The sequence below is a fragment of the Heterodontus francisci genome, chromosome 2 (genome assembly GCF_036365525.1).
Source record: "Heterodontus francisci isolate sHetFra1 chromosome 2, sHetFra1.hap1, whole genome shotgun sequence".
Classification (NCBI taxonomy): Eukaryota; Metazoa; Chordata; class Chondrichthyes; order Heterodontiformes; family Heterodontidae; genus Heterodontus; species Heterodontus francisci.
The window spans coordinates 203,882,107-204,170,464 of NC_090372.1; the positions used below are offsets into that span (position 1 = coordinate 203,882,107).

The 288,358-nt window shown below is 43.1% G+C and overlaps 3 protein-coding genes and 1 pseudogene across 10 annotated transcripts in view; 3 read left to right on the forward strand and 1 right to left on the reverse strand.

Moving 5' to 3' along the window:
- LOC137350342 (5'-AMP-activated protein kinase subunit gamma-2) overlaps window positions 1–57,652 on the forward strand; it is a 510,855-nt gene extending 453,203 nt beyond the window's left edge. For 7 of the 8 annotated variants that reach the window (XM_068015054.1, XM_068015052.1, XM_068015055.1 and 4 more), the window contains 9 exons: window positions 6,308–6,366; window positions 23,205–23,250; window positions 29,200–29,254; window positions 34,931–35,057; window positions 40,065–40,230; window positions 43,026–43,063; window positions 43,500–43,646; window positions 52,850–52,943; window positions 56,081–57,652. In XM_068015054.1, coding sequence (XP_067871155.1) covers window positions 6,308–6,366; window positions 23,205–23,250; window positions 29,200–29,254; window positions 34,931–35,057; window positions 40,065–40,230; window positions 43,026–43,063; window positions 43,500–43,646; window positions 52,850–52,943; window positions 56,081–56,112 — 764 coding nt within the window. In that variant the 3' untranslated portion in view covers window positions 56,113–57,652. The remainder of the gene's footprint in view (window positions 1–6,307; window positions 6,367–23,204; window positions 23,251–29,199; window positions 29,255–34,930; window positions 35,058–40,064; window positions 40,231–43,025; window positions 43,064–43,499; window positions 43,647–52,849; window positions 52,944–56,080) is intronic. The other variant, XM_068015056.1, reaches the window with a different exon arrangement.
- Window positions 57,653–71,879: 14,227 nt separating this feature from the next.
- On the forward strand, window positions 71,880–221,618 carry rheb (Ras homolog, mTORC1 binding). The gene is made up of 8 exons (XM_068015097.1): window positions 71,880–72,263; window positions 145,198–145,269; window positions 180,676–180,743; window positions 191,639–191,721; window positions 197,234–197,290; window positions 197,381–197,428; window positions 204,646–204,727; window positions 220,180–221,618. Exons 1-8 carry the CDS (start codon window positions 72,212–72,214, stop codon window positions 220,270–220,272), a joined length of 555 nt encoding a protein of 184 aa, XP_067871198.1. The 5' UTR covers window positions 71,880–72,211; the 3' UTR covers window positions 220,273–221,618.
- A 30,463-nt stretch (window positions 221,619–252,081) lies between these two features.
- crygn2 (crystallin, gamma N2) lies at window positions 252,082–257,951 on the forward strand. The gene is made up of 4 exons (XM_068051999.1): window positions 252,082–252,102; window positions 254,467–254,715; window positions 255,410–255,555; window positions 257,816–257,951. Exons 1-4 carry the CDS (start codon window positions 252,082–252,084, stop codon window positions 257,949–257,951), a joined length of 552 nt encoding a protein of 183 aa, XP_067908100.1.
- Window positions 257,952–259,267: 1,316 nt separating this feature from the next.
- On the reverse strand, window positions 259,268–260,415 carry LOC137380206 (uroporphyrinogen decarboxylase pseudogene; annotated as a pseudogene).
- Between the last annotated feature and the right edge of the window lie 27,943 nt (window positions 260,416–288,358).

A 288,358-nucleotide genomic window follows, 5' to 3' on the forward strand; every position in this document is an offset into this window, starting at 1 on the left:
CAATTCACTCCACATGATATCAAGAAACGACTGAAGGCACTGGATACTGCAAAGGCTATGGGCCCTGGCAATATTCCGGCAGTAGTATTGAAGACCTGTGCTCCAGAACTTGCCGCACCCCTAGCTAAGCTATTCCAGTACAGCTACAACACTGGCATCTACCCAGCAATGTGGAAAATTGCCCAGGTATGTCCAACCAAGCCAATTACCACCCCATCAGCCTATTCTCAATCATCAGTAAAGTGATGGAAGGTGTCATCAACAGTGCCATCAAGCAACACTTGCTTAGCAATAAGCTGCTCACTGACACTCAGTTTGGGTTCCGCCAGGGCCACTCAGCTCCTGACCTCATTACAGCCTTGGTTCAAACATGGACAAAAGAGCTGAACTGGTGAGGTGAGAGTGACTGCCCTTGACATTGAGGCAGCATTTGACCGAATATGCCATCAAGGAGCCCTAGCAAAACTGAGGTCTTTGGGAATTGGGGAAAACCCTCCGCTGGTTGGAGTCATACCTAGTGCAAAGGAAGATGGTTGTGGTTGTTGGAGGTCAATCATCTGAGCTCCAGGACATCACTGCAGGAGTTCTTCAGGGTAGTGTTTTAGGCCCAACCATCTTCAGCTGCTTCATCAATGACCTTCCTTCAATCATAAGGTCAGAAGTGGGGATGTTCGCTGCTGATTGCACAATGTTCAGCACCATTAGTGACCACCAATGCATCCACTATTTCTAGGGCCAATTCCTTAAGTACTCTGGGATGCATACCATCAGGCCCTGGGGATTTATCGGCCTTCAATCCCATCAATTTCCCTACTAATACTGATTTTTTCAGTTCCTCCCTCTCACTAAGCCCTGTGTTCCCCAACATTTCTGGTATGATATTTGTGTCCTCTTTTGTGAAGACAATCAAAGTATGCATTTAGTTGGTCAGCCATTTCTTTGTTCCCCATAATAAATTCCCCTGTTTCTGGCTGTAAGGGACCTACATTTGTCTTCACCAATCTTTTTCTCTTCACATACTTATAGAATCTTTTACAATCAGTTTTTAAGTTCTCCGCAAGCTTACTTTCGTACTCTATTTTCCCCTTAATCAATCCCTTGGTCCTCCTTTGCTGAATTCTAAACTGCTGTCAATCCTCAGGTCTGTTGTTTTTCTGGTGTATTTGTATGCCTCTTTCTTGGATCTAATGCTATCTCTAATTTCCCTTGTAAGCCATGGTTTGGCTACCTTTCCCATTTTGCACCAGACAGGTGCAAACAATGGTTGCAGTTCATCCATGCGCTTCTTGAACATTTGCCATTGCCTATCCACCATCATCCCTTTAAGTAACGTTCCCAATCCATCACGGCCATCTCGCAGCTCATACCTTCGTAGTTTCCTTTATTAAGATTCAGGACCCTTGTCTCAGAATCAGCTACGTCACTCTCCATCTTGATGAGGAATTCTATCATATTATGGTCACTCATCCCCAAGGGGTCTCGCACAATTAGTTAGTCAATTATTCCCCTCTCATTACACAATACCCAGTCTAGGATGGCCTGTTCTCAAGTTGGTCCAATGTATTGGTCCAGAAAACCATCCCGTAAACACTCCATGAATTCCTCCTCTACAGTATTGTGACTAATTTGATAACCTGTCTGTATCTCTTTGCAGCCTCCTTGTGTTCTCTTCACAGCTTGCATTCTCACCTAACTTTGTATCATCAGCAAATTTAGATACATTACTCTGTCTCTTCAACTAAGTCATTAATATAGATTGTAAATAGCTGAGGCCCCAGCACTGATCCTTGCAGCACTCTGCCAGTAGTTACAGCTTGCCAACTTGAAATTGCCCCATTTATCCTTACTATCTGCTTCCTATGCATTAACCAATCCTCTATCTGTGCTAATATATTACCCCCAACTCTATGAGCCCTTAACTTGCATGTCAACCTTTTGTGCAGCACCTTATCAAATGCCTTTTGGCTGCATCTACTTATTTCCCTTTTATCTACCCTACTAGTCACATCCTCAAAAAGAAAAGCTAATAAATTTGTCAAACATAATTTCCATGTCCTGTATTGACTTTTGTTCCCCCATTGCTTCCTGTTTAAAATTCTCATCTTTGCCTGTAAATCCCTTTGTAACCTTGCTCCTTCATATCTCTCTAACCTCCTCTCGCCCCACAACACCACACTCCACCCCTCCACTACTACCGTTTAATTCTCCATTCCTGTATCTTTAGACTCTTGAGCATTCTGCCCTTTTCTTCGGCCCAGTATTGGTAACTGTGTCTTTAGCTGCCTAGATGCCATTCTTTGAAATGCCTTCTCTTAAACCCTTCTGCCACTTGACTTCCCCCTCTTCCTTTAAGATCCTCCTTAAATTTACTTCTGATCCCATTTGGTCACTCCAATTTTTTTCCGCCTAACACCTTTGTGAAGTGCCTTGGGGTGTTTTTCTACATTCAAGGTGTGCGATAAATGTATTTCTTAATGTTGATATCATCTTGAGTATAAGTTTTAGACTGTTGAATCACTGCAAGTGGGTCGTTTTAGTATTTAAAAGTACTGTAATGTGGAAAACTGTGTACCTTGCGTGTGCAGTTAGGCCTGTGTCGAGCATAGGTTGCACATAAGGCGAATAGATTGAAAACACAACCCCCTTATTCTGTTCCTAATCCAGGCTATACTGTACCTAATCTGCTTCACCCCTATTTTGAAGGCAGGTTGGTTGTTAATGCTAGTTGCTATGTGTTGGGGTTCTCTGCTGCTCCTTCTCCCTTGTGTGCTAGAGGGAACAAAAGAAAAGAGATGTCGTTCAGGATGATTGGGCTTTCCTGTTGTCCATAAGCACAAATGAAAAGGCTTTTATTAAGAGCCTGGTCAAATTGCACTAGATCAGAGCCGATCATGTCAGCACAGAACCGCAGAGGAGGTGTGAACCACAGACAGAAGGAATGAAAGCACGGGGAGCAAATTGTTTACCTACGTACACGTGGGATTTGCATTTAAACTATGAACTTACAAATGAGCAAAAATGTAGATGTCATGATTACTTTATATTTGTATGCAAATAAGATTTGTACACAAGTGGGCTAAGATGCAAATGTCATCCGACTACCATCAAGACCAGTCTTAGGAATCTGAATATCTGAACTTTTTCACAGTTTGTTATTTTTGAACCAAAAATTCTAAATCGATATGAAATTGTACATTGATGAATTATAATAAATTTCTGCTTGGTGATCATAATTAAGCTTTGTGAATGGAGCACTTCGGTATTATGTAGTCATTTTGGATTTTGTTCTGCCGCCCACTCATTTCTTTTTCATACCTGCCTGGTTCCATATATATATTAGTTTGAATTGGAAATGTTTCTGTTAGGGTTATCAGATGGGAAGAAGGGTTTGTGAGAATTAGTCTGAAATTGTTCCTTCTCTTTCCGTCTGCATTACCTGCCTTGCAGTCTGGTGAAAAATGGACATTTCTAGGCTGGAAGTATAAGTTTGCAGCCAGCTTTTTCCTGTGCCTGGGTGCATCATTTAGCTGACAACAAATGCTATAGCTAATAAACTGAATTTCCTCATACATAAATTTTTCTTTGAAGCTGCAGTATAAGTATTTTTGCAAAGGGTGTAGAATTCTGTAATTGTTATAGCTGGGAATATATTTGCTTTGGTGCATGTTGCTAGCTGTTATGATTTTTACAAAAATCATTTCACTTACATCCAGCTACGGTCCTAATTAGTTATTTTTTTCAGATAAACAGTTAATGGATTCTGGAGTATAACTTATTGTGAATGGGGGTTTCCTCTGGGCCTTTTAATCATGTGATGGGAGATTGCTCTACAGGATTGTAACTGTTTCCACTGCAGTTCTTATTTTTCACTGAATATTGATAATGCAATTTGGTAAAACCTAAAGAGAAAGTAGTCTAGCAGGGTTGCTGAGAGCCTGAAATCACTTAAGATACAGAACTGGTTGTCATGTAAAGCACGTACATTTGTACGGAAAGCTCTGGAATAGTTTTCTTTATGTCCCTTTTTTTTTCAGTCTGCGCTAAGTTGAGTCCAGAAAGCATCCAGCTATTAGCAAGTCTTCCCAAATTATCAAGTAGTCTGATGCTGAAACCCATGAGGTTGTGCTTGAGTTCTGTTGCTGGTCATCGTCTCCCAGACTAATTAAGGTAGCTGACAGTGTTGCTGGATTTGGTCTGCAAGATATAATTAACATGGTGTGATGAGGAATTTCAATTGTCTGGCTTCTTGGAAGTATAAAAATAGTTTGATTACTGGAGGTCCTTTCTATGATCCTTTATATTATACAGTGAAGTATGCATTGCCAAATTCCCCATTTTAATCCAAATAATTCCCTTTTTAGTGCTGTACCTCTCAATTTGTAAATAATTGAGTAACATACTGGTTATTCTTCTGTAATTATTGAAGTTGGCGGATTGTTTATGTATATAGAAGTAGATAGACCCCTGGTGATTTTAAGTGTAACTAGTGGCTGTTTGCCCAGTTACAAGTCACATCAGCATTAAGCTGCACACTCTATAACCTGTTAACATTTGATAAATGTTTTACAGTGCAGTTAATAAAATATGATGTGGAGTTGTATCTTGTCTTCAGCTTGTAATACAGCACTGCTTTGGGTGCAAAATCCCTTCTGATGTGTGCAGCTACACCAAACAAAATTATTATCCAGGTGAATAGTCTGTGCTTCAAAATGGCGTGTTCTATTAATTTTGCTAGAGGGCATGCTTTTGTATAGAAGCAATCATTATCTGTTGTGTCTACTCTATGTTAGAAGTCGTCATCCACCCCAAATGCAGTTGGTTGAGATGTGACTTGGCATGTATAACACGTCTTTATGTAATTCATGCTGTAAAAACGAAACGTAAGAGATCAGCCCATAAAAACTGATCCCTCTTCTGACTGAGCTCGCCAAGGATAGCATCAGCTACACTTTGAACCTTCATTAGTCTTTTTGGGAGTGAAATTAATCTTGGGCAATCTCACAAAGCAGGGTAGTTTTTCTTTTCTAAAGGGGCTGCAAATTTGCTATTGTGTATTTCATGCTACAAGCCAAGATGAATTTCAACCCCTTTGGCTCTACTACTTCACCTAGAAAGTTATTCCCAACACTTATGACTCTTGGATTTGAAGAGTTTCTTCCTAGTAGCTGTCATAATTTTCCTCTGCATTAGTTTAAATTCATAGCTTCTAGTTCTACTTTCTTTAAGTATTACTTCAAATAAAGCTTAGTTTATCTTTAATACCTCGATACAGTCCCCCTCTTTCCTCTGTTACCTTAAGCATCTTCTTTTGGGCCATACTTCTCTATCTTTTTCCAAGTCAATCAGAGGTGATCGTCGTGCAACGGCTATAGCTGAATCTAGATGGGGCTTGAGCTATTGGCCAAAATTTACCATTTGGCACCATGTTATAGGCCTCCTGGATCTTGAACTTTTCTCTTCCACCTCGAGCAGATTTTGCCCAAAGTTCCATCCCAAGTCACTTGAGAATATCTTTGGAGAGCCATAAAATGATGACACCTATAGACCTATGATTTGAATACAGTATGATTGCAGGGTGGCAGGGAAGGAATGGCAACAAAATATGGATTTTGAGACTGAAAATGTAATGAACAAGTTAAATTAAATTGCATGCTATCAGCTGAATAGTGTGGTAGACTTGTTTGCAGAAAAACATGCTTTCTTCCCACAACCTCAGTGACCCTGGTGCTAACTGTGGCTCTGATCCTATTTAAGACTTCATTTCTATTCAGTGAAGTCATGCAGTGCAAGAAATTGAACGCTGCAAGGCTTAGAATGGACATTAATCTTAACACTGCAGGAGATCCTGACTAGGCAAAGTTGTGAATATATAATATCTCTGGCTACAGTGGCTGCTATGCCAGTATTGTTTTGATGTGATAACTGTAACTCTGTATGGTGCTGCCTCTAAACGTATTTAGAATTGTACAGGACTAGGAGCAACCATTATGGTCTTGTTGGCCAGTTGCAAAGTTTGAAAAAACATCTTGTGCTACTTTATCTCTCATACCCTTTTGCTTTGTACTTGATGTATTTAGTTTGAAATGGACGCTTGGCTATGTTGCTGGTGGATTTGATGCCTGTTTCATGGTGATGTGACTGCTGGTTGCATAGGGAGGTTTTCTCACCTAACAAGTGACTCTCACTGAGTTTAAACAGTATTACTTGGCCTTTCCACTAGGATACCCCAGATAACAGGCTTTAGTGGTACAATGTGCTGTGACATTCTCTGACCTCAATTAATAATCCTTTTTTTTTCCCTGCCCAGGAATGCTAACTATAACAGACTTCATAAACATACTGCACAGATATTACAAGTCACCCATGGTAAGTGCTTTTAATTGTCAACATTAAAATGTTGGGAACCAAAATAAGTGGATTGCATGGAAAAAAAGTAACTACAGCTCATTTTAAGATTTTCTGAAAGAAGTTTCCATGCTGTATCTAATTAGTACTCATCATTGAATAACACTGCAGTGGGGGGAAAAAAACAAATCTGTTAATATTCAGTTCATTCAACCTCAGCAACAACCACAACTTGCATTTATTTAGCGCCTTTAGCATAATGAATGCCCCAAGGCACTTCACAGGAGCATACATAGACAAAAACTTAAATATGCAAATAGCATATTGCTGTCATCACGTGGTTTTTTCATTGGGCGGGCGGGAAAGAGTGCAAGACAAGGAGAGAAAAACATTACTTGTGAACCAGTTCCTTGAAGAAAATTAGACTCTTCACTAAAATACTGCGGATGCTGGAACTCTGAAATGAGAACAGAAAGTGTCGGAAATACTCAGCAGGTCTGGCAGCATCTGTGTAGAGAGAAACAGAGTTAACGTTTCAAGCCTGCGACCCTTCATCAGAACTGGCAAAAGTTAGAAATATAACAGTCTTTGAACAAGTGAAAGGGGGGGCGGGGGAAGAAGGACAAGAAGGAGGGACTGTGGTGAGGGGGGTGGGGGAAGAGATTAAATAACAGGCGTCATGGAACAGAATGCAAATGGAGTAGCGAAAGACAAAGCACAAGTCCAGAGAGAGTGCTAATGGCAGAATAATGAGCAGCTCTGTACGAAAGCAAACATGACAAATAAATTAGAGATTAGCACATGGTTAAAAAAATAATTTTAAGAAGAATGTACATGCAAGAAAATTTAATAAATTACAAAATAAACAAAAAATAATGGGGCTCATGGTCTGAAATTATTGAATTCAATATTGAGTCAAATGCCTAATTGGAAGATGAGGTGCTGTTCCTCGAGCTTGCGTTGATGTTCACTGGAACACTGCTGCAAGCCGAAATGTGGGCGTGAGAACAAGGTGGAAAATTGTAGACAAGGTCATATTCTGGGTTTCGATCTTGCCTCTCTTATTCTTGTTAGTAGAAAGTCTTGGTTGTCCCCTACACTTGGGAAGGCGGAATCTGTGGTCATTATTTAGCGTATATAAAGTCGTATAGCATAGAAACAGGCCCTTCGGCCCACTGCGTCCATGCCAACCATAATGCCTATCTATACTAATCCCAACTACCTGCATTGATTCCACATCCCTCTATGCCTTGCTCATTTCAAGTACCTGTCCAGATGCCTCTTAAATGTTGCTACTGTTCCTGTCTCCACTACCTCCTCTGGCAGCTCATTCCAGATACCCACTATTCTTTGATCCCCTTTAAACCTCCTCCCTCTCACCTCAAATCTATGCCCTCTAGTTTTAGTCACCCCTACCATGGGAAATAGACTCTGGCTATCTACCCTATCTGTGCCTCTCATAATTTTATATACCTCTATCATGTCCCCTCTCAGCCTCCTCCGCTCCAGGGAAAACAGACCCAGCCTATCCAATCTCTCTTTATAACTCAAGCCCTCCAAACCAGGCAACATCCTTGTGAATCTTTTCTGCACCCTCCTTAGCTTAATCACATCTTCCCTGTAGTGCGGCGACCTGAATTGCACACACTGCTCCAAATGCGGCCTAACCAACGTTGTGTACAACTGTAATATGACGTCCCAACTCTTGCACTCAGTGCCTCGGCGGATGAAAGCAAGCACACCATACGCCTTCTTCACCACCCTGTCTACCTGTGTTGCCATTTTCAGGGAGCTATGTACTTGCACCCCAAGGTCTCTCTACTCAACAACACTCCCCAGGGCCCTGCCATTCACTGTATATGTCCTGCCCTGGTTTAACTTCCCAAAATGCATCGCTTTGCACTTGTCTGCGTTAAATTCCATTTGCCAATCCCTTGCTCACTTTCCCAGTTGATCTATATCCTGTTGTAACCTTAGACAACCACCTTCACTGTCCACTATACCACCAATTTTGGTGTCATCTGCAAACCTACTAATCATACCCTCTACATTCACATCCAAGTCATTAACATATATGACAAGCAACAGAGGGCCCAGCACCGATCCCTGCGGCACACCACTGGTCACCGGCCTCCAATCTGAAAAACAGCCCTCCACTGCCACCCTCTGCCTCCTATCACCAAGCCAATTTTGTATCCAATTGGCTAGCTCACCCTGGATCCTATGTGTTCGAACTTTCTGGACCAGCCTACCATGCGGGATCTTGTCAAAGGCCTTGCTAAAGTCCATGTAGACAACGTCCATCACCCTGCCCTCGTCAATCCTCTTGGTCACCTCCTCAAGAAACTCAATCAAATTCGTGAGACATGATTTCCCACGTACAAAGCCATGCTGACTCTCCCTAATCAGACCTTGCCTTTCCAAGTGTATATAAATCCTGTCTCTCAGAATCCCTTCCAATAACTTTGCCACCACTGATGTAAGGCTCGCCGGCCTGTCGTTCCCTGGCTTATCCCTGCTGCCCTTCTTAAATAAAGGCACAACATTAGCTATCCTCCAGTCTTCTGGTATCACACCGTGGCTAACAATGATACAAAAATCTCTGCCAGGGCCCCAGCAATCATCATCTCTCTTGCTTCCCGTAGCATCCTAGGATACACCTGGTCAGGCCCTGGGGATTTATCCACTTTAATGCACTTCCTGAAGGAAGCCTTGGTATCAAGGTTATTTGGGTATTGGCTGTAAGGGTGAGTTTAAACTAATTGTAGCAGAGGCAGGGGTAAAAATACAAGCAAACAAAGTAGGCAGTCCAGAAGGGAGTGCAAGCTCTAGTTATACAATTAATGAGCAGGTTAGGGAAAAAAATGTTGACAGCAACTAAATAAATAAAGTAATTTAAAAATATTAAGTTGTAGACACATGAAAGAAAAGGAATAAGTACCGAGCCAAGGAAATCGAAACTGAAATGTACCTACCTATATTAATTGACAGAGTATAGGAAACAGAATTGGGGAACTGGGACAGTTTATTTTAAATGGAAAATTTAAATGAAAAACAGTAGTAACTGAACTATAGCTGGAATGGGAGTAAGGCTCAAAGTTGAGTATTCTGGAGTGTGAAATGTATAGGAGGGATGGGACTGTAATGATTAGAGATAATGGGCTGAATTTTTACAGCTTGCCGCCGTTGACGGCGAGCTTCAAAAAGCGCGCGGCGCACGCGCAAGATGTGCGCCAATGAGTCGGCATGATATTTTGTGTGGCAGCTCATTAACGTGGACGGGGCAGAACGTCTGTCCCCATTGACATAGAGGAGTGGGCACTCTGTCCCCGGCAATAGTGTCCAGCGCCACCACGCAGGTGCCGGTGCCATTTTTAAAGGACTTCAGGGCCTTCCATTGTATTTAAATTTTTAAGGACACAGGTTTATAAAACAACTTTTTAAAAAAATTGTCACATTTCCAATCCCCTGTCCCACCCCTCCAATGAATATCACTTCATTATTTTTCATGTCCCCTCAAAAAATGTAAATTCTCGATCCTGATCTTTCCCTCCCGAACTTTCTGTACTTTGACCTTCAACGTCTTTCCACCATCCTCTCAGCCAACCACGTTCGTCTTTGCCCCTCCTCCCCCCGCCCTGAAAACTTCACTCCCCCCAGCCAGCGTTCCGCCTCTGATCTCTGAACGGAGATCTGAACGCGCGGGACATTTGGCCATCGGCCGGAGTGACGGCATGGGACGGCTGTCGCTACAAGGTGAGTCATTATTCTGCAATTATAATTTATGTAAATATGTTAATTTTTTTTTGCTGAGTGGTGTGCCGGGGGGTGGGGGTGCTGCCCGCTGGCCTTGTTGCCACTGGTAAATTGTGACGACCCTTCACGGCGTCAGCCTGTGGCGGGCCTCTCCTAAAGGATTTTCCGGGCCCCCTTGCCATGACCCCCGATGCTGGGGGGTCAGTAAAATTCAGCCCAATATCTCATAATATTAAAGCTTAAAGATTTATGGAATAGTCCAAACGTAAGTAAAGCAAGAAAGGGATTTGTCATGCTACTGAGAGTACAGCATAGACCTCTGAAAAGTGGAAGGAGAATTTTGGTTAAATTTGAGACAAATTAGGGTCATGCACTAACAATGGGGATGAGCTTTTTCATAACTAGGACAGAAGGTCTGAGGAAACCCCGTTATACATGTAAGATAGGGTTCTGACAAATTTACAGCAGTCAACTGGATGAAGCCCAGGAGAATTTGTCCCATAATTTATAGGGTCTTTAATTATCCAAACATAAATAGGGAAAGGGAAAATATAAATATGGGATAGGAAAAATGTTCAGTGTGCTGGATTATTTTCTCAGTCTATATTTTGTTGATTGACGTGGCTCCGGGTAATGAAGCCTACAAGTTGGCAGCCAAAAAGTAGGGAAACAGTGACTCCTGCATAATTAGGGTTCAGTGCAAGAAAGATGAGAAAAAAAAATCATAGTCAGGCAGCATAAAGCAAATAAATAGGGCCGTGTATAGGTTAAATGAAAGGAAAGATTGGTGAATTGAGATGTCGAACAGCAATGCGAAACATTTAAGCAAGAGATGGAAAGGATATAACTCGAGAATAAGGAGAAAATGGAGATAGCTGGGTTAGTGGATGGATATGGAGATGAGATCAAATTTGAAACTGGGAAAGTGCTTACTTTACAAGGGCAGATAATAAGCCATGGTGAAAACAATTTGGAAAAACTACAAAAATCCAGGTTAAATGGGACTATGAGAGAAAATCAGCCAAGCACATAAAGGGCAATAAGACATTAATCAAGAAAGCACAAGTTTGCTTTGAGGTGAAATGTTTCATGTAGAGAGTGAAAGAATGGTAATGAAATAATTTGCCTCTGCTTTCACAGCAGAAGTAATTATTGAGATTAAAGAATCACTAAAGGTGTTTGACGAACAGTTAGTGGAAAGCAATATTTAGAAAGATGGTATGAAAGAAATTAGCGGAATGGAATGTAGACAAACAACAGGACCTTATAATTTGCAAGGAACAGCAGTTTTCCAAGATTCTGAGAGATGGAAAATTGCACCAGAGGACTGCAGGATAGCAAATGTAACACCTGTCTTCAAAAAAGAGCTGAAACCATATTATAAATCGGGCAGTCTTAATTCAATTGTTGGTTTGCAATACAGAATGAAACTAATAAGCACTTGGAGAAACGTGAGTTATTTAGGGTCAGTTAGCATGTATTTCCAACAGGGAGGATTATAAATCCGGATCTGCTACAGTTAGCTCCTTGGATTCATTGGTGTCAGCCACCCACGTAACTAGTTTGTGCATCTTGTTTTTATCAGAGTTGGCACATGCTTCATATATCTAATTGTACAGTAGCAGGATCCAGAAATAACAGCAAAACCCTTTTCATGACCTGAACGGACTTCCATGTCTCTTGCACGTGTGTTTCCTCAATCTCTCTGAAAGTAGGCCAAGTTAAACAAGTTTTGCACCACCTAGTTTCAAGTCATTAAATCGCTTTATTCAAAGTAAAGCAAATGTACAGAGCAATGGTTCAGATTAAATTTTCTTGGCTCAATCGAGACACCTGATCTTTGCATGGTGATGAAAGCATAATTAACTTGTGATGCTAACCCGCTTGAGGGGATTTGTCTTAAAAACGTAGAGAACATCCTCTCTGCATTTTGCTCTGCAGGCCATCCAGAGAGCCTTATTTGGTGACTATGTTCTGTTTTTAAAAACACTTTCCATCAAAATACCCGTCACCCCCTCAGACTGATCAATGGGTTTTCCAACACAATAAAGAGAAGTATTTTTCCGCATACCCAGGCAAATTAATAAGTTGCTCAATGTTTCGTTTGAGAGAAGCAACTTCCAATTATCATTTAAACTACATTTTGTCTGGGTGCTTCTATTTTCTTTCAAGATAGTGAAAATGTACATTGCTTTGACCACCTCCAGGCGCGTATCCATTGTCTCTCGAGATAAGGAGGCCCAAAAGAAAGAAAGAAAAAAAGAAACATTGCTTTTAACAACCTAGCATTAAAAGTAACTTTTTCTCAATTCCATTTTGTGGGCAGATGGTCAAAAAAATCCAGTAGCACGACCAGGAAGATTGAGCTGTACCATTCCTTATACCCTGGAATATAGAATGAGAGGCTAGATTAAAAAAATAACTATTTAATGTGATCTTTATGGATTTTCAGAAAGCATTTGTTAACATGGCAGATAAGATGTCAAAGATAATGGAATATAGAATTAAAGGAAATGTGGTCACATTGATAGTAAAGGTTGGAAGGCAGAAAGAAAAAGGTATGTGGGAAGGAGTGGTCCTTGAAGATCTATGTTGTTGCTCTTATTTACTATAAAAATTATTGAGATTTAGGTATTCAGAGAACAATGTTGCAATTTAACGATACCAGGACCCTGAGTTTCTTCAGACTTTCTGCTGCTGTGCCAGTGTAATTTAATCAGGAGTGCAGTGGAAACGCCATTTGCACGCATATGCAGGGTTTCCACAGCACGTCTGATCAAGTGATGGCAGTACAGCAGCAGAAAATCTAAGGAAATTCAAAGCCCAGGTTGTGGGTTATGGCAAATTGTGTAATTTAGGATTATGAAAGACTGCAGCAGTACATAAATAGACTAGCAGAATGACTGATGGTGTTCGGTATGATAAAGCAGCGCATTTTGGGAGTGAGAACAAGGAAAGGAAATGCACCTGGAATGCTAAGAGTTCAGTGGTGTGGAGGAGCAGAGGGAACTTTGTGGGAAGATGACTTTGTGGTGAAATGACAAGTGGCATGTTTGGGAGGTGGCAGTATAAGTAGATAAGGCCATACAGATCCTTCTGGTTTTATATCTAGTGGTTTAGAATGTAAAAGCAAGGAGGTAATGTGGAACTTGCCCAAGACCTCGGGCAGCAGTTGGATATTGTGGGCAGTTTTTGGTACCCCAGTTCAACCAGATTGCATAAGCACAGTCACTGTCGCCTTCTGGACTAGAGGATTTTTCCCCCCAGTTGGCCTTGGGTTTTCATTTTCTTTTACCTCTTCTGGGAGATGACCTGGCTGCTGGTGGGTAGGGGGTGTCGTGTTGTGTCAGATGTCATGACTATGTGCTGCAGGCTTGAAGCACCAAATGGTTTCTGCCTGCCTGTTATTTTTGTATGTTGATATCGAAAGGATATTAAAGCAAAGGAAAACGTGTAGCATAGAGCTGCTAGAATGTTATCAGGCATGCGAGGGTTATGGTTATTGAGGAAGACTTGAGAACTTGGGCCTTTTATTTTCCCTTAAAGCTGAGAAGGTTAAAAGGTGACTTGATGGAGGTTTTCACAGTTATGAAGGGCTGTGGTAAAATAATTAGCTTGTGTACACTGGGGTGCTATAACAAGAGGGCATTAACTTAAAATAATCTCAGTTAAAAGGTAGGTGGGTTTTTGTTGAAGCATAACCCATAAATCAGATAAACTAGAGGAATATTAAAAGTTATAGAAGTAAGCAGGACTGGGCTAGGAGGCTCGTGAGTGGAAAAACACCGGCGCAGACTTTATGGGCCAAATGGCTTGTTCCTGTGCTCTAACAGGCCATGATTCTAAGACTCCAGTACTTGACTAATCGCAAACTATGAGCAGAAATAGTTGTTCAAAGGTCAAGTACGCAGAAGTGCTGTGAAAGTACAGACTAAGTAAACTATACTGGTGAACTTGGTGGGAATTACTCACTGATCCTGTGTCTTGATGAATGCGAGTGTAGTACTGAAATTCACAAGATGAATTTCATGGGGTATCGCCCATCAGGGACAAAGGACTTCAGGGCAGAATGAGACAGCTGATCCTGTAGTCAGGGCAGTGACAGGCCATATGAATGGACCTCCCACTCAGGGCAGTCAATACAAATTCTGATAAATGGACCTATCAAAAGATCAACCTCAGAGGCACATTTTGCAAACAGTCCGCTGGAAAACGAGAAAAATACTTAGTGAAATAACCAACAAAAGTTTTTTATTTTGGCTCAGCATCTTTTATTGAACTTAACTATTTTGTACATGGTAAGAGGCAGCCTGTGGGCTGACAACTGAACTAATTATCTAAATAGCTATGCCTAATTAAAGTATGTTTTATGTATGACAGTTCCTTGAAATAGATGGTGACGTTTTCAGTACCGTCCAGGTTTTAAATAGACCTCGTACCTAAAGATATTTACAGGATTACTCTTCTCAGCAACAAATTATTAAGGAGCTTCAAAGAAACTCTGCTGAAACGTTATGCTCCCAGTCCTGTCGTTCAAACTCCGCTTCCCCCTTACAAGTTTTGTCAACTTTGAGCTGGTGGTAACACTTTTCACCTCCCGAGTCAGAAGGTAGTGAATTTAAGCTGTTGAATAGAAATTTGAGCTCATAATGCAATCTGATACTCCATTGTAATACTGAAAGAGCACTGCATTGTCAGAAGTGTCATTCTTTGACATTAAACCAAAACTCTGTCTTCTGTTGGATCGGATCCCAATGCGTGGCATGAATGAGAGGGGGGGGGGAAGCCCAAATGGGAGGATTTGACTGCGGTCTTGGTGGCACACAGCCCTGGAAAAAGCGCAGGGAAACACCCGGTATAATTGCAGCTGTGGTTAATGTTAGTCCCTTTGGACTCCTGGATAGAAAATTTCTAATTTGAATGCAGTCAAGTAGAAGAGCGATTTCCCCCACAAAATAGTGAAAAGGGCAAATTGGATTAGTGAGTTTTGCTTGTGTTGCACTTCAACATAACCAACACACAGTTCTACTGGTTAAATTGGCAGCGACATATTGCCTGCCAAACTTTGCCAATTTTGTTTCAACTTCATTTGTGATGAGTCAATTGAACCATTTCAAGACATTGTTATTATTCATGATTATAGTTTGCACAATAATGAAATGTACCCTTGTAAACCCATTTACTTTTTTATTTTCCATGAGGTTAACCTGCGAGTCCACACTATGAATGGCAGTTTGACACCATGTACATAAAAGACCATCCATAATGCAAAGTGTTTTATGTTTAGTTGCGTTTTTAGGAAAGTTTACAGAGTAAAATGTTCTCTGTTCCTACAGCATTCCTTACAGCGGAACTAGTATGCTTCTATATTTTTGAGTATGCTGACAAAATAAGTGGAGATGGTAGAAGTAATGGATTGGGTGAAAATTGATAGGAAGAGTGTACTAGAAAAGCTGGCTATGCTTAAGAGTGGATAAGTCGCCTGATCTGGGTGGCTTGCATCCCAGGTTTTTTTTTCATATCCTTTCACGGGATGTGGATGTCACTGGCAAGGCCAGCATTTGTTGCCATCCCTAACTGACCTTGAACTGAGTGGCTTGCTGGACCATTTCAGAGGGCAGTTTAAGAGTCAACCACATTGCTGCAGAGCAGGTAAGGATGGCAGATTTCCTTCCCTAAAGGACATTAGTGAACCAAATGGATTTTTACGGCAATCAATGATCATTTTATGGCACCATTACTGAGACTAGCTTGAAATTCCAAATTTTTGATTAATTGAATTTAAATTCCAGCAGCTGCCATGGTGGGATTTGAACCCATGTCCCCAGGGGTCTCTAGATTACTAGTCCAGTGACGTTACCACTGCATCACTTCTAAAGGAAGTTGTGGTTGAGATAGTGCAAGGCCTTGCCATAATCTTCCAATCTTCCCTAGATATGGGGGACGTGCCAGAGGGTTGGAGAGTGGCAAAATGTGACACCCTTAGTCAAGAAAAGGTGTAAGGACAGTCGTAGCAACTACAGACCAGTTAGTTTAATTCAGTGGTGAGTAGGTTTTAGAAGCAATAATCAGGGGGAAAAAAATCAATAGGCACTTGGAGGTGTGAATTAATTAAGGAGAGCCAGAACAGATTTATAAAAGACAGATCTTAGTTGACTAATCGAATTGAGAAAAATTGGCTGTCCATTGAAGCTCCTTGGTCTCATCTGCTCCTTCCATGACCACATGCGCTGCACTGTGCAGTTTGATGGCTCCATTTCCGACAGTTTTGGAGTGAAGAATGGAGTGAAACAGGGTTGTGTCCTAGCTCCACACTATTTGGTGGCATCTTCTCCCTGCTCCTGACCTTCGTCTCCCTGCAGATATGGAAGGAGTCTACTTGCACACTAGGTCAGATGGCAAGCTCTACAATCTGTGAAGGCTGAAAGCGAAAACAAAACCACATCATGTCCTGATCAGAGAACTCCTCTACACTGATGCAGCGCTAGTCACTCCCTTGGAAACTCAGCTACAAGGACTCATGGACTGTCTCTCCCATGCTGTAACTTGTCCCCCTTGACTATAAGCGTGAAGAAAACCATAGTCATGGAACAAGGTGTTGCAACTCTTTCCCCCGATCGCACAAAACTGGAAGTGGTTAGCAAATTTTGCTACCTTGGGTCCACGGTGACGAGCAGTCTGTCCCTTGATGCTTTAGCTCTGCAGCTACCACCTTTGGCCGACTCGCGAAGCGCACATGGGATAACACCAAGCTGAGCCTTAGGACTAAGCTTATAAGGCCTGTGTTCTGAGCACCTTGTTGTATGGCTGTGAAACATGGGCTACTTACAGCTAACAGTAAAAGAAGCTCAATAATTTACATCTTCACTGTCCGTGGCGCATAATGGGTATATCCTGGCAGGACAAAATCACAAATGTGGCATTCCTCTCAAAGGCAAAGCTCCCAAGTGCATTGGCATACCCGAAGACCTTCTGTATAGTGAGGTAGCTGGGGCCAGGCGACTAGTGGGGCGCTCAAAGCTCCGCTTCAAGGGTACTTGCAAGCGTGACATGAGTCTAAATGTCAACTTTTGCACCTATGAGTCAAGAGCTGGCGGAAGAGGGAAATGGTGACACATCCTGTGGACTGGTGTGCACTACCACGATGACCAGTTGCTGCAGCAGCTTGGCAACAGGTGCTAATGTCTAAACCAACAATTCTCCGCGTCACTTGGTACCTTCTGGTGCAGCACTTGTGGCACAACCTGTCTCTCAAGGATTAGTCTTCACAGCAAAAGTGTACCCAAGAGAAGACGCCCCACCTAAATGGATTGTTTGCTGTTTGTCCATCATGTTTCACAAATGGAAGAATGCCAACCAGTCTAACTGAATCTTTTGATGAAGTAATAGAGATGATTGATGAAGGGAATATGGTGGATGTTGTCCTTTGAATTTTAGGAACGCCTTTAATAAAGTACCACATAAAAGGCTGGTGAACAAAATTGAAGCTCATGGAATAAGGAGGGTCAATGTTAACCTGGATGAAAAAGAATTGGCTTAAGGACAGAAAACAGCGAGTGGTGGTGAATGGTTGTTTTTCAGACTGGAGGATGGTAGATGTTGGGTTTCCCAAGAGTCAGTGCTGGGAACACTGCTTTTTTGATTGATACAGAGTAAAAATCTCAATTTTCTGGTGATATCAAACTTGAGGATTTGGCAGACATTAAGGAATAATACCAGTTGACTCCAACAAGACATAAATAGGCTAGCAGAATGGGCAGACAAGTGGCAAATGGAATTTAATACAGGAAAGTGTGAGGTGATGATGCATTTCGGCAGAAGCGATATCGTGAGGCAATGTAGACTTAATGGTACAGTTCTAAAGAGTGTGCAGGGAAAGAGGGACTTTGGGATTCATGTGCATCGATCTTTGAAGGCAGCAAGACATTGAGAGTTGTTAGTAAAGCATATAGGATCTTTGGCTTCATAGAGGTATTGAGTACAAAAGCAAGGAATTTATTTATTTAGAGATACAGCACTGAAACAGGCCCTTCGGCCCACCGAGTCTGTGCCGACCAACAACCGGTCATTGAATATTTTTAAGGCAGAGGTAGACAGATTCTTGATTGAACAAGGGAATCAAAGGTTATCGGGGGTAAGCAAGAAAGTTGAGCCCACAGTGCGGCACAGTGGTGCAGTGATTAGCACCGCAGCCTCACAGCTCCAGGGACCTGGGTTCGATTCAGAGTACTGCTTGTGTGGAGTTTGCAAGTTCTCCCTGTGATCGCGTGGGTTTTCGCCGGGTGCTCCGGTTTCCTCCCACTGCCAAAGACTTGCAAGTTGATAGGTAAATTGGCCATTATAGGCAGAGGGTGAAGGTTGAGGGTTATTTTTGCAATTGGAAACCTGTGACCAGTGTTGTACCACAGAGATCGGTGCTGGGACCCTTGCTGTTTGTAGTGTGCATTAATGATTTAGACGTGACTATAGGAGGTCTGATCAGTTCGCAGATGACACAAAAATTGGTGTCATAAATAGTGAGGAGGAAAGCCTTGGATTACAGGACGATATAGTTGGGCTGGTAAGATGGGCAGAGCAGTGGCAAATGGAATTTAATCCTGAGAAGTGTAAGGTGATGCATTTTGGGAGGACTAACAAGGCAAGGGAATAGACAATGGGTGGTAGGACCCTGGGAAGCACAGAGGGACCTTGGTGTACTTGTCCATAGATCACTGAAGGCAGCAACACAGTTAGATAAGGTGGTTAGGAAGGCATATGGGATACTTGCCTTTATTAGCCGAAGCATAGAATATAAGAGCGGGGAGATTATGATGGAGCTGTATAAATGCTAATTAGGCCACAGCTGGAGTACTCTGTACAGCTCTGGTCGCCGCACTATAGGAAGGATGTGATTGCACTGGAGAGGGTGCAGAGGAGATTCACCAGGATGTTGCCTCGGCTGGAGCATTTCAGCTATGGAGAGAGACTGGATAGGCTAGGGTTGTTTTCCTTCGAGCAGAGACGGCTGAGGGGGGACCTGATTGAGGTATACAAAATTATGAGGGGCATTGATAGGTTAGATAGGAAGAAACCTTTCCCTTAGCGGAGGTGTCAATAACCAGGGGGCATAGATTTAAGGTAAGGGGCAGGAGGTTTAGAGGGGATTTGAGGAAAAGTTTTTTCACCAGAGGGTGGTTGGAATCTGAAACACACTGCCTGAAGAGGTGGTAGAGGCAGGAATCCTCACAATATTTAAGAAGTATTTAGATGAGCACTTGAAAAGCCATAGCATACAAGGCTACGGGCCAAGTGTTGGAAAATGGGATTAGAATAGATGGGCTTGATGGCCGGCGCAGACACGGTGGGCCGAAGGGCCTGTTTCTGTGTTGTAGAACTCTGATTCGATGACTAAATAGTATAAACTTAACCCTAAACTCTGTTTTTATACTTATCTAGAAATAATGCATGACCGTGTTGTGGATAGTATTGCTTTATGACATCTTCTGACTTATTTCATCCCCTTTGGTTTGTTGGAAACTGGTGCTGAAGTATAATGTAGATTTTGGTTGAGTGGGCGGAAAAGTGGCAAATGGAATTCAATCCAGAGAAGTGTGAGGTAATGCTTTTGGGGAGGGCAAATAAAGCGAGGGAATATACAATAAACGGGAGGATATTGAGAGGGCTAGAAGAAGTGAGAGACCTTGGAGTGTTTGTCCACAGGTCCCTAAAGGTGGCAGGACAGGTCGATAAAAGTGGTGAAGAAGGCATTTGGAATGCTTTCCTTTATTGGCCGAGGTATAGAATACAAAAGCAGGAATATAATGTTGGAACTGTATAAAATGCTGGTTAGGCCACAGCTGGAGTATTGCGTGCAGTTCTGGTCGCCACATGATAGAAAGGACATCATTGCTCTGGAGAGAGTACAGAGGAGATTTACAAGGATGTTACCAGGGCTTGAAAGTTGCAGCTACGAGGAAAGATTGATAGGCTAGGGTTGTTTTCCTGAGAACAGAGGAGGCTGAGGGGGTAACTTAATTGAGGTGGACAAAATTATGAGGGGCCTAGATAGAGTAGACAGGAAGGACCTGTTTCCCCTAGCGGAGAGGTCAGTTATCAGAGGACACCGATTTAAGGTGATTGGTAGAAGGATTAGAGGGGACATGATGAAAAACTTTTTCACCCAGAGGGTGGTGGGTGTCTGGAATTCCCTGCAGGAATGGTGGTGGAGACAGAAACCCTCAATTCTTTTAAAAGGTACCTGGACATGCACCTGAGGTGTTGTAACCTGCAAGGCTATGGACCTGGTGCTGGAAGGTGGGATTAGATTGGGCAGCTAGTTTTTTCAGCCAGCACGAACACGACTGGCTAAATGGCCTCTTTCTGTGCCGTAATTTTTCTATGGTTCTATGGTAGATGTATAAGGAAAGGACTTGTGCTTATACAGCACCTTTCATGACTTCTGGATGTCCCAAAACACTTAACAGCCATCCAGTACTTTCGAAATGTAGTTGCCATTGTTGGGGTGGTTGAGGCAAATAGCATACAAGAGAAAGCTAGATACACACGAACAAGAAAGGAGTCGAAGAATATGCTGATGGAGTTCAATAAAGAGCGGTGGGAGGAGGCTCGTGTGGAGCATAAGCACCAACATAGAGCAGTGGGCCAAATATCCTCGTTCCTGTCATGTGCATTCAGTGTAATTCAATGCATGTTTTTTTGTTCATTCTACATATGTAATGTGGGGAAACGAGTCGGCCAATTTGCGTACAGTAAGGTTGCACAAACAACAAGATAATGACGGGATAATCTATTTTTAGTGATTTTAATTGAGGGGTAATTACTGGCCAGAAGTGCCTCTACATAATTGTATGGGTATGATACTGTACCGAACATGAAAATGCACTGATTTTGCAAATTGGGAGCAATTTCACATTCTGGAGAAATCCAGATTTTATTCATCATTTCTTTTCCTTGATCATGCAGTATTCTGTAATATTGGTTATTGCTAGGAATAAAAAGTTTATATTGTGTACCTTCACACATTATACGAACATACAAATTAGGAGCAGGAGTAGGCCACTCGGCCCTTCGAGCCTGCTGTGCCATTCAGTAAGTTCATGGCTGAACTGATTACTCTACATTTCCACATGCCTCTAATAACCTTTCACCCTTTGCTCATCAAGAATCTATCTTGCTCTGCCTTAAAAATATTCAAGACTCTGCTTCCACCACCTTTTGAAGAAGAGAGTTCCAAAGACACAACCCTCAGAGGAAAGATTTCTCCTCATCTCTGCCTTAAATGGGCGACCCCTTATTTTCAGTGACCCTAGTTCTAGATTCTCCCACAAGGGGAAACATCCCTTCCATATCCATCCTCTCAAGACCCCTTAGGACCTTGTATGTTTCAATCATGTTGCCTCTTCCTCTTCTAAATTCCAGTGGATACAAGCCTAGCCTGTCCAGTCTTTCCTTTTAAGACAGCCCGCCCATTCCAGGTATTAGTCTAGTAAAAAAAAAAAATAAAAGTAAAATGCTGCGGATGCTGGAAATCTGAAATAAAAACAAGAATTGCTGGAAATACTCAGCAGGTCTGGCAGCATCTGTGGAGAGAGAAGCAGAGTTAACGTTTCAGGTCAGTGACCCTTCTTCAGAACTGGTTTCAGCAAATTTAGCAACCATACCTTCAGTCCCTTCATCTAAGTCATTTATATAAATTGTAACAAGTTGAGGCCCTGGCACAGATCCCTGTGGCACACTACTCGTTACATCTTGCCAACCAGAAAATAACCCATTTATTCCTACTCTGTTTCCTGTTAGCTAGCCAATCTTTTATCTGTGCCAATATGTTACCCCCTATACCATGAGCTTTTATTTTCTGCAATAATCTTTGATGTGGCACCTTATCAAATGCCTTCTGGAAATCTAAGTACAATACATGCACAGTGGCGCAGTGGTTAGCACCGCAGCCTCACAGCTCCAGGGACCCGGGTTCGATTCTGGGTACTGCCTGTGCGGAGTTTGCAAGTTCTCCCTGTGTTTGCGTGGGTTTCCTCCGGGTGCTCTGGTTTCCTCCCACATGCCAAAGACTTGCAGGTTGATAGGTTAATTGGCCATTATAAATTGCCCCTAGTGTAGGTAGGTGGTAGGGAAATATATAGGGACAGGTGGGGATGTGGTAGGAATATGGGATTAGTGTAGGATTAGTATAAATGGGTGGTTGATGGTCGGCACAGACTCGGTGGGCCGAAGGGCCTGTTTCAGTGCTGTATCTCTAAACATAAACAAACAAACATCCACCAATTTCCCCTTTATCCACAGCACATGTAACTCCCTCAAAGAACTCCAATAAATTGGTTAAACATGATTTCCCTTTCACAAAAGCATGTTGACTCTGCCTGATTACCTTGAATTTTTCAAAATGTCCTGCAATATTGTCTTTAATAATAGCTTCTAACATAAGACAGATGTTAAACTAACTGACCTGTAGTTTCCTGCTTGCTGTCTCCCTCCCTTTTTGAATAAAGGAGTTACATTGGATATTTTCCAATCTAACGGAACCTTCCCTGAATCTAGGGAATTTTGGAAAATTAAAATTAATGCATCACTTATCTCACTAGCCACTTCTTTTCAGACCCTAGGATGAAGTTTGCAAATGTTCAGGCACCAATTTAGATTAATAGATCAGTTCTGAGGAAGGGTCACTGACCTGAAACATTAACTCTGCTGCTTTCTCCACAGATGCTGCCAGACCCGCTGAGTATTTCAAGCATTTCTTTTTTTTATTTAAATTTTCCAGCATCTGAAGTATTTTGCTTTTATTATAGATTAATATACCTACTTGTTTCTAGCAAATACAATATCTTGAAAGAAACTAAAGAGCTCAAATAAAATTAATACTGTTTAGTTGTCCAAGTTTATATTAACCTTTTCTATTTGAAGCAAACATGATGTCAGATTGGGCCCATTGCTTCAACCTGGGTTGTTCAAACTGACATTTTGCCCTTTCAATTACTCAGTTACATATCCCAGTATGTTCACTGGTATGCTGTTCAAATAGATAAATAAGCACTTGACTAAAATCTTTGGGATTGTTTCAATAGTAGATTATGATTTTTCCATTGTAGGTACAAATCTATGAGCTGGAGGAGCACAAGATTGAATCATGGAGAGGTAAGAATAAGATACTAATTTATTTTTGACCCCTTGTAGCCTGTCTGATACTGTACCGAAAGGAGACATTCTTCATTTGTGAGCAGTGACAGTGATTCCTAACAATGAAGGATATCATAGCTAACCTCGATCCTGTTCACACATCTGCACTTTGGAGTATGGGCTACTGTACAGTGATTGTGAGCAGAAATCCTGTTTTTTTTTCATAATCCCAAATCCAGCATTGTTGCATTCAGCTGTAATGCTGCTGCTGGCCTGGCTGAAATAAGTGAATTCTGGGATCAAACCGAAGGCCTTCCTAATTTTCATGGTTCATAAGCAACAGGTTTACCTCTGAGTCATCTAGACTGCTAAAATACTAATTTATATTCAATATTTTGTAAGTGTATTAATGAGACCATTTCACAAATAATTTGCTGTGTCTGGCATTTGTAAATGATGAGATACAACTAAAATCACTTGAATTGTTCTATTTATCTTTTTATTGTATCCATCATCTTTAAAAGATGGAATTTGTCTGATGTGCTTTCTTTTGCCCATCACACTTCAAGCTTATGTCACGCTTTTTTAAAATAGTATCTGGGATCTCCATAACTGCTGAGTGACCTTTCCAGCTACACTTAAAACAGAAAGCCAGGGTTGTAAACTACATCTTGAAATGCAATTAAACCTTGCCAAGTGTTTACATAATAGAAGTTAGATACAAAGAGACGTAGTTTTACCTAAGAAGAATAGCATATTCTGCATTAAATGGTCCCAGCCAACATCCTGGCTGTTGTCCTGAAGACTTGAGCTGCAGAACCAGATGTGCCTGTAGCTAAGCCGTTCCAATACAGCTACAACACTGGCATCTATCTGACAAAGTATTAAATTGCACAGGACAGTATCCAGGCTTGGGTTGATAAGTGGCAAGTAACATTCGCGCCACACAAGTGCCAGGCAATGACCATCTCCAACAAGAGAGAATCTAACCATCTCCCCATGATATTCAATGGCATTACCATCGCTGAATCCCCCACTATCAACATCCTAGGGACTACCATTGACCAGAAACTGAACTGGAGTAGCCATATAAATACCGTGACGACAAGAGCAGGTCAGAGGCTAGGAATCCTGCAACGAGTAACTCACCTACTGACTCCCCAAAGCCTGTCCACCATCTACAAGGCACAAGTCAGGAGTGTGATGGAATACCCTCCACTTGCTTGGATGGGTGCAACTCCAACAACACTCGAAGCTCGACACCATCCAGGACAAAGCAGCCCGCTTGATTGGCACTCCATCTACAAACATTCACTCCCTCCACCACCGACGCACAGTGGCAGCAGTGTGTACCACCTACAGGATGCATTGCAGCAACGCACCAAGGTTCCTTAGACAGCACCTTCAAAAGCCGCGACCTCTACCAACTGGAACGACAAGGGCAGCAAATGCATGGGAACACCACCACCTGCAAGTTCCCCTCCAAGTCACACACCATCCTGACTTGGAACTATATCGCCGTTCCTTCACTGTCGCTGGGTCAAAATCCTGGAACTCCGTTACTAACAGTGCTGTGGGTGTACCTACCCCACGTGGACTGCAGCGGTTCAAGAAGGCAGCTCACCACCAGCTTCTCAAGGGCAATTAGGGATGGGCAATAAATGCTGGCCTGGCCAGCGATGCCCACATCCCATGAATGAATTTTTTAAAAAGGTATCATATCCACAAAGAGCAGGACAAGTCCAATCCAGCCAGTTACTCCTCCGTCAGCCTACACTCAACCATTAGCAAAGCGATGGAACGTGCTATGAAATGGCCACCTACTCTCCAATAACCTGTTCACTGATGCTCTGTTTGGGTTCCGCCAGGGCCACTCTGCCTCAGACCTCATTACAATCTTGGTTCAAAAATGGACAAAAGAGCTGAGAGTGACTGCCCTTGATATCAAGGCAGCATTTTGACTGTGTGGCGTGTAGGAGCCTTAGCAAAATTGAAGTCAATGGGAATCAGGGAAAATTCTCTACTGGTTGGGGTCATGCCTAGCATAAAGGAAGATGGTTGTGGTCGTTGGAGGCCTATCATCTTAGCTCCAGGATGTGCCGCAGATGTTCCTCAGGGTATTGTCCTAGATCCAATGATCTACAGCTGCTTATTAATGACCTTGCCTCCAACATAAGGTCAAAATGGGGATGTATGATGATTCAGTTCCTTTTCACAACTCCTCAGTTACTGAAGCAGTCCGTGCTCACATGTAACAAGACCTTGACAACATTCAGGTTTGGACTGATAAGTGGCAAGTAACATGAATACCACAAAAGTGCCAGGCAATGACCATCTCCAGCAAGAGAGAATCCAACCATCTCCTCTTGACATTCAACAGCATGACCATCGCTGAGTCCCTCATCACCAAAATCTTGGGGTTTACCATTGACCAGACGCTTAACTGGAGCAGCCATGTAAATACAGTGACTACAAGAGCAGATCAGAGGTTGCCTATTCTGCGCAAAGTTTCTCACCTGAATCCCAAAAGCTTGTCCACCATCTACAAAACACATCAGGAAAGTGATGGAATACTCTCCACTGGATGGGTGTAGCTCCAACAACAATCAAGGAGCTCGTCACCATCCAGGACAAAGCAGCCCACTTGATCGGCACCCCATCCTCCACCTTCAACATTCACTCCCTCCACCACCGGTGCACTGTGGCGTCAGTGTGTACCATCTACAAGATGCACTGCAGTAACTCACCAAGCTTTCTTCCCAAACCCAAGTTAATCACCCTCCAAGTTACACACCATCCTGACTTGGAACAATATCACTGTTCCTTTACTGTTGCTGGATCAAAATCCTGGAACTCCCAACCAACAGCACTGTGGAAGTACCTTCGCCACACGGACTGCAGCAGTTCAAGAAGGTGATTCATCACCACTTTCTCTAGGGCATTCGGGATGGACAATAAAAGCTTGCCTTAGCATAGATGCCAACATCCCGTGCATAATTTTTTTTTAAATGGTCTGTCGTGGTCCTAATGAAACAGCATATCATCTAACCTACCACGTGTCAACAAGTAATTCAGCCACTTAATAATATATACATTCTATTTCCTGAGTAGTAGTAGTTTCATAAATAACCACCTTTCCTATCAGAAAACTGGCTGAAATTATGCATTTGTTTCCTCAAATTATTTTAGAAGAACCTGGAGTTTCACATATAGCATAGGCAAGGTATATATACATTGCTGTACAGATTGCCCCACTTCATATTTCCATATCCTGAAGAATCTAAAAAAAGATTCAAATTCCAGTTATGAGCAATGAGGAAAATTTACCAAGTTAAAACTGAACCAACAACTTTTGTCCAAAAAGTTTTTCCCCTTCCATTTTCTTTGTCCATAAATATCTAAGCCTCAGCATCCCGCAGAAAGCCTGGGTTTGGAGTTGATATTTATTCCAAACCTATGAATGTCAGTTTCAAGGGTTATCAGCTAACCTGCAGCTCCCAGGATATCACAACAGATTTGCTAGTAATGTATTAAAAATTGTACATCAGTATACGTACACATGCCACACTTTGCAATGGATATGAAAACAATCCTAAGGTCCTGGTGCTTCTAACAAGTCTGAAACTGACTGCAGATTCCAATCTTAAACAGTCCCTGGTGAAACAGCAATAAGCTCTGAATGATCCCAATTTCTACTTACTAAACAAACATTGTGGTCTTAAAGAAACACAGCTGCACCTCGGCACAAGAAAACCTTGTGCATCACATACTATAACACTTTTGTCCTTAACGTGTTATCGTTAGACTTGCTATGAGCAACACCATGGGTGATCCGTTAATAAATGCAGCTTTCCTTTCGATTCCCCTTCTGTCCCCCTGCTCTCTTTTAAGGTGTAGGTGTACAATTCTGCAGATGCTGACACCACAGTCAAGTGGTATTTTCTTCACTTGATGAGCCTAGACCATAAGTGTTGGCATTTATTGTAGACCTCTCTGCCTTTCTACTATTCTCCTCTTTAAGACGCTCCTTAAGATCTTCTACTTTTGCTAAGCTTTTGGATGCCTGTCCTAATATCCACTTAATGTGACTCGGTGTCAAATTTTGTTTGATAACGTCAGCAACTCCTTATATAGAGCCTTTAAAGTAATAAAATGTTCCTGTGAAAAACTTTTTGGGGCATTTCACTATATTGAAGGTGTTGTATAAATGCAAATTACTGTTGGCATGCTGGCAACTTTGGATGGCATCACACGTGTTCCCACGCAAACATACTTTGCAGCAGTAGTCACTGGCTAACTATGAGGAACAGGTACCATAGCTTTTTTTTTAACGTTTTGGACAATCCCTAAAAAAAAAAGAGTCAGAGGCCAATTATAGGCTTCAACTTCTGTCCCAGTTGAGATTCACTGACAAACTCTGCACGTTTTGGTCTATTCTGAGGGGATCAGGACCACACCATATGGAGCCCCCAACTTGAGAAATGAAGGACATTGCTTCTGCAGGCCTCGACCTGTGCACTGCTGAAGTGAGAGGGTGAGGGAGTATTATCAATTAGGAGTTGATCAGTCACACTCCCTTGTGGTTTTTAAATTTTTTAATTCCCACCCCTCCGCACATCACAGCAACACTGCACTACAGGCTTATGACGTTTCTAGAATATGCCATTGCAATTGCACAGATTTACTGGAAATACATTAGTAACTTGTTTGTACCTCATTTGGATTGACCTATAGGACAGCTCCTATCACTTCCAGCAAGAAATCTCAGCAGAGTGGCAGGAGGTCAGTCAAATAAATCTCCCTGTCCAAATGGAGGCAACTGGCATAGCTTCCAGGTAAACTCCGCCCCTGGTCTCCCAAAAAACATGATCCTGTGATGGTCCAAATTAATGTTGACAAAAAATATTCAAGATGGTGTAGGTAGTTGAAGGAGCTGCATGCTTGCATACTTCTTTTGGCCATCATTTCTTTGTTAATTGTATATCAGTTGTGTTTAATTCTATCCAGGTGGAGGGCATTGATTAGGGTTTCACTTGAGCACATACAAAGAGGCACTTACTGAAACTGTTGTGGTTGAGTTAGGAGGTCTGTGCTTGTAATATTTCACTCTGCAAATAAAGGTTAAACTGAATAAAGATTGGCTCCAGTATCATCCTTCACGAACTGACTTTCTGGAATCTAACATCCTTTATTATGGTGCCATATGTACAAATATCTGTTATATCAAAATCATCAATATTTAGGGAGCAGTTGGCAAATACCATGGTAAGAATCACATTGCTGTCTTTTGAGGTTAGCTCTGTGAAAGTATGCAGTATCTTCAGCTGTCTTTTGCTTGTTCTGGAACATTTTGTATCAACTTTAATTTGAAACATTTATGATCACGTTACTCACTGATCTGTTTTGGCGACCATGTCAGGATAGTGCTGGAGAAAAGCATTTACATCCACTGATAGGTTAAAGTAATGTAGTTAAGCACCATCACAAGAAACCATGTGTACACAATGGGAAGGAAGTCATGGCCTTGCTGAAGTGGTGAATGAAAACGAGTCACCCCAGCCTGCTCTCAGGTGACATACACATTTAATTTCCCCCCCCCCATATGGTAAGTTTGATCATTCTTGCTGCCTCCTTGCTGTCAAATGAAAATGACGCAAGCTAGTTTTTCTTTCATTTTGTCTTCCAATAAGGAGTGGCAAAAACAATATCTTATGTGATGAGTTTCTGTCTGACTAGCCAATATTAGAATCTCACTGGGAATCGTAGGGTGTGAACCTACATTCTATATCCGTAGCATTTTGCATTAGAACATCAACATACACTTCTTTGTGATCCTTTTACTCCGCTGTAGTTTTACGAATAATCTCGCCCTTGATCTAATTTTATGAACAATAAACGTCTTGACTATTTGAAACCTACCACATCTTATACAGTAGATCTGACATATGCTTTGCTTTCTCTCCTCAGAGCTTTATTTGCAAGAAACATTTAAGCCTTTAGTGAACATAACACCAGATGCAAGGTAGGTAAACCGCAATGCATAATTTTTAGCTTTAATGTGGTTGGTTTGTTTGCTCTTATCCACAAAAATTTTACGTCTATGCCTGTGGTACAAGTCGAAGAGCTGGTGGGGTGCGGGAGCTGTGGCTAGCCTCTGAAGACCAGGCATAGCGAGACCGTAGTCCAAGGATTGGTGAGGAATAGGATAAATATAGTGTCGATGGTTGGAGAGGACAAGCTAAACACTTTGATGTGATGTTGCTTTGGCTTTCTAGTTAGCAATAATTGGAATACTTTGCCTAAAACTTGCTAGTTAAGTAGAATTTTCAAGTGCAGCTGGCGGATATTTTCAAGGGGATCTAAAGGGTTGAATTTTGCAAACTTTTTATTGGAAGAGTTTTATTGGGGGGATCAAACATGACAAATGTAAGAAAAATTAAGCATTTCTAAACATTTAGCTTGATATTAGTATCTTTAATTCTGGCACGATACATAAACACTCAATAACCAGCCTCACTTTAAGATTTTGTCCCACCTTAACTCTGGCGGTTAGCTGGTTTTGTCTCCAGGTAGTTTGCTTGAGGTAGGGACCAAGTCGTTCAATTCAAATGCAAACATATGGTATTTTGTTCGGGTATCTGGCAGCTTTTTGAATTTAAAACAGTTATTTCAGTAACTGTTTGGCTCTGCTTACTGATTGTGGGTGTATACATTAGTCTGCACTTTTCAAATCATTATGTTTGATCTGGAATCATCTATTGCTTGACTGGAACTTCTGAAGAGAATAAGGTAAGCTGTACAACTTCCTTAGTGAGGAAAGGATTTCTTTTTTAAAAAGCTATGAGTAAAAAGTAAATGTAGTTATGGGTTTAGCAATAAATTTGCAAACCACTTTCTACTGTATGTATGGCAGAATGGATCAACAGCCTTAAGCCTGCTTTTTGTGGTATATAATAACAATTGGACATAAATGTAGGGACTTAATCAAGAAGTCTGCAGGCGACACAAAAATTGGCCATGTGGTTGATAGCGAGGAGGATAGCTGCAGACTGCTGGAAGGTATCAATGGTCTGGTCTGGTGGGCAGAAAAGTGGCAAATGGAATTCAACCAGGAGAAGTCTGAGGTGATGCATTTGGGGAGGTCAAACAAGGCAAAGGAATACACGATTAAGGGGAGAGTACTGAGATGTGTAGAGGAAGTGAGGGACTTTGGAGTGAATGTCCACAGATCCCTGAAGGGAGCAGACAGGTTGATAAGGTGGTTAAGAAGGCATATGGAATCCTTTCCTTTATTAGCCGAGGTATAGAATATAAGAGCAGGGAGGTTATGCTGGAAGTGTATAGATCACTGGATAGGCCACAACTTGAGTAGTGTGTGCAGTTCTGGTCACCTCATTACAGAAGGATGTAATTGCACTAGAGAGGGCACAGAGGAGATTTACGAGGATGTTGCTAGGACTGGAAAAATGTAGCTATGAGAAAAGATTAGATAGGCTGGGGTTGTTCTTGGAACAGAGGAGGCTGAGGGGAGATTTGATTGAAATGTGCAAAATTTTGAGGGGCCTGGATAGAGTGGAGGTGAAGGGCTTATTTACCTTAGCAGTGAGGTCAGTGACTAGGGGGCATAGATTTAAAGTGATTGGTAGAAAGATTAGAGACGAGAAGAGGAAAAGCTTTTTTTTTTCACCCAGAGGGTGGGAGGGGTCTATGTATCGGAGATTAAAAAGGCAAATGTTAGTTCTGTTTGGGGCCTTTTTACCCATTTTAAATCACTGCCTGCAAGGGTAGTAGAGGCAGAAACCCTCAACTCATTTAAAAGGTCTCTGGATATGCACCTCAAGTGCCGAAACATGCAGGGCTATAGACCAAATGCTGAAAAGTGGGACTAGGCTGGGTGGCCCATTTTTTTGGCCAATGCAGACACAATGGGCCAAGTGGCCTCTTTTTGAGCTGAAAACTTTCTATGAATCTATGATTCCAGAGACTTGAAGGCAAAAAAAGTGCAAGGTTATGCAGAAATAACAGGAGTGGAACTAATTGATAGCTTTTTCAAATAACCGGCACAATGAGCTGAATAGCCTCCTTTTGTGCTGTTTCAATCGATGATTTGAAAAAGGATAAAGGGGCCCCCCAAACAGAACTAACATTTGCCTTTTTATTTTTGATACAAAGGTGTTGATTTGGTTTATACATTAACAGTATATGTTACCTTGTAGGCCGTATAATGCAGTCTTCCATATAGGTCTATAATGGAATCTGCACTTAAGGTTATCTTCCTATGTAATAGCCCCACTTTATGGTCCCAAGCTGTGACCGGAGTAAGCTTGCATAGATTTATCATCTGAGTACTCCCAAATTGCGCCCATACTCTATTCTGACCAGTGAACTCCATAGAATTGCCAGACCAGGATCATCCAGGAGTGAGAGATTCTAGGATCCGCCAGCAGTCAGAGATTGCAGATTCTGGCCTGAAGTCAGGCAGTAGGCATAAGTTGGTTTTGTTGTACCTTCATGGTGACTAGTGCAGAAGCCAAACGAAAGGCAGGGGTTTTGTATTCTAGTCATGTGATGGTAGGCAGAGTTTGAATTCCAAAGAGGAGACCCCAGAACGTGTCATGGGAACAACACAGCCAAAGCCAGAGTTGCAGTTCTGAGGTGAGAGCCGCGCAAGCTGACCATTGTTGTGAGGAGCCAAGTGGCAGAGAGATATTTAACGCTCAACTTTCGTCGCAAGGTCAGTGCAGCTGCCAGGAACTAATCCAGTGCACTAATGGGTGGGTCATCAGTCAAACTGTGAATTGCTGCCAGTTCAGCTGGTCCTTTTGGGTGCCTGGAATTGACATACATTGTAGAGTTGATCAGACGCAGGTAGTGTTAAGCGATTGGTAAGTTTCAGTTTAGCTTTGGGGTTAGGCAGGCTGGCCCAATGTTGAGGAAGGTTCTGGAGCTTTCTGCCTGGTGAATACAGCCTTGTTTGGGTGTTTGCTCAAAACAAATCTTATACTTGTGCATAGAGGATGAAGGTGACCCAAAACTGGGTAGGTATTCTGGCATCAAAATGGTAGTAGTTCACAGGCCCAGTGAATAGGATGGGAGGTGTCTCATGATAATGTGGCTAATGTTGAAAACTCAGCCTGATGACTATTACTGGTACGATCTCAAGTCGCACCGCTCCACTGCACTGACTCTCTGTTGCCCTATTTAAGGAATATCGATAATCTGTTCATTTCTTCTATTATGTTACTATAAATAATTTCACTATTAATGTGGGAAGTTGACACTGAGACTAAGTGAAAATTCTGGGCTGGCAATATTCAGTCTCACAATGTTCTCTAAAGTCAGATATAGTTTACATTTGAGTTGGATAGTAATGTAATCCTCAGGATAGACCAGCTCACTCGGATAAGGCAGGTTTCCAAGATAAATCTCTCTTCTGTACAGGTGTTTCAGGAAGGAGAATCTCATTTATTGGTGATTTTATATATCTCTGAACTAGTTTCCGGATAGTAGTCGTTTACCGGGCTCACCGCGTCACTCTTCCTTCTTCATGCTTCTGCCCAGTGCATGCATGGGCTCAGCCACAGCTTGTAAATTAGAATTAGAATTAGAACATTACAGCGCAGTACAGGCCCTTCGGCCCTCGATGTTGCGCCGACCTGTGAAACCATCTGACCTACACTATTCCATTTTCATCCATATGTCTATCCAATGACCACTTAAATGCCCTTAAAGTTGGCGAATCTACTACTGCTGCAGGCAGGGCGTTCCACGCCCCTACTACTCTCTGAGTAAAGAAACTACCTCTCACATCTGTCCTATATCTATCACCCCTCAACTTGAAGCTATGTACCCTCGTGTTTGCCATCACCATCAGTGGAAAAAGACGCTCACTATCCACCCTATCTAACCCTCTGATTATCTTATATGTCTCTATTAAGTCACCTCTCCTCCTCCTTCTCTCCAACGAAAACAACCTCAAGTCCCTCAGCCTTTCCTCGTAAGACCTTCCCTCCATACCGGGCAACATCCTAGTAAATCTCCTCTGCACCCTTTCCATAGCTTCCACATCCTTCCTATAATGCGGTGACCAGAACTGCACGCAATACTCCAGGTGCGGTCTCACCAGAGTTTTGTACAGCTGCAGCATGACCTCATGGCTCCGAAACTCGATCCCCCTACTAATAAAAGCTAACACACCATATGCCTTCTTAACAGCCCTATTAACCTGGGTAGCAACTTTCAGGGATTTATGCACCTGGACACCAAGATCTCTCTGTTCATCTACACTACCAAGAATCTTCCCATTAGCCCAGTACTCTGCATTCCTGTTACTCCTTCCAAAGTGAATCACCTCACACTTTTTCAGTGGTAATTCCTATGAGATAGACTTTTAAATAAAAACACAGCTTACTCTTGTCAGTTCAGAGGAAAAATTATCAAGCTTGAGAACACCAAACAATCATCCCTTAGTGAATCCTTGTTCACTGCTTTCCAATTGTAAGGCAAAGAAACCAGCCAAACCGGTTTTCTTAGGTTTAAAGAAAAAAGGTTGAACTTTATTAAACTTAAACTTGGTTAACGTCTACGGATACGCGATGCGCCCACGCTAGCATGCATGCGCAATACACACACGCAGATAGAGACAGAAAAGAGCAGAAGAAATAAAGTGGAAAAGTTTAAGGCAATATCTGAAGGTGGTTTTGGTTACTGTTCTTCGAGCTCGCTGAAGAGTCCTTGATTGTAGGTGGGTCTTACTTTTCGTTGGGCCTCAGTATTATTCTTAAACCTTGTTCAGTGTAGGAGACTTTTCTCTCTTGAGGTTCACATGTCCTCAAAGAGTCCAAAGGCTTGTGAGAAAGAGATGGGAGCAGACAGGAGAGGTTGTGGCGAGCTAGCAAGGAGAGGTCTTTCCAGTCCAGGAGCAAACAGTCTCTCCTCTCAAAACTGTCTGCACAATTCAAAAAAACTCAGGTTGCCCAGCAGGTTAGTCATGTGACTAGCTGGTTTGACCATGTCTGTTTGTGGATTCAGCCATCTTAGCAGTCATCCTGGAATGTGAGCTTCCTCACCTTCAATGTTTGGTGATCAAAGTCCACTGTGGGTTGAATGCGTCAGGGAATTATACTTTGTCTCCACAAGCACTGACTGTTACTATGTAAATGTTTTTTCCAGCCCCGGCTGATCTGTTTAACAAGTCATTTTCTCGCTCTGGCAACAGTTTAAAATCAATGCTTGTATGACAAAATTAATATGCCTCGTCTTTGGCAGGTGGGGGTCTGCATGACACTGTTTTAATGTACAAAATATACCTGACAATTTTCGCACAGTAAGTTCCCACAAAATGTGATAACCAGATAATCTCTTAGTGATGCTGATTGAGGGATAAGTGTTGGCCACGACACTGAGGAGAATTCCCCTGCTTTTCGAAATAGTGCCATTGGATCTTTTGTATCCATCTCCTAGGACAGATGGGTCCTCGTTTTAGAGTCTCATCCCAAAGATGGCACCTCCGGCAGTGCAGCTCTCCCTCAGTATTGCACTGGAGTATCAGGCTAGTTTTTATGCTCCGGCTCTGGAGTGGAACTTGAACCCCCAACCTTCTGACTGAGGCTAGAGCGATAGCCATTGAGTCACAGGTCACTCTTCACCCGTAACTTATTACGCTGCCATTCATCTTGAACTTGTTTTGTTCTTTCAGCCTCTTTGATGCAGTCTATTCACTCATTAAGAACAAAATTCACCGGTTGCCAGTCATCGACCCTATCAGTGGAAATGCACTTTATATCCTCACTCACAAGCGGATCCTAAAGTTCCTGCAGCTTTTTGTAAGTGTTGTCTTCTGAAAGTTGGACCAGGTGTTTGTGTGTTAATGGAACTGTTTCCCTGTTTAAATACTTCAGGTTTTTTCCAATGCATGGGTGCTCTTGCCTACAATAATGCATGGAAAGCAAATACAGCATTATCTTCAACCTGAATATAGAACATTGTGTTAGTAATATTCCCCCGATAGCCTAGTGCTTGGGTGTCCAAATTGTTGCCTATTATCCCACAATCCTGGCACACCTCAAATTTGATCCTGTGATCAACATTTCGTTTAAGTTACGCATATCCACGGCCACGCAGCAACCCAGAAGGTGCCACACAGGCTGATCACAAGTTATCCCCTTTAAATTATTTTGCGTGACCAGGCGTTGCCTTAGAGGTACAACGCATTGAAACGAATAGGCCGTGCACAACAAAAAAGCTTAGATGGGGCATTGCTTGTGATAATGAGCCACACAGATCAGAATGTCCCAGGTTTTATCCCTGGTCTGTTCTAAGCTGGTTGATCACGGTCACAACAGGAGTTGAAGTGACTCTGGGTGAGGGAGGAGACAAATGACGCAGGGTTCTCTTTCGCTAGTGTTCACTGATTCCCTGTTGGAAAGTGTGCACACATAGATGTTGGGTGATGGCATGCTTGGTCTAAGATGTGATTGGCCCCTTCCACCTTGTTCAGGTAGTCAACCATTGCCAACTGTCTGTACTTGCACATAAGGAACATTCAATTATCGAGGTACAGAAGGGCTGACAGCCTTTGTGGTTCCATAATACAATAAGGGTTCCTTGAACTGTTTTGTATCTAGACATGTATCTTAGTCTGCACTGTTTATGATACTGGTATTAGTAATTGTTAAGGTTAGTTTGAGCTTTTTACTGAATGTCATACCAGCAGTATATCATTGTACTGAAGTGCTTGTGATTTCCTGTTTGGAAGCTTGTGTAAAAACCCATAGAAAAATCAACTAGTGCTATTGCTTAAGGTGCTAATGCTGGTAAAAGGCACTAACCCAGAGCACTGCACCATCACATTGTTGATGACTTACTTGTTTATATGACTCAGAAGTTTGGAATACCTCCTGCTTCATGATAACTACTGTAGTTTGTTTTATTGTAAGATTTTAAAGAATTTAGACAGGTGGAGTCTATTGAATTTTTTGGGATACCTGATTATCTGGGATTGTTTTTCTAACTTATTCCATTAGTTAGCACACTTACAGTAGGAATATCACCTTACCCCCCCCGCCCCCCCCCCCCAACCAAACTCCATCATGGGAGCACCATCACCACAAGGACGACAGCAGCTCAAAGAGAAGACCCACCATTTTCTCAGGGCAACTCGGGATGAACAGTCAATGCAACAGGCAATGACCATCTCCAACAAGAGAGAATCTAACCATCTCCCCTTGACATTCAACAACATTACCATCGCTGAATCCCCCACTATCAACATCCTAGGGGTTACCATTGACCAGAAACTGAACTGGAGTAGCCATATAAATACCGTGGCTACAAGAGTAGGTCAGAGGCTAGGAATCCTGCGGCAGTAACTCACCTGACTCCCCAAAGTCTGTCCACCATCTACAAGGCACAAGTCAGGAGTGTGATGGAATACTCTCCACTTGCCTGGATGGGTGCAGCTCCAACAACACTCAAGAAGCTCGACACCATCCAGGACAAAGCAGCCCGCTTGATTGGCATCCCATCCACAAACATTCACTCTCTCCACCACCGACGCACAGTGGCAGCAGTGTGTACCATCTACAAGATGCAATGCACCAAGGCTCCTTAGACAGCACCTTCCAAACCCGCGACCTCTACCAACTAGAAGGACAAGGGCAGCAAATACATGGGAACACCACCACCTGCAAGATCCCGTCCAAGTCACACACCATCCTGACTTGGAACTATATCGCTGTTCCTTCACTGTCGCTGGGTCAAAATCCTGGAGCTCCCTTCCTAACAGCACTGCAGGTGTACCTACCCCAAATGGACTGCAGCGGTTCAAGAAGGTAGCTCACCACCACCTTCTCGAGGGCAATTAGGGATGGGCAATAAATGCAGGCCTGGCCTGTGACGCCCAAAATTCCCATGAATGAATTTTTTAAAAATCCAAGTACAGTACATCCACCAGTTTCCCTTTATCCACAGCACATGTTACTTCAAAAAACTCCAGTAAATTGATTAAATGATTTTCTTTTCACAAAACCATGTTGACTCTCCCTGATTACCTTCAATTTTTCTAAGTGCCCAGCTATAACGCCTTTAATAGCTTCTAACATTTTATCTCTGACAGATGTTAAGCTAACTGGCCTGTAGTTTCCTGCTATCTGTGTCTCTTCCTTTTTTGAATAAAGGAGTTACATTGGCTATTTTTCAATCTGATGGAACCTTCCCAGTATCTAGGGTATTTCGGAACATCAAAGCCAACCCATCAGCTATCATATTCGCCACATCTTTTAAAACCCTAAGATGAAGTCCATCTGGACTTGGGGACTTGTCAGCCCGCAGTTCCAACAATTTGCTCAGTATCACTTGCCTAGTGATTGTAATTTTCTTATGTTCCTCCCTCCTTTCCATTTCCTGATTTACAGTTATTTCTGGGATGTTACTCGTATCCTCTATGGTGAAGGACCGATGCAAAGTACCTGTTCAATTCATCTACCATCTCCTTATTTTCCCTTATTAATTCCCCAGACCAATGCTCACTTTGTTAACTCTTTTTTAAAAATATCTATAGAAACTCTTACCATCTGTCTTTATATTTCTCGCCAGTTTTCTCTCGTATTCTAATTTTTCCCTCGTTATTAATATTTTAGTCATTCTTTGCTGCTTTTTATATTCTGTCCAATCTTCTGACCTGCCACCATCTTTGCGCAATTATATGCTTTTTCTTTAAGTTTGGTGCTATCAACTGTTATAGTTAACCATGGATGGTGGGTCCTCCCCTTGGAACTTTTCTTGCTCGTTGGAATGTATCTATTCTGTAATATCCCATTAAATGTCTGCCACTGCATCTCTATTGACCTATCCCTTAACTTACTTTGCCAGTTCACTTTTGCATACCTACAATGTCTGTTCAGTCAGCAGCTCTGGACAGGCCTTCCTGATCCTCTTCTAATCTCTTTCTCAAAGCAGAAGAACAGGCCAAGGCGTAAGGGAGACCCTGTTAGTTCCTAATGCCCAAACATTTAAAAAAAAAGCTGGAAGAACAATTTTATTAAAAAGACTTGAATATGGTAACATTTTATACTAATACCATGAAAACTTTTTTAAAAAGCTTAAATACAGTTGTAAAAACTTAAGTTATGAATTTTAAGGACTTCCTTTGAGATGGCTCCGATCCTTTCTGGTCTTTGACATGGAGCCTGCCAGAACCAGTTCCACAGCGCCTCTATCCCTTCAGGCATTCCTTTCTGCCAATGTTCCTTAGGAAAGGGAAATACGGCCCTGCATGAAACCCTGCACAGCTACAGTCATATACATGTCAGGGTGCAATAGCCAAAGATGTCTGCCCAAGCGAGGCTGAAGAACTTGCTTTTTTGCGGCAGGATATCTGGCGGTGGGCATTACTCATGGATTTTCTTCTGGTAGCCCCAGGTTCGTCCAAAAACTTATAACTTTAAAGAGGAAAATTCAGGCCTTTTATCTGTGATCTTGTGTCTGATTCTCAACAAAAGGTAGTCTGACATCCTGGAAAATCCCTTGTTTTTTTTCTGCCAGAATTTGTGAGGCTCAGTTCAAAATGATTGGAGCCTGATGCACTATTAATTTCAGAAACTTTTTGTCCTGTATTTTACTGATGCAGCAAATATAATTAATTTTAAGTCAAAACAAAACAGTAAGCAAAATAATAATTTTCAGGTTTTTTTTAACCAAACTTGATTCAACACCAGAATGATCATTTGGCCATTTCCTGTCACTATTTGAGTGTTTTTTGATAAAGACATGCTGGGAACAGTCTGTTCATTGGAACTGTTTTCCTTGAATTGTAGGCCTGGATATTAACTTATCATTTTCCCAATCAGATGCTTACATCGCATTTACTTAGGTGTGGAGTGTTAATCTGTTAGTTGTGCATCAGTGGTTTGATTATATGCAGGTTAAGGGTGTTGATTGGGGTCTTGGTTGAACGTTTATAAGCAGGCTTGAGTGAGGAGCTACATGTTTGTAATCCTTTTATTCTGCACAATAAATGTGAAACTGAGTAAATATAGGCTCCAGCATTATCCTTCCATAACAAGTTTTCTGGAGTATAACATGGAGCTACATACAGTTTTGCCAGTTCCCTTGTTGCCAAATAAGCTCTTGTTTAGACAAATTTTGATGCGCCAGTCATTATGACTTCACAAAGTAAGCATGTGCTTCGAAGTTGTAAATGTGATTTTTACTTCTCCAGAATTTTGGCAGCAGGTCAAGAGGATTAACCTAATCCAGTCTATGGTTTGCTCCTTTCTGATTCTTTTTTAGCTCTTTATTTTGCCATCTACAAATTGCTTTGCAAAGTCTTTTTATTTTTGGCTGACTTGCTTGGACAGGGATTTCAAAAATCCACCAGTAGTCAGATCTGAATGTTTTATTTTATTACATTTATTCTCAGGCTGTTTGTGTCACTGGCAAGGTATTTATTGCCCATCACTAGTTGCCCTTGGGAGGGCAGTGGTGCAGCATCATCTCCTTGAACCATTGCAATCTGTCACACTGTAAACTTCCAGCTGTAACTAAGTGTAATTTTCTGAACTAGGAACACCACTGCAAGATTAAGTTAAGATGTGCAAAAGCCAAAAAAAGTTCAACGGCTGTCTCTTTCTCCTGTTTGTACTGAACAATCAATTTAAATAGCTGGCTTAAAATAAAGTAGCGTGTCTCAACAGTGATGTTAGTACAGTTCGTATGGGACTGTCAGCTCTGGTCCTGCTTTGGGAATACTGTCGGTTGAAGTGCCTATAAATAGTTTGAAACAAATATGATTTTGGGGGGTAGTAAGTAAGTTTCCTTTTGTGGTCCTGCAGGTCTCTGAGATGCCAAAGCCTGCCTTTATGAAGAAAACACTGGAGGAACTTGAGATAGGAACTTACCTTAATATTGCCTTTATCCATCCAAACACTCCTATTATAAAAGCTCTGAGTATATTTGTGGAAAGAAGGGTTTCTGCCTTGCCGGTTGTGGATGAGTCAGGTTTGTGCTAATCTTGTGTTTATGGCTCATTTAGACTTGTAGTGTTGTTAATGGTAAATGTCACAATGAACAAAAGTAGTATATGTTGGAGTTGATGACCAACACGAAGATGTATTCCTTTGATTCTGATGTATGATTACCCCTGAAAAAGTTAACATTCCTTTTTCTATTTACAGATGCTGAATGATTTTTTTTTTTGTTATTGCTACTTGGAATAATTTTGGTTCATGTTATGGCGTAGCTGGTGGTCTTTGAGCAGTACCTCGTTCCGTGGTATATTTCTGCATGTCATTTGTATCCACCATGGTTTTGAGTGCCCTATTACAAGGCAAGCATCCCTCTTGGTTATACTTGGAGAGTTGCCCTTGTTCAAGATTAACTCATCTGACACTTGTTGGGAACTTTGTGTACATGTGGATATTAAACGAGGACTGGTTCAGGCTCAGCTGTGCTGCCCTCACAGTTGATCAGTCTACATAACTTCACTAGATCGCTGGACCTTCAGCCTCTCCAATATCTCCGCCAAGTGACAATTATTCAGGTGAGTCTAGAGAGTCCGTGCTAGCAGGCTGTTCAACTGAGGTTCGAACCTCACAGCCAATGCTGACCATGCCCTCACCAAAAGTACACATGAGCCACTGGATAGTAATCTGGAGCAGGGACCCACACTGGTTCCTGTAGAAATACCTGAAACCTTTTGTTGTACCTAAGCAAAAAGTCGAGACTCTCTCGGTCTGTATTGCTCAGTCCAGCACCAAATGGTGAATTTACTTACTGAGCTGTTGATCTCAAATTGACCCCTCTTTTTCACAACAAAGTGATTCCTGACCACGCAGCCGGCCACTGGCGTCATCAGGCTGCACCAAGTTGCGCACATGCGCAGACGGGCTCCTGTTCTCTGCGCGTGCGCTGCGTTCCAACTTGCCAGGACTGGTTTGCGCATGTGCCAATGATGTCATCGTGATGTGTGCATCTTCTGGCAACGTGCTTAGTTGGCTCCTCGCTGCTCTCCCTGGCCACTTTCCCCCACCCCCCTCGCTGCTCTCCTTGGCCGCTCCGCTGCCCCCCACCTCCCTCGCTGCTCTCCCCGGTCGATATATCAGGAAAAAGCTTCCTTTTTATCGAAAAAAATTAACTTTGTGGGAGACTAAATCTCAAAGTTGTGTTGGTGTTCACTGCACCATTAAAACCATTCGATGATCATCAGATTGGCAGAGACCTATGTTTTATATTGTTACGAGAGTGCTTCCATTTTTTTGTTAAATTTTGAGTGCTTGTGTTTCAAAACTGAAAAGGAGTCCATGGATTTTTTTCCTTTAAAAAAAAAAGGGTTACTAAGAGGTTGTTTGAAAACAACATTTACTGCAAGTCATGTGCTTTGAGCAGTAAACAAACCTTACTGGAAGCCCTGTCTTCAGATAAGTACCCAGTGGGGTCTTTTTGACCTGGGGAAGGTGTTTACAGAGAACTGATAGGTCAAGGTTGATCAGGATCAGGAGGCTTGACTTTTGAGATTATTGTTTTGGTTTTGCTTTGGACAGGTAGTTGGGGTATGGTTAGTGTTTTGAAGAGGAGTTTAAAATCAACCTGCCAAGGACAAACCCCCAACTCTGCCTTTTCCAGCACTTTGAAAAGCCTGCCAGTTTTCCATCTCTATGAAAAGCTCTTGGGAGCGAGTGTAAGCAATAGAAAAATTGATGCTGCATTTCTCCTAAAAAGCCTGCCAGAAATCCCTGTTGTCTCATTTCTCCTGGAAAGGCTGCCCAAACTGATCATCAATGTCATCTGAAAAGCACTGTGCTAGGAAGATCCCAGTGACAGCCATCTACGCGTATTTGAAACGCCAAGCCAAAAAAGGACAACTGACATCTTTCCATATCTTTTTTTCAAGATTTCGCAAGTATTTGGCCAAAGTATTCTTTGTGTCTTTTTTTTTCTCAAGAGTTGCAAAGCGAAAATCTCTCTATTTTTCAGTTAACGTGCGTGTGTGAGAGGGAGGTAAAAAGGGAATGTTCATACTTCAATCTGTGTTCATGCTTTGCTTCATTACTGGTTAAGTCTTGTTTAATAAACAAAGTTATCAGTTTATTATAAAAGAAACCTGGTTGGCGTATTTTATTCTGGGATAAAAACAGAGTATATGATTGACTGCATTGGTATCTGGGAAAACATTTAAATATATGCTTACTGTATTTGTGACATTTGCTTTTTTGTAATGCTTTGCTCTATGTATATCTCATTAACCTGACATCAGCTCTACATCAGCCATTTGTTTGTGCATATCCTGTTACATCTTTTAAAAATGGATCAATGGCTCTTTCCCTTTTACATCCCGCTGCCTCAGCACCAAAAGATAATGTAGCCGCAATAAAACGTTTAGCTGACTTACTCAGTTGAATAAGCAGGTGTGAGTTGCTGTGGCTAGATGATTCCTTACAGGAAGGTAATAGCTATGGGTGAGTCAGCATTTTTTTTTTTAAAAAAGGCTCGTGAGCACCAAGATAAACCTAATCAGTGCAAGAAACAAAAATAAAGACAATTGACCCTTAAGTTTTATTGCCCTTCAAAGCTAGCTAATATTGGTTGATTGGCTTGTAGTCATTATTAAAGTGATCATTGGCTTCAGTTACATAATTGTGATTATTTGTTGTGCAACAGAAGCATCTTAAAGCACTGGCAGTGCTGGCTCATTGATTCCATTCAGGCGAGAGTGGAATTGAGTTGCTGACTGTTTTTAAACAAGAAAATGTCATCTCCAGGTCAATCATCTCAGTTTATTTATTTTTCTTTTACAGGAAAAGTTGTAGATATTTATTCCAAATTTGATGTTATAGTAAGTACAATTCATTTCAGATTTCACTTTATCAACAAATGCATGGTAGATTAAATTCCTTGATATGTAACTTCCAAAGCAGCTATATGTTGTCATTCTGAATATAATTGGCATGTTCACTCCTTTTGGGACTGTATTTTGTGGATACAACTTTAGATGTTTCAAAAAATGTCTTAAGTTTTTTGTTTTTGCGAAGCGGTTTTGATAAACGCCATTTGTTAATTGACATTATTTTGAATTGTTGAGATTTGTTTACTTGCAGCTGATGTCACCCAATTTCTCTTTGGTCTTTTGAGCAAATTAAGGGGAAAAAATCCATAAATAAGAGCATCTATGTATAAAGTCAAATTAAGTCTTAGAACATTTAATTTTTTTCTGAAAACCTAAATAAGAATTCAAGCACTGCACATTAAAGCATTTATTTTCCCTTGCTCAGAATCTTGCTGCTGAGAAGACGTACAATAATCTGGATATCACTGTAACCCAGGCACTGCAACACCGCTCTCAGTATTTTGAAGGGGTTGTGAAGTGCCACAGGCTGGAAGCACTGGAGACAACGGTGGACAGAATAGTCAAAGCCGAGGTAAGGTCATGTTTTATACACTGTATTGCATATTACTTAAGAGTACCGATACAGGTCATTCAACTTGACAGGTCCATGCTGGTATTTATGCTCCACATGAGCTTCCTCCCACTCTTCATCTAACCCCATTAACACACCTTTCTATTCCTTTCTCTCTCATGTGTTTATCTAGCTTCTCCTTACTTGCATCTGTGTGAGCAGTTCCACAATTTCTTAGAGTAATAAGTTCAAGCGTCAACCAGGGAATAGGCTATTCTAGACCTGGTAATGTGCAATGAGACAGGATTAATCAATAACCTCATAGTAAAGGAGCCTCTAGGTGACAGCAATCATAGCATGATAGAATTTCGCGTTCACTTTCAAGGTGAGAAGCGTGGGTCTAAGACTAGTGTTTTAAACCTAAATAAAGGTAATTATAAGGGTATGAAGGAAGAGTTGACTAAAGTGAACTGAGAAACTAGGTTAAAAGGTAGGACAGTAGAGGTGCAGTGGCAGACTTTTAAGGAGCTATTTAATAACTCTCAGCAAAGATTTATCCCAGTGAGAAAGAAAGATTCTTTGAGAAGGATGCATCATCTGTGGCTCAATAAGGATCGTATTCAATTGAAAGAAATACTGTACAATTCTGCAAAGATTAGTGGCAAGTCAGAAGATTGGACGGATTTTAAGAGCTAGCAAAGGATGACTAAAAGAATGATAGAGGGAGAAATTAAAGTATGAGAGAAAGCTAGCTAGGAGTATAAAAGCAGATAGTACGAGTTTCTGTAAGTATTTAAAAGGGAAAAGAGTAACTAAAACGAGTGTTGGTCCTCTACATTAGGTCTGGGGAATTAATAATGGAAAACGAGGAAATGGTGGAAGCATTGAACAGTTATTTTGTGGCTGTCTTCACTGTAGAAGACTTGGAAAACTTCCCAAAGATACTTGAAAATCAAGAGGCAAAAGAGAGGGAGGAAGTTAAATCACCATCATTAGGGAAAAAGTACGGGGAAAACTATTAGACCTAAAGGATAACAAGTCCCCAGGACATGATGGCTTGCATCCTAGGGTCTTAAAAGAAGTCGCTGCAGATATAGTAGAGGTATTGGTTATAATCTTCCAAAAATTCATTCAATTCTGGAAGGGTCCCAGCAGATTGGAAAATAGCAGATGTAACACCTTTATTCAAGAAAGGAGGGGGACAGAAAGTAGGAAACGAGGCCAGTTAGCCTAACATTGTCATAGGGAAATTACTAGAATCCATTATTAAGGAGATCATAGCAGGATACTTAGAAAATCATAATGGGATCAGGCAGAGTCAACGTGGTTTTATGAAAGGGAAATCGTGTTTAACTGATTTATTAGAATTCTTCAAGGAATTAACGAGGAAGGTGGATAAAGGGGGGAAACTGTAGATGTGGTGTACTTGTATTTCCAAAAGGCATTCGAAAAGGTGCCACATCAAAGGTTACTGCACAAAATAAGACTGCATGGTGTAGGGGGGTAACGTATTAACAAGGATAAACAAGAAACAGTGAGTAGGGATTAATGGGTCTTTTTCAGGTTGGAAAGACGTAACTGGTGGAGTGCCACAAGGATCAGTCCCAGGGCCTCAATTATTTGCTGTCTAAATTAATGAGTTGGAAGTAGGGACCGAATGTATGGTCGCTAAATTTGCCGATGACATCAAGATAGGTAGCAAAGTAAGTTGTCAAGAGGAGGTAAAGAGTCTACAGAGGGATATAGACAGGCTAAGCAAGTAGGAAATTATTTGGCAGATGGAATATAATGTAGGGAAAGTGTGAACTTGTCCACACTAATAGAAGAGCTATATACTATTTAAATGGAGAGAGTTTGCAGAACTTGGTGGTACAGAGGGATCTGATGTCCTGGTACGTGAATCTCTCAAAGTTAGCATGCAGATACAGCAAGCGATTAGGAAAGCAAATAGAATGTTGGCATTTATTGCAAGAGGGATGGAATATAAAAGTAGGGAAATTTTACTGCAGCTGTACAGGGCCTTGGTGAGACCTTGGCCTTGGGGGTAATGTATTAGCATGGATTGAGGATTGGTTAACCCACAGAAGACAGAGTCGGGATTAATGGGTCTTTTTCAGGTTGGAAAGACGTAACTAGTGGAGTGCCACAAGGATCAGTCCCAGGGCCTCAATTATTTACTGTCTATATTAATGACGTGGAAGAGGGGGCAGGTGTAATATATCCAAATTTGCTGACTATACAAAAGTGGATGGGGGGGCATGTTGTGCTGAGGACATAAGGAATCTGCAAGGGGATATAGATAGATAGATTGAGTGAGCGGGCAAAAACTTGGCAGATGGAGTTTAATTAGGAAAGTGTGAGGGCATGCACTTTGATAGGAAGAATCAAAAGGCAGACTGTTATTTAAATGGAAAGAGACATCAAAAAAAGTGCAGCACAGAGGGATCTGGGTGTTATTGTGCGTGAAACACAGAAGTTAGCATGCAGCTGCAGCAAGTAATTAAGAAGGCAAATGGAATTTTGGCCTTTATTGCTAGGAGGTTGGAGTTTAAAATAAGGAAGTCATTACCCCCTGTACAGGGTGTTGGTAAGGCTGCACCTGGAGTACGGTGTACTGTTTTGGAGGCAGATCAAAAGAGATTCACCAGGCCAGGCCTGGGAATCATCCTGGGATGAAGGGGTTGACTTATCAAGAACAGCTAAACAGGTTAGGCCTTTATTCATTAGAGTTTGGAAGAATGAGGGGTGATCTTATTGAAACATACAAGATTCTGAGGGGGCTTGACAGGGTGTATACCATGAAGATGTTTCCTCTTGTGGGGGAGACTTGAACTAGGGAATACAGTTTCAGAATAAGAGTCTCCCTCTTAAGACGGAGATGAGGAGAAATTTATTTTCTCAAAGGTTCGTTCGTCTGTGGCATTCTCTTCCCCAGAAAGCATTGGAGGCTGGGTAATTGAATTTATTCAAGGGTGAGATAGATTTCTGATAGACAAAGGAGTCGAGGGTTATGGGAGCAGAGAGGAAAGTGGAGTCAAGACCAAAATCAGATCAACCATGAATTAATCAAATGGTGGAGCAGGCTGGAAGGGCCAAATGGCCTACTCCTGCTCCTATGTTCCTAAAGCATTTTGATACTGCCTTCACTTGTTTTCTTTATTTTCAATCTCTCAGGCAGTGGTAAATTTGATACTATTGTGCTTTTAACTGTTGACAAGGCATTACAAATCTTGCATTTCGCCACACAACACTTTTTCAAAAATTGTTAGAGGAGGTATTAGAAAGGCTGGCTGTACTTAAAGTTGATAAGTCACCAGAACTGGATTAGGTGCATCTGAGGATACTAAGGGAAGTAAGGGTAGACACTGTGGAGGCACTGGCCATAATCTTCCTGGATATAGGGATACAAAGAACAGTACAGCACAGGAACAGGCCATTTGGCCCTCCAAGCCTGCGCCGATCTTGATGCCTGCCTAAACTAACACCTTCTGCACTTCCGGGGACTGTATCCCTCTATTCATGTATTTGTCAAGATGCCTCTTAAACGTCGCTATCGTACCTGCTTCCACCACCTCCCCCGGCAGCAAGTTCCAGGCACTCACCACCCTCTGTGTAAAGAACTTGCCTCGCACATCCCCTCTAAACTTTGTCCCTCGCACCTTAAACCTATTAAACCTAGTAAATGACTCTTCCACCCTGGGAAAAAGCTTCTGACTATCCACTCTGTCCATGCCACTCATAACTTTGTAAACCTCTATCATGTCGCCCCTCCACCTCCGTTTTTCCAGTGAAAACAATCAGGGTTTATCCAACCTCTCCTCATGGCTAATGCCCTCCAGGCCAGGCAACATCCTGGTAAACCTCTTCTGTACCCTCTCCAAAGCCTCCACGTCCTTCTGGTAGTGTGGCGACCAGAATTGCACGCAATATTCTAAGTGGCCTAACTAAAGTTCTGTACAGCTGCAGCATGACTTGCCTATTTTTATACTCTATGCCCCGACCGATGAAGGCAAGCATGCCGTATGCCTTCTTGACTATCTTATCCACCTGCGTTGCCACTTTCAGTGACCTGTGGTCCTGTACGCCCAGATCTCTCTGCCTGTCAATACTCCTAAGGGTTCTGCCATTTACTGTATACCTCCCACCTGCATTAGACCTTCCAAAATGCATTACCTCAAATTTGTCCAGATTAAACTCCATCTGCCATTTCTCCGCCCAGGTCTCCAACCGATCTATATCCTGCTGTATCCTCTGACAATCCTCATCACTATCCGCAACTCCACCAACCTTTGTGTCGTCCGCAAACTTACTAATCAGACCAGCTACATTTTCCTCCAAATCATTTATATATACTACAAACAGCAAAGGTCCCAGCACTGATCACTGCGGAACACCACTAGTCACATCCCTCCATTCAGAAAAGCACCCTTCCACTGTTACCCTCTGTCTTCTGTGACTGAGCCAGTTCTGTCTCCATCTTGCCAGCTCACCTCTGATCCTGTGAGACTTCACCTTTTGTACCAGTCTGCTATGAGGGACCTTGTCAAAGGCTTTACTAAAGTCCATATAGATAACATCCACTGCCCTTCCTTCATCAATTATCTTCGTCGCTTCCTCAAAAAACTCAATCAAGTTAGTGAGACACGACCTCCCCTTCACAAAACCATGCTGCCTCTCGCTAATAAGTTTGTTTGTTTCCAAATGGGAGTAAATCCTGTCCCGAAGAATCCTCTCCAATAATTTCCCTCCCACTGACGTAAGGCTCACTTGCCTATAATTTCCTGGATTATCCTCGCTACCCTTCTTAAACAAAGGAACAACATTGGCTATTCTCCAGTCCTCTGGGACCTCACCTGTAGCCAATGAGGATGCAAAGATTTCTGTCAAGGCCCCAGCAATTTCTTCCCTTGCCTCCCTCAGTATTCTGGGGTAGATCCCATCAGGCCCTGGGGACTTATCTACCTTAATGCTTTGCAAGACACCCAAGACCACCTCCTTTTTGATAATGAGATGACTGACACTATCTGCACTCCCTTCCCTAGGCTCATCATCCACCAAGTCCTTCTCTTTGGTGAATACTGATGCAAAGTACTCATTTAGTACCTCGCCCATTTCCTCTGGCTCCACACATAGATTCCCTTCTCTGTCCTTGAGCGGGCCAACCCTTTCCCTGGTTACCCTCTTGCTCTTTATATACGTATAAAAAGCCGTGGGATTTTCCTTAATCCTGTTTGCCAATGACTTTTCATGACCCCTTTTAGCCCTCCTGACTCCTTGCTTAAGTTCCTTCCTACTGTCTTTATATTCCTCAAGGGATTCGTCTGTTCCTAGCCTTCCAGCCCTTACGAATGCTTCCTTTTTCTTTTTGACTAGGCTCACAATATCCCGCGTTATCCAGGGTTCCCGAAACTTGCCAAACTTATCCTTCTTCCTCACAGGAACATGCTGGTCCTGGATTCTAATCAACTGACGTTTGAAAGACTCCCACATGTCAGATGTGGATTTACCCTCAAACAGCTCCCCCCAAACTAAGTTCTTCAGTTCCTGCCTAATATTGTTATAATTAGCCTTCCCCCAATTTAGCACCTGGATGGTGCCAGATGACTGGAGAATTGCAGATGTTGCACCCTTGTTCAAAAAAGGGTGTAAGGATTAGTCCAGCAACTACAGGCCAGTCAATTTATCTTCAGTGGTGGGAAAACTTATAGAAACGATAAAATGGGACAAAATTAAGTCACTTGGACAAATGTCAGCAAAGTTGAAGCCCATGGCAAAAGAGTCAAGAAGCAGAAGACACCAGTTTAAGGTGATTGGCAAATGAAGCCTGCGGAAACATATTTTTACACAGCAAGTGGTTAGGATCTGGAATGCTCTGCCTGAGAGTGTGGTGGAGGCAGATTCAATTGAGGCCTTCAAAAGACAATTGGATAATTATCTGAAGCAACGAAATTTACAGGGCTCCGGGGTAAAGGCGTGTGAGTGGGACTAAGTGAGTTGCTCTTCCAGAGAGCTGGCACAGACGTGACAGGCCAAATGGCCTCCTGTGCTGTAATCATTCTATGATTCTATGGGTTAAAAGGGACAGTGGCAGCATGAATATAAAGTTGGCTGAGTGACAAGAAACAGAGTAGTAGTGGTGAACGGTTGCTTTTCAGTCTAGAGGAAGGTATATAGAGGGGTTTCCAGGGGTTGATATGTGAACTGTTGCTTTTTTGATCTACAAAATGACCTAGACTTGGGTGTGCAAAGCATAATTTCAACATCAGCGGGTGACACAAAATTTGGAAGTATTGTGAACAGTGAGGAGGACAGAGATAGACTTCAAGAACACATAGACAGCCTGGTGAAATGGGTAGACATGTAGCAGCTGAAATTTAATGTAGAAAAGTGTGAAGTGATTCATTTTGGGAGGAAGAACACACAGGGCAATATAAAATCAAGGATACAATTCTAAAGGGGGTGCAGGAGCAGAGGGACCTGGGGGTATATGTGCACAAGTTGAAGGTGGCAGGGCAGGTTGAGAAAGTGGTTGTTATGGTGACCCTTTATAAAACCTTGGTTCGGCCTCAACTGGAATATTGTGTCCAACTCTGGGCAATGCACTTCAGGAAGAACGTGAAGGCATTTCGTGGGAGATGGTGGCAATGTGGAAATGTTACTGAACTACAGGCAGGAGGTCCAAAATCCAGCTGTCCGAAAACTGGACATGTTTGAAACTATTCAGATGCAACAAGTTTAGTGTCAATTGATTATAATTGCTTTAATTAAACTTGAAAAGACTGAAGGCACAGATTTTTATAGTATCCTCCTTAAAGAGTAATTTTAAGTCAATGCCTCTCGAGTTTAATTTTCTCTTTCAGTCAGTTTCTCCCTGACATGTTTAAAAGTGCTTTGCTTTTCCTTAAGTGTAAGTGGGCTAGCAGAAGATGATTGTGTTGGGAAAGTTTTGTCCTTTGAAAGTGGAGCGCATGCTGTGAGAAAGTTCCAGAAAGGCCAAGAAATGTTGGCAGCCACTGGTGGATCCTCCCCTCAACACTCCCCTGTCCCAGGGCCGGGCTCCAGTTGGCCAGGGACGATACTCGGGTGGGTAATAAGCCGAGGCCTGTGGTTATCCTCTGGCTCTGGCTGACCTGGAGGGCCATTGCCACCTCAATGTGCTCGGGCTGTTGGCCTCGTGCCAGGAGCTGGAGTACCGCAGCCTCGGTGTGTGTGGCTTGGCTAGGGGGAGAAAGCCAGAGCAGGTCATGTGGCCGAGGGTGAGAAATGGAGGAACCCGGCTTTTAAACTAAAAACAAGAAATGCTGGAAATACTCAGCAGGTCTGGCAGCATCTGTGGAGAGAGAAGCAAAATTAATGTTTTAGGTCAGTGACCCTTCTTCAGAACTAGCAGATATTAGAAATCTGAATGATAACAAAGGCTTTTAAACTGTTGGACTGTATCCATTCTCACTGGAGTCGCACACTGCACTAACGTTAATTTAACTCACTATTGCCTGAGTAGAGGTGCAGTAAGACTTTTGCAAAAGTCAATTTTAGGATCTATAATTATTTATACATACACTCTGCCAGTTGCCAGTGATTGCCAGAGCTGGCGGACAGCCATAAAGGCGGGGCTAAAGAATGGTGAGTCGAAGAGACTTAGCTGTTGGCAGGAAAAAAGACAGAAGCGCAAGGGGAGAGCCAACTGTGTAACAGCCCCGACAACCAATTTTATCTGCAGCACCTGTGGAAGAGTCTGTCACTCTAGAATTGGCCTTTATAGCCACTCCAGGCGCTGCTTCACAAACCACTGACCACCTCCAGGCGCTTACCCATTGTCTCTCAAGATAAGGAGGCCAAAGAAGAAGACGACGACACTCTGCCAGAATTTATCAGGCATGCAGTATGCACACTGACAACTCGAACTGAAAGCCTTTTTCTTCAGTTGTTTTATTTCCAAAATCTGGGAAATTCCAAAATCTGTTACGGTCTCGGTCCTGATTTTGGATGTCCAACTTGTAATCCAGTGGTCCAGACTAATATCACAGCAGATGGTGGAATTTAAATTTAATTTATTTTTTAAAAATTCAGTTAATAAAAAAAATCTAGAATTGTAAGCTAGTCTCAGTAATGGTGCCATGAAACTATCGTTGTTTGTCGTTTAAAAACCCATCTGGTTCATTGATCTTTAGGGAAGGAAATCTGCTGTCTTTACCTGGTCTGGCCTACATATAACTCCAGACCCACGGCAATGTGGTTCATTGTTTACTACCCTCTGAAATGGCCTAGCAAGCCACTCTGTTCTCAAGGGCAATTGGGGATGGGCAACAAATGCTGGCCTTTCCAGTGACCCCCATATCCCATGAAAAAGTTTTTTTTTTTAAATTAGCAAGGGTACTGAAAAGATTTACTAGAATAGTTCCAGGGATGAGGGACTTCAGTTATGAGGATAGAGAAGCTGGGGCTGTTCTCCTTAGAGAAGAGAAGGTTGAGAGGAGATTTGATAGAGGTGTTCAAAATCATGAGGGGTCTAGACAGAGTAGGTAGAGAGAAACTGTTCCCATTGGCAGAAGAATCAAGAACCAGAGGACACTGCTTTAAAGTGAATGGCAAAAGAACCAAAGGTGACATGAAAAACATTTTCATGCAGCGAGTGGTTAAGATCTGCAATACACTACCTGAAGTGTGGTGGTGGCAGATTGAATCGTGGCTTTCAAAAGGATATTGGATAATTATCCGAAGAGAAAAATTGCAGGGCTGCGGGGAAGAGGTGGAGGAGTGGGACTAGTTGAATTGCTCTTGTAGAGAGCTGGCATGGATACAATGGGCTGAATGTCCTCCTGTGCTGTAACCATTCTATAATTTTATGAAAACAGATATTTTTGCAAATACACTTTACACCTGAGTGGTAAATAATCGATGACACTTTTTTTTTTTCTCTCACCGCCGTGGCTGCAGTTAAGTCTGAGTGGGTGGTGTTTAAATCTAAGCCATGCACATTTCTAGCTTGTTTTATGTATAAACCAGATGACTCCGTAGGATGCATTGAGTTATCTGCATGATAAATCATAACCATTTAAGGGCTACGTGCATGATGCAAGAAATTAATTGTTGGCAACTAAGATGTGCCAGTCATCGTCCAGATACTTGTTGAGTTTATTTCTTGTTAAATGTCTTCAGCTCTAAACAATAGAAGTCCATTAAATTTTCATGCCACAAACATCTTTAATTCTTTTCCCTTTCAGGTTCATCGGCTTGTAGTCGTTGATGAGAAAGAAAGCATTGTGGGAATTGTCTCATTGTCCGACATTCTGCAGGCTCTTGTTCTCACCCCAGCAGGTATAGATGCACAATATTCCTAATCTCCTGGAGTCTGACCTCTGACCCCTTCCTCTAGGCACTCAGGTAGGGTACACCATGGCATGTTGTACCCACTCAGCTTGTTGAATCAGCATTGGCTGCTGGAATCCCCTTTGCTATCTGCTGATTGACTTGACTAAACAGCCTTTGGCATGGTCAGTATGGCTGAATATGTAGCTGCTTTTGAGGCTGTACATTTTTTTTGCCAGCCGTGTACTGAGATCATCTTAAATGGGTAACTGGAGAAGGTACATTCTATAGTTGTGATTGGTACACTTTAGACTGAAAGTGGGTAACACCCTCAAGTCGTGACTTCTGAAGTTGAAAATGGGTACCGGGGTCTTTTCTACCACAAGACAGCATGAATTTCTGCCACGTGTTATTATGATGGGAATTCAAAATAATTTAGATATTTACGTAGCACTCAAGTCAAACACTTAACAGGGCAAGTAGTTACAGAGCAGTTGGACACTGGGCCAGAGGAAGAGGATCAGGAGGGAGCAGAAACATGGTCAGAGGTTTTTTGAAGGCAGGGAGGAGGAGATAGGGCAAGAGTTGCTAAAAGAGGGAGCTCCAGAGGATGGGGGCAAGGTTGTGAACGAGCAGGGAATAAGGAGTCAGCCATTGTCGGAGACCAGAGTATGTGGAGGCAGGAAGGGTTGAGACCACAGAGGAATTTGATGGTAAAAACAAGAATCTTCAGTGTTTTAGGACACAGGAAGTTTGATGGAGCTTGGTGAGGACAGATATAGTGATTAGTGCAAGGCCACAGGATTTTGCATAATCTGTCATTCATGAATGATGGAAGAAAGAAGACTGTCGAACATTGGAGAAATACAGGCATGAGGTAATAAAAGTATGAATTAGGGTTTTGATGATAGGGATGGGGACAGATGAGTTAGGCATAAAGCTGAATGATGTTGCATTGATTAAAGAAAACGGTCTTGGTCACCAGTTGGATGTGTGGGATAAACTCAGGATTCAACAAGGTTCCATGCCTCTGGCCAGAGGCACGGTGCTGTTTGCTGGAGCTAAAGGATGACTCGTCATTTAATCTGGAGGAAATTCAGGCTATTGTATACATGTCCGGTAACAATGACAGAAATGCAGGGAAATGGTGAATTAGACACGCATGTCTACATTATTTAACTATGTACACCATATGGGTTAAGATAAAAAGACCCCTGCTGTGACCATAAAGGTTTCCTAACAATTGAAACGTACTCTGTCTAGAAAACACATTTCACTGGCACAAAACATGGTGTGAGACAACTGCTTGCATGGAATCAATACGGAAGCACAAATAAACTGCATGTGTCTGAGTGGAGTAGCGATTCAGATGTTATAGTGTATTAATGCTGAAGAAAAGCATGACCAGTGAAAGCTGTTTGCGTGTTGAATGCCATGTTTGTATTTAGATTGCCGCCTTGCCGCCTCTCAGTAAATCCCTTGACGATTCCAGTTTTATTCTGAAGAAAATCAGTGAGCAAATGCAACAGATTGTGAAATTTGCTCTTTAGCACTTCCTGATAGCAGTGAATAGGACTGCCCTCTGCCTTATTGCGAAAGTTTTGTAATCTTAACATCTTTACTCATTAAGTATAACCCTGGAGCCATTTGTTTTAAGTCTTGTTTTAGTACAGCAGTCTGTGTCTAGGTAGCATGTTAAACACAGGTTATTGTTAGAGGGTTTGAACACTGGAGCCTATGACCCATACGGTTAAGAAGTGTCTGCTGACATGACAGCAGATGCTATATTCTTATCCATATCAAAATTTGCATGGTAAAATGAGTTTTAATAAATGACACTTACAAAAGATTGTGCATTTAATATCTTGATGTTTCAACTTCAGATTAGGAATCCATAATCTAAATGGATGTTCTTCTGCCTTAATATTTTCACAGATTAATGTTAGTTTTTCTATGTCTATTAGAGTTGGGCAGGAAGCACTGGCGTCAAGGGCACAAGACACAAGCCCAAAGCAACATTAAACATTAGAGAAAAAAAATCATTTGTTCCCACTATGAATAGTGCAATGTGGAATTGATTCCAAGAGAAAACAGCTAATTCTGAGTCAGTTGTTAAAATAAAAAGGGACTGGATGAATATCTAATTCGAAGGGGGTTTGAAGGCTATTGAAATATTAACTGCACTCCTTGATTTTATTTTTCAGGGTAAGTAGGAGATAGAACTGTGTGTTTCTTACAGACAGGTTGTGGGAAGAATAAGCCATCATAGCACAATCATAGACTATGGATGAAATGAGCTTGATCGGGAAAAAAATAACCTTTCCCCTCCAAATTTTTATGGGAATAACTTGGCATATTATAGTTTTCAACTATTAAATTCTTTTAAATAGCACCAATCCTTTATAAGATTTTAGAATAATGTTTAATTTCCTGCACTTCTTTCCTGTTTAAAATTTTTTTTCATCCTTGCTTAAGTCAAAATCCCCCAATCACGTGGTGGGGGCAGTATTAGTGATGCCGTTCATGGCTTCACCTGATGCCAGAGCGGGTGCTGGTGCCACTTTTAAAAGGCTGCCAGCCCTGCAAACAGTTCAAAATAATGCAGAGTTGACCCCTCCCCCCCCCCCCCCCCCCCCAAATCTATACTCCCAAATGCAGCAATGACCCCTTCCCCTCCTCGGTGGCACCAGCTTCTCCTGGACGGGAAAGCGAAGGCGGGTGAGTGCCACACATCACGCTGAAGATCAGGAACGGATGGGAAGGTCGCGACGGCTAACATAGTAATGTCCGCAGATAGATATTTTAAATATTTAAACCAGGGTCCCGTCACAGAGCGGTGGTGGGGGGGAGGTGCCACCACGGAGCTTCTCCACCATCGGGAAGATCAGGCCTGCCAATCCTGGTGTCGAGTTACGTGACGGGCCGCCTACCACTCCGATTATCCAGCCCCCCGCCACAAAACCCGACGTCAGCCCACTGAGTTCTGATTACTGACTGGCTCCCCACTCTTCCAGTGACTTTTATGTTGCTTAAATAAAAGTGCATTATGTTTCAGCACTTTAACAAAGCAAAGAACTGATTCTTTTTAACAAGTTTTTTTTCTCTTTCAGAAAAGCATATGACAACTTACATTTTCTATTTTACAGGTTCTATAAGAAAGGAAAGCATTTCAGAATGACTGACTAGAATGGGCATTGAAGGTGCTTGACAAGAACTCTTGGAAGCTTCTTATTCTGTTCAGGGCCAGCTGAACACTGGCTGCGATAGAGAAGAGAAGGCACAAGATTGTGAAATCAAGAAACTGAAAACAGTTTAATCAAACACTGTAGCTGGATCTGATGAGTATTAGTGACATTATCTGAAACCAAATCAGTGATCTTGCTCACTAGCTATACAGATACAGCTGTAATGTTGCAATTAAGACTTTGAAAGGATTTATTTTGCAAAAATTATTAGGAACTGTACCTAAAAGATATTTTTAAACAATGCGTTAAAGCCAGAATGATTCAAATGGCTCTTTATTTCCACGGTTTGCTGGTAATTTTTTTCATGACTTGGGGTGAAAACCAACAAACACTATGGTGTGAATCGTCGTGAAAGATCTCAAACTTTAAATTCAGTTTGGACCTGCTATGGCAGTTATTTGTCAACATACACACAATCCTCCAATTCAATAGGAGCATGCAGTGAGGAAACTGTAAACTGTACTGTACTGTAAATAGGAAGTTACTGAGGGATAACGTGCCAGAGAAAGGTATATTTTTTGGTGTATGCAAATGTAAAATTATGTTTGTACGATTGCACATTTAATTTTTTTGTAAATTATATTGTTTTCATATGGCTGCAAAGACAGGGGGAGGTTTTGTCCTTGTAAATGCACAAAGGCTGAAAATGACACTAGAGATATATTGTAGATTTGTTTGAAAGGAGGAGAGGGGGAAAAGGAAAACAATGATTGCTGTTGTAAGGATTTGTTAGGGCATGAAATGAAACACCTTGGTTTTGTCACAAAACCTTGTTAAAGTAATAATGCACTTTAAAACATGGACGTTAATTGTGTAGTGAATTCACACAAATATAAGTTGAAATTTGCATTGGGCCCCACCCCCAAGCCTTAAAGATTTGAAGTATCTCCTGTAGTTGGATAAAACCTACACACAACTTCAGATTCTTGTACAGGTCTGAAAATAACATATTTGCAGTGGAAGATGTTTCCTGAAAACCTGATACTGATGAGGGAGGCCAGAGTTTAAATCAGTAAAGGAAACTGAGTTTAATTAGTTGATTGACTTTGAATCTTGCATTCTCTTTCCCTCTTTCCTCTTTTCCCCCACTCAAAAAAAAAGCTTAGAAAAAAGATTAATCATTGGTGGTGATTCAGTAATGTCAGTGAATTCTGTACTTCCACTATAGTAAGGATTGTGTAATGAAAAGTGAATGGGTGTGTGTATGACAGGAATGTGCTGTATCTCTGAATACCTTGGGAAGCATAAAAATGTCCTCCCATAAGCAACTTTCATCTAAAATGCTTGAGCAGAGGGCCTTCAGAAATTTGCTCATACCAGACCTAGTTTAGTTTTAAATTCCCAGCCTTTTGATCTGGGTTGATGAAGTTTACATCACAGTGTTGCAATTTTAAGTGCCATTAAAATGATTCAATCTAAAAGTGATGTGAACTGAGTCTAAATGTAGTGTATTAAAACACATCTTGTATCATACTTCAGATGCTGTCCTGCATTTCTTCAGTGCATTATCATATGTATACAGTATTGTACATCTTTAATGTTAAATAAACAAGGTTTATCGCCAGGTGCAGCTAAATGCCATTAGCTTTTTTTTAAGGTAGCCGTTGCCACTGAACTCAGTATCCATTGCTGGTGCACAGTAGCTGCAGTATGTACAATGTGCAGGATGCACTGCAGCAATTCAAAGGTTACTGCAGTCGTTCTTTCCTCCCACACAACCTCAATCACCAAGAACAAGAAGGGTAGCACTATTACAGGAACGCCATCACCTCAAGTTTCCCGTCAACTGATACACCACCCTGACTTGGGCGTACATCACTATTTCTTCATTGTCACGAGTTATGCACCCTGGAATTATGGGAGTAACAGCAGCAAAAGGACTGCAGCAGTTCAAGGAGAACATCTAACACCTTTTCAGGACAAAAAGTCAATAAACACAGCCTTGACAACATTTCCCACAACCCAAGAACAATTAACTTGTTTTACTCCAAATACAATAATAGACTGTTATCCAAATGGAGAAAAAATAAAAACTGGGATAATGTCACTTGGGTCTAAAGCCTTGTGAACCGCAAACAACCTGCCTCTCTTCCCCTTCCCCTGCAGTTGAAAATAAATTATTTTGGTACCACTGCTACCTTTGAAAGACAGGCCAGCTGATGAAATAAGGAAGACAAGTTCCCTCCCTACTAGTCAATTGAATATGTATTTTGTTAAATTTGGTCATAGTTTTAAATATAATCTTTGGGTGTGCTTCAAGTCTGCCTTATCCAGATCATTAATAATTTTTAAAAACCCTGCAATTATATAACTCCTTTCATGACCACAGGACATCCCAAAGTGCTTTATATCCAATGAAGTATTTTTGAAGTTTAGTCACGGTAGTAATGCAAGCATCATGGTGGCCAATTTGCACACAGCAAGCTCCCACAAACAGCAATGTGCTAATGACCAATTTTTTTTGTGATGATTGAGGGATGAATATTATTCAGACACAGGAGAACTCCCTGCCCTACTTTGAAATAGGAATCTTTTACATCCACCATAGAGAAAGGGGCCTCAGTTTAACGTCTCATCGGAAACCACCATAAAACGAAGCTCAATTATGAAAACAGATTAGATAGACTTTAAACATGAGGTCACAAACATGGAGCTTTATGTTGAATTTGTGCACAAGCTGGAGAGGAATGAGATTTCAATTATCGGGTAAAGGGAGGAATTGTTCCGTCACGATGTGAAAAGAAATGGGAAGCTGGATGGAAGCTTCTGCAACTAGGAGATACAGACAAGCCAGACTGCCTGTAACAAAATCTAAGCAATCTTGCATTTAATGAGTAATAAACAAAAAGGCTGATTGCTAAATAAATGCATCATATTTTTTCACATGAGAAAGAGAATGAAATATCAGCAGTAAGCCTAAAAATAAGTCAGGAGGAACTTAGTGTATTTAATATATAGAAAATATGGCAATGGAAAAAATAATTGGACTTAAAATAGATAAGGCTCCAGGACCTGATGTTTTCCACCCCAGGGTATTGAAAGACATGAGAAAATTGCGGATGCTTCAGTTATAATTTTCCAACGCTCTCCATATACAGAAATTGTGCTTTTTGGATTGCAAAATTGGAAATTTCACTACATTATTCAAGAAGGGAAGGAAGGAGATAACTACAGACACATCAGATTATAGTAACTTCCCCACAATTGCTTTTGAACTATTAAGGGGAATGAGTATTTTAAGAAGAATCAGCTGATCCAAGCAAATCAACATGGATTTCAGCATTGGCCATATCTGACTAGTCGAATTATTTATTTATTTTATTTAGAGATACAACACTGAAACAGGCCCTTTGGCCCACCGAGCCTGTGCCAACCATCAACCACCCATTTTATACTACTACCTTAATCACATATTCCCTACCACATCCCCACAATTCTCCTACCACCTACCTACACTAGGGGCAATCTACAATGGCCAATTTACCTGCATGTCTTTGGCTGTGGGAGGAAATCCGAGCACCCAGCAGAAACTCACGCGGTCATAGGGAGAACTTGCAAACTCCGCACAGGCAGTACCCAGAATCAAACCCAGATCACTGGAGCTGTGAGGCTGCGGTGCTAACCACTGTGCCGCCCATTATTTGGAGAGGTAACTAGCATAGCAGATAGGGAAGTCGCTATGAATGTTGTCTGCATAGACTTCCAAAAGACTCCACACAAGAGACTTAACAAAACTGAGAAAACATGATATTGGAGGTAATTTCATGGCATAGGCCAGTAGTTGGTTGGAAGGTAAGAGACTGCACAGATATTGGGAATATTTTCTGATTGGTGGGATGTGACAAATGGTGTTCCCCAGACTTAAAGTGGGCAAAACTGGTTGATGAAGTTCAGTGAGGTCATCCAATTTAGATCTGAGAAAGACAACCTTGAGGATTAATGGTGAAGAGCAAAGCGATTTAGGTGCTCATGTACATAAATTGCTAATGGCCAGAGCAGAGGTGCAAAAGGTAATCAAAAAGCCTAATGGAATGTTGGCTTTATCTCGAGGCTGGAATTCAAAAGTAAAGAAGTGATGCTTCAGTTGCATAGATCTTTAGCAAGATGCCATCTGGAGTACTGTGCTCAGTTCTGGGTGCCAAACCTCAATGAAGACATATTGGCCTTGGCGTACAGTGCAGAATCACCCCAATGAATACCAGTAAAGGGTTAAATTATGAGGATAGGTAATGTCAACTATGAATTTAGAAGGTTGAAAGGTGAACTAATTGAGGTGTAAACTGATAAAGGAATTTGATAGGGTTGATACAGAGGAATTATTTCCTCTGATGGGGGAATCCATAACGAGGGCACAATCTTAAAATTAGAGCTAGCTGTTTAGAAGTGAAATCAGATACAATTTTTCACACAAAGGGTAGTGGAAATCTGGAACACGCTTCACCAAAAATCCGGATGCTGGGTCAATTGAAATGTTCAAAACTTATCAAACAGACTTTTATTATGTATGTGTACCAAGGGATAATGAACAATGGCAGGTAAATGGAGTTGAGAGACAGATCCTCCATGATCTAGTGGAATGGTCTAGGCTTGAGGAACTGAATGGCTTTCCTCCTGGTCCTATATTCTAGAATTATCAGGAGAACTCTCTAGGCAGCCCCTCTGGCCAAAGTTCATCTGTTCTGCAACCAGACAATCCAGTTCAGCAGTTGGACTTTGCTCAAGGCATCGCCCATGATATCCTACACATTTATGAGCGCAAAGACTAATGATGTTTTAATGACACCATGCATTCCATCTTGAGACGAGGAAGGAGCCCATTTTTCTCATTTATATGCCGCACTCTTACTTGCTATGAACTAATTTTTTGAAGAACAGCAGGACTCGAAGCTCAACCCCATTTATGTATAAAATATGGGGGCAGGCTCCACATCTTGGATCCCTGCTCCCTGAAAATGGAAGCTCACAGGAAAGTAGGGGTCATAAAATGAGAAATAATGGCACTGCAACATGGTTAGCAGCCTGCCAAAAGTTTTACGCTGTCTTATGGTAAACTTCAATATTGTGCAGCATTGTGACTGTCCTCAAGCAGTGTTATGCACATCTCTTAGCTGAGATTGATCCCAATCGACAAGATATGAACTGTAGAAACAATAACTATTGAAATGATGTGTCCTTGATGTCCTGAATGAGGCTACCAGGCACACAACCGCAAATAAGTAATATCATGTTTAATTGCCTTTCCAAATAATAGAGTATAAGACTCTTTTGGATCAGTTATGAGCGAATCTTTTCCTAATATATGACGGTGACACCAGCAGGTGGCAGTGTTTCTTAATAAACAAATTACTTAAATTCAGCTTTTGCACGAAGGTAACGGCAAATGTTATAATTATCAAAAAAAATTAAAGGTCAGTCAACTATGAGTGAATATCATCAGCTTTTAGTACCCCTTGAATGCTGTCTTAAACCCACACAATGTCAACATCAGACAGAGCATTCCTGACAATTGAACGCTCTAAAGCTTGATCCTACACCAGGGAATAGTGAAAGTAGCTGGAGTTGTTTTGGTGGTCATGTGAGGGTGGGAAGAATGCAGGATCTTTGACAGAATTCCTTTTTTGGTCACTACCCACTCTGGATCACCTAACCCATTCCCCAACTGGGAAAGTGAGAAGGTGTCCTGCTTCTAGAATAGAAAGAGGCCACTTAGCTTCTAGGACCTGTGTAAGAATGTCCTCAACTTGCGTGGGAGCATCTGACCATAGACTGATAACCTCTGCTAATTCAGGACTTGGGTCAGAACCTCACCATCCTGGAGCCACCTCTATCAAAATTACAACAGACTCAAGTCCAGATGACTGAAATACTCTGATCAGTGTGGTTTCCCCACCACCTATTCCTAATCAGTGTTGTGCGCTAATGGTGCCATTTCTCTGAGTCAGTTTAACATGGTGGCCCTGCTGGTCTTAAAGAGAAAGAAAGGGAAAGAAAACTTAAAAAGCCAAAAACAAACAACAGGCCTATCAGCATTTGTGGAAGCAGTAGGGAGTTGATGTTTCAGGTGCATACCCTTCTTCAAAACTGAAAAGTATCAGACAGGCATGTTAATATGATCAGATAAAGTTGGGAAGAGGGGGAGAAAGTTATCTGTTTGCATAAAAAATAAACAGGCAAACAATCTGAGAGAGGAAACATCAGTGGAAAGGCGTAACAGATCATTGCAGTCACGTAACAGATGTTAAGACATTAAAGAGCAATATAAATTGCTGATATACAGCCCCTGGTTTGTCCTCACGACACACAAGTTCTTTGTGTTCCTCTTGTTTGCAGTCAGCAGGTGTCCCACCTTACTGGTACTAGAACCTGCCAGTTAACATCCAGAATTCAGAATTGTTACAGTGCAGAAGGAGGCCATTCGTCCCCCCTCCACCTACCCCAACCCTATCCCACCTCTACCCCCACCTCATCTTAAAGTTGACGACATCTCTAGATTGAAATCTGGAGAAAGTTAAGTAATGTGCTCCTTTTGCGCAGACTATGCAAGGCTTCTCATAGTTGGATTAACACTAGAAAACAGGATCGATGGAAAAGATTTGATCACATCAGAGGCAGTGCCAACAGTAAAGGGTTGTGTGAGTTCATGGTAGATGGCTGTGTTGATAACTGCAGGCCAATAGGTGGCGGGTTTGGAGGCGGGTGTATCGGCAATTTCTCGCTACCAGCTGGCATGCTGGTCTGCTGGCATGTTCACACATCCAACGTATTTCAGGGAGGCGGCTTCTGGTGGGTGGTGGTTACCCACCCGCCAGCAGCAGGTAGCTAATTAGGCCAATTAAAGTGCCAATTGAGGGCCCTATTCACGCACTGTCTGGATGTTCCAGATGGCAGATGGGCTTCCCCACCCCCGATGTGTTTGGAGTTGGTAGATGGAACGGTGGTGGCCTCCTGACGACAGGCCGGAGGGCCCAAAGGCACACGCTGCAAGGCAGCCCAGCATAAACCTGTTGGCTGAGGAGGGGTCCTCCTCCACAACGATGGCCTGGCAGCTGTAGCCACAGTATATTTTGTTCCGTGTATAAGTCTTCAGAGGGCACTCTTGCGGTCCCCCACCTACAGCGGCAGCGCCCACCTCTCCCGGTGGGGCTGCTGGCTGCCCACAGCCTCGGGCCCTCTGATGACCCTCCCACCTGGGTGATGTCTGCTGCTTCTTGGAGCTCGGTATCAATAATGGATTGTGCGGGCCACATGCTGAGTACGGTACTCTCCAAGCAAATACACCCACTCAGCTGACTGCAGAGACATAGAATACTAGAATGCGAGCAGACCAGCATCCCACCTGCGCAGCTCGCTTTCCGTCCATTATTGGACGGGGCTCCAGGAGGCAGCTTCTTAATTGGTGTCTGGATCAGGACCCTGGAATAAAATTCAGCTCGCAATCTTTCCCAGGACTCACATAGCTACATTTCTGGGAGGTGGGGCGGGGGTGGGGGGGATGATGGGAGAGGGTGGCGGGGATGCGCATTTTCCTGATGAGCCATTTGTTGACCGTTTTGTCTCTTTCAACTTGCCCCCAGACTGGAAGCTCAAAGTCATTCACTTCTCTCACTGCAGCACATGACTGTGGTCTGTTGGAGCTTCTCATGTTATGTCTGGAGGGAGTCATTTCTACTCACCCAGTGTTCCTTAGCTGGCTACTCTTTATGTTTCTGTGACTGCTTTCAGAGCTGAGATGTTCCAAAGGTGGACCTCAACACTGTTCCCTCCAGGTAGGATTTACACTTTAATAGATCTATTTGCCCTGTAGTTTTTCTGTCTCACTTGAGTGAGGAAGTGACTTTCTTTCTTCTTTCTTTTGGGCCTCCTTATCTCGAGAGACAATGGATACGCGCCTGGAGGTGGTCAGTGGTTTGTGAAGCAGCGCCTGGAGTGGCTATAAAGGCCAATTCTGGAGTGACAGGCTCTTCCACAGGTGCTGCAGAGAAATTTGTTTGTTGGGGCTGTTGCACAGTTGGCTCTCCCCTTGCGCCTCTGTCTTTTTTCCTGCCAACTACTAAGTCTCTTCGACTCGCCACAATTTAGCCCTGTCTTTATGGCTGCCCGCCAGCTCTGGCGAATGCTGGCAACTGACTCCCACGACTTGTGATCAATGTCACACGATTTCATGTCGCGTTTGCAGACGTCTTTATAACGGAGACATGGACGGCCGGTGGGTCTGATACCAGTGGCGAGCTCGCTGTACAATGTGTCTTTGGGGATCCTGCCATCTTCCATGCGGCTCACATGGCCAAGCCAACACAGAGGAAGTGACTGGCACATTTGAAATCACTGTGTCACACAGACTAGTATTCCATGTCTCTGCAGTCAGCTGATGGCTGTATTTGCTTGGAGAGTACACTACTCAGCATGTGGCCTGCACAATCCATTATTGACACCGAGCTCCAAGAAGCAGCAGATATCACCCACCAATGCAAAACAGACCAGTGACAAACCAAACAGGAAAATGTTGGACTGAAAGAGAAAAATAGAAAATATACCAGCAGGTAAAATACTAGGCATGTGTCAACTTCACAGGTGAGAAATAAGGTAGCTAGAATTAGCCACGACACAAAAAACACGGCCAATTCAGAACCAACTCGCAAGCAACAGGCAGAGATGATAGTGGCACAAGGTCAAGAACCTAACACTCCACCTTATGGCTGGAACACGGTGCAAATGACTAGGAAACTGCAACAACCCTAACCACATCGAAAACTGCATCTACCACAATAAAATGACAGACAGTACCGACAATGCGAAAGAGAAGAAACATGCAGCTGATTGTATAAACATATTTCCATTTCCTTGGATTACCATGGCACTTTTGTAACATATTTCCAATTTGTATGCCAGCTGTTCACAATATATATCAATGATTTGGATGTGGGGATCAAATGTAGTATTTCTAAGTTTGCAGATGACACAAAACTAGGTGGGAATGTATGTTGTGAGGAAGATGCAAAGCGGCTTCAAGGGGATTTGGACAGACTCAGTGAGTGGGCAAGAACGTGGCAGATGGGATATAATGTGGAAAAATGTGAGGTTATCCACTTTGGAGGAGGAATAGATGTGCAGAGTATTTCTTAAATGGTAAGAGATTAGAAAAGGTAGATGTACAAAGGGACCTGGGTGTCCTTGTCAATAAACCACTGAAAGCTAACATTCAGGGACAGCAAGCAATTAAGAAGGCTAATGGTATGTTAACCTTTATCGCAAGAGGATTTGAGTACAGGAGTACTGACGTCTTGCTTCAATTGTATAGAACCTTGGTTAGACCGCACCTGGAGTAGTGTGTGTAGTTTTGGTCCCCTTACCTCAGGAAGGAAATTATTGCCACAGAGGGAGTGTAGCAAAGGTTCACCAGACTTGTTCCCGGGATGGCGGGACTTTCCTAGGAAGTGAGATTGGGGAAACTGGGCCTGTATTCTCTAGAGTTTTGAAGAATGAGAGGTGATCTCATTGAAACCTACAAAATACTGAAAGGGATAGACAGGGCAGATGCAGGTAAGATGTTTCCCCTGGTTGGGGAGTGTCGAACCAGAGGGCACAATTTCAAAATAAGGGGGAAGCCACTTAGGACAGAGATGAGGAGCAATTTCTTTACTCAGAGGGTTGTGAATCTTTGGAATTCTCTACCCCAGAGGGCTGTGGAAGCTTAGTCATTGAGTATGTTTAAAGCAGAGATTGACAGATTTCTAAATACAAATACAAATAAAATACAACAACCCGGTTTCTTTAATAAACAACAAAATTATCAGTTTATTACAAAACAAGTTTCAACCAGTAACGAAGCAAAACATTAACACACAGATTGAAGTCTGGAAGTTTGCTTTCTACCTTAGTCTCACACACACACACACACACACACACACACACACACACACACACACACACACACCAGTTAATTGAAAAATAAAGAGATTTTCTCTTTAGAGCTCTGTTACAAAAAAAGACAAAAAGTACTTTGGCCAAATACTTGCTAATTCTTGAAAAAAAAGAGAGAAGATATGGAAAGATGTCAGATGTCCTTTTCTTTTGGTCTGGTATATGGTGACGGGTCACTGGGATCCTTTTTTGGAGCAATTACTTCAGGCGGTGTCAAGGATTTATCCGGCAGGTTTTTCCAGCGTCTCAGGAGAAATGCAACAGCAAGGGTTTCAGGCAGGCCTTTTAGGAGGAACACAGCATCAATTTCTCTATTTCTTACACTCGCTTCTAAGAGCTTCTCAAAGAGATGGAAAAACTGGAAGGCTTTTCAAAGAGCTGGAAGAGGCTGAGTTGGGGGTTTGTCCTTGGCAGGTTGATTCTTTACTCCTTATCAAAACACTATCCATACCCCAACTGGCTGTCCAAAGCGAAACCAAAACAATCTCAAGAGTCAAGTCTCCTGATCCCTATAAATTTTGACCTGTCACTTAACTGTAAACATCTTCCCCAGGTCAAAAAGTCCCTGCTGGGTACTTATCTGAAGTCAGGTGACTTTCAGTAAGGGTTGTTAATTGCTCAAAGCAGATAACTTGCAGTAAATGTTGTTTTCAAACAACCTCTCAGTAACCTTTTTTTAAAAAATCATCCGTGGACTCCTTTTCAGTTTTAAAACACAGGTCCTCAAAATTTAACAGAGAAAGGGAAGCACTCATAACACCAACTATCAAGAAAAGGATCTGTGACTAGTTTCATTCTTCACCATTTGGCTTGAATCCGTTTAATGCTGTGATTTGTGTAATGCTTTGATTTTTAAAATCTTTTTTCAAGCATACTCGCACTGACTCCCCGCCGCCACTTTTAACTGGAGATCTCATTCACTGGGGGCTTGTTCTCTCTGTCTCCTGCTGTCTCCCCCTGCCACCTTTAACAGTGGGTTTTATGGCACTGTTCTCTCAGGGGCTTGCTCTGTCTAGTGGTACTGGCTGTCTGTAGTTAACCCATATTTATCTTCTATTACATTTTTCTATTACTTCCATTGCAGCACTTTTAGACTGACTGACCTACAGTTACCATGTTTATTAATTTCTGCTGTTTGAACAGAGTTGTCACATCGGCGATATTCCACATACAAAAATGATTGAAAGATTGCACTCAGAGCCTCTGCTGTTTCCTCTCTGTCTTTCCTTGGCGTAGACTTTGGGCTTCGTGACTTTTCCACTTGGAATTCCAACAATATTTTTCCCAGTGATATTTCTAACCGACAGGGCTGAATTTTCCCGTGGCTGTCGACGGGATCATTTCTGAGTCCTGACCACACGTGTTTCAGATGCACACCCTACCAATTAACAGGCCAGCTCTGCGTTCACCGTCCAATTAAGGATGGCAGGCGGGTTCCGGAGGCGGGAGTGCAGGACATCACAGTTGTTTACAATGCAGACTGGCACCCCCCCAAACACCCCTCCCTGCCCCACCCCATTTACTGCCGATGAACTCATCGCCAGCCTTAGAAGAGTCTCTGACCTCTCACTGTGAATCTGCCTCCCCTCACCTGCCCGGGAGTGGACACAGGGAGTGCGGTATTCACAAAATCCAAACTCTCTCGAGAAATAGAGCTTAATTTTTCTTTTAAGTGTTTTAATTGGTACCCACCCTGCTGTGTTCCCAACATCATCCTGCCACTGCCAAAATTTAGTCCGGGCTGGGAAAGCCTGTGAACGGCCTTCCTGTCCTGCCGTCAATTGAGGCCCTAAACTGGGCAATTAACCCCCAATTGAGGACCTCTTCCCACTGCAGATACAATTACCCATGTGTCATGAGGCCCTGCCGTGCCACGGGAAGCACAGCACAGAAAACTGGCTGCGGGCGGGCTGTGGTTGGCGGGGCAGTGGGGGGGTCCCTCGTTAAAAGGCACAGTGCTTGAACGAGGGACTCGGCAACAGGAGGGGTTTCCTGCTGAGAGCCACCCTCCTGCCCTTGCTGCTGACCCCCTCCCCCGTGACCCCCACCCAACGAGGCCCTTCCCATCCTGACATACCTGATTGGCCGGCAGCTCTCCAAGGGTGGGACTTCTGGTGATGGGGTCCTTGATCCTGTTGGAGGCCCATCGCTGTCCACTTTAGTGCCTGATTGGTACTAGATTCGGTGGGCCTTCCGGAAAAGAGGTGACGCAGGGATGTCGGTGTCGCTTCTCCGGACATCAAGATCCCCGCAGAGATTCCCCCCTAAGTTTCCACGCCTGCCCCCCCACCAACCCCCCCTCCCCCACCCACAAAGCTGCCTCAGCAGGGCTGGGAAAACCCAGCCCATAGTTAGCCTATCAAATTGTTCATCCTCCTCCTTGAGTGACCCGTCATTGCCAATAACACACTTGTCTGCAAAAACTGAGGCAAAGGACTAATTTAACATTTCCACCATCTCTTTATCCTCCAAGAGATTTTCCTTTCCATCTTTAATTATCCCTATCTTTTAATAATGGTGAACGTTGTTAGTCTCAGTGTTATTCCCACAGCAATATCAATATAGTGTCATATATATTTATAATGTTAGATCCTTCAAACATCCCAAAATGTCTGGGAAATCCTCAATAATTCACTTCATTCTCCACTCTCTTATTTTCTAATATGATCTGTGTAGTTTTGCTAAGTTAAAAATAATCCATTTCACAACACACCTATAACAATTTTAATAGCAAAATGATGTTAGAATGTATCGATAATTTTTTTGGCTTTGGTTGTATACTGAATAAGAACATAAGGATAGGAGGAGGCCATTTAGCCCTTCGAGCCTGTTCCGCCCTTCAAAGAGATCATGGTTGATCTGTGACCTAACCCTGTGCCGAATAGAATATAGATTCTATTCATGTTTATACTGTCATTCATTGTGGCATTACCTATCAGCTGTTCAATTATTTTTGTCACAAAAAAATGATGTTGCTTGTTCTCTGAACCAGAAGTTTGGCAAACCTTAACAGATGGCCTGGCAAATCTCCCAGAAACCACTAACATAACTCCCTCTCAACTTTACAAAAAGTTAGAAAATTTTCGTTTCAAATTTAACATGTACACATACAAAAATAAAAAGCATTGACACTAGTGATGTTCAGCATTCGTGACCCCAAACAATCTGTTTTTATCACTGAGCAATGAGGTAAACACTAGGCTACTTCCCGAATTGCTGGCTCACAAAAGCAACATGTTTCTGCCAACTCAAAAGATCAGTTACAAAAGTAATGGAGCTTGCAACCAACAACATGCAGTGATTTTCACAATTATGCTTTAAAAAAGACAGGGACACACCAATATCCGGGAGATTTTAGAAGGGGGCGGGGGTGGGGAAAGAGGAAGTGGATGAATTTATGAGGAATAATAATTTCAATAACATTAATAATAATTATTGATAATAACTGCAATTTCTACCCATTCCCAACAGGCTGTTCATCCCTAGACTGCGTGGCTGGGTTAACCTCACATTGCGGGAAGCAGTGTCTAATTGTGTGTGTGTGTTAACAGATCACATACTATAGCGGGTCTTTAATAAAAGAGTTTATAACAACGACACCTTGGTTGAGATCTGACTCTACTGTCTCGATATGGAGGCAGGCTGCATTGAGAATTGTAGGCCCCATCAACGAATCCTCAATTGGAATAGTTTCTGTCCTCCCTCAAGGATATTCAGTAACTGGCTTCACATCCCAGTTAAAAAAAATGATTGATTTCTGTGGAACGAGCTATGTCCTTTTTAAAAAAATGAAAAGCAGCCTAGAACCGATTATAAATAAACTGCTCAGCAGGTTAACAACAACTTGCATTTATATATCGTCTTTAACATAGTAAAACATCTCAAGGTGCTTTGCAGGAGCATTATCAAGGAAAGTTTAACACCGAGCCACATAAGGAGATATTAGTATAAAAGCAAAATACTGCAGATGATGGAAATCCGAAATAAAAACAGAAAGTGCTGGAAATACTCAGCAGGTCAGGCAGAACTGGTGAAAGGTCACAGACGTGAAATGTTAACTCTGCTTCTCTCTATACAGATGCTGCCTGACCTGCTGAGTATTTCCAGCACGTTCTGTTTTTATTAAGGAGATATTAGATCAGATGACCAAAAGCTTGGTCAAAGAGGTTGGTTTTAAGGAGTGTCTTAAAGGAGGAATTAGAGGTAAAGAAACAGAGAGGTTTAGGGAGGGAAGTCAGAGTTTAGGCCCTTGGCAGCTGAAGGCATGGCCGACATTGGCAGAGTGATTAAAATTGGAGATGCTCAAGGGGCCAGAATTAGATGAGCGTAGAGATCTCAAAGGGTTATGAGGCCGGAGGAGATTACAGAGATAGAGAGGGTTTAGGTCATGGAGGGATTTGAAAACAAGGATTAAAATATTAAAATTCAGGCTTTGCTTAACCAGGAGCCAATGTAAGTCAAGAGAGAACAATGGTGATGTGTGAACAGGACTTTGTGCGAGTTAGGGCAGGGCAGCGGAGTTTTGGATGGCGTCAGGTTTGTGGAGGGTAGAACGTAGGAGGTCAGCCAGGAGTGCATTGGAATAGTCAAGTCCAGAGGTAACAAAGGCATAGATGAGGGTTTCAGCAGCAGATGAGCTGAGGCAGGGGAGGAGTCAGGCAATATTTCAGATGTGGAAATAGGCAGCGATATGTGATCGGAAAATTAACTCAGGGTCAAAGTTTGCAAACAGTCTGATTAAATCTCAAACAGTTAAAGGATGAGGGATGGAGTCGGTAGCTGGGGAACGGAGTTTGTGGCAGGGACTGAAGACAATGGCTTCGGTCTTCCCAATATTTAGTTGGAGGAAATTTCTACTCATCTAGTATGTCGGTCAAGGATTCTGGTAATTTAGAGACAGTGGAAAACTGAGAGTGCATTCCACTCAGGTGAATGATGGTGGCGATGTGTTGGAGGAAGAGTTGTCAGGGGGCCTCAATGGAGAGCTGGGGCGAGAGAGTTGTTCTATGGTGAGAGGTCGAGAGGAATGGGCCTATACTCTCAAGAGTTTAGAAGGTAGATGCTGAGAGGCTGCTTCCCCTGCCTGAAGAGTCCAGAACTAAGGGTCATAGTCTCAGGATAAGGAGACAGCCACTTAGGACTGAGATGTGAAGAAATTTCATCAGTTACAAATCTTTCTAATTATTTACTAAGCTTTACTGAGCTGTGGGTGGTCAGTTTTGAATATATTCAAGGCAGAGATTGATAGATTTTTGGACTCTAGGGGAATTGATGGGTATGGGTATGGGGATAGGGCAGGAAGTTAGGGTAGTCCATCATCAATGATCTCACTGAATGGTGGAGCAGGCTAGAGGGGCTGTATAGCCTACTCTTCTTCTTAAGAGAAAGAAAAACAAGGTTCCCTGCATTTTCTGCTCTGATTGCAGTTTATTTCTCTGCGGATGTTGCTGAGCATGTTTCCAGCATTTTCTGTTTCCTATTTCAAGCTTCCAGCAGTGCTTTTTTTTATACTTTGTTGCTGTTGCAGGAAATGAAGGGCGTCTCGGTGAACTACAATCCCCAGCAGCCAGTGCGAGGAACGAACAGACCAGCTCCAGACGTTGCGAGGTAACCAGCCGCACCGCCCCTGCGCCCCCCCCCCCCCCCACACACAGACAAGCCGGCCGGGGAGAAATGATTGATGGTTCTGTTAGCCAATGGCCGGGTAGATGCTGACGCCAGGACGCCCGGTCTGGTCCAATGGGCGGAGGGAGGAGGCGGGTCCGGGAGGGTGGGAAGGTTCCGGTTCAATCTGGTGAGGGACAGGGGACGGAGCTACGCCACTGAAGGCTTGCGGAGCCCCAAAGTAGCCAATACCTTACAGATATATCTCCCAGTCGGACAGAAATCACCTTTGGTCTCTTTTTTGGGTTTCTAAACTTTATATATTTTTTAAATTATTGAGGTAGTTTTGTATTTTTTTTAATTGAGTTATTAAGTTCCTTCCCCTCCCCCCTTGGGTTTTTTTTTGGGGGGGCTGTCGGCCTGCAGTTTTTTAAAGGAAACAAAAAAAAAACTGTCTTTTGTTAATTATCTAAATTTCATTTCTCTGGTATAAACCTCGTTCCTAACATGCCACAGCCGAAGTCCCGTAAGGTTGCGATATTAGGATACAGATCAGTGGGTGAGTAAAAGCGCCTGGCACAGCCCAGCCTGTGAAGACCAGCAAGGCAGCCTCTTGTCTGTGTAGAACCCAGAGACAGCAATGCTCATAGAGAGACATTATTATTATAAAAGCAAAATACTATTATTGCCTGTTTTACAAGATCCTGTAACTAATTTTCATATATCTGTATTAACATAAGCTCATCAGGCAGTTTAAAGGCATAATTGCTTGTTCTAGAAAATCTTACAACTAATTTTCATATATTTGTGTATTAACATAGGTTGAGCAGACAGATTAAAGATATTGCTTGTTCTGGAAAATCTTACAACTAATTTTCATATATTTGTGTATTAACATAGGTTGAGCAGACAGATTAAAGATATTGCTTGTTCTGGAAAATCTTACAACTAATTTTCATATATTTGTGTATCAACCTAAGCTCATCGGGCATCTCAGTCATTATTGCTTGTTCTAGAAAATTTTGCAACTAATTTTTATGTATCTGTGTATTCCCATGAAACTCAAGATTAGATCTCTGGAATAATTAACGTGTAATGGCTGACTTTCCTTCCTCAACATTTATTTTGGTTTTCACTGCGTGGTGGTGTGTTACTGGTTTTAGTAACTAATGTTGCCTCCAGTTTGCTGCCAACAACTTCTAAGTATTTTTTTATTTACGGGCTTTATTGGACTAACTAGCCTCCTGCGTTGCCTGATCATATTCTTTCCTTTTCCTCCGAGGGGCGGTGGGCAGGGGACTTTATTTTGCACCGTGTGTCGGTGTGATGCGTGTTGAAAGTGTTTTTCTGGTTTGTTCCAGCAGCTTTAATTCTCACAGGAATTCTCTGGGAAACCTAACCTTGCGTAATGACTGTCCTTAATTTCCCCTCCCCCAGTTGCCAGTTTTGTTTAAGCTATTCACTGTTAGCTGGTAGAGATACAAGCATTAGTAGAGTGCTAGTGTTTCCTGGAATTTGTGTATGTTTTTAATATGTCTTGTAATAAATTACAGACTACAATGGGTATTTTGTTCTAATATTTTTCCAGAAAATGATTGTTTCCTTTTGTAGCATTATACTTCTATTTTGATATGTAGACCCAGATTTGAAAATAGTTGGCTAGACTGTAGGCAGTAATTGGATGATGCTTTCTGGATAATGCTTTCTGCAAATGCCTGTTACTTATTTTAAATGGGCTTTTTACCTGCACTTGGTCTGATGTTGCAATGGCTAATTTCACCTTTTGATTTTTAGTACATTTTTTCAATATATTGTGTTTCATCTATTTAATTAATGAAGGTCAGGTACTATAGTGTTTTATCATGGCAGCAGCTGTTAAATATAAGGGGGAAACTAAACGTATGTGATATCTCTGCATGTTTTCAAGTTTAGAATTATTGGTAGATTGAGATTTGCCACCAAGATATTAAATATTTGGGAATGTGAATTTAAGTACAGTGATATGGTCAGAAAAGGAGATGCCTTGTGTAAATGTTGAATAGCCTGTAAGATTTGGATGCTGTTATGCGATGGTAATACTGGCAGGCTGAAACAGCATGATAAAACTAGCTTCAAGCTAAATATTTATAATTATAATAAATGCAACATTGCTTAATGCAGCGATTGCCTCTCTTATGTAGTGATTCATTTTGATACTTTGGGGCATCCAGAGTTTGGGGTGAATTCTGGACGTGGAAAAAAATGTTTGTACTTTCAGGGCTGTGACATTTGTGGTATTTGTTGTGCTTTTTGGAATTATGAGCCTCTTCTAACTAAGAATCATGATTATAATTCCTTTAGCTATCAGTGACTTTGAGTTGTAGGCTTTTTCATGCTGAAAAGAATCCTAGCAGGCATAAATATTCAGCGAGGACATAGCAACGTTTGCTACTGTTAACTGTAGCAGTACAGATTTTATCAATGTAAAATGGGCAGCGCTAAACCTTTTACTTTGCATTTCTAGTGTCTCTGTCCAGCTGAGAACGGACAACTTGCCCAACTGTAATAACTGACTTTGAGCAGCGTTTTCACCAGTATTCGCTTTAGAGTTGAATGCAAAAAAATTTGAGCTACCAAACTGTTTAGTATGGATTATTGGTAAATGTGTGTATGTATGTAAGGTCAAGGCCATTGTAAACTGAGTGAAACAGGGAGTTTATCAATGTCATCTCAACCCTGAGTTGTATTATGTCCTTGAAATGTATCCAATCTGTTAGTCTTTGTCTTTATACACACAGGGTGGTTGTACTTTTTAAATATTTCCCAGTGCGTGTGAGGAGGTGGGGGGGGGGAGAAGAGTGCGTGTGGGGAGGAGGAGGGGGGGGGGAGTGCGTGTGGGGAGGAGGAGGGGGGGGGGAGTGCGTGTGGGGAGGAGTGGGGGGGAAGAGTGCGTGTGGGGAGGAGTGGGGGGGAAGAGTGCGTGTGGGGAGGAGTGGGGGGGAAGAGTGCGTGTGGGGAGGAGTGGGGGGGAAGAGTGCGTGTGGGGAGGAGTGGGGGGGAAGAGTGCGTGTGGGGAGGAGTGGGGGGGAAGAGTGCGTGTGGGGAGGAGTGGGGGGGAAGAGTGCGTGTGGGGAGGAGTGGGGGGGAAGAGTGCGTGTGGGGAGGAGTGGGGGGGAAGAGTGCGTGTGGGGAGGAGTGGGGGGGAAGAGTGCGTGTGGGGAGGAGTGGGGGGGAAGAGTGCGTGTGGGGAGGAGTGGGGGGGAAGAGTGCGTGTGGGGAGGAGTGGGGGGGAAGAGTGCGTGTGGGGAGGAGTGGGGGGGAAGAGTGCGTGTGGGGAGGAGTGGGGGGGAAGAGTGCGTGTGGGGAGGAGTGGGGGGGAAGAGTGCGTGTGGGGAGGAGTGGGGGGGAAGAGTGCGTGTGGGGAGGAGTGGGGGGGAAGAGTGCGTGTGGGGAGGAGTGGGGGGGAAGAGTGCGTGTGGGGAGGAGTGGGGGGGAAGAGTGCGTGTGGGGAGGAGTGGGGGGGAAGAGTGCGTGTGGGGAGGAGTGGGGGGGAAGAGTGCGTGTGGGGAGGAGTGGGGGGGAAGAGTGCGTGTGGGGAGGAGTGGGGGGGAAGAGTGCGTGTGGGGAGGAGTGGGGGGGAAGAGTGCGTGTGGGGAGGAGTGGGGGGGAAGAGTGCGTGTGGGGAGGAGTGGGGGGGAAGAGTGCGTGTGGGGAGGAGTGGGGGGGAAGAGTGCGTGTGGGGAGGAGTGGGGGGGAAGAGTGCGTGTGGGGAGGAGTGGGGGGGAAGAGTGCGTGTGGGGAGGAGTGGGGGGGAAGAGTGCGTGTGGGGAGGAGTGGGGGGGAAGAGTGCGTGTGGGGAGGAGTGGGGGGGAAGAGTGCGTGTGGGGAGGAGTGGGGGGGAAGAGTGCGTGTGGGGAGGAGTGGGGGGGAAGAGTGCGTGTGGGGAGGAGTGGGGGGGAAGAGTGCGTGTGGGGGGGAAGAGTGCGTGTGGGGAGGAGTGGGGGGGAAGAGTGCGTGTGGGGAGGAGTGGGGGGGAAGAGTGCGTGTGGGGAGGAGTGGGGGGGAAGAGTGCGTGTGGGGAGGAGTGGGGGGGAAGAGTGCGTGTGGGGAGGAGTGGGGGGGAAGAGTGCGTGTGGGGAGGAGTGGGGGGGAAGAGTGCGTGTGGGGAGGAGTGGGGGGGGGGGGAGAGTGCGTGTGGGGAGGAGTGGGGGGGGGGAGAGTGCGTGTGGGGAGGAGTGGAGGGGGGGGGAGTGCGTGTGGGGAGGGGGGGGAGTGCGTGTGGGGAGGAGGAGGAGGGGGAAGAGTGCGGGGAGGAGGAGGAGTGGGAAGAGTGCGTGCGGGGAGGAGGAGGAGGAGGGGGAAGAGTGCGTGCGGGGAGGAGGAGGAGGAGGGGGAAGAGTGCGTGCGGGGAGGAGGAGGAGGAGGGGGAAGAGTGCGTGCGGGGAGGAGGAGGAGGAGGGGGAAGAGTGCGTGCGGGGAGGAGGAGGAGGAGGGGGAAGAGTGCGTGCGGGGAGGAGGAGGAGGGGGAAGAGTGCGTGCGGGGAGGAGGAGGAGGGGGAAGAGTGCGTGCGGGGAGGAGGAGGAGGGGGAAGAGTGCGTGCGGGGAGGAGGAGGAGGGGGAAGAGTGCGTGCGGGGAGGAGGAGGAGGGGGAAGAGTGCGTGCGGGGAGGAGGAGGAGGGGGAAGAGTGCGTGCGGGGAGGAGGAGGAGGGGGAAGAGTGCGTGCGGGGAGGAGGAGGAGGGGGAAGAGTGCGTGCGGGGAGGAGGAGGAGGGGGAAGAGTGCGTGCGGGGAGGAGGAGGAGGGGGAAGAGTGCGTGCGGGGAGGAGGAGGAGGGGGAAGAGTGCGTGCGGGGAGGAGGAGGAGGAGGAGGAAGAGTGCGTGCGGGGAGGAGGAGGAGGGGGGAAGAGTGCGTGCGGGGAGGAGGGGGGGGAAAGAGTGCGGGTGGGGAGGAGGGGGTAGTGCGGGTGGGGGGGTGGGGGAGTGGGAGGAGTGGGTGTGTGTAGACTGGACAGGCTTTGAAAGCAAACCATGTTTGGAATCAAGGTGTTATTCGATCTGTGAATTGGACTGCCTTGATATTGGGATATATTGTAACTGAAATTGCAGTATCTACGTTCAATCTGTACTGTAATGAATAGTTGTGACTTTGGTTCACCTATGATGCAACTAATCCTGATTCACTGTTATTCTGTAGAGTGTTCACTACTAATTGTAGAATCTTTTATTGGCTATAAATAGCTCTGTCTTTTCAGAACTTATTGATTTTTTAAAAAACAAAATGTTTGATTTTTTTCAGCTTAAGTCATCTACATCTTTTGGATTTTGCACTTTTTTGTTGGCACATTATTCTCTGTGGGGAAAATCCATTGTTTTACCTTATTTGAACTGAATGCTGCTTCTCGTTTGCTAAAACAAACTCTCACTTCCTCTTGTTAAATTTTCTGAGAATGAAGGAGTCTTAAAGAGAAAAATATTTTACACTGAACAGTCATTTGTTACTGAGAATGAATGCTGCTGATATGCACATCAGTTTAAAATCTTAAAGATTCTCAAATTTACTTTCTTCTTTATTTAGACTTGTGTTTAAAAGGTCCAAAATAAACCCTGATTTTATTTTTCGAAAACTTATTGAATGGTGGAGGAGGCTCGAGGGGCTGAGTGGCCTACTCCTGCAACTAATTAGTATGTCTGTATGAACCTCCAGGTACAATTCTTAAACTTATTCACTGAGATATTTTTCTGATGGATGTGGGTTTCAGCTCATCTGGCAGTATTCTTGTAATGCAGTTGATTTTTTATATTTGGGCTGACAATTCTAATGTTATCAAGGAAGTACCTTGTTTTCCCATTAAGAACAATATTTTTAGAATATGATTGTTATAAAACTAAGCTGCTCATTGAATCTCTGCAGGTGAGTGATGCCAAAGGCCTTGGAAGCACCTCTCAAATGTCCCCAGCGCTGCTTGTTCAATTATAAAATTCAGTACTTAAATTTATCATTTGTTATATTAAATCAAACACGAATAATGTTATCACCACCCCCTACTGCCACCCAGGCCTGGAAAACTGGCATTAAAGGTAACTGAAAGGTTCTGATGAAAGGTCACTGACCTGAAACGTTAACTCTGCTTCTCTCTCCACAGATGCTGAGTATTTCCAGCATTTCTTGTTTTTATTAAAGGTAACTTGTTTGTGGCATTCTTTTGAGCAGCTTGAGTCTTAAACTCAGCTGGTAAAGAACATTCACATTAGTGGAGATTGAAAACAGTCATTTTGTTCAGCATTTATATTCACAAAGTGGCAGTGTTATGCTATTCTCTGCAAAAATATTTGATTTTTATGCAAGGTTACATAGGCCCGTCAACTGTGGGATTGACATTTAAAAGGTCTTTTGCGGGGTGGCTTGGCAGATTCAATGGTTGAGCATTAGACTCTCAATTAGTAGGCTGGTTTAAATCCCAGTATTGATTAACATTTTCAGACTAACTTCTCCACTATAGAAAGGCTCTGCTGGCTAATGTATGGGAGGGAGACAAAACTAGTTCTTGAGGGAGCTATTCCTACAGTAAGTGTGTTCTGGCAGTTGGGTGAATAAGTGTTAATGGCATGATGGTTCCATCATCCCACTGCTGGCATCGTTCCATCAACGAAAGATGATGGACACGTAGCAAACAATCCATTTAGGTGGGGTGTCTTCACTGCACCTTTGCTGATGGCTGTGAAGGCCAGTCCTTGAGAGGCAGGTTCTGCCACAAATGCCATCATCCCAACCAACCAGGATAATGTGAATGTGAAAAATCCAAGGAGAGCAGCCCCAGCTTTTCCAATCTAACCTGGTAGCTCAAATTTCTCATCCCTCGAACCATTCTGGTAAATCTCCTCTGCACCCTCTCAAGGACCCTCACATTCTTCTTGAAGTATGGTGACAAGAACTGGATGCAGTACTCCAGTGAACATCGACGCAAGCTCGAGGAACAGCATCTCATCTACCGATTCGGCCCACTACAGCCTGCCGGACTGAACATAGAGTTCAATAATTTCAGAGCATGACAGCCCCCCATTTTACTTTCATTTTTAGTTATTATTTTTTTTCTTTTTTTACATTTTTTACAATCTTTTTTTTTTGTTTTTTTGCATTTATTCCATTTCATCTTAGTTTGTTCAGTTTGCTTACCCACTGTTTTTTTTCAGGTTTGCACTTGCTGCTGTTCAATATTCAGTCTGTTAACACCTAATCTGTACTAATGCTTTGACTTTCAACACACCATTGACATATTGTTTGCCTTTGCTCCATGACCTTTTGGTCAGCTATGTGGCCTTGTCCAATCTACACCTTCTCCTTTGTTATCTCTTGCCCCACCCCCACCTCACTTGCTTATAACCTGTGACTTTTCTAATATTTGTCAGTTCCGAAGAAGGGTCACTGACCCGAAACGTTAACTCTGCTTCTCTTTTCACAGATGCTGCCAGACCTGCTGAGTGGTTCCAGCATTTCTTGTTTTTATTGCAGTACTCTAGTTGTGGCCTAACCAAAGTTTTATACATGTTCAGAATAACCTTCCTGCTTTTGTACTCTATGCCTCTGTTTATGAAGCCCAAGATCTCATTCTTTGCTAACCACTCTCCTTAATATGTCCAGATAGCTTCAAAGATCTATGCACATGCACCCCCAGGTTCCCTTATTCCTGCACACTGTTTAGAACTGTGCCATTAAGTCTATATTGCCTCACCTTATCCCTTCTGCCAAAATGTATCACCTCACACCTGTCTCTATTAAATTGCATCTGTCACTTGTCTGCTATTCTGCTAGCTTATCTATGTCCTATTGCAGGCAGTTTCATCCTCGCTGTTTGCCACTCCTTCAAATTTGGTATTCTCAACAAATTTTGAAATTCTGCTCTGTATTCCAAGATCCAAGTCATGTATATATAACAAAAAAAGCTGTGGTCCTAACACTGACCCTTGGGGAACACCAGTGTCTACCATCCTCCAGTCTGAAAAACAACCATTTACCACAGTTTTTAAAAAATCTAATTGGACACTGGCCCTCCTATGCCATCAGCCTCAATGTTGTCAACCAGCCTGTTACGTGGTACTTTATCAAAAGCCTTCTTAAAATCCAAGAAAAACATCCACTGCATTTCCTTCATCGACCTTCTCTGTTACTTTAACAAAAAATTAAATTAGATTAGTCAAGCATGATCTGTCGTTTACAAATCCATGCTGGCTAGCCTTAATTAACTCAAACCCCTCCAAGTGCCTGTTGATTTTTTTCCCCCCTGATTATTGTTTCTAAAAGCTTATCCACCACTGATAAACTAACTGGTCTGTAGTTGCTATGACTGTCCTTCCACCCTTAAATGTCACATTTGCCACCCTCCAATCCTCTGGCACCTCCCCCGCAGCTAGGATATCCTAAGATTGAAAGATTATGGCAAGCTCTTCCGCTTTCTGTACTCCCACTTCCTCAGCAAACTGGGATGCAAGCTCTCTGGGCCAGGTGACTTATCTACCCTAAGCATAGTCAGCCTTTTCAGTACCACCTCCCCCTCAACTTTAACTGTGTCCATTGCCTCTAGTCTCGCCACTTCTACCGATATTTTGTCAGGTTCCTCTTTTTTAGTTAAGACTGATATGAAGCACTCATCTAAGTATTCTAGCCTTGCCCAGTGCCTCTTAGTATATACTACCTCTTTGTCCCTAACGGACCCCACTACCTGCTTACTGTTTACAGTGGAAGATCTTTGGGTTCCCTTTTATGTTGATTGCAATTACAATTTTGGTCTCCTTATTTGAAAAGGGACATAATTGTGTTAGAAGTAGTTCAGAGAAGGCTCACTCAACTCATTCCGGGGATAAAGGGCTTGTTGTATAAAGAAAGGTTGAACAGGTTAGGCCTTATACCCATTGGAGGTTAGAAGAATGGTCAGTGATTTTATTGAAACATATAAGATCCTGAGGGGACTTGATAGAGTGGATACTGGACGGTTGTTTCCTCTGGTAGGGAAGACTAGAACTAGGGAACACTGTTTAAAAATACCTTTTAAGATAGAGATGAGAAATGTTTTCCTCTGAGGGTCATAAGTCTCTTCCTCAGATAGCAGTACAGGCTGAGTCATTGAATTTATTCAAGGTTGAGTTAGATAAATTTTTGATAGACAAGGGAATCAAGGGTTATGGGGGACAGACAGGAAAGTGGAGTTGAGACCTCAACCAGATCAGCCACAACCTTATTGAAGGGCAGAGCAGGCTCAAAGAGCTGAATGACCCAATCTTGCTCCTAAGTCCTGTGTTCCTATATTCTCTTAATGCCTGTCTTACTCCCTTCTCAACTTATTGTATTTGACCTGGTTCTCACTTGAAGAATTCACCTGACATGCATCATGCACCCTCTTTTATTTTTGTTTCATTATAATCTCTTATCTCCCTCATCATCCAAGGCGCCTGTTTTTGGTTACCTTTTGCCCTTGTTGGAATGTACCCAGCCTGTACCTGAAGCATCTCTTCCTTAAAAAGAACCGATTATTCCGTTAACTGTTTTTCCCGTCAGTCTTCTGTTCCATTTTATCCTGGCTAGATCCCTCTCATTGCATTGAAATTAGCCGCCTTCCAATCTAGCCATGTTATCTTATCGTTCCTTACTTTTCTGCATTACGAGTCTAAACCTTATGATATGATGATCACTGTTATCCAAGTGGTCCGCCACCGACACTTGGCCCGCCTCATTTCCAGGCACGAGATCCAGCAATGCCTTCTTTCTAGTTGGGCTGAGAACATACTAATCAAGGAAGTTCTCCTGAATTTTCAGAAATTCTTCACCCTCTTTTCCCTTTATCCTAACATTATCCCAATCGATATTTGGGTAATTGAAGTCCTCCAATGTCACCATGCTATAGTTGTTGCACATCTCTTATTGCCTTGCAGATTTGCTCCTGTATCTAGCTCTCACTATTTGGAGGCCTATGGAATACCTCTAGTAGCGTGATCATACCCATTTTGCTTCTCAACTCTAACCAAATGGATGCTGTACTTGCCCTCTCTAGGGTATCCCTTCTTTTCCAACATTACAATATCTTCTCTAATCAGTACTGCCACCCCACCTCCCTTTTCTCCTTCTCTATCTTTTCTGAACATTTTATATCCTTGTATATTAAGCATTCAGTCCTCGCTATTTTTAGGCCACGTTTCCTTTATTGCCATTGCATCATATTCCCATACTGCTGTTTGTGCTTGTCGCTCACCAACCTTATTCACTATGCTTTGTGCATTTACATACATGCATTGTACTCCTGTCTTTGCATTCCTTATAGCCCTTCTCAGTCTGCTCCTATCTAATATATGGCACTACGCCCTTTTCTAGTACTGTCCAACACACTCACACTATGCACCTTATTCCTCTTTTCTACTTCTGTAGGCTGGTGCCCATCCCCCTGCCAATTTATTTTAAGCGCCCTCCGACCACGCTCGTGAATCTGTCCTTGAGGATATTGCCAGTTCTGTTGAGGTGCAGCCCTCCCTTTTGAATAGGTGTCTTCTGCTCCAGAACTGGTCCCAATGGCCCAAGAATCTGAAGCCTTCCCTCCTGCATCATGCTTCAAGCCATACATTTATCCTCCTCATCTTCCTATTTCTACTCGCGTTTGTGTGTGGCACTGGGAGTAATCCAGAAATTACTACCTTCGAGGTCCTACTTTTTAACTTCCTTCCTAGTTCCGGAAAATCTGACCATAGGATGTCAATACCTGCCCTTGCTATGTCATAGGTACCAACTTGTACCACAACCTCTAGCTCACTCACTCCTGCAGGATATTCTGCGCCCTCTCTGTGATGTCCTTTACCTTGGCACCAGGGAAGCAACACACCACGCAGGACACATGATGATGGTTACAGAAATGCCGGTTTGTCCCCCTGACTATGGAATCTTCTATAGCAACTGCATTTCTACACTTTTTTGCTCCCTCCTGTACAGTCCCTTGCCCATTGGTGTCGTGGTGTGGACTGCACTGCTTCAGGGTATCGTCACTCCCAGCAGTCTCTAATGCTGAGTACCTGTTTGAGTGTGGCACACATCCCGAAGACTCCTGTACCTGCTGCCTCTTCCTAGACTTTCGGATGGCCACCCACCTAGTATCCTGAACTCTTACTGTCTGTGGGATGATCACCTCCAGGAAACTGCTGTTCCCTGATGCTCCGCAGTGACTCCAGCTGCCCCTCAAGCTCCGAAATCCTGAGCTCGGTGAAGTAGCTGGAGATACTTCCTACGCACTTAGTCTCTCAAGACATGTGAAGTGTAATGGAGTTCTCTCATGGTCCAGGAATTGCAGCTAACAGGTCGCAGCTGCCCATCCGTCATTTTAAAAAAAAACTCTGTTCCCTCTTTTAAAATCTAGTTGGTACCTTGTTTTTAAATTTAATTTTAATTAATGCCTCTAGACCTGCTTTGTGCTACTATTATTCATTCACTCATTGTTACACCTATCCTGATTGAGGTTATTAATTTTCTGGCTCCTAATTTAAAAGAATGCCCTAGTTTAGAACAAGAAAAAGAGAAATGTTGCCAACCAATCACTTACCCACTTTCCTGTGATGTCACACTTTGATTTTTTTTTATATATATATATATTGACTATAATATATATTATGGCGGGCAGCCATAAAGGCGGGGCTAAAGTGTGGCGAGTCGAAGAGTCTTAGCAGTTGGCAGGAAAAAAGACAGAGGCGCAAGAGGAGAGCCAACTGTGTAACAGCCCCGACAAACAAATTTTTCTGCAGCACCTGTGGAAGAGTCTGTCAGTCTAGTATTGGCCTTTATAGCCACTCCAGGCGCTGCTCCACAAACCACTGACTACCTCCAGGCGCTTACCCATTGTCTCTCGAGACAAGGAGGCCAAAGATAGATGGAATATATATGTTGTCGATATAGTTAATAGATTATATATTATTGATCTGTAGATATACTATACACATGTGAACTTCCTGTAAGTATCTCACTTTATTTTTATTTTATTTAGAGATACTGCATTGAAACAGGCCCTTCGGCCCACTGAGTCTGTGCTGCCCATCAACCACCCATTTATACTAATCCTACATTAATCCCATTACTCTCTCTCATTCCCACCTTCCCTCAATTCCCCTACCTATGCTAGGGGCAATTTATAATGGCCAACTTGTAACACTTCTCCATGCTATTTCCATCATAGCCTGCTGGACCTAAAACAATATATCTATCTCCAGATAAGTCCTCCCAGCACAGCGCCACCTTTCCCGTGTTTAATCATCTGATCCTTCTGCTCTACTGCCTCTTCCGCTAATTGAGCCCTGTACTGATGATTGCCCTTTTTCCCTTCCCTGAGTTGAGCTTTTCATTGCTCCACAGCTGGTCACCAACCTTAACACTAGAGTTTCCATCCACCCATCATTGCCCCTTGGTATGATCATGGTAAAGTTGCTCATCTTCTTAAAAGCCCATTCCTAGGCCAGGAATATTGTTTTTGATGGGTGGGGGTAGAATTTCCTGAAGGGCTTCCTTACAGCTGAGCTGGGATAGCCTTTATCATTTAAATAGGAAACAGGGCATTCAGCATAACAGTTTACACACTTTGAGCCTTAAATACAAGCTTTTTAAAATCATCCAGGGATGGGAGGGGAAATTAATTGAGGCTTAAAGCCTACATTCTCTTTGCCCTACACCCGAACAAAATGCTCCTGCCTTTTCTCCTATCTTGATCACCCACACCTTTAATCCCATTTGGTTTTCATCTATATGTTGCCACTCTCATTGCATGTTACTCACCTCTCACATTCAATCTACTCTTCCCCCACCCCCCCCATACCAACCCAAAACAATGGTCATGCACCCAACTGTGACCCAGGAAGTAGCTTCAAATTCTTGAATGTCTTTACCTAGACCATAATGATGCACAAAGCTCTTTAAGGAACTTGTAGCCAGTTTTCCGGTTACAGTCATAAATGCAACTATGGTGCTTTTCTCATTGGCACTTCTCAATATCCTTCCCATCACAACCCATGACCCATCTTGTCACCTCAACAATCTGTCCCAACATTTTCACATTTCCAGACTCTGAATCCTTCCCTTCACAACTGTTAACTGTGATCTCATCTTCCCAGTACCCCAGCCCAACACCTTTCTTTTCCTTCCCCAACTGCCAGATCCTCAAGAGTAAGTTTAAAATTTTTTTTTGGTTCTATAACAAATGTGATGTCTGCAGAATGACCAGTTTGACATCTCTGGTGGCATGGCATAGGTAGTCAAGACCAAGTATTGTCTTCAAGCAAAGTAGTGATTGGATCAGAACAAGCAGATGGAAGATATATGCAGTTAGATACAAAATACCTATATTATCCCCATTTTTAAGTCATACTTTCTGCTTTTTATATATTAATTTGATATGTTTATAGTTATATAGCAATTTGAGAAGCAGAAAGAGAGTTGGTTGGAGTATTGGAGGTCCTCGACATTATAGGCTGAGGAGTTGGCTGACATCAAATTGAGGTTAGACAGCGTCACAGCAAGCGCGGACCTGGTGAACTTAGATGGACAGTTTTCATTATAAATGGAGAAGAATTTACAATGGAAAAAGCTGACAGTGTGACGAGAATAAAATAAAAACAGGAAGTGCTAGAAATACTCAGTAGGTCAGGTAGCATCTGTGAAGCGAGCAGAGTTAATGTTTCAGTTCTGTGACCTTTCATCTTCTGTCTCCACAGATGCTGCCAGACCTGCTGAGTATTTCCAGCACTTTTTTATTTCAAATTCCAGCATCCGCAGTATTTTCCTTTTATATCAAGAATGAAAGTTTTGTAGACAAAGGATGAGCGCAAGGTTTTTAATTTGTTACATACACTTGCATCCCCCATGGCATTGTTTACAGTAATGTAATGTACAAGATGATGTACTGTTTTAAAGCAGCAATTTCATATTATGAAACTCATTCTGTTATAGTGAAGCTGTGTCCCTTTAAGACAGTAATTTGCATTTAAGTAAACACTGGGTGAGGTCAGAGAGACATGGCTCTTGAGACTTAAGGTCACAACCCTAGCAGTACCTATTTTATAATGTGATTTGTAAAACCACTCGGGAGGTTAGAGATTCCGGCTTCTGTGTAAAATAATTGCCTTTGTTCCTTTACACTTTTCTCCCCTCTGAAGTAACACATTTAGTTTAAAGCTTGTAGTATGACAGGCCATAGTGTATGCTATGCACTACACCAGCAAATATTAGATATTCTCTGCTCATGTTTCAGAGGATAGTTTAGAAGGACAGGAATATTATACCAGGTATCTAAAGCACAAAATATTCTTGTACTGAAGTGTAGGTTTGTCCCTCTACTGCTACCAAGCCTAATAAATAAGTAAACATTTCATGAGTTCACTCAGTTTAATTGTTACTCAGCTTTCATTGTGGGAAGGTCAATTAAGAGTGGCAGACTGGAGACTTGCTCTGTAAATTGGAGAGAAAAAAAACTTCGGCGTGACATATGAACATGAGAAATAGTAAGTGCCAGGGTTTTATATTACTAGAGGATCTCCTATGCCGGTACTTTACAGAAAGTCACTGCTCTATTTTATACATCAATACTAATTTGTGGTGGTGATACCATATTTTATAATAAAGCATTTGTCATGCACGCCCCCACCTGCCAAGAATGAGGCACATTAATTTTGCCACATGGACATTAAACTTCAAATTGTTGCTGGGAGGAAAAGAAGGCCTATTACAAGAAATTGCCAGACTCTCTTTTTTGCATACCAGCAGACAGTGTTGGAACAAAGGAACCAGTCCCTGCTCCCAATACACAGAAAGGATGAGGTTAGTCCAGTTTAGTCACATGACTAACTGGTTGTTGCAGTTTTGAACTGAGTTTTAAATTGGAGAAAGTGTGTTTGAAGACAGAAAGCTCCTGGATTGTGAACATCTCTCCTGTCTGCTCCCATCTCTTTCTCATCAGCTTTGGAATCCATTGAAGACACAAGAACCCCAAGAGAGAAAAGTCTCCTACAGTGAACAGGGTTTTAGAAGAATGCTGGGCCCCAACAAAAAGCAAGAATTACCTATGAGCAAGGACTCTGCAGTGAATTCGAAGAACCGTAACAAACTCTTCAGATATTGTCTCAAACCTCTCCACTTTATTTTTCTGCTCTTTTCTGCCTCTATTTACATGCATCACGTATGCATACTAGCGTAGGCGTGTCGTGTATCCGTAGGCGTCAACAAAATTAGAGTTTAAGTTTTAATAAATTTTACTTTTCTTTAAGCCTAAGAAAGCCTATTTGTGCTCATTTCCTTGCCTTATAATTGGAAAGTGGTAAATAAGGATTCACCAAGGGGGAGCTCAAAACATGGTGTGTTTAAATAAAAATAGAACCCTGTTACAGCAAGACCAGGTGAAGGCTGAAAGGGGCACCTTTCTCACCTGGTCGTAACACATTATAGAAGTATTAGCTTTTTTTTAGGTTTAAATTGTGATTATGTCCACAATTTCATTGAGGCTAATAATTTACAAATTTCAATGAGACGCTTGTTTATGTATTTTGCTACGACCAAGGCGGGAGTAATGCACTCGTAATTCAGTCCTACTACTCAACAGCATATTAGTAAAGCTTCCCACCTTCCGGAAGGTAGCCAAATCAAACACAATTTGGCCCCTAAAATAAAGCACACCAAGCCAGGTTTCTTTAAACAACAAAATTAACTATTTATTAAAAAACTAAGTCTTAAACAATAGTGAGATAACTCCAAATGTGAAAGGATTCTTTTCAAACTCCTTATTCTTCCTAACCCTCTTGCACACACACATACATTCAAAACAAAGGGTTAACCGGTTTTAAAGAGGATGTCTTGGTTTACAACTATTTCTTAGGAATAATAAAATAACTGGGTTGTAGTGTTCTGGTAGGATATTTCCATGTCAGTGAGGTGTTCAAAAGTTGAATAGTCGGATGCCACTCGAAGTCCCTCCAGGCAAGGTTGATGAACAGTCTGTGATGGGTAGCCATTCACAGCACTTCATCTGCAGCAGGCATCACACAGATCTTTCAGCAAAGGGTGTAGCAACAGGTCTACTTCGGTTTTGAAATAGCAGTTTAGCAATAGAAGCTTTCTTGAGCTTGCGCAATCTCTGAAAACTTAAGAGGCAACAGGAATCACTCCTGAGGCAGAGATTTTTCAGAGACTGGAGGCAATAGGAATCTGCTACCTTTTAATATGTAGGGCTTCTTCTCAGCAAATGAGCCTTTCTCCACAGAGTGCAGCAACTCCTCTTTTCCTGGGACTTTTCCTTTCCAAAGGTCTTTTCTCTCTCCAGGCAGACCACAACCACCACCTCAAATGTAGAATTTATTTTTACAAGATAGGCAAGCTTTATTTTTCAGGGAGAGGTCTTTTTCTCTGGTCTGCAAAAACAGGTCCCAGCCAGTTTGTTCTGCCTTCCAGTTCACTGGTCTTCTACACTGCAGAAGTGAAACTGAAACTCTTAACAATCAAGTCATGTGACCCATCATTTCCCTTGCTGTTGTTTGGAAAGTGGTCTTTCAGTCTGTGCCATTCAGTCCAAACACCAAGTTTCAGCATTCAATGTTCACAGAACATCCTTTTTCTCAGTTTTCAAAACACAGAGAGCTCCAAGCTTTCAAATAAAAAAAGAACAAAACTCTTGTAACTATCATTTTACATCTTTTAAAAAAGATATTCCAGTTTGAAGGCAGGTAGGAAGTAATTAGATTGGAACTGGGATAGGGGGAAACAGAAGGTGGTGATGTGATTGTAATAAAGTTATGATTATCAAGGGGATGTCCTAATCCTAACAATCTAATGTTAGAATATCAAGGGATATGGAGCAAAGGCAGGTAAATGGGATTGAGGGACAATCAGTCATGATTTAATTGAACAGCGGAGCAGTCTAATACATAATGCTGCTGAAGTGAAGCTAAAACTGGGGAAGTGTTTTACAAATTTGGAGAATTCCCTGTTCAAACAACAATTAAATTCTGAGTAATCAGAGGCCTTTATTTACACTCACTTTGTGGTTTTAATGGGGGTGCAGGTGCATTATGTGGTTACAACTCTTTTGTCCTTATCTCTTTCTTAGCATGAGCAATGTCATATAAATCTGAATAGGGCCCTTCATATTTAATGCAGCATTTCCTCTGAATGCATATTTCAATTTAAAAAGAAAAGTGGCCAAACCATTGTTTACATGCAATATACTTGAGTGACCCAAAACAAAACATTGCCAGAAATTTGGGAGTAGGTTAGCCTACACTCTCGATGTGGGATTGGCATGCACATAAGGTCGGATAAATACCATCAGTTTTCAGGCATTTCTTTATGTGGGTGAAAAACTTGTACAATACATCTCCAGTACTTGAGGTTTGTAGATTTTTTTTGAGATTTGATCTATTCACTACACCCCCCCCCCCCCAACCTCCATCTCCCACCTTGATTCTTTTCTCTCTAAGACATTGGCTTGTCGATAAGACTTGGCTCCATGTTGCTGGTCACCTTTGAGTACCTCATGCACGAGACTTGACGGCGAGCATAAGTAAGTTATTTGACAGCGAGAGGCATTGTAGATGAATTTTAGCCAATACCTAACCACCTGTCAGCACAAAAGCAGTTACAGTTGCCACTGGATTGTGATCAGCAAGCACCAAAATTCTCCTTCCCTAATTTAAGGCTGCTGTGCTTATTTATAGCATCCAGACTACCATTTTAGCTGGGGTCAGCTAACTGAGACATAGAGTGGGGATCAAAATTGGGATGTTTCTTGTCTGTATGGCTTAGCTACTCACTGAGGCAATGGAGGATGTAGCAGGCGTTTTAAATTCACAAGAAGAATTCATCCCAAGGTGGTTACCTCTTGCACTTGGTGCTAAAATTACTGTAATGTGTTTCTAGAGTTCAATTATTTCCATGTCTATCAAATTTCAGTAGCATAGAAAATGTTTTAGTGGACTATTGTAGGAATTGAATTTCAATTTTATCTCATCAGCTATTCACTCTCCTAAACTGTTGACATTTTACTTCACATAAAACCCATCAGTTAATAATCCCAATACAGCTACCTTCTTTCTCTACTTTGCACCATTTTGCTTTTGAATTTCCTTCCCTACCTGTGGAGAATCACTCACTCGGATGGGAAGTCAGTGATGTGAATTATTGTTGCATCGCTCTAATGTGACCTAATTAAATATAGATGGTCATGTCTGGCAGACATGTTCTTTTATATTTGTAATTAAATTTAGTTTAAAAGTAATTTTCCTTGGAGAAGAAACCATCCTGAATATTAAGCTCTCCTATACTTCTGCATAGATGATTAAACAATTATTTTGTTAAAGTCTCAGTAAGAATTAAGTATAAATAGTGAATAATAGCTCCACATTTTAATAAGTGTGTATCTGTTTTTGTATTTGCTTTAATATCACTAAATTACATTTTGTCCTTTTCCATTGATTGAGAAATCTAAAAGTAAATTTTAAAAACCTTTATCAATCTTGATCACTGTCTTGGTAATTTGGAGAAATCGGACCAGAGTCTTTTATTAATTTGGGACACTTATGCATGCATTTTTCTTGATGTTTTCAGCAAAAAATTTTCATTATTGGAACCCAACCCAAAATCTACACCAAGCATGGTCTGCCCAAGGCCTGAACCTATTTTAGGAGCAGATGTGACCTGTTTTGTCACCCCATACAATCTTGCAGCACAAAAGGAGGCCATCTGGCCTATCATGCCTGTGCTGATTTATTTATTTATTTTATTTATTTAGAGATACAGTTCTGAAACAGGCCCTTCGGCCCACCGAGTCTGTGCCGACCCATTTATACTAATCCTACATTAATCCCATATTCCTACCACATCCCCACCTTCCCTCAATTCCCCTACCACCTACCTATACTAGGGGCAATTTATAATGGCCAATTTACCTATCAACCTGCGAGTCTTTGGCTGTGGGAGGAAACTGGAGCACCCGGTGAAAACCCACGCGGTCACAGGGAACACTTGCAAACTCCGCACAGGCAGTACCCAGAGTTGAACCCGCTGGAGCTGTGAGGCTGGCCACTGTGCTGCCCTATTCTTTGCAAGAGCTATCCAATTAGTCCCACTCTTTCCTCATAGCCCTGAAACTTTTCCTTTTTCAAGTAGATTTCTAATTTCCTTTTGAAAGTTACTGTTGAGTCTGCTTCCACCTCTCAAGCAGTGCATCCCATATCATGACTCGCTACGTGAAAATATTTCTCCTCACTTCCCTTTTAGTTCTTCCAATTTTCTTGAATCTATATCTGCTGGTTACCAACCTACCCACCAGTTGAAACAGTTTCTTATTTACTCTATCAAAACTTTTAAAACCTCTGTTAAAACTCAGTTACCCGTTTCTGCTTTTAGGAGAAATTTTTTTTAAATTCATTAATGGGGTGTGGGCATCGCTGGCTAGGCCAGCCTATATTGCCTATCCCTAGTTGCCCTTGAGAAGGTGGTGGTGAGCTGCCTTCTTGAACCGCTGCAGTCCATGTGAGGTAGGTATACCCACCATGCTGTTAGGAAGGGAGTTCCAGGATTTTGACCCAGCGACAGTGAAGCAACGCGATATAGTTCCAAGTCAGGATGGTGTGTGACTTGGAGGGGAACTTGCAGGTGGTGGTGTTCCCATGCATCTGCTGCCCTTGTCATTCTAGTTGGTAGAGGTCGCGTGTTTGGAAGGTGCTGTCTAAGGAGCCTTGATGCATTGCTGCAGTGCATGTTGTAGGTGGTACACACTGCTGCCACTCTGATTCAGTGGTGGAGGGAGTGAATGTTTGTGGATGGGATGCCAATCAAGCAGGCTACTTTGTCCTGGATGGTGTCGAGCTTCTTGAGTGTTGTTGGAGCTGCACCCATCCAGGCAAATGGAGAATATTCCAGCACACTCCTGACTTGTGCCTTGTAGATGGTGGACTGGCTTTGGGGAGTCAGGAGGTGAGTTACTCGCCGCAGGATTCCTAGCCTCTGACCTGCTTTTGTAGCCACAGTATTTATATGGCTACTCCAGTTCAGTTTCTGGTCAATGGTAGCCCCTAGGATGTTGATAGTGGGGGATTCAGTGATGGTAATGCCATTGAATGTCAAGGGGAGATGGTTAGATTCTCTGGAGTTGGTCATTGCCTGGCACTTGTGTGATGCGAATGTTACTTGCCACTTATCAGCCCAAGCCTGGATATTGTCCAGGTCTTGCTGCATTTCTGCATGGACTGCTTCAGTATCTGAGGAGTTGCGAATGTTGCTGAACATTGTGCAATCATCAGCGAACATCCCCACTTCTGACCTTATGGTTAAGGAAGGTCATTGATGAAGCAGCTGAAGATGGTTGGGTCTAGGACACTACCCTGAGGAACTCCTGCAGTGATGTCCTGGAGCTCAGATGAGTGACCTCCAACAACCACAATCATCTTCCTTTGCGCTCGGTATGACTCCAACCAGCGGAGAGTTTTCCCCCTAATTTCCATTAACTTCAGTTTTGCTCAGGTTCCTTGATGCTATACTCGGTCAAATGCTGCCTTGATGTCAAGGGCAGTCGCTCACCTCACCTCTTGAGTTTAGCTCTTTTGTCCATATTTGAACCAAGGCTGTAATGAGGTCAGGAGCTGAGTGTCCCTGGCCGAATCCAAACGCAGCATCACTGAGCAGGTTATTGCTAAGCATGTGCCGCTTGATGGCACTGTTGATGACACCTTCCATCACTTTACTGATTGAGAGTAGGCTGATGAGGCAGTAATTGGCCGGGTTGGACTTGGCCTGCATCTTGTGTAGAGGACATACCTGGGCAATTTTCCACATTGCTGGGTAGATGTCAGTGTTGTAGCTGTACTGGAACAGCTTGGCTAGGGGCACGGCCAGTTCTGGAGCACAGGTCTTCGGTACTATTGCCTAGTTGCTTTAGTCTCTCCATGTAACTGAAGCCCCTCATCCATGTACCAATCTAGTAAATCTTCTCTGCAGTCACTTCACATCCTTCCTGAAGTGTGGTGGCCAGAATTGGACACAATAGTCTAGCTGAGCCCTAACCAGTGATTTATTAAGGGCTAATACAACTTTGTTACTTTTGCACTCTATGCCTCTCTTTATAAAGAATCCCATGTGTTTTTTTTTAAACAGTTTTATCACCTAGTCCTGTTACAGCAAAGATTTATTCATATGAACCCCTAGGTCTTTCTGTTCCTGCATCCCCTTTAAAATTATATCATTTATATTTTGTTTTATTCTCTTTCTCAGCGGCCTTATTTTATGCAGCTGTTACAACTTGTGTCTGAACCACTTCAATACAAATAGTTCTGTATCTGTATTTTGAGAGATTGGTTCTTATGGATTGCTGTACAAAGAAACAAAAATATATTAGTAGGTGTAGCCAGTCTCTATACTAAAATCTGAAACTGTAATCTAGTTTTAGTATTCAAATTTTCTGCCTCCTGTTCCTTTGAATTGTCCATTTGAATGGCACATAGTTTGAAAGAGCCCAAACAAATACTCGTCTAAGTCCCTCAAGCTATGTTCTCTTCACCTACCTGCTGTGTAACTTGCGCCATTAGAAAAATAAATTTAAGTCAAAATAATGTAGAAAGTTAATGTCCGGAATTTTGCGCCGCCCCAGCGGGTCGGATGTTGGTGCGGGGGTGGCATAAAATTGAGCGGCAAGCTCCGTGAGGCCTACCAGCCCGCTTCAGCCTCCGGACAAGTTTACGGCATTGGGCGGGGAGTGGGAATTGGCCCGCCCGACCGAGCCAATCACTGCCCTTAAGTGGCAACTTAACCACCACTTAAGGGCCCTTGCTTGCCTCCACGGGTATTTTACCTTTGGCAAGCGGCTGTGCTGGGGACGTGAAAGACTGCCCAGCAATAGCTGCTGGCCTTTCTGCGCCCCAGTGGGCGGGCATGACAGTCGGGCACAGGTGCTCAATTGGGGGCTGCCCCCGCCTTCCAACCCACACCCGGGACCCAAGACACCCCCTCCCCCCAAACGACCACTCCAGCCTCACCAAGGATGGACCGATCCCCCTGCTGAGGCATGCCCCTACTTACCTTCCCTCCTCGATCCATGGCGTTGGCTGGGCTGCAGTCCTGGGACTAAGAGTTGCTGGCCTCCTGATTGGCCGGCAGCTCACAGAGGGTGGAAGTCCCGCCTCGGGACAATTAAAGCCTGGGGACCCGTAAAATACGGGACGGATCCCCAGGCTAGGCGGAAGCGGGTTCACCACCAACTTTCACGTCGGAGTCCAGCTCCCTCCATCCACCATAAAACTCTGGCCAATATATCTGAATAGCACAGCAGTAAGAGTTGTGGAGGGATCTGTTAAGTCTGCTCTGAATTGGCGCTGGATTATCACCACCTTTTGAGGTGGATTTGACTGACTAATGCTATTTCAGAGTGCACAGTCCAAACTGAACCAGAAAAATAGAAGGCGATTCAGTGTCTGTTTCTTCCAGCTGATGCGACATGCATTTTTACTTTGTGTGGTGATTCCCCATCTTTCAAGGCACTGAATTTCTTGTGCAGTCTTTCAAGGCAGAGAACTCCAAGTCAGTCCCATGACTCGATTGGGGATCAGCGATATCTGCCTCAGCAGTTTTATAGATTAGACATTGAGGAGTGCAGCTCTTGCTCAAGTGTTTATCTGGGAATTCTTTTCATCTTTAGATTAGTGTATATTCGAATGTTAAATACGATAATTTGTGATTTCACTCACTTGCTTCACTAATTAAACTGTAGAGTTGTTGCTATTATTCTTCCATTTCCCGTATTCAACCATTCTCCCTACTTCAGTCACTGCTCCAAAGCAGAGCATTTTAAATTCACATTCATTAAAATGAAGGGATTCGTAAGGCATTAGCTATGTAAATATTAAAAAAAAACTCAACAAAACCAAGAGGCGACATTACCAATCCAAATTAAGTAGGACATGCCCAGATTGAATAACTGAGATTTATTTATACTTTAATGTTTAGAGCCCAATGTCACAGCTAAAACTAGCGTTCTCTCAGCTTCTTAAAGTACATAGTGTTTTAATACCTGTATATAATTTGTAGCTTTAATACTCAGTCATGGGATCTTGAATGATTTGAATGTTATTACAGTAACAAAAAAGAAGTGCAACATCAGGAACTATAGACCAGTTAGACCCCTCTTGGCAGTATATAAGATACTGATGATACTCCGCTCGAGCACAGTGATGATGAAGCATTGACAGTATGACAGTATAGTCTTGGATTGCTAAAATACAGATTGTGTTATCTTTTTATATTAGGATAAAAAATGTCCACAGAACAGGATTGAAGGTGATGAGCACAGGTGTGTAGATAATTAAATATTTATCAGAGTACAGTGGTTCATCACTGTGATCTGTGAAAACAGGTTAGATTGAAATAGTGGCTTGTACGGTTCCATTATTTGAGTTTCTTAAAAAGTGAGGAAGAAATTTCAGAGGTTTATCTTGTTTAGACATTTTATCTGTAGTTGGTTGTCTTTCACAGGTGATTATAAATTGGGTTGAATCTGTAGTGGAGCAGGTTATATATAGTCTGCGAGTGAAACTGATTTTTCTGCCAAGTGGCCGATCAAATTAATTGCCCTAGTTGCTGTACTTGTAATTTCAAATAAAACTGTCGAAGTCATATAAGAAATTCATATACAGGATTAGAAAATTACACGACAACTTCCATAAACTGGCTGCTTTGTGGGAAGCTTTTGAAATGCAAGTTCTACCATTTGTGAGCAAAAGCTGCAGATGTGATAAACAATGACTTGTCATTAACTGACTATTCTTTGTATAATTATTCTAGGAATATGCTGCACTACTCCCAAAAATGTTAATAGCTGGATATTATATCTTCCGTGGTGGATAGCGAAACTCATTTTACAGGGAGGCCTTTGAGTTAAAAAGTTTAACTTGCTAATTATTCTCTGAAAAATTAATTCCAAAATTAAACTTATTAAAGCTCTTAAATGCAGCATGCAGCAGCAATCAATGAATTAAATTGCTCGAGTGCATTGATTTTAATTTGGTGTGATTCCTCAACCAAATCAGAGGATGTTTGATTACAAAAATACAAATTAGGAGCAGAAGGCGGCCATTCAGCCCCTTTGAGCCTGTTCCGCCATTTAATAAGATCATGGCTGATCTGATGGTGGCCTCAACTCCACGTTCTCGCCTACCTCTGATACCTTTTGACTCCCTTGTTAGTCAAGAATTTATTTACCTCTGCCTCTGAATGGAGGGATGTGACTAGTGGTGTTCCGCAGGGATCAGTGCTGGGACCTTTGCTGTTTGTAGTATATATAAATGATTTGGAGGAAAATGTAGCTTGTCTGATTAGTAAGTTTGCGGACGACACAAAGGTTGGTGGAGTTGCGGATAATGATGAAGATTGTCAGAGGACACAGCAGGATATAGATCGGTTGGAGACTTGAGCGGAGAAATGGCAGATGGAGTTTAATCTGGACAAATGTGAGGTAATGCATTTTGGAAGGTCTAATGCAGGTGGGAGGTATACAGTAAATGGCAGAACCCTTAGGAATATTGACAGGCAGAGAGATCTGGGCATACAGGTCCACAGGTCATGAAAGTGGCAACGCAGGTGGATAAGGTAGTCAAGAAGGCATACGGCATGCTTGCCTTCATCGGTCGGGGCATAGAGTATAAAAATTGGCAAGTCATGTTGCAGCTGTACAGAACCTTAGTTAGGCTACACTTAGAATATTGCATGCAATTCTGGTCGGCACCAGAAGGACGTGGAGGCTTTGGAGAGGGTACAGAGGAGGTTTACCAGGATGTTGCCTGGTCTGGAGGGCATTAGCTATGAGGAGAGGTTGGAAAAACTCGGATTGTTTTCACTGGAACGACGGAGGTGGAGGGGCGACTTGATAGAGGTTTACAAAGTTATGAGCGGCAGGAACAGAGTGGATAGTCAGAAGCTTTTTCCCAGGGTGGAAGAGTCAGTTATTAGGGGACATAGATTTAAGATGCGAGGGGCAAAGTTTAGAGGGGATGTGCGAGGCAAGTTTTTTACACAGAGGTTGGTGAGTGCCTGGAACTTGCTGCCAGGGGAGGTGGTGGAAGCAGATACGATAGCGACGTTTAAAAGACATCTTGACAAATACATGAATAGGAAGGGAATAGAGGGATATGGGACCCGGAAGTGCAGAAGGTGTTAGTTTAGGCAGGCATCAAGATTGGCGCAGGCTTGGAGGGCCGAATGGCCTGTTCCTGTGCTGTACTATTCTTTGTTCTTTGTTGTTCTTTGTTCTTAAAAAATATTCAGTGACCCTGCCTCCACTGCTTTCTGGGAAGAGTTCTAAAGACTCAACTCTCAGAGAAAAAAATTCTCATCATCTTCTTAAATAGGTGACCCCTTATTTTTAACCTGTCTCCACTAGTTCTAGTCTCGCCTACAAGGGGAAACATCCTTCAACACCCACCCTGTCAAATTTCCTCAGGATCTTACATATTTCGATAAGATCACCTCTCGTTCTTCGAAATGCCAATGGGTACAGACCCAACCTGTCCAGTCTTTCTTTATAAGATAACCCTCTCATCCCAGGAATCAGTTGAGTGAGCCTTCTCTGAACTGCTTCTAACACATTTACATCCTTTCTTAAATGATGAGACAAAAACTGTACACAGTACTGCAGATGTGATCTCATCAGTACCCTGTACAACTGTAGCAAAACATCGCTACTTTTATGTTCCATTCCCCTTACAATAAATGACAACATTCCATTTGCTTTCCTAATAACTTGCTGTATCTGCATACCAACCTTTTGTGATTCATGTACCAGGGCACCCAGAGCGTTCTGCAACCTCTCTCCATTTAAATAATATGCTGAAATAAAAACAAGAAATGCTGGAAATACTCAGGTCTGGCAGCATCTGTGGAGAGAGAAGCAGTTAACATTTCAGGTCAGTGACCCTTCAGAACTGGCAAATATTAGAAATGTGAAAGGTTATAAGCAAGTAAAACAGGGGTGGGGCAAGAGATAACAAAGGAGAAGGTGTAGGTAGGACAAGGTCACAGAATAGCTGACCAGAAGGTTGTGGAGCAAAGGCAAACAATATGTTAATGGTGTGTTGAAAGACAAAGCATTCGTACAGATAGGGTGTTAACGGACTGAAAATTGAACAACTGCAAGTACAAACATGAAAAAAAAGTGAGTAAGCAAACTGAACAAACTAAGATGAAATAAAATAAACAAACAATATATGAAAAAAGGAAAAAAACTAAAAATAAAAGTAAAATGGGGGGCCTGTCATGCTCTGAAATTATTGAACTCAATGTTCAGTCTGGCAGGCTGTAGTGTGCCTAATCGGTAAATGAGATGCTGTTCCTCGAGCTTGCGTTGAAGTTCACTAGAACACTTCAGCAATCCCAGGACCGAGATGTGAGCAGGGGTGAGTGTTGAAATGGCAAGCAACCGGAAGCTCGGGGTTCTGCTTGCGGACTGAGCGGAGGTGTTCCGCAAAGCAGTCATGCAGTCTGCGTTTGGTCTCCCCAATGTAGAGGAGACCACTTTGTGAGCAGCGAATACAGTATACTACATTGAAAGCAGTACAAGTAAATAGCTGCTTCACCTGAAAGGAGTGTTTGGGGACTGGGATAGTGAGGAGAGCGGGGGTAAATGGGCAGGTATTACACCTCCTGTGATTGCAGGGGAAGGTGCCATGGGAAGGAGACGAAGTGTTGGGGGTAATGGAGGAGAGGACCAGGGTGTCACGGAGGGAATGATCCCTTCAGAATCTTAGTTTGTTCAGATTGCTTACCCACTGTTTTATTTCATGTTTGTACTTGCGGCTGTTCAATTTTCAGTCCGTTAACACCCTATCTGTACTAATGCTTTGTCTTTCAACACACCATTAACATATTGTTTGCCTTTGCTGGTCAGCTATTCTGTGACCTTGTCCTATCTACACCTCCTTTGTTATCTCTTGCCCCACCCCTGCTTTACTTGCTTATAACCTTTCACATTTCTAATATTTGCCAGTTCTGAAGAAGGGTCACTGACCTGAAACGTTAACTCTGCTTCTCTATCCACAGATGCTGCCAGATCTGCTGACTATTTCCAGCATTTCTTGTTTTTATTTCAGATTTCCAGCATCTGCAGTATTTTGCTTTTATATAAGTAAGTGGATAAGTTCATATTTTCCCACATTATACTCCATTTGCCAGGTCTTTGCCCACTCACTTAACCTATCTATATCCCTTTTCAGACTCCTTATGGCCTCTTGGATGAAAATGGAATAGTGTAGGTCAGATGGTTTCACAGGTCGGCGCAACATCGAGGGCTGAAGGGCCTGTACTGCGCTGTAATGTTCTAATTCTAATTCTTCACAACTTACTTTCCTATCTATCTTTGTGTCATCAGCAAATTTAGTAACCATGCATTCAGTCCCTTCATCAACATTTTGACCCACTTCACAACTGATTTCTCTGATTTTTCCCTATATCTGAATTCAGGAAAAAATCAAAATCAAAAAGATGAGATAGTTTTTTCCCTCTGTTTTGGAATTATATTTTGACTTTGATTTTTATCTTTCAGCATATCTCAGTTCCAGGAAGCATGTTGCTTGTTGTAATTTAATACAGAGATGGGAAGAGATGGATCTTTTCTGTTTCTCAGATTGCCATGTTGGGCAGTTTTGTTTTGGAGTGATATATCAGCTGATTTTATGTGTGTGACATTGTATGTATTGTATATTACAATATATATCTTCTGAATCAGCTTTCAGTGCATTTCTCTCCTCTTTGTGCTGAACACTGAAGTTTTATTTTTCAAATTTGTTCTTTGGCGTGAATTGTCATGATCCTGTTTTTTTTTTCAGGAAATACGCAGTGTGCCTTTAAGGCTGTAAAAGATCAGTACTTCTTTAAGCAGCAAGCTTCAGAAGTTACTGAGTAAGGGTGCATCTTGGTTGCCCTGGATACAACCATTCAGAGACAGAGAACAGGACATACAATGTTGCATTTCAAATTTTGAACCTGGCTTTGCAGAGACAGTTGAGACACAGACTGTTCTGACAGACACAGCTGTGCCAGCCTGTACAGAAAGAGATATCTCAGTCAATTTAGGCTGAAGGAAGTGAATTTAGACTCTTTATTTTTTACCCCTCAAAATTCTAAAAGTTAAGCCAGATTGATTCTTTTGAAAGTGGCGGCACAGTGGCGCAGTGGTTAGCACCGCAGCCTCACAGTTCCAGGGACCTGGGTTCGATTCTGGGTACTGCCTGTGCGGAGTTTGCAAGTTCTGCCTGTGACCGCGTGGGTTTTTGCCGGGTGCTCCGGTTTCCTCCCACAGCCAAAGACTTGCAGGTTGATCGGTAAATTGACTATTGTAAATTGCCCCTAGTATAGGTAGGTGGTAGGGAATATGGGATTACTGTAGGATTTGTATAAATGGGCGGTTGTTGGTCGGCACAGACTCGGTGGGCCGAAGGGCCTGTTTCAGTGCTGTATCTCTAAATAAATAAAAGTGGTTGCGAATTGTTGATCTGCTGGAAAGAGTTTGAAGCTTTAGCTGTTGAACTGCATTACTATCGATGTTTTCCTTTCCTCATTGGACCTTGGAAGATTGTGAGTGGACTTTGAATCAGAGGACTGTTCGTCAGGAAGTGTAAATCTGCAAGGACTTTACTGTTATTTCTATTTTTAGATATTGATTTATCTTGGTGTTTAAGACTTTTTTTTCTAATAAACAGTTAATTTGTTGATATCGAAAGATACCTGGTTTGGTTCACCTCATTCGGGGGTTACTTGAGTGTTCAATTCGGCTGTGGCTTTCTTTGATTTGGGAAAGCTAAGAGATATATGTTATGCGACCTGTGGAGTGAGGGGACTGAATTGACAGTGCGTTGCTCCCACCATAATCAGAATCATATGTTTTGATTGGGGACTTTGTCTTGAGCGGTCGTGCCATAACAAATGCACTCCCCAATGTGATAGTGAATCATATCAGCGATTCCAGTTTGGATTACCATGGTCTGTGTTGGGTTCATAGAGCTGGGACGGTGTTCAGTAGCATAATTGGTCATAGTATACCTATGGTAGAACTCAGCCCAAAAAATCAATTGGATGTTCCTATTCTTGGTTCAGCGCCAGTGTTTCTTGCTGTTTCAATAGAATCTTGGTACCTGTACATCTAAAAAGCTTCAGATTTTATTTTTATTCTTCTGCCCCCGCGCCCCCCCCCCTCCCCACCCTATTCTCTTCCCTCGTGGAATGGTGTGTTCCAGTACTCAATGTGGTCATTGGTTTGAACCAAGACAGCAAACAGTTGGGGCATCGCAGTTTACATGATCTCGTGTATACATGCATGTCCTTTAGCAGGAGCTCCTGAATAGTGATGAGGCAAAGGAACACCTGGTGACATTTTTGTCCCTCCTGCCAATTGTAGCATTCTTACTGCTGCCCTTGCTAAGATCAGTGGACTCAGTGCAGACATGATGAACATGGGACATTGGTTTATATTTCTCAATTCCATGCTGCAAAAAAGCTTGCCATATAAGCCAACTAGAAGCTTCACCTACTTTCTGTTCCCACTGAATTTCCCACTAAGATTTAGATATGTTATGATTTTTTGTAATTTGCTACTTTGCTGGCATTCCATTGCTAGAGTTAAAACGTTGCTATAATTTCTCATATTCCAGGCACTTGCACTATTTTCTGCTAGATTTGTCACCAGTGATGATACATAATTTGTTAGCTAAGAAGTTGCGGACAGCTCCTGTACTGCTGCAGCAAGAATACAGTATCACAACGGAAACAGAACTGTTGACAACCCAGACACGTACTCATCTAATTGGTAGTAAACCCATAGTTCTGTTGTGAAATCAAGATAGTTTAGACCTCACATCTGTTTGCAGTAGTTAAATGTTTACAAAGGAACTTGTCTTTTTTGAAATCAAGTTGAAGGGTGCAATGTGAAAATACATGGTGAACCAATTTATATGGAGTATCATGGATTACTCTGACAATAACTACTCTATAGAACTGCTGAAGCAACAGTGAGTAGATGAATATTTGGATATCTGCTTATAAGGCATAAGAGTACAGAAGGTAATGCTAAATCTATATAAAAAGCTAATTTGGTCCCAGCTGGAATATTGTGTCCAATTCGGGGGGCACCAGACATGAAGGCTTTGGAGAGGGTAGAGAAGAGATTTACTCAAAAGGTTCCAGCGCTGAGGTAATACAATTACGTGGATAAACTGGAGAAGATATGGTAATTTTCCTTAGAGCAGAGAAGCCGACAGATGTGAAAGATGTGTTTAAAATCATGGTGTTTAGAGTAAATGAAGGGAAACTTTCTAGTGGCTGAAGGGGTGATAATGACATCCCAGCTATAGTACTGAAGACTTGTGCTTCAGAACTAGCCCCGCCCATTACCAAGCTGTTCAGTACAGCTACAACACTGGCATCTACCCAACTATGTGGAAAATTAGCCAGATATTGCCTGTCCACAAAAAGCACGACAAATCCAATTGGCCAATTACTGCCCTGTCAGTCTATGCTCAGTCATCAGCAAAGTGATGCAAGGTGCCATCAACAGTGCTACAAAGTAGCAGTTACTGAGTTATAACCCGTTCTTCAATGTTCAGTTTAGGTTTCGCCAGGGCCACTTGGCTCCATATCTCATAACAGTCTTAGTCCGACCAGGGACAAAAGAGCTGAATTCCAGAGATGAGTTGAGTGACTGCTCCCTTCACATCTAGGCAGAATTTGACCGAGTGTGGCATCAAGGAGACTAACAAAATTGAAGTCAATGGGCATCAGCAGGAAAGCTCTCCAATGGTTGGAGTCATACTAGCATGAAGGAAGATGGCTGTACTTGTTGGAGGCCAACCATCTTCAGCTGCTTCATCAATGACCTTTACTTCACCATAAGGGCAGAAGTGGAGTTTTCCCACTGATGATTACACAGTGTTCAGTACCATTCACAACTCCTGAGATCCATATCCACTTGCAGCAAGACCTGGACAACATTCATAGGATCATAGGACGTAGGAGCAGGAGTAGGCCATTTGGCCCATCGAGCCTGTTCCACCCTTCAAGCAGATCATGGCATGGGCTGATAAGTGGCAAGTAATTCACACAACACAAATGCTAGGCAAAGACCATCTCCAACAGCGGGAACCTAACCATCTCTCCTTGGCATTCAACGGCATTGCCATCGCTGACTTCCCCTACCATCAAGATCCTGGAGGTTACCATTAACCAGAAACTTAACTGGACCAGCCATCTAAATGTTGTGGCTACAAGAGCAGGTCCGAGACTAGGAATTGTGCGACAAGTATTCCACCTCTTGACCCTCTAAAGCCTATCCAGCATCTACAAGGCACAAGTCAGGAGTATGATGGAATACTTTCTACTTGCCTGGATGAGTGCAGCTGCAACAACACTCAAGAAGCTCGACACCATTGAGGACAAAACAGCTTGCTTTATCCGCACCCCATTCATTACCTCCACCGCCAGTGCACAGTGCCAGCAGTATGATCTCTTGACAGCACTTTCCAAACCTGTCACCTCTGCCATCTAGAAGAACATGGGCAGCAGACACACGGGAACACCACCACCTGCAGGTTCCCATCCAAGTCACACACCATCCTGACTTGGAACTATTATCACTGCTGTTTCACTGTTGCTGGGTCAAAATCTTGAACCTCCCTACCTAACAGCACTGTATGTGTGCTTGCACCACTTGGCTGTTGCAGTTTAAGGAGGCAGCGCACCACCATCACCTCAAGGGCAGTTAAGGATGGGCAATAAATCCTGTCCTCACCACCAATGCCCACATCCCATGAATGATAAAAAGAAAACGGGAGACAGACTTAAGATGATTGGCAAAAGAACCAGAGGTGACATAGTGGGAAAGCCTTTGTATGCAACAACCAGTTAGGACTTGAAATGAACTTGATAGGGTGGTGGATACAGATTCAATGGTAACCTTCAAAAAGGATTTGGATAAATACTTTTTAAATACTGCAGGAGTATGGAAAAAGAGCTGGAGAGTTGGACAAACTAAATTGCTTTTCAAAAGAGCTGGTGTAGGCTTTTGTCAAATGGTCTTCTGTGCTACATCATTTTATGATGAGAATTATGTTGGTGCTTCTGCCTTGTTAACACCAATAATTTAAGGTAGATTCTCAGTGCCCTTTAACCAACATATCTTCTAGTTTTTATTTTGTTGTACACGGCTGATTAATTTAAATTTGCGAGCCCTTTAAATTTTTTTTGCTTGGCTGCACAAGCGTAGTAAGTTAAAGGGGTCAATGTTTATGCAGTCTGCGCAGGGACTTTTGGGTTGCTGCGTAGCTTAGAGCAAACATTGCCTTTGACTGCTTTTAGCTGTACAAACAGTTGTAATCCTAAAGCATTATTATCTGGTTCGACATTGTATGGGAAATTTTATGCAGTCCGCTGCGGCAAATTTGGTGGCGTGTTGGGTGATATTGTCATGGGACTTTTTTCTCTTCTGTTTAAAATAGTGTATCTTTAAGACAGAGCGAGAGGTTTTTGGATTCTTTGAGAACAGTGTCACAGTTAGTCTGTTCCCTTGGTAACAGCAGGAGATGTGCTGTAACATTTCAATTTGTGCAGTGACTGGCTGAAACCAGTCTGATCTGGAGTCCAATTAAGTGACTTACTGAAAAGCTGTCTATATCTCAGCAGAGAAAATCTACATTGAGTTCAGATTGTGTTTGCCTAAGAAGGAAAAACCCTGGAAAGAACATTTTCATTGTTGGAAGTAGTAAATTCCTTTTTAATTCAAAACTCTTAAGAAGTCTGCTACAGAAGTAACTCTCTCTATTGCCTGTTTGTGTTTGCTGGAATTCTTAGTGAAGTTTCTGCCGAAGGGCTGCCAGTTTGAAAATCCAAGTAGACCTATTGCTGTGTTCCTCGTTGAAAGAACTGTGTGATGCCTATCTATTAAAGACTGTTTCTTTGAATTCGCCTGGAGACTTCAAGTGGCATCTGATTACTCTACTCTGGGATAACTCCTCAACCAGGAACTAAACTCAACAGGACTTGCAACCCAGCTACTTATTTTATTCCTATGAAAACCCCAGTTTTATTTTTTTTAAACTGCTTAACCGATTAGTTTTTGAATGTGTGTGTGTGTGCATGGGTTAAGTAAGAAGTTATAAGGTGTTTAGACCTAAATTTATCTTAGTGTTTAAGATTGTCTATTAAATAGTTGATTTGTTGTTTAAAGATACCTGGTTTGGTGTATTTTATTCTGGGGGTTTTAATAGTGTTTAATTTGGCTGTTTTCCGGTTAGGTGGGAAAAGTTTAATATGCTGCGACCTGTGGAGTGATGGGACTGAATTGGCAGTGCATTGCTCTTGTCGCGGTCCTAACATGATTAGGTGGGAGGTATTTTTTTCGGATTCCCGACGGGATATTTTAGAGGAATTAAGTTGGCGGGTTTGCAGTGTTCCGGGGTTCCTTCAGCGCGCTGGCAGATTGCAGCTTTGCATTCATTTAAATAACAATGCTCATTATCCTATGCATAGTTATGATTTAGTCCTACCTGCCCGATTAAGTGAATGGCGAGCGATATTCCCATGCCACCCTTTTCATGAATGTTTCAATGTGGCGTGCAACAGTCAGATTTGAGCAGTTGAGTCTCAGGACTGTGCTCTTCTCTCTTTAACTCAGCCGCTAAACTAACACCAGCATTGGAAAGGATGTTTGCTTCCAGGCTTGGCACAAGGAAGGGTGAATCATCTTAGAGAATGGTGGTGATGGCATGAGCAGGGGAGGATAGTTGGAGAGGGAAGGGTGGGGTGGAGAGGGGAGGGTTGTCGGGGAGGGAAGGTTCGGGTTGATTGGGTGTATGGAAGAGCATGGGAGGGCAGTTGGGTAGGAAAGGGTGGGGTTGATCGGGTGCATGAAAGTGCAGGGGAGGATAGTTGGGAGGGAAGGGTGGGATTGATTGGGAGCATGGAGGAATGGGAGGGTGGAGTGGAGCGTCAGGTTGTTGAATAGTTGATGAAGATGCATTTTGTCGGCTGCGGAAGTGGTGGATGGATTAGATCAGTACTATGAAGATATTTGGCAAGGAAGGGAGGGATGACTGCTGTTGACATCGGGGAGCTGTGGGGCAAATTGAGGGTAGTGGCTAGCAGAGGGAATGGTCAGTCAATGGGGGCAAATGGATTCTGTGGGGAGGGGAGGTCAAGACTAGTTGATGGGTATTCGACAGCTTCATATGGAGGGGAATGGGACTAAGAACAAGGGGGAGGGATGGCATGAATATGTTGATTACATGGCACAGTATGGGGGGGAGGCTCAATGGTAACAGGTGGGTCAATGGTGATGGGTTCAAGCTGGAAGGTTGCAGGAGGAGGTTGGAAGGTGGGGAGACTTGTCGTGAATTCCACGCGCACCATTTTCTCCAACAATTATGGAAACCACGTAGACACTCAAGGAGAGCAAGGAGACTGGGAGGTGGCAAACGACAGTGGGTGTGTCTTCTACCTGGCTGCAATTTGAAGGCAGCTATAAGGGAGCTGTTCATTGCCTCAATGTTTCAGCTCACTGACAGCAGAGGGCTGAATCGCCACTCACTGCTTATTTATTGTCCAGAAAAGCCACAATGGCATGAGTCTCATACACCCAATTTGTCTAATACCCCTGGAAGAAGAACAAAGAGAGACTAAGGAGGGCTCTTTTCCCTCAACTCCTGATGTCCGAACGGCAGCAGCAGGCAGAACAGGAAGGTGAGGATGCTCCGAGTGATAACATTGAGCAATAGCCTTATCAAAGACGGGCACTGGCATGACATCACATCCTCAGGAGAGGGACAAATTACCTTCAAATGTCAGACGTAATGCCAGAGATGCTTAAGGATGAAATGGTCACAGAAATTTGTAGGATCCTGCAGCCACTTGGTTTCAGTGGGAATCCATGCCAGTTGCTCTCAAGGTGGCTATTGCACTCAATGTTTTCTCCAGCGGCTCCTTCCCAGGGATCCACAGACGACATATGTAGCATCTCGCAGTCTGCGACCCACAGGTGCATTAAACTGCCCTTTTTCGACGTACCAATGATTTCATCTACTTACCTGTAGGCAAGGGCAGCCAGGCAACAAGGTCTGTGGCATTCGGAGCCATCGCTAGGTTCCTTCAAGTGCAAGAAGTAATTAACTGTACTTGTGGCTATTCGAGCTCCCTGGGCCTATCCTGCTGTCCTTGTCAATCGCAAAGGCTTCCACTGTTTACATGTACAGCTGGTTTGCGACCACAGGAGAAGAATCATGCATGTTTGCACAAGTGTTCCAGGGAGCTGTCATGATACCTACATTTTGAGGAACTCCCAGCTGCCAGCAGTTTTCGAGGAACCAGCTGAAGTGGACGGCTGGTTCCTGTGTGACGAGGGTTACCCTCTTTGTATATGCTTGATGACACCAGTACGTCATTCCCAAAGTGCTGCTGAAGAGAGGTACAATGTCGCTCACGCATTCACCAGAGCCATCATTGAACACACCATTGGCATGCTGAAAATGTGATTCCGCTGCCTTGACTGGTCTAGAGGGGCTCTTCAGTAGGCGCCACAGAGGGTGTCATGAGTAATTGTCTGCTGTGCCTTGCACAAACTTGCAGTTAGGTGCGGCACCATTCTGCAGGCGGAGAAACAAGAGGAACACCAGTCCTCCTCCGATGAGGATGACGATGAAGAGGGTGAGGAGGAGGACAACAATGAGAACATTGCCATCATCGATATGAGGGACATGGAGAAACATGCAAGGGACATCAGGGAGAATCTCTTTTATGTACATTTCAGCCAACAATAAGCCACATCTAGGAACGTTGGGAGGAGAAACATAACACTTTCCCACAGAAATACCCTAGTGCATGAGGTCTTATTCATCGCTGCAATCTTAACGATGCATAGCTGCACTTTTATGTGATTGGCATTTGAAATTATCTATGGCCTACGATGAATGCGACTACACACCACTGCAAGCAGCGTTAAGTTATAACCTTAGAAAACAAAAGTAAGGCATTACAATATTGGAAAAAGTTATTAATCAATAGGAAAACAGCTATCATTGAAGAGTGAAGGCTCAAATTCCAATAAGACATGGACACTGGACATTTTCTAAGACACTTTGCAATCATTATTGCATTCCTGCCATAGGCCTCATAAAAAAAAAATTATTTGTATCCATCTGTAACCAAGCAAAACATTACTGAGAGTGGATCAAATTTTGCATGAAATAAAAATGTTTTAATACATCTTTGCAATTGTTAGGATCAGGTGAGGAGGGATCGCAAGGCTCCCATCTTGTCTTTCCTCTTATTTGACCGCAACAGAGTTTATTCCATTTTTAAACAGTGGATGTGCTTACCACTTCAGTGAGTGTTTTATCTTTGTTGTGAACGTAGAAGAACCAATCGGACAGGTTTTCTTGAGTATAAACAAGATAGAGGTGAGTTTATTATACTTAACAATCTAAACCCGATCTTAAAAAAAAAATTATGCTACACATTCACACACACACACTAGATTGCATAGTGATGAGGGGTAGATATGTGGTTTGATTTGAGTCCAGAACAAATAAAAATTAATACGCAGTCCTTGGGGCTGGATGATTCCGCTGTCTTCCGGCTGAAGTTGTGTTCCTGAAGTCTTTGGCTGGTAAATGTAGAGTTTGTGGCTGGCCCACCTGGTTCAGGCTTTCCTTGTAGGCAGAATTGTAGGTGGCTTTCTTCCCCTGGTGTCCTTGTCTTGGAGCCAGCAACAAGCAGCTAGGCTTTGCATGCTCCCCACATAGTCTTCTGGACAGAGAGAGACTGACCTCCTGGCTTCTGCCAATCACTGGCTTGTCTTTTTTGTCCAAGGGAAAGCTCCCAGCTTTCACAGAGATGGGCAGACAGTTACATGACTGCCTCAGTGTATTGTTTGGAACCTTCTAATGAGATTCAAGTTTAGGAATTCCACCCTGTATGTCTTCAAAGCAAGAGAGTTCTAGTAAAAGTAAGAGAACATTTGTTGTATCTGGTACAGTCTGCCAACACTAACTTATCAAGTAAATGGACTTGGCTTTGTTTCTGAAGTGGTAGAACAATGATCTCCAAACTGCAGGATTGCACGTTGAAGTTGCAGTTACTGTACATGCTTAGGCTATCATTGAGCTTGTTTTTACTAGTTCTGAATTGTCCCATCTGAGAAATGCATCCTCTTTGCTTAAGAAGTAGAAGGAGCAGACTTGTTCTCTAGAAGTGCACCTGCAGAGAGCTCCCTGACTCTCTCTCTCTTTTTAGTCATCTTAGCTAAAGACTGGATGGAAGGGAATACTGGGAACACAAAGTGAGAAGTGAGCCTTTTTTTGTACCGTTTATTTTCTAGTAATGTTCACACCTGTCAAAAATAAAATGCCTTCATTTAACAGCATTGCATGCCAAATGTATTGTAAACAGGTTTGTAAATGGTGATGCCAGCTGCTTTTCATATAACGTACCTGTCTTGTGTTCCATGTTGCAATATCAGAAAGAAATGTGAAGTTGAATGTTGATGCTGATATTTAAATCCCCCGTCCCATTTATGATTAATTTTGGTATGTGCTGTTCTCAGTTGTGGACATGGTTCATAGATTCATCAATGACTCCTCGCCTCTACAGTATTTTAATTGTAGCATGGTCAGTAAAGAGCCTCCCAGAAACAGTAGTAACTATAAATTTAATTGACTTCTCCAACACAGTAACCATGCAGATATTCAGCTCAGTAAGTTTTAGCATGTGGGGTGGGTGTGGAGGAGTTCTTACCCAAGGTCAACCCTGAGCAATTTTTACTTATGGCTGATCTGTATTTCCTTGTTTAGATAGATAATTATATCATGATAGAAATACACAGCAGGTCAGTCCTAATCTGGAAAGAGAAAAGAAAGGCTCGTGTGTGATCTTCATCAACTGGTCTCTGGTTTCATGGCTTGGGCTGATTGAAGTATGCGAATAGGAACAGACGGTTATGGTCCTCGAATCTGTTTTGCCATGGCTGAAATGTACCTCAATTTTTATGTACCCATTGCTTTATGTACCTTGATGCCCTCATCTCTCACATATCTTGTCAATCTCAGTTTTGAAAGTTTAAATCAACGCAGCTTCTACATCCTCTTGGGGGAGAAGGTACCAGACTTCCACTATCCTTTGTATGAAAAGGTGCTTCTTGCTTTCAATCCCAAATGGCCCTGCTCAAATTTTAAGCTTCTGCACCGCTGTTTTGGACTCTCCCACCAGAGGTAATAGTTTCACCGTATCTGCTCTATTAATCCCTTTATCATTTCAAACACCACGATTAATTCACCCCATAACCATCTAAATTCAGGTCAATACAAATCAGGTTTATGCCACGTAGAATCATACAGACTTGGGGCTGGTGCCACAGAACTGGAGAATTGCAAACGTCACACCCTTGTTCAAAAAAGGGTGCAAAGATAATCCCAGCAAGTACAGGTCAGTCAGTTTAACTTGGGTGGTGGGAAAACTTCTAGACAAAATCAATAGACACATAGACAAATGTGAGTTAATTAAGGAAAACCAGCATGGATTTCTTAAGGAAAAATCATGTTTAACTAACTTGCTGGAGTTTTTTGAGGAGGTAACAGAGAGGGTTGATGAGGGCAATGTTGATGTGGTGAACATGGACTTTCAAAAGGCATTTGATACAGTGCCATACAACAGACTTGTGAGCAAACTTTAGCTCATGGAATAAGAGGGACGGTAGCAACATGGATACGAAATTGGCTGAGTGACAGCAAACAAAAAGTAGTGGTTAATGGATATTTTTCGGGCTGGAGGAAGGTTTGTAGTGGAGTTCCCCAAGGATCAGTGTTGGGACCCTGGCTTTTTCTTATGTATATTGATGACCCAGACCTTGGCGTACAGGGCACAATTTCAAAGTTTGCAGATGATATGAAACTTGGAAGCATGTGAACTGTGAGGAGGATAGTGTAGAACTTCAAAAGAACAGAGACAAGTTGGAATGGGCAGACAGGTGGCAGATGAAGTTTAATGCAGAGAAATGTGAAGTGATTCATTTTGGTAGGAAGAACATGGAGAGAAAATATAGAATAAAGGGTACAATTCTAAAGGGGGTGCAGGAACAGAGGGGCCTAGGTATATATGTGCATTAGTCACTGAAGGTGGCGGGACAGGTTGCGAGAGCGGTTAATAAAGCATACGGTATCCTGGACTTTAATAGAGGCATAGTGTACAAGAGCAAGGAAGTTAAGTTGAACTTTATAAGACACTAGTTCGGCTGCAGCTGGCGTATTATGCCCAATTCTGGGCGCTGCACTTAAAGAAAGACATCAGGGCATTGGAGAGAGTACAGAAAAAATTCACAAGAATGGTTCCAGGGCTGAGGAATTTCAGTTATGAAGATAGATTGGGGAAGTTAGGACTGTATTCTTTGGAGAAGAGAAGGCTGAGAGGTGATTTGATAGGTATTCAAAATCATGAGGGGTCTGGACAGAGTAGATGGAGAGAAACTGTTCCCACTCCTGAAAGGATCAAGAACGAGCGGGCACAGATTTAAAGTAATTGTTAAGAGAAGAAAAAGTGATATGAGGAAAAACTTTTTCAGGCAGCGAGTGGTTAAGATCTGGAATGTGCTGCCTAAGAGTGTGGTGAAGGCAGGTTCAATTGAAGCATTCAAAAGAGAATTAGACAGTTATATGAAAAGGAAGAATGTGCAGGGTTATGGGGAGAAGGCAGAGGAATGGAACTGAGGGAGTTGCTCTTTCAGAGAGCTGGTGTGGACATGATGGGCCGAATGGCCTTCTGCGCTTAACTTTAGTTTAGTTTAGAGATACAGCACTGAAACAGGCCCTTCGGCCCACCGAGTCTGTGCCGACCATCAACCACCCGTTTTATACTAATCCTACACTAATCCCATATTCCTACCATATCCCCACCTGTCCCTATATTTCCCTACCACCTACCTATACTAGGGGCAATTTATAATGGCCAATTTACCTACCAACCTGCAAGTCTTTTGGCTTGTGGGAGGAAATCGGAGCACCCGGAGAAAACCCGCGCAGACACAGGAAGAACTTGCAAACTCCACACAGGCAGTACCCAGAATTGAACCCGGGTCGCTGGAGCTGTGAGGCTGCGGTGCTAACCACTGCGCTACTGTGCCGCCCCAAACGATTCTGAGATACAGCACAGGAGGAGGCCATTTGGCCCATGGCCTCATCATTTAACCCTGGTATTCTAGTGAATCACAGTAGAAGATGCAAAAGGTTTCCCAAGACTAGTAGAAAATCAGGAGGTAAAAAGGATGGCGGAGCTTAAAACAATCAGTATCACTAGAGAAAAAGTAGTGGGAATACTAATGGCACTAAAGGCTGACAAGCGCCCTGGACCTGATGGCCTGCATCTGAGGGTCTTGAAGTAGCTGCAGAGATAGTGGATGAATTGGTTGTAATCTTCCAAAATTCCGTAGATTCCAGAAAGGTCCCAGTGTATTGGAAAACCACAAATGTAACACCTCTGTTCAAGAAAGGAGGGACACAGAAAGCAGGAAATTATAAGCCAGCTAGCCTAATGTCTGTCATTGGGCAAGTGATAGAATCCAATATTAAAGAGATAGTAGCACAATATCTAGAAAATCACAATATAATCCGGCAGAGTCAACATGGTTTTCTGAAAGGGAAATCGTGTTTGACAAATTTATTAGAGTTCTTTAAGGATGTAACAAGCAGGACAGATAAAGGGGAACCAGTAGATTTAGTGTATTTGGATTTCCAAAAGGCATTTGATAAGTTTCCACATAAAAGGTTACTACACAAGATAAGATCTCTGTGTTGGGGGTGATGTATGAGCATGGATAGAGGACTGGCTAGCTAACAGGAAAGAGTCGAGATAAATGGGTCTTTTTCAGGATGACAAACTGCAACTAGTGGAGTGCCACAGGGATCAGTGCTGGGGCCTCAACTATTTATGATCTATATTAATGACTTGGATGAAGGGACTGACTGTGTTGTAGCCAGATTTTCTGACGATATGAAGATAGGTAGGAAGGCAAGTTGAGGTGGATACAAAAAGTCTGAAAAGGGATATAGATCGGTTTGGCAGATGGAGTATTACGTGGGAAAATTATGTTTTCCACTTTGTCAGGAGGAATAGAAAGGCAGAATATTATTTAAATAGAGAGAGACTGCAGAATGCTGTGGTACAGAGGGACCTGGGTGTCCTTGTACATGAATCACAAGAAGTCGGCATGCAGGTGCAGCAAGTAATTAGGAAGGCAAATGGAATTTTGGCCTTTATTGTAAGGGGGATGGAGTAGGAAGTCTTACTACAACTGTATAGGACAATGGTGAGACTGCACCTAGAGTACTGTGCACAGTTTTGGTCATCTGATTTAAGGAGGGACATACTTGTATTGGAAGCAATTCAGAGAAGGTTCACTAGGGTGATTACTGGGATGAGGGGTTTGTCTTATGAGGAAAGGTTGGGCCTATACTGAGTGGAGTTTAGAAGATTGAAATGTACAATATATTGACAGGGTAGTTGCTGAGAGGATGTTTCTTTCCCCTTGTGGGGGAATCTAGAACTAGGGGGCACAGTTTCAAATTAAGGGGTCCCCCATTTAAGATGGAGATGAGAAATTACTTCTCTGACGGTCATTAGTGTTTGGAATTCTCTTTCCCACTGAGCACTGGAGGCTGGGTCATTGAATATATTCAAGGCCGCGTTAGAAAGATTTTTGATTGACAAGGGAGTCGAGGGTTATTGGGGGACCAGGCAGGAACGTGAAGTTCAGGTCGCAATCAAATCAGCTATGATCTTACAGAATGGCGGAGCAAGCTCGAGGGGCCAAATGGCCTACTCCTGTTATGCTATTTTTAGTCATAATTTGAAGATGCATCAGTTACTGTAGAGGCTTGTATTACAGCAATAGAATAAGTAAAGATCTGGCATGCTCAAAATTGCTAAACATGCGTGAGGAGGAAGGGAAAGATTTGTGAGGTTCTGTAGCAGTGACTAGTTTTTGTGTCAAGGCACTGTCTACCATGGCAGGTTTGACTTACAGCAAGTTTAGCTGGAGAATATATATGTAGCGAGGTATTGGCAGAATTTAATCTTTGCAGCTAATAGGATATGCTCTTTTCATGACTGCCAAAAGAAAATGGAGGATCAAAACACTTAATTGCTGCTAAATGGCACAATGTTCTCACCAAATAGGGAGTGTGTGCCTTGAATGCCTATCACTTGCTTGTCCAGACGTGCTAGTGCATCACTATGTTGAGGTTGAAAATGTATTTCTGTGCTAAGTAAGTGTTGTATAAATGTATAACTTTTATTTTAAAATGCCGATAAATAGGTAAAATATTTGACCATGCGTTAATTGCTTCATTTAGCAAATCTAGACCCCTGGGAAGCCCCCAATAATTTCGTATGCGAACACTTGTGACAATCTAGACCTATTCGTGGGCTGGCTGCAATCTCTGTAATTGCAGACTGGTACTCTTGTGTCGTGATTTCAGTTGTGCTCCTTCAGCATTGTCTTGATACAAAAAACAAAGCGCTGATTTTATACCCTGTTAACCAACACGAGCAGTTTGGTCAGAAATTAGGGCTCATTAAAAAAGTTACAAATTGTGAGTGCTTGTGGGACGGAAAGTTCACTTAATATATTTATATTACAAGTGGAGTAAGTCTAGGCCAGCTAAATCAGTTTTTTTGTAGGTTCACATAGTGTGTTTGACTTAGAGTCAGAGTTTAGAATGCTGCTGTATACAAATCCCTCTCCTTGCATCAAAAGGCTTGTTACTGTTCCAAGTCACAGAATCACAGAAAAATACAGTGCAGAAGTGGCCCTTCGGCCCATCGAGTCTGCACCGATGCATTCAAACACCTGACCTGTCTACCTAATCCCATTTGCCAGCACTTGGCCCATAGCCTCGAATGTTATGACGTGCCAAGTGCTCATTCAAGTACTTTTTAAAGGATGTGAGGCAACCTGCATCTACCACCCTCCCAGGTAGGGCATTCCAGACAGTCACCACCCGCTGGGTAAAAAATTGCTTCCTCAAATCCCCCTTAAATCTCGTGCCCCTCACCTTAAACTTGTGTCCCCTCGTAACTGACCCTTCAACTAAGGGGAACAGCTGCTCCCTATCCACCCTGTCCATGCCCCTCATAATCTTGTACACCTAAATCAGGTCACCCCTCAGTCTTCTCTGCTCCAGCGAAAACAACCCAAGCCTCTCCAACCTCTCTTCATAGCTTAAATGTTCCATCCCAGGCAACATCCTGGTGAATCACCTCTGCACCCCCTCCAGTGCAATCACATCCTTCCTATAATGTGGCGACCAGAATTGCACACAGTACTCCAGCTGTGGCCTTACCAAAGTTCTATACAACTCCAACATGACCTCCCTGCTTTTGTAATCTATGCCTCGATTGATAAAGGCAAGTGTCCCATATGCCTTTTTCACCACCCTATTAACCTGCCCTTCTGCCTTCAGAGATCTATGGACAAACACGCCAAGGTCCCTTTGTTCCTCGGAACTTCCCAGTGTCAGGCCATTCATTGAATACTTCCGTGTCACATTACTGCTTCCAAAGTGTATCACCTCACACTTTTCAGCGTTAAATTCCATCTGCCACTTTTCTGCCCATTTGACCATCCCGTCTATATCTTCCTGTAACCTAAGACGCTCTACCTCACTGTTAACCACTCGGCCAATCTTTGTGTCATCCGCGAGCTTACTGATCCTAACCTTTGCATAATCATCTATGTCGTTTATATAAATGACAAAGAATAGGGGACCCAGCGCAGATCCCTGTGGTACGCCACTGGACACTGGCTTCCAGTCACTAAAGCATCTGTCATCACTCTCTGTCTCCTACAGCTAAGCCAATTTTGAATCCACCTTATCATGTTACCTTGTATCCCATGTGCATTTGCTTTCTTGATAAGTCTCCCATGTGGGACCTTGTCAAAGGCTTTGCTGAAATCCATGTAAACTACATCAACTGCACTACCCTCATCTACACACCTGGTCACATGCTCAAAAAATTCCATCAAATTTGTTAGGCATGACCTCCCTCTGACAAAGCCATGCTGACTATTCCTAATCAAATTTTGACTCTCCAAGTGGAGATAGATTCTCTCCTTCAGAATATTCTCCAATAGTTTCCCTACCACTGACGTGAGACTCACTGGTCTGTAGTTCCCTGGCTTATCTCTACAACCTTTCTTAAAATAGTGGGACCACATTAGCTGTTCTCCAGTCCTCTGGCCCCTCCCCCGTGGCCAGAGAGGAATTAAAAATTAGGGTCAGAGCCCCTGCAATCTCCACCCTCTACTTCCACAGCATCCTGGGACACAAATCGTCCGGACCTGGAGACTTGACCACTTTTAAGCCTTCCAAAACCTCCAATACCTTGTCACTCCCTATGACAATTTGCTCAAGAACCTCACAGTCTCTCTCTCTAAGTTCCATATCTACATCCTCATTCTCTTGGGTGAAGACAGATGTGAAGTATTCATTCAAAACCCTACCAATGTCCTCTGGCTCCACCCACAAATTTCCCCCTTGGTCCCTATGGGTCCTACTCTTTCCCTGGTTATCCTCTTCCCATTGATATACTTATAGAATATCGGGATTTTCCCTACTTTTACCAGCCAGAGCTTCCTCATATCCCCTCTTTGCTCTCCTAATTGCTTTCTTAAGCTCCATCCTACACTTTCTGTACTCTACTAATGCTTCCATTGATTTGCTCTCCTTGTATTTGCTAAAAGCCTCTCTTTTCCTTCTCATCATACCCTGAATGTTTCTGGTCATCCATGGTTCTCTGGGCTTGTTGCTCCTACCTATAACCCAGAGGGAACATGTTGGGCCTGTACCCTCCCCATTTCCTTTTTGAATGCCCCCCACTGCTCTTCTGTAGATTTCCCAACAAGTAAACTCTTTCCAGTCTACCTTGGCCAGATCCTGCCTTATTTTACTAAAATTCTCTCTTTTTTCCCCCTGCCCCCCCGCCCCCCCAATCCAAAACCTTTTTTTGCAACTTGTCTATTTCTTTCTCGATAACCAGCTTAAATTGTACCATGTTATGGTCGCTATCACCAAAACGATCCCCCACCAACACATCAACCACCTGTCTGGCTTCATTCACCAGAATTAGGTCCAGCACTGCGCCCTCCCTTGTTGGATCCTCTACATGTTGAGCTGAAAAGTTCTCCTGTATACATTTTAAGAACTCCACTCCATCTGAGCCCTTAACACGATGACTATCCCAATTAATGTTGGGAAAGTTGAAATCACCTAATATAATTACCCTATTATTTTTACACACCTCTGCAAATTGCGCACATATTTGCTCCTCAATTTCCCGCTGACTATCTGGGTGTCTATAATAAACACCTAGCAATGTGGCTGTCCTTTTTTTTAATTCCTAAACTCTACCCATAAGGTGGCGCAGTGGTTAGCACCTCCAGCTCCAGCGACCCGGCTTCAGTTCTGGGTCCTGCCTGTGCGGAGTTTGCAAGTTCTCCCTGTGACTGCGTGGGTTTCCGCCGGGTGCTCCGGTTTCCTCCCACAGCCAAAGACTTGCAGGTTGATAGGCAATTTACAATGGCCAATTTACCTGTAGTGTAGGTAGGTGGTAGAAGAATGGTGGGGATGTAGTAGGGAATATGGGATTAATGTAGGATTAGTATAAATGGGTGGTTGTTGGTCGGCACAGACTCGAGCCGAAGGGCCTGTTTTAGTGCTGTATCTCTAAATAAAATAAATAAAATTTGATGCCCCCTCCAAGATATCATCCCTACTTACTGCAGTAACTGACTCCTTAACTAATATTGCAATGCCCCCCTCCTCTTTTACCCCCTCCTCTGTTTCGCCTGAAGATTCTATATCCCGGGATATTGAGCTGCCAATCCTGCTCCTCCCTCAACCATGTCTCCGTGATGGCTACTATATCACAATTCCACGTGTCAATTATTGCCCTTAGCTCACCCGTTTTAACGGTAATACTCCTGGCATTAAAGTCGAGGCCTTCCATCCTGGTCTTACTCCCTTGAAACTTACTTCCGCTGTATTCCCTCTGACTTGTTTGCTTTCCTGTGTTTAGCTGTGTCCCTATTCTGCTTGGAGTCTGCGTCCCCTCCCCCTGCCAAATTAGTTTAAACTCCTCCCAACAGCACTAGCAAACCCGCCAGCAAGGATGTTAGTCCCCCTCTGGTTCAGATGTAGACGTCCCGCTTGTACAGGTCCCACCTTCCCCAGAAACGGTCCCAGTGGTCCAGAAATCTAAAACCCTCCCTCCTGCACCAGCTCTTAAGCCACGTATTCATCTGTGCTATTCTCCTATTTCTATACTCGCTAGCATGTGGCACTGGGAGTAATCCAGAGATTACAACCCGAGAGGTCCTGCTTTTTAGTCTGCTGCCTAACTCCCTGAATTCTTGCAAATCTTTTTCTCCACAATCATAAACGCAAGTATGCTGCTGATTAATTTAAACCCATGATTAAATTGTGTTTTTTAGCCAAAAATATTGATAGTGTAATGACCCACAAAAATTGAGTTAAACCAAAGCTGCTTTTGTGGATTTTGTGTGCTCTGCCTTGGTATATAACAATACAGTTCACTTACAGTGTGATTTTCTCTGACTTAAGATGATCATATTTTAAAAGATTCATATTTTAGTTAATATAGTCCTAGTCATAGAAAGATACAGCACTGAAACAGGCCCTTCGGCCCACTGAGTCTGTGCCGACCAACAACCACCCAATTATACTAATCCTACATTAATCCCATATTCCCTACCACATCCCCACCATTCTCCTACCACCTACCTACACCAGGGGAAATTTACAATGGCCAATTTACCTATCAACCTGCAAGTCTTTGGCTGTGGGAGGAAACCGGAGCACCCGGCGGAAACCCACGCGGTCACGGAGAACTTGCAAACTCCGCACAGACAGTACCCAGAACTGAACCCGGGTCGCTGGAGCTGTGAGGCTGCGGTGCTAACCACTGTGCCACTTTGCCGCCGGCCTCATGAATATGGATCCACATTCAGCTAAACTGTTCCATCTTCCTGCTATGATCGCTTACAAATAATTTAGCTCTGAAAGTGGCGCCTTTTTGTTTTGTTTGCTTAAAAGTGGTGCTTGTTCGTTGTACACTATTGAGGCAGAGGAGTAGTTCTGTTTTATAAATACAGCACTACTATGGCAGGGAAGTGCTTTGAATCTAAAGTACTGATCCAATTCAAAAACATTGCTGTGGATTCTTTTCCAAGAGGAGATTTTGTCCATGTTGGTCACCAGCTGATTTTATATTGAGCTTGGTGAAATGGCACGGTTTTGTGTTTTTTAAATCAGTCTCCCCAGTGGTAGGTCTTTGTGAATCTTTTAACTTTATTTTGAGGTTTCAACTGGCTGTCAGGCCAATGGACCTAGCACCCCACCCACTAAGTGCAGCTTTTAATTCTGAGACTTGTGCTGGTCTGTCAGCTGGGGAAAAAATTGGTTCAACAGCTGAAATTTTGCATTTAGACAATGATTGATGTCAGTCCCCAGGTCAGTTCAAAGCAATTGGATGGCGATGAGCCTGTCAGATGTCTTGTAAACTGGTATTTTCACTAACGTATACTATAAACAGTCATTGCACTGTTGTGACTGGCAGCATGTACTTACTGTTCATAGTATAAGTGGGGCACTTGGTTTCCCTGTACTCTTCAATTAGAATTACCAACATTTCCCTTCTGTGAAACATGATTTTGTAATCTCACATTAGCCTGTTTGGTTTTAGTCAGTGTATTAATTTAAAAGGTAACTCGTATGGTTTAGTTTAGAGACTTCAGTTAAGTGATTTTAAAAAACTGAATTTGACTTGTATGAACTCCTTACATTACAACCATGTATTCTTTAGACTAGTTTTTTATGTCATCGGAACATAACTAAATTATAGCGTGATGCTCAACCATTTGTTATTGATATGTATTTATGTACATGAGGATTCTGAATACATTGAAACAAATGCAGTTTCATGTTTGATTTAAACTTAAAAATCTGCAATTTTTCTGGTAGCTGTTTTTGTTTTCATTATCATGTGTTGAAGTCCAAACCATATATAGCAAGTCCACAGGATGAAAGTACTGTGACAGCATTTGTTACAGCTATGCTGGCACACCATCTCTATTGCTTATACATGAGTGCAGCTTCAAAGATTGATTCCGAAATTGCGGTAAACTTGTGTTTATACTGAGCCATGGTCAGATTAAACAAGGGTGCATTTCAATTTTTGTTGCCCCTGGGTTTATTTAGCATACTGGTACAAAAGCAATTGTTTGGTTAGCCAAGGCAGAGAAACCAGCAGTGTTTAAATAGTTACATAAACTTCAATTCAGCTTCTTAACGCATCAGTTCGCTCCTTTTTAAAGGTGCCAGTTGGTCTGGAATCAGCTACCTTTCTGGGAGTTCATTATGTTGGGAGGGGAAGAGATCTTTTTGACTAATCTTTAACCTTGTTAAAGGTTTGTGCATTGTGGACCTGCGTCCTTGAATCCTATACTTATCCAAAATAAAGCAACGTTTACTTGTGTATTTTTTGTTATTGTGATGATCCATATCACATTTCCCTCTCTTCAGTGAAATAAGTCTAGTCACCTGAGCCTTTTTTCATAAGTCTGACCTAAAATCATCATGGTCGCTCTTGAGCCATTTGCAATGAATCTGTTCTATTTTTTAAGTAATACAATCTAACCTTCCACTGTCACTCAGAATTGACATCGCCATTCACGTGTCAGGTTAGCTTGTTCCTATTTGTAGTCTAATGCCATTAGATGCACTGTATTGCTTTTATTAGCACCTCTGCCATGGAGGAAATATCCAACCATTTGGAGACAAGGCTACAAATAGAAATGTCAGTCCTCACAAAAATTCCAGCCCCCAAACACAATTCAAGCCCTGCTTTTGCCTCTTCTCTTGCCCAAAGTTTGAAAAATTATTAACTTCAGCTATTTGAACTTCCTGGGCCTGGATAGCTGATAAAGGCTGATGCTGAACTGGTGGATTTTGTACCAGTGGGGAGGAGTTTTTTGTAGCACTTTAGTTCTTCATACTTGTTGGGCTTGAAGTTGAAATCAATTAAGCACAAAGGGGACAGGAACCACTCCTGATCAAATGAATTGGTCAACAATTCCATTGGCGTAAGCATTTATCAAGGTTGTCACTCCTGTGATTTCCATTTTGCTTTAAGTGAGAGGGTTGTGGCTTAAAAAATTTTCTCAGTTTAGTTCAGTCCCAGGCCTTCTAATTAATTTTTCATAAAATGGAAACCTTGTAAGTATGTAAAGCAGTGATAGAATCATTTACTGCGTATGGTCATGTAGTTATGTTACTGGACTATACAGAGAATGTAAGGAGAATTTTCCTGGGGGAGGAAAGAGCTGGTAAAATCGCAGAGAGATTATGCCGGTTGCCTGACGTGTTCCCGCCTCCTTGCACTTTCCCCAGAGGCGACTTCAATGAGGTGATAGCAACCTGGTCCAGTAGTGGCGGGGGGAGCCACTTAAGGCTCATCAGCAATTTTCCTGTGCAGATTAGCTCTTAATGGCATTTCATGGGACTGCTGTGCCTGCAGTTGGTCACTTAACAGGAGGTGCATGCAGGAGGTTGGAGCACCATGACAAATAAATTAAATCTACTACTTTAAAATGCAGATCGGCATGCCTTAGGTCCTCCGCAGGCAGAGTTTTGCCATTACCTTCCAATCTCCTGGGGACTGCAGTAAGGAATAGTGATGGTGGTGAGAAAGGAGCAGCCGTTACCTCCAGTCGTTTCACTCCCCCATTTTGTCCAGTCTCCTCGTGTCCCATGCATACTAGCAGCAATCTCACTGCATACATAGTGAAGGTTGCCTGCCGGCCTTGCAGTCTCACATGGTGACTCGCCCCCTCGCCTCCACAACCTGCTCATTGTCCCTCATTGGATGGCGATCCCGGAGGTCAATTCCGGGAGGCACAGTGCTCCTGTGAATGGGGTTGAGTGCTGAAAATGGTCTCGACTGCTGAAAATTTTCAAAGTCCATGGGATTCAGCCCTGAAAGTTCAAATCCCACTGTGTGGTAGTTGGAGAATTTGAATTAAATTATTTTTTAAAAATCTGATATCAGTAAAAAGTCACCTTGAAGCTTTTGGATTGTTGTAAAATCCTATCTCATCCACTAATGTTGTTTGAGAGGCGGAAATCTGTCATCTTTACCTGATGTGGCCTACACGTGACTCCACTTGCATAGCAACATGTTTGATTCTTAACTGTTGTCTGATGTGGCCTAGCAAGCTCCTAAATTGTAGTAACTAGAGATGTCAGCCTTGTCAGCAAAGCACAAATCCATGAATGAATTTATAAAAGTTTTAAAATCTCATTATATCCTTTGCATTTATTTATAAAGTTGGAACTTCTAATTCAACAATTGGAATTTTCATCCACACAACACAACTTTTGAGATATGCGTTAACCCGAGAAATAAATGTACTTGGCTGGAACCCGTTGGCTCATTGCATTGTGCTGGTAACCGGTTACACAGTGGAAGTAAATACCACATTGCCTGGCAGACGTGAAGTACTGTGCAGAAAACACCTGAAGGAACTGATTGCTTACATTGCTGAAATCCTATTTCAATCTCCTTTTGGAAAGAGTTGATGATTTTTTACTATGTTTATGCTGGGGTTAATATTAAGGCATGCTTTCATTTGATGAGCATATGTTGTATTTTCATTAAGGCCTGCACTAGTCAGGGTGAAGCATTGTATTGTTCCTTTTCTCCTAATAGGGTGTGAATTATTGTGTGTGTGTTAGGTTCACATTGTGGAATAATGGGTGTGGAATTTATGGATCTGTTGAGTCCAACATCCATTAAAATTAGCAAGTGTGAGGCATTTGAAACAGCAGTTCCAGACATGCCTGAATCTCATACCTTAATTGAAAGTATACAAGAAATTGTGCAGCACATTTTACTGATATTCAACCTGAATTCCTGATAAATGAATGCAGTTTTGCAACAGGCCGGTTATTCAGTGAATTGGGAATAGGTATATTCTAATTTGTTTCTTGCTGCTTTTTAAAAAAAAAACTGCTGTGGTTCTCAATGTCACGTCAGTTCAGGAGTATAATTTTTTTAAAAGGCTTTAAATTTTTTCAATATTTTGGCAGAAAGACTGTTAATTAGTTCAAACTTACGTTGAACTAATTGCATGCAAGAAACTGCTGCTTTAGGCATTAGTGTTAATTATTTTCACAGCATGTTGTAATAAATCAAGTTGTGATGTTTAGTTTTTTTATTTCACTGTAGCAATCTGCTATATTAGAAATAGTCTATATTAGAAATAGTTCCAAATATGATCTTGAAAATATGTTCCCAAAAACCCTAATGAATATTACATCAGAAATGAAATGGTAGTTGGGGGGCAGGAAGTGGTGATGGTGAAATGGTGACATTTAGCAGTTGTGATTAGGTTTGATGCAGTGGGAGGGGAATGCAGGATTTTTAAAAAAGCAACAGACTGATGTTGGGAGAATAGCAACTCACTCCATGAGGAGAATTTGAAAGCTGGGTGTGTGCAGTTTTAAAAAACTTTTGGCGATAGTAATAGAGATAATTGCTTTATGCTATGATTTCACACCAAGCTCTGGTTACATTTGTTTAAGGAGCATAGCTGGATGTTTCACAACCCCTTTGTTACCAACCCCTACAGGAATCTCAGAATTGCTATGTGCGAGTTGCCAAAGTCACAGTAAAACATTCCGTTCCCACTCTCCCATTGGTGCTGTGTAGCTGCATGCTGCAAGGTACATATGAGTAACCCAGTTATATTTCATTGTCCTTTTCCAGCCTGAGGCACTGAGGCTTTCTTTTTGTTGCACCTCCACTAGTTCCCGACTGGGTTCAGCTAACTAACTTGACATAGACCAGAGATCAAACCTGAGGTTGTCTTGCTTTGTGTGGCTCAGCACTGTGCTAGAATAGCGTTATAGCGTCATTACGGCACAGAAGGAGACCATTGGGGCCATGCCTGCTCTCTGTGGAGCAATCTAGCCAGTCCCATTCCTTGCTCTATCCCCACAGCATTGCAAGTTTATTTCCCTCAAGTACCCACTTTCATTTTGAAATCATTGATCTTCGCTGCATCCACCACTCTTGTAGGCAGGGAATTCCAGGGCATTACCACTTGCTGTGTAAAAAAGTTCTTTCTCATATTCCCGCAGCATCCCTTGCCCAAAATCTTATATCTGTTTCCCTAGTCCTTGTGCCATCAGCTAATGGAAACAGCTTTTCTTTGTCTACTTTATCTGAACCTATCATAATCTTGTACATCAAATCTCCCCACAATCTCCTTTGCTCTTAAGGAAAACAATGGTAGCTTCTCCAACCTAACCTTGTAGCTAAAATCCCCCATCCCTGGAACCATTCTGTTAAATCTCCTCTGCACCCTCTCAAGGACGCTCTCATCCTTCCTAAAGTCTGGTGACCAGAACTGGATGCAACATGCTAGTTGTGGCCTAACCAGAGCTTTGTAAAAGTTCAGCATAACTTCCCAGCTTTTCTACCTTATGTCTCTATTGATGAAGCCCACGATCCCTTATGCTTTGCTAACCACTCTCAATATGTCCTGCCACCTTCAAAGATTGATACACATGAACCCCCCCAGGTCCCTCTGTTCCTGCGCACTCTTTAGAACAGTGCTGTTAAATCTATATTGCCTTTCCTTATCCCTTCTGCCGAAATGCATCGCCTCTCTGTTCTCTGTATTAAATTCCATCTGCTACTTTTGAGTATTTTGTTTAAAAATGTTAGAATAAAACTTTTCATATTTGTTTCTAACTTGCAAGCATTTATGGAGCACATAGTTGATTTGAAATCAGTGCTATATGTGCACCAACATTTTCTGCCAAGTTTCTTCCATTTGCCGCCTCTCCTCTCCTGCCTGTGTGGCTCTTTAGAGATATGTTTCCATGGATGCAGGTACCATCTGGTGCCTGGCATAAGTGGCCATCTGTGTAAATGTAGACCATCTTCATGGCCAGACTGTGTTAGTACAGAGGGCATTATAGCCAAGCCTGATCCAGTCTAAACCTGATTGGTCATACATATCAAGTTGGAGGGATGAAGTTAGTTAAAAGCATCAAGGAATTGGTACCTTGACTTTTTAATTTCTTCCCCCGCCTCCCCATATACCTTTCCTGATGACAGGTGCTGAAATTTGATTATAGTTTTTTTAAATTTTTATTTAGAGATACAGCACTGAAACAGGCCTATAGTTTGGGATGATCCTTTAATGTTACAGATAGTAAAAATGTTACTGTTGTATATTTCTTTTGAACATTTCTGTAAAATCTAATGTCTCTAGGATTTTAGTATGGATGCGTTGAAAATGTTACGCCCACTTGAACGGTGGAAAACATGCAGCAGCACAATTCGATTTATCAACATAAACTTGGGTTGTTACTGGAGGGTGAATTTTTAGTTGTTTGACAGGAGGATGAAGTACTGCTGGTAGAAGTTTAACATTGTAGAGTATCACACCAGTCATGTTAATACATGAATACTTCAGCTTGAATGTAGTTTCTTCTATAGCGCACTGATTTCAATACACTAAGTATATGACAACACTGAAACCCTTGTTGCAAATGACCAGTGATCGTCTAGTAATTAGAAAAACATTTTATTGTCTACTCTTAGCTTATGTGGCCACATCAGCTGAATAACAGGAGTGACTATCATGTCTGTTGCATGGCCTGTCGAGTAAATGACGACTGATTGCAATTGAGTGGGAATGTGCAGCTGAGGTTGACATCCAATTTACTGTCATTGATGGTAGCAAATATTGCTTAGATTGGTGTCATAACGTCACAAAAAAGCCATTGCAATTATTTTAAATATGGTGTAAATACTTAGATACATTCTGGTTTACTGTGATGCAGTTGCCATATTAGGGGCTGGACTGACTTGAATGGCATAAGAATTGCTGTCATGTAATTAATGGTCATTCAATCTGTGATTCCTTTGTCGATGGCCTTTACTGCAGCATTTATAACAGTTTATTTTCACTAGTCACAGAATTAGTTTACCTTTAAAGTTAAGTGTATTTTTCCTTATTGATCTGCTGGATCAATACCTATAATTTTTTTAAATTCTTGTGGTTATACATATGCAGCCAATTTTAGTTGTGATTCCTATGCTTGGACAGCAAATTTTTTTTTCTGCAGTATTGACTAATTTTTTTTCACAAAAATGTGTATTTCACTAACTCTAGATTTGGCTGTACGTCTATTCTGTTTAGTAATAGTGGAATCCATAACTCGCAATTTCTGCACTAACAGCAGATTTGGTCAGGCATGAATAAGTATTTATAAATGTGCTGCGCTTACTGTATATTTTTATTTCGAGCTAGGAGAACATCATGTTGATGAAAATTAAGCAAATTGTAAAATCAAATGCTTCAATAATTTCCTTCAAAACAACCTTCACTGCTTTCACAGTTGTGTTTTGTACATTTTCTCCCTTTGCCTTTCCTTGTTTTGGCATGATAATTAAACATGCATTTTTAATAATGACCAAAGCTTACACAGAAGACATTATGGAAAGACAGTGCACACATGCATATTATCATGCAAGCCTGCGAGAAAGGTTAATATTGTCATCAACTGACTTCATAAACCACAAGTGAAAACCTCAGATAGTTTGCTGGCATTATCTATCAGAGCTGAGACTGCCAAGGATCAGAATGCTTGTCTCGTACAGGCAACAGTCTGCTGTTACAAGCAAAGATTTCTTTTTACTTGTCCTTGCAAAAGTACATTAGGTCTGTTATTCCACATAAAATCATACCACAAAGAATATAAAGGTAATTGCCTTAGGCGGTAATTTAGTTATGGATGTAACATGCACTCCTTGCCGCCTTTTGAGTGGTGCATCTTATGGCTTTTAATTTGGTGGATTCTCTTGTGCCTGTTCTGCTCCGCTGAAAGGCTGTCTCATAGCCACATTTCCTTGACTTTTCCCTATAAAAACTTTTTTACCTACTTAATTGCTGTCAACCTTTTGTAGAATAAGACAGACTCTGTGATCTGTTTAGGATTCGATAATCCATAAGTGAACAATTACTTCTGCATATGATATCAGACATGCCTGATCTCTAAATACCATACTGCATCCAGTTTGATTTGTTTTTCTGTTTGTGTCATGGGTATAAATGGCATTAAATAGAGAGTTTTATTTTTAAAGCTTAAAGAGGAAAATGGGTGGTGCAGGGTTAAAGTTCATTCTTTTCTAGGCCTTCAAATCCAATCCAGACAGGTGAGATGAATGTTGCATGTATCGGCTGCCTGTAAAAGTTTGAAGTTAAACTAATCAGCCTATTGTCCAGTAAACATGGGACGACAGCACAAAATTGCTGTTGATTTGGTAATTGTCAGTCTCGCTCATGAGACTATCTGGATTCACTAGTGTGGGAATAGGAATATGTAAGACTGGTGAAGGTAGGTAGATTCTTCGAGATTTGAGGATGAATGGAGGGAACCTTTATTTACTCATGAAATCTGTATCTGACTGGTTGACGGAAAAGGGGTCTTCCATCCTTGCACTTGGATGTAAAACTGGTCTGTTTCTCAAAAAAATTAGGTGAAGTGACTGCAGATTACATGTCATTGTGGAAGATTTTAACATTTTCACAAAACAGTATAATAAAACATTGGTTCTGTTGTCATGAATGAGAATGTGAAGATTATGTTAATTGGTTCATATTCACTGGTGCAGTGTGGTTTCTTGGGGAATATTTGTTCACACTTTGGTCTTAGGTATGCAAATATTAAATTTTAAATAGTGAGTGCAAATGTCCTGTTTGGAAGGTGAAAAATGCAAACCATACTGTGACTATTGTGAGCATGCAATGATTGGGAGTTCCAGATCTCAGCTAGATTATTTAGAGAGGGGCTTAGCAGAGGCAAGAGGCTTCCCCAAACAATGAGGTGGGGGTAGAAACAATCAAGAACTTGAACTTGGTCACTGTCCCTTTTCTTATACTCATTCTAGGGGTGTGCGCGTCACAAGCAAGGCCTTCATTTATTGCCCATCCCTAATTGCCCTGGAGAAAGTGGTGGTGAGCTGCCTTGAACAGCTACAGTCCATGTGGTTTAGGGACATGCACAGTGCTGTTAGGGAAAGAGCTCCAGATTTTTGACCCAACGACACTGAAGGAACAGCGATATGGTTCCAAGTCAGGATGGTACGTGACTTGGAGGGGAACTTGAAGTGTTCCAATGCCTCTGCTGCCCTTCTAGGTGGTAGAGGTCGTGGATTTGGAAGATGTCAAAAGAGGCTTGGCGAGTGCAGTGCTTCTTGTAGATTGTATGCAGTGCTGCCACTGTGTGCCAGTGGTGGAGGGAGTGAATGTTTAATGTGGTGGTTGGGGTGCTGATCAAGTGTGCTGTTTTGTCTTGGATGGTGTTGAGCTTCTTGAGTGTTGTTGGAGCTGCATTGATCTAGGCAAGTGGAGAGTATTCCATTGCACTCCTGACTTATACCTTGTAGATGGTGAACAGACTTTGGGCAGTCAGGAGGTGAGTTACTCGCCACTGAATTCCCACCCTCTGATCTGCTGTTGTAGCTACAGTATTTCTATGGCTTGTCCAACTATATTTGTGATCAGTGGTAATGGCCAGGATGTTGTTAGTGGGGGATTCAGTGATGGTATTGCTGTTGAATGTTAAGAGGAGGTGGTTAGATTCTCTTAGCATACGACCATACGAGTTAGGCGCAGAAGTAGGCCATTCAGCTCGTCGAGCCTGCTCCGCCATTTAATAAGATCATGGCTGATCTGTTTTTGTCTCGAATTCCACACTTCCATCTACCCTCGATAATCTTTGATTCCCTTGCCTAACAAGAATCTATCTACCTCCAACTTTAAAAGTATTCAATGACCCCACCTCCTCCACCTTCTGAGGCAGAAAATTCCAAAGTTGCACAACCTTCAGAGAAAAAAATACTCCTTGTCTCTGTCCTAAAAGGGCAACCCCTAATTTTAAAACAGTGCCACCGAGTTCTGGACTCACCCGCAAGAAGAAACATTCTTTCCACATTCACCTTGTCAAGATCGTTCAGGATCTTGCATACTTTAATCAAGTCTCTCCTCACTCTTCTGAACTCCAGTGAAAAAAGGTCCAGTCTGTCCAACCTTTCCTCATAAGACAACCTGCTCATTCCAGGTATCAATCCAGTAAACCTCCTCTGAACTGCCTCCAACGCATTCACATTCTTCCTTAAATAAAGAGACCAAAACTGCACACAGTATTCGAGATGTGGTCTCACCAATGTCCTGTATAACTGAAGCATAACATCCTTACTTTTATTTTCAATTCCTCTCATAAAGGAGAGCATTCCATTAGCTTTCTTTCATACTTGCTGTACCTGCATATTAACCTTTTGTGACTCATGCACTATAACAGTGGTGCAGTGGTTAGCTGCGCAGCCTCACAGCTCCAGCGACCTGGGTTCAAATCTGGGTACTGCCTGTGCGTAGTTTGCAAGTTCTCCCAGTGACCGTGTGGGTTTTCGCCGGGTGCTCTGGTTTCCTCCCATAGGCAAAGACCTGCAAGTTGATAGGTAAATTGGCCATTATAAATTGCCCCTAGTATAGGTATGTGGTAGGAATGTGGGATTAATGTAGGATTAGTATAAATGGGTGGTTGATGGTCGGCACAGACTCAGTGCTGTATCCCTAAATAAATAAAATAAAAACACCTAGATCCCTCTAGACCTCTGAATTCTGCAGTAATTCCCCCTTTTAAGAAATACTCTGATTTTTTTATTCTTACTGCCAAAGTCAACCACTTCACATTTTCCCACATTATACTCCATCTGCCAGATTTTTGCCCACTCACACAACCTATCTATATCGGTTTGCAACCTCCATAAGTCCTCTTCACAACATACTTTCCTACCTATCTTTGTGTCATGTGCAAATTTAGCTCCCATGCCATCGCTTCCCTCATCTAAGTCGTTGATATAAATTGTAAAAAGTTGAGGTCCCAGCACAGACCCCTGAGTGGCGCCACTCGTCACATCCTGCCAATCAGAAAAGTACCTATTTATACATACTCTGTTTTCTGCCAGCCAGCCAATCTTCTATCCATGCTAATATGTTACCCCCTACCCCATGAGCTCCTATTTACCGAAATAACCTTTTATGTGACACTGCTTCTCTGGTGAGGATACAAGTAACATCCCAGTATTAACTGTAAGTCAGGTAATGGAAGGGAGGGAGGAACTCAAGAAAGTTACAATCACCCGGGAAGTGGTACTGAACAAATTGTGGAACTGCGGGCTGACAAGTCCCAGGGTCCTAATGGACTTCATCCTAGGGTGTTAAAAGAAGTGGCTAGTGAGATAGTTGATGTGTTAGTTTTAATTTTCCAAAATTCCTGAGATTCGGGGAAGGTTCTGTTAGATTGGAAAATAGTGACTGTACCTCCTTTATTCAAAAAAGGAGGGAGACAGAAATCAGGAAACTACAGGCCAGTTAGCTTAACATCTGTCTTGGGGAAAATGTTAGAAGCTATTATTAAAGACAATATAGCAGGGCATTTCAAAAAATTCAAGGTAATGCGGCAGAGTCAACATGTTTTTGTGAAAGGGAAATCATGTTTAACCAATTTATTGGAGTTCTTTGAGGGAGTTACATGTGCTGTGGATAAAGGGGAACCAGTGGATGTTTTGTAGTTAGATATTCAGAACGCATTTGATAAGGTGCCACATCAAAGGTTATTGCAGAAAATAAAAGCTCATGGTGTAGGGGGTAACATATTGGCATGGATAAAAAATTGGCTAGCTAACAGGAAACAGAGTAGGCATAAATGGGTCATTTTCTGGTTGGCAAGATGTAATAAGTGGTGTGCCACAGGGATCTGTGCTGGGGCCTCAACTTTTTACAATTTATATAAATGACTTAGAAGAAGGGACCAAAGGTATGGTTAAATTTGCTGATGAGACAAAGGTAGGTAGGAATGTAACTTGTGAAAAGGACATAAAGGGGCTAGTTTGTGAGTGGGCAAAGACATGGCAAATGGAGTAGAGTGTGGGAAAGTGTGAAATTGTCCACTTTGGCAGGAAGAATAAAAAAAGAAGCGTATTCTCTAAATGGTGAGAGATTACAGAGCTCTGAGATGCAGAGGGATCTGGGTGTCCTAGTATCCTAGTGCATGAATTGCAAAAGGTTAGTATGCAGGTACAGCATGTAATTGGGAAAGCTAATAGAATATTATCATTTATTGCGAGGGAAATTGAATATAAAAGTAGGGAGGTAATGCTTAAGCTATACAGGGCATTGGTGAGACCACACCTGAAGTTCTGTGTACAGTACTGGTCTCCTTATTTAAGGAAGGATGTAAATGCGTTGGAGGCAGTACAGAGAAGGTTTACTAGACTAATAGCTGGAATGGGCGGGCTGTTTTATGAGGAAAGATTGGGCAGGCTAGGCTTGTATCCTTTGGAATTTAGAAGAGTAAGAGGCAACTTGATTGAAACATAAGATCCTGAGGGGTCTTGACAGGGTGGATGTGGAAAGGATGTTTCCCTTTGTTATATAGTCATAGAGTTATACAGCACAGAAACAGACCCTTCGGCCCATCATGTCTGTGCCAGGCATCAAGCACCTAACTATTCTAATCACATTTTCCAGCACTTGGCCCATAGCCTTGTATGCTATGGCAGTTCAAGTCCTCACCTAAATTCTCCTTAAATGTTCCTGCCTCTACCACCCCTTCAGGCAGTGTGTTCCAGATTCTAGCCACCCTCTGGGTGAAATTTTTTCCCCTCAGATCTCCTCTAAACCTCCTGCCCCTTACTTTAAATCTGTGCCACCTGGTTATTGACCCATCTGATAAGGGAAAATGTTTTTTTCCTATCTCACCTATCAATGTCCCTCATAATTTTGTATATCTCAGTCAGGTCCCCCCTCAGCCTTCTCTGCTCTAAGCAAAACAACCCTAGCCTTGCCAGTCTCTTTTCATAACTGAAATGCTCCAGCCCAGGCAACATCCTGGTGAATGTCCTCTGTACCCTCTCCAGTGTAGTCACATCCTTCCTATAGTGTGGCGCCCAGAACTGCACACCATACTCCAGTTGTGGCCTAACAAGCGTTTTATACAGCTCCATCATAACCTTCCTGCTCTTATATTCTATGCCTCAGCTAATAAAGGCAAGTATCCCAAATGCCTTCCTAACCACCTTATCCACCTGTGCTGCTGCCTTCAGTGATCTATGGACAAGTACACCAAGGTCCCTCGTCTAAATACTTCTTAAATGTTGTGAGGATTCCTGCCTCTACCACCCCTTCAGGCAGTGTATTCCAGATTCCAACCACCCTCTGGGTGAAAATTTTTTTCCTCAAATCCCCTTTAAACCTCCTGCCCCATACCTTAAATCTATGCCCCCTGGTTATTGACCCCTCCGCTCAGGGAAAAAGGTCTCTTCCTATCGAACCTAACAATGCCCCTCATAATTTTGGATACCTCAATCATGTCCCCCCCCCTCATCCTTCTCTGTTCTAAGGAAAACAACCCTAGCCTTTTAAGTCTCTCTTCATAGCTGAAATGCTCAGCCCTGTGCACCCTCTCCAGTGAAAATACATCCTTCCTATAGTGTGGTTCCCAGAACTGTACACAGTACTCCAGCTGTGGCCTAACTAGCGTTTTATACAGCTCCATCATAACCTCCCTGCTCTTATATTCTATGCCTCGGCTAACAAAGGCAAGTATCCCATATGCCTTCCTAACAACCTTATCTACCTGTGCTGCTGCCTTCAGTAATCTATGGACAAGTACACCAAGGTCCCTCTGACCTTCTGTATTTCCTAGGGTCCTACCATCCATTGTATATTCCCTTGCCTTGTTAGTCCTCCCAAAATGCATCACCTCACACTTCTCAGGATTAAATTCCATTTGCCACAGCTCCGCTCATCTTACCAGTCCATCTATATCGTCCTGTAATATAAGGCTTTCCTCCTCACTATTTACGACACCACCAATTTTCGTGTCATCTGCTAACTTACTTATCATACCTCCTATATTCATGTCTAAATCATTAATGTACATTACAAACAGCAAGGGTCCAAGCACTGATCCCTGTGGTACACCACTGGTCACAGGCTTCCAATCGCAAAAACAACCCTCGACCCTCTGCCTCCTGCCACTAAGCCAATTTTAAATCCAATTTGCCAAATTGCCCTGGATCCCATGGGCTCTTAGCTTCTTAACCAATCTCCCGTGCGGGACCTTATCAAAAGCTTTACTGAAGTCAATGTGGACTACATCAACTGCTTTACCCTCATCTACACATCTAGTCAATGCCTCGAAGAATTCAATCAAGTTAGTTAGACACGATCTCCCCCTGGCTAACCCTGATTAATCCCTGCCTCTCCAAGTGGAGATTAATCCTGTCCCTCAGAATTTTTTCCAATGGTTTCCCTACCACTGATGTTGGACTCACTGGCCTGTAATTACCTAGTTTATCCCTGCTTCCCTTCTTGAATAATGGTACCACCTTTGCTGTCCTCCAATCCTCTGGTACACCTCCTGTGGCTAGAGAGGATTTGAAAATTTGTGTCAGAGCCCCTGCTATCTCCTCCCTTATCTCACATAACAGCCTGGGATACAAAGAACAGCACAGGAACAGGCCATTCGGCCCTCCAAGCCTGCGCCGATCTTGATGCCTGCCTAAACTAACACCTTCTGCACTTCCGGGGCCCATATCCCTCTATTCCCTTCCTATTCCTATATTTGTCAAGATTAAACGTCGCTATTGTATCTGCTTCCACCACCTTCCCTGGCAGCAAGTTCCAGGCACTCACCACCCTCTGTATAAAAAAAAAAACTTGCCTCGCACATCCCCTCTAAACTTCGCCCCTCTCACCTTAAACCTATGTCCCCTAGTAACTGACTCTTCCACCCTGGGAAAAAGCTTCTGACTATCCACTCTATCCATGCCACTCATAACTTTGTAAACCTCTATCATGTCGCCCCTCCACCTCCGTCATTCCAGTGAAAACAATCCGAGTTTTTCCAACCTCTCCTCATAGATAATGCCCTCCAGACCAGGCAACATCCTGGTAAACCTCCTCTGTACCCTCTCCAAAGCCTCCACGTCCTTCTGGTAGTGTGGCGACCAGAATTGCACGCAATATTCTAAGTGTGGCCTAACTAAGGTTCTGTACAGCTGCAACATGACTTGCCAATTTTTATACTCTATGCCCTGACCGATGAAGGCAAGCATGCCATGTGCCTTCTTGACTATCTTATCATTTGGGCCTGGGGATTTATCCACTTTTAAGCCCACCAAAACAGCTAATACCACCTCCCTTTCAATGCTAATATCTTGAAGTATATCACAGTCCCCCTCCCTGATCTCTACACCTACATCCTCCTTCTCCATAGTGAACACAGATGAAAAGTAATCATTTAAAACCTCACCTATGTCCTCTGGCTCCATACGCAGATTGCCACTTTGGTCCCTAAAGGGCCCCATTCTTTCCCTGGTTATCCTTTTGCCCTCAATATACTTATAAAACGCCTTAGTATTTTCCGTTATCTTGCCTACCATGTTTTTTCATATCACTGCTTCGCTCTCCTAATTACTTTTTTAAGTACCCCCCTACACTTTCTATACTCCTCTAGTGCCACTGCTGTTTTCAGCACTCTGAATCTGCCATAAGCCTCCTTTTATTTTTCCTTATCCAATCCTCTAAATCCCTCGCCATCCAGGATTCCCTGGACTTGTTGGTCCTACCCTTCACCTGAATGGGAACATGTTGGCCCTGAACACTCATTATTTCCTTTTTGAATGACTCCCACTGGTCTGCTGTAAACTTTCCTACAAGTAGTTGCTCCAGTCCACTTTGGCCAGATCCTGTTTTATCATATTGAAATCGGCCTTCCCTCAATTCAGTACCTTTATTTCTGGCCCGTCTTTGTCCTTTTCCATAACTACCTTAAATCTTAGAGTTATGGTCACTGTCCCAGAAATGCTCCCCCTCTGACACTTCTACCACTTATCCGGCTCCATTCCCTAGGAATAGGTCCAGTACTGCCCCTTCTCTCGTAGGACTTTCTGCGTGTTGGCTCAAAAAGCTCTCCTTTATGCACTTTAAGAATTCTGCCCATTTTAAGCCTTATCATGTTGCAGCTGTACAGAACCTTAGTTAGGCCACACTTAGAATATCCCACAAAGACTATCCCAGTTGATATTGGAGAAGTTGAAATCCCCTACTTTTATTACCCTATTATTTTTTACACCTCTCAGAGATTTGCCTACATATCTGCTCCTCTGTCGCTCCCTGACTGTTTGGAGGCCTGTAATACACTCCCAGCCAAGTGATTGCCCCCTTTTTGATTTTAAGTTCTACCCATGTGGCTTCATTTGAGGAACCTTCTAAGATATCATCCCTCCTTACTGCAGTAATTGACTCTTTAATCAACAGTGCAATGCCACCTCCTCTTTTACCCCCTCCCCTGTCACGCCTAAAGATTTTATACCCTGGAATATTGAGCTGCCAGTCTTGCCCCTCCCTCAACCATGCCTTTGTGATAGCAGTAATATCATATTCCCATGTGTTAATCAACGTCCTCAATTTATCTGCCTTATTAGTAAGACTCCTTGCATTAAAATAGATGCAATCAAATTATTCACTTGTACCTTAACAGGTGTATATTTGCTTTGCCTTCCAGACTGACAGTTTCTCTTTCTATATTTGACTGTGCATCACCCCCTACTATATCTCCACTCTGTATCCCATCCCCCTGCCAAATTAGATTATTTAAACCCCAACAGCACTAGCAAACCTCCCAGCAAGGATGTTGGTCCCGTTCCAGTTCAGGTGCAACCTGTCCAACTTGTACAGGTCCCACCTTTGCCAGAAACAGACCCAGTGATCCAGGAAATTAAAGCCCTCCCTCGTGCACCATCTCCTCAGCCATGCATTCATCTGCTCTATCCTCCTATGCCTATACTCATTAACACGTGGCACCGGGAGTAATCAGAGATTACAACCTTTGAGGTCCTGGTTTTTAATCTCCTACCTAGCTCCCTAAATTCTTGTTGCAGGACCTCATCCCTCTTTCTATCTGTGTCGTTGGCACCTCTGACTGTTCACCCTCCTCCTTCAGAATATCCTGCAGCCGCTCCATGACGTCCTTGACCCTAGCACCAGGGAGGCAACATACCATCCTGGAGTCACATTTACAGCCACAGAAACGCCTGTCTGTACCCCTTACGATAGAACCCCCTATCACTATCATTGTGGGAGAATCTAGATCTAGGGGTCGCCCATTTTTAGATGGAGATGAGGAGAAATTCTTTCTCTCAGAGGGTTGTGTGCCTTTGGAATTCTGTTCCTCAAAAGGCAGTGGAAGCAGTCTTTGAATATTTTTAAGGCAGAGGTAGATAGATTCTTGATGAGCAAGGGGGTGGAAGGTTATCGGAGGTAGTTGGAAATGTGGAGTAATCAGTTCAGCCATGAACCTATTGAATGGTGGAGCAACCTTGAAGGGCCGAGTGACCTACGCCTCCTAATTCGTATGTTCGTACATTCGTAATTTCACCAAATTTCTGTCTCCATTCCACCTCCTGATTTACAGCTATTACTGGAATGTTTTTTGTATCCTGTATAGTGAAGACAGAAGCAAAATATTTGTTCAATTCATCTGCCATTTCCTTATTATCTACTATTAACTCCCCATTCTTGCTCTCTGGAGAACCAACATTCACTTTACTAACTTTTTTTAAATACCTGTAGAATCTCCTGCTATACGTTTTTACATTTCTGGCTAGCTTCCTCTCATACTCTTATTTCTTTCTCCTGATTAACTTTTTAGTCATTCTCTACCGTTCTTGATATTCTGACCAATCATCTGACCTGCCACTCATCTTTGCACAATTATATGCGTTTTCCTTAAGTTTGATGCTTTCCTTAACTTCTTTAGTTAACCACATATGGTGGGTCCTCCCCTCAGAACTTTTCTTATAGTAGGAATATACTTATTCTTAGTATTCTGAAATATCCCCGTAAATGTCTGCCACTGCTTCTTGCTATAGAGGGAGTGCAGCGAAGGTTTACCAGACTGATTCCTGGGATGGCAGGTCTGACGTATGAGGAGAGTTTGAGTCGGCTAGGATTATATTCGCTGGAGTTCAGAAGAGTGAGGGGGGATCTCATAGAAACCTATAAAATTCTAACAGGGCTTGACAGGGTAGATGCAGGAAGGATGTTCCCGATGGTGGGGGAGGCCAGAACCAGGGGCCATAGTCTAAGGATACGGGGTAAACCTTTCAGCACAGAGATGAGGAGAAATTTATTCACCCAGAGAGTGGTGAGCCTGTGGAATTCACTACCACAGAAAGCGGTTGAGGCTAAAACATTATATGTTTTCAAGAAGGAGTTAGATATAGCTTTTGGGGTGAAAGAGATCAAAGGATATGGGGGGAAAGCGGGAACAGGTTACTGAGTTGGATGATCGGCCATGATCATAATTAATGGCGGAGCAGGCTTGAAGGGCCGAATGGCCTACTGCTCCTATTTTCTATGTTTCTCTGTTGATCTGTCTCCTAGCCTAGTAACCCAGTTCACTTCAGCTAGCTCAGCTTTCATGCCAACATAGTTGCCCTTACTTTAGTTTAAAATACTAGTCTTAGATCCATTCCCCTTTTAAACTGGATGTAAAATTCAATCATATTGTGGTCACTGCTACCTAGAGGTGCCTTTACTCTGAGGTCATTAATTAATCCTGTCACATTACACAATACCAAATCATAACCTGCTGTCTAGTTGGTTCCAGAACGTGCTGCTCTAAGAAACTATCTTGAAAGCATTCCAAGAATTCCTTATCCAGGCTACCATTGCCAATCTGATTTTTCCAGTTTATATGTAGATTAAAATCACCCATGATTATTGCTGTCCCTTTATCACAAATACCCAATATTTCTTCTTGTATACTTCATCCTACATTGTGGTTACTGTTAAGGGGCCTATAGACCACTCCCACTTCCTTAGCCTACTATTCCCCATCTCTACCCAAATCGATTCTACACCCTGATCTCCTGAGCCAAGGTCATCTCTAACTATTGCACCAATGCCATCCTTGATAGTGCTACCCGTCCACCTTTACCTAGCTTCCTATTCTTCTTGAATGTTATATACCCGTCAATATTGAGGACCCAATCCTTGTCATCCTGCAACCACGTCTCAGTAATAGCTATCAGATAGTATTTATTTACTTCGATTTGTGCTATCAGTTCGACTACTTTGTTATGAATGCTGAGTGCATTCAGCTACAGAGCCTTTAGTTTTGTCTTTTTGTTATCTTTGTAACATCTAGTCTTGACTGTTGGTGTGTTCTTAGGTGGAGGTGGTCATTGCCTGGCAATTGTATGGTGCAAATGCTACTTGCTACTTATCAGCCCAAGCGTGAATGTTGTCCAGGTCTTGCTTCATGAAGGCACGGACTGTTTCAGTATCTGAGGAGTAGAAACTGGTACTGAACACTCTGCAATCGTCAGAGAGCATCCCACTTTGACCTTATGTTGGAGGGAAGATCATTCATGAAGTAGCTGAAAATGATTGGGCCTGGGACACTACCCTAAGGAACTCTTGCAATGATGTCCTGAGGTTTGGAGCTGGGTGACCCTGGCAGAGTCCAAACTGAGCATCATTGAGCAGGTTGCTGCTGAGTAAGTGCCGCTTGACAGCACTGTTGACGACACCTTCCGTCACTTAGCTGACAATTGACAGTAGACTGATGGGGCGGTAATTGGCCGGATTGGATTTGTCCTGATTTTTGTGAACAGGGAATACTTGGGCAATTTTCCACATTGTCAGGAAGATGACAGTGTTGTAGTTGTACAGCTTGGCTAAGCGCACAGCTAGTTCTGGAGCACAAGTCTTCAGTATTACCGCTGAGATTTTGTCAGGGTCCATAGCCTTTGCTGTATTCATTTCCTTTAGCTGCTTATTTTGATCACAAGGAATGAATCCACTTGTTTAAAAATTGGCATCTGTGATGGTGCGGACCTCAGGAGGAGGCCTAGATGGATCATCCACTGGGCATTTCTAGCTGAAGGTGGTTGCAAATGCTTTAGCCTTGTCTTTTGCACTGACGTGCTGGGCTCCCCCATCATTGAGGATGGGGATGTTTGTGGAGCCTCCTCCTCCAGTTAGTTGTTTAATTGTCCACCGTTATTCTTGACCGAATGTTGCAGAGCTTTGATCTAATCCATTGGTTGTGGGATCGCTTAGCTCTGACTAGAGCATGCTGCTTCCGCTGCTGAGCATTCATGTAGTCCTGTGTTGTAGCATCAGCAGGTTGATACTTCATTTTGAGGTATGACTGGTGCTGCTCCTGGCATTCTCTCCTTCACTGCACATTGAACCAGATTTGATGATGATGGTGTGTCATGAACTTGCTTCCATTGTTTATGTTTTGAGGATTTGTGTGTAAGAGACTGTGGAGAATATTTGGCAAGATGCTGGACTTGTTTTTTTTAAAGGGTCACTGGAAGGACACTTGGGACTTTGTTTAAAAACAAAACACTTACTGGAAGTCGCATGTCTTAAGCTGAGTAAACAGCAGGAGCCTTGCTGACTATTGGAGTTGTTTACAAAGAAGTGACATGTCTAGATTTATGGTGGTCAGGAGTTAGTCTGAAAGATCCCAGTGACCACTGCATGTGTCCAGTGACACCCGTCTACATGTACCTGGGCACCAGACCAAAGAACCATTTGGAACAATCCATTTCTTATCCTTTTTCTTCAAGAATTAACAAGTATTTGACTGAAATATTTTGTTTTTTTTTGTAAAGTTGCTCTCTGCAGAGAATGCCTTTTTATTTTTCATTTTTACCAGTGTGTGTGTGTGCTGGGTTATTTAGAAGGAATATATATTTACTTTGATATTTCAACCTGTGTGTTAATAAGCTTTGCATCTCTATTGAATGATTCTTGTTTTATAATAAATTAATAATTTTGTTATTAAAGAAACATGGTTGGTAGAAGTTTATTCTGAAACTAAAATAGATAAAATGGGATCTTTTCAGAAGCAGTTTATTCAGGAGATGTCGAGACAAGTCTTGCAGAAGCTTCTCAGGAGAAAGTCTGCATCAGTTTCTCCAGTTCTCAGGTTTTCTCAGGTGGAGCAGAATGATAAAGTATATAATTGGCTGTATCAGTAACTGGGTAAAACATTTAAAAACATTTTTTTATTAATCTTTCATGGGATGTGGGCGTCACTGGCTAGGTCAGCATGTGTTGCCCATCCTTAACTGCCCTTGAACTGAGTGGCTTGCAAGGGCATTTCAGAGGGCAGTTAAGAGTTGACCACATTGCTGTGGGTCTGGAGACACATGTAGGCCAAACCAGGTGAGGACAGCAGATTTCCTTCCCTAAAGGACATTAGTGAACCACTAATGGGTTTTTACAACAATCGACAATGGTTTCATGGTCACCAGTAGCTTTTAATTCCATATTTATTAATTGAATTCAAATTTCACCATGGAGAAGTGGAACTAGAGAAAGACAGTGCACTCCTCCATCCTTGGTCCTAACAGTAGTGAGGGATATGCCAGGTCTGAGGTTACAAATTGTGGTTGAATGCAGTGCTGCTGCTGCTAATGGCCCACAGTGCTTCATGGATGCCCAGTTTTGTGCTGCTCTGTCCATTCTGAGTATATCATTTTTAGTACAGTGGTAGTGCCCCACAACATGATGGAGGATGTGCTCAGTGTGAAGATGGGACTTTTGGGCTGGAATTTCAAAGCCCGCTGAGCTCGGGAAGGGCTGCAAGCACAATTTGAGTATTGTGTTTCCAAGGTCGGCACTGGGTCCCACCACCTCCAGAACGCAGTGCTATTTTTAAAGTGCCGCTGGCTGGGAGAGAACGGGTCAGGCGCACGTGTCCTATTAAGCGCCTGTTGGGCTCATTAAAGGGCTCATGAATAAGCTTGTCAGTGTCAGTGAACAATTTTAAGGCTGTAAACGGGGAAGACGCCATGTGGAGAGTGCGACAGGGTTGTGAAGTTGTGAGCAGCATGGAGGGCCATGTGGGCCGTAGGAAGGGCTGATTAAAATTAAAGCAGAGGCAGCAAATAAAGCCCAGCTGCTTCAGATGTGCCTGTGTGGCTATTGATACATCTGGAAGACTTATTTTTCTCAGTGGTGAGTGGCAGGAATCCGGAGAGGGTCATGAGCCTGCTGGCATCACTGGGGCACATGGGGTTTACAGGGGAAGGCCTGGTGAATGCACAAAGCTTAGCCGAGGGTGTTCAGATGGAAACTGTTATGACCAAGGTGGGAGGAGTGCACTGTTTCTAGTTCCACTTGTCACAGCATATATTGAAATTTTCTCCCAGTTACCGATACGGTCAATCATAGACTCTTTTTTTCTTTTCTGGGATAAAAATAACACCGATCAGGTTTCTTTAATTAACAACAAAATTATCAGTTTATTATAAAACCAGTCTTAACCAGTAATGAAGCAAAGCATAAACACACAGATCGAAATATAAAAGTTCCCTTTTTACCGTAGCCCCTCACTCTCACACACAGACACGTTAACTGAAAAAATAGAGATTTGCTCTGTAGAGCTCTATTATAAACAAAAACAAAAAAGAATGCGTTGGCCAAAATGCTACTAAATTCTTGAAGAAAAAAGAGAAGATATGAAAAGATGTCAGATGTCCTTTTTGAGTTTGGCGTCCCAAATATGTGTAGACGACTGTCACTGGAATCTTGTCAGGCGATGTTGAAGATCAGTTTGGGCAGTCTTTCCAGGAAAATGCAGCAGCAGGGGTTTTGGGCAGTTTCTTACACTTGCTTCTCAGCTTCTCAAGATGGAAAACTGGTAGGCATTTCAAAGATCTGGAACAGACTGAGTTGAATGTTGCTCCTTTGGTAAGTTTTCTCCAGCTGTCTTTTGTGTCACAGGAAACAAGCCTCTTGACCCCTATAAATCTTTTTTTAAATTCATTTCTTGGGATGTGGATTTTGCTGACCAGGCCAGCATTTATTGCCCATCCCTAATTGCTCATGAGAAGGTGTTAGTGAGCTGCCGCCTTGAACCGTTGCAGTTCATGTGGGGTAGGTACACCCACAGTGCTATTAGGAAGGGAGTTCCAGGAATTTGACCCAGCGACAGTGAAGGAACAGCGATTTTGTTCCAAGTCAGGATGGCGTGTGACTTGGAGGGGAACTTGGTGTTCCCATGCATCTGCTGCCCTTGTCCTTCTAGTTGGTAGAGGTCGTGACCTGTCACTCCTTTGTAAACATCTTTCTCCAAGTCAAAAAAAAAAATCCCCTGTTGGGTAATTATTTGAAGACGAGTCCTTCTAGTAAGGGCTTGTTTTTAGCATCCCTTGAATCTTCCAGTAACTGTTTGTTTTCAAGCTCAGTCCAAAAGACCTTCTGATGACCTCTTTAAAATCAAAGTTCCAGCATCTATGTGATTCTTTTTCAGTTGAACACAAATCCTCACAATTTAATAAAAAAAAATGGGAGCACTCGTAACAGAACAGACTGCTCTGACATTGGACAGAACAGGCAGGATGCACTTCAGATGCAACCATGTGGACAGGAGGACGCCAAAGGTACACAGAGAGGGGGGGCTGCAAGGGGAGGAAGGCGCTACCCTGCACATTGGGTCTACTGCCCAAGTGTCAGCTACCTGGAAGTGACAAAGTGCCAGTGCCTGTCTAGGCAGATGGTCTTGGACCTGTGTGCTCTGATCCACAATGACCTGTGGCCGCTCAGCCCCCATGGCAGTCCTCTACCTGCAGCCATTAAGTTCTCAGTCACCCTAAACGTCTATGCATCTGTGTCCTTCCAGGGATCAACTGTGGACCTAGGCATCTCTCACAGTTGACAGGTTATCATGAAATAAGGGCAGGTTAGGGATGCCATATTCAGGAGGGTGGGGGGCTACATCCACTTTAAGATAAGATGGGCCTCTGGAGGCACAAAGGGTATTGGGTTTTGCCTCCATTGCTAGATTACCCCAGGTGCAGGGCATCATTGATTGCACCCACGTGACCATCAAGAGACACAGTGACTGGCCATTGAGATCCATCAACAGGAAGAGCTTCCACTTCCTCAACGTCCAACAGAACAAGAGCTTTCTCTATGTGTGCGTTCGCTTTCCTGGCAGCTGCCATGACTCCTTCATCCTCCGTGAGTGTAAGCTGCCTCAGCACTTCACTCTATCCTCCCCAAAGCATGAATGGATCCAAGAGGACAAGGGAAATCCTTTGAAGAGATGGCTACTGATCCCTCTTTAGGAACCATAAAAAGAGGCACAGAGGCGTAACAACCAATGCCACTTGCTCAGCAGCCTAACCATTGAGCAGGTCATTGGACTTGTGATTCCATCGCCTGGTTTGGTTGGGTGGTGCCCTCCAATACCCTCCTGGCAGGGTCTCGGTCTTTATGGTGGTCTACTGCGCTCTCCATGACATAGCCCTCCAGCGAGGTGTGGTCCTTGAGGACAGTGAGGCCCTGGAAGGAAACAGCTCATCGGGGGAGGAGGAAGAAGGGTGGAGGGAGATAACACTGAACAGAGAGATGCCGCTGCTGCATGATGAGGTGGCCGCCTCCTGCCACCATCTGGGCAGAAGACCTCCCTCGGGCTCCAGCATTAGATCCAGATGGGCATCAATGAAGTGAGGGTCTGCCCTGCTCCTCGTGTCAGGCTTCTAGCTCCCTTGTGACATCTCGCTTTCCTGTGCTGTGGAAGGTTGATCACTTCCTCAGGGCAACAAGCAGCCTTAGTGATGGCTGCCATTGGAGTTTGTCTACATGAGCCCCACACTTGAGCTGACCCACTGCCATTTTCAATCCCACTGGCTCTTAAGTGGGCAGGAAGCTCCACACTAGTGAAGGGCTTACCCTTTGAAAATTGCAGTCTGAATCAGTTTCCCACAGGAGGCGGGTTTCTGCCTCAAAGCCAGACCTGGTTCCTGTTTCCCAACTCAATGAAAATCCAGCCCTTTGCCTCCTGAAGAACTGTACGGTGGTCACTCCTACCTGTACTGTATTGGACAGATGCATGTGCGACAGATAGATTGGTGAGGACGAAGCCAATTATGCTTTCCCTCTTGTTGGCTCTCTCTCCACCTGCTGCAGGCCCAGTCTGGCAGCTGTGTCCTTCAGAACTCTGCCAGCTCAGTCAGTAGTGGTGCTACCGAGCTACTATTGCCGATGGACATTGAAGTCGTTGAACAAGAATACATTCTGTGCCCTTGCAATCCTTAGTGCTTCATCCAAGTTCAACATGGAAGAGTACTGCTTCATCAGCTGAAGGAGGTTGGTAGGTGGTAATTAGCAGGAGGTTTCCTTAGCTGTGTTTGACCTGATGCCATGAGACTTCATGGGGTACGGATTCAATGTTGAGGACTCCCAGGGCCATTTCCTCCTGACTGTAAACAACTGCGTGCTGCCTCTGGTGGGTCTGTCCTGCTGGTGGGATAGGACATGCCCAGGGATGATGATGGAGGAGTTTGGGACATTGGTTTTAAGATATGATTCCATGAGTATGACTATCAGGCTGTTGCTTGACCAGTCTCTGAGACAGCTCTCCCAATTTTGGCATGAGTTCCCAGATGTCAGTGAGGAGGACTTTGCAGGGTCGACTGGGCAGGTTGTGCCTTTGTCATTTCTGATGCCGAGGTCACTGCCAGGTGGTCCGTCTGGTTTTATTCTTCTTTGACCTTTCTGTAGCGGTTTGATACAACTGAGTGGCTTGCAAGGCCATTTTAGAGTATAGATAATAGTCAGCCTCATTGCTGTGGATCTGGAGTCAAACGTAGGCCAGACTGGGCAAAGAAGATAGCTTTCCTTCCCTAAAGGACATGAGTGAACTAGGTAGGTTTTTACAACAAACCAGTCGTTTCATGATTGTTGTTTTATTCCCGATTTGTTAATTAATTGAATTTAAATTCTCCCACCGGTGCCTTGGTGGGATTTGAACTCGTCTCTGGAACATTTGACTGGGCCTCTGGATTACTCGTCCAGTAATATTACCACTATGCTGTACTGTATCGATAGAAAATTCTCTTTTTTTTAGAAAAGTAACTGTATTCTTTTAAAATCTATTTATTGGTCTTAAAGAGTTCATTAGTCTCTATTAATATGAGCAGTTAGAAATGGCAAAAGTGTACTTGAAGCAAATGCAAGATAGAATTGTGACATGATTACATTTAATAGTCTGTTACCAGACTGAAGTGGTTTAATGATCTGAGACAGCATTTAGAATATAATTCAAATGACATGCTGATGTGCATGACGTAGGGGCAGAGAGCTAAATATGATTTATAAAAAGTGAGATAATTGGAAGTAAATACTTGCATTATTTCACATAGTCTTTCAGGAAAAGATGACTTGGTATTCATGTTTATCTGTTTCTCCTTTAGGGAAATCCTCATTGACCATTCAGTTTGTTGAAGGGCAGTTTGTGGACTCCTATGACCCAACAATAGAAAACAGTAAGTAATCTGTTTCAGTATTGTTCATAAAGTTTCACGCTATGCTAAACACATTTGACATAATTTCGGGACTACATTCTTGAACAGTAAAAATGTGTGCAGTCAGTTTTTCCTCTTGCATCTGTTCTAATCTCCTGAGTAATCCAGAGTTTGCCAGCACAGACACGATGGGCCGAGTGGCCTCTTTCTATGCCGTAAACTTTCTATGATTCTATCCCTTATGTAAATAGACGAACAGTAATTGCTTCTTGCATGGTTCAGCTGTTGATACCAGCTTCCAAAATAATATTTTAAAAGCAATGTGCATCTTCAAGTGGAAACCTCCTTAACAACTACGATGGGCTGGGCTTGTGGAATTTTGATGCAATAGTTTTTGTAGTCTCTAAATCCTCCCCAAGGGTTATCAGAATTCCAAACTCTGCTCTTGTGTCAGCATTTTCTGATATCCCGGTAGTTTTTCACCGTATTATCAGGCAATTAACTTGCAGCACTTTTACACTTGCGCATATTTAGGTTGGATTGCAGAAGACTATCATCTGTGAGCTGGTTCCATATGTTTGCATTATTAAATCTAGCCCCCTCGTCCCAGTGCTGGAAAGCTAGGACTGTGATTCTGTTGTTTGGGATTAGAGATGTAGATTTAGTAATGTAATTACATGGAGCAAGCTCATGACCAACCATCTTCCAAATTCTGATCAAAATGGGCAGCAGTACAAAAGCAGTTTTAAAGATATTTTAATGTGTGGTAGTTGGGGTCTGGTGGCATAGCATATTACTGGTCTGAGGTTGAGCCACGCGTTGTGTTTGTTTGAATCCCAGCCTCTGGTGATGTTCACACTCAAGCTTATGCCAAACATCAAGTTGAGTGCATTTTTGCATAAACTGAACAGTACTTACAAACAGGATTGTTTGTTGTAGTTATACAACCAATTAGACGACTATTTTTGTTGACCCACTTACAAATGGGATAAGGTAAGTGCACTGTTTATGGTACTGGATTTGTAATCCAGAGACCCAAACTAATCCAAAATAATCGTGAATTCAAATCCCATCATGGCAATTTGAGAATTTGAATCCAATTTTAAAAAAGAAAATCTGGAAATAAAAAGTTGCTATTGGTAAAAATGACCGGAAGCTGTTCGATTGTCGTAAAAGCTCGACTGTTCACTAGTGCCTGGACATTTGCTGACCTTATCCAGTCTGGCTCACATATAACTCCAGTCCCACATCAGCTTGGTTGACTCTTACAACCAAACAGGCCACTTCAGAAGGTAGTATCAGCCATATAAACACTGTGGCTACATGAGCAGGTCAAGATTGTGCATTCTGCAGTGAGTAACTCATCTCCTGACTCCCCAAAGCTTGCCCACCATCTATGAAGTATAAGTGAGGAGTGTGATGGAATACTCTCCACTTGCCTGGATGAGTACAGCTCCAACAACACTCAAGGTGCTTGACGCCATCCAGGACAAAGCAGCCTGCTTGATCTGCGCCTCATCCACCACCTTCAACATTCACTCCTTCCACCACCATTGCACAGTAGCTGCAGCGTGTACGAGATGCACTCTTGCAACTCACCAAGCCTCCTTCGACAGCACCTTCGAAACCCACGACCTCAACCACCTAGAAGAGCAAGGGCAGCAGAGGTATGGGAACACCACCATCTGCAAGTTCCCCTCCAAGCCACACACCATCCTGACTTGGAAATATATCGCCGTTCCTTCACTGTTGCTCAGTCAAAAACCTGGTACTCCCTTACAACACCCCAAAGACTGCTGCAGTTAAGAAGGTGACTCATTGTCACCTTTTCAAGGGCATTTAGGGATGGGCAACAAATGCTGGCACAGCCAGCGACATGGAAGAATGTAAAAAAAATCAAAACCACTACACCACCATCACCACCTCAGGCCCTCAAGGAATGGGCAATAAATGCCAGCGGTGGCCACATGGATACAATTTTTTTTAAAAAACACACTAGGTGTTGTGGTCATTATGCTGAACTAGTAAGCCAAAGGTTGAATTCTTATCCCACCATGCCAAGCTTGGAATGTAATGCACCTCAACTAGACTGAGACCAATGTCCTTGTGGGGAGGTTTATTAGTTGTGTTCGGGATGGCTTAAACTGAATGGGAGGGACGTGGCAGCAGCATATAAAAGTTGAAAAGAGGAGTCAGGTGCATAAAGAGCAAAGAACAGTACAGCACAGCAACAGGCCATTCGGCCCTCCAAGCCTGCGTCGATCTTGATGCTTGCCTAAACTAAAACCTTCTGCACTTCCAGGGACCGTATCCCTCTATTCCCATCCTATTCATGTATTTGTCAAGATGTCTCTTAAACGTCGCTATCGTACCTGCTTCCACCACCTCCCCCAGCAGCAAGTTCCAGGCACTCACCACCCTCTGTGTAAAGAACTTGCCTCGCACATCCCCTCTAAACTTTGCCCCTCTCACCTTAAACCTATGTCCCCTAGTAATTGACTCTTCCACCCTGGGAAAAAGCTTCTGACTATCCACTCTGTTCCTGCCGCTCATAACTTTGTAAACCTCTATCATGTTGCCCCTCCACCTCCGTCGTTCCAGTGAAAACAATCCGAGTTTATCCAACCTCTCCTCATAGCTAATGCCCTCCAGACCAGGCAACATCCTAGTAAACCTCTTCTGTACTCTCTCCAAAGCCTCCACGTCCTTCTGGTAGTGTGGCGACCAGAATTGCACGCAGTATTCTAAGTGTAGCCTAACTAAAGTTCTGTCCAGCTGCAGCATGACTTGCCAAATTTTATACTCTATGCCCCGACCGATGAAGGCAAGTATGCCGTATGCCTTCTTGACTACCTTATCCACCTGCATTGCCACTTTCAGTGACCTGTGGACCTGCACGCCCAGATCTCTCTGCCTGTCAATACTCCTAAGGGTTCTGCCATTTACTGTATACTTCCCACCTGCATTAGACCTTCCAAAATGCATTACTTCACATATGTCCGGATTAAACTCCATCTGCCATTTCTGCGCCCAAGTCTCCTGCTGTGTCCTCTGACAATCCTCATCACTATCCGCAACTCCACCAACCTTTGTGTCGTCCGCAAACTTACTAATCAAACCAGCTACATTTTCCTCCAAATCATTTATATATACTACAAACAGCAAAGGTCCCAGCACTGATCCCTGCGGAACACCACTACTCACCGCCCTCCATTCAGAAAATCACCCTTCCACTGCTACGCTCTGTCTTCTATAACTGAGCCAGTTCTGTATCCATCTTGACAGCTCTGATCCCGTGTGACTTCACCTTTTGGACCAGTCTGCTATGAGGGACCTTGTCAAAGGCTTTACTGAAGTCCATATAGATAACATCCACTGCCCTTCCTTCATCAATCATCTTTGTCACTTCCTCAAAAAACTCAATCAAATTAGTGAGACACGACCTCCCCTTCACAAAACCATGCTGCCTCTCGCTAATAAGTTTGTTTGTTTCCAAATGGGAGTAAATCCTGTCCCGAAGAATCCTCTCTAATAATTTCCCTACCACTGATGTAAGGTTCACCGGCCTATAATTTCCTGGATTATCCTTGCTACCCTTCTTAAACAAAGGAACAACATTGCCTATTCTCCAGTCCTCTGGGACCTCGCCTGTAGCCAATGAGGATGCAAAGATATCTGTCAAGGCCCCAGCAATTTCTTCCCTTGCCTCCCTTAGTATTCTGGGGTAGATCCCATCAGGCCCTGGGGACTTATCTACCTTAATGCTTTGCAATCTACCTGAGAGTATTTGAGAAGGAAGTAGTACCATATTAGAAAGGAGCAGACTAAGAAGGTGTGTGGTGAATAAGGTTGTGAGAATATGATATAGTGGCAATAACAAACTTAGTTTATAAATGGTGAGGACTGGGCGCTTAATATTTTTTGTTATTCGTTCGGGGGATGTGGGCATTGCTGGCTAGGCCAGCATTTATTGCCCATCCCTAATTGCCCTTGAGAAGGTGGTGAGTTGCCTTCTTGAACTGCTGCAGTCCTTGGGGTGTAGGTACACCAACAGTGCTGTTAGGTAGGCGTTCCAGGATTTTGACCCAACGACAGTGAAGAAATGGCAATATAGTTCCAAGTCGGAATGGTGTGTGACTTGGAGGGGAACTTACAGGTGATAGTATTCCCATGCATTTGCTGCTCTTGTCCTTCTAGGTTGTAGAGGTTGGGGGTTTGGGAGGTGCTGTTGAAAGAGCCTTGATGAGTTGCAGTGCACCTTGTAGATGGTACACACTGCTGCCACTGTGATTCAGTGGTGGAGCGAGTGAATGTTGAAGTTGATGGATGGGGTGCCAGTCAAGCGGGCTGCTTTGTCCTGGATGGTGTCGAGCTTCTTGAGTGTTGTTGGAGCTGCACCCATCCAGGCAAGTGAAGAGTATTCCATCACATTCCTGACTTATGCCTTGTAGATGGTGGACAGGCATTGGGGAGTCAGAAGGTGAGTTACTTGCCGCAGAATTCACAGCCTCTGACCTGCTCCTGTAGCCACAGCATTTCTGTGGCTGGTCCAGCTCAATTTCTGGTCAGTAGTAACTCCCCGGATGTTAATAGTCAAGGGGAGATGGTTATATCCTCTCTTGGTTGAGATGGTCGTTGCCAGGTACTTGTGTGCTACGAATGTTACTTGCCACTTATCAGCCCAAGCCTGGATGTTATCCAGGTCTTGCTGCATGTGGACACGGACTGCTTCAGTATCTGAAGAGTCATGAATGGTGTTGAACATTGTGCAGTCATCAGCAAATTTCCCCACCCCTGACCTTATGATGGAGGAAAGGTCACTGATGAAGCAGCTGAAGATGGTTGGGCCTAGGACTCTACCCTGCTGAACTCCTGCAGTGATGTCCTGGGACTGAGTTGATTGATCTCCAGAAATCACAGCCATCTTCCTTTGTGCCACAGGGGTGATAGATGAGTGGAACTTGGTGCGAGTTAAGACACGTGCAGCAGAGTTTTGAATAACTTTGTTTATGGAGGGTAGAATGTAGGAGACCAGCCAGAAGTGTGTTGGAATGGTCAAGTCTAGAAGTAACAAAGGCGTGACTGAGGATTTCAGCAGCAGATGAGTTGAGACAGGGGCGACGTCGGGTGATGTAACGGAGGTGGAAATAGGTGGCCTTAGTGGTATGAATATGAGGTCGGAATCTCGTTTCAGTTAATGTGACACCACGGTTGCGAACAGACTCGTTTAATCTCAGACTGTTGCAAGGGAGCAGAATTTGGAGCGGGGACTGAAAATAATGGCTTCAGTCTTCCCAATATTTAATTGGAGGAAATATTTGCTCGCCCAGTACTGAAGTCGGATAGGCAGTCTGATAATATAGCAACAGTGGAGGAAGCGAGAGACTAATTCTGTGCCTTTGGATGATGTTGCCGAAGGGCAGCATGTAGATGAGAAATTGGAGGGGGCCAAGGAAAGATCAGATAGAAAGGATAGAAAAGTGAAAATTAGTGCTTGGTCATAAACACCAAAAAAGACATGTCCTGTTCCACCATTCAGTGAGATCATGGCTGATCTGTGACCTAACTCCATATGCCCGTCATTGCCCCATGCCCCCAATACCTTTGGTTAACAGAACCAAAGATATAGATTTAACAATTGACCTAGCATTAATTGCCATTTGCAAGAGATTCAAACCTTTACGAGATCAGGTATCATTCTGGTAACTTTACGCTGTGCTTACTCCAAAGCTTAAGGTATGGTGCCCAGAACTGAACGCAGTACTTTAGGGGTTGTCTAACCAGAGCTTTGCAAAGGTGCATCAGGGCTGCTAATCCCTTGTATTCTCGATGTAAAAGCCAGCATTCCATTAGCCTTTTTGGTTTTTTTTGTACTTGTGCATGGCATTTTAATCTAGGTACATGGACTCTCTGGACCTCCACTACTAACTTTTCACTGTTTAGAAAGTACTTTGGTCAGTGCTTTTAGGTCCAAAGGGTAGGCGGTGGCGGAGTGGTACTATCACTGGACTAGTAACCCAGAGACCCAGGGTATTCCTCTGGGGACATGGGTTCGAATCCCATCACAGCAGAAGGTGGAATTTGAACTTAATAAAAATCTGGAATTAAAACTGGTCTAATGATGGCCATGAAACCATTGTTGATTGTTGTAAAAACTCATCTGGTTCACTAGTGTCCTTTAGGGAAGGAAATCTGCTGTCCTTACCTGGTCTGGCCTACATGTGACTCCAGACCCACAGCAATGTGGTTAACTCTTATATGACCTCTGAAATGGCCTAGCAAGCCACTCAGTTGTATCTAACCGCTACAAAGTCTATTTAAAAAAAAAGGAATTAAACCGGTTGGACCACCTGGCATCGACCTAGGCACCGGAAACGACTACGGCAAACCCAGCCCCGTCGACCCTGCAAAGTCCTCCTTACTAACATTTGGGGGCTTGTGCCAAAGTTGTGAGAGCTGTCCCACAGACTAGTCAAGCAACAGCCTGACATAGTTGTACTCGCGGAATCATACCTAACAGACAATGTCCCAGACACTGCCATCACCATCCCCAGGTACGTCCTGTCCCACTGGCAGGACAGACCCAGCAGAGGTGGTGGCATTGTATACAGTAGGGAGGGAGTTGCCTTGGGAGTCCTCAACATCGACTCCGGACCTCATGAAGTCTCATGGCATCAGGTCAAATATGGGTAAGGTAACCTCCTACTGATTACCACCTACCGCCCTCCCTCAGCTGATGACTCAGTACTCCTCCATGTTGAACACCACTTGGAGGAAGCACTGAGGGTGGCAAGGGCACAAAATGTACTCTGGGTGGGGGACTTCAATGTCCATCACCATGAGTGGCTCGGTAGCACCACTACTGACCGAGCTGGCCGAGTCCTAAAGGACATAGCTGCTAGACTGGGTCTGCGGCAGGTGGTGGGGGAACCAACACGAGGGAACAACCTACTCGACCTCGTCCTCACCAATCTGCCTGCCGCAGATGCATCTGTCCATGACAGTATTGGTAGGAGTGACCACCGCACAGTCCTTGTGGAGACGAAGTCCTGCCTTCACATTGAGGATACCGTCCATCATGATGTGTGGCACTATCACCGTGCTGAATGGGATAGATTTCAAACGGATCTAGCAATGCAAAACTGGGCATCCATGAGGCGCTGTGGGCCATCAGCAGCAGCAGAATTGTACTCAACCACAATCTGTAACCTCATGGCCTGGCATATCCGCCACTCTACCATTACCATCAAGCCAGGAGACCAACCCTGGTTCAATGAAGAGTGCAGGAGGGCATGCCAGGAGCAGCACCAGGCATACCTCAAAATGAGGTGTCAACCTGGTGAAGCTACAACCCAGGACTACTTGCATGCCAAACTGCATAAGCAGCATGCGATAGACAGAACTAAGCGATCTCATAACCAACGGATCAGATCTAAGCTCTGCAGTCCTGCCACATCCAGCCGTGAATGGTGGTGGACAATTAAACAACTAACTGGAGGAGGTGGCTCCACAGATATCCCCATCCTCAATGATGGAGGAGCCCAGCACATCAGTGCGAAAGATAAGGCTGTAGCATTTGCAACAATCTTCAGCCAGAAGTACCGAGTTGATGATCCATCTCGGCCTCCTCCTGAAGTCCCCAGCATCACAGATGCCAAACTTCAGCCAATTCGATTCACTCCGCGTGATATCAAAAAACGACTGAAGGCACTGGATACTGCAAAAGCTATGGGCCCTGACAACATTCCGGCAATAGTACTGAAGACCTGTGCTCCAGAACTTGCCGCGCCCCTAGGCAAGCTGTTCCAGTACAGCTACAACACTGGCATCTACCCTGCAATGTGGAAAATTGCCCAGGTATGTCCTGTACACAAAAAGCAGGACAAATCCAACCCGGCCAACTACCGCCTTATTAGCCTACTCTCAATCATCAGTAAAGTGATGGAAGGTGTCATCAACAGTGCCATCAAGCGGCACGTGCTTAGCAACAACCTGCTCAGTGATGCTCAGTTTGGGTTCCGCCAGGGCCACTCAGCTTCTGACCTCATTACAGCCTTGGTTCAAACATGGACAAAAGAGCTGAACTCCAGAGGTGAGAGTGACTGCCCTTGACATCAAGGCAGCATTTGACCGAGTATGGCATCAAGGAGCCCTAGCAAAACTGAGGTCAATGGGAATCAGGGCGAAACCCCTCCGCTGGCTGGAGTCATACCTAGCACAAAGGAAGATGGTTGTGGTTGAGCTCATCTGAGCTCCAGGACATCGCTGCAGGAGTACCTCAGGGTAGTGTCCTGGGCCCAACCATCTTCAGCTGCTTCATCAATGACCTTCCTTCAATCATAAGGTCAGAAGTCGGGATGTTCGCTGATGATTGCACAATGTTCAGCACCATTCGCGACTCCTCAGATACTGAAGCAGTCTGTGTAGAAATGCAGCAAGACCTGGACAATATCCAGGCTTGGGCTGATAAGTGGCAAGTTACATTCGCACCACACAAGTGCCAGGCAATGACCATCTCCAACAAGAGAGAATCTAACCATCTCCCCTTGACATTCAATGGCATTACCATCGCTGAATCCCCCACTATCAACATCCTAGGGGCTACCATTGACCGTAAACTGAACTGGAGTAGCCATATAAATACCGTGGCTACAAGAGCAGGTCAGAGGTTAGGAATCCTGAGACGAGTAACTCACCTCCTGACTCCCCAAAGCCTGTCCACCATCTACAAGGCACAAGTCATGAGTGTGATGGAATACTCTCCACTTGCCTGGATGGGTGCAGCTCCAACAACACTCGAAGCTCGACACCATCCAGGACAAAGCAGCCCGCTTGATTGGCACCCCATCTACAAACATTCACTCCCTCCAGCACCGACGCATAGTGGCAGCAGTGTGTACCATCTACAAGATGCACTGCAGCAATGCACCAAGGCTCCTTAGACAGCACCTTCCAAACCCACGACCTCTAACAACTAGAAGGACAAGGGCAGCAAATACATGGGAACACCACCATCTGCAAGTTCCCCTCCAAGTCACACACCATCCTGACTTGGAACTATATCGCGTTCCTTCACTGTCGCTGGGTCAAAATCCTGGAACTCCCTTCCTAACAGCACTGTGGGTGTACCTACCCCAAATGGACTGCAGCGGTTCAAGAAGGCAGCTCACCACCACCTTCTCAAGGGCAATTAGGGATGGGCAATAAATGCTGGCCTGGCCAGCGATGCCCACATCCCGTGAATGCATAAAAAAAAACTTGCCTGTATTGAAATTAATTTTTCCCATTCACTTCATCTAACAATATCTCTGATTTTATGCTTCTATCTACACTGCTAGCAATGCCGTCTAGCTTTGAGGCATTGGCAAACTTGCATATGTGGCTTTCTATTCACTCATCTAACCTTGCCCGTCTAAAAGCGAAGACCAAAGTACGGAAAGTCCTCATCAGGGAACTCCTCTTTGCTGACTATGCTGCATTAACAGCTCACACTGAAGAGTGTCTGCAGAGACTCATCGACAGGTTTGCGGCTGCCTGTAATGAATTTGGCCTAACCATCAGCCTCAAGAAAGCAAACATCATGGGACAGGATGTCAGAAATGCCCCATCCATCAATATCGGCAACCACGCTCTGGAAGTGGTTCAAGAGTTCACCTACCTAGGCTCAACTATCACCAGTAACCTGTCTCTCGATGCAGAATTAAACAAGCGCATGGGAAAGGCTTCCTTTGCTATGTCCAGACTGGCCAAGAGAGTGTGGGAAAATGGCGCACTGACACAGAACACAAAAGTCCAAGTGTATCAAGCCTGTGTCCTCAGTACCTTGCTCTACGGCAGCGAGGCCTGGACAACGTACGTCAGCCAAGAGCAACGTCTCAATTCATTTCATCTTCGCTGCCTCCGGAGAATCCTTGGCATCAGGTGGCGGGACTGTATCTCCAATACAGAAGTCCTCGAGGCGGCCAACATCCCCAGCATATACACCCTACTAAGCCAGCGGCGCCTGAGATGGCTTGGCCATGTGAGCTGCATGGAAGATGGCAGGATCCCCAAGGACACATTGTACAGCGAGTTCGTCACTGGTACCAGACCCACCGGCCGTCCATGGCTTCACTTTAAAGATGTCTGCAAACGCGACATGAAGTCCTGTGACATTGATCACCAGTCGTGGGAGTCAGTGCCAGTGATCGTGAGAGCTGGCGGGCAGCCATAAAGGCGGGGCTAAAGCTTGGCGAGTCGAAGAGACTTAGCAGTTGGCAGGAAAAAAGACAGAAGCGCAAGGAGAGAGCCAACTGTGTAACAGCCGCAACAACCAATTTTATCTGCAGCACCTGTGGAAATGTCTGTCACTCTAGAATTGGCCTTTATAGCCACTCCAGGCGCTGCTTCACAAACCACTGACCACCTCCAGGCGCTTACCCATTGTCTCCCGAGACGAGGAGGCCAAAGAAGAATTTTGGTGACTCCTTGTCTCTGAAACAATATTAATTTCCTTGGGATGTGCAGCATGTTGACCTCTACCTTTACAGTAAATACTGATGGAAAGTAATTATTCAACATGTCTGACATTTCCTTATTTTCATTTATAATACCATTTTCTGTTTTTAAAGGGCCCACATTGTACCTGACCACCTTGTTCTGAATATTGTTTTGTTTTCTGAGTTTTGTTCGTTGATTTTGATATCCCTTGCAAATTTCTTTTCAAAATCTCTTTTATATGTCTTACTACCTGTTTTATCACCCTTTGCTGTTCCTTTTTTCTCATGTTCACCAGGATCTGTGCTATTTTTGTATGAGTTTTCTTTTAGTTTTATGTTGGCCCTTACTCGTTAGTTGTCTCTGGCTGTGTTTTTAGCAGGTAGAGCTCTTGCCTCTTCGGGGTTCTGTATCACAAATTATATTTTGAACACCTCCCACTGATCATCTTTCATTTGACCTAAAATAAAACAATAGTGCAACTATCTTTTGAGCCCTATGATGAGTAAATTTTAGATTCTCATTCGTGATAATTATTCAGTGAACCCTGCTTGGCACCTGTGGATGGCAAAAGCAGGTTTAGACTGTGTTGTAAAGCCTGCTGTGGTCGAGAAGCCTCTTGACACTCTAAAGCCTGGTTACCTGACCCAAACCTGACTACATGTGTCGGGGTCAGGACGGGACTATATTCTGTGCCCAGCATTCAGGCTTGGGCCGGGTTTGGGTTGGCTGTGGTCGGGTTGGGCCCAGGTTTTACTTTTATACCTGAGCCAGGCTTTAATACTCTCTATTCAGGTTCATTTTGTGATTGGTGGCCAATTGGAACATGTCCAGTGCATGTATAGCTGCACTGCAGCAAGAGATTAGCCTTCAAGAGAGGACGGAGTGAAAATAAATTTGCCAGTTTGACCATTAATCTTCCCTGTGAGCAATTGGTATATCGCTCACCAATCAAAGAATGGAAGACAAAGCTAGTTTAATTTGCCATTTGAAGCTTGATAACAATGGTTGGTAAAATAACTGAGAAGACATTTGATGCCTTCATGCAGTTCTAAAGATTGACCTTGTATGTTTTGTAGGCACTTTGAGGCTGGCATTCATAATTACTTTGGCTGGGGAAGGGAAAAGAGAAGCATAACTAGTAACAGTACAGCATTACGGCGTGAGGGCGGCACAGTGGCGCAGTGGTTAGCACCACAGCCTCACAGCTCCAGGGACCCGGGTTCGATTCTGGGTACTGCCTGTGTGGAGTTTGCAAGTTCTCCCTGTGTCTGCGTGGGTTTCCTCCGGGTGCTCCGGTTTCCTCCCACATGCCAAAGACTTGCAGGTTGATAGGTTAATTGGCCATTATAAATTGCCCCTAGTATAGGTAGGTGGTAGGGAAATATATGTGGGGATGTGGTAGGAATATGGGATTAGTGTAGGATTAGTATAAATGGGTGGTTGATGGTCGGCACAGACTCGGTGGGCTGAAGGGCCTGTTTCAATGCTGTATCTCTAACAAAAAAAAAATTAGTTTTTCTTAAAATGTAGTACTGTAATGTTCCTGGAGTTAATTGGACTATCTCAAGATGAAACAATGAAAACCTGGAAAATGATGTAACAGTGCACCAGCATAATCATGTGCTTTTTGGAAACCTTTTAGTCCTTGTTACTGACAGCATACTGTCGTGGCTTCATGAAGTATGTTTCAGAACTAGATCTATACTCAGTGCATTCTTGGTAAGTTGCAGCTTTCTAGTTCGGTCTGATTCATTTTAGAGAGGGGGAAGCTATGATAAATTGCCATTTCAGTTCACTCACAGAGCTTGATTCACTGAACAAAAATTAAGTCTGGTGTTGATTTGTAACCTAGCAACCATCCACCAGGAAATAAATCTCAACCAAGCAGTCAACCCAAGAGTGATGGTAAGGATCATGCCACTTCATCTCCTTTTGAAGTATACTGACTTTATTTTCTAGCTGTTTACAGCAGTAACATAATGACTGAGTTTAAAAGTAGCAGGTCACTTACTTTGTTAAAATCTTTCATTTTTTTCCCCCTGTTACAACAGGACTGCTTGCACTTGGAAAAAGTATCTGTGATTAAATTTTATCCAGTGCACCTTGCTGTCCATTGCACAACAATTAAGGACAAATAAAACAAAAATGGCAACACTCAACCCACCAGATATAAGGCCAATGTCTGGTCCCACTATTTCTTACTGGTTTGCTCTATGTATAGATGTTAGTCATCCTATAGGGCTGATGATCTTGCCTGAAGAGGAGATCCTATTGGGTGAATAGTAGGCTAAATACCCAGATACAACAGCCCCTTTTTAGAAGTATCTCAGGGGTGCAAGGAGTTGATAATTTATACAGTCATTCAGGCTAAGAATATGATTCAAGTTCTGCAATACCACATCTGCCATGCCAGACTAGTCACAGATGAAAAGTGAATGGGTCACATAAATGCAGTTTTAAAAAAAAATCCTGCATTGTTTGATTCTAAAATTGGTAGGAGCCAGAGCTTAAATTAAGTCCCCATAAAACCCTTTTATGCAATAGGAAGATGCAGTTAGGCTGCATTTTCTTGCTTTAGTTTCTCCTGCTGACAAAACTTGCCATGTATGATCAGGCAGTTTTACAAGTAAGATTGAGGAATTGAATGCACGGAGTGCCTTTTCAAATTTCACAACAAAGAGAAAAAGGCAGCACCGAGCATTCAGTGGAATGCAAAACCTCCAGCTGGCTGCAAGTTGTGTGGCAGAGTCTGGCACAGTAGAAAGTGGTATTGTAGGATTTGCATCACATTCTCGGCCTGAATAGAAACACGACGAGCATAATACCATTTCTGTGATAGCACTTAACCTAGCAACCATCCAGAAGGAAGCTCAGTAACATGGGATGCAAAGTCATCAACCAATGCAATTCATCAATTTACTTTCTTGGAAATACAGGCTTTGTTATTGTTTGAAGTTAAATATGTTTAAATTTCATGTGAATATTCCGTTAGTGCATACCAAATGGATCCAAGCATTAGATAGTGTTTGGCAAAATATCAATGTTCTGTCAAGTGAAGGGGAGGGGGAGAGAACAAAAGGGAAGGTGTTGGATAGGGCAGGAGAGATTAAATAACAAAGCTATCGTGTGACAAAGGCAAAGAGCGCATTAATGCTTGTGGTGAAAGACAAGGCATTAGTCCAGAGAGAGTGTTAATAACAGACTACTGAGCAGCTCTGACTACATGAAAAGCAGGCACATAGTTAAAAAATAAAAGGCCAGTCACGCTCTGAATTTATTGAACTCAATGTTCAGTCCGCAAGGCTGTAGAGTGTCTAATCGAAAGATCAGGTGCTGCTCCTTGAGCTTGCGTTCATGCTCACTGGAACACTGGAGCAGGCCAAAGACAGCAACATTGGCATGAGACCGGGGATAGTGTTAAAATGGCAAGCAGTTGGAAGCTCGGTGTCATGCTTTTGGACTGAGTGGAGGTGTTCCGCAAAGCAGTCACCCAATCTGTGTTTGGTCTCCCCCATGTAGAGGGGACCGCATTATGAGCAGTGAGTACAGTATACTAAGTTGAAAGAAGTACAAGTAAATTTCTGCTTCACCTGAAAGGAGTGTTTGGGGCCGCTGCTCATTAGTCTGCTATTAATAGACTATCAAACAACTTCCTCTTTGTTCTCTCCCCCACCCCCGCCCCCTTGACCTCCTTAAAACCTTATTCTTTTCTAACCTTTGCCAGTTCTGATGAAAGGTCACAGACCTGAAATGTTAACTTTGCTTCTTTCTTCATAGGTGCTGCCAGACCTGCTGAGTATTTCCAGCATTTTTTGTTTTTATTTCAGATTTCCAGCATCTACAGTATTTTGCTTCAATTTTCTGGCTTCTGTGTCTCCATTTGTCTGTGGTTCTTCCCCCTCTCTGCCTCGGAATTAAAATATTATTTCCCTTAGGGCTTGCTCGTGGCCAGTCAATGTAAATCTACCCTGGCTATCTGTGGTGTTTTCCCACTAGTTCAACTGCTACAGATTGCAAAACTCGTCACTGTGGTGTTGCTGCCAGAAACTCCCAGTACCAACCTGACTTGTCACCCAGTAACTTCTAATATTGATTACTGGTTCTCTGGGTTCTACTTGATGTTTGCATGAGAGAAACATCCAACTGAGTTTTTTCCTGCAATTGTAACATCATAGAATCTATGCTCATCAAACTGATACACACGAAAGGTAGTTCGGCCCATCATTCCTCTGCTGGCTCTTTGAAAGAGCTATCCACATAGTACCACTCCCCTGCACTTTCGCTACAGCCTGCATATCTTAATCCAAGTACTTATACAATTCCCTTTTGAAAGTTACTGAATTGACTTCCACCACCTTTTCAGAAAAAAAAATTCACAATGCAAGTGAGAACCAAGCTGAATATAGAAAGTTCAGAGAAGTGAAAAAGGAAGTAAGAGGGGCAAAGAGAGAATGTGAAGAGACCAACAGCTAACATAAGAGAGAATCCAAAAGTCTTCTGTAGGCACGTAAATAGTAAAAGGGTAGTATGAGAAAGAGTAGGGCCAATTGGGAACCAAAAGGAGACCTTCGCATGGGGGCAGAGGTCATGGCTGAAGTACTAAATGACTAATTTGGGGAAGTAAGGGTGGAAACTGGAGATAGCCAAACTCTTCCAATCTTCCTTGAATATAGTGGTGGTGTCAGAGGACTGGAGAATTAACAGTTCTTCTTCGAACTGGAGGAAGATATACAGTGGTGTTCCCTGGAGATGCAAGGACCACTGCTTTTCTTGATATCTGACTTGGGTGTACAGGGCACAATTTCAAAACTTATAGTTGACACAAAACTTGAAAGTATAGTGAACTGTGAGGAGGATAATGATTAACTTCTAGAGGGCACAAACAAGGCTGCTGGAATGGGCGGACACATGGCAGATCAAATTTAATGCAGAGAAGTGCGAAGCAATAGATTTTGGTGGGAAGAATGAAGAGAGGCAATACAAAATAAACAGTACATTTCTAAAGCGGGTGCAAGAGCAGAGAGACCTGGGGGTATATGTACATAAATCGTTGAAGGTGGCAGGGCTGGTTGAGAAAGTGGTTTAAAAGGCAGGCAGGGTCCTGGGCTTTATAAATAGAGGTATTGAGTGCAAAAACAAGGAAGTTGATGAAACATCAGCAAAATACTATGGATGTGGAAATCTGAATCTTTATGAAACATTTGTTCAGCATCAACTGGACGAACGGGTAGAGAAAAGATTTAGAATAATGGTGCGAAAATAAAAGTTAATTACTGTGAATGCTGGAAATCTGAAATTAAAACAAAGTGCTGGAAATATTCAGGTCTGGCAGCATCTGTGAAGAAAGAGAGTTGATGACTTTTCATCAGAACGGGCACAGGTTAGAAATGTAATAGATTTTGAGCAAGTGAAAGTGGGGGTGGGGTGGGGGAGGAAGAAGAGAAAAAAGGAAGGTCCGTGATAGGGCAGAGGGTGGGAGAGAATTAAATAACAAAGGTGTCATAAAACAAAAGGCAAAGGGAGTGGTAATAGTTGTGATAAAAGACAAAGTATTTGTCCAGAGACTGAGTGTTAAAGCTAGAATAATGAGCAGCTCTGTCTGAAAGCAAAAACATGAAAAACAAGTTTAAGACTGGCACATTTCCCCATTTTGATTGTAGGTTTTTTTTTAACCATGTTAGAATTCTTGGAGGAAGTAACAAGCAAGGTGGATAAAGTGGAACCAGTAGATGTGGTGTACTTAGATTTACAAAAGGCATTTGATAAGGTGCTACATCAAAGGCACAAGATAAGAACACCTGATAACATATTAGCTAACTAGTCCTTTATCCATGCTAACAGGAATCGGAGTATGGATAAATAGGTCATTTTTGAGTTGGTAGGCTGTAACTAGTGGAGTGCCATAGGGATCAGTGCTGGGGCCTCAATTATTTACAATCTATATCAATAACCTGGAAGAAGGGACCGAATGTATGGTAGCTAAATTTGCCGATGACACCAAGAAAGGAAGGAAAGTAAGTTGTCAAGAGGATGTAAAGTGTCTGCAGAAAGATATAGATAGGTTAAGTGAGTGAACAAAAATTTGGCAGATGGAATATAACGTAGGAAAATGTGAACTTGTCCACTTTGGCAGGAAGAATAGAAAATCTGTGTACTGTTCAAATGGAAAGAGATTGCAGAACTTGGTACAGAGGAATCTGGGTGTCTTGGTAAATCAAGTGCAAAAGATTAGTATGAAGGTACAAGAAGTGATTAGGAATGGAATATTGGTGTTTATTGCAAGGGGGATCGAGTATGAAAGTAGGGAATAAAATAAAAGCAAAATACTGTAGATGCTGGAAATCTGAAATAAAAACTAGAAATGCTGGAAACACTCAGCAGGTCTGGCAGCATCTGTGGAGAAAAAAGCAGAGTTAACGTTTCAGGTCAGTGACTCTTCAGAAAGTAGGGAAGTTTTATTGCAGCTGTACAGGACCTTGGTGAGACCGCATCTGGAGCACTGTGTACAGTTTGGGCCTCCTTATTTGAAAACTGATATAGTTGTGTTAGAAGCAGTTCAGAGAAGGTTCATTTGACTAATTCTGGGGATGAAGGGCTTATCTTATGAAGAAAGGTTGCACAGGTTGGGCCTATATACGTTGGAGTTTAGAAGAGAGGTGATCTTATTGAAACATAAAATTCTGAGGAGACTTGATAGAGTGGATACTGGGAGGATGTTTCCTCTTGTGGGGAAGACTCGAACCAGGGGACACAGTTTAAGAATAAGAGGTCTCCCTTTTAAGACTGAGATGCAGAGAATTTCATTTTCTCAAAAGGTCGTTAGTCTGTGGAATTCTCTTCCCCCAAAAAGTCGTGGAGGCTGGGTCATTGAATTTATTCAAGGCCGAATAAGATAGATCTTTGATAGACAAAGAGTCAAGGGTTATGGGGGGCAGACAGGAAAGTGGAGTTGAGACCACAACCAGATCAGCCACGATCTTATCGAATGGCGGAGCAGGCTTGAAGGGTCAAATGGCCTACTCCTGCTCCTACGTTCTGATGAAAGGTCACTGACCTGAAACGTTAACTCTGCTTCTCTCTCCACTGATGCTACCAGACCTGCTGAGTATTTCTAGCATTTCTTGTTTTTATTCCTACATCCTATGTTCCTATTTTTCATGTTTTTGCTTTCGAATGGGAGCTGTTCAGTATTCTGCCATTAGCACACTCTGGACAGACGCTATGTCTTTTACTACAACTATTAACACGCCTTTTGCCTTTTGTTATATGGCATCTTTGTCATCTAATCTCTCCTGCCCTCTGCCATATCACAGACCTTCCCTTTTGTTCTTGTCCTCCACCAACCTCTTCACTTGCTCAAAACCTATTACATATCTAAGCTTTGCCAGTGCAGATGAAAGGTCATCGACCTGAAACATTAACTCTTTCTCTTTCTCTCCCCCCCCCCCCCCCCCCCCATTGCTGCTAGACCTTCCGTGTATTTCCAGCACTTTGTTTTTATAGGAATGGTTCCAGGGATGGGACGCTTCAGTTAGGTTGGTTGCTTGGAGAACATACGAATTAGGAGCAGGAGTAGGCCACTTGGCCCTTGGAGCCTGCTTCACCATTCAGTAAGTTCATGGCTGAACTGATTATTCCACATTTCCACCTATCCCCGATAACCTTCCACCCCCTTGCTTATCAAGAATCTGTCTACCTCTGCCTTAAAAATATTCAAAGACTCTGCTTTCACCGCCTTTTGAGGAAGAGAATTACGAAGACACGACCCTGGGCGAAAAAATTTCTCCTCATCTGTCTTAAATGGGTGACCCCTTACTTTTAAACAGTGACCCCTAGTCCTAGATTCTTGCACAAGGGGAAACGTCCACCCTGTCAAGACCCCTCAGGACCTTATATGTTTCAATCAAGTTGCCTCTTACTCTTCTAAATTCCAGCGGATACAAGCCTAGCCTGTCCAATCTTCCCTCGTAAGATATTCCAAGTATTAGTCTATTAAACCTTCTCTGAACTGCTTCCAATGCATTTACATCCTTCCTTAAATAAGGAGACCAATATTGTACACAGTACTCCAGATTTGGTCTCACCAATGCCCTGTATAACTAATGCATAACATCCCTACTTTTGTATTCAGTTCACCTCGTGATAAACGATAGCCTTCTATTAGCTTTTCTAATTGCTGGGGTTGTTCTCCTGAGAACAGAGAAGGTTGAGAGGAGATTTGATGGAGGTATTCAAATCATGAGGGTTCTAGAGACAAACTGTTCCTATTGGTGGAAGTGTGGAGCACTAGAGGGCAAAGGTTTAAAGTAATTAGCAGAAGAACCAGACGGATTTCTAGAAGACATTTGACAAGGTGCCACATGAAAGGTTATTGTGCAAAGCAGGAGTTCATGTTGTAGGAGGTAAGATATTAGCATGGATAGAAGATTGTCTAGCTGGCAGAAAACAGAGCATGCATAAATGGGTCCTTTTCTGATTGGCAGGATGTGACGAGTGGAGTCCCGCAGGGGTCTGTGCTGGGGCCTCAATTTTTTACAATTTATGTTAATGACTCCGATGAGGGGAATGATGGCATGGTAGCTAAATTTGCAGATGACACAAAGATAGGTAGGAAAGTTTGTTGTGAAGAGGACTTAAGGAGGTTGCAGACCGTTATAGATAGGTTGAGTGTGTGGGCAAAGATCTGGCAGATGGAGTATGATGTGGGAAAATGTTAAATTGTTCACTTTGGCAGGAAGAATATAAAAGCAGAGTATTACTTAAATGGAGAACGACTGTAAAAATTTTGAAGTGCAGAGGGATCTAGATGTTATAATGCATGAGTCACAAAAAGTTAGTATGCAGATACAGCAAGTAATAAAGAAGAGAAGAATTGAAAATATAAATAAGGACGTTATGCTTCAGTTATGCAGGGCATTGGTGAGACCACATCTCGAATACTGTGTGCAGTTTTGGTCTCCTTATTTAAGGAAGAATGTAAATACATCGGAGGCAGTTCGGAGGAGGTTTACTGGATTGATACTTGGAATAATGGGGTTGTCTTATGAGGGAAGGTTGGACAGACTGGGCTTGTTTTCTCTGGAGTTTAGAAGAATGAGGGGAGACTTGATTGAAGTATGTAAGATCCTGAACAGTCTTGACAAGGTGAATGTGGAGGGGATGTTTCCTCTTGTTGGTGAGTCCAGAACTGGGGGCATTGTTTTAAAATTAGGGGTCACCATTTTAGGACTGAGATAAAGAGAATTTTTTTTCTGAGGGTTGTGCGACTTTGGAATTCTCCTCCTCAGAAGGTGGTGGAGGCGGGGTCATTGAATATTTTTAAGGCGGAGGTAGATAGATTCTTGTTAGGCAAGGGAATCAAAGATTATCGAGGTTAGATGGGACTGTGGAATTTGAGTCAGAAACAGATCAGCCATGATCGTATTGAATGCCGGAGCAGGCACGAGGGGCCGAATGGCTGCCTTCTCCTAATTCGTATGCTCGTATGGACATTAGGGGAAACTTCTTTTTACGCAGTGAATAATTACGCTCTGAAATAGGTGGTGGAGGCAGATTCAATTGTAGCATTCAAAAAGGAATTGGACAAGTATCTGAAAGGAAAAAAATGTGCTGTACTATGGGGAAAGGGTGGGGGAGTGGGACTAGATAAATTGCTCTTGCAGAGATCCAACACAGGCTGAATAGTGTCCTTCCATGACTCTAACCATTCTACGCTTCGTGATCTCACCTCTGGTTTTACTTGTTAAGTTAAATCTGTGTCTTGTGGCTGCTGATCCTTCGGCCACTGTAAACAGTTTCTTTTTTAATCTGTCAGATCCTTTCGTGATTTTGAACACGTCTCTTAAATCTCCCCCTAACCTTCTCGGCTCCAAAGAGAACAACCTGTTTTAAGATCACTTTTCGGTATTGAGGTTAGTTTTTCATTACAAAGATGCCTAATGACATTGCAGCAAAAACAGCTCCTTAACAGAAATGGAACTAGAATATATAACCACTGCTGTGCTGTTCTGTAGCAGTATTATTACCCATTACCATGGTTTAATATTTTTCAACGCCAGTTGTACCGTACAGATTTTGTTATGCAGAGTAGTTTTGACTTCTCTTTAGCTTCACTGTATAGTGTAATTCAGGTGCAAATTTCCACAAGAGTGGAAGACTACTGACTGGGATAATACCATACCATGTAAACTTCACAGTCATCGCTGGCTAACTTAGCTGATATTCAGGTTCAAATGAGTGGAGCTCAGTGCATGTGAAGTAAGCTAAGGGTATTCCATGCTATAATATGGTGTATATTAGGACATGGAATGCCTTACTGGAAACAAAGAAGGAAGCAGAATTTTTTAAATGGGGAAATTGATTAATTTTTGAAATGTAAAATCTGAAATAGCAGGAGACGAGGTTCATTGAATAACTCAATGTTGGAGAAGGCATAAGGACTGAATAGCCGCCTTTTTGTGCTGTAAAATTTTATGCTGCATACATATAGCTCATTTCCCCTGGCTAAAAAGTGATATAAAACCACCTGTGTAACTCTGATCTGTGGGTCCTTCATCAGTCTAAATTTCTATTGTTCTCAGGCTAGTGATTGTATAACAATGTTCTTTCAGTACTTTTGATTTCGAACTTAAGGACTATGTCCCACATCTATACGTTTCCTAATGGTTAATAAATTTGACTATTCTATCCATACATCGGAATAGTTCCACATTCAATGTCCTAAATTACCTGATCCCATAGGATGACAATAGGGGTCTGCAATTGGCCCCATTTCACCTGGGTTGGAGAGTAGTCAGCCACAAATCCTGCTCTTGATTGCTATCTGCACTTAAAAGTAGGTCCCAGCTGGAAAGTGGAAGTGAATGGGCTACAACTGAGAGCAGGAGAGGGCTCTGATCTGATGTCTCCCTGAATGGAAAAGTCTGCTTATCTCTTTGTTAAAGGTCATGCATGAGTAATTCCCATTTGGATGAGGTGTCAGTGGAGTTGTATCTTAGGCATTCACTGCCTTTTATAGGGAGGAGAAGAAAAGCATCTTATTTTTAAATTTTATGTGGCATTACAAAGAAAGTTTATATGTAGGTGGTGGCAACAGGTATAACTAATTGTAAAATTAACTTTTACAGTCACTGATCTGCATGGCTAGATGGCATGATGAATGTTAATTAGCCTTATCTGGTTAAACTATTTTGTTTAAATCCAAGGCAAGGTATGGACTGGGCTAAATAAACATTTAACACTAAGCAGAAAAATATTTACCACCTGTTTTGTAAAATTGACACTGTATTATCCACTGCACTCTGGAGACAGGAGAGGTGAATGCAGGAACAGGTGAGCCTTTAAGTGACTAGATGTGAGTCAAGGTTTCGACAGCAATTGGAATGCGGCAGTTCTGTGGCGAGAAGTTGGATCAGCAAAGTGATAGATGGTGCAGAAGGCAGGTCCTCAGGAATGAAGAGCTTTACGAGAGGAGGGGAAGTTGGGAGAAAAGTTAGTGAGCAAGCATTTGGGGAGGGGAGGAGATAACTATGGATCTTCAAAATAAATTTTAAAAAAATCTTTGAGTACTTATACATTTGTGGGGGACTAAATTTATGCATTTCTTGGAGGATTTTTCACCCCCAAGATGATTTCAGAGGATAGAGTTTCAGCTATACTGCCACTTTGTCTTGATTCTTAACATTCTCGCTGGGAGATTTTCTGGTGCTGTGGGGAGGGTTTAAACTGAATTGTCTGGGGGTTGGGAACCTAAGAGGGAGCTCAGATTGGAGGGAAGCAAAACTGTTAACAGGAAGTAGGAAGTGAAATTAGAAGGCAGACGAGACAAAGGCAAGCATCAAATAGGATCAGAATGAGGAATAGTGTTAAGACAAAGTTAAGGGCATTCTAAACAATGCACGCAGCATTCGCAATAAGGCAGATGATTTGAAGGCACAATGGAGGTAAACGGGTATGATTTAATTGCCATCATGGAGACGTGGTTACAGGGTGACCAGGACTGGGAACTGAAATATTCAAGGATATTCGTCATTTAGGAGGGATAGGTGGAGGAGAAAAGAAGGTGGAGTAGCGCTGTTGAGGGACGAGATCAGTACATTAGTGAGAGAGGATCGAAGGAGCAAGATGTAGAATCGGTTTGGGTTGAGCTAAGAAACAGCAAGGGGCAGCAAATATTGGTGGGAGTTGTTTATCGGCCACCAAACAATAGTAATGTTGGGCACGGTATGAATCATGAAATTAGAGCTGCATGTAGCGTGGGCAATAAAGTAATAATGGGCCACTTCATTAGCACTAATGTCGTGGAGGATGAATTCCTGGAGATGGGTTTCTGGAGCAGTATGTTGAGAAACCAACTAGGAATCAGGCTCTTTTAGATTTAGTATTAAATATTGAGAAAGGGCTAATTAATAACCTTGCTGTAAAGGAGCCATTAGGAAATAGTGACCACAGTATGATAGAATTCTGCATTAAGTTTGAAAGAGATGTAGTTAGTAAACAAAATTAGAGCACATGGGATTGGGTTAATATACTGCAATGGATTGAGAATTGGTTAACAGACAGAAAGCAAAGAGTAGGAATAAATTGGTCATTCTTAGGATGGCAGGCTGTTACTCGTGCGGTATCGCAAGGGTCAGTGCTTGGGCCACAGCTGTTCACAATCTATATAAATGATTTGGATATGGGAACCAATTATAATATTTCCAAATTTGCAGATGACCCAGAACTAGGAGGAAATGTAAGTTGAGGATGCAAGGAGGCTTAAAGGGGATTTGGACAGGCTAAGTAAATGGGCAAGAACATGGCAGATGGATTAAAATGTGAATAAGTGTGAAGTGATCCACTTTGGTAGAAAACATAGAAAGGCAGAATGTTTCTTAAATGGTGAGAGGTTGGGAAGTGTTGATGTCTCAAGAGACCTGGGTGTCCTAGTTCATGAGTCACTAAAAGCTGGTATGCAGGTGCAGCAAGCAGTTAAGAAGGCGAGTGGTATGTTGGCCTTCATTGCAAGGGGATTTGAGTACAGGAGTAAAAATGTATTGTTGCAATTGTATAGAACCTTGATGAGACTGCACTGGGGGTATTGTGTACAGTTTTGGTCTCCTTATCTAAGGAAGGCTATATTTATAGGGAGCGCAATGGAGGTTCACCAGACTAATCCCTAAAATGACGGGATTGTCTTTTGAAGAGAGATTGCAGAACTAAGCCTGTATTCTCAAGAGTTTCGAAGAATGAGGGGTGATCTCATTGAAACTTATAAAATTCTTACAGGGCATGACGGGGTAGATGTGGATAGGATGCTTCATCTGACTGGTGAGTCTAGAACAAGGGGACACAGTCTCAGAATAAGGGGCAGACCATTTAAGACTGAGATGAGGAGGAATTTCTTTACTCAAAGGGTGGTGAATCTATGAAATTCTGTACCCCAGAGTGCTTTGAAAGCTCAATCATTGAGCATGTTCTGGACAGAAATCACGATGTCTGGATACTAATGACATCAAAGGATATGGGGATAGTGGGGAAAAATGGCGTTGATAATCAGACATGGTCTGTTTGAATGGTGGAGCAGGCTCAACGGGCCAAATGGCCGCCTCCTATTTCCTATGAACAAGAGTAATAGACTGTGTAGTTTAAAAACAAATGTCATTGTAAAAAATCAAAAATGTAAAGATGCTAGATGAACAGGGAGGCTTTTAAAATATTGAAGACTCTCAGAAAAAAGTATTATGATTCAAGTTTCCTTACAATTCTTCTATGTTTGCTGCAGAAGACTTCCAAATGGGAATTGAATATAGACTTGAGAAGGAAAATTTTTCTGCGAAAGACCAAGGTAGTGGGACTAATTAGATAGCTCTTACAGAACCAGCGCAAGCACGATAGATCAAATGGCTGCCTCCTGTTCTGTTTGATTCTGTGAAAGACAGTTTCCATAAACAAAGCAGAGCTATGAACCACGATTTTCACTAAGATTTTCACTATTACAGGTACAATGAAAGGGACAGAATGCCAGAGGCTGAGCTGCCTGATAATGTGTTTGTCTACTTCAAATGACTGTAAAGACAACATTGTAACAGCATTATGTTCAGGCTAAAATACTGTCTGACTTATTTACAAAAGCTGAAACTTGCAGAATCAGAAACCGCAAGACACTGAAAATACAGACAATTGGAAAACCATAAGGATGAATCAGTCCACAAAAGTTTAAAGTGTGTACTTGGAGTGTATTTCTTATGTAGTCTGATAACCTGCAAGAATTTTTGCAGGAAACTGTTACGTTTAGACTTGCCAGTATGTGGGTGAGGCATTATTCCTATCCAACATATCAGGATTCCGAAAATGCAGACTGAGTCAAACAAAAATATTTAATGCTAAAAGTGAAAAACTATCACGGTACCTTTTATGACAGTAGAAGCTTTCCATGTCACAGATGTTAATTTTGAGACAGTAACTATATTCCTCTCTGGCTGACCTATCAATTCAGACTTGTCTACTTTCCTCTGTCTGCAAGTAGGTTCTGAGTATAGACAATGCCGCCAATACACAACAGCAGCAATTCTCATTGATGATGGATGAATTAGGGCTATTTTGTTTGGTAGCTGAATTGTGCTACTTTCTCACCAAAGGTCAAAGATGTGTAAGTTTTATTTCCTAGCTAAGCCCACTTCAAATTCTCATTTATTTTTTGTATAGTCATTTTTTAAATTACTGAAAATTTCCTTTGACTCCATTAAGGCTACTTTCACAGGAATTTTTTTATTGTTTGTGTTGAACATTTCAAAAGGAATTTTCTGTTCTATTTTGTGAATCCGTTAGTAAAAATAGGGTGGCAAATCACCATGTGCATCCCTGCAATAATTTATCTTCAACTTTCAATCAGCTAAAACTGCAAAGTGTTGTCTAAAATTGATATTTCAGATTCCTGGTGAAATCTGTTCAATTATATTCTTTCCTTTTACGCTTTCAAAAGTTGATCTCAGTGTGCCTATGTACAGTTATCATTTCTTAAAAATTAGAACCATTTGGTTTTCTGAATCTTAAAACATTCGGTCATGAAAGGGTTAATTCTGCAGCAGGTTCCAAAGTACAGTGAATGTGATGTAGAAACGTGAAGATAAAAATTGTTGATTGCTTACTATGCAATTCGAGCTCAGGTGCTATTTTTAGCACTGACAGATTGTAAAATAAACTCGTGCGTAGCATGCTGTGCTATCCTTGTCTGTGGGTCAGTTGCTGATGCTGTTGGAATTGTAATGAAGTTAGAAAGGCACTTTTGCATCGAGCATTTTCTTTCCCTTTATTTTTTCATGCTATTGCAGCATTTATCAATAGACGTTCATACGTAGTTACTTCCTAACAAAGGATGTTTTGATGTTGCATAAGTATTTGGTATGGGCACAATTTGTTACACACCAAGAAGCACTGATAGTTGGAAACAACATTGAATAGGAAGTATATTTATGTTTTGTATTCTTTGTCAAGACTCTCCAATTGTTATGTGAATTCATTAATTTTATATTGAAGGAATGTGGTTGGCTGCAAATATGCATATTCTGTCGCCATCAGCAGAAACCCATAGTATAAAAGCCTGGCATTGTAGCAGTTGATAGCATCATAGACATGTGGAAATATCGGTTTGATTCTGACTGTTTCTTTGAATAAAGTAAATGCATATTTCCACATATTTGCATAGCCCAGTGATGCATGGAGATTGTTCTTCTGGGAAGAACATAAAAGTCCAGTGAGTATTAAAGCACAAATGAGAGTTTCTGCAATGACTCTCCCCGTTGTCTTGATTTATTTTGCTCAGTAAAAGTGGTTTCAGCCTGAGAGCTAACCATTTGGCATTAAAGCTTTCAGGAGCACATGTTTCGTGATCATCTTCAGTGAACACAGATACTAATGATTAGCTACCCTGCTACATTTAGATAGTTTGGAAGATTTATCAGATTATGTTTGTATTTTAACTTGGTTTTCCAGAATAACTGGCACTGTTTACTTAATAAATGCTGGATCAGTTGAAGACATAACAGGAATATCCATATTATACCTATTATAGATTAGCCATTAAGATTGAATATCTGAAGAAATGGAGATTGAATAGATATACATTTGATCTGAGAAAATATACTGCCTTTGAAGGGAAAGTTGAATTCAGGACAAGATTGGCAATGTTGCGACAATTATGAATTATACGTACCTGTTTGTAATTTTCTCATCAATTTCTTTCTGCTCTCTAAAAGCATTTGACCATCTGAAACATTGCAAAACCATTGCTCTTGCACGTGTTGCATCAAGTTCAGCTATAGAACAATCAGTAACTCGTGTCCGCCTTATTCCAGGTTAGCAACTACTTTTGTTGGAGCGGTAAATATATCAAATAGTCTAAAACTTCAGGAGTCTGAGTGTCCCAGATGATGGAATGGACCTGTTTTTCATAAGGCCCATGCTGAAGATGTGCATAATGTGTCAGAAATGTGTTACTTTTTTAGACTCCATCAAAACTAAAGATTCTGTGAGTTTTAGCTCCACAAAGCACTTGTCTTGTAGGATTGACCTCATTGTGCTTCGTTTGAGTATGGAGTGTAGCTTCCAGTGTGTCTATTGTTAATGTATGTTCTGCCATTTCTTGGGCTCCAGGGTGGGCCCCTGCAGGATTGTGCTAGAGTCATGTTCTGCTTTCTGTGGCTTGATGCCAGGATATTTGTGGTCCTTGAGTTTGCAGTGTTGGCATATACTGCTGAGAAGACTGCTACTTTCATTGGAGTGGATGTTTCTTCTTGCTAATTCCTTGTTGCATCACATTGTAGGGCCTGGGCATACTTCTGCGTGCAAATTCAAATGGATGCTGTTTACAAAGGAGGCCCAGAAGATCTATTATGTCATCAAGAAGTGTGTGCTATACAAGTTACATCACTTATAGATTAGGTATTTGGGGCATTCTTCAGTAGATACATTGCTATGCTTGGCCGTTTTGATGTATCTTGATGTTTCAATGTTTTATTCCATTGTATTTTCAATAATTGGGTTATACACGAAAAGGTTTGAAGGCCTATGAGTAAAATCTAGATTTAAAAACTACACAGAATTCAGGAAAAAGTCTGATGCCAATGAATTGGGGAAGTGTGAAAACTCAGCTGATTCTATGGATCAGTTGTCTGGCACACATTTTATTTCCTGCCTGCCACACACAGGTTCTGTTCATTATTTGTCTGTTGCTGCATCACCAAAAGACTCGAGCTGAGACTATTGTGATCTTCAGTTATTTTTAAAACTGGAGCAGCAGTCATGACTTTGGCAGATTTTTTATGGGGGTATTTATTTATTTATTTAGAGATACAGCACTGAAACAGGCCCTTCAGCCCACCGAGTCTGTGCCGACCAAGAACCACCCATTTATATTAACCCTCCAATAATCCATATTCCCTACCACCTACCTACACTAGGGGCAATTTACAATGGCCAATTTACCTATCAACCTGCAAGTCTTTGGCGGTGGGAGGAAACCGGAGCACCCGGCGAAAACCCACGCTGTCACATTGCAGGGTAGATGCCAGTGTTGTTGCTGTACTGGAACAGCTTGGCTAGGGGCGCAGTTAGTTCTGGAGGACAAGTCTTCAGTATTATTGCCAGAATGTTGTCAGGGCCCATAACCTTTGCAATATCCAGTGCCTTCAGCTGTTCCTTGATATCATGTCGAGTGAATCGAATTGGCAGAACTGGCATCTATGATGCTGGGGACCTCAGGAAGAGGCAGAGATGGATCATCCACTCAGCACTTCTGGCTGAAGATGGATGCAAATGTTTCCACTTTGTCTTTTGCACTGATGTGCTGGGCTCCCCCTTCGTTAAGGATGGGGATATTTGCAGAGCTGCCTCCTCCTGTCAGTTGTTTAATTGTCCACCATTCACCACTGGATGTGTCAGGACTGCAGAGCTTAGATCTGATCTGTTGGTTGTGGGATTGCTTAACTCTGTCTATCACACGTGCTTCTGTTGTTTTGCATGCATGTATAGCTTCACCAGGTTGACACCTCATTTTTAGGTATGCCTGGTGCTACTCCTGGCATGCCCTCCTGCACTTCATGGAACCAGGGTTGATCCCCCAGCTTGATAGTAATCGTAGAGTGGGGGATATGCCAGTTCATGAGCTTACAGATGGTGGTTTAATACAATTCTGTTGCTGATGGCCCACAGTGCCTCGCGGATGCCCAGTTTTGAGTTGCTTGCTCTGTTGGAAATCTATTCCATTTAGCATGGTGGTAGTGCCACACAACACGATGGGTAGTATTCTTAATGTGAAGATGGGACTTTGCCTGTTAAACCAGTCTGTTCACAACCTCAGTGTCAGATTTAGCCCTGTGATGAGCTTCTGATCTCATATTTGCGCCATCACTAAGGCCACCTACTTCCACCTCTAACATTGCCCGACTTCATCCCTGTCTCAGCTTGTGCTGAAACCCTCATTCAAGCCTTTGTCACCTCTAGACTTGACTATTCAAATGCACTTGTGGCTGGTCACGCACATTCTATCCTACGGAAGCTTGAGGTCATCCAAAACTCTGTTGTCCGTGTCTTAACTAACACCAAAGTTCTGTTAACTTATCAACCCTGTGCTCGCTGACCTGGATTGGTTCCTGATCAAGCAATGTCCTAATTGTTAAAATTTTCATCCTTGTTTTCAAATCCCACCATGGCCTTGTTTCATCCTATCTGTGTAATCTCCTACAGCCCCACAACCCTTGGAGATCTCTGCGATCCTCTAATTCTGGCTTCTTCAGCATCCCTGATTTTAATCTCTCCGCCATTGGTGGCCACGCCATCAGTCTACACCTCTCTGTGTCTCTAACTCATTTACCTCCTTTAAGGCTCTGCTTAAAACCCACCTCCTTGAGCAAACTTTTAGTCATCTGCCCTAATATCTCCTTTTGTGGCTTGCTGTCGTATTTTGCTTTTATAATGTTCCTATGAAGAGCCTTGGGACATTTTATTATGTTAAAGCACTGCATAAATATACATTGTTACTGGCTATGGGCACTGGCCCCAAAGGAATCTATTTGACAGTGACTGACAGATGTCAGACAATGAAAAATAATTTCTGTAAAAATGCAGGTAATAAAAATCATGTGATGGAGCAAAAAAATTTCTGGGGAGGGCATGAGAAATGTATGCCTTAAAAACAATGGTTAAGGTAGATGGAATGCTGAGGAAATACTTTTAATAGTATATTCCCAACATTGACTTATTTTGCAAAGAAAAGTTATGCTGAGACATAGATTTAGTAACTCCTCCAATGGAACGTCCATTATTCCACAGATGTACTTGAGCTGTTTGAATGACGTTTATTAGGATGTATTATATCGGATGCTGCAGTGCATGCTTGGCCAACGCTAATTTTTCCTCAGTTCGAGACTCCTGAATTTGCTTCCATGTTTGTCTAAAGCGGTCTCCTGTCTGAACAACGTACACACCTCCCCCTAAAGCCTATTGCTGGGTCCACGAGTCTGTTCTTCGAGCTGACATGGTATGTGTTTGAGAAAGATATTAAGTGAAGATATTGGTTATTCAAACAACTTCATTGCTCTTTTAACTACAAGTACATTTTACTGAATATCAGTACCTTTTTTTTTAAATATTGGGGTAAATTTCCTCAGAGCTTCTCCTACTCCTGCTGTAATTTTGAAAGTGCAGCAGAATCCCCTTTTACGCTTGTAAATGGGGTTCCCGCTGAACTTCTGCAGATGCTGTGGCAGCTGAGTGGGAGCAGTGAAAAGGAAATTCACCCCAAATTATCTCTGGTCAGAAAGTGAGTGTATTTTATTTAGACAACCTTTTCAGTTAGAATACTACGGTAAGCCAACAAAATGAATCCTGCAGGACTACATTTATCGTAATCACAGCTGCATGTAACAAGGTTCCTTCTAACCTCTCCACAGTAGGTGCTCCGCCCAGGTTGAATTGTTTGCTTCGAACTTTGAGCGGAAATGTATGATCATGGGTTTAATCAGCACCCGGTTTGAATAAGAAATTTGTCGCAATGCTCACTCTCCTTGCAACCTGCTTTGTGAGGATGGGGAAAGGATGAGAACAAATGGCAGGGAGAGCCTGATTGTAACCAGGATTTTGGAAAACTGTTTTCTGTGAAACTAAAGAGCAGTTGTATCAATATGTAACAGATATTCCCTTCTGACAGTTCATTTTTTTAATTCACTGCAAGTGGAGGTGGCAGATTTTTTTAGCTGAATGCATTGTAGACATAATGCTGAAAACGTTAATGATTTATTTGAAGCACATTTAAATAACTATCATGCTCTTTTTTGTGAAAGGATCAGTCTTTAATCATCACAGTAATACTAGACAGTGGTAGTTCCATATAATGGGTAAGAAGTAGAAAGGGCACAGGATTAATCATATTCTCCAGATTATCACCCTGTGGAACCTGTAGTAAACTCACATGACTGCCTGCCTTTCAGCTTGGAATAATATTGCAGAAACATTTTCTCCCATGAAATGGAGACTAGGTGCCAACTATTTTTCTATTTGATGTGAAAACAGTTAAGCTATAACAGATGTACAGTAGATTTAATGTGAAAAACGTGGAGTATAGACTATTGAACAGAACAGTATAGTTGGTTTGCAAAGATGTTTTATTTTAGATCAATTTTTATTTGATAAGTAGCTTTGAAAATTGTACATGGTCGTGATACCACCGATATCGACTTTAAATTCCAGTTGCAACCTTTACTTCATTCAAATTCTTTATTAATGGGCAATTAGAATCTAGTCGGGACACAAATATATTTATTGCTTTTGTCTTTAAATGTCAGGAATCTTGCACACCACCAGCAACACAGTATCATTTGCAGAAAGAAGAACTGCATTTTTTTTTCAGAACCCTCTGAGACTCTCTCTTGTGATTCCTTTGGACACGTGATGAGAGATTCTAATAGGATGGATGACTGAGAGAAACCTTGCCTCCCTCTTCGTGTGAGAAATCAGTTCACTGAGTTTCTCATCTGCCCGTACATAGATCTTGCATCTGGAATGTCCATCCTGGAGAAAATCCATGTATTCTCACAGCTTCCAGCTTATTGAGAGGCACATGAGGCTGAAATCTTTTTGAAAATCTGTCTAGCGACACTTTCCCTTTTGTACAGCAGCTTTAATGGAAGGAAAATCCCAAGGCATCTTACAAAAGGCTAATGGAAAATTCGTTGCCCAACCAAGGAAGAAGAAATTCGGAGGAGTGTCTAAAAGCTTGGTTGAAGTGAAGCCTTTTGGAGAAGATTTTAAAGAAATGGGTGGAGTTAGTAAGGGAATGAAAATGATCCTTATTGAGCACAACAATGTCATAGAGTCATAGTTATACAGCACAGAAACAGGCCCTTCGGCCCATCGTATCTGTGCCGGCCATCAAGCACCTAACTCTTTTAGTCCCATTTTCCAGTACTTGGCCCGTAACCTTGTATGCTATGGCGTTTGAAGTGCTCGTCTAAATACTTCTTAAATGTTGTGAGGATTCCTGCCTCTACCACCCCTTCAGGCAGTGTATTCCAGATTCCAACCACCCTCTGGGTGAAAAATTTTTTCCTCAAATCCCCTTTAAACCTCCTGCCCCTTAACTTAAATCTATGCCCCCTGGTTATTGACCCCTCCGCTCAGGGAAAAAGGTCTCTTCCTATCGAACCTAACAATGCCCCTCATAATTTTGGATACTTCAATCATGTCCCCCCCCCCCCTCATCCTTCTCTGTTCTAAGGAAAACAACCCTAGCCTTTTAAGTCTCTCTTCATAGCTGAAATGCTCAGCCCTGTGCACCCTCTCCAGTGCAAATACATCCTTCCTATAGTGTGGTTCCCAGAAATGTACACAGTACTCCAGCTGTGGCCTAACTAGCGTTTTATACAGCTCCATCATAACCTCCCTGCTCTTATATTCTGTGCCTCGGCTAATAAAGGCAAGTATCCCATATGCCTTCCTAACAACCTTATCTACCTGTGTGCTGCTGCCTTCAGTAATCTATGGACAAGTACACCAAGGTCCCTCTGACCTTCTGTATTTCCTAGGGTCCTACCATCCATTGTATATTCCCTTGCCTTGTTAGTCCTCCCAAAATGCATCACCTCGCACTTCTCGGGATTAAATTCCATTTGCCACAGCTCCGCTCATCTTACCAGTCCATCTATATCGTCCTGTAATATAAGACTTTCCTCCTCACTATTTACGACACCACCAATTTTCGTGTCATCTGCTAACTTACTTATCATACCTCCTATATTCATGTCTAACTCATTAATGTACATAACAAACAGCAAGGGTCCCAGCACCGATCCCTGTGGAACACCACTGGTCACAGGCTCCCACTCGCAAAAACAACCCTTGACCATTACCCTCTGCCTCCTGCCACTAAGCCAATTTTAAATCCAATTTGCCAAATTGCCCTGGATCCCATGGGCTCTTAACTTCTCAACCAATCTCCCATGCGGGACCTTATCAAAAGCCTTACTGAAGTCCTGAGAAGAAATATACCTGCTCCTTTTTGATTACTCAGTGTGCCTTCAGAGCTGCAACAGCCAAAAAGCTACCTTAATTTGCTGCAGTAGTATGTTTTGGTCTCACTAAAAGACACTTTTTGTTCAAGAAACCACACATCATTCTGGAAAAATTGAATTGAATTCTGTTTATCAGACTCAAGGGCAGCTCCAAGGCAAGCAGGCATTTCTGGCACAGTTCTCCAGGGTCACCGCTGCTTCCTCCTCTTCCTGTTTCCTCCTCCTCATGCAGATTTTAGTTTGGTTGGCATTAGCTGGGCAGTGCTGTGTGGTGCATGGTTCATTAATGCCGCCTACCTGCACAGCACATTTTGCCAGCTTTTCCACCCGCTATGCAGATGGTTCTTTGCTGTGGGAACAAGCAAGAGCTTGTAACACAATTGGTATTGACCAGATGTAGCACATAAACTTGAAGTTCTGAGGTGGTTTGATAAATTTTGTAATTGATACTTTTCTCACTTCTAATTTTTAATGTTTTTTATTTCATTGCACTCTTGAATTATGTATACCTAATAGCTGCGTCAATATCAAACTTGCGTGTTTTGAACCTTCATTTTAGAACTTGCATTAGCTGCATCTATTAATACTAGAGTAATTCTTAGATGGCTTGGGTCCAAGATACCTTGGCTCTGTGGTAGCACTAATGCCTCTTCCTTCAAAAAGTTAATTCAAACCCCACTGCAGAATTTTGAGCATAGTTTATAGTACTAAGGGAGCGCAGTACTTTAGGAGGTGCTGTCTTTCAGATGAAACGTCACAGACGGTAAAAAAAGGAAATGGTATGTTGGCCTTCATAGCGAGAGGATTCGAGTGCAGGAACAGGGATGTCTTGCTGCAATTATACAGGGCCTTGCTGAAGCCACACCTGGAATATTGTGTGCAGTTTTGGTCACCTTATCTGAGGAAGGATGTTCTTGTTATAGAGGGAGTGCAGCGAAGGTTTACCAGACTGATTCCTGGGATGGCGGGATTGACGTATGAGGAGAGATTGAGTCGGTTAGGATTATATTCGCTGGAGTTCAGAAGAGTGAGGGGGGATCTCATAGAAACCTATAAAATTCTAACAGGACTTGACAGGGTAGATGCAGGAAGGATGTTCCCGATGATGGAGGAGTCCAGAACCAGGGGTCATAGTCTAAGGGTGCGGGGTAAACCTTTCAGGACTGAGATGAGGAGAAATTTCTTCACCCAGAGAGTGGTGAGCCTGTGGAATTCGCTACCACTGAAAGCAGTTGAGGCCAAAACATTGTATGTTTTCAAGAAGGAGTTAGATATAGCTCTTGGGTCCAAAGGGATCAAAGGGTATGGGGCGAAAGCAGGAACAGGTTACTGAATTGGATGATCAGCCATGATCATAATGAATGGTGGAGCAGGCTCGAAGGGCAGAATGGCCTACTCCTGCTCCTATTTTCTATGTTTCTAGATGAACATAGAGGATCTTGTGCCACATTTGGAAGAGGAGCTGGGGCATTTGATGATCTGGCCTAGGTTTATCCCTTCAGATATCCATTAAAACAGATTATCTGATTATTTATCCCATTGCTGCATGTGGGACCTAGTCACCTGCAAATTATGCAGCAATCTGATTGTCAATTTGATTCGTTCCAGCCAACTAGCTCAGTGCTCTTTAGCTGTTGAGTTTTCTTGTATGATAGCAGTGATTCTCCATCAAAAGTACTTGATTGGCTGTGAAAAGCTTTGGGATGTCCTGAGGCCATGTAATTCTCTATATAAATGCAAATTTTTAAAAAAAATCATAATCAGAGTTTGATGTGTTAAAATTTAGTGAACTAGATAAGTTTTTAAAGAGACAGATTGCTGGAATACTCATATTGAGAGTGTCATGATCCCTTTTGAACACGCTGATAACTCGTCAATTGGTTTCATGTGCCAGACAATGGAAAAAGTTTTACAAGATGTGTGAAATACTTCAGAGTGCTTCTTTATCTTTATTTTGAGCTAAAATTTACATAATATGGGTTCAGTTAACAGTTTGCCAGCTCAGAGCTTTTGCTCAGTGTTGACAGTGTTTCATGGCCATGAACAATCGTTGACTGTCACCATAGAGTCTTCTAAGAATGTGTTCTGTTCCAATTGAGATTCTGAAAGTTTCTAAATATTGTTGAATTGGAATAGTCTTAATGTCTCCACTGTTTTTCAGAAACTTTTGAGTGAAATTTCAAAAATTAAGCTTCTATGCAATAATGTAATGAAACCTGGCATTTGAAAAAATGTAACATTGTCCTGTGATAGTCTAAGTAAATTGCGTTTTGGGATACCTTTAAGTAAATCTTTTAAGAAGACTTTGTCTTTCCTCAACATAGTTTATTATGCATAGATTCCTTTGTTTTCTAGGACACGACTAGATTTAACATGGTACCTTTTTCTTGTCTTCTTTCAGCATTTACTAAATTGATCACAGTGAATGGCCAAGATTACCACCTGCAGCTTGTGGACACAGCTGGACAGGTAAGGGTCAGAGAGAGGTTTTAGACAAGTGTTCTAACCTGATTCATTCAATGCAGTGCAACTTTAGACTGCATTGTGGTAGAGGATTGTAAAACAGACCTGCTCCTTGGCTATAGGGTTAGTGAATTGTTAAGTTATTGGCGAGCCTAAATCAGAGTATCTGCAGTGCTCACCATACTGAGCAGAAAAATACAGCAACTAAGATAAATTACGTGGCGATCTGCCAGTATTATTTTTCCAATGATCTGACTGTCAAGTTGATTCATTCTAGCCAACTAGCTCAATGCTGTCTACTGTTGCCAGGAGATAGCTGCAATCAGATACAATTATACAACGTCACGGCATCTTAAACACTTTAATAGTTCCTGTTCTCTTTCTCTTTCTCCTTCCCCCACCACGCCCACTCCAAGAAAGAATAGAGAAAATAATTTTTCTTTAAATGGCTACTACCTGTATCTCCATTTATTCAACCAGTAGATACTGTAAGATGTGAACCATCATCCATCGGAGGTGCGGGTGTTGGGGGTGGGGGGGGGGGGGGGGGAGGGAGGGAGTGGGCAAGCTGCCTTTTAAAATGTTCTGTTCATTTAATTCCACCCTTTGCTGTATAAATAAAGCCCTGAACTCTTTAAGTCACCTTCAGGTTTTTTCCTTCACAAATCACAGCTCTTTGCTGTTCTCCCAAAATAAGAGTTTGTTTTTCCTTTCTCTTCACATTTTTTCATTCCTCAGTTTATTCACCATATCCTTATCAACATTGCAATCTCCATGTCTCGTTTTCTGTAACTAACGGGAAGCCTTTTTTCCTTTAGTCAAAAATGAAACTTGGCCTGAGGTACTGGAAGTCTATTCCATGTCCACACATCACTAGTATCATTGCTTTTCACATTTTGTGTTGTTGGCAGAGGTTTCAGTATAGTGGAATTGTTTACATCTTTCAGTTGTCCTATTGCATTACAGTTTATTTGGGCCTTTCTGCCAAAGGTCACCCATCGGGGAGAGGTGAAATATCCTTGTTTGATTGCAGTGACCTTCAGTGCCAATTTCTAGCTGCAGCATTGTATCTGTACAGGCCATCAATTCCTTGGGAGAGTGAGAATTTAGTCTGTGTTTCTTTCCTTCCTCTTCTGCCAGATGCAGTTGAATGAAATGACTATCATCCTTTTGACATGGTAATTATCATGAAAGAATCAGTTCTTTAAGCATAAATAAAAACAAGAAATGCTGGAAATACTCAGGTCTGGCAGCATCTGTGGAGAGAGAAGCAGAGTTAACATTTCAGGTCAGTGACCCTTCTTCGGAACTGGCAAGTATTAGAAATGTCAAAGGTTATAAGCAAGTGAAGCGGGGGTGGGGCAAGAGATAACAAAGGAGAAGGTGTAGATTGGACAAGGCCACATAGCTGACCAAAAGGTCATGGAGCAAAGGCAGACAATATGTTAATGTAACATTAATGTAACATATTGTTTGCCTTTGCTCCATGACCTTTTGGTCAGCTATGTGGCCTGGTCCAATCTGCACCTTCTCCTTTGTTATCTCTTGCCCCACCCCCACCTCACTTGTTTATAATCTGTGACTTTTCTAATATTTGTCAGTTCCGAAGAAGGGTCACTGACCCGAAACGTTAACTGTGCTTCACTCTCCACAGATGCTGCCAGACCTGCTGAGTATTTCCAGCATTTCTTGTTTTTATTTCAGATTTCCAGCGTCTGCAGTATTTTGCTTTTATTTCAGTTCTTGAAGCATCTGGCTTGTCTTGAGGGTCAAATCTGGCATCGGCCGGAGTTTTTTTTTTGCTTGGTGGCAAAGCTCTTCCAGATCAACTTAGAGGAGCTAGTTTCAGCAGCTGATGGTAAGACATTACTAGCAGCTGGATTAGACCCTGCTAAATGCTAGCATACTATTCGCTGGGATCACAAGCACCTGTTTGATCGACTTGCACGTCATAGTTACAGTTTTGTCCTATCTGCAGAACTTCTGAGCACCTTAATTTATTACTCAGCAAACTAATGTCGGCCACTCAAGCCATTGGTTCATGTGAGCTTAGGATCCTTTTGATTCAAACAGCTGCCAAAGCTATCATATGATGTGCACACTAAGGGTCAGTGAACTTGCAGGGATAGATTCCTTGTACTTTACACGGCACCCTGCAATATTTCTTTGGCTGCACCTCACTTTCCTATTTAAGATTGTTTCTGAGACCTAATGTTCCTCATCCTTTTTCCACTGAAAGTATTGTGCCAGAAACCAATATTTCTTGTAATTTTCTTGTGGAGTGCATGGGCGGTTTAGTGAAGTGCAAAAAACCCCTTTAAATCTTTGGCTGCATTTGCTGACAATGCAACCACTAGGTGGCGCAGTACCGACACATGCGCAAATCCAGCCTCATGGATTGAAACATCACTGTCTGCAATGTTACAGGCAGCTGCCAGTAATAAAGAAGCACTGCTCAATTTGATACAAAAATAGAGAATTGAACAATTGAACCCAAACTCCCTCACCCTCAATGGCCGTGATCACTGCCTCCACCCTCTTTCCCCCCCCCCCCCCCCCCCAAAGTAACCTGCTCCCTCTCGCAATCGTTGCTTCTGTTCCCTGCTCCCTCCTGCGATCACCTTTATAGCCACTCCATCCCGCTGTTCGCTCCCGTGCCTGTTTGCTTGCTGCTCTGCCCCGCCACTCGCTCCCCACCTCCCTGCCCAGAGAAGTGGGGTGGGGGTCGAGCGGGGTGGTAGCGGTGAACAGGCGGGAGCAGGGAAGAGAAACGACAATTGAGGTGCCTAATGCAGAAGGAAGCGGAGTACTGTTGGAGTGGATGGAAGCGCTGATCGTGGCTGACGGGTGAAGCTACCACCGGATGTCATTATGTGGTGACGTTAACACGTGCCTGCGCAGACCCATACTGCCAAGCAGGCAAATGTTTGGATGCACTTATGATGTCGGCGATCGCTCTGCACATACTCTGCATTGTCAGGAAATACTCCGTAAATCTTTTTGTGTGGACGCGCACGTGCAGTAACATAAAGGAGCAAGTTGTCTTCATGCGGCAAGGATGGACCCACCGTAGAACTTCTAAGCAGTTTTATCATACAGTGCTGCTTTTTCGGCCAACATACAAATGATTCATCTTGAGCTGTTTGAGGCAGTAATATTGTTTTTATTCAGCACAGTTGTTTTGATTTGCTGGCTGAAGATGACAAGTATATTGGTGTGCAGTGTTCCAATATTGTTAATTGAATGTCCATCACAAAAATTCTGCAGTTCTTTGGTTTGCTACATTGGTGAAGTTAAGCAAATGAAGATAGATTATCATTGCTCTTCCTTATTCTCTACCTTATGTCAGCCTTTTGTACCTTCTAGGATAAGAAATTGAGGATGTCATGTAGCAAATATTCTATAGGGAAGGGTGAAATATCTGTAAGCCTGGAAAGGAAAGTGCTTGTAAAACAAGAGTTTATTAAAAAGAAGTGACTCTTGGTGACTAGCTGGTAAAATAGTACTGCATTGTGAAGAAATATCTTCAAGCAAAGAATAAAGAAGATCATAATGCTGAAAATAGAGACATTTTGTCAAAGCTTTTCGTCTTGCATTCATCAGGACAGTTTGCAAGAATAACAATGTAAGGGAAACAACAAATTTATAATTTGAGGAGAGTGCTAATTGGTTGACAGGCGGACTCTGGTGGAGGCGTTGCCATGGAGAATGCACCAGTTTATGGTGACTGACAGTTAACTGCCAAGTTTTGTTTGAAATTTAAACCAGGCAGCTTGACTCTGGTCAAGACATTGCCCTGAGGAATGAACCAGCGAATGCTGTCACTTATTTTGTTTAGCTGAAACAGGCGCAATGTGTGTACATATTCTTTGTCTGTAAAGAACAGGGCCCTGTGTATTAATATATGTAGCTTCCAGTACCCGCAAATGCGCCACACTGCGAGCCTGACTGACAATATTAAATTGGTTGTCAGCATAATTCTTAGCACACTGAGGATTATTTAGCAAATGTTGTCCAATTGCGAATCACATCTAATGTTGGACACTGTGTTTTGAGTTTTGCAAGCATGGGCTGGTTGGGTATGGGCTGTACCTTGCCTGTTGCGAACAGCGGAAGGGACATGTTGTTTGATACGATCTGCCAGTCTTTGGGACGTGCGGCCTATATACCTAGCATCACACTGGCATTGAAATTCATATATCACATTACACATTTGTGTGATAGGCAGGATGTCTTTTTGGCTTGACGGCAACATCCTGTTAGTGGCGAACACCACACGCGTTGCTACTGCATAGTAACAGCATGAAACAGCTAGCTTCACCTGTTGCTCAAATTTTTGGGATACATTACCCTTTGGGCCGAAAATGATTGCCTTATGCCCATTTATAAGTTTGTGCGATATACAGCGAGAGATAATCTGATCAGAGTAGCCATTGTCATGCAGGAAGCCTTTGATTCACCCTATTTCAGCATCAAGCTTGCATGGTGAGCAAATGGCTTGGGGCCTATTTACGAGGTTGTCGATAAGGCCAGTGTTATATCGCGTGAAACTGTATATTTCAGATATGTAGATACTTTTGCTATATTGGAATCCGCAGCTGCATGTACTATAATTTCCTTACATGTCTTAATGGACTCCATCCTGTACTCAAATTGACCTTTGAAATGGAGCAGTTAAATGAGCTCCCTTTCCTTGACGTACTAGTTGAGAAATCTGCTAAGGGGTTTTCTACCACGGTCTACTGCAAACCTACCTTCACTGGTCAGTACACGCGTTGGGATTCTTACAGTTCCGCATGTTACAAGATTCGCAAGAACACCAATGTAAAGGAAAGCAACAAATTGATACTGTATGAGAGAGTGCTGATTGGTTGGCAAATGGACTCTGGTAGAGGCATTGCCATGGAGAGTGCATCAGTTTAAGGTGACTGACGGTTAACTGCCAAGCTTTGTTCTTTGCTTTCTTTAACTCGAACAATGACATAATCCAAAAGATGCCAGTGCTTTGATCTAGGATGCCTCCATGTGGTTTTGTATTTGTCCTTCTGGCGGAAGAGGTTGTTTGTAATAATGAGGCCATGCTGAGTACACTTTGTCTGCAGGAAGACACCATTTGCATTGGATTTCCCCAGCCTGTTTTTCCCAGTAGTTCCTCTCCAAACATTTGAGTCATGGTCAACACTGGCATTAAATTCCCCCAGAAGGATGATCTCTTTTGGGATGGCAATGAGGACTTCAAGGTCAGAGTAGACGTTTCCTTAACATCTTCATCGGAGTCGAGGGTCGGGGCATAAGCACTGATGACGTTAGCATATTGATTATGACTGAGCTGCAGGTGAAGTATTAGGATTGTGGGAGTTCTGGCAGTGCATTCAAGGTCCTATTCCGGATGGCAAAACCAACACCATGGACACAAGGGTCGCTGTCGGCCATTCCTTTCCAATAGAACGTGCATCCCCCTAGTTGTTCTTTCAGCTGCCCCTCCCCAGGAAGGTGGGTCTCACTGAGGGCGGCGATATCAATTTTGGAGTCTTGATAGCTCACGTGATACTATTGCAGTAGTTCTTTCCGGACAATCACTCTTCAAATTATCCATCAGTATTCTAACATTCAAAGTTGCAAAATTTAAAGTTTTCTTTCTTTGACCACGAAGATGTGATCCTGCAGGGTGTGGTTCCCCAGCCAGGAGAAGGTGGGACAGCCTATTTCTAGTCACCTTTTCTAGCCTCTCCCCATTTGGGGTGAGCAGAAGGTACCTGAAGAGGACTGCTTAGTCATGGATACTGCTGCCCAAAGACACCTCTGTCCCAACACAGGTGTTCAGTGACCTTCATCTGTTGCCTATGTGCAGATTCTTGACTAGGGCCTCCCAGATTCACAGCTCTATCCCCGTTGCCAATTCTCCATCGCTACAGAGCTTGGCAAATCGACCCTGGTAGAAGCCTGCACGTGACTTTGTTTAATGTGGGGCCTTGGGGCGCTGTAATTGTCCACATGATCTTGACTGGTGGTCAGATTTCAGTGACGTATCGAACTATGATGACTGGGACCACCTTGCCACTGTAGCCGCCTTCTGCCTTCGCAGCCAATGAGGCGTACAGTCGTCCTTCACCTGTTCCACTGTTGAGGACTTTTTGGATTGCACTTTGGCACCTACCCCTGAATTTGCCGGCATGGTGGCCCTACCAGGGGCAAGGAGCTCCCGACGGCATTGTCGGAGTGCACAATCCTCTCTACCACGTCAAGGTGGCGATTCGCGGAGGGCTTCTGTAATACGTACATGCTGACTGCTGTATGCCAGCACCCTTGACTCCACAACTACCATTATGATGTGGACAGCTTGTCTGGCATCAAGCACTTGATGAGCCAGAATGTTTTGTAACATAATATCTTTAAGGTTGATGCCATAACACAGGAACTAGCAGCAGTGATAGTCCATTTGGCTTATTGAGCTTGCTCTGCCATTTGATAAGATCATGGCTGGACTTCTACCCAACTCTACTTTCCCGCCTTATCCCCATATCTCTTGACTCCCTTCGTGCTCAAAAATCTACCAGTCTCTCACTTGAATATACTCATCGACTGAGCATCCACAGCCCTCTGGGATAGAGGAATGCAAAGATTCACAACCCTCTGAGTAAAGAAATTTTTCCTCAGTCCTAAATAGCCGACCCCTAGTTCCAGACTCTGCAGCAAGGGGAGCTAGCCTCTCAGCATCTGTACTGTCAAGCCCTCTTTAAAAAAAAAAAAATGCCTTTCAATGAGATTGTTCCCCATTCCTCTGAATACCAGAGAATAAAGGCCCATTCTATTCAATCTTGCATACAACATCTCCTTCCAAAAACTTTGCATTCTATCCAGCGATTTAATGTTTTTCCCATCTGGATGCTGAACCTAAGTACGCCATTTGACCCTCACCAAAGTTGAACTGAAAATCCTATCCCTTATCCAACGTCGAGTCACTTGAAAAGCACGATACTTTCTTTACACCACTCCTGCACCATCAATGTTAATCTGCTTAATTTACTCCGCCCCTAATTTCTTTTGATAAAAGCAAAATACTACGAATGCTGGAAATCTGAAATAAAAACAAAGTGCTGGAAATACTGAGCAGGTCTGGCAGCATCTGTGAAGAGAGAAGTAGAGTTAACATTTTAGGTCTGTGACCTTTCATCAGCACTGGCAAAGGTTAGAAGTGTAAAGTGGGGGTGAGGGGGAAAGAGAGGTGTGTGATGGGGCAGAGGGCCAAAGAGATTAACTGACAAGGAGGTCATGGAACGAAAGGCAAAGCATTAGTGCAACGAGAGTGTTAGTGACAAAATAATGAACAGCCCTAGCCAAAAGCACAAACATGAAAACTCCAGTTTAAGGCAAACACGTTTTTTAAAAAAATGAAATAAAATAAAATAATAAAAATGGGCTAGTCATGCTCTGAAAATATTGAACTCAATGTTCAATCTGGAAGGCTGTAGAGTGCCTAATCGGAAAATGAGGTGCTGCCGGAACTCCCAAACCCATGACACTTCACCTACAGCTCAGCAGTAATCAGTATGTTTTGATGTTCACTGGAACACTGCAGCAGGCCAAGGACAGAAATGTGGGCATGAGAGCAGTGGGGTGTGTTGAAATGGCAAGCAACCGGAAGCTCGAGGTCATGCTTTCGGATTGAGCAGAGGTGTTCCACAAAGCGGTCGCCCAATCTTTGGTCTCCCCAATATAGAGAAGATCACATTGTGAGCAGCGAATGCAGTATACTAAATTGAAAGAAGTACAAGTAAATTGCTGCTTCATCTGGAAGGAGTGTTTGTGGCCTTGGATAGTGAGGAGAGAGGAAGTAAAAGGGCAGGTATTGCACCTGTTACGATTGCATGGGAAGGTGCCGTGGGAAGGGAACAAGGTGTTGGGGATAATGGAGGAGTGGACCAAGCTGTCGCAGAGGGAACGATCCCTTCGGAATGCTGACGGGAGGGTAAGATGCGTTCGGCAGTGGAATCACGCTGGAGATGTTGGAAATGGCAGAGGATGATCCTTTGGATGTATAGGCTGTTGGGTTGGAAAGTGAGGACAAGGGGAACCCTGTCGTGATGCCGGAGGGAGGGAAAGGGGTGAGGGCAGAAGTATGGGAAATGGGCCAGACACGGTTGAGGGCTCTGTCAATCACAGTGCTGGGGTATCCTCAGTTGAGAAAAAAGGAAGATATATCCAAAGCGCTGTCATGGGAGGTTGCATCATCAGAACACGTGTCGGAGATGGAGAAATTGGGAGAATGAAATGAGTCCTTACAGGAAGCAGGGTGTCAGGAAGTGTATTCAAGGTAGCTGTGAGAGTCGGTGGGCTTATGGTGAATATTAGTGGACAATCTATTCCCAGAGTTGGAGACAGAGAAGTCGAGGAAGGGAAGTGTCAGAGATGGACCATGTGAAGGTGAGAGCAGGGTGGAAATTGGAAGCAAAGTTAATGACCTTTTTCCAGTTCGGGTCGAGAGCTGGAAATGGCACCGATAGTCATCAATGTACCGGAAAAGGAGTTGGGGGGAGGGGTGGGTGGGTAGCACGGGGTGCCTGAGTAGGACTGGAACAAGGAATGTTCAACATATCCCACAAAAAGACAGGCATAACTAGAACCCATGCTGGTACCCATAGCAACACCTTTTATTTGGAAGAAGTGAGTGGAGTTGAAGGAGAAGTTGTTCAATGTGAGAACACGTTCAGCCAGGCAGTGGAGGGTGGTGGTGGATGGGGACTAGTTGGGCCTCTGTTCAAGGAAGAAGTGGAGAGCCCTCAAACTGTCCTGGGGGTGGTGTCGAGAGATTTGACGTCCTTGGTAAAGAGGAGGTGGTGAGGGCCAGGAAATGGAAGTTGTCAAAATGACATCGTGTCAGAAGAGTCACGGATGTAGGTGGGAAGAGACTGGACCAAAGGAGAAAAGATAGAGTCAAGGTAGGAAGAAATAAGTTCAGTGGGGCAGGAACAGACTGAAATGATGGGTCTACCAGGACAGTCCTGTTTGTGGATTTTGGGAAGGAGGTAGAAACGGGCTGACTGGCGTTGTGGGACTATGCAGATTAAGTTTGCAGATGACACCAAAATTGGTGGTATAGTGGACAGTGAAGAAAGTTGTCTAAGGTTACAACAGGATATAGATCAACTGGGAAAGTGGGCAAGGGAGTGGCAAATGGAATTTAACGCAGGCAAGTGTGAAGTGATGCATTATGGGAAGTTAAACAAGGGCAGGACATATACAGTGAATGGCAGGGCCCTGGGGAGTGTTGTTGAACAGAGACACCTTGGGGTGCAAGTACATAGTTCCCTGAAAGTGGCAACACGGGTAGACAGGGTAGTGAAGAAGGCGTATGGCATGCTTGCCTTCATCGGCCGAGGCAATGAGTACAAGAGTTGGGACGTCATGTTACAGTTGTACATAACGTTGGTTCGGCCGCATTTGGAATGCCGCACTACAGGAAAGATGTGATTAAGCTCGAGAGGGTGCAGCAAAGATTCACAAGGATGTTGCCTGGTTTGGAGGGCTTGAGTTATAAAGAGAGATTTGATAGGCTGGGTCCGTTTTCCCTGGAGAGAAGGAGGCTGAGAGGGGACATGATAGAGGTATATAAAATTATGAGAGGCATAGATAGGGTAGATAGCCAGAGTCTGTTTCCCATGGTAGGGGTGACTAAAACTAGAGGGCATAGATTTAAGGTGAGAGGGAGGAGGTTTAAAGCGGATCAAAGGGGTAAATTTTTCACACAAAGAATAGTGGGTATCTGGAATGAGCTGCCTGAGGAGGTGGTGGAGGCAGGAACAGTAGCGACATTTAAGAGGCATCTGGACAGGTACTTGAATGAGCAAGGCATAGAGGGATATGGAATTAATGCAGGCAGGTGGGATTAGTATAGATAGACATTATGGGTCAGCATGGACATGGTGGGCTGAAGGGCCTGTTTCTATGCTGTATGACTCTATGCAGATGTAAGATCTCTGGAGGAGATGAAGTCAGTGACTGTCCTGTTGACCATAGCTTGATGTTGGGTGGTGAGCTCATGGTCCAGCAGGAGGTAGGAAGAAATGTCTGAGAGTTAGCGCTCAGCCTCTGCAAGGTAGAGGTCGGTATGCCAGACAACAACAGCACCACCCTTGTCAGCAGGTTTGATCACAAACAGGTCTACAGGCTGAGGGAAGGCAGCGGGGAGCAGGTGGGCGTGGGTGGGAAACGGTGAAGAGAAACATGATGACAGGAGGGAGTGGGGTGCAGTTGGGGTTGGGATGGAGGCGGCGAACGCAGCCATTGAGGGAATTTGTTTTTTGTGACATCCTTACCTGGTCTGGCCTACATGTGATTCCAGACACACAGCAATGTGGTTGACTTTTAATTGCCCTCTGAAATGGCTGAGCAAGCCACTCAGTTACCTTCTCAAGGGCAACATCCCATGAAAGAATTTTTTAACATTTCCACCTTGTTGGGTGTACGCCAATGCCAAGGTTGTACTGAAACAGCTTGGCCATGGGTGCGGCTAGTTCTGGAGCACAAATCTTCACTCTAGCCAGAATGTGGTCAGGGCCCATAAGCTTTTGCTGCTGAACAAATGAGGATTCATCTGCTTTCAGCCATGCTACAACATTCTCTAACATTAATATGTAGTTACCGAAATGTACTTCTAAATGGATTAAACACTCTAAAGGATACTATGAATTTAAACTTATTTCTGTCAAAGCAGTGACATTGCTGGTAGCAAAGTAAGAATATTATGCAAAAGATTACACTTGGTTTCCTGTGTAAAAATGCTTCTAAGCGAAGTTGCATGTCATGATCTGAACCTTGCCTAGGACTCTGTACAACTATTGGTAATGTTTAATGAGGACTCATTACCCTGACAACCTGACATTTGTCTTTTTAACCTTTAGGATGAGTACTCTATTTTCCCTCAGACGTATTCCATAGACATTAATGGATACATTCTAGTGTATTCAGTTACATCTAACAAAAGGTAAGGATTTCTAGTTAATATTGTTCATTTTTAGTAAGACAGCTACATTGGCTTGGGATAGCAGCAATAAGCCAATTTGCAAACCACATTGATAGCTGCCTTGAAGTGGTGTTATTACTTAGTGTTTGCATTATTCAGCAAATGGTAACCTGCTATTGATGAAAAAGTAAGTGCTTTTTAAACAAAGAAATAAGTTGATATTTTTCCAAAAATGCTGAACGTTTTATATATTTATTTATAAAGTGTTATTGTAGTGGTTTTAGTTTTTTACAGCAAGAAGCTTCATATATAATAAAATTTAATTTTCAGTGAAAGATGGTATGTAGTGGAGAAAATGGGCATCTATCAGCACGTAACAAGCCCAACGAGGCGGGGTGCAATTCTAGGTCGCAGGACAGGTAAATAGAGTGATGAAGAAGGGATATGGAATGCTTTCTTTTATTGGCCGAGGTATAGAATGCAAAAGCAGGGATGTAATGCTGCAACTGTATAAAACGCTGGTTAGGCCACAGCTGGAGTATAACGTACAGTTCTGGTCACCACATTACAGGAAGAACATAATTTCTCTGGAGAGAGTATAGAGGAGATTTACAAGAATGTTGTCAGGGCTTGAAAGTTGCAGCTATGAGGAAAGATTGGATCGACTAAGGTTGTTTTCCTTAGAACAGAGGAGGCTGAGGGGTGACTTAATTGAGGTGTCCAAAATTGAGGAGCCTAGATAGAGAGGAAGGACCTGTTTCCCCTAGTGGAGAGGTCAATTACCTGGGGGCACAGATTTAAGGTGATTGGTAGAAGGGTTACCGGGGATATGAGGAAAAACTTTTTCACCCAGAGGATGTTGGGTATCTGGAATTCACTGCCCAGATCGGTGGTGGCGGCAGAAACCTTCAATTCTTTTAAAAGGTACCTGGACATGCACCTGAAGTGCTGTAACCTGCAGGGCTATGGACCAGGTGCTGGAAGGTGGGATTAGATTGGGTGGCTAGTTTTTTCGGCTGGTGCAGACGCGATGGGCTGAATGGCCTCCTGTGCCATAATTTTACTATGGTTCTAAAGTTTACAGCACAGAGACCATTTGGCCCGTCGTGTCTGCACTGGCTGGAGAAAAAGCCACCCAGCCTAATTCCACTTTCCAGTCTTTGGTCCGTAGCCTGCAGGTTACAGCACTTCAGGTGCACACCCAGCCACCTTTTAAATGAGATGAGGTTTTCTGCCTCAACCACCCTTTCAGGCAGTGAGTTCCAGACCCCCACCACCCTCTGGGTGAAAACATTTTTCCTCATCTCCCCTTTAATCCTTCTACCAATCACTTTTAATCTATGTCACCAAGTCACTGACCTCTCTGCTAATATAAATAGGCCCTTCCCATCTACTCTATCCAGGCCCTTCACAATTTTGTATATCTGAATCAAATCTCCCGTCAGCCTCCTCTGTTCCAAAGTTGACCATCTTGATAGCTGCTTTAACGTAAGAAATTACTATGGCGGTTCATGGAATAAGCATGTTGAAAATAAATGTTGAGCTAGAAAAGGACAGGGCTCAGAGCAGAGCAGTGGGATTAGTTTGGGATTTTTCTAGCAAAGCCAGCACCTTCATGATTGGCTAAAAGACCTCCCTCTGTCATGGGTTTTGGCAAGGTTTTTAAAGGAGGAGATGGACAGAAAGATCTTGGTAGGGAATTTCAAGAGAAGGACCTAGGCAGCTAATGCCTTGCTACTGATGGGACAGAGGGAGAGGTGAAGCAAAGAGGATGACGTTTGAAGAACTGAATGTTTTGCAGGCATGTATAGGGCTGGCAGAGATGGATTGTGGCAAGTCCCTGCAAAGATATATTAATGAATACATGGATTTTAAGTTGAAGGCATTAGAGAAGGGAAAAAACTGATGTGGGTCAGCAAGGATGGGTAAGCTGATATTGCAGGCCAGGATACTTGCAGCAGGCTAGTTGGAGTTATAGAGGGTGGGCATTGAGTACGATGCTTAACTAAAGCATTTTTCAGTCCAGCACTGACTTTAAAAAAAAAATCCATTTCCAAGATGCTTTATTGCAAGTGGGAGTTGCATTCATTATCATTAGAATACAGCTCATTGTGAGATTCCCAAATATCCATATGAATTCTTTTTAATATGCCCACACAGCATTTCACTAAAGAATAGAGGCAATTTGCTGTGGTGTTTGAGCTTTTAGCATTCAAATTAAATTGTTAAAAAATTGTGTTTTCCCTTGGTTGAAATTATAGTTTATACTTTCTGATAGCATTCCACTAAAGTATAAAATTATAGTTCTGATGAAAGGTCACTGACCTGAAACATTAACTCTGCTTCTCTCTCCACAGATGCTGCCAGACCTGCTGAGTATTTCCAGCATTTCTTGTTTTTATTTCAGATTTCCAGCATCTGCAGTATTTTGCTTTTATAAAATTACACTGTATGATTTATTAACCTTCCAAGTTTTTTTTTAAACATTAAGTATAAGAACATAAGAATAAGAACTAGGAGTAGGAAATTCAGCCCCTCGAGCTTGCTCCGACATTCAGTACGATCATGGCTGATCTCATCTTGGCCTCAACTCCACTTTCCTACCCGTTTTCCATAGCCCTTCAACCCATTTCTAATTAAAAATCTGTCTATCTCCTGCTTAAATTTACCCAATGTCCCGGCAGCCACCACACACTGGGGCAGTGAATTCCACAGATTCACGACCCTTTGAGAGAAGTAATTTCTCCACATCGCTGTTTTAAATCTGGTACCCATTATCCTAAAACTATGACCTCTCGTTCTAGACTGCCCCACAAGAGAAAACATCCTCTCTATGTCTATTTTGTCAATCCCCTGAATCATCATATATATACCTCAATTAGATCTCTTATTCTAAATTCCAGAGAGTAAAGGCCTAAACTGCTCAATAAGACAATGCTTCATAAGACAAGCCCCCCATCTCTGGAATCAATATAGTGAACCACCTCTGAACTGCTTCCAATGCAGCTACACCCTTTCTCAAGTAAGGGGACCAAAACTGTACGCAATACTCCAGCTGCGGTCTCACTAATGCCTTGTACAGTTGCAGCAACACTTCCCTACTTTTATACTCTATTCCTTTAGAAATAAATGCCAAAATTCCATTTGCCTTCCTGATCACCTGCTGTACTTGCAAACTAGTTTTCTGCGATTCATGCACGAGGACACCCAGATCCCTCTGCACCGAAGCACTCTGAAGTTTCTCTCCATTTAGATAATTTGCCTTTCTATTCTTCCAACCAAAATGGATAACCTCACACTTATCCACGTTAAACTCCATCTGCCAAATTTTGGCCCCTTTATCTAATCTATCCATATCCATTTGTAGATTTCTTATTTCTTTATTGCAACTTACTATCCCACCTATTTTAGTGTCATCTGCAAATTTGGCTATAGTACCTTCTATCCCTGCATCCAAGTCATTTATATAGATTGTAAATAGTTGGGTCCCGAGGACCGAACCCTGTGGCACCCCACTAGTTACATCTTTCCAACCAGAAAAAGACCCATTGATCCAAACTCTCTGTTTTCTGTTGGTTAGCCAATCCTCTATCCAAGCTAATAAGTTGTCCCTAGCCCATGTGAACTTACCTTGTGTATTAACCTTTTGAGCGGCACCTTATCAAATGCCTCTGGAAGTCCAGATAAATTACATCTACAGGATCCCCATTATCCACTTAGCTTGTTACAGCTTCGAAGAACTCTAGCAAATTAGTCAAACACGATTTACCCTTCATAAAACCATGCTGACTCTGATGGATTGCGTTTTGACTTTCTAAATGTCCTGTTTGTACTTCCTTAATGGATTCTAACAATTTCCCAACGACAGATGTTAAACTAACTGGTCTATAGTTTCCTACTTTCTGCCTCCCTCCCTTTTTTAATAAGGGCGTTACATTAGCTTTTTTCCAATCCACTGGAACCTTTCCCGTATCCAGAGAATTTTGGAATATTCTAACCAATGGATCCACTATCTCCACTGCTACTTCCTTTAAGACCCGAGGATGTAGTCCATCAGGCCCTGGGGACTTGTCTGCCTTCAACCCCAATAGTTTGTTCAGTACTTTTTCCCTAGTGATGATTGTTCTAAGTTCCTCCCTTTCTATAACCTCTGCATTACCTGGTATTATTGGGATGGTACTAGTGTCCTCCACCGTGAAAACTGAAGCAAAATACTGATTTAGTGTCTCTGCCATTTCTGTGTTCCCTTCTATTAACTCCCCAGTCTCATCCTCCAACGGACCAACATTCACTTTCGCTACTCTCTTCCCTTTTATAAACAAGTTTTTCAAGTCTTTCTGTGTGACTGGAACATTTGCATTGTTAATATTCTAGTAAATCTTAATTGACAAGGTTTCAATTCAGAAAATACATTCCAATATCTAGATTTATCTTTCAATATTAATTAGTTTTAACTAGTTTGCTAAATGGGCATCTTTGGGCTTATAGCTTCAAAGTAAACCCCTGCTACTATGTAAGATGCTACTGAATATTATTGAGGACTATTAGAATTTTACCCTATAAACTTGTGTTGCATTTTGGCTGCTATTTTAATAAATTATCTGGACTTTGGGAGCTTAGACACTTTGTGAGTTTAGACGTGAAGCTGACCAGTGAGTGAAAGTGAAGAGTTAATGTAGAATGTTACCTGATCGTAAAACAGGGAGAAGGTACCCAGTAAAATTAAAACACATTTTTGCCTGCGTTCAAAGTTCTTGCTGCTTTCAGAGAACTTACAGGCGTGTATGGTATGTACTGTGACATTAAAAGTCATCTCGCTAGAATTAGTCTGTCATGTGCCACCACAACCCAAATAATGTTGAGTAATCAAATTGTAATACTGACTCTTAAAAAGATTACAAATTTCGGTTCATGTGTTATGCTCTTGCATCAGTTGGCAAAAAATTGTTTCATGTAGTTACACTCTAGGATTAGTTTCAAAATCAAGTATGGTGTTTTTTAAATCTTAAACTCATTGTACATTTTCATATAACTGTCTTAAAAATGAAGGAAAGTTTAAAGGGGAGCAATTTTTGTTCAGAGTATTTTTACAAAATATTTTGGTACTCTGCTTCCCTGGCATTCAACATCTCTAGTTCAGATCAGTCAGAATTGACCCACCTCTTTCCCCCCCCCCCCACCCCCACCTCCCACCCCCACCCCGTACGTACAACAAAGCCATTCCAGTAATCTTGAGAGTGGTGTAGGATTGAGGAGACCCAATGTGAGATGCCTTTCTTAGAGGTAACAAATATCGGTAGTGTTTTGAATTTTTTTTAGATGGTGGAATTACTTCGTGGGAAAATGAATTTTTCTTTGTTCTAAATGTAATCTTTCCCCACTAGACGTATTCTGTCGTCTTCATAAAGGTGACGGCTGTGAAAAGACCAGCGTGGTTGCGATATCTGACGGGGTGATCGGTAACCATCCTTGGCTCCCAGCTTGATAGGAGTAGATCATAATAATCACTACTTTTTTTTTTACATGTTTGCAGTTTTGAGGTGATCAAGGTTATTCATGAAAAATTGTTGGACATGGTGGGGAAAGTGCAGTAAGTAAAACAAAAATTTCAATCTGTTTTTTTCTGTTTGTATTTTAACTTTGATTTGGTCTTTAACTGTTGGTTAACTTTTCTTTACAGAGTTCCCATTATGTTGGTTGGAAATAAAAAAGATCTACATATGGAAAGGTAGGTTGTTTTTACATGGACATTTTGGAAAGTGGTGGCAAATAGAATGCTGCTCTGCGAACCACACCATGCAAATTGTAGGGTAGTACTTTAATTTGGCCGCCTAATTCTAAAGTGTGACTGAAAACCATGCCCCAGAATGATTAGTCTGCTTGTTTTGTGTTTTTCATTAAATTAAGAATGAGATGCCCCAAAATAGGTCATTGAGACACAAGACCAATGTAAAGCAGATTAAGTTTTTCCAGTTTTCCTACCTTCTGTCTTCCCTCTGGCAAAGTGTCTGACCACCAGCCGGTCTTTCGTAATAGCAGTCCACCGTTGCAAGTAGAGCATGCCTCTGGAGCGCATATTCTCCGACCTTTTAATACCACTAGTATGGTCCTAAATACGAACATACAAATTAGGAGCAGAAGTAGGCCATTCGGCCCCTCGAACCCTGCTCCACCATTCAATAAGACCATGGCTGATCTGTTTGCGTTTCGAATTCTACACTCTCATTTACCCCAATAATCTTAGCTTCTTGCTGGGCAAGGAAATCAATCTACCACCGCCTTAAATTCAATGACCCTGCCTCCACCACCACCTAAGGCAGAGTGTTCCAAAGTCGCACAAGCCTCTGAGAGAAAAAATTTCTCCTCATCTCTGTCCTAAAAGGGCGACCCTTAAAATGCCCCCGAATTCTGGACTCGCCAGAAAGAGGAAACATCCTTTCCACATTCACCTGGTCAAGACCATTCAGGATCTTATAAACTTCAATCAAGTCTCCCCTCACTTTTCTAAACTCCAGTGAAAACAAGCCCAGTCTGTCCACCCTTTCCTCATAAGACTACCCGCTCATTCCAGGTATCAATCTAGTAAACTCCTCTGGACCGCCTCCAACGCAGTTACATTCTTTCTTAAATAAGGAGACCAAAACTGCACGTAGTATTTGAGATGTGGCCTCACCAATTCTCTGTATAACTGAAGCATAACATCCTTAGTTTTATTTTCAATTCCTCTCATTACAAAGGAGAGCATTCCATTAGCCTTCTTTGTTACTTGCTATACCTACATTTTGTGACTCATGCACTAGAACACCTAATTCCCTATGCACCTCGGAATTCTGCAGTTGTTCTCTGTTTAAGTAATACTCTGCTTTTTTATTATTCTTGCCAAAGTGAGCAACTTCACATTTTCCCACATACTTGATCTGCCAGATTTTTGCCCACTCACTCAACCTACCTATATGGGTCTGCAACCTCCTTATGTCTTCACAGCATACTATCCTACCTATCTTTGTGTCATCTGCAAATTTAGCTACCATGCCATCGCTCCCCTCATCTAAGTCATTGATATAAATTGTAAAAGGTTGAGTCCTCAGCACAGACCCCTGCGGCACTCTACTCGTCACATCCTGCCACTCAGAAAAGGACCCATTTGTGCATACTTACTGTTTTCTGCCAGCTAGCCAATCCTCTATCCATGCTAACATGTTACCCACCACACCATGAGCTCCCACTTTCGCAGTATCCTTTTATGTGGTACCTTGTCAAATGCCTTCTTGAAATCCAAGTACAATACGTCAACGGGTTCCCCTTTATCCACAGCGCATGTTACTCCTTCAAAGAACTCCAATAAATTGGTTAAACATGATTTCCCTTTCACAAAACCGTGCTGACTATTGCTGATTACCTTGAGTTTTTTAAGTGCCCAGCTATAACCTCCTTAATAAATTTTAACACCTTCCCCACAGCAGACGTGGCCTATAGTTAGACCCGAGGTTGAAGTCCATCAGGATCCGGGGACTTGTCAACCCGCAGCTCCAACAGTTTGCTCAGTAGGGCTTCCCTGGTGATTGTAATTTCACCAAGATACTCTCTTCCTTCCACCTCCTGATTTACAGCTATTACTGGAATGTGTTTTGTATCCTCTATAGTGAAAACAGAAGCAAAATATTTTTTCATTTCATCCGCCATCTCCTTATTATCTACTATTAACTCCCCAATCTCACTCTCTAGAGGATCAACACTCACTTTACTTTTTTCCTTTTTAAATACCTCTCGAAACTTTTGCTATCTATTTTAAAATTTCTAGCTAGCTTCCTCTCATCCTCTAACTTCTTTCTCCTGATTAACCTTTTAGTTATTCTCTGCCGTCCTTTATATTCTGACCAATCATCTGATCTGCCACTCATCTTTGCGCAATTATATGCTTTTTCCTTAAGTTTGATGCTTTACTTAACTTCTTTAGTTAACCACAGATGGTGGCTCCTTCCCTTGGAATGTTTCTTTATAGTAGGAATATACTTATTCGTATTCTGAAATATCCCCTTAAATGTCTGCCATTGTTTCTCTATTGATCTATCTCCTAGCCTAGTCACCCAGTTCACTTCAGCTAGCTCAGCTTTCATGCCCACATAGTTGCCCTTATTCAAGTTTAAAATACTAATCTTAGACCCACTCTTCTCTCTTTCTAACTGGATGTAAAATTCAGTCATATTGTGGTCGCTGCTACCTAGAGGTGCCTTTTCCCTGAGGTCATTCATTAATCCTGTCACGTTACACAATACCAAGTCTAATATAACATGCTCTCTGGTTGGTTCCAGAACATGCTCCTCTAAGAAACTATCTTGAAAGCATCAAAAGTGCTACCCCTCATTCAGGCTACTATTGCCAATCTGATTTTTCCAGTTTATATGTAGATTAAAATCACACATGATTATTGCCTTCCCTTTATCAAAAGCACCCAATATTTCTTCTTGGATACTTTGTCCTACATTGTGGTTACTTTTAGGGGATCTTTAGACCACTCCCATTAGTGACTTCTTTACTCTGATATTCTTCATCTCCACCCAAATTGATTCTACATCCTGATCTCTTGAACTAAGGTCATCTTTAACTATTGCACCAATGCAATCCTTGATTAACAGTGCTACTCTTTCACTTTTACCTAGCTTCCTATACTTCTTGAATGTTTTATACCCCCTAATATTCAGGACCCAATCCTTGTCATCCAGCAGCCATGTCTCTTTAATGGCCATCAGATCATATTTATTTACTTCAATGTGCGCTATCAGTCTGTCTGCTTTGTTATGAATACTACGTGCATTCAGATACAGCGTCTTTAGTTTTATCTTTTTGTTATCTTTGTAATATCTAGTCTTGACGATTGGTGTGTTCTTAGGTTTTTTTCTCTGTCCCTTCCTGCCATTCTCTGACCTTAATTTCCCATATTACTATTCTGCTTTCCTGCCTTGACGCTACCCCTTGATTTGTTACATCTACCCAAGCTTGATTCCCCCTCCCCACTTGTTTAGTTTAAAGCCCTCTCTACTTCCCTAGTTATACGGTTTGCTAGAAAACTGGTCCCAGCGCTATTCAGGTGCAGATTGTCCCAACGGTACAGCCCTAACAGTCCCCAGTACTGGTGCCAGTGCCCCATGAACCGGAACTCACTTCTCCCACACTATCTTTGAGCCACGTCTTCATTTCACTAATCTTATGTGCCCTCTGCCAATTGGCACATGGCTCGGGTAATAATCTAGATATTATTACCCTTGAGGTTCTGTTGTTCAATTTGGCGCCTAGCTCCTCATATTGTCTAAGCAGAAACTCTTTCCTAATCCTACCTATGTCGTTGGTACCTACGTGGACCACGACAACTGGATCCTTCCCTTCCCACTCCAAGTTCCTGTCAAGCCCTGAGCAGATGTCCCGAACCCTGGCACCAAGTAGGCAACACAGCCTTCTGGACTCATACTCTCGGCTGCACAGAACAGTGTCAATCCCCCTTCACTCGACTATCCCCTACTACCACTACATTCCTTTTTGCTCATCTACCTTGTAGACCTCGCTTTCATCTAAATATGCATGATTTAAATAAAAATTTAAAATACGTATCAATTTCATGAATTGAGAGGAGCTGATGAGCTTAATACTGTGCATTGTGAGCTAGCATTTCCTTTATGCTGCTGTTCCTCCTTGTCAAGAACTGACTGCTGAAAATTCAGTTATCAAGTTAATTTTAGCACTTTTGAAAGCTTTTTATGCTAAGAAATTGATTCTGATGCATGTGGATTTTAGGAATTAAGTTTAGCCCATAATTTTGCAGTTTACAGGGAAATCCTGTTTGACAAACTTATTAGAGTTTTTTGAGGATGTAACTAGATGTAGTATACCTGGATTGTCAAAAGGCATTCGATAAGGTACCACATGAAAGATTAATTGGCAAGATGGTGTTGGGCGAATATATTAGCGTGGGTAGAGGATTGGTTAACAGACAGGAAGTAGAGAGTGAGCATAAATGGGGCATTTTCAAGTTGGCAGGCAGTGAATAGTGGGGCACCACAAGAATCAATGCTGGGGCCTCAGCTATTTACACTCTATATTAATGACTTGGATGAAGAGACAGAGAGTAATGTATCTAAGTTTGCTGATGATACAAAGCTCGGTGGAAAGGTAAGCTGAGGGGAGGATGTAGAGAGACAGCAAAGAAATATAGACAGGTTAAGTGAGTGGCCAACAAGATGGCAAATGGAGTATAATGTAAGGAAGTGTGAAGTTGTTCGCAAAAATAGAAAAGCAGAATATTTTTGAAAAGGTGTGAAACTGGTAAGTGTTGATGGTAGGAGAGACTTTGGGGCACTCGTACAAGGAACGCACAAAGTTAACATGCAGGTGCAGCAGGCTGTTAGGAAGGCAAATGGCATGTTAGCCTTTATTGCAAGGGGATTGGAGTACAGAATAAAGAAGTCTTGCTAAAATTATAGAGGGCTTTGGCGCGATCACACCTGGTATACTGTGTGTAGTTTTGGTCTCTACATTTAAGAAAGGATACACTTGCACTGGAGACAGTGCAGCAAAGAGTTCCTAAATTGGCACCTGGGATGAGGGGGTTTGTCCTATGAGAGGCTGAGTAAATTGGGCCTGTATTCTCTGGAGTTTAGAAGAATGAGAGGAGATCTAATTGAGACATGCAGGATTCTGTAAGGGTTTGAAGGGATAGAAGCTGTGAGATTGTTCCCACTGGTCAGGGAATCTAGAACAAGGGGGCACAGTCTCAGGATAAGGGGTCGATCATTCAAGACATACATGGGGAGCAATTACTTCACTCAAAAGGTTGTGAATCTTTGGAATTCTGTACCCCAGAGGATTGTGTATGTTCCATCATTGAATACATTTAAGGCTGGGATAGATTTTTGGTCTCGCAGGGAATTAAGGGATATGGGGAGCGGGCAGGAAAGTGGAATTGAAGCCCAAGATCAGCCACGATTGTATTGAATGGTGGAGCAGGCTTGATGGGCCATATGGTCTACTTCTGTTCCTGTTTCTTGTGTTCTGGCAGTCATTTTTATACAGTGACTCAACTAAAAAATTTTGAGGAATTTTAAATGCAATAAGTTTGATCTTAAATTATGTAGCACCAAAGTTTCAAAAATTCATCTATACTGCCTTCCATTGTGGTGAATTGTGCTAGCTTTACTTATTTTAAAAAAAATCCAATAGAGTTTTATTTCACCCAGTCGGTTATAAAGGGAGCTTTGCTCTAAATACAGCCAATATTTAATCTTTTCTCATGTATTAATTCATCAGGGGTAAGCTTTCAGTCGTAACATGAATGAGTAGAATGCAGAGGTGGTATTACCAGAAATAATGGGGTAATAACATGAGCTGCTTTGTTTCATTTGATCTCACCCTTGTTTTGTTACAATCACTTGAACAGGTAAACAGGATCTCGTTTTATCTATTGAACTGTTTCTTTTGACAAGTTTTGTGAGGAATTAATCTCTTAGACGTTGGAGCAATTAATGACTGCAGCTTTGAAGAATGCTTTCAGTGCAACAGAAAATCACACAATCAATGCATGTATTTAGTGTTTTTTCAGGATCGGCCTTTTTCATGTGCAAGGATCTGCATCATTTTAAAAAAAATTAAATTAGATGTTGTCTTAGGCAACACATTTGTTTCTCATATAAATAAAAGCAAAATACTGCGGATGCTGGAAATCTGAAATAAAAACAAGAAATGCTGGAACCACTCAGCAGGTCTGGCAGCATCTGTGGAAAGAGAAGCAGAGTTAACGTTTTGGGTCAGTGACCCTTCTTTGGAACTGACAAATATTAGAAATGTCAAAGGTTATAAGCAAGTGAGCCGGGGGCGGGGCAAGAGATAACAAAGGAGAAGGTGTAGATTGGAAAAGGCCACATAGCTGACCAAGAGGTCATGGAGCAAAGGCAAACAATATGTTAATGGTGTGTTGAAAGACAAAGCATTAGTACAGATAGGATGTTAGCGAACTGAGGATTGAACAGCAGCAAGTACAAACATGAAAAAAACAGTGGGTAAGCAAACTGAACAACCTACAATGAAATTAACAAAAGAAAAAAAATTGTAAAAAATGTAAAAAAGAAAAAATAACAAACTAAAAGTAAAATGGGGGGCCCTTCATGCTCTGAAATTATTGAACTCAATGTTCAGTCCGGCAGGCTGTAGTGTGCCTAATCGGAAAATGAGATGCTGTTCCTCGAGCTTGCGTTGATGTTCAGTGGAACACTGCAGCAAGCCCAGGATAGAGATGTGAGCAGGGGAGTGTGTTGAAATGGCAAGCAACCGGAAGCTCAGGGTCCTGCTTGCGGACTGATCGGAGGTGTTCCGCAAAGCGGTCACCCAGTCTGCGTTTGGTCTCCCCAATGTAGAGGAGACCATATTGTGAGCAGCGAATACAGTATACTACATTGAAAGAAGTACAAGTAAATCACTGCTTCACCTGAAAGGAGTGTTTGGGGCCTTGGATAGTGAGGAGAGAGGAGGTAAATGGGCAGGTATTACATCTCCTGCGATTGCAGGGGAAGGTGCCATGGGACGGGGACGAGGTGGTGGGGGTAATGGAGGAGAGGACCAGGGTGTCGCGGAGGGAGCGATCCCTTCGAAATGCTGACGGGATGGGAGGGGAAGATGCGTTTGGTAGTGGCGTCACGCTGGAGGTGGCGGAAATGGCGGAGGATGATCCTTTGGATATGGAGGCTGATGGGGTGGAAAGTGAGGACAAGGGGAACCCTGTCATGGTTCTGGGAGGGAGGGGAAGGGGTGAGGGTAGAGGTGCGGGAAATGATTCATTGAGACAATGTTTTGAAACTTTTGTGGTCATTTTCCAACTTTTGCTAAATATTTCCAGTCTTTTCCATGTGATAATTACAAATAGCTGATAATCAATGAGTGTTTTTAAAATGTTATTTTTAGAGTGATCAGTTATGAAGAAGGGAAGAGCTTAGCAGATTCCTGGAGTGCTGCTTTCATGGAATCCTCTGCTAAAGAGAATCAGGTAAGGACAGTAAAATTGTGGAGAAGTAGTTGAGGGGTTTGAATCACTATTATCTCTGCTTCTATTAAAATCATCATCTGTTGTAGCTGTACCTTTCACAAACTTAGACCATCCCTAAAAGCTTCATAAGAAATTAAGTACTTTTGAAGTGAAGTCATTGTTGTAATGTAGAGAAGTTAAGCAACCAGCTTGTGCACAGCAAGTTGCTACAAGCCGCAATGAGATAAGTGAACAGGTGATCTGTTTTTAGATGGTGGTTGACTGATAAATGTTGCTCAGGGCACCCCAGCAGAACTCAGCTACTCTTTTTTGAGAAGTGCTATGGGATATTTGCTGAACAAGCAGGGTAGAGTCTCGGTAACATCTTATTTGAAACATAAAACCTCCAACACTGTAGCACTCCCTCAGTACTGCACTGAAATGCCATCTTTGGTTGTGTGCTGAAGTCTTGAGTGGGGCTTGAAGCCAAGACCTTCTGATTCTGAGCTAAGCCTGCCACTTGATGTCCAGATGGCTGTGCAGAACACCAATGGCAAACCTTCACATGCTTCATCTGCTGGAACTCTGGGATAAACTGTTTGGAGAATCGGCTCCAAGTGTGGAGTCCGTCTCAACAGTAGCAGAATTTGGTGCCGTGATTGGAGTCGTTGGAGACAGGACTTCATACCTGATTCTTTTCCTGCAGCACGTCTTTAAATTGGCAAATTGGTATCCTAAATTTCGCAATCATTCTGTACTCCCAGCAGCTACCAAGGTCAACTTGACAAGACAGCTGTCCTTATAGTTTTCAACATCTGTTACGATATTAATTTATTTTACAGAGCTTTCATGTCCTCCGTATGTTCCAAAGTGCTTCAAAACCAATTAATTGCTTTTTTGAAGTGTTGTCACTGCTGGTATGTAGGCAAAAAGTAACCTTTATCTCTGCTTTGCAGTTCATTACCTATTTTTCTTATGGTCCCCTTCCTTACTCGCATCCGCTGTTGCCAAGACTACCTTTTTCCCACCTCCACATCTATGCCTGCTTTAGTCCCTATCCACTGCAAGAATGTCAAGTCCATGCTTAATCACATTGAGGATTGACTTTCTAATAATCTTAGTGCCAAGGGTTCTTTCATATCAGCGCAATTTACAACTCATTTGAAACACACATCCTTGCTCACACAAAATCCTGCACTCCTATTATCCCCCACTCTCTCCAAGTTTCACCTGGGTCACTGTGGCTTTGCAAACTAACTTCAGGCTTCCCATTCTTGCTTTTAAATCTCTGCATGGAATTTCCTTACCCTATCTTTTCAAATCTTTGAGCTTAAAATCTCAACACGTACTCTTACTCTCTCTTAGCAGTCCCTCAGGCTCGAGGATGACTTCCTTCCACTCTAGGGTTGTGCTCTACAGTGCTCTAACATTGGGCTACTCCTTGTCTGTTTGCCTGTGGCCTCTTGTTTGCCACTGTGCTCCTGTACTTGAAAATTCCTGCCTTGTACCAGAGTAGGTCAAGATATTTTGTGTCCATCAATGTAACAGACTGTGGCACAAGAAAGTACAAACTGATTCTCTGCTTGTAGAAAGCTGACGCACATGTCAGAAAAGCTTATTTTTTGTCTTGCTGCTTTCATTTTCCAATATCTGTCTGCTTTTCTAACATGTATGTTTGATTGGAAACAAAATGTACATATTGATAGATCAGCCCCATAGCTGGTAGAGCTGTTAACATGTTAGTTGGCAGATGCAGTGAGTGGAGAGGCTACCTGCCAATTAAACAAAAAATAGCCTTTTCAAAATGAATAAATAACCTATGGGGAAAAGATTTCAAGGATGAGGGAAAGAAAATATCTAAATTTTGTCAATTTAAAAATATTTTCATGGCATATGTAGGCTTCTTTCTTTTGGGCCTCCTTATCTCGAGAGACAATGGATACGCGCCTGGAGGTGGTCAGTGGTTTGTGAAGCAGCGCCTGGAGTGGCTATAAAGGCCAATTCTGGAGTGACAGGCTCTTCCACAGGTGCTGCAGAGAAATTTGTTTGTTGGGGCTGTTGCACAGTTGGCTCTCCCCTTGCGCCTCTGTCTTTTTTCCTGCCAACTACTAAGTCTCTTCGACTCGCCACAATTTAGCCCTGTCTTTATGGCTGCCCGCCAGCTCTGGCGAATGCTGGCAACTGACTCCCACGACTTGTGATCAATGTCACACGATTTCATGTCGCGTTTGCAGACGTCTTTATAACGGAGACATGGACGGCCGGTGGGTCTGATACCAGTGGCGAGCTCGCTGTACAATGTGTCTTTGGGGATCCTGCCATCTTCCATGCGGCTCACATGGCCAAGCCATCTCAAGCGCCGCTGACTCAGTAGTGTGTATAAGCTGGGGATGTTGGCCGCTTCAAGGACTTCTGTGTTGGAGATATAGTCCTGCCACCTGATGCCAAGTATTCTCCGAAGGCAGCGAAGATGGAATGAATTGAGACGTCGCTCTTGGCTGGCATACGTTGTCCAGGCCTCGCTGCCGTAGAGCAAGGTACTGAGGACACAGGCCTGATACACTCGGACTTTTGTGTTCCGTGTCAGTGCGCCATTTTCCCACACTCTCTTGGCCAGTCTGAACATAGCAGTGGAAGCCTTACCCATGCGCTTGTTGATTTCTGCATCTAGAGACAGGTTACTGGTGATAGTTGAGCCTAGGTAGGTGAACTCTTGAACCACTTCCAGAGCGTGGTCGCCAATATTGATGGATGGAGCATTTCTGACATCCTGCCCCATGATGTTCGTTTTCTTGAGGCTGATGGTTAGGCCAAATTCATTGCAGGCAGACGCAAACCTGTCGATGAGACTCTGCAGGCATTCTTCAGTGTGAGATGTTAAAGCAGCATCGTCAGCAAAGAGGAGTTCTCTGATGAGGACTTTCCGTACTTTGGACTTCGCTCTTAGACGGGCAAGGTTGAACAACCTGCCCCCTGATCTTGTGTGGAGGAAAATTCCTTCTTCAGAGGATTTGAACGCATGTGAAAGCAGCAGGGAGAAGAAAATCCCAAAAAGTGTGGGTGCGAGAACACAGCCCTGTTTCACACCACTCAGGATAGGAAAGGGCTCTGATGAGGAGCCACCATGTTGAATTGTGCCTTTCATATTGTCATGGAATGAGGTGATGATACTTAGTAGCTTTGGTGGACATCCGATCTTTTCTAGTAGTCTGAAGAGACCACGTCTGCTGACGAGGTCAAAGGCTTTGGTGAGATCAATGAAAGCAATGTAGAGGGGCATCTGTTGTTCACGGCATTTCTCCTGTATCTGACGAAGGGAGAACAGCATGTCAATAGTCGATCTCTCTGCACGAAAGCCACACTGTGCCTCAGGGTAGACGCGCTCGGCCAGCTTCTGGAGCCTGTTCAGAGCGACTCGAGCAAAGACTTTCCCCACTATGCTGAGCAGGGAGATTCCACGGTAGTTGTTGCAGTCACCGCGGTCACCTTTGTTTTTATAGAGGGTGATGATGTTGGCATCGCGCATGTCCTGGGGTACTGCTCCCTCGTCCCAGCACAGGCATAGCAGTTCATGTAGTGCTGAGAGTATAGCAGGCTTGGCACTCTTGATTATTTCAGGGGTAATGCTGTCCTTCCCAGGGGCTTTTCCGCTGGCTAGGGAATCAATGGCAACACTGAGTTCCGATTTGGTTGGCTGTATGTCCAGCTCATCCATGACTGGTAGAGGCTGGGCTGCATTGAGGGCAGTCTCAGTGACAGCATTCTCCCTGGAGTACAGTTCTAGGTAGTGCTCAACCCAGCGGTCCATCTGTTTGCGTTGGTCAGTGATTATGTCCCCCGATTTAGATTTGAGGGGGGTGATCTTCTTGATGGTTGGCCCAAGAGCTCTCTTCATGCCATCATACATTCCTCTGATGTTTCCGGTGTCTGAGGCCAGCTGAATATGACTGCATAGGTGTTGCCAGTAGTCGTTTGCGCAACGCCTAGCTGTTCTTTGTGCAGTACTTCTGGCTGCTTTAAGTGCTGCGGATGTTAAATCGCTGGGGGCTTTCTTGTAGTTCAAAAGTGCAATGCGCTTAGCGGCTATGACAGGTTCCAGCTCTTCATTATGAGATTGAAACCAGTCTGCATTTCTCTTCGCACTTTTGCCGTAGGTGGTCAAAGCTGACTCATAGATGGCGTCTCTGATGTGGGCCCACTTGGTCTCAGCATCCCCTGTGGGAGTGTTTTGAAGGGCTGTTACAAGTGAATTTAGAAATTTTTGTAACAGCTGTGGGTGAGAAATTCTGCTCGTGTTGATGCGCGGGTGGCCCTTCTGCTTGGAATGATGCAACTTCTTTGGTCTGAGTCTAACCTTGCTGCACACCAGGGAGTGGTCGGTGTCGCAGTCCGCACTGTGGAAGCTGCGTGTGATTTGAACACTGTTTAAGGCGGCTCGCCTTGTGACAATGAGGTCTAGCTGGTGCCAACGACGTGATCTTGGGTGCCTCCATGAAACCTGGTGACAGGGTTTAGTGTGAAAGAACGAGTTGGTGATGCAGAGGTTATGATAGGTACACAACTCAAGCAGTCTCTGCCCGTTCTCATTCATCCTTCCAACGCCATAGCGCCCAAGGCAGGAGGGCCATGAGTCATGGTCGGCCCCAACCCTGGCATTAAAGTCCCCCAGCAGGAATAGGTGTTCGGTGTTGGGGATGCTGCTAATGATGTTATGGAGTTGTTCATAGAACTGGTCTTTAGCTTCAGGTGCGGAACAGAGTGTTGGAGCATAGATGCTGAGTAGGTGTACTGGACCAGAGGTGGTGAGCAGTCGGATGGACAGTATGCGTTCCGAGCCATTTGAGGGAGGCTCTATCATGCTGAGCAAGGAGTTTCTGATGGCGAAGCCCACTCCATGCTGTCTTGGTTCTTCAGGATCCCTGCCCTGCCAGAAGAAGGTGTAGTCTTGCTCTGCTAGAGAGCCACTCGCGGGGAGGCGAGTCTCCTGAAGTGCTGCAATGTCCACATTGAGTCTACTGAGCTCGTTGTTAATGATGGCGGTCTTCCGAGAATCGTTGATTTGTGTAAGGTCTTCCGACAGGCCAGGACACATAGTTCTGACGTTCCAGCTTGCAAAGCGAAGGGCTGGTACCTTCTTTCCTTTTTTCATGTTGTTTGGTGCGGTGTATCAGTCCACCTTTCGGGCAATGACCCTGAGCTCCAAGCACCCATTGAAGCAGGCAGACTGTGGCGGGACAGAACCTTATTGACCGGGGGCTGCCCGGTTTGAGGCGGGCGGTAGCTGTCCAGTGAGGTGCAATGACCTCTCCCACCGACAAAGGCAACCCGTGGCGCCCAGTTTCTACGCCAATATATCTGGACTTATAACCCGTAACTGCTGCCTTCCGTGTTGTTTCAGTCGCTGTGAGGCAACTATGGAGTGACCTCTCCATGGCGCATGCCTGGGCAAATTTATGGAGGTTGAGAGTTGCCCAGTCGTCAAAACCCCCCTCTCGGCCTTTCTGGTGGGGTCCAAAGGAGTGCAGGACACGTCGTGTCCTGCACTCCTTTGGACCCCACCAGAAAGGCCGAGAGGGGGGTTTTGACGACTGGGCAACTCTCAACCTCCATAAATTTGCCCAGGCATGCGCCATGGAGAGGTCACTCCATAGTTGCCTCACAGCGACTGAAACAACACGGAAGGCAGCAGTTACGGGTTATAAGTCCAGATGTAGGCTTCAATACCATTCTAAAGGTGTGTATACTCTATTTATTTTATTTTTTAATTTATTTAGAGATACAGCACTGAAACAGGCCCTTCGGCCCACCGAGTCTGTGCTGACCAACAACCACCCATTTATACTAACCCTACAGTAATCCCATATGCCTTACCACCTACCTACACTAGGGGCAATTTATAACAGCCAATTTACCTATCACCTGCAAGTCTTTGGCATGTGGGAGGAAACCGGAGCACCCAGCGAAAACCCACGCGGTCACAGGGAGGACTTGCAAACTCCACACAGACAGTACCCAGAATTGAATCCGGGTCCCTGGAGCTGTGAGGCTGCGGTGCTAACCACTGTGCCGCCAGCCAAAGACTTGCAGATTGATAGGTAAATTGGCCATTGTAAATTGCCCCTAGTGTAGGTAGGTGGTAGGAGAATGGAGGGGATACGGTAGGGAATATGGGATTAATGTAGGATTAGTATAAATGGGTGGTTGTTGGTCGGCACAGACTCGGTGGGTCGAAAGGCCTGTTTGAGTGCTGCATCTCGAAATAAAATAAATCAAGACTGTCTTATGTGGACTAATCCTGTTTTACTGCCAGCAGCTTGAGGGAGTTATATTGGTCTTTTTCTACCAGCAGATTTTACTTGCATTTTTCTAGCACCATTTCTAGATGGCAGCAACTTTACGAAAATTAGTATTTCACCAGCTAAACCCCTCTTTTTGATCAAATCAAAAAGCAGAAATATGAAAGTTGTCTGGGTTTTTTTATTCATTCATGGGATATGGGTGTCGCTGGCTAGGTCAACATTTATTGCCCATCCCTAATTGCCCTTGAGAAGGTGGTAGTGAGCTGCCTTCTTGAACTGCTGCAGTCCATGTGAGGTGGTGTCACAGTGCTGTTAGGAAGGGAGTTACAGGATTTTGATCCAGTGGCAGTGAAGGAATGGTGATTTATTTCCAAGTCAGGATGGTGTGTGGCTTGGAGGGGAACTTACAGGTGGTAGTGTTCCCATGCATCTGCTGCCCTTGTCCTTCTCGGTGGTAGAGGTTATGGGTTTGGAAGGTGTTAAGGAGCCTTGGTGCATTGCTGCAGTGCATCTTGTAGATGGTACACACTGCTGCCACTGTGCGTCAGTGGTGGAAGGAGTGAATGTTTGTAGATGGCGTGCCAATCAAGCGGGCTGCTTTGTCCTGGATGGTGTCACGCTTCTTGAGTGTTGTTGGAGCTGCACCCATCCAGTCAAGTGGAGAGTATTCCATCACACTCCTGACTTGTGCCTAGTAGATGGTGACAGGCTTTGGGTAGTCAGGAGGTGAGTTACATGCCGCAAGATTCCTAGCCTCTGACCTGCTCCTGTCACCACGGTATTTTATGGCTACTGCAGTTCAGTTTGTGGTCAATGGTAACCCAAAGGATGTTGATAGTGGGGGATTCAGCAATGGGTAATGCCATTGAATGTCATGGGGAGATGGTTAGATTCTCTCTTATTTTAGATAGTCATTTCCGGGCACTTGTGTGGCACAAATGTTAATTGCCATTTATCAGCCCAAGCCTGGATATTGTCCAGGTCTTGCTGCATTTCTACACGGACTGCTTCAGTATCTGAGGAGTTGCGAATGGTGTTGAACATTGTGCATTCATCAGTGAACATTCCCACTTCTGACCTTATGATTGAAGCAAGGTCATTGATGAAACAGCTGAAGGTGGTTGGGCCTAGGACACTACCCTGAGGAACCCCTGCAGTGATGTCCTGGAGCTGAAATGATTGACCTCCAACAACCAAAACTATCTCATTTTGCGGTAGGTGTGACTCCAACCAGTGGAGAGTTTTCCCCCGATTCCCATTGACTCTGGTTTTGCTAGGGCTCCTTGATGCCATACTCGGTCAAATGCTGCCGTGATGTCAAGGGCACTCACTTTCACATCACCTCTTTTGTCCATGTTTGAACCAAAGCTGTAATGAGGTCAGGAGCTGGGTGGCCCTGTCAAGAGCAGGAGATAGATCTTATCGACATGCTGAGTTTGGAGAGGGTATGATAGGAGAGAAACTAGAGAGAAAACGCTGCTTCAGAGCGAGGAGAGGGAAGAACATTTCTGAATCCCAAAGTCTCTTAGATGGTGGAGATTTCCTTTCTATTGATAATGGTTGACTCTTTTTATCCCAGCTTGGTACAAATTATCATATAAAATCTGATGCATGACCGAAAGGTCTCAATCATAAAGATATTATTTTTGTCTTTTTGTTTCAGTATTATTTCTGCCAAACTCCTCCTCACTCCTGCAAGTGTTAAATAAGTATGTTTCTTCTTGAGAAATATCAATTTAAATGGACACTGAAACTGTATGAGCTGCTTTAAGATTCTTTTCAACTATAATAAATTGTTGCCTGAAACCAAGAGAGGAAGAGAACAGAATGGAGAAATTATTCTTCTGGAGTATGGTTTCTGTGGAAGAAGCTGTTTGTTTAATTCAGCATAACAGCTGGCTAGCAATTTCATCGAGACAGTAACCAAAGTCCATCACTCTGCCGGTGTTCACAGAAGTCTAGGGTGGTGTTCCCAGACAGCTGTTCAGATTGTCCTGAGTTTTCACCCTCCATACTGAATCTTTAATTGTACCGTTTGTATCACCACTGTCAAATTCTGCCATTCAGGGTTACATCTCCTGTTAACCAGAGCTAAATTTTTAAGCATTCCAGTTCCTAATTTGCATTGTCACTGCCAAATTTTGTCCTTAGAATAAAAAAGTTTGATCTTCACTGTGAAGTAGGTAAGCAACATGATTGCAAAGCAGGGCAGTTAAATGAGGTAGCGTTGTGTGAGAAGAAACTACTTTTTTTCAGTGAGCAGCTTGAATTTTCACATGTTGGTCTGGCATGGTTTCAGTGAATGTTGAGCTTTCTAGAAGTTACCATTTCCTCTATAACTTCATACTTCCAGCACAATGCTGCTTTTCTATTGATTTAATACCTTGGATTCTCCATGGTTGGTCTCCAAGCTAGGTAATGCTTGCCTTTTTTCCTACGTTCTACCCTCCGTAAACTCAAAGTCATCCAAAACTCTGCTGTCCGTGATCTAATTCACGCCATTCATGTTCACCTATCAGCCCTGTGCTCGCTGACCGACATTGGCTCCCGTTTAAGCCATGGCTCAATTTTTAACATTCTCAAACTTGTTTTCAAATTTGTTTATGGCCTCTCCCCTCCCGAATCTCCTTCAGCCCTACAACCCTCCAATATTTGCACTGCTCTAATTCTGGCCTCGTGAGCTCCCCAATTTTAATCGCTCCACCACTGGTAGCTGAGCCTTCAGCTGTCTGAGGCCTAAATTCTGGAATTCCCTTCCTAAACCTTTCCACCTTTTTAAGATGCTTCTTAAAACCCCTTTGGTCATTTTCCCTAATATCTCTTTGTGCTCACTGTCATAACTTGTTTTGTAATGCCCCGGTGAAGCATCTTGGGCCGTTTTACTACATTCAGGGTGCTGTATAAATACAAGTTGTTGAAACCGCCTAGGTGTGTCTTTGGCTAGGTAATGCCATGGGCCTCAGCATATGAAATGTTTACAGCCTTCAGGTAAAAATGTTTAGAACATTTACTTAATGTCATGGACACCCTCTGGCACATTCCCAGTGCTAGCAGATCCCAAAATTTGTTTCATGTCTCCAGCTTTCACACACCCTGGATCCATTTCCTGGTACTCCCTGTACCGGGATCTAATTCCCCAATGCTGCTGCAGCCTATGCATCTCTCCCAGTTGTTGAAACTCCTTCTGAACCTTATCCAGTATTTCAGATTCCAGGATCCAATCTCATGCTGAAAACCCCAAGGGCCCCCTGCCCCCAGTAAATTAAACACCCAAGATGCTTCACCGGGGCCTTACAAAACAAGTTATGACAGTGAGCACAAAGATATTGGGGAAAATGACCAAAGGGGTTTTAAGAAGCATCTTAAGTACATCAAGGAACGATTATGTCTCCCAACTCACTGAGCCATGACACAGGAGATCCAAAAATATATATTGCAATCTGGAATGATGCACATGTAGGCTTAAATTTAAATGGAAAGGTTGTCTTGCCCTTGCAGTGCTGCTGAATTACTTGTATCTTCCAACACCAAAGAGCAAAAATGAATCCTTCGGGCTGAAATCCTCAGCTTTGTTTCCTCTGGAAATCTCTGTTTGGTAGTGGGGATCCTTGAGTCTGCTTTAAATGTGATCCTGTCAGGTTTCTGGCGTGTACATGTCCCAGGTTCATTAGATTCTTTTAGCTCTGATGTGACAAGAATTTTAATTTAAGCCAGTTTAATGGCAGGACAAGCACATAATCAAATCTGGCTTCTTACCCTGCAAGCTGAAGAGTTAGTCTGCAAAAACTGAGAGAAAACCAATAACCCTTTTAATTACGAGGCTGAAGTAAATCGAACTGGACCAGTACCAGATCATCGTGACTCTGCAGTATCATTGCTGTTGCATCGACACAGCTTAGGGTAGCATGCACAAGCAGTTTGAGTGTTTAAGGTCCATCATCGGCCTGATGACAACGCTGCCATTTTATTCAAAGTTCAGAAGATGGAGATTTTATTCAGCATATTTAATACCAAATTAATTTCTAGGGCAATCTGAATAGACAGAACTTTAAAGCACTGAATAGAATCATGGTGCTTAACAAATAACTGACAAAAATTCTATCTAAATGGTTTATACTCATTAACCTTTCACCCCATCGGCCTGTCCTATTTATTTCTCCCTTGTGCTTATCCAGCTTCTCTTTATGCCATATGGCTCAATTACTCCGTGGTAGTGAGTTCCACATTCTGGTTTGTTATTATATCACCTCTTGCGTGTCGTTTAACAGACACCATATCTAAGTAACATAGGTAGGCATAATTTTGATTTGTACTTAAATTCTAATTACAATATATACCGATTTGCTTGTGAATGCTACTTAATTTCTTTATCATTTATTAAAGATTCACTATTATCTCAGTCATTACTTTTTCAGTTTTGATAACATAGATCGTGCAACATCCTCGCAGTTATATACCTCACAGTGTCGCAACGTAGGATAAAAGCCGGAATAAAATGCACCCACCTGCCCCTTCTCAAGTACCGTAACCTGCAGGACTATGGACCAAATGCTGGAAGTTGGGATTAGGCTGGGTGGCTCGTTTTTTGGCCCGCGCAGGCACGATGGACCAGGTGGCCTCTTTCTGTGCCGTGAACTTTCTATGATTCTTAGTAAGGCCGAGTCTCCGGTTCCAGGTGGCAGTTGCATTTATACATTTCCTTCCATTATTAATACTCTCTCTTCCTCTGTGACGACTTCTCCTGAAGGAGCTAAATTGATGCTGGTTATATTTCCACAGGCAGTGTCTGACCTCTTGTTATCTTGCCCAAGTGATCATTGTCTCTATGTGTGAACCTAGAAAGTGAGTGTCAGCAGGCTGCCTTTTTGACTTTTGGAGGTCCTGGCCATAGATGCACACTTTTTATTCCAGGAGCAGTCCTAAAGCAGCCGCCAATTGTAACTGATCTACTACAGCCCAGCTATGATTAAACCTGGGGCTGTTCCAGTCTTTTTACTTCACTTCATGGACGCTAAATTTGCCAACTAAACTATGAGGCAAGTTGCCTCTCTTTCAGTTCTTCTTTGTCTGGTTGACTTGCTTTCAGCCTCAGATCATAATGAACATTTGCTTTTAGTTTTGTTCATCCTTGGGAAGTGAGCGACATTGGCAAGGCCAACATTTATTGCCCATCCCTAATTGCCCTTGAGAAGGTGGTGGTGAGCTGCCTTCTTTAAACGCTGCAATCTGTGTAGTGTAGCTAATCCTAAAGTACTGTTAGGGAGGGAGCTCTAGGATTTTGACCCTGCGACATTGAAGGAATAGCAATATAGTTCCAAGTCAGGATAGTGTGCGACTTGGAGGTGAACCTGCAGGTGGTGGTGGTCCCATTCATCTGCTACCCATGTCCCTCTAGGTGGTAGAGGTTATGGGTTTGGAAGGTGCTGTTGAAGGAGCCTTGGCGTTTTGCTGCAGTGCATCTTGTAGGTGGTACACACTGTTGTCACTGTGCGCTGGTGGTGAAGGCAGTGAAAAGGTGGTGGATGGTGTGCCAATCAAGTGGGCTGTTTTGTGTTGGCTGATGTTGAGCTTCTGGAGTGTTGTTGGACCTGCACCCATCTAGGCAAGTGGAGAGTATTCCCTCACACTCCTGACTTACGCCTTGTAGATGGTGGACAGGATCTTAGGAGTTGGGAGGTGAGTTACTTGCTGTAGAATTCCCAGCCTCTGACCTGCTCTTGAAGCCTCACAATTTATATGGCTGGTCCAGTTAAGTTTCTAGTCAATGGTTACCCCCCCCAGGATGTTGATAGTGGGAGATTCAGCGATGCTAATGCCATTGAATGACATGGGGCGCTGGTTAGATTCTCTCATTGCAGATGATTATTGTCTGGTATTTGTATGGCACAAATGTTACTTGCACTTATCAGCCCAAGCCTGAATTCTGTCCAGGTCTTGCTTTATGAAGGCATGGACTGCTTCACTGTCTAAGGAGTTGTGGATGGTGCTGAATAATGTGCAATCTTCAGCGAACATCCCCACTTCTGACCTTATTTTAGATGAAGTAGCTGAAGATGGTTAGGCCTAGGACACTACCCTGAGGAACTCCTGCAGTGTTGTCCTGAGGCTGGGATGTTTGGCCTCCAACAACCACGCTCAGTCAAGTGCTGCCTTGATGTCAAGGGAAGTCACTCTCACTCTTCAGACTGGCATCTATGTTGCTGGGCACCTCGGGAGGAAGCCAAGATGGATCATTCACTCGGCACTTCTGGCTGAAGGTGGTTGCAAATGCTTCAGCCTTGTCTTTTGCACTGACATGCTGGTCTCCCCCATCATTGAAGATGGGTATGTTTTTGGAGCCTACTCCTCCTCCTGTAATTTTGTTTAATTGTCCACCACCATTCATGACCAGGATTGCAGAGCTTTGATCTGATCTGGGATTACTTAGCTCTGTCTGTAGCATGCTGCTTCCATTGTTTAGCATGCATGTAACCCTGTATTGTAGCTTCACCGGGTTCCCACCTTATTTGTAGGTATGCCTGGTGCAGTTCCTGGCATGCTCTTCTGTACTCCTGATTGAACCAGGGTTGATCGCTGGCTTAATGATTATGGTAGAGTGAGGATATGCTGGGCTATGAGATTACAGATTGTGGTTGAACTCAATTCTGCTACTGATGGCCTCGTCGATGCCCAGTTTTGAGCTGCCAGATCTGTTCAGAATCTCCCATTTAGCACAGTGGTAGTACCACACATGGTGGAGGGTTATCCTTAGTGTGAAAACAGGTCTTTGTCACCACAAGTACTGTGCGGTGGTCACTCCTACCAATACTGTTAAGGGTAGATACATCTGGACAAATAGATTGGTGAGGGCAAGTAGGTTTTTCCCTCTTGGTGTTTCCTTCACCGCCTGTCGCAGACCCATTCTGACAAATATATCCTTCAGGACTTGGCCAGCTCGGTCAACAGTGGTGCCACAAAGCCACTCTTACTGATGGGCATTGAAGTCTCCCACCTAGAGTAAATTCTGTGCCTTTACTACTCTCAGTGCTTCTTCCAAGTGGTGTGCAACATGGAGGAGTACTGATTCATCATCCGAGGGATTGATGTAGGTGGTAATCAGCAGGAGGTTTTCTTACGTGATTCAGCAGTAAACTGTAATCAGGAAGCTGAAATACAGATTTTTTAAAAAGAGCTGAAATAAGTTAGCATGATTCGAGGAGAGCAATCCACACTCCTATTTCAACAGAAGCAAGTAACTATTTTCAGCCAGTCATCCCAACAAATATTGTCCTTGGTGCAAATTACTGTGACTGATATTAGTTTACAGACAGGTGGACAAAAATATTAAAAATGGGCAAGAATCTGCTTTAGTTTTGAGTCATTCCATAGAATTCTGAAAATTGGCTGACTAAAGTTTCCTAATTGGATAGTCTGGTGCCATTGGCCTGGATCTCCTCAGGATGTCAATGGGAATTGTAAGTTGTAATTCTGTGCTGATCACAGTGTTAGCTGTGATTCTGAGTAACACACTTCCCTCTGATACAGAAGTCCCATTCCAAAAACCTGAGCGCATAATCTAGGCTGACAGTCCAGTGCAGTACGGAGGGAGAGCTGTACTGATGAAGGTGCTATCTTTCAGATGAAACATTAAACAATGGCTCCATCTGCCCTCATTGGCTGATTGTAAGAGATCCCACAATATGTAAAAGAAGAGCGAGGGAGTCCTGGCCGATATTTATCCCTCAGCCAACACCTCAAAATAGACTCTCTAGTCATTCTCTGCACAGCAAGCTCCCACAATCAACAAATTAGCCACAGCGTTTCCTAAAGTACAGCAGTGATTACTCTTCAGAAATACTTCATTGGCTGTAAAACCTTTTGGCATGTCGTGAAGGTTCTCCACAGCATCTGATGTGGAAATGTTTTAAAATGCACAGGTAAATAATTCATGACGCAGACACTGACGGTGACAAAAGAGGTTGTAGAAATGTTTTATTTTGCTCCAGTAACTTCCCAAAGAAGCAGATTTGTATTTTAATTTATTTCTTGGGAGGTGGGCTTTGCTAGCAAGGCCACGTTTATTAGATTTACCCAGTTGTCCTTTGAACTGCTGCAGTCTTTGGGTGATGGCGCTCCCACAATTGTTAGATAGGAAATTTCAGGAGTTCAACCCAATGATGAACAAACAACGATATAGTCCACATTAGAACAGGGTATGACATCAGAAATCTGTACTTTGTATTATCCTAGGACTTTGCCTCCTTCAGTGCAAAAAAAAAATACAATGTGTTTAAGCCACTTTGTGCTTCCTGCGAACAATCCACATTTAATCCTGTCTAATATATCGGCCTAGTACCTTTTAGAATTATCAAGACACATTGCTGGGAAGTGAGTGCTCCTGCAGTCTGCATATATGATGCTAACGGTTCTGAAATTGGCCTCAGGTGTGATTGGATGTCAGTCTCAAATCTATAATGAGGCTATCTGGTTAAAATCATTTGTTTAATTGACAAAAGACCAATGAAACTTGGTACATGTGTGGTTGAGGGCGCAGGGCGGAAGGGAATATCCCCATAGGATGTCACTGGCTAGTATAGGATTGACTAACCTCACGGTGCCTAGCCAGTGGCATGTATCTTTGGGTATCTCTTTCCAATTCTTTAATTTTTCTGCATTTGTTTAGAAAATGACAGATGTAGATAGATTCCATGACAGTTAGACAAAATCTGATGGATAAGTTTAATGTTGGAGGCAGTGGTCTAGGTTTTGTTAGCACAGTGTTGTTTTTGTTTAATGTTTGAACTCTGAAGAGGTACAAGTTAGACTTCCTCCCGATAAAGAATGTTTTATCAATTTTCTGCTGCAACTACGATTAAACTCGATTGATGGTTGGAAGTGACGTGGTCTGATTATTTTTTCTGTTCAAAGAACAGGTGAATTTGATGGTGTACTTATCAACTCATGGGCAAATTAACATATTCAGGATTCCTGTTTGGATCCCCATGAACCCAGGAATCGGAGCTCATTTGTAATTTTTGGGGAGGAACACAAGAGAAATCCCGTATAAAGCCAAAAAATGGAAATGCTGATCAAATCTTAGTTGATATGTATTCATTCTAATAACATCTGAATGTCCTACAGAATTCACAACGTCTTGGCAAAACTTTCACTTAAATGTCCTCTGTTTCTTTTCAGACTGCAGTTGAGGTCTTTAAGCGAATAATTATGGAGGCTGAAAGAGCAGATGGAGGTTGTCAGCAAGCAAAATCTTCATGCTCCGTAATGTGAGTCCTGAAGATGCAGATGAAACTGCTCTACTTGAAGAGGCATACTGCCACTTTCCCTTTAAATAAAAACTATGCCTTTTTACCAGTTCTACAGACGGTCAGAGACTTCCTTTTTCTTTCCTCACTTATGTTGAACTCTGACCCTTTTGCAAATGGCTTCACTTCGGCATAAAAAAACTTAAAAGCAATTCATATTTTTCAAATTGTATATTGTATTTCTTGACATGGGCAACGAATAATCATTTGCCAACATTCATTCTTCATGTAGCGTGAATGTCAGTTAGAAGTAGTTGATTGTAAAGTTTAAAGAGAAGTGCATATTGTTACACTACTATTTACACAAACAGGCTTGAATATATCAGTGTTTTTCTTCATGTTGTATGTACACTTGTAAATAAACATTAGCAGCAAACTGATTTGTTTTTAATACTTGCTGGTAGAAAAATACTGTATTAAGACTATTGTTTTTACTAGACTCGCTGTACAAAGGTATTTTAAATCAATCGAGACGGGTTGTATTTAAGATTATACTTACACCTCGTTCTTGCTCTGCACATGGAGCTCGCAGGATCCTGAAGTTGACTGACATCTGCTTTTTGTTTCTGACATTTTTTAAGTTCAAACCAGTGAAGACAACATTCATTAATTGAAAATCATTAGCTTGCTGCGTGCATATTTCTATTGTGTATTTAAATGGGTTTTCAGCAGGCTAAAGGTTAAAACTTGAGAGGTATCTAAAATTCAATGCAACAAAACAAATTTTTATATGTATTTATGAAGTTATTACCATTCAGTCAGATGTGATTTAGAAAGGTAACAAGTTTGATTAATATAGCTATCGACAATCTGCAGTAGTACAACTGCTTTCTACTTTTTAAGCAAACCACCCTTCAATAATAATTTATGTAAGTGATAATGCGTAAATATTCACATGGACTGCCTTTAAAACTTTCATTGGGTAGCATTTGTCAGTGTTCACAGGAAAATGAATTTCATGTTTTTCCCCAATGATTTGCAAACACTGTGCTGGAGGATTTATAATGTCCTATTCCATCCTTTGCTGTAATTCCTACATACAGGGTACTTACAAGCTAATAAAAAGTGGGATTTAGTACATGGATAGATGTAATGAAATTCTGTTCGCCTGAAGTAATGCAAAATATTCATGTTTTAAGTTAAAGTAAGATGAGGAAGGCTTAGTTTGTCTCTCGACTATAAATTTGTTGCGATGCCTGTTGGTCTGCAAACCTGGGCAATGTTATTTACAACACATGATGAAAACATTACTGTGATCGGTCAAAAATGTAATAAAAATATTTGAATCTCCCCTCATTTAAATGCTGAAAACTGTGCGTAGCCTGATTTGAAGTTGCAGCACCATGACGCAGCAATGCTGCCATTATCGACAGCAAATTGAAGAGAACAGCACAAAACGGCAAGAGAAATGCCTTTTTAAAAATGTGATTAGAAGGAACAATGATGGCTTGTGTGCACGTTAACATTCCTGGAAAATTGCTGAACATCTTCATACGAACATACGAATTAGGAGCAGGAATAGGCCACTCGGCCCTTCGAGCCTGCTCCACCATCCAGTAAGTTCATGGTTGAACTGGTTACTCCTCATTTCCACCTACCCCTGATAACCTTTCACCTCCTTGCTTATCAAGAATCTATCTACCTCTGCCTTAAAAATGTTCAAAGTCTCTTGCTTCCATCGCCTTTTGAGGAAGAGAATTTCAAAGAGAGAAAACATTTCTCATCTCTGTCTTAAACAGTGAACCCTAGTTCTAGATTCTCCCACAAGAGGAAACATCCTTTCCAATTCCACCCTGTCAAGACCCCTCAGAATCTTATATGTTTCAATCAAGTCGCCACTTATTCTTCTAAACTCCAGCGAATACCAAGCCTAGTCTGTCCAATCTTTCCTCATAAGACAGCCCGCCCATTCCAGTTATTAGTCTAGTAAACCTTTTCTGTACTGCCTCCAACGCATTTACATCATTCTTTAAATAAGGAGACCAGTACTGTACATAGTACTCCAGATGTTGTCTCACCAATGCTCTGTATAGCTGACGCATAACCACCCAACTTTTGTATTCAATTCCCCTTGTGATAAACAATAACATTCTATTAGCTTTCCTAATTACGTTCAGTACCTGCATACTAACCTTTTGCGTTTCATGCACTAGGGCACCCAGACAACCTAACATTTTCCCTAAGACAGATGGATATTAACTGGCCTGTAGTTTCCTGCTTTCTGTCTCCGTCCCTTTTTGAATAAAGGAGTTGCATTCGCTATTTTCCAATCTAATGGAACCTTCCCCGAATCTAAGGAATTTTGGAAAATTAAAATTAACACATCAGCTATCTCACTAGCCACTTCTTTTAACACCCCAGGTTGAAGTCCATCAGGACCTGGGGACTTGTCAGCCCGCAGCTCCAACAGTTTTTTCAGTACCACCTCCCTGGTGATTGTAATTTTTTGAGTTCCTCCCTTCCTTCCATTTCCTGACTTACAGCTAATACTGGGATGTATGGTGAGATGTATGTTCATTGTTGCTTGAAATAGCTATGTTGCACAGGCTGACTTTAACCCATATCTCAATAAGCTACTGAGAAAACTGTGAATATTCAAAGAAAAACATTTACATTTACACCAAACTTAGCATCTTCCTCTCAAGATGGTGCTTCTTTTGAAAAGGTGAATACATTGTGGTCATCTGCATGTACATACAGGTACAGTGGCGCAGTGGTTAGCACCGCAGCCTCACGGCTCCAGGGACCCGGGTTCGATTCCGGGTACTACCTGTGTGGAGTTTGCAAGTTCTCCCTGTGTCTGCGTGGGTTTTCTCCCACAAGCCAAAAGACTTGCAGGTTGATAGGTAAATTGGCCATTATAAATTGTCACTAGTATAGGTAGGTGGTAGGGAAATATAGGGATAGGTGGGGATGTTTGTTGGGAATATGGGATTAGTGTAGGATTAGTATAAAATGGGTGGTTGATGTTCGGCACAGACTCGGTGGGCCGAAGGGCCTGTTTCAGTGCTGTGTCTCTAATCTAATCTAACATAACCCTTGTTAATAGTTACTTTGCCACCTCAGTAAGTCACGTTTTGCCAGATTTTCCAAAGTGCATGAATTTCACAAACTAATTTCCCCCTCTTCTGAAATAACAATGTGAAATGAAACTTTTCATAGATAATCCTTTCAGACATGTTAAATCACTAGCCTCTGAACAATCTAATAATTCCTTTTGTACAATTTATGAAGGGCCAATGCTTCTGGCATGGGATACTACTAACTGCTACAACTACACTTTAAACAAAATGGATAAAGAATGAAAATGAGTGAATTAGGTTTATTTTAAAAAGTGAAAAAGAGTTGCGATAAATCTCTCCCAAGTTTCATAAAATTTTGAATATCAAGAGCTACTCTGGAGGTTGGACAAGTTGATAAGGCTGTTTTTTTTTAAATAACAGGATAATTGGCTTTATAAAAGTACAAAAGCAACAAAGTTGCAAAACCTTTATAAATCGCTGCTTAGGCCTCAGTTGGATTGCTGAGTCAAATTCTGAGCACCACTCAAGGCCTTGGAGAGGGTGCAGAGGAGATTTACCAGAATGATGCCAGGGATGAGGGACTTCAGTTATGTCAAGGGATTAGAGAAGCTGAGATTTTTCCTCCTCTGTGCAGAGAAGGATATGGGAAGATAGGAAAGAACTGTTACCACTGGTAGGAGGGTTGGTAACCAGCGAATGCAGATTTAAGATGGTTGGTAGAAGACCCAGAAAGAGAGTCATTTTTCTGTGGATCATTTTTGTGGATCTGAAGGCGCTGCAGGAAAAGGTGTTGCAAGCAGATTTAATAGTAACTTCCAAAAGGAAATTACATATACACTTGAAAGGGAAAATAATTGCAGGGATTTAGGAAAAGAGCGGGTGGGGTGTAGGACTAACTGGATAGCTTGGAATAAAACAAATTTTCCTCACCGCATTAGTGGCATAGGTACCTGCAGCCCATTAAACTGCATCTGGTGATGGAACCGTACAGCTGCAGGTGAAGCTACCACAGTGGTGCTGCCCAAATAAGGAATGTCATAGTCATGCAGCACTGAAACAGGCCCTTCGGCCCACCGAGTCTGTGCCGACCAACAACCACCCATTTATAATAATCCTACATTAATCCCATATTCTCTACCACATCCCCACCATTCTCCTACCACCTATCTACACTGGGGGCAATTTACAATGGCCAATTTACCTATCAACCTGCAAGTCTTTGGCTGAGACAGGAAACCGGAGCACCCGGCAGAAACACACGCGGTCACGGAGAACTTGCAAACTCCACACAGGCAGTACAAATGGATGACATAAGTGAGAAATTTGATATAAATGAGTATAATATGGGGAGCATAAGAACATTTCAGGCGAAAGGATTGAGTGCACTGCACTATGCACCTCTTGCTGGGTAACATTTTAGTAACATCTAAGGTTGTACAAGAATTTGCAAGCTTTCATGTGCCTTTTATGCATGTTTGAAGCACAAACTGACAAGTAATTAGGTTAGGGGAACTTCAACCATATTGGAAAATACAACTTCATGTATCTGACTTTTAAATAACTATTGATCTTTGTAGTACTCTGCACTCATTAAACCTATTAATTTCTGGTGATATTGGGAATTGTCACCTTGCAACACGGACTGGCAGCACGTGGGCAGTTGGTCTGTTTATTGCCTCGAGGCAGCAATGTTGACATCCCATGCACCAATATAAAAATAAAATTATGGGCCGAGATGGGAGGGTTACTTTGGCTGACTGCAGCATTATGGAGTATCATTGCTGTTCACACGAGTTCACAGCAGCCATTTCCCACTGAGCATTTGGGAAAGGGGTTCATTGGGAGCCAGATACATCACCCCAGCAAAAGAAAAATGGGAGGGAAACATCATCATCTGAGTTTACCATTACCGAAACACTGAAATGACATCACATCAAAATAAGGTTCAGCGTGGAGTTCGTGAAAAATTGTCACTTCAGCGGGTGATGGTGTGGGAGAGCCACTGTGATTTGGTGCTGACAGAGCATTATCTGGAACGTTTTATATATTTCGTAGCAAGCCTCAGTGCTGCTCGCATTAAGTCAAAAGATTTTATGAGAGCTGTGATGTTCTGCCAAGTATTACTGACAGGGGAAATGACTTACCAACTTTGGGTCAGCTGTGGGAGCACTGGCATGGGGCCTATGGTCTCATAATGGGGCGGCAGTATTTTGAGGGTGGTTTAGGGGCTGGGAATATTGGATGAAGTGTCCTGGGAAAACTCAGCAAAAGCGGTTTTAGAGTATGGGAATATTAGGATCTATGGGTGTGTTGCAGTCTGAGAAAGGGGAGTCTGGCTTCCTAACAGGAGTCAAGAGGAGAGTTGTAGTGGGGCAGAGATTCACAAACAGTATTGGGGTTGCTGAAATCTGGTTCATTGGGAGAAACAAGAATCCACCAACCCTGGATGGAGTGGAGTACAAAAACAGGCCCGAAGCTGCTATTTTGAACCAGCAGGCACCCTCTCCAACCACATACCTCATCACCAAATGGCAGCAACTCCTTTGGTGCTTTCCTCATTGTCAGTGGTGCCTGTATTAGTGTAAAAAAAAATTGCTACTGTGCTCCTGGCACACATTGAGAGTGTACATGTGAAAATTGCACACTGGAGGTCATGAGTTCTCATTCATTAACATTAATGGATGAAAAATTGCAGGTTGGGATGTATAATTGCCCAAGAACCCCCCCCCCCCCCCCCAGCATGTTCCCTTTTGTACATTATTATTGAGTTTGCAAGATACCTGCACCATACATGAGAGTATTAATATAGATTATGTAAACACTCCCGTGCTATTACTCATTTATTTCTGTTTGCTGGCCACCGCTGAACAGTAATGCTGGGTGATTCAGGATATAGAGGTTTGTACTCTTGACTGGCGAATGATATGTACAGCACAACATCACACAATTATAGAATCATACAGCACAGAAGGAGGCTATTCAGTCCATTGTGCCTGCCTGCGCCAGCTCTGAAAGTTATTCAATTCGTCCCACTATCCTGCTCTTACCCCACAGCCCTGCAAATTTTTCCTTTTTAATTGGAAATCCCATTCCCTTTAGGTTACTGTGGAATCTGCTTCCACCACCATCCTTTCAGGCAGTGCATTCCAGATCATAACAAAATGTTGCATTGAAAAGAAATTCTCCTTATCTCACCCATGGGAGGAAAGAGAGTGATGGAAGAGTGGGAGGAATAAGAGCGAGGGAAGAGTATCCGGGAGGGAGGGGAGATTGGGAAGAAGGGAGGGAAGGAGGAGTGACTGGGCGGGATGAGGGGAGTACCTGGGATGGAGGGAAAGTGGGAAGAAGGGAGTGAGGGGAGAGTGAGAGGTAAGTGAGTGAGCAGTGTCTGAGAAGAACGGAGTGAGGGGAAAATGTCAGAGAGTGAGGGGGAGGGCAGGAAATGGAGTGCCTGGTTTGACAAAGAGTCTGAGTGATAAAGTGCATGTGAGGGAGGAAAGTTCTCCCCTGAGCCGAGCTCACTGGCTGTTCAGGGCAACAGCATTTATGAAGTCAGACAGGAATAGTTGTGTATGTAAGGCAGCTGGGATAATGTGCAGAGCAAACAGTTATTGGCTTGTTCGAGTACAAGGGCGGAAACAATATGACGTGAGTCGCAACAACAGAATATCTGAGCTGGCGTTCTTTCATGTCGGAATTAAAAGCTGACACAGTTCTTATGGATCACATTTGATGCTGAGCGTAGCAATTGTTGCAGATCTCGTTATGGCATTGCATGTCGAGTCAATAAGGGCCTCAGATATGTGTGCCAGAATTCTCCTTGAAAGATGTCTTTTCAGGAAGCTCGTTTGAACATTGGCTTTTGCATCAGATCTTAGTGACCAAGTTTCACTTGTGGATTTTCTAACTGAAATCACTGTGGTAATTTGCTCAATGTGACTAATGCTGTATTTGCATAAAAATGAAACTACATCTTCCAGTTCTGATGAAAGGTCACAGACCTGAAACGTTAACTCTTTCTCTCCACAGATGCTGCCAGACCTGCTGAGTATTTCCAGCATTTTCAGTTTTTATTTCAGATTTCTAACATCTGCAGTATTTTGTAACATCTGCAGTATTTTGCTTTTGTGCAGATGGTAAATGTGTTGAAGATGTTTGCAAAATGCCTTATTTAAACACTGTCTTTATCATTATGAATCATGCTGGTTTCAGAGTAAAAAATATCCTATTTTGAAGAATAGACTTGCACTAAATATCTAGGCTTCTGTTGCCACAGCCCTATATACACAGCATCTCACCGTGCCTCTCGTAACCATCTGGATTTGCTTCAGCGACAGTGAATTACTTTGAGGTACATGGGCTTGTTGTGTAAGCAGTTGCAGCAGCCACTTACTGCACAGCAAGATGCCACACACACCAGTGAGATGAATCAGCTGCCAATGGGGCATTGGCCAGGAGATCGGGAGGATTGCTTCCAATAATACCGTTTAATCTGAAATGGCCAACTAAACAACAACAACTTGTAGTTATATAGCACCTTTAATGGAGTAAAACATCCCAAGGCCCATCACAGGAGCATTATCAGACAAAAGTTGTCACATAGGTACAATAGATAATATTAAGAGAGGTGACCCAAAGTTTGGTTAAAGAGGTATGTTTTAAGGGGCATTGTAAATGAGGAGAGCGAGGCAGAGAGGTTTAAGGAAGAAATTCCAGAGCTTAGGGCCTAGGGAGCTGAAGGCATGGTCGCTAATGGTGGAGCGAAGAAAATCAGGAGATGCGCAAGGAGCCAGGATTAAACAACCAAATCAGACGGAGGAAACTCTGTTTAACATCACGCCAATTGTTCTAGGTTTGCTTTCTCATGTTAACCACCTTCCACAACTCGGTGTGGTTCCTCTGAGTCATCTCTTTCCACATTTTAAGAGCTCTGGCTGGCTATTCCTTTCACATAGCTCATCCCTCACATATTATATAGGATATATTTGCCATGAATTCCATGTGACCTGACCAGAGTTTAACCATTTGGAGTACCAGGAACTCCTGAGCAATGCTGTACTGTCCCTTTGACTTGTGATGAAGGACATTGCACATTTTCGCCGTGATGATGTTGAAATAGATTGTCAGCGTCCTATGGGTTAATGTTCTACAAGGCATTGTCAGGTTATAAATAGGTCAAACCGCCGGGAGCTTGTTCTCACTACCAGCGAGTAGTAGTTGTAAATATGTCACCTCTCTCGCTGAGGCTGCACCTTTGAATGCAGAAAACGCTCACTGACCCAGCAAATAACTTCAACAAAAACTTATACAAACACTAACTAATCAATAATCTCCACACCGTTAAATCCCAATATTCTATTTATATATCTAAACACACCCTTATCAAATATAATCTGTTCTGTTTCCCTTTCCCCAAAGATGAGTTAACTGTGGCACCATAATTACTACACCAGATACGAATAGCTAAATCAGGACAGATCAGGAATCAAACCTGGACTGTTTTATACAAGGTGTCATAATCACAGCTCCTACTCACTGGGACAATAAAGGAACCCACCCAACATAGACATCAGTTACTGAATGCCAACTGATAGCATCACAAGTACTGCAATAATTCCCCTGAATGATTGCTAGTTCACAGCATTCATGCTGCAGAACATAAAAAGACCAAAACTCTGCTTGTAACATGCTAGTTTATTTTCAATTATACCACTGAAAAGTACATATGTGATCTATAGATAGAATAATACATAGGAAGAGATTGATGCCATTAACACCAGGCTTAGCTGTGACTCAGTTGGTAACATGCCAACTTGTGACCTGTGCCCATCGTCACCGATACCCCAGTGCAGTACTGAGGGCTGCCTTTTCAGGTGAGACATTAAGCTGAGGCCCTGTCTGCCTTCTCGGTTGGACGTAAAAGATGCCATGGCATTATTATGAAGTAGGGTAGGGGAATTCTTCCAGGTCTCCTGACCACTATTTACCCCTCAACTGACATCACTTACAAAAGAAGCAGATTATCTGGTCATTACACATTGCTGTCTGTGGGAGTTTATTGTGTGCAAATTGGCTGCCGTATATCCTACAAAAGTACGTCATTGACTGTAAAGCACTTTGGGACATTCTGAGGTCATGAAAGGGGCTATATAAATGCAAATGTCTTTCACCACAATGACTGCCCTGAATGAATGTCAGTTCATAATATTCACATGAAAATACCAAAACTCTGCTGATAACATGCTAGTTTATTTTCAATGATAAAGTGGTAGATGTGTACATCTCCACAAGGTTTGGAAGGCCAGAAATGCACATAGTTACAGACCAGTTAGTTTGTTATCTGTGATACAGAAAATTTTGTAATTTGCAATTAAAGATGAAATTACTAATTATTGAGATGAAGAGCAAATAATTTAAAGCAGTCAACACACATTTCAGAAAGAAAAATAGTGCTTGACAAACTCAATAGAGTCTTTGAGGACCTGACACGTATGGTAGATGGAGGAACTGCAGAGCATGTGGTGGGCATGGACTTTTCAAAAGTGTTTGACAAGGTACCACACAGGAGTCTATCAGAGAGGATTAAGAGTTATGGAGTTAGAAGGACATACAAACATACGAATTAGGAGTAGGCCACTCAGCCCTCGAGCCTGCTCCGCCATTCAATAAGTTTATGGCTGAACTGATTACTCCACATTTCCACCTACCCCCGATAACATTTCACCCCCCTTGCTTATCAGGAATCTATCTACCTCTGCCTTAAAAATATTCAAAGACTCTGCCTTCACCACCTTTTGAGGAAGAGAATTCCAAAGACTCACGACCCTATGAGAAAAAAAATTTCTCCTCATCTCTGTCTTAAATGGGCGACCCCTTATTTTTAAACAGTGACCCCTAGTTCTAGATTCTCCCACAAGGGGAAACATCCTTTCCACATCCACCCTGTCAACAGCCCTCCGGATCTTATATGTTTCAATCAAGTTGCCTCTTACTCTTCTAAATTCCAGCGGATTCATGCCTAGTCTGTCCAATCTTTCCTCATAAGACAGGCCACCCATTCCAGGTATCAGTCTAGTAAATCTTCTCTGAACTGCCTCCAACGCATATACATCCTTCCTTAAATAAGGAGACCAGTACTGTACACAGTACTGCAGATGTGGTCTCATCAATGCCCTGTATAGCTGAAGCATAACCTCCCTACTTTTGTATTCAATTCCCCTCACGATAAACGATAACATTCTATTAGATTTCCTAATTACGTGCTGTACCTGCATACTAACCTTTTGCGATTCATGCACCAGGACACCCAGATCCCTCTGCATTTCAGAGCTCTGCAATCTCTCACCATTTAGATAATATGCTTCTTGTTTTATTCTTCCTGCCAAAGTGGACGATTTCCCACTTTCCCGCACTCTACTCCATTTGCCAGGTCTTTGCCCACTCACTTAAACTATCTATATCCCTTTGTAGCCTCCTTATGTCCTCTTCACAAGTTACTTTCCTACCTATCATTGTGTCATCAGCAAATTTAGCAACCATACCTTTGGTCCCTTCTTCTAAGTCATTTATATAAATTGTAAAAAGTTGAGGCCCCAGCACAGATCCCTGTGGCACACCACTTATCACATCTTGCCAACCAGAAAATGACCCATTTATGCCTACTCTCTGTTTCCTGTTAGCTAGCCAATCTTCTATCCATGCCAATATGTTACCCCCTACACCATGAGCTTTTATTTTCTGCAATAATCTTTGATATGGCACCTCATCAAATGCCTTCTGGAAATCTAAGTACAATACATCCACCGGTTCCCCTTTATCCACAGCACATGTAACTCCCTCAAAGAACTCCAATAAATTGGTTAAACATGATTTCCCTTTCACAAAACCATGTTGACTCTGCCTGATTACCTTGAATTTTTCTAAATGCCCTGCTATAACATCTTTAATAATAGCTTCTAACATTTTCCCTAAGACAGATGTTAAGCTAATGGGCCTATAGTTTCCTGCTGTCTGTCTCCCTCCCTTTTTGAATAAAGGAATTACATTCACTATTTTCCAATCTAAAGGAACCTTCCCCGAATCTAGGGAATTTTGGAAAATTAAAACTAACGCATCAACTATCTCACTAGCCACTTCTTTTAACACCCTTGGATGAAGTCCATCAGGACCCTGGGACTTGTCAGCCCGCAGCTCCACAATTTGTTCAGTTCCTCCCTCCCTTCCATTTCCTGACCTACAGCTAACACTGAGATGTGAAGACCGATGCAAATATCTGTTCAATTCATCTGCCATTTCCTTATTATCCATTATTAATTCCCCAGACTCACTTTTTATAGAACCAATGCTCACTTTGTTAACTCTTTTCTTTTTAAAATATCTGTAGAAACTCTTACTATCTCTTTTTATATTTCAAGCTAGCTTTCTCTCGTACTCTAATTTTACCTTCCTTATCAATCTTCTGGTCATTCTTTGCTGTTTTTTATATCCTGTCCAATCTTCTGACCTGCCTCCCATCTTTGCGCAATTATAGGCATTTTCTTTAAGTTTGATACTATCTTTAACTGTTTTAGGTAACCACGGGTGATGGATCCCACCCTTGGAATTTTTCTTTCTCGTTGAATTGTATCTATTCTGTGTATTCTGAAATATCCCCTTTCATGTCTGCCGCTGCATCTCTATTGACCCATCCCTTAATCTGATTTGCCAGTTCACTTTAGCTAGCTCCACTTTTATGCCCTCATAATTGCCCTTATTTAAGTTTAATATACTAGTATTGGACCCACTCTTCTCTCCCTCAAACTGAATGTAAAATTCAATCATATTATGATCGCTGCTACCAAGGGGCACATTAACTATGAGGTCATTAATTAATCCTATCTCATTGCACAATACCTAGTATAGCCTGCTCTCTGGTTGGCTCCAGAATGTATTGTTCCAAGAAATTATCCCAAAAAATTCTATGTACTCCTCATCTAGGCTATCTCTGCCCATCTGAATTTTCCTGTCTATATGAAGGTTAAAATCCCCCATAATTATTGCTGTACCTTTCTGACAAGCTGCCATTATTTCTTCCTTTATACCCTGTCCCACAATGTGGTTAATATTATGTGGCCTGTACATCACTCCCACAAGTGGCTTCTTGCCTTTATGATTTCTCATCTCTACCCAAACTGTTTCTACATCCTGGTCTCCTGAACTTAGGCCATCACTCTCTATTGTGCTAATACTGTCATTAATTAACAGAGCTACCCCTCCACCTTTTCCTAGCTTCCTGTCCTTCCTAAATGCCATGTACCCTTCAATATTCAGGTCCCAATCTATGTTGTCCTGCAGCTATGTCTCTGTAATGGCTATCAGATCGTACTTATTTATTTATATTTGCGCTCTCAATTCACCTGTTTTGTTTCGAATGCTACGTGCATTCAGATACAATGCCTTTAGTTGTGTCCTTTTATTATTTTTGTAACCTCTAGCCTTATCTGTTGATTTACTCTTAGATTTGTACGCTCTGTCCCTTCCTGTCACAGTCTGTTTATCATTTCCCATATTAATACCTTTCTCTCTTGCCTTGTCTCTACTCCTTGATTTACATATCTTCCCAAATTTGATCCCTTGCCCCCACTACTCAGTTTAAAATCCTCTCTACTTCCCAAGTTAAGTGGCTCGCTAGAACACCGGCCCCAGCACGGTTCAGGTGTAGACCATCCCAAAGGTACAGCCACTACTTTCCCCAGTACTGGTGCCAGTGCCCCACAAACCGGAACCCACTTCTACCACACTAGTCTGGAGGCTCACAAATTGGATTAAAAACTGGTTTGAAAGGAAAAACAGAGAGTTGGAGTTAAGGGCAGTTTCTCAGAGTAATTGGAAATTGGACTGGTGTCCCACAAGATTCTGTTCTGGATTGCTTCTGTTCACTCCGTACTACAGTGATTTGGATGTGGAGCTAGAGGTTGTAATGCCCAATTGTGCAGATGTTAATAAAATAGTAAGTCATTCTGAGGAGCAAAGGAAGGTGCAGAAGAACATTGAGAAGTTGATGGAATGGGCTAAAGAAGTGGCAGGTGAGATTCAATGTTATTAGATGTGAGGTGATATACTTTGATGCAAAAAGTAATAATTATATGTTATGCTAGGCCACCCCATCGCACCCCCAGGCCCACCCCCGCACCCCCCCACCGGCCAACTGCCAAGAATGAGGCACATTAATTTTGTCATGAACATTGATTTTAAACTGTTACTGGAGTGAAGAAAGGACTTGTTAAACAGATCAGCCATGGCTGGAAAAGACATTTGCATATTAACAGATGGTGTTTGGAAGGACAAAGCAGCCATTGCCTGACACAGCCACAATGGACTTTTGATCACCAGACATTGAAGATGGGGGAGCTCACATTCCAGGTTGACTGCTAAGATGGTTGACTACACAAATGGATATGGTCAAACCAACTAGTCACATGACTAACTTGCTGGGCAACTTGAGGTTTTTGAATTTGTACAAACAGTTTGTGCAGAAAGCTGTTTGCTGCTGGACTGAGAAGATCTCTCCTGTCTGCTCCCATCTCTTTCTCACAAGCCTCTGAATCCACTGAAGACACATGAACCCTAAGAGAGAAAAGTCTCCTCCAGCAAACAAGGTTTAAGAACAATACTGGGCCCAACGAAAAGCAAGATCTACCTACAATCAAGGACTCTAGAGTGAGCTCGAAGACCCGTATCAAAACTCTTCAGATATTGCCTCAAACATTTCCACTTTATTTCTTCTGCTCTTTTTTATCTCTATTTGCATGTGTGTATTGCGTATGCATGCTAGCGTGGGCACGTCATGTATCCATAGGCGTTAACCGAATTTAAGTTCAAGTTTAATAAATTTCAACTTTTCTTTCTTAAACCTAAGAAAGCCTGTTTGTGCTGGTGTCTTTGCCTTATAATTGGAAAGGATTCACCAAGGGAGAGCTAAAAACACAGTCTGTTTAAAATTAAACCCTGTTACGGTAAGACCAGGTGAAGGCTGAGGGGGAACCTTAGACACCTTTCTCACTGGGTCATAATATATACTTTGAATATGGAAAGGGTGGGTGATGCGAATGAGCAAAAGGATTTGGAGGAGGTGGGGGTTGGGGGGGTCACAAGGCATTATTAGCAGCAGGACGTGAAATGGATAAGGCCATAAAAAGTCTAATGGAATAATGGATTTTATAGCAAGAGATTAAATTGAGATGCAATTGTGAATCTATATAAAACAGTTGGAGTGCAGAAAATAAACAGATGAGACAGAGTAGATCGAAGCTCCTTTTCAGTGATTATGAGGTCTATATATGAGGTCTATATCTAATTGAAACAAAAAAGATGCTGAGGGGACTTGACAGGGTGGATGTTGAAAGGATGTTTCCCCCTGTGGGAGAGACTAGAACTAGGGGACACAGGTTAAAAATAAAGGGTCTCCCATTTAAGACAGAGAGAAGGAGAAATTTTTACTCTCAGAGGGGCGTGAGTCTGTGGAACTCTTTTCCCCGGAGATCGGTGGAGGCAGAGTCATTAAATGTTTTTAAGGCAGAGGTTGACAGATTCTTGACAAACGAGGGAGTCAAAGGGTATCGGGAAAGTGGAGCTGAGTGCACAAACAGATCAACAATGATCTTATAGAATGGCAGAGCAGGCTCGAGGGGCCGAATGGCCTATTCCTGTTCCTAGTTCGCATGTTCACGTGGACATAGCTATAAAATTAAATGTAAGTGGTTTAAGACAGAGAAGCAAAGTTTTTACACAAAGGGTTGCGCGACTGTGGAATGAATGCACTACCAGAGTTAATGATTGAAGTAGAGATGATCTCAACTTTTAAGAATAGGTTTAGATAGGTGGCAGACATAGAATAAAGGGATATGGAAACAAAGCAGGCACATGAGATTCGAACTACTGCTTGTGTGGGAGATAAACACCAACCCGGACTCGTTGGGCTGAAAGGCCTTTTTCTGGGTTGTAATTTCGACTTAATTCTATTCCATTTAGAGATTGTAATTGTGCTGTACAATAGATAGAATTAAGTTGGTGTATATGAAATTCCTTTAACAAATGTGTTAGACTGTTTTGTTTAAATAGGTTAATACTTCTGTTAAATAGCAGAGATAGAAATTTCATACAGTGCTAGAACAAAACTTAGTGCCTCTAGGCTGAGGGGAAAATAGCGGCGAGGAGAGGAAAACAGGGGAGAGGAGGGGAAAGCTGATCAAAGTTAGTGATGCTCAGCACCAATCATTATCCAGTGTTAAGTACCTAAGAACTTAATACCATAAGAAATAGGAGCAGGAGTAGGCGATTCAGCCCTTTGGGCCTGCTCCGCCATTCAATGAGATCATGGCTGATCTACTTCAATGCCATTTCCCTGCACTATCCCCATAATCCTTGATGTTTTTATTATGTAGAAACCTTTAGATCTCAGTCTTGAACATCCTCAATGACTGAGCCTCCACAGCCCTCTGGGGTTGAGAATTCCAAAGATTCACCAGCCTCTGAGTGAAGAAATTCCTCCTCATCTCAGTCCTAAATAGCCTTCCCCTTATTCTGAGACTGTGTCCCCTGGTTCTAGACCCCTCAGCCAGTGGAAACATCCTTTCTGCATCAATCCTGTCAAGCCCTGTAAGGATTTTGTGTGTTTGAATGAGATCACCTCTGATTCTTCTAAACTCCAGAGAATAAAGGCCCAGTCTATTTAATCTTTCCTCATAGGACAATCCCTTGATCCCAGGAATTAGTCTGGTGAACCTTCGTTGCCCTCCCTCTATGGCAAGTATTTCTTTCCTTATGTAAGGAGATCAAAACTGCACACAATGCTCCAGGTGCGTCTCACCAAGGCTCTATACAACTGCAGCAAGACTTTACTCCGATACACAAATCCTCTTACAATAAAGGCCAACAAACTATTCGCCTTCTTAATTGCTTGCTGTATCTGTATGTTAGCTTTCAGTGACTTGTGAACAAGGACACCCAAGTCTTGAAGTTCTACACTTCCCAGCCTCTCACCATTTAAGAAATATTCTATACTTCTGTTTTTCCTTCCAAAGTGGATAACCTCACATTTCTCCACATTGTATTCCATCTGCCAAATCTTTGCCCACTCACTTAGCCTCTCCAAATCCCCTTGAAGTATCTTTGCATCCTCCTCATAACGCACACTTCCACCTAGTTTTATGTCATTTGCAAACTTGGAAATATTACATTTAATCCCCACATCCAAATCATCGATATAGATCGTGAATAGCTGGGGCCCAAGCAGTGATCCTTGTGGTACCCCACTAGTTACAGCCTGCCAACCTGAAAATGACCCATTTATTCCTACTCTTTGTTTTCTGTCCACTAACTGGTTCTCAATCCATGCCAATATATTCCCCCCAATCTCATGTGCTCTAATTTTATTGACCAACCTCTTGTGTGGGACCTTATTTCTGAACTTTCTGAAAGTTTTCTGAAAATCTAAATATACCGCATCCACCGACTCCCCCTTATCTATTAGATTAGATTAGATTAGAGATGCAGCACTGAAACAGGCCGTTCGGCCCACCGAGTCTGTGCCGAACATCAGCCACCCATTTATACTAATCCTACACTAATCCCATATTCCTACCAAACATCCCCACCTGTTCCTATCTGTGCCTACCACCTACCTATACTAGTGACAATTTATAATGGCCAATTTACCTATCAACCTGCAAGTCTTTTGGCTTGTGGGAGGAAACCGGAGCACCCGGAGAAAACCCACGCAGACACAGGGAGAACTTGCAAACTCCACACAGGCAGTACCAGGAATCGAACCCGGGTCCCTGGAGCTGTGAGGCTACGGTGCTAACCACTGCGCCACTGTGCCGCCCTAGTATTCTGCTAGTTACATCCTCAAAAAGCTCCAACAGGTTTGTTAAACATGATTTCCCTTTTATAAATCCATGTTGACTCTGCCCAATCCTACCATTATTTTCTAAGTGTCCTTTAATCGCATCCTTTATGATAGATTCTAGCATTTTCCCTACGACTGATGTTAGACTAACAGGTATGTAGTTCCCTGTTTTCTCTCTCCCTCCTTTTTTAAAATGTGGGGGTACAATTGCCACCTTCCAATCTGCAGGAACCGTTCCAGAGTCTATAGAATTTTGAAAGATGACCCAATGCATCTACTATCTCTTACAGCCACCTGTTTCAACACTAGAATGTAGATCATCAGGTCCAGGGGATTTATCTACTTTAAGTCCCATTAATTTCTCTAGTAGTTTGTTTAACTAATATTAATATCTTGCAGTTCCTCATTTACACTAGTCTCTGAGTCATCATTATTTCTGGGAGGTTTTTAGTATTTTCCTCCGTGAAGACAGACACAAAGTATTGTTTAGTTTCTCTGCCATTTCCTTATTCCCCATTATAAATTCTCCTGACTCCGATTATAATGGACCCACATTTGCTAATCCTTTCCTTTTTACACATACAGCTTTTACAGTCCGTTTTTATGTTTCTCGCTAGTTTACTTTCATATTCTATTTTCCCTTTCTTAATCTTTGTCTTGATCCTCCTTCACAGAATTCTAAAATACTTCCAATCCTCAGGCTTAACCTTTTTTGGCAACTTTATACGCCTCTTCGTTTGATCTAATACAATCCTTGATTTATTTCATTAGCCACAGTTGGAACACTTTCCTTGCTGGGTTTGTCTGCATTAAAGGAATGTATTTTTGTTGTAAATTATTGTCATGATGCTGCCTTTTTTTTTCTCTCCTGGAAATATGTGTTGTGTCAGTACTGGAAATATGTGTTGTGTCAGTGTTGTGTCAGTACTGCTTTAAGATCCAGCAAGCCTCAGGAGTTGGAGAAAATGCATTTTGGTTGCCATTGGATGCAAGCATATGGAGAGGGAGCCAACCAGCTTCAAAGAACTCTGCTTCTCTCCCCACAGATGCTGCCAGACCTGCTGAGTTTTTCCAGCACTTAGAGTCATAGAGAGATACAGCACTGAAACAGGCCCTTCGGCCCACCGAGTCCGCGCCGACCATCAACCACCCATACTAATCCTACATTAATCCCATATTCCCTACCTTCCCTCAATTCTCCTACCACCTACCTACACTAGGGGCAATTTACAATGGCCAATTTACCTATCAACCTGCAAGTCTTTGGCTTTTTGTTTTTGTTTCTTTCGGTTTCTGTTTTTATTTCAGATTTCCAGTATCCACAGTATTTTGCTTTTATTCAAAGAATGCATCCTAGTTACCTGGCAACAAGCATTCAGGGACCAAGGAGCGGATATACAATGTTGCAATTATGATTTGAACTGGCTTTTTAGTTGAAGACAGTCTGTTCTAACAGAACACAGACAGACAGCTGGTGTTAGCACCTGAAAGAAGAGCTCTCAGCCATTTAAACTGAAGGAAGAGCATTTAGTCTGTTTAATTATTATTATCTCTCAAAATTTAAAAAAAAGTCAAGCCAAAACAGAGAGCTCTGATAATTTACATTGAAGAAAGGGAAGTTAGACTGTGACAATCTTTTATCCCTCAAAAATTCTAAAGTCAGATTGATTCTATTGAAAGTGTTTGCAAGTTGTTAATTGTAGAAATCCATCGCTGGAGAAGGAAAGCATCAATTACTGCTAGAATTAGACAACGGACTGTTCTACTGTTGAACCTTTTCCCCCCATTGGACAGCTGTGAGGACGTCAAGCAACATTGGGTGTAAATAGTGGGGAGGCGGTGGCGTACTGGTATTGTCACTGGACTAGTAACCCAGAGACCCAGGTATTGCTCTGGGGACATGGGTTCGAATCCCACCACAGCAGAAGGTGGAATTTGAATTCAATTAATAAATCTGGAATTTAAAGCTAGTTTAATGATGGCCATGAAACCATTGTCGATTGTTGTAAAAACACATCTGATTCACTAATGTCCTTTAGGGAAGGAAATCTGCTGTCCTTACCTGGTCTGGCCTACATGTGACTCCAGATCCACAGCAATGTGGTTGACTCTTACATGCCCTCGAAATGGCCCAGCAAGTCACTCAGTTCAAGGGCAATTAGGGATGGACAATAAATGCTGGCCTGGCCTGTGATGCCCACATCCCATGAAAGAATAAAAAAAAAATTTGCAAGGACACTAATATTTTCTATGAAGAAGCGTTTAAGAATGTAGTTTTTTTAATTAAACAGTTCATTTGTTGATTTAAAGACACCTGGTTTGGTTAGCCTCATTCGGGGGTTAATAGATGGTACAATTTGGCTGGGTCTTTGTTTAATTTGGAAAGTCTTAAATGATATGTTAGACGATCTGTGGAGGGACAGGATTGAATTAACAGTGTGTTTCTCCCAGCACAATCAGAATCATATATTTTGATTGGGGGCTTTGACTGGAGCGGTCGGTTTTAACACTATGTATTAGTTCTTTAAATGTTAGCCATTGCCTGTCTACTGTCATAACTTTTAATGTAGTTTCCTAATCCACCATAGCCAATTTGTCCCTCATACCTTCATAGTTTCCTTTGCTTAGATTTAAGACACTAATTTCTGATTGAACAACATCACTTTCAAACTTAATGTAAAATTCTATCATATTATGGTCACTTTTCCTAAAGGGTCCAATACAACAAGATTATTAATTAGCCTTTTTTCATTGCACAATACTAGATCTAAAATAACCCGTTCCCCAGTTGGTTCCTCAACGTAGTGCTCTGGAAAACCATCTCACATACATTCCAAGAATTTGTCCTCCTCAAGATTAGTGCTAATAAAGTTTACCCAGTCTATAGGTACTGGAAGTAGAGATGCACAGATGACTGGTGAAGTATGAGCTAGGTTCCACTACAATGCTGTCTGTGTTTTAATCGTCTACTGACATTCACTGTCAGGGTCACACAAGAATAATGGTTGCTGGGCTCAATCCAGAGGTCTGAACTAATAAACCAGAGATCTTGGGCAGAATCTAGTGCTGATAGAATATTTTCAGGAGCGGGACCATTTCCGGAGCCCGTCCCCGCATGGATCTGCAGTGTGCACTCTGGCGTGATCTTCCAGGAGGTGTCCTCCTCGTCTGCTCTCCAATTAAGGATGGCAGGCAGATTCCTGAGGATACAGGCCCAATCAGAGGGCCTGCAGCCACGGCTGGCGGCAGCCCCACTGGGAGAGGTTTGAGCTGCCAAGGCAGTCAGGCGAGTGCAAGGGCGTCTCAACATGGAGCGTGATTACAATTCAGAAAATGAAGAGGGCTGAAGCTAGTAGGGCCAACAAAGTGGTGGGGGGGTGGGAGGGTGTGTGGTGTTGTGAGGGGGGAGAATCCTTACAGAGGATTCATTTTGGCAATGGGGCAGCCTCCATCATTGGGGAATGAAGCCCAATGAATGGCTCTGTTGGCAACCCGGTCTGCCACTGGGAGGCTGCCTCCATGGAGCTGTCAGGTTTGGTGCTCAGTGAGATTCCACTTCAATGGCGGCAAGATCCCGGTGGAGTCTTCCCCCTCTGCCTAATTAGCCACTTAATTGATCATTATTAACTACCTCCACTGCCGATGCTCACCTGCCTCTGGCTGAGCCAATGCTCTTATCTCCTATCTTGCACCTGGTCCCGCCTTCAAACCCACCACTGCGGGGCTAGGAAGATTCTGCTCCATACCTGAGGACCGTAGTGGCGGCAGGTGGACCTGGGAGGAGGCAGATCTGGAGCGGGACCTGTATAAAGAGAGAGTGGGGCTCAAGGCCCTTACTTACCTGAAGACCTTTTTAGAACATTACAGCGCAGTACAGGCCCTTCGACCCTCGATGTTGCGCCGACCTGTGAAACCATCTGACCTACACTATTCCATTTTCATCCATATGTCTATCCAATGACCACTTAAATGCCCTTAAAGTTGGCGAGTCTACTACTGCTGCAGGCAGGGCGTTCCACGCCCCTACTACTCTCTGAGTAAAGAAACTACCTCTGACATCTGTCCTATATCTATCACCCCTCAACTTAAAGCTATGTCCCCTCTTGTTTGCCATCACCATCCGAGGAAAAAGACTCTCACTATCCACCCTATCCAACCCTCTGATTATCTTATATGTCTCTATTAAGTCACCTCTCCTCCTCCTTCTCTCCAACGAAAACAACCTCAAGTCCCTCAGCCTTTCCTCGTAAGACCTTCCCTCCATACCAGGCAACATCCTAGTAAATCTCCTCTGCACCCTTTCCAAAGCTTCCACATCCTTTCTATAATGCGGTGACCAGAACTGCACGCAATACTCCAGGTGCGGTCTCACCAGAGTTTTGTACAGCTGCAGCATGACCTCGTGGCTCCGAAACTCGATCCCCCTACTAATAAAAGCTAACACACCATATGCCTTCTTAACAGCCCTATTAACCTGGGTAGCAACCTTCAGGGATTCATGTACCTGGACACCAAGATCTCTCTGTTCATCTACACTACCAAGAATCTTCCCATTAGCCCAGTACTCTGCATTCCTGTTACTCCTTCCAAAGTGAATCACCTCACACTTTTCCGCGTTAAACTCCATTTGCCATCTCTCAGCCCAGCTCTGCAGCCTATCTATGTCCCTCTGTACCCTACAACATCCTTCGGCACTATCCACAACTCCACCGACCTTCGTGTCATCCGCAAATTTACTAACCCACCCTTCTACACCCTCTTCCAGGTCATTTATAAAAATGACAAACAGCAGTGGCCCCAAAACAGATCCTTGCGGTACACCACTGGTAACTAAACTCCAGGATGAACATTTGCCATCAACCACCACCCTCTGTCTTCTTTCAGCTAGCCACTTTCTGATCCAAAGCTCTAAATCACCTTCAACCCCATACTTCCGTATTTTCTGCAATAGCCTACCGTGGGGAACCTTATCAAACGCCTTACTGAAATCCATATACACCACATCCACTGCTTTACCCTCATCCACCTGTTTGGTCACCTTCTCGAAAAACTCAATAATGTTTGTGAGGCACGACCTACCCGTCACAAAACCGTGCTGACTATCGCTAATGAACTTATTCTTTTCAAGATGATTATAATTCCTGTCTCTTATAACCTTTTCCAACATTTTACCCACAACCGAAGTAAGGCTCACAGGTCTATAATTACTAGGGCTGTCTCTACTCCCCTTCTTGAACAAGGGGACAACATTTGCTATCCTCCAGTCTTCCGGCACTATTCCTGTCGACAATGACGACATAAAGATCAAGGACAAAGGCTCTGCAATCTCCTCCCTAGCTTCCCAGAGAATCCTAGGATAAATCCCATCTGGCCCAGGGGACTTATCTATTTTCACACTTTCCAAAATTGATAACACCTCCTCCTTGTGAACCTCAATCCCATCTAGCCTAGTAGTCTGAATCTCAGTATTCTCCTCGACAACATTTTCTTTCTCTACTGTAAATACTGACGCAAAATATTCATTTAACGCTTCCCCTATCTCCTCTGATTCCACACACAACTTCCCACTACTATCCTTGATTGGCCCTAATCTAACTCTAGTCATTCTTTTATTCCTGATATACCTATAGAAAGCCTTAGGGTTTTCTCTGATTCTATCCGCCAATGACTTCTCGTGTCCTCTCCTTGCTCTTCTTAGCTCTCCCTTTAGATCCTTCCTGGCTAGCTTGTAACTCTCAAACGCCCTAACTGAGCCTTCACGTCTCATCCTAACATAAACCTTCTTCTTCCTCTTGACAAGCGCTTCAACTTCCTTAGTAAACCACGGCTCCCTCGCTCGACAACTTCCTCCCTGCCTGACAGGTACATACTTATCAAGGACACGCAGTAGCTGCTCCTTGAATAAGCTCCACATTTCGATTGTTCCCATCCCCTGCAGTTTCCTTCCCCATCCTACGCATCCTAAATCTTGCCTAATCGCATCATAATTTCCTTTCCCCCAGCTATAATTCTTGCCCTGCGGTATATACCTGTCCCTGCCCATCGCTAAGGTAAACCTAACCGAATTGTGATCACTATCACCAAAGTGCTCACCTACATCTAAATCGAACACCTGGCCGGGTTCATTACCCAGTACCAAATCCAATGTGGCATCGCCCCTGGTTGGCCTGTCTACATACTGTGTCAGAAAACCCTCCTGCACACACTGGACAAAAACTGACCCATCTAAAGTACTCGAACTATAGTATTTCCAGTCAATATTTGGAAAGTTAAAGTCCCCCATAACAACTACCCTGTTACTCTCGCCCCTGTCGAGAATCATCTTCGCTATCCTTTCCTCTACATCTCTGGAACTATTCGGAGGTCTATAAAAGACTCCCAACAGGGTGACCTCACCTCTCCTGTTTCTAACCTCGGCCCATACTACCTCAGTCGACGAGTCCTCAAACGTCCTTTCTGTCGCTGTAATACTCTCCTTGATTAACAATGCCACACCCCCCCCTCTTTTACCATCTTCTCTGTTCTTACTGAAACATCTAAATCCCGGAACCTGCAACATCCATTCCTGCCCCTGCTCTACCCATGTCTCCGAAATGGCCACTACATCGAGATCCCAGGTACCAACCCATGCTGCAAGCTCACCCACCTTATTCCGGATGCTCCTGGCGTTGAAGTAGACACACTTTAAACCAGATTCTTGCTTGCCAGTGCCCTCTTGCGTCCTTGTAACCTTATCCCTGACCTCACTACTCACAACATCCTGTACACTGGCACTACAATTTAGGTTCCCATTCCCCTGCTGAATTAGTTTAAACCCCCCCGAAGAGCACAAGCAAATTTCCCCCCCAGGATATTCGTACCCCTCTGGTTCAGGTGAAGACCATCCTGTTTGTAGAGGTCCCACCTACCCCAGAAAGAGCCCCAATTATCCAGGAAACCAAAACCCTCCCTCCTGCACCATCCCCGCAGCCACGTGTTCAACTCCTCTCTCTCCCTATTCCTCGCTTCTCTATCACGTGGCACGGGCAACAACTCAGAGATAACAACTCTGTTTGTTCTCGCTCTAAGCTTCCACCCTAGCTCCCTGAATTTCTGTCTTAAATCCCCATCTCTCTTCCTACCTATGTCGTTGGTGCCTATGTGGACCACGACTTAGGGCTGCTCCCCCTCCCCCTTAAGGATCCCAAAAACACGATCCGAGACATCACGAACCCTGGCACCTGGGAGGCAACACACCAACCGTGAGTCTCTCTCGTTCCCACAGAACCTCCTATCTGTTCCCCTAACTATGGAGTCCCCAATGACTAATGCTCTGCTCCTCTTCCCCCTTCCCTTCTGAGCAACAGGGACAGACTCTGTCTGTTTTTGTGGAGTGACGATAGGCTCTCTCTCTCTCTCGCTCTGTGCCGGTGTGCGCTGAGGTTCAAAAGAGGAAAAAAAGACTTACAGTGACATCACGGGAAATCTGTAAGCTGTTTGGTCGAGTAAGTAACAGCTGTTAGTGCATTTAAATAGCTTAAAGAACAGGGGAAAGTTTTTTTTTTTAAACCCTCAAAACCTACCTTATAAGTGATAAGGTTAGTACTACTAAAGTGTGTTTTTTTTTAATTTGTGTAATTTAGTAAGGACTTTATATTGTAGTGGGTAGTGTTCGGAGTAGAACAAGGCCCCTAGCATAATTAGTATTTTTTAATTAAGGGGAGTAACTAAGTAATCTAAAGGTAAGTCATGGCAGGAAAGCTCGCACCCATGATATGCTCCTCCTGCGCTATTTGGGAAATCAGGGATGCTTCCAGTGTCCCTGATGACCATGTGTGCAGGAGGTGTATCCATCTGCAGCTACTGGTTACCTGCATTACGGAGGTGGAGCTGTGGGTGGATTCACTGTGGAGCATCTGATTCTGAGATCATCATGAATAGCACATTTACCGAGGTGGTCACACTGCAGGCAAATGCTGCAAAGGCAGAAAGGGAATGGGTGACCACCAGGCAGAGTAGAGGAAGACAGGTAGTGCAGGAGTCCCCTGTGGCCGTCCCCTTCTCTAACAGATATACTGCTTTGGATATTGTTGGGGGAGATGGCTCAGAGGAAAGCAGCAAGAGCCAAGTTCATGGCAACATGGGTGATTCTGCTGCACAGGAGGGGAGGAAGAAGAGTGGCAGGGCTATAGTGATAGGGGATTTAATTGTAAGGGGAACAGACAGGTGTTTCTGCGGCCGCAAAAGAGACTCCAGGATGGTATGTTGCCTCCCTGGTGCTAGGGTCAAGGATGTCTCTGAGCGGCTGCAGGGCATTCTGAGGGGGGCAGGGTGAGCAGCCAGTTGTTGTGGTACATATCGGTACCAACGACATAGGTAAAAAAAGAGATGAGTCCTACAAGCTGAATATAGGGAGTTAGGACGTAAATTAAAAAGTAGGACCTCAAAGGTAGTAATCACAGGATTATTACCAGTGCCACGTGCTAGCGAGAGCAGAAATAGCAGGATATATCAGATGAATACGTGGCTGGAGAAATTGTGTAGTGGGGAGGGATTCAGATTCCTGGGACATTGGGACCATTTCTGGGGAAAGTGGGACCAATACAAGCTGGACGGGTTGCATCTGGGCAGGACCGGGACCAATTTCCTCGGGGAGGTGTTTGCTAGTGCTGTCGGGGAGGATTTAAACTAGAATGGCAGGGGGATGGGAATCTGAGCAGGGAGATTGAGGAGGGGGAAACAGGGATAGAAATGAAATACAGAAAGATAAGAAGCAAAAGTGGAAGGCAGAGAAAACAAGGGCGAGAAACAAATGGGGCCGCAGTGCAACATAAAGCTAAGATGACTAACAACGTTAAAAAGACAAGTCTAAAGGCATTGTGCTTAATGCGCAGAGCATCCGTAATAAGGTAGATGAATTAACAGTGCAAATAGATATTAATGGTTATGATATAGCAGTGATTACGGAGACATGGCTGCAAGGTGACCAAGAATGGGAACTAAACATCCAGGGGTATTCAGTATTTAGGAAGGACAGGCAAAAACGGAAAGGAGGTGGGGTAACGTTGTTAGTAAAGGAAGAAATCAATGCAATAGTGAGGAAGGATATTGGCTCGGAAAATCATGATGTGGAATCTGTATGGGTGGAGCTAAGAAACTCCAAGGATCAGAAAACATTAGTGGGGGTTGTCTATAGGCTCCCAAACAGTAGTGGAGATGTGAGGGATGGCATTAAACGGGTAATTAGAGACGCATGCAATAAGGGTACAACTGTAATCATAGGTGACCTTAATATACATATAGATTGGTCAAACCAAATTAGTAATAATACTGTGGAGGAGGATTTCCTGGAGTGTGTATGTGACGGTTTTTTAGACCAATACATTGAGGAACCAACTAGAGAAAAGGCTATCCTAGACTGGGTATTGTGCAACGAGAAAGGATTAATTAACAATTTGTTGTGCGGGGTCCCTTGGGGAGTAGCAACCTTGAAATGATAGAATTCTTCATTAAGATGGAGAGTGAAGTAGTTGAATCCGAAACTAGGGTGCTGAATCTAAATAAAGGAAACTACGAAGGTATGAGGTGCGATTTGGCTATGGTAGATTGGGGAACTTTGCTAAAAGGGTTGACAGTGGATAGGCAATGGATAACATTTAAAGAACATGTGCATGAATTACAACAATTATTCATTCCTGTCTGGTGCAAAAATAAAACTGGAAAGGTGGCTCAACCGTGGCTTACAAAAGAAATTAGGGATAATATTAGACCCAAAGAGGGGGCATATAAAATTGCCAGAAAAAGCAGCAAGTCTGAGGATTGGGAGCAGTTTAGAATTTGGCAAAGGAGGACAAAGAGGTTGATTAAGCAGGGGAAAATAGAGTATGAGAGTAAACTTGTGGGGAACATAAAAACTGACTGTAAAAGCTTCTATAAAGCTTCATGGACGCGGTGGGCTGAAGGGCCTGTTTCTATGCTGTACGACTCTATGACTCTATAAATATGTGAAGAGAAAAAGATTAGTGAAGACAAACGTAGGTCCCTTACAGTCAGAAACGGGGGAAATTATAATGGGAAACAAAGAAATAGCAAAACAATTAAACACATACTTTGGTTCTGTCTTCACAAACAAGGACACAAATAACCTCCCAGAAATGTTAGGAAACCAAGGGTCTAATGAGAGGGAGGAACTGAAGGAAATCAGTATTAGTAAAAAATTAGTGCTAGGGAAATTAATGGGGTTAAAGGCTGACAAATCTCCAGGGCCGGATAATCTACATCCCAGAGTACCAAAGGAAGTGGCCCTGGAAATAGTGGAAGCATTGGTGGCCATCTTCCAAAATTCTATAGACTCTGGAGCAGTTCCTACAGATTGGAGGGTGGCAAATGTAACCCCACTATTTAAAAAAGGAGAGAGAGAAAAAACAGGGAATTACAGACCAGTGAGCCTTACATCAGTAATGGGGAAAATGCTAGAGTCTATTATAAAGGATGTGATAGCAGAACACCTGGAAAGCATAAATGGGAGTGGACAAAGTCAGCATGGGTTTACGAAAGGGAAGTCATGATTCACAAATTTACTGGACTTTTTTTGAGGATGTAACTAGTAGAATAGATAAGGGAGAACCAGTGGATGTGGTGTATTTGGATTTTCAGAAGGCTTTTGATAAGGTCCCACGTAAGAAGTTAGTGTGCAAAATTAAAGCACCTGGGATTGGGATAATATACTGGCATGGATTGAGAATTGGTTGACAGACAGGAAACAGACAGCAGGAATAAACGAGTCTTTTTCTGGGTGACTAGTGGGGTCCTGCAGGGATCAGTGCTTGGGCCCCAGCTATTCATAATATATATTAATGACTTGGGTGAGGGAACTAAATGCAATATTTCCAAGTTTGCAGACAACACAAAGCTGGGGCGGCGGTGGGGGGGCGGTGGGGGGGGTGGTGGGGGGTGGGGTTGGTGGGGAATGTGAGCTGTGAGGAGGATGCAAAGAGGCTGCAATGTGATTTAGACAAGTTGGGTGAGTGGGCAAGTGCATGGCAGATGCAGTATAACGTGGATAAATGTGAGGTTATCCACTTTGGTTATAAAAACAGAAAGGCAGATTATTATCTGAATGGTGATGGATTGGGAAAGGGGGAGGTGCAATGAGACCTGGGTGTCCTTGTACACCAGTTGCTGAAAGCAAGCATTCAGGTGCAGCAAGCAGTTAGGAAGGCGAATGGTATGTTGGCCTTCATTGCCAAAGGATTTGAGTACAGGAGCAAGGATGTCTTACTGCAGTTATACAGGGCCATGGTGAGACCACATCTGGAGTATTGTGTGCAGTTTTGGTCTCCTTATCTGAGGAAGGATGTTCTTGTCATGGAGGGAGTGCAAAGAAGATTTACTAGACTGATTCCTGGGATGACAGGATTGATGTATGAGGAGAGATTGGATCGACGAGGCCTATATTCACTAGAGTTTAGAAGAATGAGAGGGGATCTCATAGAAACCTATAAAATTCTAACAGGACTAGACAGACTAGATGCAGGGAGGATGTTCCCGATGGCTGGGGAGTCCAGAACCAGGGATCACAGTCTCAGGATACGGGGTACGCCATTTAGAACCGAGATGAGGAGAAATTTCTTCACTCAGAAGGTGGTGAACCTGTGGAATTCTCTACCGCAGAAGGCAGTGGAGGTCAAGTCATTAAATATATTCAAGAAGGAGATAGATATATTTCTTAATGGCAAAGGGATCAAGGGATATGGGGAGAAAGAGGGAACAGGGTACTGAATTAGATGATCAGCCATGATCTTTTTTGAATGGCAGAGCTGGGCTGAAGGGCCAAATGGCCTACTCCTGCTCCTATTTTTTATGTTTCTATGTTTCTATGTTTAAATCCAACCACGACAGTTTTGAAAATTTCAATTCAGTTTTAAAAGAAATGGAAATTAAAAGCTACAGTCAGTAAAAACAAAAAGACCACAAAGCAGTTGGATTGTCATCAATACCCTGCTAATCACTAATGTCCTTTAGGGAAGGAAGCCTGACTTCTAGTCTATATGTGACTCCAGACCCACAGCAATATGTTTGACTCTTAACTACCCTGTGAAGTGGTCCAGCAAGTCACTCAGTTATATCAAAGCAAGGCAAATATGGATGAGTAATAATGTCAGCCTTACCAGTGATGCTAACATCCCTGGAGTGAATTAAGCAAAACTTGATACGGGCACTGGCCATGGGCACTAATGGAAGGAACTACACTGCAGCCAGAGTGCAAGAGGAGAAAGGGGAAGATGGGAATAAGTGCGTGGCTTAAGGAGACCTCATTATGGAGAAACCTTTGAGAGTGACGACCTCTCAATATGAAGAGGAATTGAGTTTATGGGCAGTGTGATGCAGCAGTAATGAAAGAAACGTAAGAAGTTCTGAGAGGGCTTGACAGGGTAGATACTGAAAGGTTGTTTGCCCTGATTGGGGCACCTAGAACTAGGGGGCACATTTAAGGACTGAGGTGAGCAGAAATTTCTTCACTCAGAGGGCTGTGAATCTTTGGAATTCTCTACTCTAGAGGCTTCTGGATGCTGCGGGAGTTTCCCCGCGGGGAGGAGATGTTAGAATTGAAATGAGAGCCTCCAATTGGTGCTGTTGGACACTTTATAGCAGTCACTTTTTCAATGACATTGGCCCAGATTGACAGCAGATCATCTATCCCCATAACCTCTCAACTGAGGAAGTTACTCAGCATGAACGTCCCAAACAAAGGGGAAGGGAACAAAATGGCTTCACCAAAAAAGAGTAATTTCACCATTACGTTTCCGACACTTCAGAAGTATGTAATTGTCTGTAAAGCACTTTGGGATATCATGGTATCATGCAAGATATTGTATAAATGCAAGTCTTTCTTTTAAAAGAAAAATCTGATTTTGTTTAGAGTTTGTCTCACCTCGGGTTGTCCAGTTTCCATTCAGGAGCTAGATCTTTACTGGAAGATCAGTGCATTTTTGCTCCAATTTTCTTGTGCTACGGACTGTGGATCTGCTTCGGAAATATTTCACATCACATCATAAGAAGACATTTCCTCATTGAAAGTGAAGGAACACTGATCCACATTAACTCTCACACACCTCCAATAGCTGGGCCTAATCGTGGCAATTGCAGAAGTCTGCAACCAACTCTTTGGATGACTTGGATGTTGGAATACAGAGTAAATTTTCAAATTTTGGCATTCATTGATACTAAACTCGGAGTGCTGGCAAACAGTGAGGATGAAACAAATCACCTACAACAGGACATAGATAGGCTAGCAGAATGGGCAGGCAAGTAGCAGATAAAATTTAATACAGACAAGTGTAAGGTGATGCAATTTGGCAGAAGGAATAGGGTGAGGCAATATAAACTTAATAGCACCGTTCTAAAGAGTGTGCAAGAACAGAGTGACCTGGGGGGTTCATGTGCACAGATCTCTGAAGGCGGCAGAACATAGTGCAAGAGTGGTTAGTAAAGCATGTGGGATCTTGGGCATTATAAAGAGGCATTGAGTATAAAAGCAGCTGAACCTTGATAAAGCTCTGGTTAAGCCACAACTAGAGTAGTGCATCCAGTTCTGGACACCACACTTTAGGAAGGATGTGAGGGTCCTTGAGAGGGTGCAGAGGAGATTTACCAGAATGGTTCCAGGGATGGGGGATTTCAGTTACAAGGTTAGGTTGGAGAAGCTGGGGCTGTTCTCCCTGGAGCAAAGGAGAGTGACGGGAGATTTGATTACAAGATTATGACAGGCTTAGATAAGGTAGACAAGGGAAAAATTTTCCCATTAGCTGATGGTACAAGAACTAGGGGACACAGATTTAAGGTTTTGGGCAACAGATGCCGGGGGTGGGGGGGTGGATGTAAGGAATAACTTTTTTTTGTGCAGCATTGCGTATTAACCTGGAACTTACTGCCCACAAAAACGGAGACAACGAATGATTTCAAAAGGAAATTGGATGGGCACTTGAGGGAAATAAACATGCAGGCAATGGGGATAGAGCGAGGGAATGGGACTGACTGGACTGCTGTACAAAGAGCTTGCATGGACTCGATGGGCCAAATAGCTTCCTTCTGTGCTGCAATGACTTCATGACTCATATTTGATTATCTTTCCTAGAAGGTTAGTGCAGTTTTGCTCCAGTGTGCTTGTACTATGGACTGTGGATCTGCTCCTGAGATGTTTCACATTACATCATGAGAAGGCACTTCCTCACTGAAGGTAAATGAACACTTACCCACATTACTCTTATACACCTCCTACAAGCTGGGCCTAATAGTCGCAATTCCAGAAGTTTGGAGCCACCTCTTTGACCAAGCTTTTTGTTTCCTCTCCCAATACTTCCTTCTATGGATCCATTTTTGTCTGTTTACACCACATGAAGCACCTGGGGAGTGTTTTGAAAGAGCAGCTCACTGTTTAAAGAGTATACATTTGACAGACCTCTGATGTACAAGCTCTACTGTACAGACATTATCATCCTACCCTTTTTTTTAACACACAGATTACACTTACTCTTTCAAATTCTGGCACCTGCTAGTCCCCTCCTGAATCAGTACAACCCCAGATCTCGCCAGCAGATTAAAGGCATTGAATAGAGGGTGCTAATCCTTGAAAATCCTCCCCCTTGAACAAATCCTTTGTTGGATGGTCTGCAACAGCCACAAAGTCAGCAGAATCCATTCGAAATGGTTTTGTGAGAGAAGCAGAATCTTTTCAGCCCCGCTTTGCAGTTCTATTGAGGAGGAATCCTCGCGAGAGATGGACTGCTCCCAGCCTCAGAGGTATATATTGGGGTGTCCAATTATTCCCTGCTGTCAAAAGCATTCTGGCACTTAGCTTGGTTGGACAAAATCCAGCAGCAGCATGTCACAGTACTCTGGCAAGGTGAGTGGCCAACTACTTTACTTTTATTAATAAAACAAATATCATGTCTGTAAGCAGTCTACTCTCAGTCAAGTCTCACTCCTGAGGCTTGATCAAAAAATCTAGGCTGACACTCCCAGCACTGAGGGAGTGCTGCACTGTCGGAGGTGCTCTCTTTCGGATAAGATGTTAAACCTGGGGCCCTGTCAACACTCTCAGGTGGATGTAAAGGAGCCCATGGTGCTATTTCAAAGAAGAGCAGGGGGGTTCTCCCTGGTGTCCGAGCCATTATATATTCCTCAACCAGCATCACGAAACCTAAAACAGATTATTTGGTCATTATCAAATTGTTCTTTACGGAATCTTGCTGGGCGCAAAAATGGCTGCTGGGTATCCTACATTTCAACAGTGACTACATTTCAAAAGTACTTCATTGGCTGTGAAGCACTTTGGGACGTCCTGTAATCATGAAAGGCGCTATATAAATGCAAGTTCTTTATTTTCTTTCTTTAACAACAAAGCTGATAAAGGCAAATTTCACTTCATGTATAGATTTTCTTTTTGATTCACATCCTAGGCAAAGGGTGAGGCCTTCACACTGCAGGGCAGCACCAGGGCTAAAGAGAGCGCGGATAGGAAGAGAAAGATAATCTACTACAGTCGTGGTTAGATGAACACAAACTTGCCTTATATTTCAATGGGGTGATATTCTTCTTTTATTATGTTCCTCAGCTGTTGCTGAGTGTAATTAGCTCACTACCTCATGAAGTAACTGTGTTGTTCCTCATAGACTTCTTTACTTAGAAGTTTGTGACTGATTTGTTCCCCTGTTTCAGATCTGCCATCAGTTAGTTACAATGAAAAGGTCAATATGTGACATTTGAAGCAAAGCAAACTTACTTGGCATAGCAATTGACTGTAATTATAAAGCAAACCCTGGCAGACATGCTCATTCTGTTATTAGGAAGCTTAACATGAATTTAGGCAGGAATTTATTTTATTCAAATTCAAACACCAACTTTATTAGCTGTTTTGAAATTATTTTCTTTTGTCTCTTAAGATTCCATCCAATTTTCTTCCTCTTCTCTCCAGTGGCAATGCCAATGGGGGGTGGTAGGGAGATAGGTCAGAGGAGATCATCACCCCTTGCCCACCCCCGCGCCCCCCACCTCCACCCCAGTTGGCCAATTTCATTTGTCAGAACTCGGTCAAAATTGACTGCAAATAATGATCTCACTTAAGTCTTAAATTCTCAATTCCGACTGTGGTGCCACTTTGAGTCTGACACGAATGGTGGCACGGGATCGTAGAACAGCCTTGTGGCTCTGTTGTCCTAAGTCGGACAAATGTGGAACCATATGGACTTTGACCCAGTCCACTCCAATCCTTCAACCTTAGCTCCACCACTGCTTCTCTCTCAGGGTTCCATGAGTGTCTTTATTCATCAATGATCCTATTCAACAACAGGAGCATCTCAGCCAAGCCCAATTCTTATGTCCACACAATTGTACTGCAATAGAGGTACAGTATTGAGTAATGTCAGCTCAGTGCAGTGATGGGCAAACTACAGTTGGCTGCAATGTTCTTGGACCAAGGCAGAGGAATATTGGACAAGGCTCTCTCTAAATCCCTCCCTTGTAACTGGTGCTGAAAAGTGCACATGTGTGGATATTTGATGATGACAGGGTCAGGGTTGCATGTGATGTCCCCAGTGATTAACTATTCTGGTCTCCACCATGGCTGAGTGGGTAGCACTCTCTGTTGTGGGTTCAAGTCCCACTCTAGAGACTTGAGCGCAAAAATCTAGGCTGACTCTCCAATGCAGTACTGAAGGAGTGCTGCACTGTCAGAGGTGTCATATTTTGGATGAGACTTTAAATTGAGTGCCCTCTCAAGTCGAGTGCATGGCAATATTTCAAAGATAAGCTGAGAAGTTCTCCCCGGTCCCCTGGAAACAACATCGCTAAAATCAAGCACAGATTATCTGGTCAATATCACATTGCAGTTTATGGGAGCTTGCTGTGTGCAAATTGCTGCATTTCCTACATTACAACAGTGACTTCACTTCAAAAGTACTTCACTGGCTGTAAAGTGCTTCGGGACATCTGTTGGTCCTGAAAGGCGCTATATAAATGCAAGTTCCGTCTTTTTTCTTTAACACTCACTATTTATACTCACATAAGGAAAGTGGCTCTTGAATGAGAAACTGACTGAGAAAGTGCCTTCCAGAGAAAAATGTTTTAAGAAAATTATCGATGAAGTTTCATTCTCTATCTGGTTAGCTCAATCGATCAGAGCTTGCTTTGGATTGCATGCTACTCGGGAACTGGCTAAGTGACATGACTAGGACATTAGTTGAGATGTTTGTGCTCTTTCCTCCATCAGATCATTTTCTACGAGGGGAAATGTTTCACTGGCAGAAAGCTAGAGGTGTGCGGAGACTGCGACAATTTCCAGGACAGTGGATTCATGAACAGAGTGAACTCCATCCGTGTGGAGAGCAGTGCTTGGATCTGCTACGATCACCCTGATTTCAAAGGACATCAATACATCCTGGAACGAGGGGAGTACCCTGACTTCCACCGGTGGAATGGCCACAATGACCACATGGGATCCTGCAGACCCGTGAAAATGGTAGGTTCAAAATCACCAGTCGTTCAAAGAAAAGAGCAGGTGTGTCCATTGTCTTGCCAGCTGGCAAGAGTGGACTTCAGCGCAGCCTTGCTGTTGAGAAAGCTCTGCGCCAGATCACAGAGCAATATGAATTAATTTATATCCCTTCTGGGGATTTGGCTGTCGCTGGCCTTTCCCTGGTTGCCCCTAAGAAGGTGGTGCTGACCCTGCTTCCTGCACTGCTGCAGTCCGTGTGGTGAGGAAAGGCACGCAGTGCTGTTACATAGGGAGGCCATTCATCCAGCTACATTGCCCCATCCCCACCCACAATCTCCCACCTAGTTTATATATTTTACATGCCGGTCTTTCTCCCCCATGAATATTTATCACGATGAGAGACGAGGGTGTTGTGAACATGCCTGGACATTGTTACCCACTGAAAGCATTCGATGCTGTCCGATCAGTAGGTAAGATGCCAACTATTTTTTTAGCTTTTATCTCGATAACCTCAAATAATGAGCTGCCATGGCTAACCGAATGGTGGGGCTGACTTGCCATGCCAAATGGTCTAATTCTGTTCTTATCTTTGCCACACGCTTGAACCCGGTAAGCATGGGAATTTTCCAGGATTAATGAACACGACATATGGGTTAGTAGTACCCATGTTAGTAGGCATGACTCCTGCTCACCCTTTACTTCTGACCTGTTCTTTCAGCATGGCGAACATTACAGAATAGAGCTGTTTGAAAACTGTGACTTCAATGGCCAGTGTATGGAGTTCTGCGAGGATTGTCCATTCCTGCAGGGTAGAGGCTGGAACAATACTTGTGTCAACTCCGTCAGGGTTTACGGCGATGGAGCGTAAGTATAGATTTCTCCACTGGCTTGAAACTCTTACCTGGTGCAAATTAAATGTAAATTCTTTGTTTGATAAATCATGATTATTTGACACATTTGACTGCTGTTACCACAATGTCATAAATGTTCCTCCTGTTGGCCTCCCACCCTCTCCTGAAAACAGTGGCCTAAAACTTTGATGGATCCTATTGAAGAGGTAAAAGTTCAGTGGGGTAGGACTGCCAATCACGTGGCACAAAAGGAGGCCATTCGGCTCTTCATGTCCCTGCCAGCTCTCTGAAAGAGCTGGCCAAGTAGTCCCACTCCATCCTCACAGCCCTGCAAATTTTAAATATATCTCCAATTGCCTTTTGAAAGTTACTATTGAATCTGCTTCTGCCACACTTACAGGCAGCACATTCCCACTCACTGAGTTAATAGATTTCTCCTCCTCTCCCCTCTGGCTTTTTTGCCAATTGTCTTAAATCCATGTCCGCTGGTTACAGACCCTCCTGCCAGTGGAAACGCTTTTTCTCTATTTACTTTAATAAAAACCCTTATCGTTTTAATCACCTCCAATCTCCCTTTAACCTCCTCTGTTCCAAGGAATACAAGTTTCTCCATATAACTGAACTCCCTCATCCCTGGCACCATCTTAAAAATTCGCCTCTTCACTCTCTTCTCGGCCTTAACATCATTCCTAAAGTATGGTGGCCAGAATTGGACACAATATTCTAGCTGAGGTCTAACCTGTGCTTCATAAAGGGTTGCCATAATTTCCTTGCTTTTGTACTCCATGCCTCTCTTTTTAAAGCCAAGAATCCCATGTACTTTTTTTTTAACAGTTTTGTCAACTTGTCCTGCCACCTTTAGAGATTTGTATTTGTGGACCTCTATTCCTGCAGTCCCTTTGAAGTATTACCATGGGATTGATAGGCAGTGGCCAACTAGTGACCCTAGCACCAATCCCAGGGAAAGGGGATATTTAAATACTCAGGAAGGATGTCTAATGCCTGTAGATGAGCTCCAGAGGCTTGAAATTCAGAGGCCATCCTGCTGCTCTGAGAGGAATCATCCCAGCCTCTCATCGGACCAAAGACAAGAATAGAAAAACCCTTTCTGAATCTTCTTAGTAGACCTTGACAGCATGGACTCGATGGGCCGAATGGCCTCCTTCTGTGCTATAATGACTCTATGACCCTCTGGCCATCTTTATGATTCGAAACAAGTCCTTTGCCATGGATCTTCCCTCGGCCCACGACAGGACCAGTAGCTCTCCGCAGGTGGAGGCCCAACTTGGCCTACAGCAGATGAGCTGGGTATTCCTCATGGGGTATCCCAGGACTAGTGCCAGAAACATCCCCAAAGTTGTCCCAGGATGTAACAGGGGTGGGCCTAAATAGTGTTAGCCTTCCCACCCCTCCAATTCACAATATCGAGAGGGAGGTATGAGGAGTGAAAACATAGAAACATAACAAAATAGGAGCAGGAGTAGGCCATTCGGCCCTTCGAGCCAGCACCGCCATTCAATACAATCATGGCTGATCATCCAAACTCAGAACCCTATTCCCGCTTTCTCCCTGTATCCCTTGATCCCTTTAGCACGAAGAACTAAATCTAACTCTTTCTTGAATATATCCAGTTTTGAATAAACCCAGTTAACTCAACAGAATCCAGGGACTGCATCTTAGAACAGGTGCATAGCAACAGGGGGGGAGGCCATTCAGCCCCTCAAGCCAGTTCCGCCATTCAATTAGATCATGGCTGATTTGTATCTTAATTCCATCTATCTGCCTTGTTTCCATAACCCTTAATATCCTTACCTAACAAAAATCTATAAATCTCAGTTTTGATATTTTCAACTGACCTCCATCCTCAAAAGCTTTCTGGGGGAGACAGTTTGAGATTTCCTCTATCCTTTGTGTGAAGAAGTGCTTCCTGACATCGACCCCTGGTCAGCCTAGCTCTAATTTTAAGGTTATGCCGCCAGAGGAAATCGTTTCTGTCTGTCTACGCTATCAATTCCTTAATCATCTTACAAACTTCAGTCCGGTCGTTCCCTTAATCTTCTATACTCAAGTGGTTTGAGCATTTAATGGTGCAATTTTTGTTTGTGGGAATTCAACTTTGTTATAAAAAGCTTGCATGAGTCAGCAAACTCACTAATATCGTACTAAAGGGAATGAATACAAGCCCAGTCTGTGTAACCTGTCATCATTATTCAAGCCTTTTAGTTCTGTTGCAGCTGTTTAATTATTTGCCATTTTTTCTCTCTAATCCTCAGATGGGTTTTATATGACGAGCCCAACTACCGGGGCAGAATGTACATAGTGGAACGAGGCTATTACCATTCCCACACAGAGTGGCAGGCACAAAATGGAAACATCCAGTCCTTGCGAAGAGTGGTCAACTACTTCTAGCAAGCCACAAAATGCCTCCTTCCATCGAGATCAAACCTAGACTGTCAGCATTAATACCTGCAAAATAAATAAAACTATTAAAAATAGCATTCACGGCCATGCGTATTCTTTCCTGGATTTTGATCACTGGATTAAAGATAGGCCTCACAAAGTAGCCTGTAATCTTGTTTTACCTCACATGTGGAGAGGCAAAGAAGCTCAACACCAGCCAGAATAAGAACTTGCGTTTATATAGAGGTGACATGAGGAAAAGCTTTTTGACTTGACCAGTGTTTAGGAGTTGGAATGCCCAGCTGATAGGGTGGTGGAAACAAATTCAATAGTAGCTTTCAAAAGGAAATACAGGAGAAAACATTGCAGGGATATGGAGAAAGACCAGGGAAATTTTTTTTCAAAAATACACTTTATTCATAAAAAACTGTTAAAAATGCATTATAAAACAGTTCAAAACATCACCAAGTTGACATTCCAAAAAGTGCAAAGGAAATCAGTTTTCTTCAATACAGGAGTGAGTTGCCTCACAACTCTTCCATTCCATTTTACCTGCCATGTACATTTTACAGCAAAACCATATTTGGTATATACAGCCCAAGGGGTTTCCCATGGGTCCAACCCCTCAGTTCACTCTGGCGGGAGGACCTTACACAGTGGTCTTTCCCCATTGAGCCTTTGCAGCGACTGCCCCAAGCTTTAGTGAGTCACTCAGCACGTAGTACTGGACCTTGGAATGTGCCAGTCTGCAACACTCGGCCATGGACAACTCTTTGCACTGGAAAACCAGTAGGTTTCGGGCAGACCAAAGAGCGTCTTTCACCGAATTGATGGTCCTCCAGCAGCAGTTGATGTTTATCTCAATGTGCGTCCCTGGGAACAGCCCGTAGAGCACAGACTCCTGTGTTACCGAGCTGCTTGGGATGAACCTTGACAAAAACCACTGCATTGCTTTCCACACTTGCTTTGCAAAGACACATTCCAGAAGGAGATGGGCAACTGTCTCTTCCCCACCGCAGCCACCTTGAGGGCAGCGTGTGGAGGGGGTGAGACTCCGGGCATGCAGGAAGGATCTGACGGGGAGGGCTCTTCTCACCACCAGCCAAGCTATGTCTTGGTGCTTGTTTGAAAGTTCTGGTGATGGGGCATTCTGCCAAATTACTTTAGCAGACTGCTCGGGGAACCATCCGACCGGATCCACCATTTCCTTTTCCTGTAGGGCCTTGAGGACATTCTGTACATTCTATTTGAAATAGAATCTGTTTTTATTTCATATGAAAGCTATTCTCTCCTGATGAGCCAGGAATTAATATTCTTCTATTGATTATCAGTGCAACTCTTCCAGTTCAACACATTGTTCCGATATGGGGTGTGTATCTTAGTTGAATCCTTTCCACAGAATAGTATACTGAATGTGTTATTCATTCTTGCATCTGTCGTGAGTGTGTATGTAAAGCATCCACAAACGTGGCCACGTGTTCAGGATACATGCCATGCCCCAGGTTTGCGATGTAGCGCTGCGTACCAAACTCTTCAATCATCTTCTTCACCGTTGCACTTATTTTATCCTTAGATGCATAGACTGCACAGGATCCACGTTACCTTGAAGGGTTACTTTCTTCCCTGTTCTTTCACGTGCAACTTTAGGCTGAATAGTCCAGTCTAATCCCACCACCTGGGTATGCCCAGATTGTAAAACATCTTCCAAGGCATAATGGGCGTCTTTTGCAAACACAATCATTGGCACTTGATCTAGGCCCAAAACCTTCAGTTTTTCCTTCACTTGGTGGGCGATCTCTCTGAGGTACAGCAGCGAAAACTCACTGAACTGCTCACTTCCTAGCTGCCCAGTATGAGATTCAAACACCTGCAGTGCCTGAGATGATCACATTCATGAGAATTTTCAGCAGCTTGTGACTGGCCTCCGGATACTGGTACAGCCAGCGTTTTGCTTTAGCCATTGTATTCGAGCCATCTCCTTCGATCATGTAAGCCATCAAAGTCCACGGGGCTCCCGAGAAGCTGATGAGAGGGACTTTTCCCTTCAGTTTGTGGCGGGTCAACATTATAGCCTGGAACACGTATGCCAGCTCCTGAGTAACGCCCACATTCTCCTGCAACATGACAAGATCCACAGGCTCAGTCAGCGGCTCTGGAAACATTGGGCCTTTTCCAGGAACCATGGTAACTTCCATCCCCAATGCCTGAGGTGTCACCAGAATGTCAGAGAAAATGATAGCAGCATCTAATGAGAACCGTTTGAGGGGCGACAACGTCAACTCACAGCAGATTGCTGGATTACCACAGGTTGTGAAGAAATCCTGAGTTGCTCGGGTCTCTTGGAATTCTAGGAGATACCTTCCTGCCTGCCTCATACACCAAACAGGAACATAGTCGGTCACCTTGCTGCTTTGAGAAATGTGTCATTTTTCAGTGGAGGAAAATCTTTGGAGACGGAAAAGTCTCCATCCATCCATCATGTCGCTCCGGCTCCTACTTTACCATTCCTCCCCTCTGCATACAGGGCACTGCCATGTTGAGAGACCGCAGCCCGCCATAAAGAGCAGGGAAGTGGAACTAACTGAATCCTGTTATCCCAGGAACCAATCTAGTGAACCTTCACTGTACTGCCTCCAATGCAAGTATATCCTTCCTTAGATATGGCGACCAAAACTATGCACAGTACTCCAGGTTTGGTCTCATCATAGCCCCGTATAACTATGGCAAGATTTCCTCATTCTTGTACACCAGTCCCCTTGTAATAAAGGCCAACATGCCACTTGCCTTCCTAATTGCTTGCCGTACCTGTATGCAAATATTTTGTGTTCCTTTTGTACACCCAATTCTCTCTGAACATCAACATTTAAAAGTTTCATGCCTTTTGAAAAATATTCTGCTTTTCCATTCTCACTACCAAAGTGAATAACCTCATACTTCCCGCATTATACTCCATCTGCCACCTTGTTGCCCACTCATTTAACCTGTCTATATCTCTTTGCAGCATCTCTGTGTCCTTTCAACAACTTGCATTTTCACGCAGCTTTGTATGGTCAGCAAACCTGGATACACTACTCTTGATCTCTTCATCTAAGCCATTAATATAGATGGTATATAGCTGAGGCCCCAGCATTGATCCTTGTAGCATTCCACTAGTCACAGCCTGCCAAATTGAAAATGCCCCTTTTATCCCTACTTTCTGCTTCCTGTCTGTTAACTAATTTTCAATCCATGCTAATATATTAGTCCCAACTCCATAAGCCCTTATCTTGCCTATTAACCTTTTATGTGGCACCTTATCAAATGCCTTTTGGAAATCCAAGTATACTACATCTGCTCGTTCCCCTTTATCTACCCTACCAGTTACATCCCCAAAAAACTCAAAAAAATTTGTCAACCATGATTTCCCTTTTGTAAAGCTATGTTGACTTTGTCTGATCATACTATGATTTTCTAAAGGCATTATTAAGACTTCCAAGTGCATTGCACCTGTCATCACTATGGTGCCTCCACGAGGCTGAGAGCTACGTAGATAGAATGTTTCTGGATGTGGTCACCCTGCAGCTTAAGGGTGCACAGGCAGAGAGGGAATGGGCGACCACCAGACAGTCAAGGGGGACCAAGCTGTAGCGCAGGAGCCCCCGGAGTGCATCTCGCTCTGCAACAAGTATTCAGTGCTGAATACTGATGAGAGTGATGGTTCATCTGGGGAGTGCAGCCTAACCATATCCATGGCACCATGGTTCAGCTGTACAATGGGGCAGCAATAGTGATAGGGGATTCGATAGTTAGGGGATCGGGCAGATTTTTCTGCGGCCGCAGTTGTGAATGCAGAATGGCATGTTGCCTCCATGGTGCCAAGGTCAAGGATGTCACTGAGCAGCTGTGGAACACCCTAAGAGGGGAGAGGGTGAACAGCCAGAATTCCTAATTCATATCAATGACGTGGGTAGAAAAAGGGATGAGGTCCTGCAGGCAGATTTTAGGGAGCTAGGAAGCAGGGCCTCAAAAGTAATAATCTCAAGATTACTCCCAGTGCCATGTGTAGTGGGTATAGAAATAGGAGGATAGAGCAGATGCATGGAAGATGCTGCAGGAGGGAGGGCTTTAGATTCCTGGGACATTGGGACCAGTTCTGGGGAGGTTGCACCTGAACAGAGCCAGGACCAATGTCCTCATGGGGAGGTTTGCTAGTGCTGTTGGGAAGGATTTAACTAACTCGGCAGGGGGATGGGAACCAGGATGTAGCACAAGGAAGGATAAACAATGTGCACAAAGGAATGAGAGAGACAGTTAGCACTAGAGTTAAAAATAGTAAGGTGGAGTCAGAATAAGAGTCATAGTCAGAGAGTCATAGAGTCGTACAGCATAGAAACAGGCCCTTCGGCCCACTGCGTCCATGCTGACCATAATGCCTATCTATACTAATCGCACCTGCCTGCATTAATTCGATATCCCTCTATGCCTTGCACATTCAAGTACCTGTCCAGATGCCTCTCAAATGTTGCTACTGTTCCTGCCTCCACCACCTCCTCAGGCAGCTCATTCCAGATACCCACTATTCTTTGTGTGAAAAATGTTGATCCCCTTTAAACCTCCTCGCCCTCACCTTAAATCTATACCCTCTAGTTTTAGTCACCCCGACCATGGGAAACAGACTCTGGCTATCTACCCTATCTATGCCTCTCATAATTTTATTTACTTCTATCATGTTCCCTCTCAGCCTCCTTCGCTCCAGGGAAAACAGACCCAGCCTATCCAATCTCTTTTTATAACCCAAGCCCTCCAAACCAGGCAACATCCTTATGAATCTTTTCTGCACCCTCTCTAGCTATTCATATCTTTCCTGCAGTGCGGCGACCAGAACTGCACACAGTACTCCAAATGCGGCCTAACCAACGTTATGTACAACTGTAACATGACGTCCCAACTCTTGTACTCAATGCCTTGGCCGAGGAAGGCAAGCATGCCATATGCCTTCTTCACCACCCTGTCTACCTGTGTTGCCACTTTCAGGGAACTATGTACTTGCACCACAAGGTCTCTCTGCTCAACAACACTCCCCAGGGCCCTGCCATTCACTGTATATGTCCTGCCCTGGTTTAACTTCCCAAAATGCATCACTTCACACTTGTCTGCATTAAATTCCATTTGCCAATCCCTTGCCCACTTTCCCAGTTGATCTATATCCTGTTGTAACCTTAGACAAACTTCTTCACTGTCCACTATACCACCAATTTTGGTGTCATCTGCAAACTTACTAATCATGCCCCCTACATTCACATCCAATCATTAATATATATGACAAACAACAGAGGGCCCAGCACCAATCCCTGCGGCACACCAGTGGCCTCCAATCTGAAAAACAACCCTCCACCCACTGCCTCCTATCACCAAGCCAATTTTGTATCCAATTTGCTAGCTCGCCCTGGATCCCATGTGTTTGAACCTTCTGGACCAGCCTACCATGCGGGAACTTGTCAAAGGCCTTGCTAAAGTCCATGTAGACAACGTCCATTGCCCTGCCCTCGTCAATCCTCTTGGTCACCTCCTCGAAAAGCTCAATCAAATTTGTGAGACATAATTTCCCACGCACAAAGCCATGCTGACTATCCCTAATCAGACCATGCCTTTCCAAATGCATATAAATCCTGTCTCTCAGAATCCCTTCCAATAACTTTGCCACCACTGATGTAAGGCTCACCGGCCTGTCGTTCCCTGGCTTATCCCTGCTGCCCTTCTTAAATAAAGGCACAACATTAACTATCCTCCAGTCTTCCGGTACCTCACCCATGGCTAACGATGATACAAACATCTCTGCCAGGGACCCAGCAATCTCTTCCCTTGCTTCCTATGGCATCCTAGGATACACCTGGTCAGGCCCTGGGGATTTATCCACCTTAATGTGCTTCAAAACCTCCAACACCTCCTCCTTTATAATGTTGATATGCTCCAGGATATCGGTGTTCCCTCCCTTGAACTCACTAGCTTCCATGACCTTCTCCATGGTAAATACGGACGAGAAATATTCATTTAAGACCTCGCCCATTTCCTGTGGCTCCGCACATAGATTGCCACACTGATCCTTAAGGGGACCTACTCTCTCCCTAGCTACCTTTTTACTCTGAATAAACTTATAGAATCTTTTAGGATTCTCCTTTATCTTATTTGCCAGGGAAATCTCATGGCCCCTTTTCACCCTCCTAATTTCCTTCTTAAGTGTACTCCTACATCCCCTATACTCCTCGAGGGACTCGCTTGATCCCAGCTGCCTATACCTGACATATGCCTCCTTCTTTGTCCTGACCAGACCCTCAATATCCCTTGTCAACCAAGGTTCCCTAAACTTGCCAGCCTTGCCCTTCCATCTAGCAGGAACATGCCGGCCCTGAACTTTTCCTATCTCACTTTTAAAAGCCTCCCACTTGCCAGACGTCCCTGTACCTGTAAACAGCCTCTCCCATTCAATTTTTGAGAGTTCCTGTCTGACGCCATCGAAATTAGCCTTCCCCCAATTTAGGACTTCAACCTGAGGACCAGTCCTATCCTTTTCCATAACTATCTTGAAGCTAATAGAGTTATGGTCACTGGTTCCAAAGTGCTCCCCCACTGACACATCAACCACCTGCCCATCCTCATTTCCTAAGAGGAGGTCGAGTGTAGCCCCTTCTCCAGTAGGGCCATATACTGCTTCAGAAAACTATCCTGGACACACTTAACAAATTCTTCTCCATCTGATCCCTTAGCACTAAGGCAGTCCCAGTCAATATTAGGGAAGTTAAAATCACCTACTATTACAACCCTATAATTCCTACACTTATCTGTGATTTCCCTACATATATGCTCCTCCACTTCCCTCTGACTATTGAGGGGCCTACAGTATAATGCCATCAAAGTGATCACCCCTTTCTTATTTCTAAGTTCTACCCATATGGCCTCGCTGGACATTCCCCCCAGGATATCCTCTTTAAGTACTGCCGTGATGTCCTCCCGAATCAATAGTGCAACTCCCACTCCTCTCTTACCTCCACCTCAGTCACGCCGGAAGGATCGGTACCCCGGAACATTGAGCTGCCAGTCCTGCCCATCCCTCAACCACGTTTCCATAATAGCTATAATATCACAATCCCAGGTACTGATCCATGCCCTGAGTTCATCTGCCTTACATGTAAGGCTTCTTGCATTGAAATAAATGCAGTTTAGCCCATCAAACCTTCCACGCTCCCTGTCCTGCCCCTGCCCAGCCTGCCTACTGGACTTGCTTGCTTTAACCTCTACATTTGCCTCAAATATCTCATCGGAGAGACTACTACTTTGGGTCCCAAAGTCCCAAGAGGGAATGCAATAAGTTCTAATTCAGGTTTTCAGTGCATGTACATAAACACACCAAGAGTGGTAAATAAGTTTGCTGAGCTGCAGTTGCAAATAGCCACATGGGAATATGATGGTCATAGTGATAACAGAGACCTGACTCAAAAAAGGGGAAGGATTGGGTACTGGATACAGAGTGTTCAGGAAAGATAGGGAAGGAAAGAAATGAGGATGGGTGGCAGTATTGATTAATGACAGTCTTGGAGAGAAAGGTTGTCTGGGTGTATTCTATAGGCCACCAACTAATGGGAAAGAAATAGAGGAACAAAGTTACAGGAAAATTACAGAGAGGTGCAAGAACTATAGAGTAGTGATAATGGGGGACTTTGAGTATCCTAATATAGACTGGGATAGTAATAGTGTAAAGGGCAGAGAGGGGGAAGAGTTTCTGAAGTGTGTTCAGGAGAATTTTCTTAATCAATATGTTTCTGACCCAATGAGGACTGGATCTGGTTCTGGGGAACTTGGTGGGCCAAGTGGATCAAGTGTCAGTCGTGGAACATTTAGGGAACAGCGATCCTATCATAAGGTTTAGATGAGGTATTGAAAAAGACAAGGAGCAATCTAGAGTAAAAACACTTAATTGGGGGAGGACCAATTTCAGTAGGTTGAGAACGGACCTGTCTCGGGTAAATTAAAAGGAAAGATTGGCCGGCAAATCTGCAATGGAACAATGGGCTGTCTTTAAAGAGGAGCTAGTTCAGGTGCAATCAAGGTACATTCACACCAGGTAGGGTGACTAGTGCCAGAGCTCCCTGGATGACAAAAGAGATAGAGAGTAAGATAAAGCAGTAAAAGGGTGCAAATGACAGATGTCAGGTTGATAATACAAGAGAGAACCAGGCTGAATATAGAGAGTTCAGAGGGGAAGTGAGAAAAGAAATAAGAGCAACAAAGAGAGACAAGACTGACAACTAACATAAAAGGGGAATTCAAAATTCTTCTGTAGGCATACAAATAGTAAAAGGGTAGTAAGGTGAGGGCTGAGGACAATTAGGGGCTAAAAAGGGGATCTATGCATGGAGTCAGAGGGCATGGCTGAGGTACTAAATGAATACTTTGCATCTGTCGTTATCAAGGAAGAAGATGCTGCCAAGGTCATGGTGAAGGAGGAGGTAATTGATGCACTTGGATGGGTTAAAAATTGATAAAGAGGAGGTATTAGAAAGGCTGCTTCTACTTAAAGTTGTTACGTTTCCAGGACTGAATGGGATGCATACTAAGGGACATATGGGAGGAAATTGCAGAGATAGTTGCCATAATCTTCCAATCCTCCTTAGATACCAGGGTGCTGCCAGAGGAATGGAGAACTACTTGTTGAAAAAGGTTGTAAGGATAAACTCAGCAAGTACAGGGCAGTCATTTTAACCTTGGTGGTGGGAAAGCTTTTAGAAATGATAATCCAGGACAAAAGTAGCAGTCACTTGGAAAGTCAGCACAGATTTGTTAAAGGCAAATTGTGTTGAACTAACTTGATTGAGTTTTTTGATGAGGTAACAGAGAGGGTAGATGTGATGTATATGGACTTCCAAAAGGCATTTCATAAAGTGCCACCTAATAGGCTTGTCAGCAAAATTGACACCCATGGAATAAAAGGGACATTGGCAGCTACAAAGTTGGCTGAGTGACCGGAAACAGAGAGTCGTGGTGAAGAGTTGTTTTTCAGACTGGAGGAAGAAATATAGTGATGTTGCCCAGGGATCAGTACTAGGACCACTGCTTTTCTTGATATATATTAATGGACCAGACTTTGGTGTGCAGGGCACAATTTCAAAATTTGAGGATGACACAAAACTTGGATTGTGAACTGTGAGGAGGATAGTGATAAACTTTAAGAGAGCATAGATAGGCTGGTGGAATGGGCGGACATGTGACAGATGAAATTTAATGCAGGAGAGGTAATATAAAATAAAGGATACAATCCTAAAGGGGGTTCAGGAACAGAGAGACCTGGGGTTATATGTGCACAAATCATTGAAGGTGGCAGGGCAGGTTGAGGAAGTGGTTAAAAAGGCATATGGGATCCTGGGTTTTATAAATCAAGGCATAGAGTACAAAGGCAAGGAAGTTGTGATGATGAACCTTTATAAAACACTAGTTTGGCCTCCAGTGGAGTATTGTGTGCAATTCTGGGCACCACATTTTAGGAAGGATGTGAAGGCTTTAGAGAGGGTGCAGAAAAGATTTACACGAGTGATTCCAGAGATGAGGGACTTCATTATGAGGTTGGATTGGAAAAGCTCGGGTTATTATTCTTGCAGAAGAGAAGGTAGAGAGGAGATTTTTGCAGCTGTTCAAAATCATGAAGGGTCTAGTGTCCAATATACGGCCCGTGGGCCAGGATCCGGCCCATAAAAGGTTTCCGTCCAGTCAGCGGGTGTAAACTGTTACCCAGGGCTGTTTCTCATCCTCGCCAGGGGCCCGTGACTGGAGATGGGAAATTTCCCTTTGTCTTCTTCTTGCAGACTGGCTTTTAAAAACATCGCACTGTCAGTTTCACAGCTGACAGCTGCTGAAGCAGGAACACACTTCTGAACTTTGGACAGATTCGGGATTTTCCGGCCGGCTTTTTAAACAAACTGACCAACCACAAAGTTGCGTTGCTGAGTGCTCCCACTCCCTGCAACAGTCAGGGGTGGGGGGGAACAAAGAGAGAGACAGGTGGGAACAAAAAGAGAGGGGGGAAACAAAGAGAGTGAGGGGAACAAAGAGAGATGGAGGAACAGAGAGAGAGGGGAGAACAAAGAGTAGGGGTGACGGACAGAGAGAGAGGGGAAGGACAGAGAGAGAGAGGGGTTGGACAGAGAGACAGAGAGAAACATAGATAGAGGAGACACAAAAGAAAGGGGGGACAGAGAGGGAGGGGGGACACAAAGACCGAGGATGACACAGAAAGGGGGGAAACAACACAGAGAGGTGGGAACAGAGAGAGAGATAGAGAGAGATCACTCCTGACAGATGGATATCGATCTGGAATATTCCGCATTGCTACAATAAGTGTGCAGGCAGACATTGACTACTTGTGCAAGCAAAAAATGCCAGGTATCACACTAAATTGGTGTCCAACATAGTGATGAGAAACTAAGTTAATAAATTTTTAAAGTTCATTTAATTTCATTTAAAGCTTCTTCACAAAAATGCTCATTTATTGTTGTTTTGATTAATATTAATATAACTTTTTAATGCCTTTATCTTTCTGAAATTGTCTCACCATATAAGACAAAAATTGTGATACAGCCTTCCACACGAAAAAGTTGGACAACCCTGGTCCAGACACAGTAGATAGAAAATGTTCACTTTGAAAGAGGGGTTGAGATTTAAAGTAATTGGCGAAAGAACCAATGGCGACATGAGAAAACATTTTTCACACAGTGAGTGGTTAGGATTGGGAATGCACTGCCTGAGAGAGTGATGGAGGCAGATTCAATTGTGGCTTTTAAAAGGGAATTGGATAAGCAACTGAACAGAAAAAAGAATTGCAGAGCTACGGAGAAAGAGCCAGGGAGTGGGACGAGTCAAATTGCAGAGCCCTGGCGCAGACTCAACAGGTCAAATGGTCTCTTTCTGTGCTGTAACCATTCTATGATTCTTAATAATAGATTCCACCATTTTCCTGACAATTGATGTCAGGCTAACAGGCCTGTAGTTCCAATTTCCTGTTTTTTCTCTCTCTGCTTTCTTGAATAGCAGTGTTGCATTTGTTAACTTGCAATCTGCTGGGATAATTCTAGAATCTAGGCTTTTTTGGAAAATCATGACCAGTTCATTTACTATCTCTGCAGCTACCTCTTTTAGAACCCTAGGAGGTAGGCCATCAGATCCTGGGGATTTCTCAGCTTTTGTCCCTAAAGTTTCTCTAATACATTTCCTCTGCTAATATTAATTATTTTATGTTCCTCTATTTCTGGTTTATAATTTGTGTCTTCTGCTGTAGAATGTGTCTGACATTTCTTCATTCCCCATGATAATTTCTCCTGTCCATGTCTCTAAGGGACCAACGCTTACTTTAGCTACTCTCCTTTTTACATACCTGTAAAAGCTCTTGCAATCCGTTTTTTATATTCCTGGCTAGTTTATTCTCATTCCATTTCCCCCTTTTAATCAACTTTTTGGTCACCTTTTGTTAGTTTCTAAAACTCTCCCAATTCTGGGGTTTGCTACTATTCTTTGCAACATTATTAGCCTCATAAGTCTTATAAGGGCACTAATAGTAGGGGATTTCAATGACCAAATATTAACTGGGATAAATTCAGTGTAAAAGGTACAGAGGCTGTAGAATTCTTAAAATGTATTCAGAGGAACATTTTAGCCAGTACGTAGCAAGCCCAGCAAGAGCAGGGACAGTTCTAGACTTTGTTCTAGGGAATGAATCTGGGCAGAAGGGGTATCAGTTGGGGAGCACTTTGATGGTAGTGATCATAATTTAGTTAGATTTAGAGTCGTTATGGAAAAGGATGAAGATAGTCCAAGAGCAAATGTTTTAAATTGGGGAAAGGCCATTTTTACTAAGGTGAGCTGTGATTTAGCAAAAGGGGACTGGAAACAGCTCCTTGAAGGTAAATCAGTGCCAGAGCAATGGGAGGAATTCAAGGAGGAGCTACAGGGGGTTCAGAACAAATATGTTCCCACAAAAAAAAAAGGTGGGACTTACAAATATAGATTCCCCTTGAGCACACAGAGTAGGATAAGAAAAAAAGAAAGTTTATATCAGATGCCAAAGCTCAATACTGCAGAAAGCCTAGAGGTGTACAGAAAGTGGTGGGATGAATTTAAAAGGAAATTAAGAAAGCAAAGAGATGGCATGAAGAAAAACATTGGCAAGCAAGATCTAGAAAAACTCAAAGATCTTTTATAAATACATGAGAAAGCATTTGAGAAAGTATAAAAGACTGGTTACCAAAACTGAGGCTCATGGAATAAGAGGGTCAGGGTCAGCTTGGATAAAAAGTAGGCTTAAGGACTGAAAACAGTGAGTCATGGTATATGGTTGTTTTTCAGACTGGAGAATGATAGACAATGGTGTTCTCCAAGAGTCAGTGCTAGAACCACTGCTTTTTTTGATATATATAAATGACTTGGATATTGGAATATCAGGATTTGCCAATGATACAAAGCTTGGCAAAAAGTGAGGATTTTTTTTTATTCGTTCATGGGATGTGGGCGTCGCTGGCTAGGCCAGCATTTATTGCCCATCCCTAATTGCTCTTGAGAAAGTGCCGGTGAGCTGCCTTCTTGAACTGCTACAGTCCAAACCAATTACCAACCAATACCAATCGACTGTAACAGGACATAGATTGGCTAGCAGAATGGGCAAACAAGTGGCAGATGGAATTTAATACAGAGAAGTGTGAGGTGATGCATTTTGGCAGAAGGGACAGGAAGAGGCAATATAGATTTAATGGCACAGTTATAAAGAGCACGCAGGGACAGAGAAACCTGGGGGTTCATGTGCACAGATCTTTGAAGGTAGCAGGACATATTGAGAGAGTGGTTAGCAGAGCATATGGGATCTTGAGCTTCATAAATAGAGGAATCAAGTACAAAAACAGAGAAGTTATGAAGCTCTGGTTAGGTCTCAACTAGAGTATAGCATCCAGTTCTGGTCACCACACTTTAGGACAGATGTGAGAATCCTTGAGAAAGTGCAGAGGAGATTTACCAGAATGATTCCAGGGATGAAGGATTTTAGCTGCAAGGTTAGCTTGGAAAAGCTGGAGTTGTGCCCTTGGAGGAAAGGAGATTGAGGGGAGATTTGAAAGAGGTGTACAAGATTATGACAGTTTTAGATAAGGTAGATAAAGATGCTATTCCCGTTAGCTGATGGTACAAGGACTAGTGGACCACAGATTTAAGGTTTTGGGAAAGAGATGCAGGGGAGTTGTTTGGAAGAACTCTTTTTAAGCAGCCCGTCTGCTTGCCGCTCACTCCCGGCGTCGCTGCTGCCTTCCCTCAGCCACACACTCCCGCTTCAACCCCCTCATCCCACCTGTTGGCCCCTCGCTCCCCTCGCCGCTCCCCCTCCCCCCATTGGCCACTGTGAGTGAGACACTGGGGGAGGGGAGAGGCGGGAGGGACGTCGGGACGCCGGATGTGCTGTTAGGAATCACTTTGATATGATCAATAGGGGTATGATAAAGAAGTTTGCAAATAATATAAAAATTGGCTGCGTGGTTGATAGTGAGGAAGAAAGCTATAAACTGCAGGAAGATATCAATGGACCTGCAAGTTCCCCTTCAAGTCACACACCACCCTGACTTGGAACTATATCGCCGTTCCTTCACTGTCGCTGGGTCAAAATCCTGGAACTCTCTTCCTAACAGCACTGTGGGTGTACCTACCCCACATGGACTGCAGCGGTTCAAGAAGGCAGCTCACCACCACATCCTCAAGGGCAATTAGGGATGGGCAATAAATGCTGGCCTAGCCAGCGTGGCCCACGTTGCATGAATGAATATTAAAAAAATTTGGAACAGAGGAACCTTGGAGAACATTGGTTTTAAGGTTTTTACAGTACCTCATTTTTCACCTGGGCAAGCCACAACCCTCTGGTCTGAATATTAAATTTAGTAACTTCAAGCCTTGCCTACGCCCTCTGTTCTGTTCACAGTACTGGGTGCAAGTGATGTGGGGAGGGTCGGTCAGTGTGTGGGGGAGGGGATGATGATTGACAGGTGTGTATAGAGGGAGGGGATGGTCTCAACTCTTGGTGTGGACCCGCTCTTCTCTTTCAGCGACTGGTGGCTCCACTGTGCTTCAGTCAGAATTCCTCTTTTCATTTCATTTCTGCTGTGCCTGCAGTTATATTTTAAAAAAATGTTTTATTTTTCTTTATTGATTCTTGATTTCCACGCTTTCATTGCACAGGAACCTCTCTAGTGTCTCTTCAACAATCTTTCCACTCCTTCCTACTTGTACATTTTGATATCCTTTCAATCTCTCTGCATTATCTCACCAATGATCTTTTCTATCACTTACTGTTACTGACCTAGCAGTTTGCAAGTCCTCTAACACATGAGCTACCTCTCTGCTATTGCTGCATTTGTTGGTTCCCTCTCCCTTCTGCATCCCTGCATTTCATGCTAATTTTCCACCTTATCGCAGCCTTCAGCCGGGTGAAGGTTACCGATTCAGAATGTTAATCTGTCAGGTGCTGACTAGCCAGCTGTGCAATTTCATTTGGAGACAGAATCATTCACGTTGGAACTTGGGCTTATCTCCAACTAGTTAGTCATGGGCTGGTGTCCACAGCACAACACTGTCCCAATTGAGCATTTTGTTTGTGAAGAAGTAGTTTTGGCAGTCCTGAGGAACTGGAAGGCACTAATCATCTGTTGCTTTCACTGGCAATTTTACTGAACAAGGTCAAGTCCCGTTTACCCATCACCTCTGTTCTTGCTGACCTACACTGGCTCCTGTTCCACCAACTCATCCTTGTTTTCAAATCCCTCCATATCGCTGTAATCTCCTCCAGCCCTAAAACCCTCTGAAATATCTGCGCTCCTCCAATTCTGGCCTTTTGAGCATCCCTGATTTTAATTGCTCCACCATTGGTGGCCGTGCCTTCAGCTGCCTGGGCCCCAAGCTCTGGAATTCCCTCCGTAATTCCCTCTGCCTCTCTCTCCTCCTGTAAGAGTCTCCTTAAAACCCACCTCCTTTACCAAGCTTCACCTGCTCTAATATCTCCTAATGTGGCTCGATGCCAAAGTTTGCTTAATAATACTCCTGTCAAGCACCTTGGGACGTTTTGCTACAACATAAATACAAATTGCTGTCATAGAGAGATACAGCACCGTAACAGGCCCTTTGACCCATTCATACTAACCCTACATTAATCCCATTTTTCCCTCTCACACCACCTACCTACACTAAAGGCAACATTTACAATGGCCAATTTACCTATCAACCCACAAGTCTTTGGCACATGGGAGGAAACCCATGCAGTTACAGGGAGAACTTGAAAATGCCACATGGGCAGTACCCAGAACCGAAGTCACTGGAGTTGTGAGGCTGCGGTGCTAACCACTGCACCACCGTGCCACCCTGTCATGTGAGAAATGAAATAAGTATCAGATAGGTAGAATGCAGGGATTCTTGTCACAACAGAACCTACAGCCAGGAATGCTGTATCTGACCTGCGAGTGCTTAATCCTAATTACCTGCAACAGAAAGTGTTTCATTCCTCAACCTAAAGTGAACTTTTCATTTTAAAGTGTTAGCTGTGGTGCAGTTGGTAGCTCTCTTGTCTCTGAGTCCAGGAGGTTGTGGGTTTAAGTTCCATTCCAAGAGACTGAAACACCAAATCTAAACTGATCCTCTGTCGTATGGTAATCAGTGGCATCGTTACTCAATGGTCACAAGATGGCAACAGTGGATAACAGCCACTAGAACAATGCTTTGATATTAATAAGTTTATGTTCTGTAATGGGGAAGGAGTGAGATAATGGATTATGATACTGTACTTTTGCCTCTTTACCCACGTTGACAGAATGCCTACTATCTCTCTCTCTCTCTCTCTCTCTCTCTCAGTAGCCCTCTCAGCTCTGCATCAGAAGATCATGGGTTCAAATCCCACTCCAGAGATATAAGCATCTAATCCAAGCTCCAGTGCAGTACTGAGGGAGTGCTGCATTGTCAGAGGTGCATTTTGTGGAAGAGACTTTAAACCAAGGCCTTGTCAGTTCCCTCAAGGGGACATAAAAGATCCTGTTGCACTATTTTGTAGGAGAGCAGGATGTTCTGGTCAATGTTTATCCCTCAACCAACACTTAAAAAAAAATGATTTGGTCATGAACGTATTGCCATTTGTAGAACCTTACTGTCATTAAACTGGCTGCCACATTTCCTACATTACAACAGTGACTACATTTCAAAAAACATCAACAGCTGTAAACCGCTTTGAGATGTCTTGAGGTCACAAAAGGCACTATAGAAATGCAAGTCTCTCTTTCTGTTTTTCTTTTGCTTTCTCTACTGTAAGCACCCAAAGTGAAAGAATGCTGGGCTTATCCAGCATGTATCCACAGCCAACGTGAGAATTGGATCTGTCATACTGATGATTTGCTGAGACTGGGATTAAGGTGGGTTTTTGGGACAATGTGATGGAAGCTTTATGCCATATCTGATGTGTAGGATACCTGACGGAGAGCGGTAGAGTTTTCTCCTGTGGCAGTGTTAGATTGGCTGCCTGTTATGGGCCTCACACAATTTCCCTTTTGTTGCCATCTGATACTGTCAGTGTTCAGCCTCCGCCAAAAGTGAAAATTTACCTTGGAGTGTTTGAAGTTGACCCTGGTGACAAAAAAGCATGGACCGTGTTCCATTTTAACCACTGGCATGTTTACCTCCACTGTGCTCCCGTATCCTTCCTCTCTTAGATGTTTCCAGATGACACAGCAGTCAGTCCCTGGTTTAGTGAATTGACCAATGAGTCACTTTTATGCACAGGTTTGTCCCAGTGCTGCTCAGTGACTTGAAACTAACAAAAGAAACCCCATGGATTAACTATGACTCACTTCACCACTGGTGAGAAAGCACGTTAGCATGTCACTTTGATGTCCAGCTCAAGATAAAGTAACTTTCAAAAGGGAATTGGATAGATACTGTTGTGATATTGCTTTAACTGCTTGAGTATTTTTTTTATTCGTTCATGGGATGTGGGCATCACTGGCTAAGCCAGCATTTATTGCCCATCCCTAATTGCCCTTGAAGTGAGTGGCTTGCTAGGTCATTTCAGAGGGGCATTTAAGAGTCAACCACATTGCTGTGAGTCTGGAATCACATGTAGGACAGACCAGGTAAGGCTGGCAGATTTCCTTCCCAACAGGGCATTAGTGAACCAGATGGGTTTTTACAACAATCGACAATGGTTTCATGGTCACAATGAGACTAGCTTTCATTTTTTTAAATTCCAGATTTAGTTATTAGTTAACATGCTGTTGAATATGTAAATAGTTTAGTATACATCGTCACAGCAAGTGATGCAAGCCAACATGTGATATAGTAGGTGCAGACATGATGGGCTGAATGGCCTCCTTCTGTGCTGTAACAATTCTGTGAGCAGTTGGAGCAGTGTGAGTCAACAATCAGCACATGTATCTCAGAGCTCTCCTGTAATTCTGTTATTCTGTAATAAAGAACCCATCATTCAACTTACCATTCAGCTTCAGAGTTTTTGGTATGTTTGTGTTGAGACCTCAATAACACAATATGGTGGCAGCGGAACACAACAGGGTAGCAGCGATGTAGAGGTGCTCAATGTACCAGTAATGGTGTTCGACCCAGGACAGCAATCACTAGCACGACATCCGAGGACAACGGTTTCTCCCGTGAAAAGCCATAAAGCTTGGGACAACAGATCACTGGAGGAAGTGGCAGTGGCATGAGACAGGGTCAGATTCAAGGACCACCCTCAAATATCGGTACTCCAGGAGAGTGTGAGTAAATGAAGGGGGTAGTTAATTCGAATGATAGCCAACAGGAAAGGCAGTAATCGGGCAGAACTGTGCTCAAAAAAAGGAAAGACAGTCTGTTTGAGTTGGGGCTGCGATACTGCACTGCCAGTATGCATTGTGGTTTTCCCGCCAAAGGTGCAGAGTCTCCCCGAGCAGAGGCTGAAAGCCCGCGCTGCAGCAACGGAGCTCAGGGCCTGGCAGAGATCCAGTGCTGCAGGCACAGCAGAGCTGCAGTGTTTTGTCTTTGAAGGAAAGAAACTAAAAAGAAAATAATTAAAGGGGAAAGCTCTGGCAGAGAATTCTTATAAATAAGAAGTATTGACACCATGACCACAAAATACGCAGTGATGAACTGGAAGGTTCCAGATATCCTCCACGAATTCCAACTCTTTAGACAGCACATGGAGTTATGCTTTTAGTCACAGCAATTAAGGTATAGATTGTGATTGGCAACGAAGGTTTCCATCACATCAACACTTCTGGACTGTCAGAGTCAGACCAGAAAAACACATCAAAACTCTAGATAACTTTAGAAGACCAATTGAAGCTCCAGGTCAACTTCAGGATCCATCGACTGGAACAGATGTCTTTTAGACAACAGCCCAAAGAAACTATTGACTAATTTGGCAGCAGATGTCGTGCAAAAGGGAAAGACTGTGATTTTTCAGATGCAGAACTATCCAAGAGGATAATGGAGCTGGTAATTGCATCGACACCAATAGAGACATTCCAAAAAGACCTGCTCGATAAGTGAAAGGGATACAACACCAACAGTCTCCACAAGGATGGAAGAAAGTACGAAGCCATAGTTGCAAGCAGGCAGTACATACAAGTGCTTGGAGCAGCAACAACCATAGGTGAAGTAGCCAAGACACCTCGACAGGGCCAAGCATGCAGAAAGTGCGGTCTAATGCATCAGCCAAGAAACTGTTCTGCATTCAGGGATACCTGCAAGGCATGTGGTCTAAAGGGACACTGGGCAAGACTGTGCAGAAAATCTGGCAGTGAAGTAGCGGTCAGAAGCCACAACAAGCCACAGCTGAAAACGGAACAGATGTCGCCTCATGGCAAGAACAGAAAGAAGTTCGCCAAATACCAGTTTAAGCACAGGTATGTCCATGAGGTAGGCAAAGACCTGGACGGCAAAGAAGACGCTGAAAGTGAACAAGCTTTCCACACAGTGACAGTCGCACACCACATGGATGCAATCACACAACTGGAAGCCTTCACTATAGTTCAAATTATATGTCCAAACAAGAGTGGCAAGCACAAGCCAAGACTGAAGATTGATACTGGGGCAAGCGCCAACACTTTACCACTGTGGATACTTAAGGATATGCAGCTGACAAGAGCTAGACTCACTGCATATAATAGTTCACCAATATGCTGCGTGGGAGCATTGGCATTGGAGTGCAGTTATGGAAATTCTGCATGGTCTCCAGAAGTCTTCTATGTTGTTGACACCAATGGTCCAGTTATAGCTGGACTACCAGCATGCAGTGAACTCCAGATCCTGATGATTTACGAGATCATTAAAGAGCCAATGCTAGATAATCAAGGCAAGTGTGACCCTGTTGAGTCCATTCAGGATTTGCAGCAGAAGTACCTGGACAGACGTGAGACCTTGAACAGTTGTACATGAGATGCCGTTCTTCATCTGAAAGACAATGCAGTTCCCCCCATGGGATCCACCAAGGAAGTGCAGTGTTCATATCAAGGACAAACTAAAGGCTGAGTTTGACATGATGGAATGACAAGGGATTATTCACCATGTTGAGCAACACGCTGACTGGTGTAGCTCTATAACCACTGTAATTAAGAAAGAAGTACCATTAGAGTATGTCTAGATTCTAGAAGGTTAAACTGAGCACTCAAAAGATGTCCTCACAAAATTCCTACTTTAGAAGAGTTAAATTCAAGGTTTGTGGGAGCCAAATGTTTCTCAAAGTTGGATGTGAAACATGGATACTGGCCAGTCCACCTTTCTGAAGATTCACAGGAACTAACAACTATTACAGCACCATTAGGAAGGTATTGCTTTCTCCAGTTATCATTTGGACCATCAGTAAGTCAAGACATGTTCCAACAGTATATGCATCGCATTACTGAAAGTATTCCTGGATGTGTTTGCATTGCAGATGACATAGCGGTCATGGGAAGTACCAAGGAAAAGCATGAGCAGAATTTTCACATCGTAACGGAGACAGCTAGAAGAGAAAGTCTTGTTTTAATAGCAAAAAATGTGCTATCAATGTGAGCCATGTCAGGTTTTTCAGCTCAGTTTATTTTGACACTGGAATATGACTGGATCCCAGTAAAGTTGAGGACGTACAATTAATGCACACTCCTCGCGACAAGGAAGATTTACAGAAGTATTCGGGTTTGTTTAACTTTTTGGCACCATATATCTCAAATTTCTCTGAGAAAGCATCGTCACTGCGTGAATGTTTCATGAAAGATGCACCATTTTTGTGGCACAAAGATCATTGCGTTCGATTTGTTAAAACAGTCACTTTCTGCTGAAGCATATTTGCAATATTACGACCCAAGGAAAGAAATTTCACTTGAATTAGAGCAACCAATCAAGATATTGTTACGACCAGGCGAGAAAGGTGTCTAGGGTTCACTTGGTCTTACCGTAACAGGATTTAATTTTAAACACACTGTGTTTTTAGCTCCCCCTTTGGTGAATCCTTGTTCACCACTTTCCAATTATAAGGCAAAGAAACCAGCACAATTTTTTTTTTTTATTTCCAAAATATGCTTTATTCATAAAAATCTGTAAAAAATACATTGCCAAACAGTTTCAAACAGCACCAAAAAATACAAACATTGCAAGGGAGATCAGTTTCCTTCAATACAATCATGTGTTGCTTCACAACCCTTCCATTTCACATTTTACATTTACAGCAAATGAAGATTTTCCTGATACAGTTCGAGGGGTTTCCCATGGATCCAGCCCCTCAGTTCAGCTTGTTGGGGGGACCTTACACAGTGGTCTTTCCCCATTGAGCCTTTGCCACGGCTGCCCCAAGCTTTAGTGCGTCCCTCAGCACGTAGTCCTGGACCTTGGAATGTGCCAGTCTGCAACAGTCGGTCGTGGACAACTCTTTGCGCTGGAAGACCAGCAAGTTTCGGGCAGACCAAAGGGCATCTTTCACCGAATTGATAGTTCTCCAGCAGCAGTTGATGTTTGTCTCAGTGTGCGTCCCTGGGAACAGCCCATAGAGCACAGACTCCTGTGTTACAGAGCTGCTTGGGATGAACCTCGACAAAAACCACTGCATCTCTTTCCACACCTGCTTTGCAAAGACACATTCCAGGAGGAGGTGGGCAACTGTCTCTTCCCCACCACAGCCACCTCAAGGGCATTGTGCGGAGGAGGTGAGACTTCGGGCGTGCAGGAAGGATCTGAAGGGGAGGGCCCTTCTCACCACCAGCCAAGCTACATCTTGGTGCTTGTTTGAAAGTTCTGGTGATGAGGCATTCCGCCAAATGACTTTGGCGGTCTGCTCGGGGAACCATCTGACAGGATCCCCTGTCTCCTTTTCCCGTAGGGCCTTGAGGACATTCCATACAGACCACTGCCTGATGGATCGGTGGTCAAAGGTGTTTTCCTGCAGAAACTGCTCCACGAAGGATAGGTGGTACGGCACGGTCCAACTGCATGGAGCGTTCCGCAGCAATGTGACCAGGCTCATCCTTCGTAACACCAGGGACAGATAGAACCTCAGCACGTAGTGACACTTGGAGTTTGCGTGCTGGAGGTCTACACACAGCTTGATGTAGCCGCACACGAAGGTGGACATCAGGATGAGGGCCACGTTGGGTACATTTTTCCCGCCCTCGTCCAGAGATTTGAACATTGTGTCCCTCTGGACCCAGTCCATTTTAGATCCCCAGATGAAGCGGAAAATGGCTCGGGTGACCGCCACAGCGCAGGAGTGAGGTATGGGCCAGACCTGCGCATCGTACAGCAACAATGTGAGCGCCTCGCTCCTGATGACCAGTTTCTTACCCACAATGGAGAGAGATCGCTGCCCCCACACGCTCAACTTTTGTTGTACCTTGGCTACTCGCTCCTTCCAGGTTTTGGTGCACGCCCTGGCCCTTCCGAACCATATCCCCAGCACCTTCAGGTAGTCTGACCTGACGGTGAAGGGGACAAAGGATCGGTCAGCCCAGTTCCCAAAGAACATGGCCTCGCTCTTGCCGTGGTTAACTTTGGCTCCCGAGGCCAGTTCGAACTGGTCGCAGATGCTCATCAGTCTGCGCACGGACAGCGGATCCGATCAGAAGACGGCGACATCATCCATGTACAGGGAGGTTTTCACCTGAGTACCTCCGCTGCCTGGGATTGTCATCCCTCTTATGCTCGCATCCTTCCTAATAGACTCAGCAAAGGGTTCAATACAGCAAACAAACAAGACCGGGGAGAGAGGACAGCCCTGTCTGATTCCAGATTGGATCGGGAAACTTTCCGATTCCCACCCATTGATTGAGACTGCACTACTGATGTTTGAAACCAGCACAAATAGGTTTTCTTAGGTTTAAAGAAGAAAGATTGAAATTAATTAAACTTAAACTCTAATTCGGTTGACGCTTACGGATACACAACACGCCCACGCTAGCACGCATACCTGATGCACACATACAAATAGAGACAGAAAAGAGCTGAAGAAAAATAAAGTGGAAAAGTTTGAGGCAGTACCTGAAGAGTTTTTGTTACTGTTCTTCGAGCTTTTAGTAGGGGCTCAGTATTCTTCTTAACCCTTGTTTGCTGTAGGACACTTTTCTCTCTTGGGGTGCAAGTGTCTTCAATGGATTCAGAGGCTGGTGAGAAAGAGATGGGAGCAGACAGGAGACATTTTCTCAGTCCAGGAGCAAACAGACACTCTGATTTCAAACTTTCTGTGGTTCATTCAAAAGACCCTGGAGCAGCCAGTTAGTCATGTGACCAACTGGTCTAACCAGTCCTGGATTGTATCACCTTAGCAGTCTCTGGAATGCTCCTCTTACACACTATACCTGGTGTTCAAGGTCCATTGTGGGTTGAAGGTGTCAGGAAATGGTCCTTTGTCCTTCCAAGCACCGTCTGTTAATATGCAAATGCCTTTTTCCAGCCACGGCTGATCTGTTTAACAAGTAATTTTCTCACTCCAGCAACAGTTTAAAATCAATGTTCATGACAAAATTAATGTGCCTCATTCTTGGCAGGTAGGGGCTTAGCATGACAAAATCCAAATAGCAATGCTGCACCTACGAGGATTACCACCCCCAGCAGAGATAATATTTGGAAGGCAAGTCAAGAGAACTCCTCCGAGTCATCACTTGCTAAGATCATCGTCAGTCCAAGATAAATTATTGGTGAGACAAGAAAAAATTAAAATTTCACATGACAAACATGCAGGTTTGGAGTTGTCTCCTCTACAGATCGGACAAAAGGTCAGAGTGATCCACCCAGAAGGGAAGACAAGGCTCCCTGCGGAAGTGTCAAAGATCTATAACAAGCCACGGCCTTACGAGGTAACCACCCGACTGGAGTGACGTTGAGAAGGAATAGATGTCAACTGAGAGAGTTATCCAACAACAACATACCTGATACTCCTATAGCGTCAAGAACACACTCACATTCAAGTTCCAAGAAAGGAACTACGAAAAATGACTCGTACAACACTCGAGTACCAGTCTAAACCTATGAGTCATGAGAAAAGAATTGACAATTCCAGATCTCAGCAAAGTTTCACAGTTACTAGGTCAAGTCGAGTTAGCAGACCACCTTTATGTTTCAGAGACACTTGATTAATGAATGAGAGTTAATACATGTGTAAATATTGTTCACAGTTATCCAATTTCATTGTGTACGTAGCTTATAATTTATGAAATTTTCATTTAAGAAAAGGGGGCTGTTGTGATATTGCTTTAACTGCTTGAGTACTAGTTAACATCCTGTTGAATATGTAAATAGTTTAGTATACATCATCATGGGAAGTGATACAAGCCAACATGTGCTATAGTATTCGGAGCAGTGTTAGTCATCAGCCAGCATGTGTATCTCAGAGCTCTGCTGTAATTCTGTTATTCTGTAATAAGGAACCCTTCATTCGACTTACCATTCAGTCTCAGGTTGTTTGGTGCGTTTGTGTTGAGCACTCACAATAGATACTTGAAAAGGAAAAATTTGCAGGTTTATGGGGAAAGAGGAGGACAAGTGGGACTAATTGGATAGATCTTTTCAAAGAACTGGCACAGACACGATGGGCTGAATAGCCTCCTTCTGTACTGTAATGATTCTTTGCTTCTAATGTGTGTTTTCCTTCCCTGTAACTTTGAACTGCATTGTCAGTTAGCCACTGTGCTCCTGAACAGGTGTCACCTCATCCACACTGCACACTATTTGTGGTTGTCAGCACAACCCGATTTAGCATCAGATGTTTTAATAATGGAAACAAGGGAATGGAGCACATGGCCTGTGTTTGAACAGCCAAACGACAGATAAAGGCATATCCGGATTGTTCCTGGGCTTACGTGCTCAGAACCAACTCAGGAGCAGGTGTGTGCCTGCAATTCATAGCTGGCCATCTGTTTTGTCTATTTATAGTGCCTGTACTTACCGCTGCCCCTCCCCCGCCATGTATAATTCTTCATGAGTAATTGTGCGTGGAATGGGGCCAAGAAGCCTCAAGGTGATCATTACTCTGTGTTATAATCAGCGGCGAGGGAGGTGATTCTGGAATTTATAAATCTATCATGTACCTGCCTAGAAATGCTTTGACAATACAGAGCTTAATCAGTTTTAAATACATCGTGACACTTGCATGCAATTCTGGTCTGCATGAGTGAGCACAGAAATAAAATAGCATTGGGACACTGGACTCTGCTAATGGCTTGTAGGAAGGGGTGGGGAGGGTAATGGAACTGCACGGTGTGGTGCTGAGACTACGTTTAATCCCTAGTTCACACTGTGTAGGCTAATTTCAATGAGGATAGTGCTGAGGGCCACAACTGGCCAGCACCCTCCCTCAGCTGGGGAAAATCAGTCAGGACTCCCTTATTGTCCATCCCTAACTGCCCTTGAGAAACTGGTGGTGAGCCGCCTTCTTGAACCACTGCAGTCCATGTGGTGCAAGTACACCCACAGTGCTGTTTGGAAGGGAGTTCCAGGATTTTGACCCAGTGACAGTGAAGGAACACTGATATAGTTCCAAGTCAGGATGGTGTGTCGCTTAGAGGGTAACTTGCGGATGTTGGTGTTCCTATGCAGCTGCTTCCTTTGTCCTTCTAGGTGGTAGAGGTCGTGGGTTTGGAAGGTGCTGTTGAAGGAGCCTTGGTGCGTTGCTGCAGTGCATCTAGTAGATGGTACACACTGCTGCCACTGTGCATCAGTGGTGGAGGGAGTGAATGTTGAAGGTGGTAGATGGGGTGCCGACCAAGTGCATCAAGTGCTTTGTCCTGGTGTCAGGTCATGTCCAACTGTGGCCTCCGATTCCTCTTCCACTCTCCCCACTGTCCTGAACTTCCAACCTCTAATGTAAAAATCAATGGTTAAGCCATTTTGTGCCCTGTTAGTGACACACCTGAGATTCCTCAATGCCTTTACAGAGAAGAATTCTCTTTAATCATTTCTGAGAAATAGGCACAAGTCACATTTGTGCAGTACTTATGTTACTGGAATAGTAATTGTGAGAATCCAAGTTCAAATCCCACCACGGCAACTTGAGAATTTGAATTCAATTATCAAGCTTGTATCAGTAAAAGTGCTTGACTATTAACTGCCCTCTGAAGTAGTTTAGGAAGTCACTCAGTTGTTTAGGGAAATAAATGCTGGCCTTGCCAGTGATGCCAACATCCGAAAAATGAATTTAAAAAATGGAAGACTTGCATTTATATAGCACCTTTCATGACTACTGAACGTCTCAAAGCACTTTACAACCAACAAACTATTTTTTGAAGTGTAATCACTGTTGTAATATAGGAAATACAGCAGCCAGTTTGCACACAGCAAGCTCTCACAAATAGCAATGTGATAATGGCCAGATAATATGTTTTTGGTGATGTTGATTGAGAGATCTGAAAGACAGCATCTCTGACAGTGCAGTGCTCCCTCAGTACTGCACTGGAGTGTCAGTGTTTGTGCTTAAGCCCTAAAGTGGGATTTGAACCTAGATTCCCTGTGATCCAAAGGCAAGAAGGTTACCAACTGAGCCACAGTTGGCACCATGAAAAAAATGCTGTAAATAATTTTCTCCAAATTAACCTCTTAACCCCTTGGTCTTTGCCGCTTTTCTCAGTATTTTCTCCTCGAGGAAAAGAGGAGAACTTGGGAGTTAGTATATTCTGAAAGTATATCTCCACCTGGCTAACTGAAAAGCAGATTATTTAAAAAACCCATGACATAGTGACCCTGCTTAGCATGCGTGTTTGCAGACTTTGTAATAGATAAATGCACTTTCATCCGATCATGTAGATACACCAAACTGCCCATCATTTACTGATTAAGTGCCCGCATCATTAAGATACACCAAACTGCCCATCATAAAGAAGTTGAAGAGCTTGTCAAGAGGAAGAAGAAGGCTTATGTTAGGATGAGACGTGAAGGCTCAGTTAGGGCGCTTGAGAGTTACAAGCTAGCCAGGAAGGATCTAAAGGGAGAGATAAGAAGAGCAAGGAGAGGACACGAGAAGTCATTGGCGGATAGGATCAAAGAAAACCCTAAGGCTTTCTATAGGTATATCAGGAATAAAAGAATGACTAGAGGTAGGTTAGGGCCAATCAAGGATAGTAGTGGGAAGTTGTGTGTGGAATTGGAGGAGATAGGGGAAGTGTTAAATGAATATTTTTCGTCAGTATTTACAGTGGAGAAAGAAAATGTTGTCGAGGAGAATACTGAGATACAGACTACTAGGCTAGATGGGATTGAGGTTCACAAGGAGGAGGTGTTAGCAATTTTGGAAAGTGTGAAAATAGATAAGTCCCCTGGGCCAGATGGGATTTATCCTAGGATTCTCTGGGAAGCCTGGGAGGAGATTGCAGAGCCTTTGTCCTTGATTTTTATGTCGTCATTGTCGACAGGAATAGTGCCGGAAGACTGGAGGATAGCAAATGTTGTCCCCTTGTTCAAGAAGGGGAGTAGAGACAGCCCTGGTAATTATAGACCTGTGAGCCTTACTTCGGTTGTGGGTAAAATGTTGGAAAAGGTTATAAGAGATAGGATTTATAATCATCTTGAAAAGAATAAGTTCATTAGAGATAGTCAGCACGGTTTTGTGAAGGGTAGGTCGTGCCTCACAAACCTTATTGAGTTTTTTGACAAGGTGACCAAACAGGTGGATGAGGGTAAAGCCGTGGATGTGGTGTATATGGATTTCAGTAAGGCGTTTGATAAAGTTCCCCACGGTAGGCTATTGCAGAAAATACAGAAGTATGGGATTGAAGGTGAATTAGTGCTTTGGATCAGAAATTGGCTAGCTGAAAGAAGACAGAGGGTGGTGGTTGATGGTAAATGTTCATCCTGGAGTTTAGTTACTAGTGGTGTACCGCAAGGATCTGTTTTGGGGCCACTGCTGTTTGTCATTTTTATAAATGACCTGGATGAGGGTGTAGAAGGGTGGGTTAGTAAATTTGCGGATGACACGAAGGTCGGTGGAGTTGTGGATAGTGCCGAAGGATGTTGTAGGGTACAGAGGGACATAGATAGGCTGCAGAGCTGGGCTGAGAGATGGCAAATGGAGTTTAACGTGGAAAAGTGTGAGGTGATTCACTTCGGAAGGAGTAACAGGATTGCAGAATACTGGGCTAATGGGAAGATTCTTGGTAGTGTAGATGAGCAGAGAGATCTTGGTGTCCAGGTACATAAATCCCTGAAAGTTGCCACCCAGGTTAATAGAGCTGCTAAGAAGGCTTATGGTGTGTTAGCTTTTATTAGTAGGGGGATCGAGTTTAGGAGCCACGAGGTCATGCTGCAGCTGTACAGAACTCTGGTGCGGCCGCACCTGGAGTATTGCGTGCAGTTCTGGTCACCGCATTATAGGAAGGATGTGGAAGCTTTGGAAAAGGTGCAGAGGAGATTTACTAGGATGTTGCCTGGTATGGAGGGAAGGTCTTACGAGGAAAGGCTGAGGGACTTGAGGTTGTTTTCGTTAGAGAGAAGGAGGAGAAGAGGTGACTTAATAGAGACATATAAGATAATCAGAGGGTTGGATAGGGTGGATAGTGAGAGCCTTTTTCCTCGGATGGTGATGGCAAACATGAGGGGACATAGCTTTAAGTTGAGGGGTGATAGATATAGGACAGATGTCAGAGGTAGTTTCTTTACACAGAGAGTAGTAGGGGCGTGGAACGCCCTGCCTGCAACAGTAGTAGACTCGCCAACTTTAAGGGCATTTAAGTGGTCATTGGATAGACATATGGATGAAAATGGAATAGTGTAGGTCAGATGGTTTCACAGGTCGGCGCAACATCGAGGGCTGAAGGGCCTGTACTGCGCTGTAATGTTCTATGTTCTATCATCTTTTATGAGCTGCAAGCATTGGTAAATATTGTGATCCCGTTATATGGTTGGCATTATCACATCACCTCATTGTTACAAGGCAGTGGCTGATGTTGAAATGATAGGATGTTTATTAATAGAAACAGTTTGACCCCTTGTGTAATCAAAACTGTCCAGATAATGCAGAACAATTGACACAGGCAAAGAGGACCATCAGCATTTCAGGCAACTTCTCCCTGTCCAGGCCTGAAACTAATAGTTAAAACTTGCATTGACAGAGCATCTTTAATTTCTTCAGCGAGTATCAAAGCACAATCTGAGAATTAATTTTAATTGTAATTACCGTTGTGATGTAAAGGAACACAGCAGGGGAACTTGAACATATTGGGTCCAACTAACAGCACAAGAGAGCACTGATCAGTTAAACTGTTACATCTCTAACTTCATCCAGTTCTAATGAAAGATCAGCAACCTGAAACATTAACTCTTGCTTCTCTCTCCACAGATGCTGCCTGAGGTTACCAACATTTTCTGTTCTTATTTCAATTAGGCGTTATTTAAGGGAAATTTTTAAAAAATTATTTCATGGGATGTGGGCATCACTGGCAAGGCCAGCATTTGTTGCCCATCCCTAATTGCTCCTGACAACTGAATGGCTTACTCAGCCATTTCAGAGGGCAGTTTAAGAGTTAACCACATTGTTGTTGGTCTGGAGTCACTGGTAGTCCAGACCAGGTAAGGCACCTTTACTGAGACCAGCATTCAATTCCAGATTTTAATTAATTACAAATTCACTCCCACTGGCTGCTATAATAGGATTTGAACTTAGGATTTATAATGTCGGGAAATTACCACTGCACCACCATTACCCCATCAGCTAGGATAGTTAGCAAACTCCCATGTTCTTCTTCACAGGACCTTTTCTGAGCAGATAGGCAAGGCCTCAGTTTTAATGTATCATCTGGAGGACATAATCTCAATCAATACAGCACTGCACTGCTGAGAGTGGGGTTTAAACCCACAACCGTATAACATGAGCACTGAGAGTGCTACTAACTGAGGTAAGCTGACAACAGTACCACCACATCAATATTCTGCTGCCATCACCCACCCCACTCCACAATAAATTGAAAACAAATGGCCTCACATTCGATTAATTTGAGGTCACTGTTCAGGTTATCTGTGAATATTATTATTAATAATAATAATAATAATAATAATAGAGGTAGGCAGCTTTACACAAAACAGTCATGGAGAGAGAGGCTGACAAAGACAGCCTCAGTTATTAAGGGACACAAAGATCAGGAACTTCCTCAGAGCTGCTCCCAATCTGCACCCACCACCCACCACCCACCCCCCCACCCCCACCCCCCCCCCCCCCCCCCCACCCCCAATCAGTGCAGTGGAAACTCTGTTTTTGTAGGTGACTGGATTACTAGTGAAGAGACAGCAGTGGAGTGGAAAATCCCCAGCTAAAAGATTTTATGGTGAAGAGTAACAGATATCTGTTAGCAGTTTCAGACTTCCAACTTTTATCAAACAAACATTTGCTTCACAGATCCAGATAATGTTAGACCAATTAGGATGGGAGGGGGCTCATGTGGAACATAAATACCAGCAAAAATCTATTGGGCCAAATGGTCTGTTTGTGTGCTGTTAATTCTATGTAATGTAGTAAATGGACTGTGCGCAGTTCTGGTCTCCATATTATACAAAGGATATGAAGGCATTAGTGAAGGTGCAAGAAAAATGATACCAAAATTGAGAGGATTATATCAGAAAAGATTTTTTTATTCATTCTTGTGATGTGAGTGTTGCTGGCTAGGCCAGCCTTTATTGCCCATCCCTAATTGCCCTTGAGAAGGTGGTGGTGAGCTGCCTTCTTGAATTGCTGCAGTTCATCTGGTTTAGGTACACCCACAGTGCTGTTAGGAAGGGAGTTCCAGGATTTTGACCCAGTGACATTGAAGGAATGGTGATTAAGTTGCAAATCAGGATGCTATGTGGCTTGGAGGGGTACTTGCAGGTGGTGGTGTTCCTATGCGTCTGCTGCCCTTGACATTCTAGGTGGTAGAGGTCGTGGGTTTGGAAGGTGCTGTCCAAGAGGC

Coding starts and splice junctions, on each gene's coding strand:
- crygn2 (XM_068051999.1), top strand. CDS start 252,082: ATGTCACAGTACTCTGGCAAG. Junction 252,103..254,466: donor TGTCACAGTACTCTGGCAAG/GTGAGTGGCCAA, acceptor TTCCTCCATCAG/ATCATTTTCTACGAGGGGAA. Junction 255,556..257,815: donor AGGGTTTACGGCGATGGAGC/GTAAGTATAGAT, acceptor TCTAATCCTCAG/ATGGGTTTTATATGACGAGC.
- rheb (XM_068015097.1), top strand. CDS start 72,212: ATGCCACAGCCGAAGTCCCGTAAGGTTGCGATATTAGGATACAGATCA. Junction 197,291..197,380: donor GACATGGTGGGGAAAGTGCA/GTAAGTAAAACA, acceptor TTTTCTTTACAG/AGTTCCCATTATGTTGGTTG. Junction 204,728..220,179: donor CCTCTGCTAAAGAGAATCAG/GTAAGGACAGTA, acceptor GTTTCTTTTCAG/ACTGCAGTTGAGGTCTTTAA.